The sequence below is a fragment of the Mus caroli genome, unplaced genomic scaffold (genome assembly GCF_978045245.1).
Source record: "Mus caroli unplaced genomic scaffold, Mus_caroli_1 scaffold_4, whole genome shotgun sequence".
Taxonomy (NCBI): Eukaryota; Metazoa; Chordata; class Mammalia; order Rodentia; family Muridae; genus Mus; species Mus caroli.
The window spans coordinates 111,652,708-111,910,876 of NW_028227259.1; the positions used below are offsets into that span (position 1 = coordinate 111,652,708).

General features: G+C 42.5%; 7 protein-coding genes, 1 long non-coding RNA gene and 2 pseudogenes across 16 annotated transcripts; 6 read left to right on the forward strand and 4 right to left on the reverse strand.

Moving 5' to 3' along the window:
- Positions 1 to 2,302: 2,302 nt before the first annotated feature.
- On the reverse strand, positions 2,303 to 4,165 carry LOC110294914 (MLV-related proviral Env polyprotein-like). Its single transcript, XM_021163374.2, has one exon. The coding sequence runs from the start codon at positions 4,163 to 4,165 to the stop codon at positions 2,303 to 2,305; it is 1,863 nt and encodes a 620-aa protein (XP_021019033.2).
- A 35-nt stretch (positions 4,166 to 4,200) lies between these two features.
- On the reverse strand, positions 4,201 to 6,003 carry LOC110295489 (protein NYNRIN-like). The gene is made up of 2 exons (XM_029477069.2): positions 4,915 to 6,003; positions 4,201 to 4,599 (listed from the first exon to the last, which is right to left on the reverse strand). The coding sequence occupies exons 1-2, from the start codon at positions 5,797 to 5,799 to the stop codon at positions 4,258 to 4,260; spliced, it is 1,227 nt and encodes a 408-aa protein (XP_029332929.2). The 5' UTR covers positions 5,800 to 6,003; the 3' UTR covers positions 4,201 to 4,257.
- A 30,255-nt stretch (positions 6,004 to 36,258) lies between these two features.
- Brdt (bromodomain testis associated) lies at positions 36,259 to 94,025 on the forward strand. Of its 4 annotated transcripts, XM_085836980.1 has the most exons (20): positions 36,259 to 36,383; positions 46,605 to 46,746; positions 47,328 to 47,567; positions 48,800 to 48,937; positions 50,390 to 50,504; positions 53,865 to 54,037; positions 55,480 to 55,830; positions 62,745 to 62,873; positions 63,733 to 63,921; positions 64,845 to 65,017; positions 65,203 to 65,483; positions 65,590 to 65,715; positions 65,782 to 65,982; positions 76,188 to 76,249; positions 77,040 to 77,214; positions 83,509 to 83,621; positions 84,249 to 84,454; positions 85,142 to 85,322; positions 92,684 to 92,791; positions 93,254 to 94,025. In XM_085836980.1, exons 3-19 carry the CDS (start codon positions 47,379 to 47,381, stop codon positions 92,750 to 92,752), a joined length of 2,871 nt encoding a protein of 956 aa, XP_085693106.1. In that variant the 5' UTR covers positions 36,259 to 36,383; positions 46,605 to 46,746; positions 47,328 to 47,378; the 3' UTR covers positions 92,753 to 92,791; positions 93,254 to 94,025. The 4 variants fall into 4 exon arrangements, with proteins under 4 accessions (XP_085693106.1, XP_085693105.1, XP_021018316.1 ...); XM_085836979.1 differs by having other exon boundaries at positions 92,684 to 94,025; XM_021162657.3 differs by having other exon boundaries at positions 83,524 to 83,621; positions 92,684 to 94,025.
- On the reverse strand, positions 88,275 to 90,815 carry LOC110294430 (high mobility group protein B1 pseudogene; annotated as a pseudogene).
- Positions 93,268 to 138,210, forward strand: Ephx4 (epoxide hydrolase 4). Of its 3 annotated transcripts, XM_085836982.1 has the most exons (8): positions 111,671 to 111,697; positions 112,745 to 112,846; positions 113,801 to 113,886; positions 120,795 to 120,952; positions 121,269 to 121,397; positions 127,677 to 127,780; positions 134,885 to 135,033; positions 137,838 to 138,209. In XM_085836982.1, the coding sequence occupies exons 3-8, from the start codon at positions 113,855 to 113,857 to the stop codon at positions 138,064 to 138,066; spliced, it is 801 nt and encodes a 266-aa protein (XP_085693108.1). In that variant the 5' UTR covers positions 111,671 to 111,697; positions 112,745 to 112,846; positions 113,801 to 113,854; the 3' UTR covers positions 138,067 to 138,209. The 3 variants fall into 3 exon arrangements, with proteins under 3 accessions (XP_085693107.1, XP_021019594.1, XP_085693108.1); XM_085836981.1 differs by lacking the exons at positions 111,671 to 111,697; positions 112,745 to 112,846 and adding an exon at positions 93,268 to 93,376; XM_021163935.3 differs by lacking the exons at positions 111,671 to 111,697; positions 112,745 to 112,846 and adding an exon at positions 111,037 to 111,522 and having other exon boundaries at positions 137,838 to 138,210.
- Positions 109,085 to 109,203, forward strand: LOC115031143 (5S ribosomal RNA; annotated as a pseudogene).
- On the reverse strand, positions 113,017 to 115,272 carry LOC147005322 (uncharacterized). The gene is made up of 3 exons (XR_015046963.1): positions 115,114 to 115,272; positions 114,507 to 114,583; positions 113,017 to 113,385 (listed from the first exon to the last, which is right to left on the reverse strand). It is a non-coding gene; the product is annotated as an uncharacterized LOC147005322 (long non-coding RNA).
- A 1,529-nt stretch (positions 138,211 to 139,739) lies between the features above and the next one.
- LOC110295425 (lysophosphatidylcholine acyltransferase 2B) lies at positions 139,740 to 143,996 on the forward strand. Its single transcript, XM_021163934.2, has 2 exons — positions 139,740 to 140,152; positions 141,763 to 143,996. The coding sequence occupies exon 2, from the start codon at positions 141,882 to 141,884 to the stop codon at positions 143,430 to 143,432; it is 1,551 nt and encodes a 516-aa protein (XP_021019593.1). The 5' UTR covers positions 139,740 to 140,152; positions 141,763 to 141,881; the 3' UTR covers positions 143,433 to 143,996.
- Positions 143,997 to 153,275: 9,279 nt separating this feature from the next.
- On the forward strand, positions 153,276 to 224,387 carry Btbd8 (BTB domain containing 8). 4 transcript variants are annotated; one of them, XM_085836983.1, is made up of 18 exons: positions 153,276 to 153,295; positions 160,688 to 160,882; positions 166,595 to 166,791; positions 174,083 to 174,200; positions 183,327 to 183,416; positions 195,731 to 195,811; positions 196,437 to 196,533; positions 201,300 to 201,388; positions 204,611 to 204,713; positions 208,968 to 209,150; positions 209,824 to 209,961; positions 210,806 to 210,935; positions 213,028 to 213,089; positions 216,494 to 217,169; positions 217,645 to 217,735; positions 218,132 to 218,271; positions 220,039 to 222,285; positions 223,525 to 224,387. In XM_085836983.1, exons 3-18 carry the CDS (start codon positions 166,671 to 166,673, stop codon positions 223,992 to 223,994), a joined length of 4,836 nt encoding a protein of 1,611 aa, XP_085693109.1. In that variant the 5' UTR covers positions 153,276 to 153,295; positions 160,688 to 160,882; positions 166,595 to 166,670; the 3' UTR covers positions 223,995 to 224,387. The 4 variants fall into 4 exon arrangements, with proteins under 4 accessions (XP_085693109.1, XP_029333440.1, XP_021018312.2 ...); XM_029477580.2 differs by lacking the exon at positions 153,276 to 153,295 and adding an exon at positions 153,343 to 153,532; XM_021162653.3 differs by lacking the exon at positions 153,276 to 153,295 and adding an exon at positions 153,343 to 153,532 and having other exon boundaries at positions 217,648 to 217,735.
- Positions 224,388 to 244,005: 19,618 nt separating this feature from the next.
- CUNH1orf146 (chromosome unknown C1orf146 homolog) lies at positions 244,006 to 257,627 on the forward strand. The gene is made up of 6 exons (XM_021163878.3): positions 244,006 to 244,067; positions 248,508 to 248,601; positions 253,298 to 253,391; positions 255,090 to 255,258; positions 255,601 to 255,679; positions 257,484 to 257,627. The coding sequence occupies exons 2-6, from the start codon at positions 248,533 to 248,535 to the stop codon at positions 257,625 to 257,627; spliced, it is 555 nt and encodes a 184-aa protein (XP_021019537.1). The 5' UTR covers positions 244,006 to 244,067; positions 248,508 to 248,532.
- The last annotated feature ends 542 nt before the right edge of the window (positions 257,628 to 258,169 follow it).

The window sequence follows — 258,169 nt, forward strand, 5'->3', positions numbered from 1 at the left end:
CCCTCTGTGACTTATATCTATTTACACAAGAGTGCTTCTGAGTTATTGTCAGTCACATGTTTGTCTTTCCCTATGTTACCCATTTTTTAAATAGTTTTTTGAAAACAAAGCTTAAAGTTTCTAGCAATAAATACAGTTGGTAGAAAAAATACATTGGGTTTTTATGTAATTTTTAAAACTGCAATTAAAAAAAAAAAAACAAACACAGAACAGAATTTATTAGCACTGAACTGTCTTGAAGCCAGGCACGAAAGTACAAACTATAATGCCAGCACTCTGGAAATAGAGGCAGGAGCACCAGGAGTCCAAGGCTAACCTTAGCTACATAGTGAGTTTGAGGCTAGCCTGGAATATATGAGACCTTGTCTTAAAAAAAAAAAAGATAATTTTTAAAACTAATTTAAAATATAGTGTTCAGTAGTACACATTGTGTTCACATTATTGTACAGTAGGTATCTGGAATGGCTTTTGTCTTTCATAACTAAAACTAAGCCATTGAACAACTCTCCATTTTCTCCTTCCCTTTTGGGTATCCTGTTCCATTTCCATGTGTGTGTGTGTGTGTGAGTGTGTGTGTGTGTTTTCATGCATTTGTGGGTTTGTGAAGGGTGCATTCATGTGGGTATATGTGTGAATATGCATGTGTATGTGTGTGTGCATGCTTGTGTGGATTTGGGGGGGAGTGTGTGCATGTATGTGCATGTGTGGGTATGTGTGCATCCATGTATGTTTTTGTGTGCATGTATGTACCTCATGTAAATGGAGCATACATATTAGTTTGGTTGGTGGATGTTTTCATGCAACATAGTGTCCTTGCATTCACCCACACTGTGGTATGTGGCAAGACTTTCTTTTGTAAAAACGAAGACTGTTCCACAACTGTCCCTTCAGGAGCCCATGCCCACTGGGTGAGTCTTACTGTCCTTACATTGTTCTGAGTGCCTCTCTTCCATCCCTCATGCTCAGGCCTATGTTAAAATGTCTTTATTAAACTTCACGTGTGCCACGACATGCATGTGTGCACATTCACACACACAGGCATACATGATAAATGCAATTTTAAAAAGGTTCTCAAGACAGAGTGAGAACAGTTTGTTTCCACGGGGGATGAAGGGCACCACAGAGCTGCTGCTGTGCCCAGGCTGAGGAGCAGTCTTTTCTGTCAGAGAGGGTCATCCTCTTCCTCTGAGCGCAGCTTTGGGAAGGACACGCACAGAGCAGGAGGAAGGGGACAGCTGCCTAACCCAGCCGCATCAGCAGGATCAACCTGCAGACCAGAGGGTGTGAGGATTGCAGTTAAGGCAAGCTGTGCCACAGTGTCAAAGACAAGCAAGCCCATCTTTTTTGTGTTACATAATCATTTATGTGATTGAGGTTGCAGGGGTCAGGTGGGCACAGTAGTATACACCTGTGGAACAAGGGTTTGGTCACCAGCACTACATAAATTATGGTGTAATCCAAGCACCTGGAAAGTAGAGGCAGGAGGGTCAGAAACTCAGGCCATCCAAAGCTGTATAGCAAGTTTGAGGACAGCCTGGACTATATATGACCCTGTCTTAGTATATGTGTATATAAAAAAACTGAAGTAGACACGATTTTCCCAATGACATCTATTTAATAAATAGCTAACTTCATAGCTGGGTGACTACTCTCCAAGGCCCTGCTTCCTCTTCACTAAGGGGCATACTTATATTTGAAATAATATTTTCAAAATTATGTTTTTCACATCTTTTAGGGTCTCTAACTGAAAGACCCCGAAGACTCGGAGGTCGATCACTCTGAGGAGACCCTCCCAAGGATCAGCGAGACCACGGTTCGGATGCAATCAGCAAGAGGGTTTATTGAATACACGGGTACCCGGGCGTCTCAGTCTTTCGGGAGACTGGCGCGCCGAGAGGCTCGTACACACATCTTTTATAGCAGAGGGGAGCAGAAAGCGCGGGTACAGAAGCGAGAAGCAATTTTATTGGTTAGTTCAAATAAGGCCACGGGGTTATCCATGGTCATCTGGGGAACTTGAAACATCTGGGGGAGGCCTGGAAACAGTTGGTATCTGGGTTCCATCTGTGCTCCGCCCAGGGCAAAAGCCCAGGTGCATGACCACAGATATCCTGTTTGGCCCTCGTCCAGGTACTTTCCGTGCCCTAACCTTTGACTGAACTTCCTTATAACTTTGGGGCCTAGCCCCGGTACTTTTCCATGCCTTGCAAAATGGCGTTACTGCTGCTTTTCTAAGGTGAAAATCTAGCCTGGGGCGGGGGTCTTTCATTCCCCCCTTTTCCTTGTGCCTGAATAAAATCTTTTATTCACTGGATTCTACTTCTTCAGGATCTATATTTTTAAGTTGGTGGTATTGTTGAGTTAAAACTAGAGCCTGTACCACAGATACCCGGTCTTTTATGAGCTGTACTAATCTGTTAAGGATGCAGGGTCCGAAGAACAGAATCAACATGAGGATTATTAGGGGACCCGTGATGGTTGATATAAGAGTAGTAAACCAGGGTGACCTGTTAAAGAGTCCCTCGAACCATCCTTGTTGAGAATCAAATATTTTCTGTCTCTGTTTTAACCTTTCTCTAAGCTTGGCCATACTGTCTCTAACCAGACCCGTGTGGTCTGCATAGAAGCAACATTCTTCTTTAAGGGCGGCACATAGTCCTCCTTCTTTAAGAAACAGCAAATCTAACCCTCTCCGATTCTGTAGAACCACCTCAGATAGTGAGGTCAGGGATTTTTCTAGATTAGTAACAGAATCTTCTAGGGCCTGAAGATCCGTATGCATGGCTGCCTGTAGTTGCATGAACTGTTGAGTGGCTGTCAGAGCGGTAGCCCCTGTTCCTATACCAGCTGCAATGCCCCCCACAGTGAGCCCTCCTAGGAGCAGGGCGAGGGTCAAGGAGACCGGCTCTCTTTTAAATCTGGTCTTCTGCTCAAACTGAGTGTAAATGTACTCTGAGGGGTAGTACGTTACCTTTGGCCAGACTTCCACTAGAACACAGTAGTCACTGGTAAGGTTGAGGACAATGGCGGAAAGACAAGGAGTGAGACCAGTGTTGCAGGCCCAGAGAGTGCCCGCAGGGGCCGCCAGGTAGTAAGACCCCACCGAGATGGATTCAGTAACATTACACAATGCCTGATGAGATGGGGGCACTTTCCCTATACAGCGTCCCTGGCCAGACACTTCTGGAAGGGTGAGCTTATGCTGTGGCAGGGAGGAACAATTGGCTGGTGCCGTGGTGTAGTTGGAATAGTTTCTCAAAACAGCAACACCTTCATAATAGGGGGGTCCGGACACTAGGCACAGCCAACACTCCTGGGTCCTTTCGGGGCTGGTTAGGTTGAGGGCTAGGTATGCTCCCTGTACTAAATCTAGTAGCCGGTCCCCAGTACCAGGCCTCTGTGGATGCCCGGTGGTGAGGGCGGATGTGACACTGGCAGAGCTGTCGGAGGCCCCTGTGGAGTTGGCATAGGGAGGTATGGGGGGCACCACAGGGACTGGTCTGGAGGGCGGTTTTTGGTCCGCCAACACGGGGTTAGGTCCAATGGGAACCTGGGGTTGTGGGTTTGTGATAATGCGGGTCAGGGAAAACAGGAGCACAGGGTCGGGTCCTGTGCGGTACAATCGTAGTCCCCAGGACTTGGGGATATCCCAATTGGCCTTTTTTCCTGCTTCAGTGAAGGAGATGATTAGAGGATTGCATCGTCCTCCAGGGGTGGCTCCGATATGGCTGGTCTTTAAAGAGTCATAGCAGGGGCCACAATCGACCCACCTATCTCTATTATTTTCTGTTTTTTTACACTTCCATTTTCCTTCCCCCCCGTACGTAAAACCAGGTGTGCTGCCTCTTTTGACAGTAATGAAATCCCAGGTGGATGAGGGGTTCCAGTAGGCCTGCCCCGTGGTCTCACATCCCCAGTTCCTGCAATAGCCCTCTGCCGGGCCTCCACAGCCTGTGTGTACCTTATGGCCCGGGCATACATAGAAATCGAATTCTCTGGTGGACCCTCTCTGGTTAACATATTGACACCCATAGTCTCCAGATGGATCTTGGTCCGAGGGGTCCCAACTGCCACCCACCAGATCACACAGGTCTACAGAGAGGGTGGGAAATGCATCTACTTGAGTCCCAAGGAGGGACGTGGCGTTAGCTGTCTGTCCCGTCATCAGATTAGAGACCACCCACGTTACGTTAAAGACCTGGTGGGGAGAGCGATCAGTCGCATCTGTCCCCTCTAGCAGTAGTAATCCAAGTAGCATTAGGGGGCCCCACGGGTAAGCCTTATCTTTAGAGGGTTTTGTGAGCGATGAACCCTCCATGTTGGTTCCGGGCTGGTCCGTCTTCCAGGTCGAGGATCTGCTGATTTTACATGAGCGGCATGTATCCATGCGGCGATGCCATCCACTTTGAGAGCGGTGGGGGTGGTGAGCAGCACGGTGTAGGGTCCCTTCCAGCGTGGTTCCAAGTTTTTGGCCTGGTGCCGGCGCACCCACACAGTGTCTCCAACCCGGAAGGGATGTGGCGTCCCCGGCTGGTTCAGCTGGTCCTGGTAGGCAGCGGCTAATGGTTTCCAAATTTCTTGCTGAACAGCCTGGAGAGCCTGTAAGTGAGCTTGGAGAGATGGGTGGTTAGAAAGCTTTGTTCTTTCCGGGTCATGGAAGTTTACAAGGGGCGGGGGCGCCCCATATATTATCTCATAAGGGGTGAGCCCATGGGGGCCCGGTGTATTGCGGGCCCGATAGAGAGCCATAGGCAGTAGGAGTACCCAGTCTCTAGTGCCAGTTGCAAGCGTTAATTTGGTCAAAGTCTCCTTAATTGTCCTATTTATTCTCTCTACCTGTCCTGAACTTTGGGGTCGGTATGCACAATGTAAATTCCATTCGATCCCCATCACTCTGGCCACCAGCTGACTTACCTGGGAGACGAAGGCAGGTCCATTGTCGCTCCCAATGACTTGGGGCATTCCATACCTGGGGAAGATGTCTTCTAGTAGCCTTTTAGCTACTATTTTGGCAGTTTCATTTTTGGTGGGGAAAGCCTCAACCCATCCTGAGAAGGTGTCCACCATCACAAGGAGATATTTGTACCCATACAGTCCAGGTTTGACTTCCGTAAAGTCAATTTCCCAGTGAGTCCCAGGGCGGTGTCCCCTTACACGCACCCTTGTCCCGATTTTAGCTTTACTGGCATTTACTTGTTTGCAGGCAGTGCAAAAGTCCGCCACGTGGTTGAGGATCTCATCTCTGTCTAACAGGTAGTAGGGACTTTCTTCCCTGTCTAATAGCGCCTTCATCTTTCGCGGGCTGAGGTGGGTGAGCCGGTGGAGGAAATCTATGAGTTCAAAGGTATGCTGGTGGGGCAGAACAGGTTTTCCTTGAACAGTCCAACATTGTTTCACTTTATCATAAACTGCCCCAAGTTTTTCTAGTTGCCTTTTATCAGATTCAGTATAGGGTTGATATGGTTCAGGGACCGGGGCTGGTGGTGCCGTAGCCTCGAGGAGAAGCTCGGAATCCTTAGTCTCCATTGCAAGGGCTACATTCCGAGCTGTCTGGTCTGCCAGTCGGTTCCCCTTAGCCTCAGGGCTGTTTCCCTTCTGATGTCCGGGGCAGTGGATGATGCTAAGTTTCTTGGGCAAGAAAAGGGCGCCCAGTAGGGCCAGGATCTCACTTTTGTTTTTGATTTCTTTGCCCTCTGAAGTCAGCAACCCTCGCCTCCGATATATTTCTCCATGAATATGGGCAGTAGCGAAAGCATAACGGCTATCAGTATAAACGTTAAGCTTCTTACCTTCTGCCATCTTCAAGGCCTGGGTCAACGCGATCAGTTCGGCGCGTTGAGCAGAGGTTCCGGCGGGCAAAGCTTCTGCCCAAATTACCTCAGTTTCGGAGGTAACCGCAGCTCCAGCCCTCCGCTGACCTTCCACTATAAAGCTGCTCCCGTCAGTGAACCAGATGTAATCGGCGTCCGGGAGGGGCTGATCCGTTAGGTCTTGCCGGGTCCCATGTGTCTCGGCCAGGATCTCGAGGCAGTCGTGGGGAGCGCCTCCTCCCTCCGGGAGGGGAAGCAGCGTAGCCGGGTTGAGGGTTACCACGGGCCCAAACTGAACTCGGTCTGTGTCCAGTAGCATGGCCTGATAATGGGTCATGCGGGCATTGGATAGCCAGCGGTCTGGAGGCTGTTTGACCAGTGCCTCGACCGCGTGGGGGGCCAGGATGGTCAGTGGTTGTCCCATGGTTAGTTTGCCTGCATCTTTAGTCAAGACTGCGATGGCGGCCACCATGCGCAGGCAAGGGGGCCATCCTGCCGCCACAGGGTCCAACTTTTTGGATAGGTAGGCGACTGGGCGACGCCATGGGCCTATCTTTTGGGTCAAAACGCCTTTGGCGTATCCCTGCTTCTCATCTACATACAGGTCAAAGGGTTTAGTCAAATCCGGTAGTCCCAGAGCTGGGGCAGTCAGGAGGGCGTTTTTGATCTCCTGATAAGCCCGTTGCTGATCCGGGCCCCACTCGAACTGAGCCCCATTTTTAGTGAGGGGGTATAGTGGGGCCGCCATTTCAGCGAACCCCGGGATCCACAGGCGGCAGAACCCGGCCGTCCCTAAGAACTCTCTCAGTTGTCTTGATGTCTTAGGGATAGGCAGCCCCATCACTGTCTCTTTTCGGGCTGAAGTCAGCCACCTTTGGCCTTCTTTTATGAGATACCCTAGATATTTGACCTGCCTTTGGCAGATTTGAGCCTTTTTAGCTGAAGCCCGATACCCAAGTTCCCCCAGTGCCTGTAACAGGGCCCGGGTACCTTGCTGGCACTCAGTTTCAGAGGCGGCAGCCAGCAGTATATCATCTACATATTGCAGCAGGATCAAACCTGGGTGCTGGATCCGGAACTCTGCCAAGTCTCGGTGTAGGGCTTCATCAAACAGGGTGGGGCTGTTTTTGAACCCTTGAGGGAGTCGGGTCCAGGTTAACTGTCCTGAGATTCCCAGCTCGGGATCTCTCCATTCGAAGGCAAACAAAGGTTGACTGGTTGGGTGGAGTCTTAAGCAAAAGAAGGCATCTTTTAAGTCAAGAACCGTGTACCATTGATGGGATGGCGGAAGCCCACTCAGAAGATTATAGGGGTTAGGCACAGTGGGGTGAATGTCTTCCACCCTCTTGTTAACCTCCCGCAGGTCCTGGACAGGCCTGTAGTCAGTGGTACCAGGCTTTTTAACAGGTAGCAGAGGCGTGTTCCATGGGGACTGGCAGGCCACCAGGATCCCTTGGTCGAGTAATCTCTGTATGTGAGGTCTTATGCCCTGCCTGGCCTCTTGCGACATGGGGTACTGCTTGATTGACACAGGTGTGGAAGTTGCCTTTAGAGATATGACTATTGGGACTTGGCGAACTGCTAGTCCCATGCCCCCAGTCTCTGCCCAGGCCTGGGGAAAGTCTGTTAGCCAGGTGGCCTCGAGGGACGGCGCTGAGCCGCTAGGGGGGTCATGTAATCGGTACTCATTCTCGATGTCCAGAGTCAGGACTTGAAGGGGCTGTCCAGACGGTCCTGCTACACGGGCCCCTGAGTTTTCAAAGTGGATCTGGGCCTTCAACTTGGTTAACAAGTCTCTTCCCAGGAGGGGATACGGGCAGTCTGGCACATGGAGGAAGGAGTGGGTAACCTTACCGGTAGCCAGGTGCACTTTCCGGTCCGTAGTCCATCGGTACCGTCTTCCCCCGGTGGCTCCTTGAACCCATGCCGATCGGTCACTCAAGGGGCCCGGATTATGGGTCAGAACGGAGTGTTGAGCCCCTGTGTCTACTAGGAAGGTGACTGGCTGCCCCCCGACATTGAGGGTTATCCTGGGCTCAGGGGGGGGCTCCTGGCCCTGACCCCCCTAATCATCTAGGGTGAGGAGGGAAGTCTGATGGCGCTGCCCCCGAGGACCCCGCGGCTTCTTTGGGCAATCTCTAGCCCAATGGCCTTTTTCCTTGCAGTAGGCACATTGATCTTTTTCCAGTTGGGGCCTCCTTCGTTCTCCCCCCTGTCTATCCTGCCTCTGGCTAGAGGTTACAGTGGCCAATAGTCTACTCATTTCCCGCTGTCTCCTACGGTCTCTCTCTCTCTCTCTCTGCTCAGTCTCTGTCCTACGGCGATCCTCTCTCTCTTCTGTCTCCTTCCTTATACGTTCCTCTCTTTCTTCTGGAGTCTCTCGCTTGTTAAAAATCTTTTCTGCCTCTTTCAGCAAATCTCCTAGCGTCTTACTCTTCAAATCCTCCAGCCTTTCTAACTTCCGGCTAATGTCCGGGGCAGACTGCCAAATAAATGACATAGACACATTGGTTTCCTGCCCTGGGTCTTCTGGATCATAAGGAGTGTACCTGCGAAAGGCTTCTTTGAGTCTCTCCAAGAAGGCTGAGGGAGACTCGCTGGGTCCCTGAGTAATACCTTTTACCTTAGCCAAATTAGTGGGACTTCTGCCCGCACTCTGGAGACCCGCTATGAGCAACTGGCGATAGAGGACTAGGTGGTTCCGACCTGCAGCCGTTGTAAAATCCCAGTCAGGATGCTCAAGGGGGAAAGCATCATTGAGCTCGTTTGGCAGTTGGGTGGGACGCCCGTCCTCGCCCCGTACTGCCTTTCGGGCTTCCAGCAGGACCCTCTGCATCTCTTCCCCCGTCAGCAGGGTCCGGAGCAGTTGCTGACAGTCGTCCCATGTGGGTTGATGGGTTATGAGGACGGACTCTATCAAGGCCGTCAGCCTGCCTGGGTCATCAGAGAAAGAGGGGTTGTTATTTTTCCAGTTATACAAGTCTGAGGAGGAGAACGGCCAGTATTGAAGTTGGCCGTTTCCCCCCGCCCGGAGAGGGAAAGCCTGAGAGGTTGTGGAATCGGCCACCGGAGGCTCCCTTCTCCCCCGTAGGCGAGACGCCATAGGAGAGGGGGCAACGCCCTCAGTGGTGGGGGTCGCTGCCTCTGCCCCAGTTCCCACCGGAGCAGGCTGGCCCTGGTGTCCATATGGTGGTGGGTCCTCTGAGAGGAGATCAATAAGAGGCCCCTCATCCGAGGACAAAACCTGAGGGGTACCAGGGTGCTTGGGCTTAGTAGCGGGTACAACAGTCGGGTAGAGGGCAGAATGGGGAGGAAACGGAGGAGGACTGGGAGGGGTAGGAGCGGTGGGTAAAGGAGGTTTGGGAGAGACAAAAGGTTTGGCCCACGGGGGAGGCCGATAAGCAATCGCCTCCCAGGTTACGATGTAGGCGACCTGGTCCGGGTGCCCGTGAGGACCGGGCGACATCACTCTGGACTTGACCGGTGAAATAATATTTCGATCAAAGGTCCCATCCGGGGGCCAATTTACACCAAAGGTTGGCCACTCGGAGGTACAGAAGGTGGTCCAAGGTCTCTTCTTGACTTCCACGGACTGGTTGGAGGCAATGCGCTGGACGTCTTTCCAGTGATCTAAAGTTAGACTTAAGGGGGTGGTAACAGTCTGCCCCATATTTTCAAAGACACACAGAGACACAAGACTACAGATAACAGACAGGATAACCACACAACTGAAAATTCGCGCAGCGCGGCTTCGGCGCAAAACCGAAAGCAAAAACTCAGACGGCGGCGGAGTCCGTCTCGGACCGTCGCCTGCCAGTAGGACCACGTACCCTTCGGACACCGGTGGAGCTCCAAATAGTCCGACTCGGGCAGAGTCCCTGACTACAGAATGGGTCGTAAAACGGACCCCAGAAGCCACTGGAACGTCTTCCAGGGCTGCGGGCGGGAATACGAACTCGTCAGTTCTTCCTCGGAGCCGCCAGATACAGACCTAGTTAGCTAACTAGCACAGACTCTGACGCATGCGCTGAAGTCAGACACCGGTACCGACAGGTAGACAGACACAAGACAGACGCTGGCCAGCTTACCTCCCGTTGGTGGGTCGGTGGTCCCTGGGCAGGGGTCTCCGGATCCCGGACGAGCCCCCAAATGAAAGACCCCGAAGACTCGGAGGTCGATCACTCTGAGGAGACCCTCCCAAGGATCAGCGAGACCACGGTTCGGATGCAATCAGCAAGAGGGTTTATTGAATACACGGGTACCCGGGCGTCTCAGTCTTTCGGGAGACTGGCGCGCCGAGAGGCTCGTACACACATCTTTTATAGCAGAGGGGAGCAGAAAGCGCGGGTACAGAAGCGAGAAGCAATTTTATTGGTTAGTTCAAATAAGGCCACGGGGTTATCCATGGTCATCTGGGGAACTTGAAACATCTGGGGGAGGCCTGGAAACAGTTGGTATCTGGGTTCCATCTGTGCTCCGCCCAGGGCAAAAGCCCAGGTGCATGACCACAGATATCCTGTTTGGCCCTCGTCCCGGTACTTTCCGTGCCCTAACCTTTGACTGAACTTCCTTATAACTTTGGGGCCTAGCCCCGGTACTTTTCCATGCCTTGCAAAATGGCGTTACTGCTGCTTTTCTAAGGTGAAAATCTAGCCTGGGGCGGGGGTCTTTCATAACCAAAATATCTTTTTAAAAGAAGGGTTAAATGAATTGCACTCTGAACTTGGTCCCCGTGGGAGAAATCTGTACCAGCAAGCAGTACCAATAGCACAACCAGCTCTGGAGAGCCAACAAGAAAACCATCGACACCCAGAGGATGGGATCAGAGAATAAACTCAGTCCAGAGACCTGGCTTGAGAGGAGAAGGTCCTGGGGCAGGGGTCTGGGTCAAGCTGTTCCCAGCCTTTCCTCTATACTCACCCAGAGGCCCTATGTTGGGGGAAGAAGCAGGAATCCAAGATTTCTTAAGCAGCCAGCTAGGGATTCATTCCCTTCTTCCCATCCCCCATCTCTTCTTTTCTCCTCCCCATCTCCTCAAGAACACATATTGGAGACTTAGAATGTTCAATGGTAAAAGCACAGACTTGAACATTAGCCTATGAGCTTGGATTTTGATTCTGGTACCAATTATTTTTCTAATTTCAAAACAATGCTTGAGGCAGTCATGGTAACATATGCCTATGATCCCAGCACTAGGGATACAAAAGCTAGGGTGCCTTCAGCTCCAGGCCATTGATGTGTGTGTGTGTGTGTGTCTGAAAGAGAGAGAGAGACAGAGACAGAGAGACAGAGAGATGGAGAGTTAATAGCACAGCATGAGAGTTGACTCTGCTTCTACCATGTGGGTCCCATACTCAGGTCATCGGGCTTGGTGGTAACATGGAGCTATCTTCCTGAAACTCACTAGTTGGCTAGCCTGGCTGGCTAAGAGGGCTCTGTTGCACCAGGCTTTGTGTGTGTGTGCATGGGGGAGGGGCGGATTAGGAATCCAAACCCAGGTCCTCACGAAAAGCAGGTGCCAACTCCCCGGCCTCACAACACCTTCCGTTCTCTTGTAGTTGTAAGCCTTAGAGAACAACTCAGACACTTTTAGTTTAGAATAACTAACACAGGGTAGGGCAAGAATCCCTCAAAATAAATTCAGTTTGCTTATTTATTATTCATTCTTGGTTATTCTATGGTTTTCCCTTTCTATTTTTTTCTCTCGTGTTTGTTTCATTTATTTGTTTTGCAAGCCCAGTCTGGCTTCAAACTTCCTATGTAGCTGAGGCTATTGGTGTGGACCATGACTGTTTTCTGCAATCCTCAGGGCAGAGGGCTTCCTGCATGCCGGGCAATCACTGTAGCCCCATCATGGTCTGACAGAGGAGGTTGGTAGTGGTCAGGGGAAAGCAGGAACTGCCGCAGAAGTCAGTTTGTACCAGTTGCCTACACAAGGCCTGAGCATGACCATAATGGCATCTATTAAAACATGCAGCCAGTTCATGAAAAGATGTTTCAAGAGGGAACTGGGGTACGTCACTCTGGACTTATTATTCTCCATGCTAACTAAGCGCCACATGTGGCAAACATCTGAGAAGAAACTTAAAGTGACACTCACTTGCTCTGCATTGGAAGCAGTGTCTGTGCATGAGAGAGAGAAATCATATTTTCACTTTGATAAAGCAAATTAGGCCATTCATCAATAACAGTCACCATATGAAAAAGTAGCAAAGGGGAAAAAATGTTCTCCATATAAAAAAAGTAAATTGGCCAATTAATAAATAATAGTCTGAGAATTCATTAAACCTTTGCCAATTTAAAAAAAATTCAAAAGTTAACATTATAATAACTTTACACAATGAAAATAAATACAATAAGATAGATGGAAGGTATTTGCAATAGCAAAAAGCTACTATTGGCTGAGACAGTTTTTCTAAGGGAAAGAGGATCGTATTTGCAAAGAAAAATACCTTATCTGGAATATTAAGAAATGCAAAAAGGAAATCTAACTCTGCTGCTTCATCTCAATGCTTAACTGACTTTAAACAGATCCTCTTCTTTCAGCGGATGAATCGGGGCCACCAATGCTGCTGAGCCCGAGGATTCCTGCTATGACCTCACTGTGCTCTGCAAACATGTTCTTGTATTTTCAACTTGGTTACATTCCAGACCCAGGAGTGGGAGCAAGTTTATGATCAGGGGGGGAAATAAGAAAAATATTTACATAAATTCCATAATGCAACTAAAAAAAAAAAAACTTAAAAAAAAAATCCTTTGAACTGAGTATCTGCGGATGCACAGCCCAGATGGAGAGCAGCGACAGTAGGGGTGAGCAGCCCAAACGCGACAGAACGTAGGAGGACAATGGTGCAAGGTCACCCTCTTCAAAAGAAACACATACATGTGCATGCATTCAAAAGAAACAAACACATACACATGCATGTGAGCATATACATTGATGTATATCAGTTTCCAAACTATTTCCAAGACTTCACACACACACACACACACACACACACAAATGTGAGCATACGTGCACACACTCATAAAAAACCTGAGCCTTCTGAAAATGCCGTTCCAACAATGATACATCCTGAATTTGAAATCTTGTAATGGTAGGATGTAAAATCTCTCACCTAGAAGGCCTTAAAGTCAAACACTAGCGAATCAGTTGACATATCATAGACTGGAAGTGTTGTTCAGGGTGACCGTGTCTTCCTGGCCTTTCTCACTACTCCATTAAGGGTCGCAGCAGGAATGGCATTGGTGCTGTAACCTCTTTCTGATGACACTAATTGAAGAAATGATTTATGATTCTGGGATTTACTACTTTATCATGTATAAATAAAATCATAATTTAGTAAGGAGAGATATAAAATTTTATTCACAGGAAAGTAACCACTTATATTATAAACTTTAAATGAGCTAATAGGATGAATCATCACACTTTCTTAGATTCAGAAAAATAACAAATTGTGGTATAATGTTTTTTTTGTAGGTGTTCTTAAAAATCCATAATGAAGTCCTTAAGATTTCCATAGCAGCAGGTGACTGCTCTGACATTGGCGGTTGAGCCTGTGGCCTTGCACACTCTAAGCCCATAGTCTACCCATTAGCTACATTCTCAGCATTACGGTAGAATAAAGAAAAACACGGTTAAACTATGCATGGTTGTGGCACATGCCTTTAACCTCCGCACTTGGGAGGCAGAGACTAGGGATGTATTTGAGGCTAACTTAGAGCCACAAAGTAAGGCCCTGACTCAAGACAAAGCAACACAAAACAAAATGCAGTAAACAAACAAAAAATAAAAACAAAACCAGATGTGTTTAAGTGGCGTCTGGTGTGGTCTCCCTTCCCCCATCTGCTTGAACCTGCTTGCTCAAGGGTGGAGCTTCCTGCTCATTCGTTCTGCCACGCCTACTGCTGGACCCTGCCTTTGCTGCTTGGAGGAGGCACACACGTGTTTGTCCTGCTACTGGACCCTGAGTTACTTGGCGGGAAATCGGGTTCCCTCCCCCTTCCTTTATAACTGAGTGTCTGGAAATAGTAAAATTGAGCTTTGATCAGAATCTTGTCTTAGCTTCATTCCCTTCTCTCGCCGCCTAGCCCCTCTTCTCTTCCAGGTTTCCAAAATGCCTTTCCAGGCTAGAACCCAGGCTGTGATCTGCTGGCCGGACACAACAGTCTGGTTCACACCCTTCTGCACACCAGCTCCCTGTGAGTGAGGTTTTGGTGCCTAGTTTCCTTCTGTCTTCTGAAAACCTTGATCAGTGTGAGTGAGAGGCACGAAAGTACCTGCTCCTTCAGCTGCGAAAAGGACGGTGGTGGGAGGGGTGAGCCGCTCGGTGGGACAGCTGCCCAGGCAGCCTACAGGCTTGGGCTCTACCCTGGCACCACGGAATTGAAAGAAATGATGACAAGATGGTTCTTTCTGGCATATTTTGAGACTGCTGAGCCAGATCCTTTGGGGAAAATAAATTAGTTTTCTGTTGCTAGATATTCCTTTTTAACTCCTTAAAGTCTGTTAGGTGGGAGAGTCTATACTTCTCTGAGATCTGATAAGTCGCTAACAGAGTTAAGATCTGTTAAAGTACTGGTTTTTTTGGTCTTGTTTTATAAGATTATCTTATATAATTTATAGTGTGGATTTAACAATAAAGGCAAGATAATGCACATTATAAAAGTAACTAAAAAATAAATTTGATCTAAGAATAACACTACTGGGCCTGGAGCTACATACTCCAGTACTCTGGAGGCAGACTGGCTGATCTCTGTATGTTTAAGGTTAGCCTTGTCTATGTAGTGAATCTCAGGTTGCTTCAAAAAAAAAGTATCCATACATGATCCTGCCCCCCTTTATCCCTTCCCCTCCCCTCTTCCATCCAGGTCCATCTTTCCCTCTACTTCCCCTAATTATTTTGTTCCCCCTTTTAAGTAGGATTGAAGCATCCACACTTTGGTCTTCCTTCTTGTTAAGCTATATATGGTCTGTGAGTTATATCATAGGTATTCTGAGCTTTTGGGCAACGATCCACTCACCAGTGAGTAAATAGCATGTGTATCCTTTTACATCTGTTACCTCACTTGGGATGGTATTTTCTAGTTCTATCCATTTGCCTGTAAATTTCATGAAATCATTGTTTGTTTTTAAAGATTTATTTATTTATTATATCTAAGTACACTGCAGCTGTCTTCAGAGGCACCAGAAGAGGGCGTCAGATCACATTACAGATGGTTGTAAGCCACCATGTGGTTGCTGGGATTTGAACTCAGGACCTTCGAAAGAGCAGTCAGTGCTCTTAACTACTGAGCCATCTCTCCAGCCCGAAATCATTGTTTTTAATAGCTGCATAGTACTCCATTGTGCAAATGTACTTTTCTGTATCCATTCTTTCCTTGAGGGAAAGAATGAGTTGTTTCTAGTTTCTGGCTTATCAGTGAATACATACCATGTTTGTTCCTTTGTGAGTGAGCCACCTCACTCAGGATGATGTTCTCAAGTTCCATCCATTTGCCTGTGAATTTCATAAAGCCATTGTTTTCAATAGCTGAGTAGAACTCCATTGTGTAAATGTACCACAATTTCTGTATCCATTCCTCTGTTGAGAGACATTTGGGTTCTTTCCAGCTTCTGGCTATTATAAATAAGGCTGCTATGAACATAGTGGAGCATGTGTCCTTATTACATGTTGGAGCATCTTTTGGGTATATGCCTACGATTGGTATAGCTGGGTCCTCAGGTAGTACTATGTCCAATTTCTGAGGAACCACCAGACTGATTTTCAAAGTGGTTGTACAAGCTCGCAATCCCACCAACAATGGAGGAGTGTTCCTCTTTCTCCACATCCTCACCAGCATCTGCTGTCACCTGAGTTTTTTTTTTATCTTAGCCATTCTGACTGGTGTGAGGTGGAATCTCAGGGTCATTTTAATTTGCATTTCCCTGATGACTAAGGATGTTAAACATTTCTTTAGGTGCTTCTCAGCCATTAAAGATTTCTCATTTGAGAATTCTTTATTTAGCTCTGTACCCCATTTTTAATTGGGTTATTAGGTTCTCTGGAGTTCTTTGTATATTTGGATATTAGCCCTCTGCCAGATATAGGGTTGGTACAGATCTTTTCCTCATATGTAGGTTGTCATTTTGTCCTCTTGAGTGTCCTTTGCCTTATAGAAGCTTTTCAGTTTCATAGGATTCCATTTGTCAATTGTTGATTTTAGACCCTGAGCCATTGGTGTTCTATGTTCAGAAAAATTTCCCCTGTGACAATGTGTTCATGGCTCGTCTCCAGTTTCTCTTCTATTAGGTTCAGTGTATCTGGTTTTATGTGGAGGTCCTTGATCTACTTGGACTTGATCTTTGTGCAAGGAGATAGGTATGGCATCAGCAATAGTATTGGAGTTTGCATTCAATACTATTCAATTTGCATTCTTCTACATGCAGACCTCCAGTTAAACCAGCACCATTTATTGAAAATGCTTCCCCACCCTCACTTTTGGCTTCTTTGTCAAAGAGCAAATGAGCATAGGTGTGTGGGTTCATTTCTGGGTTTTCAATTCTATTCCATTGACCTACCTGTCTGTCTCTGTACTAATACCATGCTCTGTAGTACAGTTTGAGGTCAGGAATGGTGATTCCCCCAGAATTTCTTTTATTGTTGAGAATTGTTTTTGCTATCCTGGGGTTTTTATTATTATTATTATTATTCCAGATAAAGTTGAGAATTGCTCTTTCTATCTCTGTGAAGAATTGAGTTGGAATTTTGATAGGAATTCCATTGAATCTGTAGATTGCTTTTGGTAAGATGGTCACTTTTACTATGTTAATCCTACCAATTCATGAGCATGGGAGATCTTTACATCTTCTGAGGTCTTCTTCAATTTCTTTCTTCAGAGACTTGAAGTTCTTGTCATATAGATCTTTCACTTGCTTGGTTAGAGTTACACAAAGATATTTTATATTATTTGTGACTATTGTGAAGTGTGTTGTTTCCCTAATTTCTTTCTCACTCCATTTATCCTTTGTGTAGAAGAAGGCTACTGGTTTGTTTGAATTAATTTTATATCTGGCCACTTTGCTGAAGTTATTTATGAAATGTAGGAGTTCTCTGGTAGAATTTTTGGCATCGCTTATGTATACTATCATATCATCCACAAATAGTAATACCTTAACTTCTTCCTTTTTGATTTGTATCAGTTTGACCTCCTTTTGTTGTCCAATTGCTCTACCTAAGAAGGAGAGAAGTCCAGAAGGCCAGGGGAACGAATAGAAATATGTAGCAGTGGGGTGTGGGTGGGTGGGTATGGAGAACAAGGGGTGGGGGAAACCACTTGAAAGTCCCAGACGCCAGGGATGCAAGAGGCTCCCAGGACTTAATGGGGATATTAGGCAAAATACTCAACAGAGGGGAGATAGAACCTGAAGAGACCACCTCCAGTAGATAGGCAAAGCCCCCAGTTAAGGAGTGTCACTTTGGACATGGGCTTAAGACCCTCACCCTAGCTGCCTGGAAGTCAGTCTTCAACTAGCAGCCTTCAGATGAAGATGCAGAACCCACAAAAAATGGAGCAGAGACTGAAGGAAAGGCCATCCAGAGACTGTCCCACCTTGGGATCCATCCCATCTGCAGACACCAAACTCCAACACTATTGCTGATGCCATGTTGTGCTTGTAGACAGGAGCCTGACATACCTGTCTCCTGAGAGGCTCTGCCAGTACCTGACTGAGAAAGATGCAGATACTCACAACCAACTATTGGACTGAGCTCAGGGATCCCAATGGAAGAGTTAGGGGAAAGACTGTAGGAGCTGAAGGGGATTGCAACCCCATAGGAAGAACAACAATATCAACTAACCAGACCCCTCAGAGCACCTAGGGGCTAAACCACAAACCAAAGTATATATTATATGGGTGGGTCCATGGCTCCCACTACATATGTAGCAGAGGACTGCCTTATCTGGCACCAGTGGGAGGGGAGGCACTTGGCCGTGTGGAGGCTTGATGCCCCAGGAAAGGGGGATGCTAGAGGGGTGAGGTGGGAGTGGGTGGGGGGAGCACCCTATTAGAGGCAAAGGGGAGGGGAGTAGAGGGAAGGGGATGTTTGTGGAAGGGAGACTGGGAAAGGGGACAACATTCAAAATATAAATAAATAAAATAACCAATAAAAAAATTATCTTTATCAACCAGAAGTCTTGTCCCAGCTAGGGTTACTATTGCTGCAATTAAAACAGCAGGACCAAAAGTAAGCTGGGGAGGAAAGGGTTTTCCTGTTTTACACTTCCACAGCACTGCTCATCAGAGTGAATTAAGGACAAGAACTCAAGCAGGGCAGGACCTGGAGGCAGGAGCTGATGCAGAGGCCGTGGAGGGTGCCGCTTAGCCTGCTCAGCCTGCTTTCTTATCGAACTCAGGACCACCAACCCAGTGATGGCACCGCCGCAGTGGGCTGGGCCCTCTCCTCTATCAAACACTAATTAGGAAAATGACTTTACAGCCTAATTTTGTGGAAGCACTTTCTCAGCTGAAGTTCCCCCACTTTTGAAGACTACAGCTTGTGCCAAGTTAATATAAACCCAGCCAGTATATATCTTAGCCTTTATTTCTGCTGAAATAGCCTCTGCTTGGGCATTTCACTAAAACTATCTAGTGGGAGAGTGTTGAACTAAACTCTATGTTGTTCAAAATATGTTCTTCTTACTCACTCATCTAGAAAGTCTGATACTGTTTCTCAGCCCAGGCAACTACGACTAAGTAGACATTTAAGCTCTAAATGCCTTAAGTAGACCTCAAAGAAAGAGACTGTAAGGTGTGAATGGCAGCTTCAGGGGAGGGGCCAAAAACATGAATAACAGAACAATTACAACCCAGGATTTGCAGTACTGGTAGTTTCTCTTGAACATTTTTATCGTTAAAAGTTTTCTTGATTACTTACTTGAAACTGCAATTGCTGACACACATTACTACCTGAGGCACCAGAGTGAGCGGTTGGAATCTGGTTCTAGCTTGACAAATTCATAACAATACAACACGCAGACACAGAGTTCCTTGCGTGAAAAGAAATGTGTTGACACGAAAATCTGTGCAGATGCTAATCTTTCAGGAGTTTGTAAGACTCTGTTTCTCTTTGAAACAGAAAAGGACTCTTTAAAACTACATTTGTTCATTAATTACCATTGAGCTGCATTTAAAGAAATGAAACTTGATATATTTTACAAAGTAAAAAGTGCTGATTTGTTTCCTTAGAGTATGGTAGGATGAAACACAAATGAATCACAGAAAATAAATTTGGGTGACCATAATGCAAAAGATTAAAAACATACTCCGTCTCCGTTAATAAAACTTCCAAAGGACTATGACAAAGTCTGTCAAACTTCAGAGGCCCCGGCTTGGCAGTTAAAAGAGAGGAACATGAAACATTTTGGAGATTTTTTTTTTCTTTGTAGATAATTAAACCCAAGCCACAAGCAAACAAATGTACAGATGTCCACCATATTTTCTCCCTCAAAGATGAGAGCTGAGTATTGGAGACTTCAGATTTGGAAGAAACTCTTAGACTACATTCAAGGCATGTTACTGGCTCCCCATCCTCCCATTCCCTACCCCTAACCCCCAAGTCTGAGTGATTTGGTCAGAGTGAGCTCAGGTGCCATCTTTATTTATCTATCTATCTATCTATCTATCTATCTATCTATCTGTCTGTCTGTCTGTCTGTCTGTCTGTCCGTCCGTCCGTCCGTCTGTCTGTCTGTCTGTCTGTCCATCCATCCATTTGCTTTGTTGTTTGCTTTCTGAGACAGGGTCTTACTATGTAGTTCTGGCTTATAGACCAGGCTGGTCTCAGACTCACAGAGATCCTCCTGCCTTTGCCTCTTGAGTGCTGGGATTAAAGGTATGTGCCACCATGCCTATTTAGCCTTTAATCTAAAGCAATTAGATTTAACTCTCATCTTCCTTTTGAGGAAGCCAAACATTTTCAGTGAACAGCGTGTATTCCGAAGGTATGTGTGGCGCTTTTGTCTGCAGTGTGGGTATAATACGACGTGGATCAGCACCTGGTCATCTCTTGGACAGACATCATTCCTCAATGCCCTTTTCATTCATAAGCCACGGTCACAGAGGACCGGCCTGATGGTTTCCATCATAGATGTGGCTCCATTTCTCTCTGGGCCTACAAGAGTTTCCTTCCTAAGTGGAAACATAAGCAACACCCCTCTCTGCCTGCTCTCAGAGTCTTCACCAAGGGGGGATGGATTAGACTCAGTATATTATTAGTAGTTTAGTAGTTCTTCAGAGAACCATATAGAAAGCTGTTCTGGGTAGCTCATGCCTGTAATCTCAGGACTTGGGAGGCTAAGGTAGAAGGCTCACCACAAGTTCAAGGCTAGTCCAGACTATATAGTGAGTTCTAGGCCAGCCTGGGCTACAGAGTGAGACTATCTCACAAAGGTGGCAGGGAAGCCAGAGAGATGCTCAGTCAGTAAAGTGCTCACACACCAGCATGAAGCCTGGAGCTGCAGTCCCTGGAGCCCTGTGAAAAAAGCCAAGAACATTTGCACAAGTCTGTAGTTCCAGTGCTGAGGGATGGAGGTACCAATCTTTTGAAGGCCACCATTCAAGCCACCACATCCTAGACTGCCCTTCTCGAAGCTGATTTACCCATGAGTCACAGAGATATTGGTTCACCCTGTATCTCTCAGCCATCAAGATCATCTCTTTGCTCACTGCTCCACTGCTATGACTCCAGTTCTAGGACCTGTCTCTCTGCCATGGTTTCTACAGGGGGAAACTCTTTCAGTGGTAAACAAATAACTGCCCTCTCCAGAGTAAAAAGGGCAAAATGAGGTCCAACTTGAGGAACCTGTGACTTTACTGAGCTTACTTACAGAGCATGGGGGAGGGGTACTTATGAGAGCACAGTGACCCCAAAGCAACCACACTGCTGAGAAGTCTCGCTGAAGCACGGATGATGGCTTCCCTGCTGCTACTGAGCTGAGATCACAGGCTTCCAGCTTCAAGGGTCAAGATGTTTAAAAACTATTTTCCATTTTATATTTCCCCAGAAAATGACTCATCTTATGTCGTGCAGACTCCAGCTCATCACATGGGCTTTGGGGAAAGCCACTGGGCAGAACCAGCAGGTCTAAATTGGGGTGGTGGTGTCTGTGTGTGTGGGGGGTTGATCTGTCTTGGCCTCTACTAGATCCGTTCCTGACCACTTCACTGTGAGCGGTTCAGCTTCACACAGAACCTGGGAGATGTGGTAGGTCTCTACTGCATTCCTGGCAATGAACTTCTCAGTGACCTTGGCTTGTACATTCGTCTGCAGTGGACTGGGCAGTCATGGCCACAGCCCTTTTTGGCACAGTCACCTCCTTTGGGGGTGGGAGTCATCTTAGAAGTCAGGACCCACACATTAAGATTTTAATGAATAGTCAATTTCCACAAATCTATTTCAGAAATGAGAGTGAGGATTAAGGTGGTTGAGGTTGAGGGTAAGGTCAGGTAATAGGGTGTTTCCCTAGCACGCATGATGCTCTGTGCTCAATCCCCAGCACCCCCAAACCCGGCCATGCTGGCCAGTATCTGGTATCTTAATTTGCTTTCAGTTGATGCATTAAAGATAATAAACAAAAACAACGTAGAAGGTGAAATGTTTGCCTGACTTACACACCAAAACCAAGGGTCTATCACTGAGGGAAGTCAGGGCAGGAAACCAAAGCAGGAACCTGGAGGCAGGAACTGAAGCAGGCTGTAGAGCAGCAGTTCTCAACCTGTGAGCATGCATGGGAGTGTGTGAGATGTTTACATTATAATTCATAGCAGTAGCAAAATTACAGTTCTGAAGTAGCAATGAAATGACTTTGTGGTTGGGGTCACCACAACCTGAGGGACTGTACTAAAGGGTCTCAGCGTTAGGAAGGCTGAGACCCACTGCTGTAGAGAAATACTACTTAACGTCTTGCTCAACATGGCTTGCTCCGCCCGCTTTTCAACACAACCGGGGACTGCCTGCCCAGGGGTGACACCACCCACAGCGGATTGGACCCCAGGCCAGTCTGATGAAGGCACCTTCTCATTTGAGGTTAACCGTTCCCAGGTGATCCAAGCTTGTGTCAGGATGAGAAGAAAACCATTCAGCACACCTGTAACCTTAGCATAGCTGGATCAGAAGTTCAAGAAGATACTCAGCTACATCTGAGTTGAGTTTAAGGCTAAAAGAAAAAAGGAAAAAAAAAAGATTTAGTTGCTAGGTAAGGAGACGGAAACAGTATTTGATGTTTACAAAGTGCTCGGTGTATGCCAGGCCCTGGGTGTGACCTACAGCACCAAACAAGCAAACAGCAAGCCCCTAATAAGGAGCTTGGCAATTGCTTCATTTGCTTTCCTCTGCTGGAAAACGGGGGTTTGGGGATACAAGCAAAGCCTCTCAATGTGGATAGCAGGCAAGGATGATATGCCCCCCCACCCCCAACACAATAACAATCACCTTGCAAGCAGAAATTTCCACTTCTCTGCCTCTGCCGTAATCATCATCTTGTTGGTCTCCTGGCAGCGTGTGATCACACTCGCTTCGTTAGTATTTGAGGCTCAGGTTTAGCCTGCTGCTCAGCTAGGGCCACACCCAAGGCTTCAGCCTCTGAAGCTCAGACTCTCTTCCCCAGTCCTGTGGGGCTCCACACCAGCAGTTGGCTGAATCAAATTTCTTTTTTAAGTGTAATTTTTAAAATTAATTTCAAGACTTTCACACATGCATACTATGCATTTTATTGTATTTGCCTAACTCCCCCAGACTAAACCCCCACCTTCCCAGCCCCTCCCAACTTCACGTTTAGTCCCCCAAATCCTCCTTGTATTGGCTGTACTCACAAGTGTGGGGCCGTCCGCTGTATGCCTCCATGGTACTCAACCTGTAAGACAACCGACTCTTCCTCCTGCGAGCCGACGATCAGAAGCTCCTCAGCCGGAACAGGGGCTCCCGCTCTGCTAGAGTTTTGACCAGTTCGATCATAGCAGGTCTCGCTCAGGCAGCCACACCGCCGTTAGCTCATGGGTGGTCAGGTCTGTCCAGAAGACCCTGTTCACTCTGGTCCTCCTGACACCTGGTTCTTCCCATCCTTCTTCCCCATCTTCCCTGATGACCCTGAAGCCTTTGAGAGTGGGTATGATACAGATGACCCATTTGTGGCTGGACACACCACGGACACTTCTCTGCAAGTTGAACAGTTGTGAATTTCTGGGTTAAGCCTCATCCACTGCACAAAGAAATTTTACTGATGGGGTCTGAAAGCTGCAGAAGACAGATGTGAATTTAGAGGGTACTTTGATACTAAAGTTATTAGCAAAACTTTAAAGTTAAAGTCATTTAACAAAATAATAGTAGGTAGGGGCTGTGACGACTCAACCATGGTTTCTTTGACCAGATTTACAGTGATAGGCATGTTTTCCCTCCTGTCGACTGGACCTTAAATCCAACCAGAGAACACCTAGCTGGTTATCCCCATAACACGCATGCCACTGCTGTGTCCATGGGCATATCTTGCCATCTGTTCATTTATTGTAGGCTCATAATCTTTCCCCAGCCACACACATAGTACCCTCCAGTACTAAGATAGCCAGCAGGGAGGAAACTTCACGGTCAGTACCAGCTTAATTTCTTCAAGTCCTGTGACCAAACTGCGATGTTTTCAGCAATAGGGTCTTACTATGGAGTTCTAATGGGCAACCAAGATCAGTGACAATAACCTATATTGTATTGGTGGTCTCCAGGGCACCCTTGACCAACAACTTCAGGGGAAAGTTTTCTATTCCTGACAGTGAACAGCTGTACTAAATAGCCCCTAGTTGGTCACCTGTGATAAATTCAGACAACCTTGACAGCAATATTTGATGCACTTTAGATGTAGGTGACTTTTCTGCTAGCCCATTTTAGATCCTCCCAAGGTAAGCTGAGCATGTGTGGTTATATGAATGTGAATTGCATTCTATACCTTTCTACAGAAAATACACCCAACAGCACTCACCCACTAAAGATGAAGAAACTTCCAAGTATATCAAGCCACTCCCAAGCACATCTACTGACACAGTGCAGAAGCCTTGAAACTACAACTGCTTTCCCCCTAACATGTCTGGAAGTTGGAAGATAGTAAAAAAGAGATGCATGGCAGGATCCATCTTGAATTAAACAGTTAGAAAACATATGGGGTGTGGTAGCTTACTCCTGTCACCCAAAGACTTCAGAGCCTAAGGCAAGAGGACCCTGAGTTACAGACCAACCTAGGCTATAGAATGAAAGCCTGACCTTAAAAAAAAAAAAAAGAAAAAAGAAATCATTATTCCCCAATGAGTCATATCTTAAAGCTAAAATACCAGCTCAAGTCCATAGCGCATGTCAGATACTGGGGAGGGACAGGGGAGGGCAGCAGCAGGGACATAAATCTACTTCTAGTACTGCTGTTAGCTCTAGAGTGAATTAAAAATAAAAGTAACTGTCTTCCCTGCATGTAGTACACCTTGAAACATTGTTTATTAAAATATTGTTATTGTTATCTTACTACAACGTATTCTTCAAATATGAAACTTCCACCAACCATGGGACTCACGGCTCTCGCTGGATATGTAGCAGTGGATGGCCTAGTTGGTTATCAATGAGAGGAGAGGCCCTTGGTCCTGTGAAGGCTCTATGCCCCAGTGTAGGGGGATGCCAGGGCCAGGAAGCAGGAGTGGGTGGGTTGGTGAGCAGGGGGAGGGGAGAGGAAATAGGGGGTTTGGGGAGGGGAAACCAGGAAAGGGGATACCATTTGAAAAGTAAATAAGAAGATATTTAATTTAAAAAAAAAAAACAAAACAAAAAAACAAATATGAAACTTCTATTAATGTTCCCAAAAAGGTGAGCCCGGGAGGCTCCCTGAAAGGAATGTGGGCATGCTCTGCCACCTAGTGGTTACATGAAAACATATACTAAGAAATGAAAGAAGGGAAACTTTGTTAATATGTTTGGGAATTTCAAACCAATCTCTCAATGTATTCAGTTGTCATTAGTATTAACAGGACACTGGGCTTTTGTAATTTTAATTCATGAGGGATAAGAGCAAAAGGAACATAATTATATATTTTTCTATTTTATTGAATATTTTCTTTATTTACATTTCAAATGTTATCCCCTTTCCCAGTCCCTCGACCCCATTCCACAGAATCCTCCTATCCCATCTCCCCTCCCCCTGCTTCTATGAAGGGGTTCTCCCAACCACTCACCCACTCCCACCTCCCCGCCCTGGCATTCCTGTACACTGGGGCTTTGAGCTTCACAGGACCAAGGGCCTCTCCTCCCATTCATTCCAGACAAGGCCATCATCTGCTACATATGGGGCTGGAGCTATGATCCCTCAATGTGTACTCTTTGGTTGGTGGTTTAGTCCCTGGGAGCTCTGGGGGGGGGGTTGGTTGGTATTGTTGTTCTTCCTATGGGGTTGCAAAGCCCTTCAGCTCCTTCAGTCCTTTCGATAGCTCCTCCATTGGGGACCCTGTGCTCAGTCCAATGGATGGCTGCCAGCATCCGCCTCTGTATTTGTCAGGCTCTGGCAGAGCCTCTCAGGAGGCAACTATATCAGTCTCTTCTCAGCAAGCATTTCTTGGCATCCACAATAGTGTCTGCATTTGGTGACTGTATATGGGACAGATCCCCCAGGTGGGGCAGTCTCTGGAAGGCCTTTCCTTCAGTCTCTGCTCCAAACTTTGTCTCCATATTTCTTCCTGTTTTTTTTTTTTTTTCTTACCCCTGCTAAGAAGGACCAAAGCATCCATACTTTGGTCTTCCTTCTTCTTGAGCTTCATGTGGTTTGTGAATTAACTTTTGGTTTAATATCCACTTATCTGAGTGCATACCATGTGTGTTCTTTTGTGATTGGGTTACCTCACTCAGGATGATATTTTCTAGTTCCATCCATTTGCCTAAGAATTTCATGAAGTCATTGTTTTTTTGTTTTTTTGTTTTTTTTTTGTTTTTTTTTTTGTTTTTTTTACAGCTGAGCAGTACTCCATTGTGTAAATGTACCACATTTTCTGTATCCATTCCTCTGTTGAAGGACATCTGGGTTCTCTCCAGCTCCTGGCTATTATAAATAAGGCTGCTATGAACGTAGTGGAGAATGTGTTCTTGTTACATATAGGAGCATCTTTTGGGTATATGCCCAGGAGTAGTATAGCTGGGTCCTTAGGTGGTACTATGTCCAATTTTCTAAGGAAACACCAGACTGATTTCCAGAATGGTTGTACCAACTTGCAATCCCACCAGCAATGGAGTAGTATTCCTCTATCTCCAGATCCTCGACAGCATCTGTTGTCACCATTTTTGATCTTAGCCATTCTGACTGGTGTGAGGTGGAATTTCATGGTCGTTTTAATTTGCATGTCTATGATGCCTAAGGATGTTGAACATTTCTTTAGGTGCTTCTGGGCCATTCGAAGAAAACTTCCCTAACCTAAAGAAAGAGATGCCCATAAACATATAAGAGGCCTACAGAACTCCAAATATATTGGACCAGAAAAGAAATTCCTCCCATCAAATAATAATCAAAACACCAAATGCACAAAACAAACAAAGAATAGTAAAAGAAGTAAGGAAAAGGTCAAGTAACATACAAAGACAGACCTATCATAATTACACTAGACTTCTCACCAGAGACTATGAAAGCTAGAAGACCTTGGGCGGATCTCATACAGACCCTAAGAGAACACAGATGTAACCCAGGCTACTATACCCAGCAAATACTCTCAATTACCATAGATGGAGAAACCAAGATATTCCATGACAGAACCAAATGTACACAATTATCTTTCCACAAATCCAGCCCTACAAAAGATAATAGATGGAAAACACCAACACAAGGAGGGAAACCACACCCCAGAAAAAGCAAGAAAGTAATCTTCTTTCAACAAACCCAAAAGAAGATAACCACACAAACATAAAAATAACAGGAAGCAACAATCACTATTCCTTAATATCTCTTAATCTCAATGGACTCAATTCACCAATAAAAAGACATAGACTAGCAGACTGGCTATATAAACAGGACCCAACATTTTGCTGCATACAGGAAATGCACCTCAGTGTCAAAGAAACACACTATCTCAGAGTAAAGGGCTGGAAAACTATTTTCCAAGCAAATGGTCCCATGAAACAAGCTGCAGTAGCCATTCTAATATCAGAGAAAATCGACTTTCAACCAGAAGTCATCAAAAAAGATAAGGAGGGAAACTTCATACTTATCAAAAGAAAAATCTACCAAGAAGAACTCTCAATTCTGAACATCTATGCTCCAAATGCAAGGACACCCACATTCATAAAAGAAACTTTACTAAATCTCAAAGCACACATTGCACCTTACACAATAATAGTGGGAGACTTCAACACCCCACTCTCATCAATGGACAGATCAGGGAAACACAAACTAAACAGAGACACAGTGAAACTAACAGAAGTTATGGACCAAATGGATTTAACAGATATCTATAGAACATTTCATCCTAAAACAAAAGGATATACCTTCTTCTCAGCACCTCATGGTACCTTCTCCAAAATTGGCCATATAATCGGTCACAAAACAGACCTCAACAGATATAAGAAGATTGAAATAATCCCATGCCTCCTATCAAATCACTATGGATTAAGGCTGGTCTTCAATAGCAATAACAAAAGAGAAGGCCCACATATACATGGAAGCTGAACAATGCTCTACTCAATGATAACTTGGTTAAGGAAGAAATAAATAAAGAAATTAAAGACTTTTTAGAATTTAATGAAAATGACGGCACATCTTACCAAAACTTATGGGACACAATGAAAGCAATCCTAAAAGGAAAACTCATAGCTCTGAGTGCCTCCAAAAAGAAATTGGAGAGAGCCTACACTAGCAGCTTGACAGCACACACTGAAAGCTCTAGAACAAAAAGAAGCAAATTCACCCAAGAGGAGTAGATGGCAAGAAATAATAAAACTTAGGGCTGAAATCAACCAAGTAGAAACAAAAAGAACTATAAAAAGAATCAACCAAACCAGGAGTAGGTTCTTTGAGATAATCAACAAGATAGATAAACCCTTAGCCAGACTAACCAGAGGGCACAGAGACAGTATCCAAATTAACAAAATAAGAAATGAAAAGGGAGATATGATAACAGAAACTGAAGAAATTAAAAATAAATCATCAGATCCTACTACAAAAGCCTATACTCAACACAACTCGAAAATCTGGAAGAAATGGACAATTTTGTAGACAGATATCAAATACCAAAGTTAAATCAGGATCAGATGAACCATCTAAATAGTCCCATAACCCCTAAATAGAAGCAGTCATCAAAATTCTCCCAACCAAAAAAGGCCCAGGACCAGATGGGCTTAGTGCAGAATTCTATCAGACCTTGAAAGAGGACCTAATATCAATACTTTTCAAACTATTCCACAAAATAGAAATAGAAGGAACACTAACCAATCCAATCTATGAAGCCGCAATTATACTAATACCAAAACCACACAAGACCCAATAAAGAGAACTTCAGACCAATTTCCCTTATGAATATCGATGGAAAAATACTCAATAAAAGTCTTGCCAACCGAATCCAAGAACACATCCACATGATCATCCATCATGATCAAGTAGGCTTCATCCCAGGATGCAAGGATGGTTCCATTACGAAAATCCATCAACATAATCCAGTATATAAACAAATGCAAAGAAAATAACCACATGATCATCTCATTAGATGCTCAGAAAGCATATGACAAAATTCAGTATCCCTTTATGATAAAACTCTTGGAAAGATCAGGAATTCAAGGCCCATACCTAAAGATAGTAAAAGCAATATATAGTAAATCAGTAGCCAACATCAAACTAAATGGAGAGAAACTTGAAGCAATCCCACTAAAATCAGGGACTAGACAAGGCTGCCCCCTCTCTCCCTATCTCTTCAATATAGTACTTGAAGTTCTAGCTAGAGCAATTAGGCAACAAAAGGAGGTCAAAGAAATACAAATTGGAAAGAAAGAGGTCAAAATATCACTATTTGCAAATGATATGATAGTATACGTAAGTGACCCTAAAAATTCCACCAGAGAACTTCTACAGCTGATGAACAACTTCAGCAAAGTGGCCGGATATAATATTAACTCAAACAAATCAGTAGCCTTCCTATACTCAAAGGATAAACAGGCTGAGAAAGAAGTTAGGGAAAGAGACCTTTCACAATAGTCACAAAAAATATAAAGTATCTTGGTGTGACTCTAACTAAACAAGTGAAAGATCTGTATGACAAGAACTTCAAGTCTCTGAAGAAAGAAATCTAAGAAGACCTCAGAAGATGGAAAGATTGCCCATGCTGGTGGATTGGCAGGATCAATATAGTAAAAATGGCTGTGATGGTTTGTAAATTCTTGGACCAGGGAGTGGCACCATTTGGAGGTGTGGCCTCATTGGAATAGGTGTGACCTGGTTGGAGTAGGTGTGTCACTGTGGGTGTGGGCTTAAGACTCCCACCCCAGTTGCCTGGAAGTCAGTCTTCCACTAGTCAGCCTTTGGATGAAGATGTAAAACTCTCAGCTCTGCCTGCACCATGACAGCCTGGATGCTGCCATGCTTCCACCTTGATGATAATGGACTGAGTCTCTGAAACTGTAAGCTAGCCCCAATTAAGTGTTGTTTTTTTTAATAAGACTTGCCTTGGTCATGGTGTCTGTTCACAGCAGTAAAACCCTGACTAAGACAATGGCCATCTTGCTGAAAGCAATAAACAGATTCAATGAAATCCCCATCAAAATTCCAACTCAATTCTTCATAGAGTTAGAAAACGCAATTCTCAAATTCATCTGGAATAACAAACAAACAAACAAACAAAAAAAAAACAGGATAGTGAAAAATATTCTCAACAATAAAAGAACAACTCGGGGAATCAGCATCCCAGACCTCAAGCTGTACTACAGAGCAATTGTTATAAAAACTGCATGGTATTGGTACAGTGATAGGCAGGTAGCTCAATGGAATAGAATTGAAGACCCAGAAATGAACCCACACACCTATGGTCACTTGATCTTTGACAAAGGAGCTAAAACCATCCGGTGGAAAAAAAGACAGCATTTTCAACAAATGGTGCTGGCAGTCAATATGTAGAAAAATGCAAATTGATCCATTCTTATCTGCCTATACAAAGCTCAAGTCCAAGTGGATCAAGGACCTTCATATAAAACTGAATCTAATAAAAGAGAAAGTGGGGAAAAGTCTCAAACACATGGGCACAGGGGAAAAGTTCCTAAACAGAACAATGGCTCAGGCTCTAAGTCAACAATCGACAAATGGGACCTCATGAAATTGCAAAGCTTCTGTAAGGCAAAGGACACTGTCAATAGGACAAAATGACAACCAACAGATTAGGAAAAGATCTTTACCAATCCTACATCCGATAGAGGGCTAATATCCAATATATAAAAAGAACTCAAGCTGGGCATTGGTGGCGCACACCTTTAATCCCAGCACTTGAGAGGCAGAGGCAGGCGGATTTCTGAATTCGAGGCCAGCCTGGTCTACAGAGTGAGTTCTAGGACAGCCAGGGCTACACAGAGAAACCCTGTCTCGAAAACTGCCCCCCCCCAAAAAAAAGAACTCCAGAAGTTAGACTCCAGAAGTTAGACTCCAGATAATCAAATAATCCTATTAAAAAATGGGAGCAGAGAATTCTCACCTGAGGAAACTCGCAGGGCTCAGCAACACCTAAGGAAATGTTCAACATCCGTAGTCTTCAAGGAAATGCAAATCAAAACGACCCTGAAATTCCACCTCACACCAGTCAGAATGGCTAAGATCAAAAATTCAGGTGACAGCAGATGCTGGCAAGGATGTGGAGAAAGAGGAACACTCCTCCATTGTTGGTAGGATTGCAAACTGGTAGAACCACTCTGAAAATCAGTCTGGTGGTTCCTCAGAAAATTGGACATAGTACTACCAGAAGATCCAGCAATACCTCTCCTGGGCATATACCCAGAAGATGCTCCAATTTGTAATAAGGACAGATGCTCCACTATGTTCATAGCAGCCTTATTTATAATAGCAGAGCTGGAAGCAACCCAGATGTCCCTCAACAGAGAAATGGATACAGAAAATGTGGTACATTTACACAATGGAGTACTACTCAGCTATTAAAAACAACGACTTTATGAAATTCACAGGCAAGTGGATGGAACTGGAGAATATCATCCTGAGTGAGGTGACTCACTCACAAAGGAACAAACACAGTATGTACTCACTGATAAGTGGATATTCCAAAAGTTTGGAATACCAAAGATTCAATTCACAGACCATATGAAGCCTAAGAAGAAGGAAGACCACAGTGTGGATGCTTCGGTGCTTTTTAGAAGGGGGAACAAAATTCCCATAGGAGGCAAAATGCGGAGCAGAAACTGAAGGAAAGGCCATCCAGAGACTGCCCCACCTGGGAATCCATCCCATATACAGCCACCAAACCAGAAAGTTATTGTGGATGCCAAGAAGTGCTTGCTGATGGAAGCCTGATATGGCTGTCTCCTGAGAGGCTCTGCCAGAACCTGACAAATACAGAGGAGGGAGTTCACAGCCAACCCTTAGACTGAGTTCAGGGGTCCCTGATAGAGGAGATGGGGAAGAGACTGAAGGAGCTGAGGGGGGCTGCAGCCCTATGGAGGGTGCAACAGTGTCAACAGGCCAGACCCCCCAGAGCTCCCAGGGACTGGACCACCTACCAAAGAATACATATGGAGCAACCCATGGTGCTGGCCACATATGTGGCAGAAGATGGCCTTGTTGGATATCGGTGGGAGGAGAGGACCTTGGGCCTGGGGTATTCAATGCCCCAGTGTAGGGGAATGCCAGGGTGGGAGGATGGGGGTGGCTGGGTGGGTGGGGGGAGCACCCTCATAGAGGCAGTGGGAGGGAGGATGGGATAGGGAACTTCTAAAGGGGAGACCTGAAATAGGAAAACATTTGAAATATAAATAAAGAAAATATCCAAGAATAAAGAAAAATACTCACAAACTGAATCCAGGAACACATCAAAGACATCATCTATCAAAATCAAGTAGATCTCATCCCAGGGAATGCAGGAATGGTTCAGTATGCAAAAATTCATCACCATAATCCACCATATAAACAGACTGAAAGAAAAAAAAATCATGATTATCTCATTAGATGTTGAAAAGCCTTTGATAAAAATCTAACACACCTTCATGTTAAAGGTATTCAAGAAACCAGGTATATAGGGCACATACCTAAACATAATCAAAGCAATATATAGCAAGCCAATAGTCAACATCAAACTAAATGGAGAGAAACATAAACTATTTTCACTAAAATCAGGGGCGAGACAGGGCTGCCCACTCTGGAAATCAATTTGGTGTTTTCTCAGAAAACTGGAAATAGTTCTATTTGAAGACTCAGCTATACCATTCCTGAGCATATACCCAAAAGATGCTCTAACATCCCACAAAGGCACTTGCTCAACTTGCTCATAGAAGTGAAAATGTGGCACATCTACACAACTGAATACTATTCAGCTATTAGAAAGAAAGGTATCATGAACTTTGTAAGCAAGTGGATGGAACTTGAGGATATCCTCCCAGGTGAGTTGATTCAGCCCTTAAAACATGTGAGTGATATGTGCTCACTTTTAAGTGGACATTGGCCATGAAATGGAGATACCATGTTTCACTCCACAGACCTTAAGAAGCCAAACAAGAAGGAAGACCCAAGCGAGGAAGCTTGGCTCTCATTTAGAGTGGAGAATAAAATAGCCATAAGGAGGCAGGTAGAGGGAGGGATCTGGAAGGTAGGGGGATGGGCAGGGGAATGTGGGGTTCAGGATCAGGTGTAGGGAAGGACAGGAGAGATGACCAGATAGCCATGAAAATGAATAGAAATCTACAACTGATGTGAGGATGAGGAGATGGGGGTACCTCCAGGAAGAGACAGACCTGGGACAAAGGACACCCAAGAATCAATGGGGGTGACCTTAGCTGTGACTCACTACACTGGGGATATGGAACCTGAAGAGGCCACCTCCTGTAGCCATGCAGGAACCCCAGTAGTGCAAAAGAGAGACCAACACACCCACAAAACTTTTGGCCCAAAATTTATTCTGTCTACAAAAAATGCAGGCATGAGAGATAGAGCAGAGACTGAGGGACTGCCCAACCAATAACTGGCCCGACTTGAGATCCATCTCATGGGCAAGTGCCAACCTCTAACACTATTAATGAACTCTGTTATGTTTGCAGACAGGAGCATGTTGTCCTCTGAGAGGCTCCACCCAGCAGCTGACTCAGACAGATACAGACACCCACAGCCAAACAGTAGATGGAGCTTGGGGACTCTTAAGGAAGAATAGGAGAAAGGATTATGGCCCAGAAGGAAATAGGAATTCCATAGAAAGACCAACAAAATCAACTAATCTGGACCCTTAGGGCTCTCAAACTCGGAACCACCAACCAAAGAACACACACAGGCTGGACTTAGACTTCATATGTAGCAGATGTGCAGCTTGGTCTTCATGTTTGTCTGGAACCAGTAGAACAGGGGCTACTCTAAAAGCTGTTACCTGCATGTGGGATGTGTTTTTCTTTTTCTCTATTATTTTTTATTAATTATTTTTTACACTCCATATTTTATTCCCCCCTCCTCATCTACCCTTCAACTGTCCTACATCCCATACCACCTCCCCACCCACCTGCCTCCACGTAGATGTCCCCTTCTCTGCCCCACCTGACCTCTAAACTCCCTGGGGCCTCCAGTCTCTTGAGGGTTAGGTGCATAATCTCTGAATAAACACAGACCAAACAGTCCTCTACTGTATGTGTGTTGGGGGCCTCATATCAGCTGGTGTCTGCTGATCCAATATTTGAGAGATCCTGGGGGTCCAGATTAATTGAGACTCCTGGTCCTCCTACAGGATTACCCTTCTGTTCAGCTTCTTTTAGCCTTCCCTAATACAACAACAGGGGTCAGCCACTTCTGTCTATTAGTTGGGTGCAAATATCTGCATCTGATTCTTTCAGCTGCTTGTTGGGTCCTTTGGAGGGCAGTCATGATAGGTCCTTTTCATGAGCATTCCATTGGCTCAGTAATACTGTTGGGCCTTGGGACCTCCGCTTGAGCTGGATCCCACTTTGGGCCTGTCACTGGACCTTCTTATCCTCAGTCTCCTCTCCATTTCCATCCCTGTAATTCTTTCAGACAGGAACAATTATGGATTAGAGATGTGACTGTGGGTTGGCAATCCCATCCCTCACTTGATGCCCTGTCTTCCTGCTGGAGGTGGGCTCTGTAGGTTCCCTCTCCCTAATGTCCAGCATTTCATCTAAGGTCCTTCCCTTTGAGTCCTGAGAGTCGCTCACCTCCTAGGTCTCTGGTGCATTTTGGAGGGTCCCCCGCAACCTATCTCCGAGGTTGCCTGTTTTCGTTCTTTCTGCTGCTCCTCAGGGCTTCAGTCCACTTTTCCCTCACCCAATACCAGATCAGGTTCCTCTCTCCCAGGTCCCTCCCTGAGTATGTTTTTCTAACTGTCTGGCCTCAGTGGGAGAGAAAGTGCCTAGCCTCACAGAGACTTGAAGTGCCAAGGTATGTGTGTGTGTGGGGGGGGGGGGAGTTACCCAGGAGGGCCCCCACCCACTCAGAGGAGAAAGGGAGGGAAGGATGGTGAGAGGGGGTGACAGGGATAGGGTGCAAAGTGCGTAAGTTAAGAAAGAAAGAGAGAAAGAAAGAAAGAAAGAAAGAGAGAGAGAGAGAGAGAGAGAGAGAGAGAGAGAGAGGAAGAGAAAAAGAAAAAGAAAATGAAAAAGGAGTACTTTCTAAGTCTATGTCTGAAGTAAGCCACTTTTTGTGTTTTGGAGAGAAGAGCCTTCTGAGGGGACAGCTCTATGTGTGGAGGTCTATAGCTTCTAGTGGGAGGTTGCCCTGCTTCCTTTGAGAGCACAGTCTTGAGGTGTTTTCTCCACAGGGATGAAGACAATGCTTAGCCATTGATGATGCTCAGATGATTTTTCTTGGCAAGTTAAGGCAGCCCAGCTGGACTCTCCTTTCTCCTTGGTGCTTCAAGGACTATTAACTTGGAGGTAGGCCTGAGGCAAACACCTTTAATCCCAGCATTCAGGAAGCAGGCAGGCAGATGCTTGCTGGATCTACACAACCAGTTTAAGGTCAGCCAGGGCTTCAGTGGAACCTTGTCTCAAAACAACAAATGGAAACGTTGTGATAGGATAAAAACAAACAAACAAAAACCTACCATGCTAAACATACCCTTAGGCTAGCTACATTTAAATGCCCACAAGCCCCAAGACATCAGGAGGGAGTTACTAAACTCAAAATCCTAAATCACTTTGTGCAGCTGTGAAAGGATTACTTTTTTTTTTTTTTTTTTTTTTTTTTTTTGGTTTTTCGAACAGGGTTTCTCTGTGAAGCTCTGGCTGTCCTGGAACTCACTCTGTAGACCAGGCTGGCCTTGAACTCAGAAATCCGCCTGCCTCTGCCTCCCAAGTGCTGGGATTAAAGGTGTGTGCCAACACCGCCCAGCAGGATTACTTTTTTTTTTTTTTTTTTTTTTTAAAACAGTGAGTATCCCAGGTGTGGTGGTCCACGCCTTTAACCCCAGTTTAACCCCAGCACGGAGGGGGCAGAGGCAGGCAGATTTGTGTGAGTTAGCAAGTTAGCATAGCCCCGAAAAGTCAGGACTATACAGAGAAACCCTGTCTCAAAAAACCAAAAGAACAAAACAATGCATTAAGTATCTATTATCGATTTGAGACTAGAGACCAGAGCTATACAGAAGAAGGCTGAAACAAAAGACAAATGTCACCAGATTAAACTCAGGAACACCCAAAGTAACAGCACAGGGTCAGACCAAGACGAGAAAGTGGCTTCAAAAACAAACCTCTTGGACCAAGGAGATGGTTTATGGGTTAAAGGCGCCGGCCGCACCTATGACCAGAGTGGCTATCCTTGGGATCCACATGGTTGGAAAGTGAGAACTGACTCTTGGAGGTAGTCCTCTTCACGGAAAGCATACAGAATAAAAAACATAGTAACACCACTCTCCTCGTTTGGAAAACAAAACACAGGAAAGTCCCACCTTCAAGCCCATCCCAGATGGTGATGGTCTCGGCTACCCAAGACCACCTTCAGATAAAAAACAAGTAAATAATAATTGCAAAACCTAAACCAAGCAAGCAAGCAAACAGTAAAATTCTCACAGCTCCACTATGTTTGCAGGCCCACGCCCTCCTAGGGTGTGGCAGTACGGAGCGAATACACCCAGCCCACGCAGCCTATCTTCAAAGCCTCAGCCGCCACAGACCTGACTCACACCTCCGCGCGGTTTGAGGCGCAGGCACAGTCACGTGGCAGACCCTGGCCAATCAGCAGGCTGCTCGCGGGTGAGTCCCATAAAGGCGCCAGTCGCTGGCTGCTGACAGCCGCCATCCGGCGAGAGCTGGCGGCCACCGGTGGAGGACCCGGAGCGACGGTCCTGCACTGCTTCATCTAGTGCAAACTGAAAGGGTGGTCGGATAAGGCCCTTTCCTAAGAGGTACTACCATTGCTACAGAGGCTCGGCCCGGGGCCGCCCCAGGCGGCTCTTTGGGTGAGAATAACGGTTTTTTTTGCCTCTCCCCTCCCCCATGAGCGCTGGGCCGCAAGGAGGGCAGTTGGGAGGCCATTGCCCAACCAAGTGCGTGACGCCTGAAGCCCTGGTGAGCTGGGAGCTGCCTTCCTTTGGTCTTGACCAGCTGAGAACTTGTGGGCCCACTTTCTCCCCTTTTTTCTGCTTCTAGTACTTAGCCTTCCTACCCAAGGCTTGGAAGGAGGTTGGCGCAAAATCCAGGGTATAACGGTTTTCTTTGTGGTTGGAGTGTCGGGCCATTTTCTGTGCTGTAGTTTTGAGAGGCTGGGAGAATATTTAAAGCGCCTTTGTTGTGTCTGTTCTGTTTGTGGATATCGAGGGCAGGAAAATCCTGGTCCTTGATTCAGTCTCCTACTCTTATGGAGCGCCTTGGAATATACCAAACCTTGTGCTGTGTGTGTGGGTCAGAGTGTGCCCCACCTCCGGGCACTGGCCTTGTGCATGGGCAAGAGTGCCTATGGACCCACAGGAAGGAGCAGGTATGTGGGAAGGGACGAGGGAGGTGGCTCACAAAAGACAGCCCGATCTCTAGGAGCAGATGGAAGCTGGGTTTAAGAGTGATAACAGCAGTTCTGGTGTAGAAGTGATTCAGAGGTCAATACATAGAGTGAGGTGGATGGAGCCGGGCATAATTGTTTGGCTTGGTAGTCCAGACTGGCCTTGTCTGCCTCCACCTCAGTGGTGCGGGGATTACAGATGTTTATCACAACACCTGGCAAGATTTTCTGAGTTTTAAAAGAAAATGTGTGTGTGTGCATGCATGTGTGTATGCCTGTTATGTGGGAGCTGGGTATGCATGGCTCTCTGGTCTGCTGGTCCACAGGATTGTCCTATAAGCACTTCTAACCACTGAGACATATCTCTAACCCAGAATTGCTCGTTTGTGAGTGGCTGCTATAACGTTGGGTTGATGGAATAGCAAGAGCTAAGTCTCACAGTGAGTAAAGTGACAGTTTATTAAAGGATCTATATGTCCTAAAGGCCAGGCTGTTGAAAAGTTTGGTCTTAAGCAAGTGCTTGAATGAAAAACTGGGAACATCATTGTGTTGCATGAGCTTATATTGGGTGGGGGGTGACAAACAGTGAAACAGAACCTGGTGGTGTGTAGGACAGAGGATAGTAGTCTACAAAAAAGCACTTACTATCTTGGGGTCTTGGGGTGACTGAGGTTGGCATAAAGCAAAGGTATAGATGGAGTTAGGGGGGATGGGCAGGCATGGTACCCAACACCTATAATCTCAACACTTGGGAGGTCCAGGTAGGAGGACCAGGAATCCTAGGTCATCCTTGGCTACAGAGTGAGTTTGAGGCCAGCCTGGGTTACATAAGAAAGGGAGTTGGGGAGAAAGACTGAGAGAGACAGGAAGGAAGGAAGGAAGGAAGGGAGGGAGGAAGGGAGGGAGGGAAGGAGGGAGGGAGGGAGGGAGGGAGGGAGGGAGGGAGGGAGGGAGGGAGGGAGGGAGGGAGGGAGGGAGGGAGGAAGAAAAGAAAACAGGGAGAGGAAAAAGAGGGAGGGATTAAGAATGGGACCAGAAAGAAAAGTTAACACAGCAGACACTGTCAGGAAGGAGGTGGCTGATGCCTCTCTTTCCTCTCTGGTCCCCCAATGCCCCGTTTTTACTATCAAAGCACTACTTATGTTTGTCAAGTGATAATCACCTGTTCACAAGGACCTGAAAGAAGTCTCCAACCTCAGCTGTAACACTGGGCTTGACATCCTTCTAAGTGCTTTACAAATATTTAATAGATGAACAAATAGAATTTGGAAGATGGTGTCCTGGAAGACAGACAAGAGTTTTAGGAGTGTCACAGTAATAGTCTAGTGACAGACTGCCAAGCAGTCTGGTCAGGTAAAGTACAGCAAGAGTCCGTTGGACTTAAGAGGTGAGTGTTATTGTAGGGTTGACTTAAGAGCTGACTGTGGTGAGTGTTAGTGTAGGGGAAGTTGTAAGGAGTGAGGAGGAAGCCAGGTGTGAAGCAGGTAATGCACACAATGCAGATTTTGGGGTACTCTGTGTGAGATCCACAAACCAATGTTGAGGCTCCAAGGAGGTAATAGGATTATGAGAAGACATTGTTTTGAGGAAGAGTCAGGATAATTCATGGTGTTTCAAGTTCTGGGTATGAAGAGACATTAATGATATCATAACCTCTAATCTATCTGTCTATCTATCTATCTGTCTGTCTAATTTACTTATTTACTACTATTTCTGGATTTTTAACCTACTTTTATCTTTTATATGCTATGTATATGCTTTTTAAATACTTATATTTATTTATGTGTAGGCATGTGCATCTACATGCACATGCATGCAAATGCTCTCTGAAGCCAAAGGGAAGCTGGATCCTTTGAAACTGGAGTTATAGGTAATTGTGAGCCAGCTGTTGCTGGGAACCAAACTCTGGACCTCTGGAAGAGCAGCCCCAGCTCTTAACCCCTGAGCTATCTTTTTAGCCCCTTGTGCATCTTTTTTGGAGTGTGCATCATTTTTTGGAGCGAAACCTCTCCAAAGAAGTCCTCTGCCCGTGTTGGAATCAAGTTTCTCTTGTTGCATAGGATCCTTCTGTGGTTGGACACTGGCCCCTCAGTAGGTTATGTGAAGACCTGTAGCTGCCTTCTCCCATTTGGTAGGCTGTCTTTTCATCTCAATGACTCTTTCTTCCCTGAGTGTACAGAATCTATTTCGTTCTCTTCACTGATTTATCTTTACTTTTGATGTCTCTGATTTTGATGTCTTCAAAATTCCAAAGACACAGTCCAGATTCACATATAAATGAATATATACCACATGTACCTCATTTGTCTCTTTGAATCTGCGTTACCTCACTATCTCTATCCATTTTCCTGATTTCATTTTTAATATCTGAGTAATATCCCATTGTGTACATGTACCACATTTTTTAACCCATTCATCCATTGACAGACATCTACTGCTATTTCTAATTCTTGGCTATTATAAATACAGTATCTATGAACATTGTTTATAGTAAGTGTCTCTGCAGTAGGATGTGGAGTCCTTTGGGTAGATGTCAACAGTGGTAGAGCTGGGTCTTGAGGTAGATCCATTCCTTGCTCCCTGAGGAACCACCACACTGATTTCCACAGTGGCTGCACAAGTTTGCACTCCAGCAATGAATGGATATTCCAATACCCTTGCTCCGCATGCTTGCCAGCATGAGCAACATTGCCAACATTTTTTTTTTTGGTGTTGTTTATTCTGATGGGTATAAGATGAAATCTCAATGGAGTTTTGATTTTGTTTCCCTGATAACTAAGGATGTTGATCATTTCTTTAAGTGCGGGATTCCCTTCTTAGATCTGTATTCCGTTTTTTAAATTGGATGGTTTCAGATGTCTAGTTGTTTCAGTTCTTTATATATTTTAGACATGAGCCCTTTACTGAATGTACAGTAGTTGGTAAAAACCTTTCCTATTCTGTGGGCTGCCCCTTTGTCCCAATGATGTGTCTGTTACCATACAGAAGCATCTCGGTTTCATGAGGTCCCACGTATTTTTGTTTGTTTGTTTGTTTGTTTGTTTTTCGGCTTTTTTGAGACAGGGTTTCTCTGTGTAGCCCTGGCTGTCCTGGAACTCACTCTGTAGACCAGGCTAGCCTCGAACTCAGAAATCCGCCTGCCTCTGCCTCCCAAGTGCTGGGATTAAAGGCGTGTGCCACCACCGCCCAGCGAGGTTCCATGTATTAATTGCTGATCTTAGTGACTATGCTAAGTGTGTTCTATTCAGGAAGTCTTTTTCTGTGCTAATGAGTTCAAGCCTATTCCCACTTTCTTTAATCGGATTCAGTGTATCTGGCCTTATGTTGAGGTCCTTGATCCATTTGGAGTTGAGTTTTGTGCAGGATGATAAGTATGGATCTATTTGGATTCTTCTACATATAGCCATGCAGTTTGATAAACACCATTTTTTTTTGAAGATACAATATGTGTTTTTGGATTCTTTGACAAAAATCAAGTGTCCATAGTGTGTGGACTTTTATCAAAATCTTCAACTTGATTCCACTGATTTTATGCCTATACTGTCCTTCCTGTTTTTATTGTTCTTGTTCTATAGTACAACTTGAAATCTGGAATGATGATAGATACCTCTAATAGTTTTTTATTATCCAGGATTTTTTTTTAGCTATCTCTGTGTGTGTGTCTATATGAAGCATAAAATTGTCCTTTCAAGTTCTGTGAATATCTGTGAAATATTGATGGGAATTACATTGAATCTATAGATTGCTTTTGGTAAGATGGCCATTTCACTGTATTAATTCTACCAATCCCTGAGCATGGGAGATCTTTCCATCTTCTGATACCTTCTTTAATGTCTTTCTTCAATGTCTTAAGGTTGGTGTTATACAAGTATTTAATTTGGTTGGTTGGTGTTGCCCCAAGATAATTTTTGTGGCTATCGTGAAAGGTTTTGTTTCTCTGATTTCTGTCTCGGGCCATTTGTCATTTGTGTATAGAAGGGCTACTGATTTTCATGTTAATTTTGCATCTTGCTACTTTGCTAAAAGTGCTAATAGGCTGTTCCTGGTGGAGTTTTTAGGGTCATTTATGTATAAAATCATATTATTCACAAATAAGCATACTTTGATTTCTTCTCTTCCTTTTAGGCTCCCCTTGACCTCTTTCAGTTGTCTAATTGCTCTAGCTAAAATTTCAAGTTCTATACCGAAGGTATAGAGGGAGCAGACAACCTTGTCTTGTTCCTGATTTTAGTAAAACTGCTTTGAATCTAAGTCCCTTTGGGTTGATGTTGGCAGTACACTTGCTGTAAATCTCCTCTATTATGTTGAGGTATATCCCTTGTATTCCCAGTCTCTCTTTCCCTTTTTCAAAACTCTTAGAACTTAAAGTGTTTTGAATTTCACATTTGGAAATATTTGCATATAATATAATGAGATATCTTCAGTTAGAAACATTAAATTCATTTATGTTCCATGTATGAGCAATGCATATATACATACACACAAATATAGTTTTATACAGCATTTTTAGTGTGTTTGTATTTTTACCACATTCTGTTCCATAAAGTCAGAAATAGAATTTTCCAGGCATAGTGTCAGGTTCTGGAGCGTTTCAGATGTTAGGTCTCTACACTGATGCTCAACCTGAGGCAGTGAGTGCAGAGTAGAATAGTGGATAACGTGTGAGCAGGACCTGGGGAGGATGGGGTTTGGGGCCTGTTTAGAACGTGACTGTGAATCTAGGTGGGAAGAGCATCTCAGGCCTGACTGTGTTGGCTCAGAGGCTGGACAGCCAAGAAATTAATGGAGGATATGCCTAGTCCAAAAAGACAAAGTGGGGAAAGAAAATGATCTTGAGGGATCAGTAATCTTGGCCCTGGAAGTCTTGGGAACAGTTTAGAAGATGTGACATTGTGTGTGTGTGTGTGTACATGTACCCATGCATGTGGAGACCAGAGGAAAACCTTGGATGCAGTCCTTATGAACACTCTCCACCCTGAGATAGGATCTCTCATCGACCTGGAGATCACCACTTAGGCTAGAGCAGGGATGCAGAGAGCTTTAGGAACCTCGCTTTGTTCACTTCCCCAGCACTAAGATTACAAGCAGGCTCCTTCCACCTCTCTGCTTTTTAATGAGGGTATTTGTGTGGCAAAGCACTTTACTGACTAAGCTATCTCCCCAGTCTCTGCAATTTAATTTCTTCCTTTTTAATGGTGCTTTAAATTTTATTTTTATTTATGTATGTGTCTATATAACCTGGGTGCAGTGCCCACACAGTCCAGAAGAGGATGTTGGATGCCATGGAGCTGGAGTTATGTTGTGAGCCACCCAATGCCAGTGTGAGGCACTGATCTCAGGACCTCTGGAATAGCAGGCATCCTCTTAATGACCGAGCCATTTCTTTAGCTCCTGTAATTTCTTATAATAAATGTTCTGTGTCTCCATTGTCCAGTGGCTAGCCACCAACCATATGTAGCCAGATGTTAGGCAGTTAGAGGTGGCCAACAATATGTATGATCATTTCTAGTACCCTATCAGTCATCAACCAATTTAGGATTGTGTGTCTCTCTGTATTAATGGGGATCCAACTCAGGACCTCACATGCAAGGTAAGTGCTCTACCACTAAACTCATACTTTAGCTCCTGATACAGTTTTAAATGGCCGAGATAGAGATGGAAGATTTTATTTTCAAGAGAAGCTGATAAAAGTACATTTATTAATGTAAGAACTTGGGGCTGGTGAGATGGCTCAGAAGGTAAAGACACTTGCTGTTAAACCTGCCGACCAGGATTAAGTTTCCAGAGTCCACGTGATGGGAGGAGAGGACTGGCTAGAGGTTTGCTCTGACCTGCACGAGCATGTGTGCATGTACACATGTACAGCCATGCGTATGCTCATGCGATAATAAATAACTTAAAACTGGTTGTCTCGGCTTCCTTCCCATTGATATTTTAAAGAGTACATTTTGCATTTGACACTTAGACAGGGGTTACATTTCCCCTAAGAGATTTCTTCTGCTCACCTTGTATTGTAAGTAGATAAATGCACTTCACAAATGGCAGCTTCCATCCCTCTAAAAACACCATTAAGAGTACCAGGAGGCCTATGCCTGTCATCCCACTACTCAGGAGGCTGAGTAGAGGATTGCGTTGACTTTGAGGCTCATTTGGGCTTCTGTCTAAAAGCCAGAGAGAAAGAAAGGGAGAAGGAGAGAAAGAGATGGGGGGAGGGAGGGAGGGGAGAAGGGGGAGAGAGGGGTGGAGGAGGGAGGGAGAAGAATTAAATAGCTGGCAATTGGAAGGTAGAAGCAGAAAAATTAAGAATTTGAAGCCATCCTAGACTATATACTAAGCTTGAGGAAAGCTGGGATACATAAGTCCTTGCCCCCCAAGCCTCCCCCAAACCACAAAGCCAAGTTTGGTACTAATGTGCCCATGCTCCAAACACTTGAGAGGTAGAAGCCTTAAGACTATAGGATCAGGAGTTCCTTGGCCTTATGAGGTAGGTTGAGCTACATAAAGCCTTGCCTCAAAAAATAAAGAAAAAGGAAAAAAAAAACCCAAAAAACTAGGAGAGACTGTGTGATATTTACACACTAGGAGAAGATATTTGTAGTACATAACAACAAAGGCTTTGTGTTCAAAATATGTGACAATAGTGACAGACAGCATGGTGGAAATGTAGTTACTACACCTCATATGTGCTTGGTGGGCGATGCCCAGGTGGCCAGTAAACACAAGGAGGAGCTTCACATGGCTCCTCAGAGAAACACACTTACCATCACATTAGCCTCCTGTGCACACAGAGGGCTGATGTGGACGTAGGATCAGACGCTAATACAGAAAGGAAGTGGCTTGGAGGGTGGTTTGCACATTTTGGAAAGCAAGTGGCATCTTTTAGGTTGAATTCCTGCATATGATTTAGTAGCTTCACTTTTTGACTTTTACATGGCATGCACATATGACTCAGTGATGTCGTCACATCTGGGTTCATACATGGCATAAACATTCATATGTTACATGTTTTTGACAACAGTGTCAAATGACTCTAAAGTCTCAAAATGAATGATGTGGATGTGAATGGTACATGCTATAATAATCTATACTTGGGATGCTGAGGCAGGAAGCTTCCTGCAAGTTTGAGGATGGTCCTCGTCTACACAGTGAGACGTTGCTCAAAGAAAACTAAAACAGGAAAGAAAAGAGGCTTTCTCCTGCAGTGAATTAGTTTAAGTGAGCAAAGCAATTCCTGAATAAGCCTTAGAAACATAATAATGAGGGACAAGCCAAGTGAACTGTACATAGTAAGTAATGCTGTGTCTGTGCCAAGCTTGAAGTGTTTCAGATAACACAGAGAGGTAAGAGTAGGCTGTAAGGGTGCTGGGCGTGGTGGTGCACGCCTTTAATCCCAGCACTCAGGAGGTAGAGGCAGGCAGATTTATGAGTTCGAGGCCAGCCTGGTCTACAAAGTGAGTTCCAGGACAGCCAGGGCTATACAGAGAAACCCTGTCTCGAAAAAGAGTAGGCTGTAAGACTGGTAATGACCTGAAATTAATACATTTCAGCAGAGTGGTAATCCATCTTGGCTGTGCTTCAGAAATACAAGGAACTTTTAAAAACTAAAACTGATTGTCATACACTAGAAAGAAAGAAGAGATACACGATCGCAACGTGGTGGAGCCATCCTCCTGTGGCACTCTGGTTATATGTCTCTGTTCATAGCATAAAATATCTGTGTTTTCACTGAGCACTGTGTACAGTCCCCAAAAGCCACAAGCAGCTCGCACGATGCTGAAGGTGTAGGTAAGATGCAGTGCTGCAATGCCACAGTGGAATGTCGCACAGCTTTAAAAAGGAAGAAGGGGCTAGAGAGATGGCATAGTGCTTCCATAGTCCAATTCCAAGCACCCATTTTGAATGGCTTATCTGCTTCATTCTGGTACCATCCAGTGCCTTCTAGCCCTTTTCTGACCACTGAGGACACCTGTACATATAGCTATCTACTCACACATACATACATAATAAATTATTTTTAAAATACAAACCTTTAAAGGAAGGAAATGGAGGCTGAGGTCATATAGGTCAGGGTAGGTTTCTTAGCTCGCATGAACATTGTCCTGAGTTTAATCTATAGCACCACAGAAGTGTGTGGGGTGGGGGTGGTGGCCATCACACACCTGTGGTCCCAGTTCTCAGAAATCTGAAATAGGAAGTTTGCAAATTTCAGGCTAACCCTAGCTACATGGCAAAGGAGAGAGGAGGAAAGAAAATCTGACATTCTGTAAACATGGATGACTCTTGAGGATTGTGAAGTAAGTAAAATAAACCATTTATTTAAAAATATAATGTGCTCACAAGATGGCTGAGCAGGTAAACGTGCTTGCTGCCAGGCCTAACGGCCTGAGTTTGATCCCTAGGACCTACATGATGAAGAGAAATGATTCCTACAAGTTGTCCTCTGACCTCCACAGCATGTGTGCTCTCAAGTGTGCACGCATGTGCACACACACACACACACACACATACACACAAATGTAATGAAAAAATATGGTGAATGCTGTGTGATTTCACATGTAACATCTGGACTAGTGCATTTCATAGAAACAGAAGAGCCAGCCTTGGGTCTTATGCTACAAGCCTGTAACTCCAGCTCTTAAGAAGTTCAGGGCTATTCTGAGCATAGTGAGAGACCTTGCTCCTGGAATAATAACAACGGCAGAAATACAAGTTGTGGATGCCAAGAGTGGAGGAGACAAGAATCGGTGGGATAGGGATTGTTCAATGGATGTAGAATTTGAGTTTTGTGAGATAGAGATGGGAGACTGGCTTCAGAAAAACATGAATATATGCAATACTAGTGTACTAAGGACTTTTAACAGTTGATTGTTTCCGTATGGGTTTTACACAAGTCAGACGGAGACAAGCAATTACTGGGAGCACTGATGTCATATAAATGGCCCCTGGCTTAGTTTCAGAACACACATGCCACTTCTCATTTTGCTTACTAACTGGAGGAACTATCATCTTCCCAGTTCTAGAGTCTGAACTCTGTCTCTTCTCAATAACACCATCCAGGCATCTCAGATAGAACAACGTGCACCCAAGAGCCAGACCTTAACACTCACAGCTCTCTTCCTAACTTGTTTTCCATTTTACTTATTATTACTGTTGTTGGTGTTGAGGATGCTTGGACCAGGGCCTAGGCCTGGGTAAGCCACCTCTTTGCCACTGAAGTATGCTGCTAGGCCCTGTTTGAATTGGAGGATATGTGTGTGTGCCTGTGTGTGTGTGTGTGTGTGTGTGTGTGTGTGTGTGTGTGTGCTCGTGCATGTGCATGCACACCTGCACACATCATGAAGCATGTGTGGAGGTCAGAGGACAAGTTGCAAGAGTCTGCTGAGCCATCTTGCTTGTTTTTAGACCTAGTTATTTCGTGTGTGCAAGCAAAGGCCAGAGGACAACTTGTAGGTGTTGATGGCTTGGAATTTTAAATAAATTACTTTATTTAAATCAAAAGAAAGTTTTCGGGGTGGGGGGTGGGGGAGAGTGGAGGAATTAGTCAAAAGCTCCTTCAGTCTTTCTCCTGTGTTGAGTGAACAACTACAGGACAGCGAAACCTTTAACCTTCCTGGTGCTTCTTTTTTCTTAGGAATTTGTAGACTTTTCCTGCTAAGACCTCAATTTGTATTTTTGAAGAACAGAAAGAAATTCTGTGACGTGTTGAAATAATTTAAACCGTCTAAGACCAAGACATACATAATGAAGCAATGCATACTATTTGTATAAAAAAGGTTAGTATTTGTTTTAAAATTTGTCATTTGTGCTTTTGTTCCTAGCCTAAGATGTGAGGGTTTTGTTTTGGACTTTTTTTTTGGGGGGGGGGATGATTTTGTTTTTGAGACAGGCCTTTACTATGTAGCCTTGGTTGGCCTGGAACTCAATATATAGACCAGGCTGACCCTACATTTACAGAGATCTGTTTGTTTCTGCCTCCTGAGTGCTAGGACTAAAGGTGTGTACCACCATGCCTAGACATTTATAAATGAACATTTAAACAAAATGTGTAATATCTTATCTATGTGGATTGTGTATGCCTATAATTCCAACACTCAGGAGGCTGAAGCAGGAAAGTCTTATCTGAGGCTGGCCTGGACTACATACACAGTAAGATGTGGGACCTGTCCCCAAAACAGCAGCAGCATACAGCCAGGCTTGGTGCTGTACTACTTTAGTGAGCTCCAGGCCAGCCCCAGAAACATAGTCAGACCCTGTCCAGAAAAACAAAACAACAAAAGTTACTTTTTTTCTTGAATAAACCCCTTGGTCTCTTATAAATGACTAAAGTACTCATTTTTTTTTTTAAATTTTTCAGGACATGTCCTCATAGACAACTTTAAAATACCAGGATCTGAAGTGGTTGAGAATGTCTCTGCCAAGTCGACAAACAGCTATTGTTAACCCCCCTCCACCAGAGTACATCAACACGAAGAAGAGTGGGCGGTTGACGAATCAGCTGCAGTTCCTACAGAGGGTTGTGCTGAAGGCCCTGTGGAAGCACGGCTTCTCCTGGCCTTTCCAACAGCCCGTGGACGCCGTGAAACTAAAGCTGCCTGTGAGCACCCGGACATGTTAACTTCAAATAACTTTCTGTTTTTTAATTTGTGTATGTGTGTGCATGTATGTACGTGTGGGTGCATGCATGCATGTGTGTGTATGTGTGCACATTTCAACATATCCGTGTAGATCAGAGGACAGCTACACCCTGGGTTCAGGGACTGAGTTCAGGTTGTCAGCCCATGGGCTTAGTACTTTCCCTACTAAGCCATCACTGGCCCAGATCTCAGGTGCTTGAATCAAGGCAGAAGGAGAACCTTGTAAGGAGCCTTGAAGCCACATGGTAGTGGACCAGAAGGAGCAAACTCAGTATCAAGATACAACCTGTGGAGACTTAGTCTGTTTTTTTTTTATAAAGCACCTCAATTAGGAATGGGCATTTAATGAAATATGGGAGAGAACTGTCACCAAGATGCAGAAGCCAAATTCAGCTCCAGCACCTGCAGGTGTCAGAGCCCCCAGCATTCATGGTCTCATGTGGGAAGTGGGAGATGGGGGCTACTTTCAAGCCTTTCTCAGATAATACTGGGAAATGGAGGATGAGAAATTCCTTTCAGAGCTAAGCTTTGGAGGAAGCAATTTTAAATTCTAAAAACCGTATTGAAAAGCTATACCACTCTTGGGAATATACCCAAAAGATGCCCCACCTTGCCACAGGGGCATTATTTATTCATCATTATTTATTTGTATGTGTGCACCAGATGCACAAGGCAGGAGCATGGAAACTGGAGGACACCATGTGGGCCTGCAGTGCCAAGTCAGGTGGTTAGGCTTCGTGGTGAGCACCGAGCACCTTTACGGTGCCAGCAAGCTGTCGGCACTGCCTGCCTTGTAGTCTTTAGAAGCTTTTCCTTCCCTCTGAAGAGCAGCGCTGTGACGACTAGCCTTGCTAGCCTTGGTTTTTGTTATAAAGGCTCTGGTAACCAGGCTATTGGCAAAGGTAATGGTTTGATTAGAGGTATATAGTTTATAAATGGTTTAAATCAATAGTTGTAGTGAAATCCTTTTCTACATGTAATGGTACTGTACTGAACCCAAGGCCTCGAAGCCTACTAAATGTATGCATACCACTGAGCTACATCTCCATCCAGTCTGCTTTAAAATATGTATTATTAGTTTATTGTGGTGCTGGGGGTGGAACCCAAGGTCTTGTGCATATTTTATGAGCTCGCGATCTCTGAACTACACCCTCAGCCTCATTCTAATAATAAAATTTGTTCAAACCTACAGGACTATTACACCATCATAAAAACCCCAATGGATTTAAATACAATTAAGAAGCGGTTGGAAAATAAGTATTATGAGAAGGCTTCCGAATGCATAGAAGACTTCAACACAATGTTCTCAAACTGCTACTTATACAACAAGGTATGGAAGCTGTTAGCACAGCGCCTCTTCTTTGCTGTTGTGTGTAACAAGTATGATTTCAAAGCCCAGGTCCTGATTAGAAGTGCTTCCGTGTTGTTTTTGAGGGGAGAAGGACAGTTTGAAACACAGTTTCCATGTCTGAAGTCAAACTTGAGTCCCCCTGCCCCAGCCTCTAGAGTCCTTGAATTATAGGCATGTCCATCATATTCAGCTTACCTATTTTTATTACAATACTGATTTTGTAATATTTTGTCATTTTTCTCTTAGTGTGTGAACATGTATAACGGTCAGAGAACAGCATTCAGGAGTTGATTTTCTCCCATAGTTGGTTATGGGGCTGGACTGAGGTCATTAGGCTCATATGGCAAGTATTTTTACCAATTCTGAGCCATCTCACTGGCCCTACTTTGCATATTTTAAGAAAAATGTTATCATAGGATTTCATAATTTTCATAATGAATCTATTTGCTCAACTTGTTTTTCAGCCCATTGGCTGTATTTTGGTCTGAATAGCTGAAAGGGGCCAAGGAAAAAATGAAATACCAAAGTCAGACTGTAACTCAGGAGGCTGAGGCAGGAAGAGTTTTTGAGTTTAAGGACAGCTTGGGTACAGTGTAGGGCACTGTGTCAAGAAGAAAAAGAAGCACTGGTGGGCTGGCTCTCTGTGACCACTGTGCAGGGTTTCCTCTGTCCTCTTGATGTCTTAGTTACAGTTGAGCACCTGATGGCACATTAATCTTGGTTAAATTTTCTAGCTATTGCCTAAGTTGGAAACGTATTGACATACTTTGCAGTGCCAAGGACTGAGCCCAACCCTGAAGTCTTATCAGGTGTCTATGGTAGAGATGTTTCAGTGTCAGACTGCAGCTTTCACATTTCCTTAGTAGGAGCTTTGTCTTTCCTCAGCGATGGGTGCAGTAAGGCTAGGGAACACTACAGCACACTAGGGGACACTACAGGGCACACCAATCTCACCCAGTCCCTACTCAGTGTGCAGGGTCAGTGACTGACTTTGCTCAGCAATGCCCCCTATTCAAGTGTAGAAATCTTAACTGCAGACTCCTTTTTGCATTGCTGTGTTGGTTAGATTACATTTTTTTTTTTTTTGAGACAGGGTTTCTCTGTGCAGCCCTGGCTGTCCTGGAACTCACTCTGTAGACTAGGCTGGCCTCGAACTCAGAAATCCGCCTGCCTCTGCCTCCCAAGTGCTGGGATTAAAGGCATGCGCCACCACTGCCTGGCAGATTACATTTTTTGTTGTTCAGAAAAACCACTCTGATCCTTTTTCAAAGGTGAGGGGTTGGATGCTAGAACTTAAGGTCTTTCCTGCTACACTGTTTTCTAAATATAAGAGATAAGACCTGCCAAAGAGTGCTGTGACATATTCTACAAAGAACTGTGGTACAGCAGCCACTCTATGTGTCCTTAGCGTATTTCCAACATGTTTTCTAGACTGGAGATGACATTGTTGTTATGGCCCAAGCTCTAGAGAAGTTATTTATGCAGAAATTATCTCAGATGCCACAAGAAGAGCAAGTTGTGGGTGGTAAGGAGAGAATAAAGAAAGGTAAGATCAGAGTGCATTATTGATGCCGACACTCTTGTGGGACGTGTGTGTGCACGTGTGTTAGAGTAAAACATAAATAAAATAGAAAGATAGAATACTTCAAAAGACATAGACACATGGAAGTCCTTTTACTTCCATGACTTTTAAAACCATTTGCCCATTTAAACAGTCTCCTCCACCTTACTTACACGGGTGGCTACCATAGAAGTGTATAGCCATGTTTCCAGTAACGTGATGATATTTATCAAATTGTCGCCTGGTTGATTGTAGCTGCTGTGGCTGTTCTCAGTGGCTCTTGTATCTGTGTGCTGTATCAATAAGAGAACCCAAATGGACTGTAGCTGAGAACCAAATGTTATTGGGTCTAAGATTTCTTTCTCCTCTAGATGAAAATATTTTACTGACTGAGCTGTCTGTTATACCCCCTTTCTTTTTTATTTTTGGTTTTTCGAGACAGGGTTTCTCTGTATAGCCCTGGCTGTCCTGGAACTCACTTTGGAGACCAGGCTGGCTTTGAACTCAGAAATCTGCCTGCCTCTGCCTTCCAAGTGTTGGAATTAAAGGTGTGCGTCACCACACCTGGCTTATATCCCCTTTCTTAATTTGTATTTTGAAATAGGATTTCTCTAAGTTGTCCAGGGTGGCCTTCAGCATGTTGGCCGGGATGACCAGCCTGCACCACCGTCTCTGGCTGTACTGAAACTCTGTATCGCTGGTCATGCTGTTTACACAGAGACGTATATAACTAATCTTAGTATTCACATAGGTTACTATAGAGCATCATCCAGCATTGATTGATTTTGTATCACTAAAAATATTTATTCTTTTGTTTGCAAACATTATACAATTTATAGTTAAATGGCTGGATTACAGAAGATTATAGTGGGTCTTTCTAGACATCAGTTTTATTAACGGTACTCTGTACCTTTTCTTTATTGTTGACAGATTTTAAGATGGGTTATGACTACTTGTGAGGGTTTTTTTCATGCATGAGACTCACTATAATTTCCTGTATTCCAACCATTTAACTATAAATTGTATAGTATTAGAACTGAAAAGACTTTTCAAGGAAGGACATATGAGGCACCACATGTGTGCATGCCCATGGAGACCAGAAGAGGGAGTCAGATCTGCTGGGAGTGGAGTTCCAGATGTTTGCGAGCCAGCATGTGGTAGAAATCAAACCCAGGCGCTCCACTCAGGGGATCATATAGTGGTTTTAATCACTAACCATGGCTCCAATTCCTACATATTTAAATTTTTTTCTTTTCCCACCCTCCATTCATCCTTCCCTCTCTTCCTGTTTTTGAGGCCGGATGTTATATAGCCCAGGCTGGCTTCAAACTGACACTCAGTGTTGGGGAGAATGGCTGTGAATGCCCAGTCCTCTACTTTCCAAGTGCTGGACCTGTGGGCAGAAAACATCATACCAGCTCTTACATGTCGTCTTTTTCCTCCCTCTTTTTTTTTTTTTTTAAGATTTATTTATGTATTGTGGCAGTATATGTAGGTACCTGCAGAGGCCAGAAGAGCTAAAGTCACAAGCAGTTGTAAGCTGTCAAATATAAGTGCTGGGAACCCAAACGTCAGGCCTCTGGAAGAGCAGGAAATACTCTTAACCACTAAGCTACTTCCCCAGCCCTTTGAATGTCGTGTTGTGTTTTGTTTTGTTTTTTAAAGAAACATTTAATACATTTTTTTCTTTTTCTAGAAGTCAGGATTGAAGCCGGGGTCTTGTGTAGGCTAAGTCTTTGTCTATCACTGAACTAACGATATCTCAGATCCTTTTGGCTTTTCATATTGAGACAGAATCTCATTAAGTTGCCGAGGCTAGCCTCAAATTCACACTCCTTCTCTGTCAGCCTCCTTTTTAGATGGAATTACAGGCATATTACAACTATACTCAGTAAGACTTCGTTCTTTTCCTGATTCCAGCATGTTGATTGTGCTCAGTCACCTTCCACGTTACTTTATTTCCTCCCCAAGCCCCTAAGGGTGGCCTCTCACTTCCATTGCCTGCCCACCAACCCCAGCAACATGGTAGATCTATGTTTAACTTTTTGAGGAGGCTTTGAGTGGATTTTGACGGCAGACATGCTAATTAATATTCCAGCAGCAAGCATGAAGCGCTTCTCTCCTCTTGCTCATTTCTGCTCATTTTCTTGGTGGCAGCCATTCTGACTGGGTTAAGGTAGAATGACAAAACAATTTTTCTTTTCTATTTCTTTTCCTTTTCAGAAAGATCTTATAGATGGCAGGCTGGCCTGTAATTCTTTAGAGAAGCTATGGCTGCCCTTGAGCTTCTGATTCCCCTGCCTCAGCCTTGCCCAGAGCTGATGGCAGACATGCATCACAATGCCCAGCTCTTTCTTTTAAAAATGTAATTGTGGGGCCGGGCATGGTGGCGCACGCCTTTAATCCCAGCACTCAGGAGGCAGAGGCAGGCAGATTTCTGAATTTGAGGCCAGCCTGGTCTACAAAGTGAGCTCCAGGACAGCCAGAGCTACACAGAGAAACCCTGTCTCGAAAAACCAAAAAAAAAAAAAAAAAAAAAGTAATTGTGATTTTCACTTTTCTAACTTTATTTATGTATATATGTTTAGGCCTGCATTTCAGTGTGCATGTATGCACTCAGTGCCCATGCATGGAGGCCAGAAGCAGGGTTAGACCTGCTAGAGCTAGAGTTGCAGCTCTAGGGAGCTACCTAGCGTGGGTGCTGGAAACCAGGCTCCAATCCTCTGTAAGAGCAGCAAGTGCTCTTACCCCAAGCACCGCTCCAGCCCCTGGATTCGTGTTTTCTTGATGTAGATATTGAACACCTTTTCTTGTATTGCTAGCCTCATACTTCCATTCTTGACAAGTGGCTTTCAGTTCATCTCTCTATTTATAGCTGAATTATTCATCTTAGTTCTTTTAAGTTTTTTTTAAAGTTTTGTTTTTTAAAGATATTGTGTGCACTTATGTGTATATGTTTCTGTGTACCGTGTGTTCTGGTATCTCTAGAATCAGACGGCTGTGGTTATGTAGGTTTATTTCTGGATCCTATATCATATTTTTTGTTGTTGTTCTTTAGGTTTTATTGTTACTTGCTTTCTTTGGCCTTCAACACATCTGGCTTAAATTTAACCTTCCAAAAATTATATTTTAGAGATTTTGATATTGTGGTTTTTCAACTTTAAGCATTTTTTTTTAAGTCCCAGGGATTCAACGTCTTGGATCAATTCTTTCAGGAATTATGACTAAATTGTCAGCAACAGTGCACTGGGGCTTATTTTTCCAACTGAATTAGATTAGAATAGGAAATGAAAAAATGGTGTTTTATGCTTATCAGGTATTTGACTCTGGTTCACATTTCACTAGATATCCAACAAAAGATAGCAGTTTCCTCTGCTAAGGAACAAATCCCCTCCAAAGCGGCAGAGAGTGTCTTTAAGCGGCAAGAGATTCCTTCTGGGCTTCCTGACATCTCTCTCTCTCCCTTAAACATGGCACAAGAAGCTCCCCTGATCTGTGACTCACAGTCTCTGGTCCAAGTAAGTTGTGTGTGTGTTTGTGTGTGTGTGTGTGTGTATGTGCGTGCGAGCATGAGTGCACAAGTGTGCAGGTGTGTGAGCCTATTCATGCCCATGCAGAAATTCTGCCCTTTTTCTTAGAGACAGAGTTTCCCACTGAATCTGGAGCTAGGCTGGCAGCCAGCCAGTCCCAGAAATCCTTCAGCTCCTTCCCTCACAGTGCTGGAACTACAGGTGTGGCCGTGCCTGGTTTTGATATGAGTGCTGGGTGTAAAGTCAGGTCTTTCTGTATCACAGCAAGCATTGTGAACTGCTTAGCTTCACTGTGCCTTTAAACTTGGTTTACTTCTAAAATGTTTATACTTTTAAAAAATTGACATGAGAATTATTTGTCAGCATGGAGTCATTTATAAAATATTTTGTATTTTTCCTTTTTGCTCATAGAAGTGTTTGTGACTGTGTGTCGTATGTGTGCCGCATGTGTAAGGTCACTTGATGGACAGAAGAGGGCACAAAATCCCCTGAAGTGGCAGTTACAGGGGGTTGTGAGCCTGTTGTAGGTGCTAGATGCCATCCATGTCTGCCCATCTATTTTCCTGTCATGGATAACGACCTAGAGTATTAACCAAATATTAGAGATTTCTTAAGTAGAATTTGGACCATTTTACTATCTCAAATAGTATTTCTTTTTCTTTCTTTCTTTTTCCTTTCTTTCTTTCTTTCTTTCTTTCTTTCTTTCTTTCTTTCTTTCTTTCTTTCTTTGGAGACAGGGTTTTTCTGTGTAGCTCTGGCTGTCCTGGAACTCACTCTATAGACCAGGATGGCCTCAAACTCAGAAATCCTCCTGCCTCTGCCTCGCAAGTGCTGGTATTAAAGGCGTGTGCCACCACTGCCTGGCTCAAATGGTATTTCTATCAAAAGCTGTCCACTTTAATCCAGGTTTGGAGGTATAGTCCTGTAGTGCTAACACTCAAAAAGCTATGGCAGGGGTATCACTACTTGGAGAACAGGCTGGAATACATTTGAGAGCAGCCTGGGCTACAGAGTAAAACAAAACAAAACAAGTGTCCATAGTTACATTGGAGTTTTTTTCTTTTAATGTAGTAATGACAATAGTTTCTTTGTTTTGTAACATTATGGGCCATGCCACCACACCTGGCATCTATAGTTTACACTTTAACATATATCCCAGCTAATTCCATCTTCTCAGAAACATAATTGGTATAAACATGACTTTGATTTTCCATCCTTCATTTGTCTTTAAGATTTGTACAAGATTTTTGGGGGGCTGTGGGAAGGGAACATCAAAGCTATTTGTTCTCTCTGTAAAAGAGGAATCATCTAATATTTAATACGTGTGTGGTGAAAATCCTCTCATAAACCTTGGTGTTGGTAATTGTTTCTTTTGTTTAATTCATGGACGGTGCCTCCTTAAGTGTGCTTTTTGTTGAACTGTTCTTTAGATTACAAAGGGTGTGAAGAGGCGAGCAGACACAACAACTCCTACCACTTCCATAGCTAAAGCACGTAGCGAGTCTCCTCCGACACTTAGAGAAACAAAGCCAGTGAACATGCCAGTAAAAGAAAATACAGTAAAGAACGTTTTGCCAGACTCTCAGCAACAACACAAAGTTTTAAAAACAGTCAAAGTAACGGAGCAATTAAAGCATTGCAGCGAGATTCTTAAAGAAATGCTTGCCAAGAAACATTTGCCGTATGCATGGCCCTTCTATAATCCTGTGGATGCTGATGCTTTGGGACTCCACAACTACTATGACATTGTCAAAAATCCCATGGATCTCGGAACAATCAAGGTAAATACTGCCTGAGTGGGAAGAGCTTTCTTTTCTTGTCTTGATTGTAAAAGTATTTCATCATTGCAAAGAAATCGATCTAATGTCCAGGAAATTGTGAAGAGAATTACATCACCAGAATACTGACACCTGAAGAGGCCCGCTGGGACGTTTTAAATACACACAGCTTATTGTTTTTCCTGTAACATACCCATCTTACAGGCTAGCGGAGATTGAACCAGGGTCCTCAGTCTTACACAGCACCTCCTCGGCCCTGGCTCTCTTAAAGCACAGTCTTGTTTCATTATTTCTATCAATATAGTAAAGTTTGTTAACGTGCTACTAAACTTTGTGTTTGCCCTCATTTCTTTTATTCTGCTGCCTCCCTCTAAGCTTATTCTGTTAGTCAAAAGCAGTGGTCATTTTTATGGATTTATAGATAGTAAACTCAGTTTATATATAGAAGTATCTTAAATGATTCTTAAAGTGAATATAGAATCCAAAACAACAGTCATTTTCTCTCAACACTTGGATGACGTTCCAGCCTCTATTTGCTGTCAAGCAACTTGTCATTCCGTTGTACCATAATTTGTCTTCCTCTCTCTAGCTCGGTATTTGATTTATATCCATCTTGTACTGGAAGTTAACCCTTTCAGTCTAAGGATCTATGTCCTAAGTTTTTAATTGTTATATCTTAAATAGTACTGTTTTATTTCTTCATACATGCAAACTCAGACCCAAAGGTTAAAGAGTACTATCAGGCCAGGCAGTGGTGGTGCACACCTTCAATCCCAACACATGGAAGGCAGAGGCAGGCAGGTCTCTTGAGTTTGCAGCCAGCCTGATCTACAGAGCGACTTCTAGGATAGCCAGGACTACACACACACACACACACACACAGAGAGAGAGAGAGAGAGAGAGAGAGAGAGAGAGAGAGAGAGAGAGAGAGAGTAGAGAGAGAGAGAGAGAGAAGAGAGAGAGAGAAGAGAGAGAGACTATGATCTGAAATAGCCATATGTTAAGAGGTAAATAAGAGTCTGTAGTTACAGTATATATATTTCAAGTAGAGAAAGTAACTTGTGGAATAGCCATGAGGTAAAGGAAACAATTCAGAACAGTATCTTAGTATGTATTTAGAACATAGGAAGAATGTGAGGGAAACCCAGAGGAGGGTAAGATGGGAAGGAGGTCAGGTCTGAATAAAGCTGCTGCAGAGAAGTATGAGGGTCTCAGCCTTAACTGAGGATTTGTGGTGTCTTGTCTGGGAGCTGGGTACACACCAGTTTCAAAGCTGTTAGATGGTTCCTGAAACAGGAAGATGTTGACTTTAATTCAGCTCTGAAATCATTCTTAATTGCCATTGATGTAGCTGGTAAAAATTACATTCTTGAGACAGATTGATGCCTCAGTGCTTAAAAGCATGGCCTGCTCTTACAGGGGACCTGGGTTCAGTTCCCAGCATCCACACAGTGGCTTACAGCTGTCTTTCCTGGAAAGTTTCAAAAGACCCATCCCCTTGTCTGGCCTCTTTGGATACCAGGCATAGGCATGCACGTGGTACACCAACATACATGCAAGGAAGATCTCTCTCTCTTTCTCTCTATCTATATATATATATTAGATAGATAGATATAGATATAGATAGATGGATATAGATAGATAGATATACATATAGATATAGATATATCAAAAGAAAAGAAAACTAACCAGCCATGATAGTGCACCTTCAGTTGTAGCACTCAGGAGGCAAACACAGGGTAGATCTCTGAGTTCAAGGCCATCCTGGTCTACACAGTAAATTCCATAGAAGCCCTGTTTCAAATAAAAACAAAACAAAATGATGGCTCCATCCTGCATCATCTTAGTTTTGTTTTGCATTTCTGCCCCAGCCTGGTGCATGATCCCCTGGCTCATGATCCATGGCTGGTGAATGCTGGGATCACTGGTGGATGCTGGCTAGGATCACTGGTGGATGCTGGGATCACTGGTGGATGCTGGGATCACTGGTGGATGCTGGCTAGGATCACTGGTGAATGCTGGGATCACTGGCATGCACCATTACACCTGACCTTGCATTTGTTTAAAGTGAGCCTCCTGTAATTCACCTGCTTGTTGGTCTGTGGATTGTTTATTTTTTTAATATTTTTTATTAGGTATTTTCCTCATTTACATTTCCATTGCTGTTGCAAAAGTCCCCCATACACTCCCCCACCCACTCCCCTACCCACCCACTCCCACTTTTTGGCCCTGGTGTTCCCCTGTACTGGGGCATATAAAGTTTGCATGACAAATGGGCCTCTCTTTCCAGTGATGGCCGACTAGGCCATCTTTTGATACATATGCAGCTATGGTCTGTGGATTGTAACTCACACCCCTGTTACCCTTATACTTTAAAAAATCTTTTCATTACTCTCTTACTGTAGAATTTCCATGTCAAGACAGTCTGAAAACACTTTCCTGTCTATTTTGCCCACAGTGCCCCCTTCATTCTCTTTATGTGTAAATGCTCATTGATTTCTTTTGTAAGTGTAAAATTTGATAAATATAGAACAATGTTTGATATTTGTTTTAAAAAGATATACATAGTGATGTCCCTCCCTCCCATTTACTTGCTTTCTGGTTAGCACACAAAGAAGTGGGTTCCTGTGACTCTCTTTCCCTTTTTTCCCTTTGTTCATTGTTGGTTGAGACCGCGTCTCACACAGCCCAGGCTGGCCTCACACTTCCTGTGTACCTGAGGATGCCCTTTACTCCTGATCTTCCTGCTTGCACCTCCCCAGAGCTAGGCTCGCAGGCATGCACATCATGCTGGCCATGATGTTTCCATACATATACATGGCTACACTTTGTTCTTGACTCCTGCTGCTTGGCTCATCCCCTTTATCCCCATAAATAGGACCCTCTTTCCTTTCGTAACATATATTCTATTGCCTTCTGTTGTTCCCTTTTTGCCTCCTCTCTTTACTGCTATTTCTACTTTCATACTGTACATATATCTTTACATATATGTACATATTGCATATGTATATACATATATGTGCAAAAATTTAAGTCTGGATTCCACATATAAGAGAGAGAAAACATATTTGTCTTTTCAAGTCTGTCTTATTTCAGTTCTCTGTTTCCTTCCTCTTCAGAGCTGAATAAAATTCCCTATGTGTGCACCACATTTTCATTAGTCATCTGTTGATGAGCTTCTCAGCTGTTTTACATCATGTCTGTCATGCACAGAAATAGCAGTGATCATGAACATGCAGGTGTCTTTGCTATGCTGATTGAGAGCCCTTTGTGGACTTACATGCTGGACCATGTGTGGCAGTTCTCTTTTGCATCTTTTTTTAAAAAATTATTTATTATATGTAAGTACACTGTAGCTGTCTTTAGACACTCCAGAAGAGGGCTCCAGATCTCATTACGAATGGTTGTGAGCCACCATGTGGTTGCTGGGATTTAAACTCAGGACCTTCAGAAGAGCAGTTGGTGCTCTTAACCACTGAGCCATCTCATCAGTCCCTCTCTTTTGCATCTTTAAAGGACACTCCATACTGATTTCCAGAGAGCCTATACAGATTTGCATTCTGACCAGCAATGTGTAAGAGTATCTTTCCTATATCTTCCCCAGTATATGCTGATTTGCATTCTGACCAGCAATGTGTAAGAGTATCTTTCCTGTATCTTCCCCAGTATATGCTGATTTGCATTCTGACCAGCAATGTGTAAGAGTTATCTTTCCTGTATCTTCCCCAGCTGATTTGCATTCTCCCCAGCAATGTGTAAGAGTATCTTTCCTGTATCTTCCCCAGTATATGCTGATTTGCATTCTCCCCAGCAATGTGTAAGAGTATCTTTCCTGTGTCTTCCCCAGTATATGCTGGTTTCCCCGCTCTTGATATTAGCCATTTTGACTGCAGTAAAATAGAAAATCAATGTCGTTTTTATTTTTACTTCCTAAGATAGATAAGGATATTGAACACTTTTAACTATCTATTGGCTGTTTGTTTTTCTTCCTTTAAGAACTGCCTATTAAATTCACTAGTATCTCTATTTTAAATGATGGGTTTTGTTTTGTATGTGTATACATATGTGACAAGACTATATAGTTTCTAGCACTAATCCTCTTCTTGTGGTCTAGTGTATGGTTGGCCAAGACTTTTCTTCCATTCCATAGGCTATCTCTTCATTCTGCTGATGGTTTCTTTTTGCTACATAGAGCTTTTTAATACTACGCAATACATCTTATCAATTCTTGTTTTTCATTTACTGAGCTGTTGGAATACTTTTTTCAGAATGCTTTGTATGGTTGTTTTGAAGTGGGATTTCACACACACACACACACACACAGAGGATTTCCTTCTGCATTACCAGTGTGCTAGAAAAGCAGCTGCTTTCTTATGCTGCTTCTGTGTACCGCTGCTTTGCTTGCAGGTGTTTGTCAACCCTGAAGGTTTTCTAATGGAGTCTTCAGCGTCTTTTAAGTACAGAGTCATGTCATCTACAAGCAGGGAAACCTGACCCTCCCTTCCCTGTGCCGTCTTTCTTATTTCTCTCTGTGTTCTTACAGCTGTAGCTAGATTGACTAGGAGTGAAGAGAATGGGTTCCCTTGTCTCATTCCTGATTTTAATGGAAATTAATTCGTTCCCCATGTCGCACAAAGCTGGTTGTAGGTTTGTTGTATATGCATCTTAAGTCTCTTTATTCTTAGTTCAGAGATTTGCCAAGAAGGACATTGGGCTCTTCTGTCTGACCTTTCTCCATCTCTTAAGATGATGGTGTGGACTCATCCTCTTTGCTTTTCCTGGGTTGCTGGCCATCCTCTCCAGGTCTGTGGCCCACTTCTGTCCCTTGTTCCCCTGGTTTTAAATCTCCCGTAAGGTCGCTGATCATTTTTACCAGTAAGTGTCTGAAATCTTCATACGATGTTTTACTCCGTTCCCTGTCTTTGAGTTCGGTAGCTAAGGAGCAGTACACTCTTCTGGGAGAAGTTCCCTTGCTTTCTCGTGGTTTTGGAAGAGTGTGGGCTTCCGTGTGTTGTGTTGTGATGTGTTGTGTACATCTGTTTGCGTACATCTCTCCCGGTTTAATTTATTTGTTTGTTTTCTTAGTGAATAGTTTGCTCTTTAGGGCTCAATTCCATTTACTGAACACCACTAAAACAGGAGAAAACAACTTTTAAACATGAGCTATAGAAGTACAGTGAAAACTGATTAAAGGTCACTAATATACCATTCATAGTCGGAAAACAAAAGATGGCAGATGCCAACGTTTAAAATGATGATTAAATGTGAAACCAGCTAGTGAATGAAGCTGTGGCAGGGAGTAGAGAAAGATGAAAAATAGAAGCATGGATAACAGAAGAGAAACAAGAAAGAAGGAGAATTTTCTGAAGGAGAAAAATACATTAGTGGGAAAATAAAGATGGAAAATTACTCAATAACAAGAAAATGTAAAAAGTTATATAATGTGAGGAGGTCAGAAAATGAGAACATCAGAGTGGGGATGTTTTTGTGTAGAAATCAGGTGAGATCACTCCTATCGGAAGCATAATAGGAAAACATCAAAAGGGAGACTAAGAGGAAACAAAAACAGATTATATGAAAATAAATTTTAAAAATGAAAGCTTTTCTTAAATATTGAAGAAATCATAGGCATAGAGGGGTGGTCAGCAGGTACACTTGCAGTCAGGCCTGACAACCTGAGTTTGGCCCCTGGAGCCCACGTGGGAGAAGGAGAGAGCTCACTTCTATGGCTGTCCTCTGATCTCCTTAAGAGATTCATTGCACACACATACACATGCACAGGTCGGGGAGGGGCAGAACAAGAAGACAAAGTTTTGACTTCTTTGAGGACTCGTCAAAATTGGAGAGGTCAGCACAGGTCAGCTGACTTGATGCTAGACTTGTGTCTCCTGCATCAGTGCTATCTCCACTTTAACTTGGTCCTGCAGCTATATATCAGGGGTCTGTGCTGCCAAGCTGAACACTGTAGCCTGTGGACTGAGCAGGTTTTCCTGATCTCTGGAAGATCCCTAGTTTCCGCCCCCTGGGGCAGCTAATGTTCTGGCCAAAGAGTTTCTTCCATAGAGAAGGCAAAGCAACCAAAGTGCTGAAATCTGCAAGTGCAGCCCTGCCTTCAGTTTCTAAGTCCACAAGCAGTAGTCACTGCTGGGGGAGGGGATGCAGCTGCAGAGTTCTTGGGCCAGATGCATGAGCAGATGGGGGGATCTACCCACTGAGCTCAGGCTTGTGGTATTGGCTCCAGTTAGTCGGTGATGAGGTGTCTCCAGGCCCCTATGCAAGACTCCTGTCACTTACACCTTTGGTTTGTTGGGATCTCACCCATCTGCTTCCTAGACTTATCCCTCACATTGGGTCTGTGACAGATCTAATTCAGGATCAAATGGGACCTAGTCCACAGCCCTCTGAGCCAGATCTCTCTCCCTCTGCCAACCCCTCCTTCTTAAAAGGTCACTGTCTCAGCAAAGACCACAGCTGGATTTGAGGCTTGTGAGAACTGTGGGTTTGTCCTGTGGGTAGAACCACCTAGTATCTTTCTCACTGGGACTGTCTGGCTTGTCTTTTGGATGTAGCTTCTATTCCTTCTTCGTCAAGTAGGAAACCATACTGCTGGCCCTATGTCTGGCTTCAGGCTCTTTTTACTGTTTGCCATCTTGCCCCACCTGTTTCTCCATATTTCTAAGCTGCCCTATCAGGCCATTTATGAATTTTCAATATTCTTTCTTGCTTTGGAATGAAGTCTTTTTAAGAGATTTCCTATTCTCACAGCATGCACAGAGGCAAATGTCTAGGCCATCATCTTACCCAGACATTGAAATATTTTCTCTGCGTTATCTTCTCCATTTCCCAGTTCATCTAAATTGTTTCATGTGAATTGACTTCAGTTGTTTGTGAATCCTTCTAATTTTTCCTTAACTCAGGGGAAAATGGACAATCAAGAGTATAAGGATGCATATGAATTTGCTGCAGATGTCAGATTGATGTTCATGAACTGTTACAAGTATAATCCTCCCGATCATGAAGTTGTGGCGATGGCTAGGACCCTTCAGGTGAGACTTTACTCGCTCTCTGGGTAAATTACCTTTGAGCATAATATATTTATTTCTGAACCATAACTCAAGAGCCAAATGATAACCTCTGTCCTTAATAGTGCCAAAAATTGTATAAATTACTTATTACACTGTGGGGGGTTGTCCGTTTAGTTGTAAGCTTTAGCAGCACACTTTTAAAAAGGAAGCTGCCTACTTCTCATAAGAAATGGATGAATCGTCAGTGAGAAGAGGGTAACAGGTCCCTAGTGGGACTGACCCTGGCCTGCTTCCGGAGAGGACCCAGTCTTGAGTCACTGAAGGTAGAACTGTATATGACATGGCTGACCTTAACTACCCAGCCCTTGAACAAAGGTCGACCCTGCTGAGAGACATAGCCTAGAAGTGTGCTGAGGCATGAAGTGCAGACAGAATCATCATGCTGCGCTTCTTCTGGTGTGTCTTAAAGATGGCTGCCCAGATATCTCCATGTGGTTTTTTTTTTTTTTTTTTTTGGTTTTTCGAGACAGGGTTTCTCTGTTTAGCCCTGGCTGTCCTGGAACTCACTTTGTAGACCAGGCTGGCCTCGAACTCAGAAATCTGCCCGCCTCTGCCTCCCAAGTGCTGGGATCAAAGGTGTGTGCCACCACCGCCCGGCCATGTGTACTTTTAAAGGTGTTCTTGTTGCATTAAATCAGAAATGGAGAAAACCAAACCAGGTGGTGCATGCCTACAATCCCAGCACTCTGGAGGTGGGCAGGAGGATTTGAAGTTCCAAGGCAGTCTGGGCTACATAGTGCACTCCAGGCCAGCCTGGACACGGTGAAACTCTGTCTCAAAATAAACCAAAAAATGTGAACAGGTTAATTTTGCATTGTAGGATGTTTTTGAACTACATTTTGCCAAGATTCCCGATGAACCTATTGAGAGTATGCATGCATACCACCTTACAACAAACAGTGCACAAGCCCTCAGCAGAGAAAGCAGCAGTGAGGCCTCCTCAGGGGACGCCTCTTCTGAAGACTCTGAGGATGAACGAGTGCAACATCTTGCCAAGCTTCAGGAGCAGGTGGCCATATATGACGCAAGTGTTGATGGTTCCCAAGCGGCTAGTCAGTGGTGCACTGTTTGCAGAGTCACAGCTGTTATGTTTAGATCACCTAATGCCATCTATAGCTTTAGTTGCATCACCTGATGTTTATAGCTTTAGTTAGGTTTTGGCATATTTGCCATGTTTAAAATTTCCTACTCAAATATCTGTATGCTATAATTCTAGAGCCACTACCACCACCTCTTATTCCTCTCCCTCCTCCTCTTCTTCCTCCTCCTCTTCTTCTTCCTCCTCCTCCTCTTTGAAATGGTCTCATGTACCCAGCTTGTCATAAACTTCTGCTCCTTCTGCCTCCACCTTTCAAGTGCTGGGATTGTTGGTGTGCACCATGATGCCTGGGAATTATTTACAATTCTGCTATTTGCATTTATAGTCTGAGTAGTTGATTCTTACTGAAGTGATTTCTGGTATAATGTGGAATATTTTAGAATGAGATCACTTGCTACTTTCTGTGATAAAATAGTAACTTTTACTGAGGTCATGTCTGAAGACTAGGGCTGGAGAGATGGCTCAGCAGTTATTAGCACTGGCTGTTCTTCCAGAGCACCTGAGTTCAGTTCTTAGCATGTGTACCAGGCTACTCACAACCACCTGTAAGATAGATATAGCTTTTGAAAGAAACTTTAATACAAAGAAATGTTGGGCTGTAGTGTTTTTATTACTATACTATGTTATACTATACAGTTTGTTTATTATTTATTTATTTATTTATATACCCTTCAAAACACTGAAATTCCAAAATGAAGCAAAATCCTGAAGGAAGTAGAACATGACATGAATTTCACAAAGGGTGGCATTACTTTGGAGTACCATGTTTTTCTGGTATCTTTGGTGCTTTAGAGACATAAATGTTTAAAGGCTTTTATTTTTTCCTTTCCCAGCTTAATGCTGTTCATCAGCAGCTGCAAGTTCTATCCCAAGTTCCATTACGTAAGCTGAAGAAAAAGAATGAGAAGTCTAAAAGGGCGCCAAAAAGGAAAAAGGTTAATAACAGAGATGAAAACCCAAAGAAAAAGCCTAAGCAAATGAAGCAAAAGGAGAAGGCCAAAAGCAAGTAAGCATGTTCAGTGAGTGACTGCCCAGGAGGCAGGCTCAGTGAAGGACCACACGGTTAGCCTGTGCGAGGGCCTGGATCAAGATGAACCGAATGACTGTGTGATGTGGGTGCATTGTATGAAATTCCCACATCAACAAAAATGTGTTTAAAAAATATGAAACTAATATATAATTTTGTTACAGTCAACCAAAGAAGAAAAAGCCACTTTTGAAATTGGAAGAGGAAGACAATGCGAAGCCTATGAACTATGATGAGAAAAGGCAGCTGAGCTTGGACATAAACAAACTGCCAGGAGACAAGCTTGGTCGAATAGTTCATATAATACAGTCAAGGGAGCCTTCCCTGAGAAACTCCAACCCGGACGAGATCGAGATCGACTTTGAGACCCTGAAGGCATCCACACTTAGAGAACTGGAGAAGTATGTCCTGGCCTGTCTGAGGAAGAGGTCGCTGAAGCCCCAAGGTAGGCCAGGCCCAGCCCCATCCCTAAGTCCCGCCCCATCTTGCCTCTAGGCCACGCCCCACCTCCAGGCCCCTCCCCACACTCACGGTTGCTCCTCCTCTCACAGCAAAGAAGGTTGTCAGGTCTAAGGAGGAGCTCCATTCTGAAAAAAAGCTGGAGCTGGAGAGGCGGTTGCTGGACGTCAACAATCAGCTGAATTGTAGGAAACGGCAAACGAAACGTCCAGCAAAAGGTAGGTGGCGGTTTCTCCGCGCCCACCCGTGAGCCCTGACCGCTGTTAACGCTCCCTGTTTTGCAGTGGAGAAGCCGCCCCCGCCCCCGCCCCCGCCCCCGCCGCCTCCCCCGGAGCTGGCCAGTGGGTCTCGCCTGAGCGACAGCAGCAGCTGCAGCAGCAGCGGCAGTGGCAGCAGCAGCAGCGGCAGCAGCAGCAGCAGCTCCTCGGGGTCCGCGAGCAGCAGCAGCGACTCGAGCTCCTCCGACAGCAGCGATTCTGAACCAGGTTAGCTGGCTCGTAGGCGCCGCTGCGGTGGGGGGGGAGTGGCCTTTCCTATAGAGTCGGGAGAATGTGTAGAGGAGGACCTATGCTTTGGATGCCAACATCCTTAATAAAATCCTTACTCTTTCCATAAAAGAAGGAAAGGACGTGACTTGGGCCTGATGGGAGGTCTCCTAAGGAAATGTACGAGATTGAAAAGCTGCGAGTGCTGCTTTCACTTCTTAATGAAAACATTATTTGGGAGGCCTCAGTGTGTTCCCATTGTACTTTGGGTCACTCCGATGTGAAGTGTGTCCTGTTTGGACACTGCTTTCTGAGTTGAACTGTCGTTTTGAATTAAGAAGCCACTCACCCCAAAATTTGTAGAGAGGTTTTTTTTTTTTATTTATGTTTTTTAACTACATATTATTACCTATCATCTATAGAAAAAGATGGAAGTTCCACATTTTCTTGTGCAGTTTGTCAGTTGTATTAAACCAGGTCACTCGTGTTTTCTTTGTTTTCCATTACTAGTTGTATAGCTGCCGTGTGATCACTGTCCACCCCACCAATGGTGTTCCATTTTAACCAAGCAGCAAATGCAGAACACAGGGCACTTTCTTCCCTAAAATGTGCTTTATTGTTAATGGGATGTTTCTTGTGAGGTTCAGTTCTTTTTAATTAAAAAGAACCTCACAGAAACTCCAGCATAAAGAATTGCAGTTGACAGTCAGGGTCTGCTGGCTGGCAGCGATTCTGTTTTCCTTGGTTTTGATTCGTTTATTTTTTGTAGAGCTAGTCGCTGATTTGGTTTTCACATTTCTGAGTATGTAGAGAGGAACAATTTTGTAAAATTTAAAAGAATTTTTACTTTGATTAGAATTTGTTATTTTAATACATTACATTAAAACTCATTTTAGAGTTCTTATTACAAAGTATTTCTTATATTTGACTTTTAAGCATAAAACAATACTGGAAAAATCTAAGTTGCATTTAGTATTTTAAATTGTAATTAATTGTAATTTTATCTAATAAAGCATTTGTGGCCTAATAAGTTACAGCACCTTGTCTTTTATTTGTGGGATAAAACTAACTCTATTAGTTTGAGTTATTTAACTTAAAAAATTCAGTAAATGCTTTGAAAGTTAGAAAAAAATACTGCATAGAGTTTTTTGGTATAGCACCTTAGTATTTAGAATTCCTTCTTTCCTTCCTTCCTTCCTTCCTCCCTCCCTCCCTCCCTCCCTAACTCCCTCCCTCCCCTCTCCCTTCCTGTCTTTGCTTACTGTGTAGCCAGACTTCACTTTGTAGGCCAGAGTGGATTTGAACTCAGCAATCCTCCTGCTTCTGCCTCCCAACAGGTGTGCTATACCACACAAACTCTTGATATGATATTCTAGTATATTACTTGAAGAGAAGAAAATGTTTATCATCATCTATATGTTCTTAAAATGGTACAGAAACTTGTTTTCTAACTTTAACAGAACAGCTCAAACTCAGAATTCTAATCCTAAAACATTGCTGAGTTTGTATCTGCTGATCAGCATTCATGGTTGGTGGCATGTTTTCCAAAGAGCTTTGCTTCTGTTGCGTGGTGGTGGAACTAAGGCACCTGTGCACACAAGGCGAGCAAGCACTGCAGCACCAAGCTGTGTCCTCACGGAGTGTCCTGGGCTGGGCTGGGCTGGAGCTTGCACTGAAGCCTAAGCCATCCTTGAACTTGCAGAACAATTTAGTAAAGTTCAACAGAAGTTTTGCTGTGGTTAGGATTTGTCATTCTAATACATTTTAAAGTCATGTGCAGCTCTTATTATAAAATATTTCTTATATTTGACTTCTGAGCATAGAACAGTATTGGAAAAAATCCATTGCATTCATGGCCTCAAGCAGTAGGTCATAGGCCCACACATATAGACTGATTTAGACGCTTTTAAAAATATATAATGTTAAAATAAAAGCAACAAATTTTATTCCCTCTCCTGGCACTGGAGAGTGAACCCAAGGTCTGACATACCAGGAAATCAGTTTAACCATCAAGCTGCAGGTATTCCTCAGCTCGCTTCATTTATTTATCATCTATCGATTTATTCAAGTTAACCATCTTATGAATAGTTTGTGATTTATTACACTGAGATCAGTTTGTCTTCACTGGGGGGTGGCACTGACATTGTCTTTTACTGTTGTTTGAGATGGAATCTCACTGTGTAGCCACCGATAGACTTAAAGTCCTGTTCTTTCTCTCACAGCCTCCTGAGTGCTGGAATCACAGGCATGTGTTGCTACATCTGTCTTGTCATTTATTCTTGAAATTTTAATTTTTAAACGTACATCTGTATTCTTTATAGACAGAGGGAAACACTGGTTAAGTGTATTATAAATTGCAAAGTCTAAAATGGAAAAAAACTATATCTATGCTTCCAATAAGCAAATTAAGTATAGGCTCTTTGAATACTTTTTAGTACTAAACTGATACGAAGTAAGTACTTCAATACTAAGTACTTTAAAATGCCATAAGACTTACTGATTTCTAGTGTGTAAACTAGGAACATTTTTACTTCCCTAAGAATAACAATAAAATTTGTAAGCAGGATTATAAATTAGAGAGAGAAAAATAAGTCAGCCCCCCATCATTGCAATATTCTTGTAAAACTAATGAAAGTGCCTGTGTTCTTGGCTGTGTGTGTAACAGTTTCAACAAACTGCAGATGACAAACATGTTGCCAGCTTTCATTGTGTGGTGGAAATGGGTTAATTACCCCTCAAAATGTGAAAATTTGGTCTATTGACAAAACACGAAATAAGAATAAAGGTAGGCATAGTGGCAGGTACTTGTAACCCCAGCATTCAGGGAGCTGAGGCCTGCATGGACTAGTGATAAAACCTTGTTCAATAAAACAAAAACTAGCTGAAGGAATCAGTAAGATGTTGACATTCTAAGTGATAGTGCTTTGTTCAGAATGGATGTAGTTGGATGTCAGGATCCTGAGAGACTCAGTAATAGAAGCAACTTATCTGAAAGCTTTGGTGGCATACATACTTTCTTAGTAAGAAGCTAATCATATTTTTAAAATTTATCTACCTTTTAATACTTGTCATACTGGATTTGTTAACATTTTATTGTCATATATTAATTCTATTTGACAATGATTTATTATGATGCTTTCATACGTGTACATATTTTGATAATACTGTGTCCCCCTTCACTCCTGTTCATCCCCTTCTTTTCCCAACTGCCCCTTCTGTGTGCGTGTGAGTGTGTGCACGTGTGTGTGTGTCCCAGTGAGTGCCATTGAGGGTGAAAGCTGGTGGTTACTCACTAAGGACATGTCTCTTCCCATGTATCAATTGCTAACTGTTTGTCTGTTCTCAGTTTAAGGTGGGCCCACAGCTCCTTCCCCTTCCATAGCAGCATAATAGTATCAACAGCTCATCCCTACGGCAGTTTCCCCCTTGATTATTTCAGCTACTTGACTATACCCATTTTGTTTTTGTTTCCTTTAGTCCTAATCTTGTTTGGTGCCAGCAGGGGCAGATTCCTCTTGTTAAGTTTCTGTTCTTGCTATATTGTGGGTTGGTTTCTCTGCAATAATGCTCTATTTAGGTGGGATGTCCTGCTTAGGTTTTTTTGTTTGTTTGTTTGATTTTGTTTTGTTTTTTGAGACAGGGATTCTCTGTATAGTCCTGGCTGTCCTGGAACTCACTCTGTAGACCAGGCTGGCCTCGAACTCAGAAATCCGCCTGCCTCTGCCTCCCAAGTGCTGGGATTTAAGGCGTGCACCACCATTGCCCGGCCCTGCTTAGGGTTTTGATTGCTGTGATAAGACACCAGGACCAAAGCAATTGGAGAGGAAAGGGTTATTTGGTGTACACTCCCACAGCACTGTTCATCCTGGAAGGGAGTTAGGACACTCTCACAGCAGGAACCTGGAGGCAGGAATAGCTTGGTCAGCATGCTTGATTATAAAAAAAGGGGTGGCACCACCCACAATGAGCTGGACCCTCCCCATCAATCACTAATTTAAAAAAAATGCCTTACAGGCCTGCCTGTAGCCCAGACTTATGTAGGCATTTTCTCAATTGAGGCTCTCTTCTCTCCAGAGAGTGTAGCTTGTTTCAAGTTGACATAAAACTATCCAGTACAACTGACCCCTGGTCAGCTTGACACACAAATACATCATTATTAAACCACAACCTTTTGTTTCTTGTACATCCCTAAGATCTCACATTAATATGAACATCACAATTTAAAATATTCCAAAATTTTAAAGTCTCACAGTCTTTAAAGACTCAGTCTCTTATCCAAAATTTCTTTTAAAATACAACATCTTCATAAAACTCTAAACTCTTTAAGAGTTAAAAATCCCTGGATACAGCAGTCTCTAAATGGTCCATCCTTTCATCACAGCTACGAACTTTGTCTCTGTAGCTCCTTCCCTGGGTGTTTTGTTCCCAATTCTAAGAAGGTGCACAGTGTCCACACTTTGGTCTTCATTCTTCTTGAGTTTCATGCGTTTAGCAAATTGTATCTTATATCTTGGGTATCCTAAGTTTTGGGCTAATATCCACTTATCAATGAATACATATTGTGTGAGTTCTTTTGTGATTGTGTTACTTCACTCAAGATGATGCCCTCCAGGTCCATCCATTTGGCTAGGAATTTCATAAATTCATTCTTTTTAATAGCTGAGTAGTACTCCATTGTGTAAATGTACCATAATTTCTGTATCCATTCCTCTGTTGAGGGACATCTGGGTTCTTTCCAGCTTCTGGCTATTATAAATAGGGCTGCTATGAACATAGTGGAGCATGTGTCCTTTTTACCGGTTGGGACATCTTCTGGATATATGCCCAGGAGAGGTATTGCTGGATCCTCCGGTAGTACTATGTCCAATTTTCTGAGGAACCGCCAGACTGATTTCCAGAGTGGTTGTACAAGCTTGCAATCCCACCAACAATGGAGGAGTGTTCCTCTTTCTCCACATCCTCGCCAGCATCTGCTGTCACCTGAATTTTTGATCTTAGCCATTCTGACTGGTGTGAGGTGGAATCTCAGGGTTGTTTTGCCATTTCTTCAACCTCTAGGTTTAGGTATTGGTTGCTGTTAAGTTTGTACCATAAACATTAATTTAATGGGTTAAGCATTAATATTGTTATTGGTAAATTTAGGTAAAAATGAATTAAATAGTCTACCGAGGGACATTCTACCCAGCTTCTAGTTGTAGCTACCCAAATAGATGGAGAGAATAAATGGAGCGTGTGGTTGTTTATCTCCAAAAAAAAAAAAAAAAAAAAAAAAAAAAAAAAAAAAAAAAAGAGTTAAAAATCAACTATGGGCTTCTGTAAAACAAAAAATAATTTCTCACTTCAAGAAGAAAGAACCAAATTCCACCACATCCATAGATCTCAACTTTATCTTCCAAACTCCCACAGAACAGCAGCCCACCACCCAAAGTCCCTGTTCATCATGGAAGAAAGGCAGGACAGACTCAAATGAGGCAGGAACCTGGGGGCAGGAACTAATGCAGAGGCCACAGTGGGGTGCTGCTTCCTAGCTTGCTCCCATGGCTTGGCTGACCCTGCTGGAATACAGAACTCAGAACCACCAGCCCAAGGGTGGTCCCATCCACAGTGGACTGAGCCCTTTCCCATCAGCCACTAATTGAGAAAACATGCTATAGCCTTGGCTACATCTTGATCTTAATAAAGGGTATTTTCTCAGTCGAGGCTTCCTCCTCTCCAGTGACTGTAGCTTGGTCAAACTAACATAAAGCTAGCCAGCACCGGAGCTACTGAAAACCACATGAATGTTGTAAGTGGCTTCAGGGCTGTTTGTTCTAATCACCCAAAGAGCTACTGCCCATTATTTTGAAACTTCATTTGTACATTTTTTTTAACATGCTCATTTTTTTTAACTTGGTTAAGCAGTACTAATTATGCAGTAAAGTACTGATTTCCAAGAAAAGTCTTGTTTTAAAAAAATCTAGAAAAGTTATTTAATTATCATTTCAAGCACGATATTTAGTCTGATTCAAGATAAATAGTTGCTAATGAAATCCCAAATCTTTCTAAAATAAGTATGAGAACCCGAAGACCAGAAGCAGCATTTCATTGCAAATTTCAATGTAATTTGATCATTTAAATTTTCTTTTGGCTGACATCAGTATCTACAAACAGTCACGTACAGATAAATCAAGAACATTTATTAAACATTGGTACAAATATAAAACCTTGACGTTTATTTTTATGTCTGTCAAAATACCAAGTATAAGATTCATAATATGGATGAGGCTGCAAAATACAGTTAATTCTGACATAGCCCGTATTGGCTGCCCAAGTGCTCAGGGAGGGGCTATTAAGACAGTTCGGACACTCATCACACTTGGGTGACATGATAAGAGGAATATATTCAAATTATTGAGATAAATAACCCTATAGCTCATCGACCATAGCAGTTATCCAGGCCTAGTGATTACTCTTCCAGTTCTCACACTTGGATTGTGAAGGCAGGAGGCCATCCTTGGACAAGTTCTAGGCCAGCCCAAACTGCATGAGGCCCAGTCTAATGAATGAAACACCAAAGCTTCTGATTGGAACCTTATAGGAAATAATCCTGGAAACTACTTGAGTGTCTAGCTCAGACAGTGTGAAATAGAATGCTTGAGGCACATGCAACACCATAGTAATAGCATATAGCAATAGCATATAGTAATAGCATTAGTTCTTTTTCATCAGTGATTTAAAGTAGGAATGAGTGATTTGTCACTTCACTGTTGTCGAGCTCTTCTGCAGAAGTACAGAGAATATGATTAAAGTTCTCATCAACTAACATCTGGAAGGGTTTAGAAAGATAAAGGCCAAGGATCCAGGCTTAGTACAATAAAATAAAAGCTGATTCATACGCTGAGGTCTATATTGAGGTTGGACCTTGCAATAGCCATTTCTTTCTCATGCATTTTTAATTTTATTTTTCCATACAAGCTAGGTCTTCCTGGATAAATAGATTATCTATAATAGTATGTCTTGATCTTGGCAACATTAGAATGACCTAAAAGCTTTTTATATTACTATGCCTAAATGTGGATTTGAATATACAGGGAGACAGGTATGATTTATTATCTTTAAAATGTACGAGGGGTTGGAGCTGATACAGCCACAAGGATTGTTGAGAGCACTGGATGCTCTTCCAGAGGACTTGGGTTCAATTCTCAGCACCCACATGTGGCTCAAGACCATTTGTAACTCTGGGATCTGATGCCTTCTTTTGGCCTCTGAAGGCACGAGGCTCACATGTCACACATATGTTTATATTGGCAAGTAGTCGTACGCGGGAAATAACCAATACTTAAGGCTTCTAAGGTGCTAACTAATTTGAGAATAACTGTAGTTGTTTGCTCTTTTATGGCTTTCCCTTTTCTGACTCAAGTTAAAATCTTTATATAAGGAGCACATTTTTATGACAGGTTTGTTCTTAATGTTAAAGAAACTACTAAACAGAGGGAGAATAGCTAAATAAAATAGGTTCTTTAAAGGAACCAAATTGCTTAGTATAGTGCTGATTGTTGGTGCTTGTAAATCACTAGAATGGGATCTGGGCAAGTCCTTCCATACCTCAGGGCCTGCTGTCTCTCTGTAGAGTAAGATGCAGCTGCCACATGAGTTCAGTGACTTCCATGGAATTTCAGAATGGGACATGATTCGCTTCTCTAATGTCAGAAATGTTGGTAACTATTTCTTCTGTGTGTGACACCATACTCTGGCTTTGCGTTGTGGTGCCTCTTGGGATTTTATTCCAAACCAACTTGCTGGTGAGATGTGGTGTCTCTGGAGCTTTGGCCTCAGTGCTCTGATAGGTAAACAGGTGCTTTTTACCTTTTCACTGACTCCCCACCAGTTCCAGCTATTTGTTTAAACTCTAGGAAGTGTTTTGTGTAGTTTAGAATAAAACATTTATAACACAAATTTTAAATTAGGCTTTTGAGAGATGTGAAATTCAAACACACCATGCATCATGGTTCATGTTCATTACTTAATGTTTCTTAATATAGGCACGGATATAGTCAGAGGTCCCAGAGAAATTAGTGTTAATAGATATGTGGTCATAATTGTGGTCAACTTAATTGATGTCCTCCAAATCTGGTAGATATTTATTACTAACTGAAATATGATGTTAAGCTTAATAGCAAAAATGTGCATATATGTTTTAATTCCCAAAACCAGAGACACAGTTTACTTCAGCATAGGCCAGGGAAGCAGTTACCTGAGATTAGTATCAGAAGCAAGGCGCTGAGCCACAAGCTCCTGTCACTCACCTGTTTATTTCCCACAAGGCATTCAAGTGTTAAAGTGATGTAGTGTCGTGACATGAACTAGGTAATTTTGAAATTTCTAGTCAATATTCTTTGCCTTTTGCTAGTGTCTTCAGATCTAATTTTTATAAGCCTAAGTGTTAGTTTTATATGTCATAAAACTAAGGAAATATTCTTCAGCTTTTCTTAGCAGAACACCAGTGTGGCATGCCATATTTTTATCTCACTAAGGTGTTTATGTTGTAAGACATTGTAGTTTAGGTGCATGTTTGAATAAGATATATTAATAAATATGTATGTTATGTATTAATGAACTGTGTTTTTGTTTTTTGTTCAAAGCTGAAACTGTAGTTTCTCTACCCTGTGTGTTCGGTCTCTCCCCGTCACCCCTCTACCCAAACCCAACACTAAAATCAGTCTTGGCTGAGTGAAACTGGTTTGTGTCATTTTAAGTACTTGAATTCTTTAAGTTAAAATGCAGCTTTGAGTGCCATTTAGCAATTTTAACAGTGTCCAGCATCAAAAATTTTAAGCAAGGAAAGAACAGTAGCACATCCAGTGGAGACTGCTGGCATTTCAGGAGGCAGAAGGTAATTCTTCCATTAGAATGCTTTAAGTCTGAATAACAGTTGGTGTAGACCAGCCTTGGTACCCTTGAGCCCGAACCAAATACTGTTCAGGTGGTTTGTGACAGCCGGCTTGGAGTGGTGCGTCCAGGCTCCTGCTTCACCACATGGCAGAGGCCTGTGCTGGGGAGGATGGCACCACAGTCTGTTGTACATGAACAGAGGAATCTTGCCTCCATGACAGGCAGACGGAGCTTTTTGTATTTGCTTCTACCCCCAATGTCAGCGGCACAGATATTTCTGAAGGTAAAGGAGGCCTTGTAAAACCCATTGGTTCTCTGGGGGCCTGAGGTGATAGAGAAGGCTGCACACAGCCAGAGTGAGCCCGGTTCACACAAACCAGGTGCAATGTCAAGACCATGCTCAGCTACATAGTGAGATTGAGGCAATCCTGCGCTATGTGAGACACTGTCTCAAAACAAACAAGACAGGAAACCTATTTGTTGTTATCTAGTCCAAACTGCCAAAGTTTCAAGTAAAAGGATGGATCTTTGAGTTTAGTAAGGATATCAGATATCTCACTTATAATAAATGCATCCTCTGTACCCTCGCAGATAAGTAAGTAACTTGTGTTTCTCTTGTGGTAGATTCTCGGTGATTTCACCTGAGCCCCGGGAACTACACTTAGGGCTCTTACGCTGGTGTAATTGGTGCCATGTCTGAAACCTTGAGCTCTGTTTGTGACTTTCTTTTTAAATGCTCCCTGGAGCTTCTTACAGTCAAAGAACACACTTGGTTTTTGCCTGAACATAATCCAAAGTGGAGTTTCTGAATGGGTGTTTATTCCATCCTGAACAAAGAAGTTTGGAGAAATAACTTTTCTCATTTAAACAGAAGTCGACTAATTTAAATAGGGCAAAGTCGGTGACTTTAAGAGATTTGTATTAAAAGTATTCTTTTGAAATGAGCTTTTTCTTTTTTCCCCCATTAGCCCCAGTGGTATTATTTTCTTTCCTTGAAAAATAATAAAAAGATACATTTAGGGTGTCTGCCATGATTTTGATGTATGTATGCATCTTAAAAACAGTTCAGTCACTCACATTAACATGTCTACCACTATATATTTCTGTGTTAAAAACACTTAAAAGCTATTACCAACCATAGTCACTTTATAACAGGGCTCCTGAACTTGGCCTTTGGTCTGCCTGGAAGCTTTACCTGTGACTGAAGCTCCGTGGCCAGGAAACCGAGGCCTCTTGGTTCTTAGTTTCGCTTCTAATATAGAAAACCTGTAACTTGGCAGGGCTTTTCTGTTAAGATTACAAATGTTGAAATAATTATCTATATACATTTTCAGAAATATTTCCTAAATTTACTGGAGTAAAACAGAATGATTTGCCTCCAAAAGAAAATATAAAGGTAAGTTGAATCTTTAACCTCAGCATTGAAACCAGGGTGTGTGTTGTAGCAGCTAGTGTGGTAGTAACTTTCTTTACAATGTTTTATGTGTGTGTGTGGAGGAGGGGGGGGGGTTGGTGGGCATTGTTTAGCACATAAATCGTGTCCACACTGAGGAAGCAGAGGAAAGAAGACCACAGATTTAGGTTAGCTTGAGTTAGATAGCAAGAGACTCAAAAAGAAAAAAATAAATAAAACATTTATTTTGTTTATATTAAAAATCACTGTTTTCAATCATTAACTAGGTGTTCAAAGACTTCCTCTCAAAGGCTGTTGACTAGAGAAATGACTTGGCTTCCTCCTTCTAATAAATACAACTACTGTATAAGCCAAGCGGTTAAGTAGAACAAGTTTTAGAAACTTCAGTTCAACCTAAGGCTGTGAATACAGAGGAACTGCCTTGGTACAGAAAAAGGAGTGTGTGTGTGTGTGTGTGGGGGGGGGGGGGTCCTATGTAAAATTTCTAAACAAAAATTAGGAGGAGAGTCAGGACTCCAGAGATCCAAGTTCTTAGGCATCCAACAAGGTATTTACTCTTCCTAGACCTTGATCCTCTCACCTGCAGAGTCTGCCCTAGCAGGACTGTGTGTGTGTGTGTGTGTGTGTGTGTGTGTGTGACTTAAGCTGTAATGCATTTTCAGAAGGTACCATCAAAGCATTGTTGGTCTGCCGCCTATGTCTTGTGTTCCAGATCTCTTAATTATGCTTTTGTGTGGTTAGAGGTCTGAAGGATAACTTGATCTTTGTCTAGCAGATACAGTCTTCTGTGCAAGACATAACCTCTGCTGAAGCTCCCCTTGCTCAGCAGAGCACAGCGCCATGCGGAGCCCCAGGGAAGCACTCCCAGCAGATGCTTGGTTGCCAAGTGACACAGCATCTGCAGGCCACAGAGAACACTGCATCTGTGCAGACTCAGCCTCTTTCAGGTAAGAAACACAAGTCAGCCATTCTGGCTGAGAAATGGACTCTGTAGTCCACGTGTGTCCGGAGGCCACATGTGGGGACACAATGGCGTTGTCAGTGTTACACACCCAAGCATTACTGAATGAGCCAGGTCCCAGGAAACTGCTTTATATACATAAGCACTCCTAATATTTGTGTAATCTATACTCAATTTGTTAGAGTATATAGATGATGAAAAATCTCTTTTACTACCCAAGCTTAACCATATTCTAGCTACTTTGGTAAATGCTGCTCTACCACCATGTGGAAAGCAAGCTGCAGTGGTGTGGGGAGAACAAAGCAGGTTTTCTGTTTTCCTTTGTCAGAGTTGCACGCCCTCCAGCCTCTCTCTGACCTCACTATGTACCCAGGGATGGCCTTGAACCGATCCAGCCTGGGAAAGGCACTGGGGTATTGATGCTCTTGTTGCTTCTGGCGATGGGCTCCATGCTACTCTGTTTTGTCTGTAACTCAAATTACAGCTTACCCTTGAGGAGAAGAAAATGGAGATCAAGAAAAACATGGATTGGGGACTAGGCTTGTAGTTCAGTGGTAGATTGTATTGTTGGCATATATGAGGTCTCTGGTTTAATTCCCAGTACCCCCCACCCTCCAAAATCCAAAAGGCCCTACAAACCAGAGAGAAAGAGGCAGGCACAGATTGGCAAGCCAGCTAAGGCAGGGTGAATTGTGTCCAGAGGGAGAGCATTTGCATCCTGTGAGAAGAATAAGAACATGTAGCTGTCCTAGGTCACAGTTTCTTTCTCAGACTACCATAGCATTTCAACTTTTAATTTTTATGCAACAAGGAACTTCAAACAGAAACATGTCAAACAAACAAAAAGACACCCCCACCCCCACAAAAAAAAAAAAAAAAAAGAACTACAATACTTTAGGGGATGAGGGAGTAGCTTATTGGTAAAACACTTGCCTGACAGGCATGAGCCTGAGGTTCAGTTCCCAGCACTGGGGAAAACGGCAATAAAAAGTTTATAAAGAAAAAATTTGCTGCTTACTAAATTGTGGGTTAAGTTGAAGATATTCTGATTAGTCAGTACCATGGGAGAAAGCTGAGTTTGTAGTCGAAGTCAAAGTTACTACAACCAAAACTAATGCTATGAGCATAGGAAGGTAGTTTTGTAGCAGAAGGTGTAAGACTTGAGAGGAGATAATCTTAACAGCTGGATGGGAAGTACGAGGTTGAGCTCATTTGGCTATCCAGCTGGGTGAGAAAAAGCAGAAATGGGTATCTGGTACTAAAGAGTCTAACATCATTTAAGCATTGCCACAAGCAATTAAGATAAAATGGATGTAATTTAGGAAACCATGAGGAGGAAGGAAGGAAGGAAGGAAGGAAGGAAGGAAGGGAGGGAGGGAGGGAGGGAGGGAGGGAGGGAGGGAGGGAGGGAAGGATGAAATATGCAAATTAAGAAGAGTAGTTCTAGGAAAGAAAATGTCAGTAAAGAAATTAACAAATTAAAGCACTAGTCCTGATCCTGCATTGCAGCATGAGGATTATCTAAGCTGGAAGTTTGAGGCCATCCTGATCTTAAAAGAAGAAGAGGAAAAATTAGAAAGACAGGAGACAAAAAGGAAGGAGAGATAATGAGAGGAGAGAGGGCTGAGAAGGGCCACCACCTGGGCCACTGGCTGCAGAGGCTGCAGTGGGCACAGGGACAGAGAGGCCTAAACGGGCAGCAGGAGTACTGCTCTTCCAAGCTTATGAAGGAGCTGTAGCAGCCAGGGTTCTACAGACTGTGTAGACCCTGGTAGATGCCTCAGTGAGGCCAAGGGGAAATAGCTGGGTTATTAACACAAAGACAGAGCTTTTTAAAGCAGCCATGAGAGTTATTTTTTCAGTTGGAAAGGTCTGAATGTTCAAAGGCAGATTAGTAAAGCCTGAGCCAAGTAGGAAGAACCTGCTGCTGTCTAGCGTGTGATTGTGAGCGAGCAAGTGGGGAGATGGTGGCGCCCTTGAAAAGAAGGAAGAGGCTAGAGTGGCGTCTAGATTCCCACTTAACCCTGGCCTTGGCAAGGCAAACCTGATGCCTAAACCTTCAGAAAGGGGCACCCTGCTGTGGCCATCTGAGCTGGACACTACAGATAAGACTTCCCTGTATGCATTTAGACTGAGCAGTCTGGATGGAAGAACAGAATGTTCGAAGACTTTTAAGAAACTGACCTCAACATGACTAACGATCTGGTTTGATGAACAGGAAATGTAGAAGTATGAACAGGTCGGCAGGGCAGATCACAGAGACCCTAGCAGCTGAAAGGCTTTGGTCTTGGGTGAAAGTGCAGTTAGTAGAAAGCTGATGGAGCTCTGAGCAAAGACGGTGCTTAGGGCAGTTAAACTTCCTGTAAAGGGAGGCTAGGGGTAGCTCTTGGAGAGCAGAAGAGGAGACAATGAGATGTTGTGGTGAGTGCTCCAAAGAAAGAAAAACTAAAAGGCTGAAAGACTCTTCTCAGGCAGGCTGAGCACTGCACCCACAGGCACTTGTGCTGTGTTAGTTATGATAGGTGGGCCAGCATCGGTTCGTGGGAAGGAAGCATGCAAAGAAGAGAGGCGAGGACTCCAGAGAAAGGAGAGTTAATGGTATTTGATGTGTCAAGTGATAACTTTTGTGGTAGTGCTGCTCCCAGTTGGACCCTTGCTGCCATCCTAGGCTTCGGTGACCCTGTTCTCTTGATTGTCCCACCTCTCTGAATGTTTCCTGCAATCACCTTTTGGTATGACTGCCTTTAGATAAGGTTGATTGATAGCTTTAACTTTTGTTTTCTCTTGAGACAGGATTGTGCTATGTATATAGCCCACATATTCTCAAACTCATAATCCACCTACCTCAGCGTCTCAAGTGCTGGGGAAACAGGTGCGTGTCACTGCCCCCGGCCAGCTGCTTCCCTTCCTACTTAACTACAGAACTTCCCACCCAGGCTTGCTGAACAAGTCCTGATCTTCCCCTCAAAGCAGTGTGCTGACCACAGCCGCCTTGCTTACCCACATGTGAGTCTCGATAGCATGAGACGGAAAGGCTGAGAGACAACCTGCTGTAGACTGCATCTGGGGAATCTCTGTTTTTGTTTTCTGTTACTTGCACAATTCAAATGTACCTGGCCCCAGGCATACTTATACAACACTAGAGCATCTTTATTTAAACATCAAATAACCATTGCAAACCATGTGACAACAAAATTCTCACTTTTCATTTTTTTGGGGAGGAGGGGTTTGAGACAGGGTTTCTGTGTGTAGCCCTGGCTGTCCTGGAACTCACTTTGTAGACCAGGCTGGACTCGAACTCAGAGATCTGCCTGTCTCTGCCTCCCAAGTGCTGGGATTAAAGGCACGCCAGGCCAAATACCCACTTTTCAATCCCCGGATTTTAAAAAGGGCTTTATTTATTATTTTAATTCTTATGTCATACGTGTGTCTGTCTATGCACCATGTATACATGCCTGAAGCCCACAGAGGCTGGAAGACAGGGTTAGATCCCCTAGAACTATGTTATGGATGGTTGTACATCACTGTGTGGGTGATGGGAACTGAGCCCCAATCCTCTGAAGAACAGCCAGTGCCTTTAACAGCTGAGCCATCTCTGCAGCCTTTCAACATCCAGATTTTAATCTTCCCCTTTTATTTAGTGAAAACAACACTGTTACCTCTTACCAACAAGTTGAGAATCATTGTAGAGTTTGTACTTTGCACACAGACTCTCCGTCCTGCCTAAGTCTGGTGGCAGCTCAGAAGGGTTGCAGTTCTGAACTTTGCTTTCCATTCCACGTGAGCTTAAGAAGTGCACGCGTGTTGGGTGTCCGGGATCTTGTGAAGTTTGGGTGTGTTGGGCTATCCAGGGTTTAAACATAAGATCTGTTCTTTAACTCACACACACCTCCTCTGTCACATTCTCTCTCTGTTCTGTTTCTAGCTCTACCCTAACCTCAGCTTGAAGTCAAACGTGATTTAGTCAAGGGACTGAAGGGAGGTAGAAGCTTAAATACACATCCCCACAGCATTAGATGATCTAGAATTTTATGAGTTTGAGTCAGCTAATTTTGCTTTTTCTTCTTTGTCCTTTAATCAACCAGTCAACACTGATGAGAGTTCAAACGGGATTGTTGTATTTTGTGTCTCTGTCCTGTCACATCCCCTCCAACTCCACTTGAACCTCTCTCTGCATGTCTCTTCCCAATTTCATATCCTCCTCTTTTATTAAAAACCAAATCCGTCAGGTGTGGTGGCTCACACCTTTAATCCTAGCACTCGGGAGGCAGAGGTAGGCAGATTTCTGAGTTTGAGGCCAGCCTGGTCTACAGAGTGAGTTCCAGGACAGCCAGGGCTACACAGAGAAACCCTGTCTCAAAAAACCAAAACAAACCAAAACAAAACAAAAGCCAAATCCACAGAGTCCAGTCAGTGCTGATTGCTGTGGGATGCACACTGATGTAGAGACTCCACTACAGCCTGGGCAACCCACCAGTAGCCATATCGCCAAACAAACAAGGACTCTATCCCCAGAAGCCATCAACTGCCAATAGCTAGCTCCTCAGCTAGGGGTGGGGCTTGTGAGCTCCTCAGCTAGGGGTGGGGCTTGTGAGCTCCTCAGGCAGGGGTGGGGCTTGTGAGCTCCTCAGGCAAGGGTGGGGCTTGTGAGCTCCTCAGGGAGGGGTGGGGCTTGTGAGCTCCTCAGGTAGGGGTGGGGCTTGTGAGCTCCTCAGGTAGGGGTGGGGCTTGTGAGCTCCTCAGGCAGGGGTGGGGCTTGTGAGCTCCTCAGGTAGGGGTGGGGCTTGTGAGCTCCTCAGGCAGGGGTGGGGCTTGTGAGCTCCTCAGGCAAGGGTGGGGCTTGTGAGCTCCTCAGGTAGGGGTGGGGCTTGTGAGCTCCTCAGGTAGGGGTGGGGCTTGTGAGCTCCTCAGGTAGGGGTGGGGCTTGTGAGCTCCTCAGGTAGGGGTGGGGCTTGTGAGCTCCTCAGGTAGGGGTGGGGCTTGTGAGCTCCTCAGGCAGGGGTGGGGCTTGTGAGCTCCTCAGGTAGGGGTGGGGCTTGTGAGCTCCTCAGGCAGGGGTGGGGCTTGTGAGCTCCTCAGGCAGGGGTGGGGCTTGTGAGCTCCTCAGGCAAGGGTGGGGCTTGTGAGCTCCTCAGGCAAGGGTGGGGCTTGTGAGCTCCTATTCTCCGTGATGAAATACTGACCAGCTTGATCTTGTTCAGATAACCACTGTGAGCTCATGAATGCAGCATCCATGTCACATCTAGAAGACAGCCCTTCATTGTGCTCCTTCCTATCCCTGTCACTACCTCTTCTGCGGTGCTCCCTGAGAGGGAAATTGGCATGTGTCCCACTTAGAGCTGAGTACTCAGTCATGCATTCTCAGTACTTTGAACAGTTACATGTCTTTCTGCATTGCTGCCCATTACAAAAAGATTTTCTGACCAAGATTGAGAGCACACATCTATGCACAAAAACATAAATAATGTGAAGACATTATGACCATTTAACAAAATATCAGTAGGTTCTCCTCTATGATCTTTGATATCCCCAGCCATGAGCTTTTGACCAAGTTTATACTGCAAGGTATGAATTCCTCCTGTAGAACAGACCTGAGATACAGTCACAGCACCAGCTGGCACATTCTGCCTGGTAGGTTGGTATTATAGTATGTATTGTCCTAGGCTCTGCATTTTTATTTCCATGTGGGCTGTGGAAACAGTGTCGTGTCCTGCCTCCCTAGAAGCCTTACATTGGCTTACCAGGGGAAAAGCAGAATTTGTATGACTAGCAGCTTAATCCAGATCCACCTCTGGAGCGGAAACCAGTCTACAAACTTTAGAGCTCCATATCATGAGAACAGACCTGCTCAACATCATGGTATGTCAACCCTTCATGGTTCCAAAACAAAGATAGAAAACAACAACAACAACAATCAAAGGTCACTTCAAGTGAGAAATGTTCACTTTTATAATATAACCCAACAGATACCATAATAAGGATGTATAGAAACTTATTTTTCTTATTCCATATATATACATATATATGTACACAGACATACATGTGTGTATGTGTCTCCTTATTTTGTTTTTTTTTTCTCTTTCCCTAATCAGGATCTTATAAGTAGTACAAGCATACCTTGAACTTCTTACCCTCCTGCCTCAGCCTCTTGACTGTTGGGATCAAAGGCATGCGCCACTATATCTGGCTATTTTATATTTATGATGTCTGACATGGAAGGAAAAAGAAACTTAAACTCCAGATAAGTACCCTGAAGTATTTGTGTTATTCCTTTCTAAAGAGTATGTGCTTCTAGGTGATTGCAAGCGAGTATTGCTTGGCCCCCCTGTGGTGCACACCTCTGCTGAGAGCCTCACAGTGCTGGAGCCAGAATGCCATGCTCCCGTGCAGAAGGTAAAAATGCCGTGATTGTTCTCAAGGGTTGAGAGGACCTGAGATGTAATATGAGTTATGTGGAAGATTGTTAAACAGTAACTTAAATAAGATTAGATCCCTATTGCCTGTGTATCTCCAAGCTGCGGTGATGAATTTCTTGCTTGTGTGTGTAGCAGTGGCATCGAGCTGTCTTTTGGTCTGCAGAAGAGTCCCTCCCCATTCAGAGCACGCACTGGCAGCTTTGCCTTCTAGATGTTTGAGAAACTTTAACTGTGAGGTCCTGTTCCAGGCCTTAGAGACAAATTTTTAAACTTTGAATACACCATTTCTTTTCTTCCTCCTTAGAAGTACTCAGAGCATAAGCTCAACTTCACTGTTTCTTAAGATAATTGTCTGGACAAAACACCTAACAGTTCACCCTGTTAACATGCAGAAGTAAACTACATTGAAACTGTTTAGAACCTTGGTGTTTTAGTTTGATCTTAGATAAATAGAGTTTAAATATCTGTTTTCCCCAACTAAAGTTAAAGTCCATGAACGTTTTTACAACCTAAGCCTGCTCTATTAATAAGTCAGAAGATATCATTTTCCTTCCAAAATCTGATTGACATCTAACATAGGCTGAATCAATATTTGTCATTTTAGGATATAAAGATTAAGAATGCAGACTCTTGGAAAAGTTTAGGGAAGCCAGTGAAAGCATCAAGTGTACTGAAGTCTTCAGATGAGCTTTTCAACCAGTTTAGAAAAGCTGCAATAGAAAAGGAGGTAAAGGCCCGGACACAGGAGCAGATGCGGAAACACCTGGAGCATAATGCGAAGGACCCAAAAGTATCTCAAGAAAATCAGAGGTCTGTGACTTACTGGCCTTAATAAGGCCATGGGAGACTAAGGAATGTATTTGGCAGTTTGTCAGCTTACTGTGATTCAGTTGTCTAGTAGAACACACAACAAATTGTCATTACAAAAAAGAGTAGCTTATCAGTATTTCTCTAAATTATTGTATCTAGTAGAAATCAGAAATAGCAAAGAAATCAAGCTAGTAAATTTGTAACTGTTATCAAATTATAATTATTATATATTTTCCTGAACTGTCTTCCGAGTGTTTCCATTCTACTATAGGAAGACAATTCTGTGTTGTGTGCAGGGCCACAGTTTTCTAAAGCTTTCCTTTTTGTTGTTAATATAGATTGCCCTATGTAAAACTTGTCATTCAGAAGTCAAGTGCAGGGGTTGGAGCTGTGTATAGCTCAGTTAGTGGAATGTTTACGTAGTATGTCCGAGGTCCCAGATCTGATCCCTGGTATGGTAATACTTGACTGTAGTCCCAACAAGGGAAGATCAGAAGTTCAAGGTCATCCTTAGCTACATAGGGGCCACATAAGGTCCTGTCAAGAAAGGAGGAAAAAGGGAAGGAAAAAAGGATGCCTTGATAGCCGGGAACCCAGGAATGGCTTTCTGTAGTTGTTTAATCATGTCGTTATAATAAAAATGTTAAGGAACTTGAAACCTACTTTGAGCCATTCTATTTCTTTAAGGGAGCCTGGAAGTGGATTGACTCTAGAATCTTTATCAAATAAAGTGCAAGATAAGTCTCTTGAAGAAGAGCAGAGTGAACAGCAGCCACCATCGGAAGCTCAAGACATAAGCAAGCTCTGGCTTCTCAAAGACCGGAATTTAGCGAGGGAGAAAGAGCAAGAGCGCAGGAGAAGAGAAGCAGTGAGTACACCAGCTCCCTAGGCCTGAGAAAGGAAGGGTGCGGCTGACTCAGAGACGGCCATGTCACCTCATTGGTCTAAAATAAGAGTTTAAAATCAGGTTTCATAATCAAAATGAGCAAGCTTACTGTAATGCAGACACACTGTGGGACCACTAGACTGCCTGGGCTCAAAGCCTGGCCTCTGATGTTTACTAGATTTTGCCCCTGGCAGTTTATTTATTCTTCCTATAACTGAAGCTCCTCATTTTAAAAAGAGAATAACAATTCCCTGTAACAAAGTAAATGAGCATACATTGAGCACATAAAGGAAGCGACTGGCGTGTGAGTAGGTCATTCACTGCTGACCATTACTGCCGTTAGAAAGCCCAGATCAGTGAGACATGGCGTGTCTTCCTGGTCAGTGTTTCTCAGGGTGACAGTCACAGCATACAACTCACCTCAATAGCAGAGTGAGGTGATTCAACTGCAGAGGCTGTCTGTCATTCACAGGGCCAGTGCAACTGCACTTGGTATCTACCCTGCATCATGGTCCTGCCTGTGTCAAGTGTTGTATGACATGTCTGTGTCCTCCAATCTAAAAACACCATTCCAGGCAAATCTCACTCATGAACCCATGAGTGTAACTGGAGTTGTTTACAGGAGTAAGTGTGGGTGAGGGGTCATGTATAGGAACATGGCAGCTTTTAGGCATCTGGCCACTGGAGTCTTTCTCATCTCCAACAGTTAACTGCTTCTGTATCCCCAGGGAGGGGAAGTGTCTCATACACCTTTGAGCCTCCTCCCAATCTTGTGAGGGTCCCATGTGTATAAAGCTGCTGCTCTGATTTTAAATGGCAGTCTGCCATGCCCAGAGGAGACAGACTTCAACAGCACCGTCAGCACCAGCACATCACTGTAACCCTGAGTTCCCTAAGTCCATGGCTCAGTGGGTAAAGCACACACTTGCTGTGCAAGAATGAAGCCAGAGTGCAGATCCCAAGAACCTCCCTAAATGCAGGGTGAGCATTGAGCCTGTAATCTCCACACTGGACAGTTGGAGACAAGAATCCGCAGAGCAAGTGGCTAGCTAGACACGAGAACCAACAATGAGCTCTGGGTTTAGTGAGAGACCCCATCTCAACAGAGAAGATGGAGGGCAATCAGGGAAGATACTTAATGTCAGTCTCTAGCTTTCACATGTATATGTGTGTGTGTGTGTGTGTGTGTGTGTGTGTGTGCAAGCGTGAGCACACACACACAGACACAAGTCCATATTACAGTAGAATTAACTCATTGTGTTGTACCTTCCGTGTCTGTATGTTTTATTACTATGTGTAAATTATAACTAGGTTCATTATGAATATGTGTTGGTCATATTCACACCCCACAAAATACTCTTGACTGAAGCCTTTCCCACGAGCCTCTTTGTCAAATAGTTTCCCTTCTATTCTTCTGACTTTCACAAAAATCAAGCTTCCACACAATCTATTCTTTCTTTTCTGAGTCTGGTGTATGTTGCTGGACATGATGGTTTTCAGTCCTATTTTCCTGCCTACACGAAAATTCACTCTCCTTAACAGTTGAGGGATACTCCATTATAGGTATAGATATAGATATATACATGACAAATTTTATCTATTCATCTGTTAATGAGCACCTAACTGCTGTGAATAGTATCACAGTAAATGTGGTGGGTGTTCAGGTGTCTGTTATCTACTGATGCTGATTCCTCTGGGTGCGCCCAGGAATGGCAGGGTGTGTATTTATAGCTTCTTTTTGAAGACCTTCCAGACTGATTTCCATAATGTCTTTACTAATTTCTGTTTCCAGCATTCCTTAGAGCACCCTACGTCCCTTAGAGCATCTGTTGCTTTTGTTTTCTTGCTGATTACCGTTTGCCTGTGGGAGATGGATGTCAGTGTGGTTTTGAGCTCCACCGTGGCAGGAGATGCTGAGCAGTGGCTATGCATTTGCTGCCATGTAGTCTTGCTTTTGTGCTCTCCTTTATGGATCAGATTGGTTTTCCTCATTTACACGTTACATTATTTGCCCTTTCTGTGTTTGCCCTGTCTGTTCTGAGTGGAAGTCCCCATCAGATAAATAGCTGGCAGGTTTCACCACTCTGTAGACTGTCTCTCTACTCTCATTCCCCATGCTTATTGATTCGCAGTTGGGGTTTTTGTTTGTTTGGTTTGGTTTGGTTTGTTTTGGTTTGGTTTGGTTTGGTTTTTCGAGACAGGGTTTCTCTGTGTAGCCTTAGCTGTCCTGGAACTCACTCTGTAGACCAGGCTGGCCTCGAACTCAGAAATCCACCTGCCTCTGCCTCCCAAGTGCTGGGATTAAAGGCGTGCGCCACCACGACCAGCTTGATTCGAAGTTGTTAATTTAAAGCAATTGTATTTGCCAGTTCTTGTCAGATTTCCCAGGCTATAATCCTGAACAGTCATTGTTCTAGCTTAAATCTTGAAGCATTGTTTGCTTCTGATACTCTCAAGCTCTTCAGGTCTGTTCATTTTCCTCTCATTCTAGATTTTCTGCTAACTCGCTGATCATTTGAAAGTGAATTGTTCAATTTCCATGTGTTTGTGTGGTTTCTCTTTCTACTCATTTTTAGTAATAGTTCATTATGATCTGAATGAACACAAGAGTGTTCCAGTGATTTGGTATTTGTTAAAACTTTCTTTGTGGTCTAAAATGTGATCTAGTTTGGAAAAGCCAGTTAAGTGACCAGCATGAAAAAGAGTATGTTTTGCTACTGGATGGCGTGTTCTGTAGTAGAGTTCATTTGATCCACTACACAGTTTCACTCCGAAGTTTCTTATGAATATTTGTCTGACAGCTCTATTTTTTTTAATAAAAAATGTTATTTACTTAGAAGCATTCAGAATGTCAAAAATATAGCTGCATTTTTTTTTTTTTGCAATTACAGAGTGGTATTCAGTTAACAGAACAACAATTATCTTTGTATAAGCTGCATCAGAGACAACTGAAGATAAAAAAATAAAACCCCAAAATAAAACCAAAAGAAAAAAAACAAACAAAAACCAAACTACTGTCCCCATATATAACTAATTTGTGCTGTGCACCAACAAAAACCTGCTTTAAATTTCCATGCCATTTACAACCCCAGACTGTACCAGGCAAGGATAGTGGCTATTGAAAATAACACCAGGACAGGGCTATCTAAAGACACATTTGGTAGTGTGTTAACTATACAAAAAAAGTCACTGTACAGTTTAAAAACAAATCTTACACAGCCTTACATTTCAATTTTTTTCTTTAAAAGGAGTGAGTTGTGTACGGGGGGTTAAATAGACAAGAAAAAAACTGCACTAGAACCAACTTATTCATCATCATCTTCTTCGTCATTTTCCTCTTCTTCCTTCTCTTCCTCATCTTCTTCATCCTCATCATCTTCCTCTTCCTTCTTTTTCTTGCTCTTTTCAGCCTTGACCACCCCCTTTCTCGCTGCATCAGGTTTTCCTTTAGCTCTGTAGGCAGCAATATCCTTCTCATACTTCTTTTTCAGCTTGGCAGCTTTCTTCTCATAGGGCTGCTTGTCATCCGCTGCAGTGTTGTTCCCATATCTCTTAGTTTCTTTGCAACATCACCGAATGGACAAGCCAGGATGCTCGCCTTTGATTTTGGGGCAGTACTCAGAACAGAACAAGAAGAAGGCTGAAGGAGGCCTCTTGGGTGCATTGGGGTCCTTGAACTTGTTTTTGGTCTTCCCTTTGGAGGGGAAGTAGGTTTTCATTTCTCTTTCATAACGAGCCTTGTCAGCCTTTGCCATATCTTCAAATTTCCCTTTTCTTTAGTAGACATGGTCTCCCACCTCTCTGAGCACTTCTTGGAGAACTCTGAGAAGTTGACAGAAGCATCCGGGTGCTTCTTCTTCTGCTCCTCCCGGCAGGTTTGCACAAAGAATGCATATGAGGACATTTTGCCTCTCGGCTTCTTAGGATCTCCTTTGCCCACGTTTAGTTGATTTTCCTCCGTGAGGCACAGAGTTGCCCAGTGCCCGTCCAGCTCAAGCTGTCTCTATGGAGCTCAATGTACTGCAATGGCTGTGAGAGTGGGAGCCAGAAGCTGTCTGACAATTCTATTGATGGAGTCTTGCAGTCACCACTGTAATTGTGCATATCTGTGTTTAAATGTTTCTTCTTAGCCGTGGCATTGATTGCATGTTAACTTCCTAGAAAACAATAAACGAAATTCTGTCTGCCCTGCTTTCTCCCTACTTTCCTCTCAGATAGGACTTCAGCTATGTAGTCTAAGTTCACCTGGAACGCACCATGCTCCTGCCTCAGCTTCTTGAATAATGGGATTAAGGCTAGGCCTCCAGCAAGAGATGACTGACATTTTTTTTTTTTTTTTTTTTTTTTTGGTTTTTGGTTTTTGGTTTTTGGTTTTTGAAGACAGGGTTTCTCTGTATATCCTTGGCTGTCCTGGAACTCACTTTGTAGACCAGGCTGGCCTCGAACTCAGAAATCCACCTGCCTCTGCCTCCCGAGTGCTGGGATTAAAGGCGTGTGCCACCATGCCCGGCATGATGATTGACATTTAAACGTGGTTATTTTACTGTTTGTGGTGCTTTGGATCAACCCAGGATATTACACCTGCTAAGAATGCCCGCTAGCACTGACCCACATCCTCTGTTTAGTTTATCGTATCACACTGCTTTGATAGAACTTCTACCATGGTAGACATGTTCTATTGTCTGTTTTCAAATATTTTTGGGATTTGAAGTGAAAGTTTTGGGTTATGTAATGTGATGGAGAGTCACATGGTATCTTGTTGAGGCAGACTTATGTGGTGTGTTGCTGAGGCAAGATCCATGGGAGGATACATGATGTTTGGAGAAAGTATAAATAGGGCTCAATAGACAGTGATGAGGTGCTTGCATAGCTAGCCTGGCAACACTTCCTTGGTCTTGAGTCTTCGCTGATCTTTTCTTCATTGAGAGGGATATGACAAAGAACTCCTGGTGTCCCAGCTGGTTTTGGTTGCTCCCACTGACTCAGGTCCCTACTATAAATTAGGTAGAGGCTTGGCTGTTTGTGTTTGGTATCCTGGCATTACTAAACTAGACTGTTAGTATTCTGACAAATGGAGATTAGAATCACCCTCAAAGAACTACTTCTAAACAGGTCCACATACAGGTCCTATTTACCATCTTTTCTCCCCTTCCTTTGGACAGTGGGCTAGAAGGGGGTCAAAACATTTAAGAACCCATATTAAAATAGATTTTTTTTTAAAAATCTAAGCCTACAGGGATTGTTTTTCTTTGGGGAAGTGGGAATTTTATATTGAAATTCATAAGTCCTCTTGTTAGGATTCACAAAGGCCTGACTTTAGTCACCTTCTAGTACTTTTTCAAGAGTTAGGTGTCACCTAATATCCCAGCTTGGCCTGATAGCATTGCCAATATCCTAAGCTCTGTTCAGGACATTTAACAGCACCTCAAAGTCCACATCATGCCAGTCTCCTTCATCAGCCCTGTAGTCTTCCATCTTAATGGCTGGAGTGTGATAGGGACATAGATAAAGCAGTCTCTAGCCTCTAGCCTGCCACAAAGTCAAGTGGTAGTGAAGTTGTGGTCCCTACTATAAATTGGTGGAGAGACTGATTCTCTACTTGTAAGTAGTCTACACGAGTAGATTTTAGCTAAGATATATGTAAGTCTAAAATAAGATTCTACATATACCCTTTAAATACAAATTTGCATTTTTACTTAAATATAAAAATGGTTTCATTACACTTTCTTCCAGTTCTTCAGTGTGCCTTACATAGGGCAGTGTCACATGACACTCAGATCAGGACTACATCTCCAGCTCTTACATGGCAGGAGAAACCAAGCTTCATGTAGTTATGCAGACTAGACTGTCGGCAGCCTAGGAGCTTCATGTTTAAAAAATCTTATAAGAAAAAGAATTTCTTACAATGTGTTCAAGTCACACAAGCCTTCTCGTCTTTGTGGTGCTGAATAGTTAAAGCTTTTATTATCCTTTTAGTAGTAGTTCGTGGCTCTAAGTCTTCCTACACAGCCAATGAAAATGCCAGTTCACATCCAAGAACCAACCAACTAGCTGCTAGGGCTTTTACATCTCACTGACCTGTGACTATTTTGTGTGGTGGGGGCAGAACCCTTTTAAATGTTCATGTTTGCTATTACTTGGGACAGAGGGCCTTGGAACCTGTGCCCTTGCTAGAGCATCCCCACTGGCCTCATGTGTCACTCATTCCCTCGTACAAGGCTTGTGCTAACTCTATACTAGAACCTTCTCTCAATGAATTCCAGCGTTACATGACAGAAGAAGCCTAAGAATATAGTAGCCATGCATCTGCTGATTGACTTAGTGCTTTCTCACTGTAGCCTATTTCTAAGATCGCTAATATGTAAATGAGCACTGTTCCTAGGACTGTGCTACAGTTTGAGCATACTTACATGGAGCACGTTCATAAAGAGCACACTTGGGTAGAATTTATCACACAGTTAGTGCCAGGATCAATGAAAGCCCATAGCTCTTACATTTACCTGTTATAATTCTCTCACACAAGGATTATATTGCTTAAGATTAAACTTTTAAAAATATTTACTTATGTGTGTTCCCATGTGTGTGATTCATGTGAGTGCATATGTGTTCACATGAGTGTCTCTGTGTGTGTGTGTTTGTGTGTGCCTCTATGTACATGAGTGTGTTAGTGCCCACAGAGTCCAGATTAGTCAATCTGCCTGGTTAGAATTTCAGGCACTTGTGACCATCTGACATGGTGCTAAGAATTGAACTCAGGTCTTTTGTCTGGACAGTGTACTCCCTTAACCACTGAGCAATCATTCCAACCTGGTTAAAGCAATTTACTGTGTCTAGTGCCTAGTACCTCCTAGATTACAGAAATAAACAAGATAGTGTACTCTCATCATCATCATCATTCTCTCTCTCTCTCCCTCTCCCTCTCCCTCTCCCTCTTTCTCTGTTTTTGGTTTGGTTTGGTTTGGTTTGGTTTGGTTTGGTTTTGGTTTTTCAAGCCAGGGTTTTTCTGTGTAGCCAGGCTGGCCATTAACTGGAAGATCGGCCTGCTCTGCCGTCCAAGGGCATTTGCCGTCTCCACCAGCTCCAGCTTGCAATCTTACTAACTCTCCCTAAGTACTTAGAGGCTCTTTTTAGTTGGAGAATTGAACTTCACATCTACTTTCTTGTGGCATTTTCTCACATGGTTAATATATTTAAAGGAACCACATATTTTAATTAAAAATTGTAGATGAGGTCATTAAGTTATTTATATTTTGTATGAAGCCTTTTCAAATGTATAACTATTTGTATAAAGCTGTAATAAAGTCATAGATCTTAAACTAATTAGAATATTTTCTTCTCTACAGATGGCGGGTACCATTGATATGACTCTTCAAAGCGACATTATGACAATGTTTGAAAATAACTTTGATTAAAACTCAGTTTGTAAATTAACCCTCAACTTTAAATGAAAGGTAAAAAATGTTTACAGTGCGTGTGGTTAAAGTGATTGCTTTAAACAGCAGAGTGTCAGTCACAAACTGTGTTCTGACTGCCAAATACTTTTCATTTACATTTTTAATAAATATGTTCTTTTAATGGCATAATTTATAAAATGTTTTATAATTTTGACCTCTGAAAGTGAATAGATTTTATTCATCCTAAAGAGGACTGTCAGTGATGTAATATAGTCCTGATCTAAGTAAGTCTAAAAGGGATCATCAGATTGAAAAAAAAATGAAGAATATATAAAAGTATATAAAACAGGTTTTGTTGAGTTTTTAACTTTTGTTTTTTTGTCTAAACCTGTTTGTTGGTTTGTTGGTTGGTTGGTTTGTGTCCTTGTTTGAGACAGGGTCTCATATACTCAGGCTGGCTTTGGTGAACTCAACATGTAGCCAAGGCTGGCCTTGATCTCCTGATTCTCCTGCCCTCAGCTCTCAAGTACTGGACTCCAGAAGTGTGTCTTCATGCCTGGCTGAGTTGTTAACTTTTCAAAGAGATATGTGTCTGCTGTCAGAATTGTAACAGAACTTCTAACAAGAATACTTGGTTTCCATGTGAGTCACAGTGTGTCAGATTCTCTGCTAGTTCCATGTTTAAATTTCATACTGCCTTTTGTTTTAAAATAATATTAGCTATGATTTGAAAGGTGTTAAATTTTAAACAAAGTAAATATTGTGTATACAAGCTTCTGTAGGAATGGGTCAGACATTTCTTAAAATGTGTAGGTGATAGCAATGAATATTTGCCTAACTAGGGGAAATTATAGCCTAGGAAACATTGATGTTTTGTCATTTTTCAAACTGCATGCATGTCTAAACCATATGGAATCTTTTTTAAAGTTTTAAACCTTTGAACATTTGAAATATAACCTGATTAAGGCAATGCTGTGATCTAAAGTACAAACTCAGTGTGTGTCCAGACAGGGCAGTGCACACCTGCTGTAATTCCAGTATTTGGGGGGCAGAGGCAGAGAAGGAGTCACTGCTGATAACTCAAGACCAGCCTGGTTCATATAGCAATCTTCAAATTCTGGTCATAGCCGGACCTCCTTGATTGAGAAGAACCAAGAAAGAGAGAGAGAAAGAGAGTAAGAAGATGGTATTGCTTTCAGGAAACATTGCTTTCAGGAAACAGCCAGAATTAAAGTGATAGATATTTTGTTGTACCTATTTTCTACTTTTTAATTAAAAACTTTATATGATATATTCTGATCACAGTTTTCCTGTCCCTACGCCTCCCAGATGCTCCCACCCACATAACTCCACCTCTTCTTCCTCTCTCATTGGAAAACAGGCAAACAGATTATAAATAAATAACAAAGAGAAAGCACAAGGAACATGCACACACAAAATGGTAAAAAATACAAAGCCATAATATACAAGCAAAGGACCAGGGAAAAAAGCCCAAGCAAAGCAATATCAGACAAAAAGCAGATAAAAACCCATTGAGGTCATTTTCCATTGTCCACCTGCTGCTGGGTCTTGGCCTCCCCTTACGTGTGGTTAATATGCCCGGCAAGACTTCCTTGGAGAAGACTAATTTTTCCTTTGCAAGCAGATGTCATTTTCCTGTGTCCACTTAACCCTCTCAGCACTGGGACCCCATCAGGCTTGAACCTGTGCAGACTATGTGTGCTGGCACAATCTGTGAGTTCATACATGTCAGTCCTGTTGTAACCAGAGGACACTGTTTCCTGTAGTCATCCATCGCCTCTGGCCCTTACAGTCTTGCTGCCTCCTCTTCCACAGAGCATCCTAAACCCTGAGGGGAGGGCTTTGGTGACGACAGACCACTTAGAACTGAGTGTTCCAAAGCCTCTCACTGTCTGCACATTGTCCAGTTGTGGGTTTCTGTGGTCGTTTCTGTCTACTGCAGGAAGGAGCTTTTCATGAGATGGCTGAGAGAAACACTGATCTATGTGTATAGCAGAATATCATTAGGAATCATTTTATTGCCATGTTCCCTTAGCAAAACAATAATGTGGTTTTCTCCTATGCCCATGGGCCACCCAAGCAGTGTCAGCATGGGTTTCATTTCATAGAGTGGGACTTAATTCTAATTAGCGGATGATTGCTTACAACATATGTTGTTTTTATTGCACCAGAATATCAGCCATGCAGGGATGATGGCATCTTCAATGACTAGTCTCGTGGTGGGGCTGGTGATTGTCTTTCTCCTCTGGAAGCAGGCAGGTGTCTTCCAGTACCATGGACACCGGTCAGTAGGGACAGAGGCTCTAGGTAGGCACCAGTTTGACTTTCCTGTATTCAGTGAGATATCTAAGTGTTGTCTTTTGCAATGGGGCCTTACCATCAGTTTGTGGAGAGCAGCCAATATCCTTGGCAATAGCCTGAATTGTTTGGAAGGTTCATGGACCCTTTGGCCAACTGTCAATGAGATATAATCCATTCCTGACACTGGAGGTTTCGCCTGGCACTGAGAGATGTCTAATTGAGGCACCATCTCCCACATTACACATTAGCTCTCTTTCGTATATGTATTTATTTAATAATGGACAGTAAGTAGTAGGTTGCTATATGACCCTCAGATGGCCCTTAGTTGCCTCTCCCCATTCCCCTCTTTTAGGGCTTTCCACTCACTCTCCCTGTTTAATGTTCCCACTCCTGTCTCCCCTATGTGTGAAGTTTTTACTTCGCCAGATGATGGGCTGAGATGAGAGCCCTTCCCAAGCTGTGCAAATGCATGGCTCTGTCCTAACTATCCCTAGGCCTAGGCCTGGAAGCTTCTAGCCTCCTTACAATCTAATTTTCCAAGTTGACTAATTAAATACAGCTTCTCTTGGCTTCTCACTGAATTGCTCTACTTGACCTCATACTTACTTCGGCAGTCAGTTCTAATCTTCTGGCTCCTTCTCATTCTCTACCGTATTCTGCCTTCACCTGTGTCTAGCTTGTTCTCTGTGCAATCTCTTTCTCTCTCTAATCTCTTTCTCTAATCTCTCTCTCTCTCTCTCTCTCTGTTCTTACAGTTTCTCTCTGTTCATGTGCTGTTCTTGTGTGAGCTGGGCATATCCTCTCTGACTCATTCTGTCAAATTTTTCTCTGATTTGTCACTTTATCTGTCCTTCAATTAGACTTCACTTTCAAACTTGGCTGCTTCCTTCTACAAACTAGCCTTACACCTTCATTGTTAGGGAATGAAAGTGTGTACTAAGGGTGTGTCTGTATTCCAGCCAGATCACACTGTCACCCCGGGTGTGCCTGCATTCTGGCCAGATCACACAGACCTAGAAGATCATTGGATGCGATCCCTTGCCAGAGCAGCCAGGTTCCTGGATTAAAATTCCTCTATACTACCCCGTGTCTCTCAATAACTATATATTCTATTTCCCTTTCCCCCTGGTACCTTACTCAGTATCTAACATCTGTGATTATCTAGATTGTAGCATGCCTATCTAAGGCTTCAAAGCTAATATCTACGTGCAAAAGAATTCATATAGAATTTGTCTTTTGGGGTCTGTGTTCCCTCCATCAGGATGATTTCATTTTTAGCTCTATCCATTTACCTGTTAATTTAATAATTTTGTTTAATGGCTGAAATTTAATATCCCACTGTGTAAATGGAAATTTTTGAAATCATCCTTTGTCCCATTGATGAACATCTATGTTGTTTCCAATTTGGCTTTCATGAGTGAGAGCAGCAATGAAGATGAATGAGCAAGTATCTCTGTAATAAGATGCGGAGTCTTTGGGTGTGTGCCCAAGAGTGGGATAGCTGGATCTTGGGAGTAGATCTATTTCTAGCTTCTAGACAAACTGCCACACTGATTTCTATAATGGTTGTACAAGTCTGCACTCCCACCAGCAATGCATAAATGTTCCCCTTCCCCCACGTGTTCACCAGCAAGAGCTCTCATTTGCTTTATTGAACTTGGCTATTATGACTGGGGTAAGATAAAATCTCAAATTAGTTTTGATTTGCATTCCCCTGTTGAAAAGGGATGTTGAATATTTTTGAAAAGCATTTCTCAGCCATTTGTATTTCATCTTTTGGGAACTCTCTACTTAGTTATATACCCCATTTTTAATTGGGTTGTTTTCTTGATATCCAGTTGTTTCAGTTCTTTATATGCTTTTGATATTAGCCATCTACTAGATGGGTAGTAGTTGATAAAAATCTTTTCTTTTCTGTGGGCTGCCCCTTTGTCCCAATGCTGGTGTCTGTTACCATACAGAAGCATCTTGGTTTCATGAGGTCCCATGTTAGTTGCCGTTTTCCTGTGCTAATGAGTTCAAGCCTATTCCCACTTTCTTTAATCGGATTCAGTGTATCTGGCCTTTTGTTGGGGTCCTTGATCCATTTGGAGTTGAGTTTTGTGCAGGATGATAAGTATGGATCTATTTGGATTCTTCTACATGCAGCCATCTAGTTGGCTAGGGGTTTATCAATCTTAATGATTTTTTAAAAGATTTATTTATTTATTATATGTAAGTACACTGTAGCTGTCTTCAGACACACCAGAAGAAGGCATCAGATCTCATTACAGATGGTTGTGAGCCGCCATGTGGTTACTGGGAATTGAACTCAGGACCTCTGGAAGAGAAATCAGTACTCTTTTTTTTTTTTTTTTGGTTTTTTTTTTTTTTTTTTTTTTTTTTTTTTTTTGGTTTTTCGAGACAGGGTTTCTCTGTATAGCCCGGCTGTCCTGGAACTCACTTTGTAGACCAGGCTGGCCTCAAACTCAGAAATCTGCCTGCCTCTGCCTCCCGAGTGCTGGGATTAAAGGCATCCGCCACCACGCCCGGCTGAGAAATCAGTACTCTTAACCTCTGAGCCGTCTCTCCAGCCCTCTTAATGATTTTTTCTCAAGTCATAGTTTCATTGGAACTGTATTTTTTGTTTGTTTCTATCTCATTGATTTCAGCCCTGAGTTTGTTTCTTGCTGTCCACTCTTTGTGGGGTGTTATTTCTTTTTGTTATTCTAGAGTTTTCAGGTTGTTGCTAAGTTACAAATATGAGTAAAATCTCTCCAAATTTTTCACGTAGGCACTTAGTGCCACAAGCTTACCTCTTATAACCATCTTCATTGTGTCTCACAGGTGTGTGTATGTTGTGTGTTCATTTTCACTCAATTCTGAACAGTTTTTAATTTCTTTCTTGTGATTCATTTTTCACTCTGTAGGAAGTTGTTCTGTTTCCATGAGTTTCTCATAAACTTTCTATTGTTTCTGTTGTTGATGATATCCAGCTTTAACCCATGGGGGGCAGATAGGATGCAGGGGGCTTATTTCAGTTTTCTTGTATCTGTTGAGATTTGCTTTGCATCTCAGCATGTGGTCAACTTTGGAGAAAGTTTCATGAGGTATAGAGAAGGTATATGCATTTATGTTTAATGAATTGTTCTGTAAGTATCTATTATATCACTGGTTTGTAACATTGTCAGCTCCAGTATTTCTCTGTTTAGTTTTTGTCTGGATGACCTATCTATTGGCGAGAGTTGGGTACTGAGGGCTCCCACCACCAATGTGTGAGGTTCAGTATGTGATTTTAGCTGTTTTAGCATTTCTTTTATGAACTTGGGTGCACTTGTGCTTGGTGCATGGATATTTAGAGTTGCAGTGTCCTCTGGGTGGATTTTTTCCTTTGATGAGTATTTCGTGTCCTTCCACGGCTCTTCTGACTTGTTTTGGTTTGAAGTCTATTTTGTCAGATATTAAAATGGCTACAATCTCTTCCTTTTGGGGTCTATTTGCTTGGAATATCTTTTTCCATCCTTTTACCTTGAGGTGATGTCTATACTGATAAAAAGGTGTGTTTCTTGGGTGCAGTACAAAGATGGATCCTGTTTTCTAATCCAGTATGTTAGTTTGTGTCTTTTTATTGGAGGATTTGAAACTCTTCTTGAGAATGAACAACAAGCAGTTTTTATTGGTAGTTCTTCTGTTGTTAGAGTCCCATCCACCCTTGTGACTCAGTGTTCTGGTATTATTTATTCCTTCTGTTTCTTGGATGTGATCAGCCTTTTCAGGCTGAAGTCCCTTCTGTAGAGCTGGATTAGTAGGTAGATTCTGCTTAAATTTGGTTTTATTGTGGAATATTTTTCTTTCTCCATCTGTTGTGACTGACAGTTTTGCTGGGTATAGAGTTCTGTAGATATATAGATAGAAAGTTTAGTCTGGATTGGCATCTCTCATCTCCTAGAATTTGTAGAACATCTATCTAGGCCATTCTGGCTTTCAGAGTCTCCACTGAGAATACTTTTAATGTTCTCATTTTGTTCCCTATGTTTAGTGTTTTGACCATTGTGGAGATTTTTGTTTCTGGTGTATTGGATGTTCTGTATGCTTCTTGTACTTTGGTAAGTACCCCCTTTAGGTTGGGAAGCTTTTCTTTTATGATTTTATTGAAAATATTTTCTGTGCCTTTGGCCTAGGTTTATTCTCCTTTCTGTTATGCATAGATTTAATCTTTTCATAGTGTCTCCGATTTCCTGTATGTATTGTGCCTGAATGTTTTTAGATTTAACACTTTTTTTTTAACTGAATTATCTGTTTCTTTTACCTTGTCTTCAACACCTGAGATTTTCTCATCCATGTCTTGTGCTCTGTTGGAGAGGCTTTCTCTGATGTTTTTGTCTGACATCCTACATTTTTTTTTCATTTCTAGTTTTATCTCAATTGGGTTGTCTTTATGATTCTGTTTCACCTCCAGGCCTTGAACCATTCTCATTATTTCCTTCCACTGTTCATTTGTGTTTTCAGAGGCCTCATTAGGGACTTGTCTTATCCGTTTTAGGGTCCTTAACTGTATTTGTATTTGCTATTTTGAAATCCTTATCTTGTAGCTATATTGCCTTTCTTATGGCTTACTATAGTAGGGTAGGGTTCCTGGGTTCAGGTGGAGGCATATTGCCTAGGGTAGTAATCATTGTGTTTTTTGCACTGGTGTGTAGGCATTGGGGCGTAACATGATTGAGGTGCCAGTAGATGCTGATTTCTGGTCTGGTCTGGTCTTTGTTGAATGAGACCTTGGCGTCTATTACCTTCTCTGGATCATAGGAAAGTGCGGCTGTGGGTTGCCTAGGGAGTGCTTCTTAGGTTAGTGGGTGGCAGAGAGGAATAGAGGTAAGCTGGGAGAACAGGCTGAGAGCAGCTTCAAAAAGACCTGAGGGGAGTTTCTCCACACCTAGAGGTAGAAATAAAAGGATAATTTTCCAACTAAGCTCAGCTTTAAGACAATAGCACTAGATGCAGACATTTAGGGGAGGGGAGGGGAGGGGACGATGATAAAGAGGGAGAAGCAAAGTTCATGGTGCATGAATGGGGGGTGAGGGGAGTGTGGGGAGAGGGGAGTGTGGGGTGAGGGGAGTGTGGGGTGAGGGGAGTGTGGGGAGAGGGGAGAGTGAGGAGAGGGGAGTGTGGGGTGAGGGGACAGTGGGGAGAGGAAAGGTCTCCCAGGATTTACCTTTAGTTCAGAAATGACCTCTCAAAGTTTATTTCCTGTTCCCTAACACTTTTAAAAAATATTGATAGCCCCTAAAACATTTATTTAAAAAAAAATAGAAACATCATCATTTCTTTAAAACTCTTTGTAAAAGTATAGCTAAAGCAGGCTCTCTATCTGTGGTCTCTGGTCCTGTTCCCTCCTGCCTCTTGTTCAACATGCAACAAGAGGGAGCCAACTCCCCAGATCCACAACCTCCCCATTTTTAGCACTTGACAGTTGAATTATCATAGTCATCATACATAAAACCAGACAGAGTAACAAGTGTCTCTTTTTGCCCATGTATTTCCTCCTCTCTTTCAGTTTTCTATCTTAGCATTCTTTCTTTCTTTAAAAACCCTCCCATTGGTGTCAGATAAGGCCGTCCTCCACTGCATATGTATCTGGAGCCATAGATCTCTCCATATATACACTTTGGTTGGTGTTTTAGTCCTTGGGAGCTCTGGGTGGTCCACTTAGTTAATATTGTTTTTCTATGGGGTTGCAATTCCCTTCAGCTCCTTCGGTTCTTCCCCTAGCTCTTCCACTGGAGAGAGGAGGGGTAACTGGGAAGGGGGATATCATTTGAAATGTAAACAAATAAAGTAAGTAATAATTTTTTTTTTAAAAAAGGAAAAACTTGTACTTAGCCAGTCATCCTGGTAGGAACTTTTGACTTCTTGAGCATCCTAGAAATGCAATGTGTTATCAGTTGTGCCACAGAGCCCATCTACATCATGAAAGGATGTTAACATATACGTGGCTTTTCCCTGAGAACTTCCGTCCGTATGATTAAAGAGCAAAGTGAAACACAATGCATCCCTAGTTCATACCCTCTGCGCCTTACCCCACTATACATCAAAATGGACTATATTTTTAGAAGGCCTTATTTGATTGGTTATTTTAAGATATTTTTGCTTATTGTACGCTTGCGATAGGTTATTGTAAGTATTCCCTAGCCTACTTCTCAACACTATTGGTTGTATCATTTGACTAAATTCAAACCTTCTGAACTCTGTTTGCTTTACACCCACAACACTGAATATGAAAAGAAAATTGCAACACTATGATTGCTGTCTCTTTACATTTCTGACTTTACACTCAGTTGAGGATCATGTGGCCACAGGTCTGAGTTTTCATGATTTGTTCATTGCCCCTGGACAGTCAGCTGTAGTTCATTCACACCTCTGCTCCTTTCAGGAAGCCACACAGCACCCACGGCCACAATAACTGTGCCACTTACTTCTCCTTGCTGTTGCACTGAGATAGCCAGAGTCACCTTGGGAGAACTTCAGGGAGAGGACCACATCTGTGGGGGAGGACCACAGCTGCAGGGGCAGCATCACAGCTGAGGGAGGGGCATCACAGCTGCAGTGTGGCTGTGTGCCCTGCTGCTCCTTTCTCCTCCATTGCTAGAGTCCCTCCTGGAGCTAATTACCAGCATATAAGTGGGCTTTTCTGAAGATGAAGGGGGAAAATTACCATTTCCTTCTTTATTTACCATTCTTTCTTTACCATTTCTTGGCTTCTTACATTTTTGGCCCCTTTAAAAACTTTTTTCTTTATAGCAATTTTTAAAAAAGTTATTAAGGGGCTGGTGAGATGGCTCAGTGGATAAGAGCACCCGACTGCTCTTCCAAAGGTCCGAAGTTCAAATCCCAGCAACCACATGGTGGCTCACATCCACCTGTAATGAGATCTGATGCCCTTTTCTGGTGTGTCTGAAGACAGCTACAGTGTACTTACATATAATAAATAAATAAATGTTTTTAAAAAAAGTTATTAAGACAGGTCTGGAATTGTAGCTTAGCAGTGAAGTGCCTAACACGTACAAATCCTAGAGTGTATAAAGACAAAACCCTCCCCTTAAAGCTTAAAATTCTGAAATTTTTAGTGCAATCACTATAGGAAAGATAGATTATTATCTATCTGTAATTCTCTGTTTTATTACAGATACATTTACAGTTTGTGTTACATTTTGCTGTATCACATTAGTTTGTGTATAATGTAGAAATAAGTAGTTAAAATTTGCTAAGTCTGAAATCATAAAAAGTTTATACATGAACAGAGTCACCTCAGGAGATCTCTCTCTCTCTCCGTCTGTCTGTCTGTCTGTCTGTCTCTCTCTCTCTCTCTCTCTCTCTCTATATATATATATATATATAATATGTGTGAATACATATATGCATATATATGTATATATCCAAGTATAAAGTCTATTCCCGTTTAATAAAAATATTTTAGAAATGATTAAAATATAAAATGTATAGAAAGTTTATCTCCTTGTATCCAATTACAGTAAGAACAAAGTTTATGTACTCAACAATGAGATTGTAAACCTCATTCAAATATGGAAACATGGGGATCTGTTTGACTGTATTTTACAAAAATACGGTGATTTTGCTGTCTTCCTGCATCATGACTGTCCACGTAAAACACAGCTTTTGCCTCAGGTATAAGAGATGGTTTGTTCTGGAGCCCATTGTGAGTCTCCATGACCAGAAAACTTGCCCAAATGTTATGTTCCCAACATGGAAACAGTATCTGAAGTGTTCATAGTAATAAGGTCATAAATCAAAGAATCTTTAAAATACACTGGTGAGAACATCAGATGGGTCCAGCAAAGCAGGGAAGTGTCTGCTGGCCTTAGATGCTATGTGCTAACAGGCTCTGGACTGATGGAACCTCTACCTGCCAAGAAGGATGTCACCTGATAGTCACAGGTAGACCAAACACAAAGTCGGCCATTAAGGAGTTCCTGATCCTCCTGCCTCTGCCTCCCAGGTGCTGAGGAGTTCACCAGGCACTCACCACCACACCTGGCCTCATGTATTTTTGTACACTTAAATTCCAGATGTGCTTTTATGTAGAATTCCATGCCTACGAATCCATTCTGCCTATGCTGTGAGGTGGGCGGGCATTTGCATTCCTCTCTTCCAAATCACTTGTCCTTGATGAGACAACAACTCTTTTACTAGACTTCTGTGTTGAGTGACTATTGTTACCTAAGACTTATGGTGGTCACTTTATCTGGTATGTAGTAGTCAGATGAATGGAGAGTGTTATGATTTTAAATCAGAGTAGATTAGAATTAAATTTAGAGACCTACCAACTTAATTTTCAGTCTTAAAAGTACGCCCTGGCTTGCAACTCTCCCCTGTCTCCTTGAGGATTTTGTGTTAAGAGAAGCAAAGGAGTTCTCACTAGTCTTCCACTGCAAAATCAGCTGCGCAGAGAAACAGCAAGTGAGATACTAGAGAAACCTAGGTTCCCTCTTGGGGTTCTTAGAACAGATTCATCCTGAAGCACAAAGACAGTTTATTAGAGTTCACAACAAAACCTCGGGGCAGGTGAGCTCTCAACCTGCCTCCTATTTATATATGTCTCAGGTTTATATCAAAGGGCCAGAGAAGAGGAGAGATGCATGGGCACGGAGATGAGCACAAGCTGGAGAGAGGAGGGGAAAGTAGTAAGGAAGCCTAAAGCCAAATGTAGGCACTGGCAGCATCCAAAAGAACAAGAAAAGTAAGCGGGTGTGGTGGTGGCGCACGCCTTTAATCCCAGCACTTGGGAGGCAGAGGCAGGACGATTTCTGAGTTCCAGGACAGCCTGGTCTACAGAGTGAGTTCCAGGACAGCCAGGGCTACACAGAGAAACCCTGCCTTGGAAAACCAAAAAAAAAAAAAAAAAACCAAAAAAAACAAAAACAAAAAAAAAACAAAAACAAAAACAAAAAACAAAACAGAAAAAGAACAGGAAGTAGTTCTGACCTCATTGCTACTGGTGAGGGGTTGAGAATTCTGGGGAGGAGAGTATATTCTTGTTTTAAGGTAAACCTGCCTTCTCAGTAATGGTCCCTTAGCCAAGTCCCAGGCAGGCCACACTGGAGGAGGCCAGGGCCTACCTCCTAGATAACTTCTCATAAAATCAGGTGCTTAGAGTCCAGGTCTTCCAGAGGCTGAAGGTCCTGGCTTGACCAGAGGCTGAAGCATGGTCACCACTGATTAAGATCCAGAATTTTCCACCACTGCAGATGAATGACAACTTGAAAAACAAACAAACAAAACTATAAAGAGTGAAAATTAGAAGGCATAACATGTTCCCCTTCTCCCACCCCATCCCTTACCCCGTTACCCCAACCCCTCCCCTCCCATCCCCCTCCCACCCCCAGTACATCAGCAGAACATTGATGTGTAAAATGTTTAAAAGAATAAGACCTTTTTGGCAGGAAATGGACAGTTTGGGGTGAAGGGAAGGAAACTTCCAGAAAATAGATTTTTAGAACTCTATATAATAATCTTTTTGGCAAAACAACTAAAACCATTTCCTTAAACTTTCTACCAATTACTCTAACTTTCTGAAAGTATTTTAATCAAATCAGGAATTCTATAAAGTCATTAGTTCATCTAAACAGCATTATTTCATGGAAGTTCATCCTCATGTTGATCTGCAGGAAATTTGCCCAGTAGGGTGGGCTGATGCCCAGGAATCAATCATAGAGACTAAAGGCAGACAGGGTCTTTCCTTACCCAGTCACACTATGTCAGAAAAATGAGGAACACAGCAATGACCAACATGAGAAGGCACAGCAGCAGCAAGAAGCAGTCCTGGGACCAAGCCCCTGGAGTTGTGACTCTCCGGGGTTCACCCACCGCAGCCGTGAGAAGACAGTGGGCCGGTGGGCTGTCGCAGGAAGCTCACTTGCCCACTGCAGCTCCTCCTGCATGGTGTCTGCCAGGGGAGGGTGGAAGAAAGAAAGATGGTTTATTGGAGCACAGCTTCATGCACTATTTATTCTATGGTTGCTTTTGTGTTTAAGGATGAAATTGGCTCAGTAGGTGTCTTAGTTAGGGTTCATTGCTGTGAAGAGAGGCTAGGACCAAGGCAACTCTTCCAAAGGACAACATGTAATTCTGGCTGGCTTACCATTTCAGAGGGAAACTACACAGGGTGGGAAGCATGGCAGCATGCAGACAGACATGGAGCTGGAAGAGCTGAGAGTTCTACATCTGGATCTACAGGCAGCAGAAGGAGACTGTGTGCCACTCATCCCACAGGGACATACTTCCTCCAATAATACTTCCTAATAGTGCCACTCCCTATGGGTCAAGCATTCAAACACACGAGTGGGGGCGGGGCACTCTTATTCAACCTACAACTATATCCACAGTAGGAAAAGCTGCTTGCTGCCTAGCCTGACTGCCTGAGTTTGATCCCCAGGATCAAGATTGTGGGAGGAGAAAACCTACTACCTCAGGTTGTTGTCTGACATCCTCACATTGCCCACATACATACTATGTAATTTTTAAAAAACCAAAATGTTTACTACCGTACCTCTTACTGTGTTAGAATGTGTTAGAAAATTCGCCAACCACTGATCTAAAGGACAAAATTAAAAGACCTAACACACATTTAATGAAACCAAGAATAACAAAAGTATTTTTTGAGCAAACAGCAAATTTAATTTTCTTAAAATTGAGGAAAATAAGTTCTTGTAGACATCTATATGCATGGGCATGATGTGGTTTTTGCTTTTGCTTTGCTTTGTGCATGCAGGTATGTGTGTAGATGTGGTATGGGTGGGTGTGATGTGTGTTTGTGGGGGGGGGGAATGTGTGTGTGTGTATATGTTTGATTGGTTGGGGTGTGTGGGTGTTTTGAGATGTTGTGGGGTGTGTATGTGTGATGTGTGTTTGGGGTGTGTGTGTGGTGTGTGATGTTGTGATATGTGATGTATGTGTGTGTGTGTAAGTGGGTATGGGGTGTGTGTGTATGTGTGATGTGTGTGTCTGTGTCTGGGGGTTAGAGATGTGTGTTGTGCATCCTCTCTTGTCCCTCTTGAGTCAACCTGTTGGTCCCATCTCAAGCTCAGAGTGCTGGGATTGGAGGTGTGAGCCACCATGCCTGGTTGAATCTTTTTATTTTAACATTTCAATATTGTTAGAACATTCCAAAACTGTGAGCAATAAAAACACATCTAAGACATTGTATTTCCACTGGCCATTACAATACCATAAACAAAATTTTGTAACCAAGCAAGGAAAATAGCTTTTTAAGAGAGAGTATTTTAATTTCACCAAATAGAAATGAGTTATTGGCAACAATAACTCTAGAACAGAGGAATTCACACTTTAAAGTTTTTGGGGGAAAAAAACAAAAGCCTGTTAGCTCGAAATGTGGAGGGTTTTGAGAGGTGTCGTTTTCCCAGCACCAAAGCCTGTGCTGCTCTAGTACTTTTTCTCATTGTTAACCTGAGTACAGCTCTCCCTTCAGACAGTGTCCTTAGGGTGTGTACTGGCTAGTTTTGTGTCAACTTGACACAGCTGGAGTTATCACAGAGAAAGGAGCTTCAGTTGAGGAAATGCCTCCATGAGATCCAACTGTAAGGCATTTTCTCAATTAGTGATCAAGGGGGAAAGGCCCCTTGTGGGTGGGGCCATCCCTGGGCTGGTAGTCTTGGTTTTATAAGAGAGCAGGCTGAGCAAGCCAGGGGAAGTAAGCCAGTAAAGAACATCCCTCCATGGCCTCTGCATCAGCTCCTGCTCCCTGACCTGCTTGAGTTCCAGTCCTGACTTCTTTCTGTGATGAACAGCAGTGTGGAAATGTGAGCGGAATAAATCCTTTCCTCCCCAACTTGCTTCTTGGTCATGATGTTTGTGCAGGAATAGAAACCCTGACTAAGACAGGGTGCATCAGTAGGGCGTGCTAGTGATGGCTTCTGCCACCTCTGATTGACAGCGGTTTCTTTCTGCCCTGTTCTGAACTGTTTGCCACAGGACAGTGTGCACTGATGAGGGCCTACGTTTATGAGATTTTAGATTTTGCATTAGGGAAGGAAAATCTGTGTACAGTTCACAGCTTTCTTCTAGTTTTTTCCACACTGTAAATCATAGTTCTCTGCGTAGATAGTAAGGATGACAGGTCTCTGCTGAGAAATGAAAAATGGAAGCATGTGTCAGGTTGGGAGTGTGAATGCAGTAATAGCATCCAAATGACAGCGGAATGCAGGCCCCACTCTATGATGGGATCTCCTACTCTGGAGATGCACACCACAGTGCCCACTCTCTCTAGTTACTCCACCTGGACCTTTTGGTCTCTTTTGTGGATGTACCACAAAAAAAAAAAAATCAAATGGAATTTTTTGGTTTTGTCTTTTAGCAAAATGAACATGGATTTTTAATTTTTAAATTTTTTTCCTCCCCCCTCCCTTCCCTTCTTCCTCTTGCTCCAGCCCTGCTTACTCTGGCCCTGCTCACTCTGGCCCCACTCGCTCCAGCCCATAGGTATTTTATTTGTTTCTCATTACGGATGGTTGTGAGCCACCATGTGGTTGCTGGGATTTGAACTCATGACCTCCAGAAGAACAGTCAGTGCTCTTAACTGCTGATCCATCTCCCTAGCCCTTTAATTTTTTTTTTTTAAGCATGATGGAATATCCCTTTAATCCCAGCACTCAGAAGGCAGAGGCAGGCAGATCTCTTAAGTTCAAAGCAGGTGGATTCCTATCTGGGCTGATCTACAACTTGAGTTCCCAAACAGCCAGGGCCACACAAAGAAACCCTATCTCAAAACCAAACAACAACAATAATACTAAAGTAAGAAAGAAAAAAAGTGGGAGAGAGCTCTGGAGAGTGTCATAGTTGCATTTCAGTTGCTGTAGTAATAGAAGAGTTCATTGGGAGCTTACAGAGACAGACAGGCATGGGGCTGGAGCAGTAGAGCTTATATATTGATCCACAAGTAGGAGGCAGAGAGACCTAACTAGGCATAATGTGAGATTTTGAAACCTCAAATCCCACCCGCAGTGACACACCTCCTCCAACGAGGCCATACCTCATAATCCTTCCCAAGCAATTCCAAGTGAGAACAAAGTATTCAAACATAAGAGCATGGAGGCTGTGCTCATTCAAACCACTATACCCCTCGTGGAAAGGTTTTTAATTGCCAGGCTTGAAAGAGGCCTCTTTTACTCACAGTCTACTAACCACAACCCAATCTCTTGGCTACACCCGACTGGAAGCCTGGAGAATAGAGAACAATACACAGGCTTTGCTAATTCTGGGCCAGGCGCAGGCTGCAGAAGATTCTTATGGATAATGAACATCCAGAGACGTCCAGCTTCTTTGGTATTGAAGGAAATGAAACTGAAGCCCTATGTGGTAGTGATGGTAACTCATTAAGTTAGCTAAGATATTTCTATCAGCACATGTTGGAAAGGAATAGTGGGAAGTAGTGATACATACCACCAGGCCAGACTAAATAAACATAACCATTTTGTAAAATATCCTCTTTCGTAAAATCAAGTAGTTGCATGTTAAACTCTTGTCTGTAGGTTTGTAGCAATTCCTGCTAAGCATATGCTCTAAAGAAACCACTGCAGACTAGGAGATATGTACAAGAAAAATGCATACACACATGGATCATAAAAAGAGGGGAAAAGAGAAAAAGACAAGACACAACCCCAGTACTATAGACCAATGGGACGGCGCATGGGGGTGGAGACCCCCAGAGTGGAACCAGGGAGCCACAGCAACAATGCAATCCAATAGACATGGACTCATTAGAGTCAGGCCGGGTATCTCAACCTGTGCCACGCTGTGCCACGGAAGAGTCCCAAATACCGGTATGTCAAGAACCTCACGTCTTCTACAAAAACCATCACAAACATGATAGAAAACTTAAAAATCTTTAGTCTCATCATTTGCACCAAGAAATTTTAGACTTGACATTAAAAGGATGGAGAAAAATCAACAAATTTGGCCTCACCAAGATTAAAGCTTTTTTTTTTTTTTTTTTTCATGAAAAGACAAATACAAACTGTCTACAGTCATACCACCCTGAACGTGCCTGATCTCATCTGATTTTGGAAGCTAAGCAGGATCGGGCCTGGTTAGTACTTGGATGGGAGACCACCTGGGAGTATCAGGTGCTGTAGGTTTAAAAAAAAGAAAGGAAGAAGAAAAAGAAGAAGTAGTAGGAGGAAAAGGAGGAGAAGAGACAAAAACAAACTAAGGGGAAAGGAAAAATCACATTATGCATGAGAGGTTTGTAGTTATGAGTTATAAACTCTGAGGAACTCTCAGACTTAGCTGTGGGAAAAGTATTGCTTTAAAAACAAAGAACAGCTCTATCAGGGTCCTGTCAGCAAAATCTTGCTGGCGTATGCAATAGTGTCTGGTTTGGGTGGCTGTTTATGAGATGGGTCCCCAGGTGGGGCAGTCTCTGGATGGTTCTTCCTTCCATCTCAGCTCCAAACTTTGTCTCTGTAACTCCTTCCATGGGTATTTTGTTCCCCATTCTAAGGAGGAACGAAGTATCCACACTTTGATCTTCCTTCCTCTTGAGTTTCACGTGTTTCGCAAATTATATCTTGGGTAGTCTAAGTTTCTGGGCTAATATCCACTTATCAGTGAGTGCATATCATGCGTGTTCTTTTGTGATTGGGTTACTTCACTCAGGATGATATCCTCCAGATCCATTCATTTGCCTAGGAATGTCATAAATTTATTGTTTTTAATAGCTGAGTAGTATTGTTATACACATACATATGTATGTATAAGTATACACAAATATATAAATAAAGCCTGTAAAAGCAACCCCCCACCCAAAAAAAAAAAACCCAAAGAACAAAAGCATTTGTGGATATAGCCCAGAGCTAGTGCATGCAGGCCCACCACCCCTGCTTCCATGGGGGTGGGGCCAGGGATCAACACCAAGCAGAAGATTCGTATAGGCACTTTGTCAAGAAAAGTATATCTGAGTGACATGTGATCACACAGAAGATGCCATGTACTATTCGCCATTAGGAAATAAATGTAGGCTTTATTCTTTTTATTCATTATTTAACAGTAATTAACAGTAATAACGCGGTAGCCTTTGTGGCATATTCAGACATATGTGTCATTAAACTTTGTTCTAAAACATTCACTGCCCTAGCTGCCCTCCCCCATGCTCTGCACCTCTGGAACAAGTGAAATTAAGAAAAGTTCAGTACACAGCGTTTAAAGAATGGGACCCAGGCTCTAAGCAACACCTCTAGCACCGAGCAGCCATTCTGGAAACCAGTTTGATTCTGTCACAGAAAGCCAAAGGTACACTTACCCACCTTATCCCACTGTCTCATTTCTAGGTGAAATAGGAAAAAAAAAAAATGTTCACACAGAAACATTTTATGTAGATACACTTATAACAGCCCTAAGCTATTCAGATGTGAGGAATCTCTGCTCAGAGATGGCTCACCAGTTAAGAGTACTGGCTGCTTTTTCAGAGGACCTGAGTTCAGTTCCAGAGGTGAGGGGTGCACAGGCTTACAGTCACCTGTAACTGCATCTCTAGGACGGACGGACGGACGGACGGACACACACACACACACACACACACACACACCCTCACGGAAGGGAGGTCAGGGAAGAGAAAGAAGGGAAACAGGAAGGTAAAGGAAGACTAAGAGAAATGAATGTTTCTTAACGGGGCGGGGTGGGGGGTGTAGGGCTGATAAACTATTGTAGAGTCTACACCAATGGGGGCAGGAGGAGGGAGGGGGAGGGGAACATTAAGAAGAGGCGGAGGAGGGAGGAGTCCTTGCTAAGGGTAGGGACAAGCTAATTGATTGCTTGTGCCTTGGTGTCAAGTGCCTTTTTGCTTTTTCTGGCTGGGGTGTTTGGTAACTTTGAACTCAGTTAAGGAACAGTTAATATCTGTAAGAGACTGTGCTAGGGGTGCCCACCTGAAGAAATAATTACCACAGTACAGTACAAAAGTCCCTCCCGCCCTCCGCGATTCTCACATCCGGGAAAAGGTCTGCGGCTTCTTGGACCGGGGCGCTGGGACCTGTTCAGAGCCCGGAGTTTCGACAGGACCTGGGGATGGCGTTCAGCGTCGCCTTCTTGTCGCTCGGCTCTAGCGACGTGGCACGGGAGGAGGACAGCCCGGGCCTCGCCCTGCGCGGTCCCCGAGGCCCGGGCGCGCGGCGTGTGCGGGGCGAGCGGGCGGGCGCGGGAGGGACGCCACAGCTCGGCTCCCGCAGGCGCCCATGGCCCCGCCGCGCCCGCCCCGCCTGCTGCCCGCGCTGCGCGCCCTGCTCTACTGGTCCCTGGTGTACGGCTACTGCGGGCTGTGCGCCTCTGTCCACCTGCTCAAACTTTTGTGGAGCATCGGTAGGGCGCCGGCGCAGACCTTCCGCCGGGCGGCCCGGGCCAACCCTCCGGCGTGCCTGAACGACCCCTCCTTAGGGACTCACTGCTACGTGCGCATCAAGGTGAAGGCCGGCGCGGGCCTGGAGACAGGGGAGGGAGAGGGATGCGGGTGGGAGCTCTGGGAGCCGCGGTGCCTAGGGCGCCGGGTCGATTGTTCCTAGATGCGTCCCGATGGCTGCGGGCACCCGGGGGACCCCAGGGGAGGCAGGAGGGACCGGGCCAGGGGCTGTTCCACGGGTCAGTATCTTGGCTTTCCACTCTCTCCTTAACCTATGTGTTGGGGGTTGGGGGGTTGGGGGTTACGTGTTTCAGAACGTGAAATTTCTCTAACCGGATCCTCCTCCTGCTGAAGCAACTCAGAATAATTCTCCCTTTCCTACTGCAAGGAGAAGCTGTCTCCTGTTACCTTTTTTGCCTTTTAGGGCTCAGATCAGTTGCAGGGTAAGGCTCCTGGCGATGCCCTGCTGTCCAGATTTTGAGATGGAGGGAGTGGACAGTTCTTTGGAAAGTCATTTCTAATCTCAGATGACCTAGGCAGCACTAAACGATAAGAAATGGTTTGTGTTTGTGAGGAAGGAAGCAGGTGCAAAAAGTCAAAAATAAGAGAGAATGGAATACAAAGTAGGTGCCCACTTCTTAATAAAGCTCCATTCTCTGTGCTTAAATAAAAGTGTCAACCGTGCCAACACATTTTCATTGTCCGTCCTCGTCCAAGCTTCTGTCACAGCCCACAGACGGTCTATTTCCTGATGCCAGGTGGTGGAGTGATACAGTCTTTGTGATACGACCTACAGTCTGACTCACAAGCCTTTCAAAGGCAACATACAAGGAGATATTTGTGTTACTGAGTCCTGCCTGACGTTTTATCAGCAGCTAAACTCCCCCAACAACTGGGATTCAGAAAGGCAAAAGGAGCCTGAAACTGATGTAAGAATTAAGTATGTTCATGTTTCGAGAAGAAGGAGAGGAGGAGGAGGAGGGGGAGGAAGAGGAAGAGATCCACAAAGAAAAAGAGAAGAAAACATAGGCCAACGGACCTATAACTTAGTATAATTTATAATTCATCATTATAATTATCAACCTGGCATATACCCAGTGCGATAAAATCTTTATTAAATCCGATCTGGTGGCCATAGCATTTTATTTTCCCAAGACTCACCACCACTAAAATAATTTTAAAAAGATAACAGCAAAGTCACATTTGTTAATTCTGTCCAACTTAAGGATGAAACACAGCTTATGACTCTTCCTGGATTCCTCAGAATTCCTCTCTTTTCCCCTCAGAAGCGGAACGAAGAAATAGTGGTGACTCTAGTCACCTGGATACTTCATTCCTCTTAACATCTGTTTATTTAGTGACGCCGGGGGACGCATTGGTCATGCCAGGCGAGTGCTCTGCCACTGAGCTACATCCTTAGCCCTCTCATGACTCCCATGACCTTCATGACTTATGTGACTTAACTTGGACCTCATTTAGGGGAAGGGACTGCAGTGCTGGGGACTGAAGCTCGGGTCTCGTGCTTGAAAGGCAAATGCTCTGCCACTGCTCTGCAGCCTCAGCCCTTGGGCCTTGTTTTCTTAGTAAGGTGGTGGAATCAAGGGAAATGACATGCCAAACGCTGGAATCTAAAGGCCGGAGACAGAGTCCATGCTCAGCTTTGACTTGTACTGTCTTTCTCTCATACTTCAGGGATTTTGCTTTTCTCTCTTCCTTTCTTGTCTATGTTCCCATATCCTTGATGTCTGCAGCATTTTACTCTTGTTCCCAGTCCTTTCCTTTTCCGGGGTTAATCATCTCCCAGATGCAGCGTGAACTCTTGGGCACTGATATATTCCAATGTTAGAAACACAGATGTGACAGAGGGAACAGGCAGGAAAGGAGAGCATATATGAAACACTCAGATTGCAGTGTGGGAAGGAGATGCCTAAAAATAAGAGAAGGGGGTGTGAATTACATAAGTGATACTGCAGCTCTTGACAGGCAACTGAGAAAAAAATATGTGAGATACACTTTGCAACATTGAAATTCAGATCAGAATTATTTATGTATCCTGCAGGGGACAAAACGTGACACCTCACAAAGACGAAAGCTACATTGTAACATTGCTCCAGAAGCTCAAAATATATACACAGACCTTGTAACAGAGCAAGTAAGGGGTATTCCAAAGGGAATACCCACAAAGGTGAATTAGTCCCTTTATTCTATTGATAATATGTTGTTTATATTTATTTCTTGATATTAAAGTAATTCAAGCGAGAATATTTTAGTAACAGGGAAATACTAAATGTCTTAGTTTGATGTTGCCTGCTATCACATACTCCATATTCTTCCACTTTCAGGACTCCGGGTTAAGATTTCACTATGTTGCTGCTGGAGAAAGGGGCAAACCGCTCATGCTGCTGCTTCATGGATTTCCAGAATTCTGGTAAACTTACCAACTAACTTGTTTCTTTTGCGTTAACACTTAAGATTCTGGCTCAATTCATTTGATGCTGCTGTAAAGGAATAGAGTTTGTTGTTGGTGGTGGTGTTTTTGTTGTTGTTGTTTGTTTGTTTGTTTGTTTTGTTTTGTTTATTTTTTGCTTAGTTCTGGAGGCTGGGAGGTCCAAGATCAAGATCCGATGTGGGCTGCCATGTTGAATGATCTTATGATAGAGGGTGGAAAGGCAAGAAAGCAACAGAGGGTAAATTCGAGGTAAATCCCATGAGGTCAGATCACTCATGACCTAACTCTGTTATAACCATGGTTAAATGTCATAGTTTTACAGGGGCAAACATTCTAAACGTAGAACTTATCATGGAATCCCTTTCTCAAAACAGCAGATCATTTCACAGGATGAAAACTCCTGAATGTCCCTGAAGTCACAGCAATAGTTTCGTTCCTAATCTAAAAACATACATACATATATAACCACCCTAATTTTTGGAGATCAGCTGTTGCTGCGTAGCCCAGGCTAGCTGTCTTAGTTTGGGTTTTGTTGCTGTGAAGAGACACCATGACCAAGCAACTCTTATATAAAGGACATTTCATTGGGGCTGGCTTACAGTTTCAGAGGTTTATAATCCATTAGCATCATGGTGGAAAGCATGGCAGAGTCCAGACAAACGTAGTGTTGGAGGAGCTGCAGACGGTAGAAAAAGACTGTGTGTCACCCTGAGCTTAGCCCCAAAGCCCACCCTCAGAGTGACACACTTCCTCCAGTAAGGCCACACCTCCTAATAGTGCCACTCCCTATGGCCAAACTTTCAAACACAAGAGTGTACACAGCCATACTCTTCAAACCACCATACTGGCCTTGAACTCATACCCAAGCTCTTCAGTCTCCCAAGTGCTAGGCTTACAGGTGTGCACCACCACCCCTAAACTCTGCTTTTTCCTCTGAAGATTAAAAAAGTCTTCTAGAGTTTCAATTTTCTGAAGTTTTGAGTTATAAATCGAGTCAGGGCAAGAACTGAAGCAGAAACCCTGACTTCCACATACAGTCAGTGGTAGACTGCTACCTGGAACCGTAAGATGAAATAAACCACTTCCTCCCCAAGTGCTACGGTCCAAATGTTTTATCACAATGCAGGAAAGCCAAATAGAAGAAGGACCCTATGTATCCCTCAATAACATTTCTGCAGAGATGTTGTGAGAGTAGAATCAAATTACCTTCGTATCGCCCCAGGCAATACTCCAAATCTGTCCCTTAGGGACCTGGGAAGATGTCACTGGGTAAAGCAGCCACTGCTCAGGTATGCGAGCCTGGCGATCCAGCATCACTCTGGTCTCTACAGGTGCCTGCACATACATTGCAGACAACCACACAGACACAAAACTAAAGAAAAGAAAAAAGAACACAGTAATTTTTAAAACCCAGAAGCACCATATAGTAATGTGCTGCGTAGATTTAGCACTGTTACCCGAGACAGCTGAGAAGCAGCAATCTATGTACTAACTATCAGGGCAATAGTTAATGCATACTATCACACGGGACACAAAAGCAATAGGATTCTACATCTGCCAGGGACACAAAAGCAATAGGATTCTACATCTGCCGCCTTAAATCCAGAGGAAGTGTTAGAGAAGATAACACATCTGTGGGAACTTTAGCTAAATCAGCCCAAAATATGGCTGTTTGTCAAAGGATTTTTTCTCTCTCTCCCTCTACCTCAATTTGCATCTCTTTTAAAAATATTTCAAGCTGACCCAGGCAATTTCTGTGAGTTGCCTCCATCTCCAGCTGCCTGGGATGCTTGTGTAAACACTCCCAGGCAGAGACTCACTCAGGCTCCTCATCCTGAGCTCAGCACAAAGGAGGCAGTGGTGTCACCCTTTCAGAGGAGGACAGACAGGATGCTCCACACCGCAGTGTCCTGCCTGGGAAACCAGGATCCTGACATATGCTAACAGAAATGATAAGGGAAGAGGTTGTCTTGGTGTTTGCTTTTCTGCATGATCTCTGCTATTGTCTGAACCAGTCAGAAAAGCTAGGTGTGCTGGCAGCACATGTCTATGTTCCCAGCATGGCGAGGCCAAGACAAAGGAGCCTGAGGCCAGTTGGGTTTACATAGCAGTACCAGACTTGATCTGCTAACAAGATCTCATTTCAGGAAAACAACAAAACCACTGCCAACAAAACAACAACAACAACAAACAAAACAACCCCCAGCCCCCCAGGGTATAAAAATAGTCTTGTTTCAGTGTGGTAAGGATTGTTTCTGTGATGTGTGACAGGGACAATGTTTGTTTTGTTACTGCAGCCATTTCTGTTTTAGTTTATGGCGGAAATGTGAGTTAAATATGTTACTATGTATGAATTCCAAAAAAAGGATATTTACAGTTATTCTTTACAGACTGGGGGGAGCTGAGTAGGTGCTTTCTGTGCAAGCACAAAACCCTGAGTTCAAGCTCCAGGACCCATGTAAAAGAGCCAGGCATGACACTTAAAACCTCAGCTATGTGGAGGCAGGTGCACACAGGTCACAGGGTTCAAGGTCGTCCATTCCAGCTAGTGGAGACCCTGTCTCTAAACAAACAAACCAAGGTAGCAGCTGCAGAGATGGCTCAGCAGTTCAGAGCACTTGCTGCTCTTGCAGAGGACCTGAGTTAAGTTCCCAGCACCCACATCAGAGAGCTCATAACCACTTATAACTCCAGCTCTAAGGGATCTAAAACTCTCTTCTGGACTCCACAGATACCTGAACTCATATGCATGTGCCCCTGCACATACACACACACACACACACACACACACACACACAATTAAAAGTAAATCTTTGGCCTGGTGAGATGGCTCAGTGGGTAAGAGCACCCGACTACTCTTCCAAAGGTCCGGAGTTCAAATCCCAGCAACCACATGGTGGCTCACAACCATCCGTAACGAAATCTGACTCCCTCTTCTGGAGTGTCTGAAGATATACATATGTGTGTGTGTGTGTGTGTGTGTGTGTGTGTGTATGCAAGTATGCATGAATACTTGTGGAATGGATGAGACAGGTGGTTGGGCCCAACAAAAATGTAAATATGTTAATGTGTAAATGAGGATGTTAATGAACATGTAAATGTGTGTATGAAGGTTTCTGTGTCTATGCATATTTGCTTGGGTAAAAGTTTTCCTTCTTAGAACAAATGTGACTTTCTTTTCCTGGTTCAATAAAAGTTAATCACTCCAAGTCTCCCTCTCACCTGGCCATTGAGAGGTGAGGGTTCTCAGCAAGAGAGAAAGGAGCCTCTTAACAATAACTCCTCTACTGATACACACACACACACACACACACACACACACATGTGTCAGTCAGATGTTACTGATTCAGCCATTTGCTTAAGCAGTCTGCTGAATTGAAGGCATGTGGGCATGGGGTATGCTCCAGGGCCCTGGAGTGTGCCCAGTCATACTAGGGAGATGCTCCAGTCCCAGAAGTTCTGAGGGAAGAATCCAACTTCCAAATTTAGGTTGGGGAATTGATCTCGCTGGGGCCTCCAAATGTTAATTCAACAGATGGGAGGTGAAAGTCTACCAACAGAAATCATGGCCAAATTAATTAAAACAGCTTTTTCTGTTATTTGTGTACATGGGCTATCTCCCCCTAAGGTGAGGTTCAAGAGATTAGTATTGGACATGGGGAAGATAAAGGGTTTTATAGCTCAGAAGTAGAGAGTTTCCAAACGGGGAATTGGCAGGCAACTAGGGGGCGTAACAGGAGCAGAATATAAACATAATAAGTTGGCCATAACAACCTCCTGAAACAAAGACATGGTGCAAGGTGGTCATAGCAAAGTAAACATGACAAGGTGATCACATCAAGTCTTTTAAACAAAGGCAGGGTTTTCATTTCCTGGAACAGGAATATCAGAATAAGCGGGAGGCATGATTATTCAAATACACAAGAGGCAGAACTTTATTGATTATTGGGCATAATGAATTATAAAAAGGGATGAATTGGACTTCAGAAACGAAAACAAGAAATATCCATTAAAAATTGTAAAGCTAGTAAGAAAATAATACAATCCCATGAGTCAACAGAGGAGACTCCTAAATGAAACAAACTTCTTCCTTGAGAACAATGCACAGACAAGGTAACTGTGTCCCTGGCTTGGGAGATAACTCAGTGGGTGAAAAGTACATGTTGTGTGAGCAGAACCGAGTTCAAATCCCTAGCGCAAAAGGCTGGACACATAGTGTGAGTATCTATGATCACAGCACCCCCATGAGGAGATGGGAAATGGATACAAGAGACTCCCTGGACATTAAAGGGATGGCTGTATTGGTGTGTGTAATACAAAAACAAGGAAGGCAGCTGACAGGAGATCAAAGGCTAGGAGACTGAAGCCCAAGGTTGTCCTCTGACCTCCACATATACCAGTGGTATGTGTGTGCTTACATTAACACACACTTACACAAAGTTACCATGTCCTGGTCAAAGACACTATTTATCTAAGATGAAACACCAAACTCACATTAATCAGTAATGCTCTACAGACTTCTGTGAGCCACATTCTGAGAGCAGAGCAGAGGCACTTTGCCATTCATAATTAAGTATGCATCTGACACCTTTCCTGGCAATGTTTCCATCCTGTGGCATCACACTCTTGTCTTACTGCATTATCAATCCACATTGGAGTGTTCTACCCTCTGTTGAGTGACAATCTGACACCTGTGTGCGCTCCACTACTGCACTGCAAACGCACTTTCAGATGATAATTTCTCACTGGGTGTGTATCAGCTAACATTACAGTGCCTGCAGATGCTTTTGGGAGTCCTACAACATAAGTCAGTCACCCTGAAAATTTGGTATCTGTCTTAGTCAGGGTTTCTATTCCTGCACAAACATCATGGCCAAGAAGCAAGTTGGGGAGGAAAGGATTTATTCAGCTTACACTTCCACACTGCTGTTCATCACCAAAGGAAGTCAGGACTGGAACTCACACAGGTCAGGGAGCAGGAGCTGACGCAGAGGCCATGGAGGGATGTTTCTTACTGGCTTGCTTCCCCTGGTTTGCTCAGCTTGCTTTCTTATAGAACCCAAGACTACCAGCACAGAGATGGCACCACCTATAAAGTGCCCTCCCTACCTTGATCACTAATTGAGAAAATGCCTTACAGCTGGATTTCATGGAGGCATTTCCTCAACTGAAACTCTGTGATAACTCTAGCTTGTGTCAAGTTGACACATAAACCAGCCAGGACAGTATCTTTCTGTGTTATACTGAAATAACTTTGCTTATTTGAAGAAGAAAATGCCCTAAGTCTCTGTGTTTTTAATTAATGAGTTCTGTGGCCTTCTTATGAAGTGTGAGGGTTGACTGGCTAGCAGCGATGTAATAACTCCTGGAGCTCGAGTTACAGACAGTTGCCAGCTGCCCAGTGTGGTTCTCTACAAGGGCAGCTGGTGCTCTCAAACAGGGAGCTCTTTCTCCACCCCTCCAAACTAGTCCTCTACAAGAGCTGCCAATGCTCTCAAACACCGAGTGAGCTCTTTCTCCAGCTCTTACACATGTTTGCCTTACATCATTATTCTGTTGGATTCTTTCAGACTTAGTTTCAACCTTCAGACTCTTCCAAACCAGAATTTCAACTGTTGAAATTACTAAAAAAAATAAAAAATAAAAAATCCTGAGCTCTGTTTGACTAAGATAAATTAAATCTACTTTAGAAGGAAAAGATTTTCATATAGTAAGTTTCAAAAATGACAGACTTACCTGCCAAAGCCCTGAGCCAGATCAGCATTTAGACATTTTGACAAAATCCTAGAGCTTATCTTCCTTGTTATTATCTTAGAAGATTATAATCTTTCATCCCATCCAGAAATTCAATCTATCAGATTCCCTTTAAACAATAACTGTTCTTAGTACAATTAGAAAATATATAACATATCCACTTTTTATATTTGGTATTTTGCAGTTTCTGCAAATTCTGGCCCCTTGTTATGCATTTCTGGAGACAGGAGGGAGATGGGTTGCTAATGGGGATGGTCAGAGGTGCTTCCTCACAGGGCTCTCTTTCCAATAATAACATGCAACTATATAGCTTTTTTTAGTAAGTGATATTTTTGTTGTTGTTATTTTTGAGACAGGGACTCAGGTAACCAGAGCTCACTATGTAGCCGAGGATGGCCATGAACTTCTGTTTACAAATATTTATTTAATTTTTTGTGTATAGGTATATGTTGGTGAAATATGTTTGCAGCGTCCACAGAAGCCAGAAGAGGAGGTCAGGCTTCCTGGACCTGCAGTTACAGGCAGTTAATTAATATAAAATTAATTAATTTTATATGTATGGCTGTTTTGCCTGCATATGTATATATGCAGAAGGGGGTGTTAGATCCCCTGGAACCAGAGTTATGAGCCACCATGTGGGTGCCGAGAACAACACCCAGGTCCTTCAGAAGAGCAGTCCATGCTTTTGACCACTGAGCCATCTCTCCAGCCCCTACCTAGTTTTTTTTAAAGAGTAATTTCTGGTAGTTTCCACTTAGACAGCCTTTACTTTTCTGGCTTGTTGGTTGGTTTTGAGGTGGCCTGTCATTATGCTGACCAATCAGAATGTCCTCAAATCCGAGGAGGCTGGTTCCTGTCAGTGTCCAAGGTATCTAGGAGTATGGTGCCTTTCTCCATGCCTTGCTAATGCTATTCTTGATATTAGTCAACACTTATTTATGTCTGTGTGTGTGTGCATGATGCGGCATGGCACATGCACGGAGGGAGAGAGAAAATGTGGGAGTGGGTTTCTCCTCTTGCCACATATGTTCTCAGGACCAAGCTTGGGTAGTCAGGCTTGCTGCTGGGAAGCAGCTTTAACCACTGAGCTGTCTCCCTAGGCTACTGTTCTTAATGTTTCTTTTTCCCTTCAGGTATTCTTGGCGCCATCAACTGAGAGAATTTAAAAGCGAGTACAGAGTTGTTGCACTGGATTTGAGAGGTTATGGAGAGTCAGATGCACCTGCTCATCAAGAGAGTTACAAACTGGACTGTCTAATCGCAGACATAAAGGATATTTTGGACTCCTTAGGTAGGTTTGCCTTTTAAAAACGTGTGTGTGTGTGTGTGTGTGTGTGTGTGTGTGTGTGTGTGTATTTATCTTTTGAGACAGTATCTTATGTAAGCCAGGCTGGCCTTGGACCCCTGCTTCTGCCATCCAAGAACTGGGATTGTGAATTCGAGCTACTGACCCTGTTCAATAAATATTTTTACAGTGTATAATTTATTGGGGAATATCTGGTAAGATAGTGAGTGGTAAATAGCTTCAGAAATGTAACTGTTTTATGTGAGATAATGACTTCACCTATTTCTTTACAATGACATCAACATGTTTTTCTCGGTCACAGGGTATAGCAAATGTGTCCTGATCGGCCATGACTGGGGAGGCATGATTGCCTGGCTGATTGCTGTCTGCTACCCTGAGATGATAATGAAGCTCATTGTTATTAACTTCCCACATCCAAGTGTATTTACAGGTGAGTTTAAACTTTTATTAAGCTACTTCTGCCAATGTGATAATTCTGTTATGTCCAGATCTCAGGGTCCCCACAGACTCCCAGAAACCACCAGGAATCCAACTTGTATGCAAAAGCATAGAGTCTATACTCCGAGCTTGAGCTCAGACATCCCAACCTCTCCAGCACAGTGGATCATGGTATGGAAGGGGCTGAGCCAGTACAAGCCTTGCCTTTTTATCATGGTTGCAGCAGGGCTTAAGGGACTTTTCAACTTGGCAATTACATGTTCAGATGGCATTTGCTTGGCACATTTCTACTGGTTAGTATTGATTTCAGCTTAGTATGAACAGTGGTTGCTAGCTTAATCAATCTATTTTGAGACATTAGTTATTTTCCCCTGAGAACTGATTGGTTGTTGCTAGAGGTGAAGTGGCTGTTTGTTTAGGGGAATTGTTGTTGTTGCCAGGGTGACATGGTTCCTGGAATAAAATGGATTTTTTTCAGTAGCTGAGTTCATTCTAAGGGCAAGTTAATCATAAAATGGAGTGTGAAAGCAAAATGTGGTTTGTAATGTTAAGTTGGGCCCCTCAAATTCACCATCACCATTGACACTTTGGATTCAAACCAACAAAATTTGGTTAGCACAATCTTTTGAAAGTTAAATGAAGTCTGTGTCAGTCATATCTGTAATCTGAGCACTTGGGAGGTAAGACAGGAGGGTGGGGAGTTCAAGACCAGCCTGGACTACACAGTGAGATTGGGACTCAAGGACAGATAGATAATAAATAAATGTAACCAACTAAACAAAGATGGCACATGATACATGATGTTATATAGTTTAATTTGTTGCTTTGTTTTTTTCAGACAGTGCCTTACATTGTAGCCCAGGCTGACCTGAGCTACAATGTTTCCGATTCACCCTCCCAAGTACTGGAATCATAGACATTTTCTATCAAGCCCAGCTCTTACCGTGTTTGTGTGTGTGTGTGTGTGTGTGTGTGTGTGTGTGTGTGTGTTGTGAACTAAGCCCTGGTCTCTAAAATTGCTAGTGAGGCACTCTACCACTGAGCCACACTGTCAGCTTAATACTTTGATTTTAAACCTTTCTGGGGGTAGGAAAAATCTAAGGGAATTTAGCTTCCTATTTGCTTATATAATTTTATTCATTTTTGGACAATATTTCACTTAACTTGGAAAGGGATAAGGGAGGAAATCTGGTGGCAGTGCTTTGAAAATCATAAATCCTGGCAGGAATTAATTCTCCTCTTTTCTGAATCCCTTAGCTGTTGAACACAAAAGTTGTCTTTAGAGCAGTAATCTTCAACTGTTCGAACTCAGGAATTCTTTATGCTCTTAAAATTATTAAAGACCCTGAGGAGATTTGTTTATCTAGGTTATATCTATAAGTAGTCACTACTTAGGAAATTAAAATTGGGATATTTAAAATATATTTATATATCCATTCATTTTTGAAACTTATTACATGTTACATAAACATTGCATTTTGATGAAAATTAAACAAAAATACCAACTACACTAAGTTTTAGTAAAAAGAATATTTCACGTTTTACAAATCTCTTTAATTCTGGAACAGCAGAAGACAGCTGGGCTCTTCTCTCTGCTTCTGCTTTCAATCTGTTGCAATATGTTCTTAGAACAGAAGTGTGAGAAGAGATCTGGCCTCATACAAATGTGTCTTAGGAAAAGGCACAAGGATTTTCACATCCCTGTCTTCTCCTTCTACCCAGCCTTTGACCATGCCCACTCCCAAGTTCATGACCAATTCTTCTTTAGCGGTTGTTGTTACCCATACATGTGAATGAATAAACACATAAACACAACCACTGAGTCTGTTGAATGTTGCTATGTATATGTTTCTAGAGCTGACTGCTTGGTGTTAGATAACCAATCACAGGATTCATCCCCAGAGAAAACTAATTCTCACTGAGTCATTGTAGCTCTTCACTGGGGGGTGGGACCCCATGAGATTTCTCCTAACTACACTAGGATGGCAACTGGTGTTGAAATTGTTCAGGTCTTGTTTAGGCAGGTACCCATGTTGTTGAGACCTCATGGGTATGGCTTCCCTGGCATAGCTTGAAGGTACAACATCACAGCAGACCTCCTGATCCCCTCTCTGGCTCTCAAAAATCTTTCTACCCACTACTCTGCCTTCCCTAATATCTCTTGAGCCTTAGGTGCAGGAACTGAATTGTAGATGTATCACTTAGGGCTGAGCATCTCAAGGTCAGTTGTTCTCTGCATTTTGACTATTGAGATCTTTGGTAATGGTTCTGCTACAGAACACAGCTTCTTTGATGAGGTAAGATTAAGATGTTTCAAAAATCCTTATTTTCAGTTGAAAGTTTGGGTTGTATCAATGACAGCAGACACTGAGGCTTGTTTTCTTTTAAGTTCCCTGTTGCAGTCATTTTCAGATTATTGGTTGGGACTGTGGCCGATACCTCTGATCTCAGCATTTAGGAGGCAGAAGCAGGAAGAGTTCTGTGAACTTGAGGCTAGCCTGGTTTATATAGAGTTACAGGGCTTCCTAGTGATCCGTGTTGACTAAGGATACTTAGTACATCTTTCCAGTAAAAATGGCATTTCATTAAAAAAAAAAAAAAGAAACATCCTCTCATTAATTCAGCTTTACTTTTGTGCTTCTCTTGACTTCTTGTTTTGAGACAGGATCTCACTATGTAGCCTTGACTGGCCCAGAACTCATTCTGTAGAACACAATGGCCTGTCCTCAAACTCACAGATTCCTCTGCCGCTGCCTCCCCAGTGCTGAGATTAAAGGTGTGTGCCAAGTGCTTCTCTTGAGATCATTCTTGTATTCAGGCGAGTAGCTGAACTATGTCCTCTATTCCTGGCCATGTGGTCTATTGAAAAGATCTGCTCCAAGGTGGAGAATTAACAAAATTAAGGTTTTGTTATCTCATCGTTAAGTGAAACTGGCTTTTAATTGGGTTAATGAGCTGACTTATTTACCACAACTGTGCAGTGGTGAACACCACAATGACCATTAGTGGTTGCTGTTAGGGTCACTGTGTTGTCTTGTGCTCTAACAGAAGCTTGTCTACGCTGCTGCTTTTGTACCAACAGTGCAGATGTCAACATGGCTAAAGCAAGCAAATGATGCCTTAGCAGTGTATGAAATGGACTTATGATCTCTTGGATGCCGCAAAGGGTCTTGGGAACCCACAAGGATGCTCAGGAACTTTCCTTTGAGGAGAGGACAATTTTGAAGGGAACTCTTAAATGCTTAGTAGTGATTAACACCCTGTTGACAATGTTTATATTTGGCTTTGGCAAAATTATAATTTTGTCCTGTTCAAGTATTCCTGTTGGGTTTTCCGAAGTTCAGGTACTCCTAGGATGCACAGAAATTATTTAGGAAACAAAAGGTTCAGAACTTGGAGCTGATGAGGTGGCTCAGCAGGTAAAGGCACTTGCTACCAAACTTAATGACTGGAATTCCATCCCTGTAACCCACACGGTGGAAGAAGAGAAGTGGCTTCCACTGGTTGTTCTCTGATCCCCATAAGCATATGAAGGCACATGCACACCTACACTCAAAAGCACATACATAATGACTATTTTTTTTAAAGTTCAAAACAACACTTTTCTATTTCTCCTCAAAGTTAAACCATTGAGGATGTCAGGGTTCCAATATAGAGATACTGCATATTTTTAGTATCAGGGTTGAATTTTAGGTACACTTCCACCAACTGATCTCTGTCGAGGTAGGGCAGGATGGGTGTTTGGTACTGAAATGCCCTAAGAGTTGTTACACTTAATGGCATGCCTGCTGAATCATCAGGACCCCAAAGTGGATGTCATTTGTTAGTGGTGCTGTGTGATAAACTGTAACTCTTGGCTTCATAAGAAAGGTACTTGGAATAATTATAGAACATGTTATCAATGACAGCTTTAACCCTGTTAGAAAAAAGTTTGGGATTGAGAAGAAATGACATCCAGTCCAACTGAGGCACCTGGACAAGCAAATTTTGCTCTTGATCAAGAGGGTGTGCTTGAAAGAGCAAGCAAACCAAGATAGGAAGTCAGTCCACCAGGTTCTTATTCTAACTCAGGTGGTGCCTGTCTTTTCCCCGTCGGTTGTGGTCTGATCTCACAGTCTTAATCGGCTAGTTTGAAAAGAATTGACACACAGGAAATGAAGAAAGAGGATGGGGTCACTGCTCCAAGGAAACAGGATCACTACTTGGGGCCATCAAATTCCCAGAATATCCAGCATACCTTTGTGTAAACAAAAGTTGTACTTGGAGTGAGCAAGTAAAACATTTGTATAGGTTGCTGGTGTGGATAAAAATGTGAGTCCCTTGTTCTAAACACAAGTTCTATAGTGTTTAATAGGAAAGACCCATATTTGTTGTTTCTTATAACCCTACCAAGCATTGTCAGATGTTTTGCCTGGATCTGTTTTCCTTCAGTTAAATTGATTTCTTTTAATTTAACATTGAATAAAGCTTCAATGATGAATTTATAAAACATCTAGCATAGAATGGTCAGTGCTCCTAAAACCTCCAGACAAAATGAAAACTTGAAACCCAAGTGTCCATAGCAAGCAGAACAGAACACAGTACCTTCTGTGTAATCAGATTTCTCCTGCTTTGTCTTCAGTGTCTTGTCAAGTAATTAAAGTTCTTACAATTCCACACCTACCCAGGCAGGCTTCTCCTCCTGACTCATCTCATGAGTCCCCTCCTGGCCTCAACACTGGCCACAATGGTTTTCTATCTGCTACTTGCCCATCTCAACTCCAGGACCTGGCTCCCTCTCACCTGTCAGGTGCTGCATCCAGAAGGCTTCTCTGGCCATCTTTATAGATGGTCCCCACCCTCTGTCCCCACAGACAGGAAGTCAGTCCACCAGGTTCTTATTCTAACTCAGGTGGTGCCTGTCTTTCCCCCATCGGTTGTGGTCTGATCTTACAGTCTTAATTGGCTAGTTTGAAAAGAATTGGCACACAGGAAATGAAAAAAGAGGATGGGGTCACTGCTCCATTCTCATTAAGATTACCTTGTTCTATGTTCCATGTGATATGTGTTGCCGGGGATTGAACCTAGAACCTCATGCACATTAGACAGAGCACTCTATCACTTACATTCAAGTGTGCAATGAAACCACCAAACTGGACCACTCCATGGATAGAAAGAAAAGTTCACTGGGATAAATGACCTATTGGGAGACTTCCAAGGCTATCTCTGGGGTGGGAGTTGGGAGTGGCCAAGAGAAGAAAAAGAAAAGGAAGCAAATTATATTTGGTGGCCAGCAGGGTGGGATTCTTTGAGATGATCCTGGCTGTTTGGATTGGCCAGAAACAAGATGCCCTTGCCCATGGTAGTTGACCTTTGGGAACAGAACAAGGGAGATTCCTCATAAACAAAGGCCAGTCTTGAGGTTTCTTTTTACCCAGCCAAAGTCCTTCTATTAGGACATTGTCACTAGGACTGCCATTTTGAGGGGTCCACTTTGGACCTCAGCCATTGCACTGTATCGCTGACATTGGAGTGATCTTTAAGACATGGCAGAAGATCATCTCTTGAGAGCCTTTTCTGTTTGTTGATTGCTAACCCCCCTGGCTTACAGTTGATTCAAAACCTGTCAATGAATGATTTTCTAGATACGTGAATAAACGCATTGAAAATGTTCAGCTCCTTTTGAGGATTCATGATAAGGACTTCAATTTGAATCTGTTTATAAGAAAACTCTTTTAATTAACAGGATGCTACATCATCATAAATTCCTAAGATGATTGTTAGGTCTGGGATATTGTGCTTGGAGGACTAGCAGGGTAATTCAGGCTTCCTGCTCCTCAAGGAGTGAAATCTTGGGGGTTGATTTTTTTTGTTTGTTTGGTTGGTTGGTTTGTTTTTGTTGTTGTTGTTTGGTTGTTGTTGTTTTTTTCCAAGACAGGGTTTCTCTGTGTAGCCCTGGCTATCCTGGAACTCACTCTGTAGACCAGGCTGGCCTCGAGCTCAGAAATCCGCCTGCCTCTGCCTCCCAAGTGCTGGGATTAAAGGTGTGCACCACCACTGCCCGGCTGAATGAAATCTTGGTAGAGGGGAACTTTGTTTTCACTTGAAATGCTACACATTCTCTAAACACTGGAAATACCAAGCAGGATAAAAGAAAAAGGGTATATAGAAGTCTTGCTTGTGTTGTCTTTCATGGGATTGTCTAAAAATGGAAATGGATGTAAGAAGTCCTCTCAATAGTAACTAACTTACAGCTCTTTGATGATGTCTAACATAGTGCTTTCTATTTCAGAGTATATACTGCGGCATCCTGCCCAGCTGTTCAGATCCAGCTTTTATTACTTCTTCCAAATACCACGGTTCCCAGAATTTATGTTCTCAATTAATGATTTTAAGGTAAGTCAAACAAATACTTTATTATTATCATTATCATTTATGTCAAATATTTTAACAAAAATCCATCTTTAAGAATGAAAAATGAAATAAAATAGGTGAGACTTAATTAGTAGGCTTAGTTACTGTTCTATTGTTGTGAGAAGGCACCATGGCCAAGGCAACTTATTGTTGAAGTATATTTAATTATACTGTGAACCATGAAATTGTGTTGCTAACTGGCAAAACCCGTTTTCACTTGTGGTGTGACTCAGCCCTAGCACACACCTTTAATCCAAGACCTTCCTGTTTATTGTGAGCAGGATTAACATCAACCCTTGGTCAAGAGGGGGAGCAAGCAACCAGTTGACAGGGAGTGGTTATAGGAAAAAACATAGAGAGCAAGAGGAGTCAGGAGGGCAGACAGAGAGATGCACAGGAAGTAGAAGGGAGGGGACACTCAGTTTGAAGGGGTTTTTGAGCCAACATGGGGTAAGAGGTTTACTCCTCTTGGGAAGTCAGCTGTGGAGGAAGGTCAGCTGGCTGCTTTCTCTGCCTCTCTGAGCTGGGATGTTTTTACCCCAGCATCTGGCTCCTGAGTCTTTATTGGCAAAATTGAACATTTGAGATTTTGTTTTTAAAAACAAAAACAACTTATAAAAGACAGCCTTGAATTGGGGACTCTCTTATAGTTTCAGAGACTCAGTCCACTATCATCACAATGGGGAGTATGGTGGCAGGCAGGCAGGCAGGCAGGCATGGCACTGGAGCAAATAGTTGAGAGCTCATATCTGATCCATAAGTTGCAGGCAATGGGGTGGGGGCTGGTGGGGGCTTTTGAAACTTTAAAGCCTACTGCACAGTGGCATCTACTCCAACAAGGCCCACCTCCTAATCCTTCCCAAACCGTTCCACCAACTGGGGACCAAGCATTCAAACATGGGCCTATACAGGCCTTTCTCATTCAAACCACACAGTATGTTTAAAAGACATTCTGTGAGGCTTACTTCTCTTTATATCTCATTGATGTATTTGAAAGCCTGGCTGTTCAGCTTTGTATCTTTTTGTGACCATCTAGAATTTGAATCCAGTAATTTTCTCCTTCAGTTAAAGAATTAAAAAGCAGGAAAAAAATTTTTTTTAACAAGACAGGATCATCAGAGAAATCTCAAGCACAGCAATCAAGAGCAAACAACATTAGCAGTTGAAGGTATTTAATGGGATTGAGAAAACACACACATGCAGCAGGAATACAGAGAAAAAAGACAGCTTGGGAAAACAAAAACCCCATCTCTTCTGGAGTGCTGGGATTAATTAAGTCCTTGAAAGGTCTCCCTCCCCTAACTTAGGGTAGGTCAGTTTGAAACCAGACAGAATGGCTGGTTGGCCCATACCTGCTGTTTTGAGCTGCTAGGTTTTTGTATCAAGTCAGGAAGTTAATCTAGCTATTTTAGAAGTTCTATTGTGTAAATATGTTGAGCAGGTCCATCAGCAGGATAGGAGAAAAAGACTTAAACTTATTTTTTTATTTAAATTTAATTTCTCAGGCTGTTTTAAATTTCTGGGCGCAAGAAACCCTTCTGCCTCATCCTCCTGGCTAGCTAAGACTGGGGATTCATACCAATACACTGGACAGTTAGGATTTTAAAAATTGATTCAAATCCCTTGTTTCTTTGCTTTTTTTTAAAGGGGCATAGTGGCACATACCTGTAATCCCAGCACTCAGGAGGCAGAGGTAGAGGCAGAAAGATTGCCACAAATTTGAATCTAGCCTGGCCTACACAGTGAGTGCCAGACCAGTCAGATGCTGTCTTGATAAACAAACAAGCAAATGAAGTTGAAGCAATTAGGTTGCCTCACACTCCCTCACTGGCTCCTTCAGTGTGGTACCCAGGCTTTCCCTGTGCTATAGATGCTGGTCTAGAGGCTTAATTGGGTTTTAACTTGACAAGAATTTTCAGAAGGGGATACAATGTATTTCCTCATGAGTCCATTCAGATAAACTGGTTGTGTCTGGCTGTCTCCATTTTAGTTATAATGGGCTCCTGAGCTGTTAACACAGCTATGGTTTCCTGGCACCGTGCCAGGTTTATGTTGATACAAGGTTTATTATTTCAGCACAGTATGCAAAATAGCGATTTTCTAATTCCATCATTCTTTCTGTTTTTGATCAACTGGGATATTTTAGTACATCTTTTGTTTGGTGGGTTTGTTTTTATGTTATTTATTTATTTATTGAAACAGGGTTTCTCTGTGTAGCCCTGGCTATCTTGGAACTCACTCTGTATACCAGGTTGGCCTTGGACTCACAGAGATCCTGCCTATGCTTCATAAATGCTGGGATTAAAGGCATGAGCCACCACTGCATTGTTTGGTGTTTTTTAAGTACAATATGACAGTATAAATGTTTCAGGTAATGAGTATATATTGATATGACAATAAATACTAGTCATTATTGTTTTTGAGGCCCACATTATTCCATAGCAGTGAAGTGGGAGCCCCTGCTGCTTGGCTTCTATTTTATTGTTGTGTAATCCCTTAAACTGATAATATCTAATGTTTTACTTGGGAATCTGTTACTTCCTGTTCCAGTCTGGAAGCATTAATTTTTTTCATTTATTCAAGGAACTGTCATTTATTTTAGTGGGAAATGGTATTTAGGGACCACACTGTGGATGTCAAAGTGGTCATGGTTATGGGATTTCTAGATGTTTCCATCACACAAAATCTGTGTATAGTTTTAGAAAGAATAAATGAGTCGTGAAATCTTACTTGTATTTCCAAAACAAATTTAAGGCAGGATTAAGTTCTTTGATATTACATAAAACATTTGTAGCATTCCATATCAGGGCTTAAACAGAGCATATTCAGAGCAGTCTGGCTTGTCTATCTGTCCACCCCACCCCCTCCCTCTCTCATAGGAGACCATTTTACTTAATGTTGTTTATCTCTTTATTTTTTTATAAGACATAATGTAGCCTATGATGTATATGTGTGCCTGTGTAAACAGTTGTAAATGTGTGTGTGATGTACCATTTCAAGGGGAGACCAAGGGTAAGACCGTGAGGAGAAGTGAAAAACATGGAAGGACACAGCAGTTGTCAATGGGGTATAAAGTTAATTGTTTCTCTGGTTTCAACCAAGTCATAGTTATTTTTCTCTTTGAGATGATAACTTAATAATATTTCTCCCTTCCCTCTCCTCATTGACAAATCTCCTGTACACCTCTCCCTACTCTCCTTGAAATCCTTGGCCTCTCTTTCACTATACATATATACATATGTATAGTGTATATACATATATATTCCTGTACATAAGCTATTCAGCAATATAATATTATTGTATGTATGTCTTCAGGGCTGGCCACTGGCACTGGACAACCAATTTGTGTGCTTTTTGTTGGTGACAGCCACCTCTCCTGTCCCCAGCTTTCCTCTGCTGCCTAGAGTTCTTTTTGTAGAGTTGAGGCCCCGTGGGCTTTTCTTTCTCCATCTGCTGTGGTGTGTCCATCGATATCATCCTGAGTCAGCTCATATTCTGGCAGTCGTGTTGGTGAGGCTTGTGGGTGCAGCTTCTGACATCACTGGGAGACACAGTCTCACAGTAAACTCCCTGATCCTCTGGCCCTTAACACCTTTCTGCCCCATCTTCTGAAATCTTCACTGAGGCTTGGGTGCAGAAGCATTTTGTAGATGAGTCCATTGGAACTGGGCTCCATGATTTTGCATCTTGATTGGTTATAGTTTTCTGTAGTGGTTTCTGTCTGTTGCAAAGAGAAGTTTCCTTGACAAGACACAAAGACTATTCTTACCTTTGAGCATAAGGACAAATATTTATAGATTGTTGTTAGGGATTATGCTGGTTTAGTAAAGTAGAAGTTGTAGATTCTCCTCTAACTGCCATGACTTCACTAGCACTGAGTTACCTACATTACCAGTCATAGTATCCCTCTTGTTGGACAGGTCTTAAGTCCATTTAGCAAGCAGTTGGTTACCATCAGGGTGTAAGTGACATTATTGTGCCCTTACTTAGTGTTAGCTTGTCACCCTGACCCTTGATGTAGTTCATAGGTACCATTGCTGGGTAGGACTCCTGGTGGCTTCTCTCCTTTGGAAGCTTGTATGGTTTCTTCGGGTGCCATGCAAGCTACTCCTCAGGGAAGGGTATTCAGGAGAGGTTCCAGCCTAGATGTCTCTGAATCCCATTTCTGAAGTGCATGGTGTCTTCTGCACTAAAGATTTACCTTTTACCCTTTGGGGCAACCAAGAGCAATAGCAATAGCCTGTGCAATTTGGGAATCGCTTAGAGAACCTTCAAAGTGGACATCTCATGTCTGGTATTGGGTTTTTTTTGTGAGGTGGTCTTTGACTCTTAGAGGGAGCACGGTCAATTCAAATCCAGGTATGTGTGCATTTATTTATACATAGGACTATATGTATTATATTTTTTTAGGTAAATAGTTAATAGTATATTTTTGCATCTTTTCCAAACATCCTTACTGTTATTTTACCCCCTTCTTCTGTATCGACCTCCCTTCCTCTCCCTAAAGAACACTTCCTTTCTCATTTCCCGATCAGATCACATGTACCCTGCCATTCCTTTCTCTATTGCTCAGCAACCTCCCTATCCCAGCAATGGTCCTGATTTCCTTTCCTTGTTTCTGTAGCTACTACAGGATATACACTCAAATCTGATGATTTGGAGCTAGGAGCCTCCAATAAGAGAGAATATGAGACATTTGTTTTTCAGGGTCTGGGATACCTCACTCAATATGATTTTTTTCTAGTTCTATCAGTTCTCTCTCTCTCTCTCTCTCTCTCTCTGTATGTATGTATGTATGTATGTATGTATGTATGTATGTATATTGAAAAAGTACATAAATATTCAGTTGATAATGGGTGTCTAAAATCTCAACTGAAGCTCCAGGGCTTCGGAATGGTGTATATAGTTTGCAGTTGAGTAAGTGCTTGTTGTGGTGGCCACCTTAATCAGCCAGTGGCACTTCTATGTTTGAGTTTATTACAGTAAGTGATTCTTTACCCTCATTCCCAGTGGGCAATGGACAGCAGACACGAGTGGCTACCCCAGTATTCTGCTCATTTTATTCTTGTTTTCACCCAGTACTGTAGCCTAGCGACCACTAAAGGTAAACATATAGAAATAGTCTCTATCTTTACATGTGATACTAAGAGCACTTTGTACACCAGAGTGTGACTGAACTAAAATTTATTCAGCAAGCACTCAGTTGATGGGCACTGAGTTTCTTCTGGTCATTTTCAATTACAAATAATATAATTAATCACCTCACATGTATGCCATTTCATGTTTTTGCACATGTATTTTTGTGTAGAAGGATTCACATGTGAAAAGCCATTCCGCCGGGCAGTGGTGGCACACGCCTTTAATCCCAGCACTTGGGAGGCAGAGGCAGGTGGATTTCTGAGTTCGAGGCTAGCCTGGTCTACAGAGTGAGTTCCAGGACAGCCAGGGCTACACAGAGAAACCCTGTCTCGGAAAACCAAAAAAAAAAAAAAAAAAAAGAAAGAAAAGAAAAGAAAAAAGAAGAAGAAAAAGAAAAGCCATTCCATTTTTATTACTTGTGTGTGTAGTGGTTTGAAGGTGAGGGAAGAATTTCCATTGGTCAGTTCTCTTATACCATGTGCGTCCTGGGCGTCGAACCCAGGTCCTTGGGTTTGGCAGCAAGTCCCTTTACCTTTGAACCATCTTGGGAGCCTCTAGGACTCACATTTTAAACAAATAGGACAATGTCTCTGAACAGGTTGTCTGTGTGTTGGGAAATGATGGTGTAGGGCAGTGCTCCATGAAACAAGGGCGGATAACTGGGGAAACTTAAAAGCTTGCAGTTGGATTTTAAAGCCAAATGACAAAACTGACTGGAAAACTCCAGCAGAGGTGGTAAGGACACCAAAGGCCATCTCCTCAAACTCTCACTTAGGAAACTGCTGGGAACCAGGGTATGAACTGGGCTGTGAGGTAAAGTGTTTGCTACTATGGCTTGTGTAACTTTGAAAGAGGATCTTTCTGGTCACTAAATAGTAGCTGAAATATGAAGGAAGGGTTTGGCAGGGGAACTGGCTAGCAGGGTCTTATAGAATGCAAAGAGGCACCAAGATAGGATGCTTTTCAGTGGGGTGAAATACACAAAGGAATCAAAAAGGAAGAATAAAAAAAGTTAGGAAAGCAGAAATGTGAATTGCATCTATAAGCAATGAGACCTTCAGCTAGAGCAAAAGTTACAAGTTATCACTGCCTATCAGTGATAGCTACCATATCCCCACATCAGCTACCATATCCCCACATCAATTACCATGTCCCCCACATCAACTACCATATCCCACATCAACTACCATATTCCCACATCAACTACCATATCCCCACATCTCAACTACCATGTCCCCCACATCAGCTACCATGTCCCCCACATCAACTATCATATCCCCACATCAACTACCATATCCTACATCAACTACCATATCCTCCACATCAACTACCATATCCCCCACATCAACTACCATGTTCCCCACATCAACTATCATATCCCCACATCAACTATCATATCCCCACATCAACTACCATATCCTACATCAACTATCATAACCCCACATTAACTACCATATCCCCCACATCAGCTACCATATCCCTCACATCAGCTATCATATCCCTCACATCAGCTACCATATCCCTCACATCAGCTATCATACCCCTCACATCAGCTACCATATCTGCCACATCAACTGCCATATCTCCTATATCCCCCCCACATCAACTACCACATCCCCCTGTCATCAGCTGCCATACTATCTCCCCCCCCCCCCCCATTTTTTGAGACAAGGCTCATGAATGGCAGCATGGCCTTGACTGAACTGGAATGTAGAAAAAAATGATCTTGGCTTCTGATCCTCTTGACTGTACTTCCTAAGTGTTGGGATGACAGGCATGTGCTACCTTGCTTAGTTTAAGCATTAATAGGGCTCAACCCATGTTTTTGTGCATGCTAGTCAAATACTCTACCAATTGAACTACATTGTCAGTCCCCAGCTCCCTTTAAAGTAAGAGTCTATTATCAAATAACTGACAGTTTTAAATTATTCTCTTTTGCTTAATTAGGCTTTGAAACATCTGTTTACCAGTCAGAGTACTGGCATTGGAAGGAAAGGACGCCAGCTGACAACAGAAGATCTAGAAGCTTACGTTTATGTCTTTTCTCAGCCTGGAGCACTAAGTGGTCCAATTAATCATTATCGAAACATTTTCAGGTCAGTATAATTTCTTTTAAGTTAAGTAAAATACTTCAATCTAAAGAGATAATACTTTATTATTTTAAATTAAGTTTATTGCTTATTGAGAATGTCACACACATTCCCCCCCCCAGATACATGATATTCTGTGTGTGTGTATGTGTTGTGTGCCTGTGCATATCCATGTGTCTGTCTGTGTATGTGCATACGCATGTGTGCATGTCTCTGTGTGTGCATGTATGTACATCTGTGTCTGTGTATATTTGTGTGTGCATATGCATGTGCATGTATATCTCTGTGGGTGTTTCTGTGTGGGTGTATCTGTGTGCATGTGTGTCTGTGTGTGTGTCTATCTGTGCCTCTGTATGTCTGTGTGTCTGTGTGTGCACACACATATGCATGTGTGTGCCTGTGTGTCTGTGTGTGTGCACACACTTGTGCATATGGGTGTGTGCATGTCTTTATGTGCATGTGTGTCTGTGTGTGAATGTGTGTCTGTGTATGCACACACTTGTGCATATGTGTACCTGTGTGTGTGTCTCTGTATATCTGTGTATTTGCACATGTGTGTGCATATGCATGTGCATCTTTGTGTGTCTGCATGTGTGTGTCTGCATGTGTGTGTGTGAGTGATGGTGATGTGCTCATACTACACAGAGACTGTGTGGCAGTCAGAGAGGACAACTTGGTGTCAGCCTTCACCTTCTAGCAATTTGTTTGAAGCAAAGTCTCTTTTGTTTTTCTGCTACACACCCCAAACTAACTGACCAGCAAGCTTCCAGGGGCTCTCCTGTTTCTGCCTCCCTTCTCTTCATAGGAGTGCTGGGACTACAGATGTTTATACTCCTTGTTTGCCTTTGAAGGAGTTCTGTAGACTTGAACTTGGGTCCTCATGAACCATCTCTCTAGCTCCAGACCCAATATTAATAAGTTTCTCTCATAGAAATTTTAAAATATGGAATAGTAGAGAACGAAAGGTCCCCATATGGCCATTGCTTGTTTTATCCATAATTCTAGCCTCTTATTCTTTCCTTTTGAGTAGATTAATTCTTCTTATATTGTAATGATCATGTATTAACTCACCCAAGAAACATGTTTAAGAGCATGACATGTCCTAGGCTGTCGGTACTCAAGGTACAATGTTGAGCAAGGCAAGGATCCCCAGCTCACAAACCTTGGCAGAGGAAGCAGACACTAAGTAAATAATCACAGTCATGAACCCATGGTTACAAACATACAGAAAGACTTTGAAAGAAACACAAGGACAAGGAGAGTGGACTGGAAAGGGAAAGGGAAATGGCAGGGACTAGAGCTGTGTGGGAAGATGGGGGTGTGACTTTATGCAGCACAGGTAGGGCTGGTGTGGCAGTATGGCACCAGGGAAAATAACAGTTGAATATTTTTTAGCATCTTTAGACAAGTATGGGATAAAAAAAAAGCCTACCAATTCAAAAGGAATCAGAAAAAGAGGGGAAAGGCAAAGAAACCAACATGAACTAAGATAAACAAGACAACGGTAGCAGCCAGGCATGGCAATGCCAACCAGCACTGGAAAGGCTGAGGTTATGAGGATCATAAATTCAAGGCCAGTCTGGGCTACCCAGTAAAATCCTGTCTAAACAAACAAAAAATTCAGCAAATCAGTGTCTTGGTTTCTTTTCTGTCATGTGAACACTCTGATGCATGCCATTTGAGGGGAAAAGGTTTGTCTTAGCTCACAGTCCCAGGTTATAGAGATTATAATCATGACCAGAAAGTCAAGGATGGAAGACCCCACCCCACCTCCAGAAAAGTGTGCTTTAAGTGGCTGTAGGAGGAAAAGCAATCTAATATTTCTGTCCTTTCTGAAGTTTTTTACTTGTTTGTTTTTACTATAATTGTTCACTAGGAATACTTGCACCACCAGGAGAAAGCACTGTGAAGTCTTGGAGAAACAGAGCCTGTGAATGGCAAATTCTTGACTTTGTTTGGGTTGGGTTTTTATTCTTCTTTTGTTTTCTTATTTAGAAGCGTTTTATTGTGTAGCCTTGGTTGGCCTTGGACAAATTTCAGTTTTATAAAAGCTAAATACAATTGGTTTCATGTGTGGGTGTGTGTAGGTGTGTATGCACGTGGGTGCGTGCTGAAGACTACCCAGGGAGCCACCACTCAGCAGCCATGCACCTTGCTTAGTAAGATGGTGTCTTACCGGGAAGCAAGGGCTTGATGATTACACCAAGCTGGCCAGTCAGGAGACCCAAGAGACCTCCCTGCCCTTACTCTGCAGACTAAAGTGCAGGCTACCCTCTCTGCTTTTCACCTGGTGCTAGAGATCCAAGTTGGTTCTTTATTGAAAATGGTTGTGAAGTGCTGCATTCAATGAAGAGCTGACTTGGGTTTTATTAGATTGGAACTATTAGATTCCTTTGTTGTTTTCCTTCTTTAGGGGCTTATTCATTTGTTTTCAGATAGGGTCTCAATTTTGGCCCATGCTGTCCTGAAATTCTGTGTATCCCATGCTAGCCTTGAACTTGCAGGGATGGCCTGCCTTTGCATCTTGAGTACTGCAATTATGTTCACTGACACACTCAGCATGTTGGAACAGCCTTAATGCCCAATGCAGTGCTTCACAATTATTTTTCAGTACCACCTCCCAAGGGAGCTTTTAAAAACATTCACCCTGCCCCAGGATAAGGCTCTTCTACCCTCCCAAGAACCATTTTTCAGCCCTTTAGGGAGATATAGTACTATCCTCTTTGAGGAATGTGCAACCTTCATGAATGTTAAGAACATTACTCAAACTTCCCCAATAGTTCTCAAGCTAATGTGTTTTGATTTTGCAGCTGCCTGCCTCTCAAACATCACATGGTGACCACCCCAACACTGCTTCTGTGGGGAGAGGAAGATGCATTTATGGAGGTAGAGATGGCCGAGGTCACAAAGATTTATGTTAAAAACTATTTCAGACTCACCATTTTGTCAGAAGGTAGCCACTGGCTTCAGCAAGACCAGCCTGACATAGTGAATGGACTGATATGGGCATTCCTGAAGGAAGAAACAAGGAGAGACTGACTTTATCTCCTACAGGGAGTCTTTCATGGAATTTCAAAAAACCTCTTAAAAACTTGTTCCTCAACTTATGTTTTATTAGAAAAAAATACCTGTTTTAATATGCTTGATTATAAATAAATATAGTGATACATGGTACTGAAAAAATTGGTGTAATTCTTTTTCATTGTATTTGCACAGAAAAACATCTGCCTTAAAATGCACAGTTGTACAAAAGGTACCTGGAGAAGATGGCTCATATTTGGCTCCTGGTTTCCTTTATCCTATTAACATATGGTATCCCTGTTAACATATGTATCCTTTTCAAACAAACACTCATGAGCTGGGCCACAATATAAAAGGCGGATCTGCAGTGGCAAACATTTTAATTTAATTGTTAAAACATTGTTTCTACTATATTTTCTAGCCATCAAAAATTCCAGCATCAACTCCCATGGCTCTATAATCTATAAAGGAATCTGAATAACTTGGCCAGATGAGCCTTTCAGGAAATGGATCTTACGTTCTCTTTATGATGAATGATTAAACTATATTTGAAACATGTGTACATCAACCAAGCAGGAAAATACCTTTTTATCCATTTAGTGCAGTAAGAAATTGATACTATAATTCCTTTGAACACTAGAATCCAAGTTTTACAGGGTAAGATATAATTTTTTAAAGCTGATGTACATTGTCGGACTGCTGAACTGTAGGCATGCAGACAATTTTCTTATGAATAAATCCAGTCCCAAGACCCTTAGCAGACCCCAAACTGCAGATGACCCAAAACCTATATGATAGACGCCTTTTCCGTTTTAACCAAGCCCTTACTGTATACTGTGGCTGTGACTCTTTCAGTCTGAAGTGTGATGATCAAATTAGCACCATTCTTTTTCTCTCTTTTCACAGTACAATTTTTCTTTCATTCCTCCTGGGAAATATCTACTTTTTTAATTAAAAGTAGTTTTTATGGCTTCTCTTAGGCATTTGGGGGCCATTAGTGGGTGAGATTAAATAATACTGAGCAATATGTGGATTTTATTTTGCACAAGTGATGCACATCAAGACAGTCTATCTGAAAGTTGAGTGGATAGAGGGAGGCACATGCAGCCCCGCTCTCCTGGGCTGAGATGATTTGCATCTCCAGGTTGGATGAAGCTGAGCAGAGGGAGATGTTATCACATTGCTCAGACACATCATTTCTGTGACGTTTTTCAGTTCATATTTTTAAACCCTGGTGACCACAGGTAACTAAGACCATGGATGAGGGTCAGGGACTGACTACTGCAATAAAATGTTACAGTCAAATATTACCCCACATCTGGCCCACAGAGCATAAAAGAAAGATGATGTGAGAACTGTTTCTTAAGAAGCATGTAAATGCTTTTTAAATTTAAAAATTAAAGGATGCAATTAAAGAAAGCTGAGGGAGTAGAACGGTGCATTGTATGACAAGTCACAGAAGGGACAGTGCTGCTCTAGTCAGGGCTGGCCACTGTCTTGGGATATCCTCTCTGGCAAAAGAGGCAATTAGTAACATGGCAAGTCACAGCATCTTTGTGACATTTCCTGCATTACAGACAGTTGTCATAGTGAAGGAGAATGTGGAGTGTCCTCAGAATTCTCATTGTGTCATAGTAACCTCTAGGCACAATAAAAGTTCAATTTGTTTAAAACCATAGACTGGAGTCTCGGAGTCTTGTAACAAACATGCATGGTAGGGAGTATTGCCAACTTGAAGATGTGAGAACAAGTTTTAACATGTAACTTTACCAATTCCCCTTGTGTAATGTTGGCACCTGGAAGAGACCTTCCACGGAGATCCATCTTGCTTACCAAGCTTTGGTACCCATAGCTCCTCTTGTAGTAGGGCTAACCTGATACATGTCAATAGATGTGAACTCAGGGACCTAAACAATCACTTTCATTTCGGGAAAAGGAATTCAGATTACCAGTTAGTGAACACAGCAGGAATCCTCAGTGCAGCATGGTCAGGATGGTGAGTGCTCCCAGATCCAGAAGAGAGCCTAGTTCACACTAACTGGCTCTATGACGTCTCGAGGACTGCAGGAAGCAAGGGAATCGTCCTGGAAACCGTGCTGACACAGTTAAGTAGATCTTATTTTAGTCAAGTTTCTTTTCAGTTTAGAATGTTGACTGGTTCATGTAGACTAATCTTAACAATATAAGCCCCACATGCTATAGTCAGTTCAGGCCTATTAGAATTAATGTACCCTATTTTTTTTAAAACAATTCATGTTTTGCATCTCACACGGACACATTTGTGCTCTCTTCTCACTCCTCCTCCTGCTCAGCTGCTCTCTCCCACCCCCTTGCCCTTCCCTGCCCCCTTGCTGGTTCCCTTTTTTCTCTACCACTTTCTTCTCTCCAGTTACAGAGCCTATTACTCTCTCTTCTCCACCTCTTCCTCTCTTAAAATCATTCTTCATAAATTTCTATGTATGGAAGAGGGCTCATAAGTTCTTTTTTTAAAATATTTTTATTAGGTATTTTCCTCATTTACATTTCCAATGCTATCCCAAAAGTCCCCCATACCCTCCCCCCCCACTCCCCTACCCACCCACTCCCACTTTTTGGTCCTGGTGTTCCCCTGTACTGGGGCATATAAAGTTTGAAGTCCAATGGGCCTCTCTTTCCAGTGATGGCCGACTAGGCCATCTTTTGATACATATGCAGCTAGAGTCAAGAGCTCCGGGGTACTGGTTAGTTCATAATGTTGTTCCACCTGTAGGGTTGCAGATCCCTTTAGCTCCTTGGGTACTTTCTCTAGCTCCTCCATTGGGGGCCCTGTGATCCATCCAATAGCTCATTGTGAGCATCCACTTCTGTGTTTGCTAGGTCCCGGCATAGTCTCACAAGAGACAGCTATATCAGGGTCCTTTCAGCAAAATCTTGCTAGTGTATGCAATGGTGTCAGCGTTTGGAAGCTGATTATGGGATGGATCCCTGGATATGGCAGTCTCTAGATGGTCCATCCTTTCGTCTCAGCTCCAAACTTTGTCTCTGTAACTCCTTCTATGGGTGTTTTGTTCCCAATTCTAAGAAGGAGCAAAGTGTCCACACTTCGGTCTTCGTTCTTCTTGAGTTTCATGCGTTTAGCAAATTGTATCTTATACCTTGAGTATCCTAAGTTTCTGGGCTAATATCCACTTATCAGTGAGTACATATTGTGTGAGTTCCTTTGTGATTGTGTTACCTCACTCAGGATGATGCCCTACAGGTCCATCAATTTGCCTAGGAATTTCATAAATTCATTCTTTTTAATAGCTGAGTAGTACTCCATTGTGTAAATGTACCACATTTTCTGTATCCATTCCTCTGTTGAGGGGCAACTGGGTTCTTTCCAGCTTCTGGCTATTATAAATAAGTTCTTAAGGTGCCCTTTCTTACATGTCCTGGCATAAAGAGAATGAAGTCAGCAAAGAAATAAATCTGTATGGACAGCAGACGAAGTTCATGAGTTAGCTCTCACTGCAGCCCACAGCAAATTTTACTGGCATTGCCACTTAAGTTTGAAAGTTGCAATTCCATTCAAATTAATATTTCCTTAGAAGTACATAGGAGTAATCTAATATCAGAAATTGTTATGTGAAAATTTACTAACCATATATATATGACCAAAACTAACAGCACACCGTGATTGTTCTCTTGATGAGATTCTAATTCTCCTGTGGATTTCCCCCCCTAATTTTAAAGGTAGTGCATCGTTTCCTATTAACCAACAATTAGCTGTAAGGGCGCTAATTACATGCAAACACGGAAATAGCCCTTGGATGTGGAGAAAGGAATAGCCATAACGTTGAGAAGCAGGCTTCATGGCTCATCAGAACCAGCACCAAGATACCATAGACTCCACAGAGGTGGAGGTGTGGGACAGCAGGACTGCGCAGGAGGTGAACAAGTCCTTATATCCTCCGGCAGTGGACAGTCCCTTCACTCTCAACACTCACCTGAGTGCTTGGCGCTGGGCTTGCACCATCATCCTGGGGACTGTGCTGGTACCCGTGCGGGTGTCCTGCATTGTCTTCCTCCTCATCCTTCTCTGGCCAGTGGCCGTACTCTCCGCCATTAACTTGCCTACTCAACCTACCAAACCCATAAGGAGATGGAGGAAACATCTGATAAAGTTGGCCCTGGTATTCTTGTTTCGTTTGGGGTTCTTTTTTGCTGGGTTCCTGGTTAAGGTCAAAGGGAAAAAGGCTACCAGAGAGGAGGCCCCCATCTTTGTCTCCGCACCACACTCCACCTTCTTTGATGCAATCGCCGTTGTTGTGGCGGGGCTCCCTTCGGTGGTCTCTGAAAGTAAGCTTGTGAGGGTCCCATTGGCTGGGAAGTGCATCCTGGTAACTCAGCCTGTGCTTGTGAAACGAGAAGACCCGAATTCTAGAAAGACTACCCGGAATGAAATCCTCAGACGAGTGAAATCTAAAATGAAGTGGCCGCAGATTCTGATTTTTCCGGAAGGATTGTGCACCAACCGCTCCTGTCTCGTCACTTTTAAACTAGGAGCCTTCTCCCCAGGTGTCCCTGTGCAACCAGTGCTGCTTAGGTACCCCAACACCCTGGACACAGTGACCTGGACTTGGAATGGGTTCTCAGGCTTCCAGGTATGTATGCTTACTCTGAGTCAGCTCTTCACTAGAGTGGAAGTCGAGTTCATGCCTGTTTATATCCCAAGTGAAGAAGAAAAGAAAGACCCCATCCTTTTTGCCAACACAGTCCGAATCAAGATGGCAAACGCTTTGAAGCTGCCTGTAACCGATCACAGCTTGGAAGACTGTAAACTAATGATATCTGCAGGTGCCCTTCAACTACCCATGGAAGCTGGCTTGGTGGAATTTACAAAAATCAGTCAGAAATTGAAATTAGATTGGGACAACATCCACAAGCACTTGGACCAATACGCTTCGTTTGCGGTCTCCTCAAAAGGAGGCAAGATTGGAATTGAAGCGTTCTCACGTTATTTAAAACTCCCAATTTCAGAGCCCTTGAGACAGCTTTTCTCTCTCTTTGACAGGAATCAGGATGGCACCATAGACTTCCGAGAGTATGTGATAGGCCTAACTGTCCTGTGCAACCCATCCAACACGGAGAAGATTCTGCAAATGTCATTTAAACTTTTTGATCTTGATGAGGATGGTTATGTAACAGAATGGGAGTTGACAACTATGCTTCGGGCAGCTTTCGGAGTGCCAGACCTAGATGTTTCCACACTCTTCCAGCAGATGGCTGGCAAGGATTCAGATCAGGTTTCATACAGAACTTTTCGGAGGTTTGCCCTGAAGCATCCAGCATATGCCAAATTATTTCATTCATACATAGACCTCCAGGCAGCCTATATATACTCATTACCAGGAGAAGTATAAACATTTCCCTAATATTAAGATGTTCAAGGCATCCTTGGGAACAGGAAAATAACTTTCAGGTGGAAATGATGAACTAAATAAAAATTATCCTTTGAGGAAAAACTCAGTGATTTTTATTCTAAGTAACATGGATACTGTCTTGGAAAAAGCAACTTGGGTAAGGGCTTCCATCTTTGAGGAAAGCCAGGCCAAGCACTCAAGCAGAAGTAGAGATGGGGACCATGGAGGGGTGCTGCTTACTGGCTTGCTTCCCGTGGCTCACTCAGCATACTTATACAACCTAGGACCATTTGCCCAGGGAAGGCACCATTCACTGTGAGCTAAGCCCTCTCACATCAGTATTCAAGAAAATGTACCACTGACTTGTCCACAGGCTGGTCTGACGGAGACAATTCTTCAGTTGTGGTCCTTTCTTCTCAAATGGCCCTAGCTTGTGTCATGTTGACAAAAACTAACACAGATATTATATTTAAAATATGCTTGAGGAATTATAATGCCTTTTTTCCCTTAAGATAATGTTCATTGGGCACAATGGCATATGCCTGGAGTCCCATACACCCAGAAAATAAGAAGCAGAAACAAGGCTTTACAACCAAGCAAACAGACTTAGACTTAAAAAGATTTACAGCTTGTGTTGGGGTTTTCCTTTTCATTGGTAATAAATTGTCCTCAAGCTCCTGTTTTCATTCGTAAATTATTTTAACATGAAATTAAGAACTCCAAGAAGGGGACCCTGATTTTCCAGGTATTATACAATGGCTCTCTACTGGGACCCCCTAGGATTTCTGACAACATTTCTTTCTTGCTTTTTAATTCTTTCGTTGAGAGAAAACATCTAAAGAAGGCATCAAAAGGATTCTATATTATATGATAGAGACACGTGCTCAACCATGCTTGGTCCTGCACTACTCACAATAGCTAGGAAGTGGAATGAATCTATATGTCCATCATAGAGAGAATGGATGGGTATCCAGGAGGAGGGAAGCCTGTGAGCTGCAATAGCCTGGAAACTAGCACAGTGCAGGAAGAGGGGTTGTGGTGGATGAGTAGGACTCGGAGGCTAATATGGACACTGACATTTATACCAGGTGCTTGTGAATAGGGAACTGTAGGAGTCCTGATGCTAGCATGGATTTTGATCTGCTGATAGGGATCCCACAGATGTAGGTCAATAGAGAACTATATGTATCACTTCTACCAGAGGCAATGGAAATGACTCCTTTTTGGCTTACAAGGAATCTAGTTCACAACTTCCTGAGAAATATTTCATCTAAGTGACAGAAATATTTCTACAATCCAGCTTGAGCTGAGCTTAGACTCAATTTTGGGCCAAGCCAGGGGCCTGACCTTATGGGGTGTTTTAGGGTACCCTTTGAACCTGACAATACATAATGGAAATTTACTTAGCTGTAAAGAAAAAAAAATGTAATGATGTAATTTGCATGTAAATGCATGGAATTGGGAAAATATATATGGAGGTAACTTGGGTGCAGAAGTAAGAACATTTTATAAATGGATGGCATGGCATGGTTAAGGGGAAGGTTTTTATTACAGAAATGTGGGAGAGAACAGCTAGAGGCATCTGGAAGAGTCTAGAGCAGGGGGGGGGGCTGAACATGATCAGCAGACTGAAACTGGGCTTTAGAGAAGCAGGAACAGCAGAGATAGATAGATAGATAGATGACTGAGATAGATAGATAGATGATAGATAGATAGATAGATAGATAGATAGATAGATAGATAGGAAGGAGAGTAGAGGGAAGGAAGTAGGAAAGAAGAGGGTGGGGGAAAGCAGGGGTGGGGTGGGGGGAGAGCATAGCCAAAATAGCAGGATTAGAAAGAGAACAGGGTAAGCCCATGAGCTAGAGATGAAAGGAAATAAAACTTGAGACCTGTGATGCATATAATTTATGTCAAATAGCCCAAAGAGTTGTTTGTGAGCTTTGAAACCTGGGGCTGAGAACATAGCAGAAGAGGCCAGGACATGCCCGGGCAGGCCCGTCGTGGTTACATGTCCTGACTGGCCTGGTGCCTCCCTATCTCCCGCCCTTCTGACAGTCTGTTGATGTTTAAATGGACCAATCATGTGAAACCGCGCCAATTCCTCCCCCAGCCCCACCCCTTTTCTATAAAAGTCCCTAGCTTCCAAGCCTCAGGGTCGAAACCAATGTCTCCTGGGTGAGATAAGTTTAGACCCGGAGCTCCGCCATTATGGCTCCACCATGTGGTCTACTCTTCTGTCTCCTGTGGGAGATATGTGTCCGCCCGGAGCTCTGTCATTAAACTACCTCATGCTTTTACATCGAGACGACCGTCTGTTCGTGATTCTTGGGTGCACGCCGAATCGAGAATTGAGTGGGGGTTTCCCCACTAGGTTCTTTCAGAGACATTTAATGTTGTGGAGGAGGTAAGAAGGGCAGCATGCTGACACTGAAAGACCCACAACGTGAGGACTCCCCCACGTTCTGACTCAGGAGAGGCGACACCCCAAAATCACCCACAAGAAACGGTCTTGCTGCAACTGCAAGAGGATTTTTATTCGAGAGCGTTCTCGGGCCCATGGTCATACACCACGCAGGGGTAGAGGACTATGGCGCCCCGAGTAGCTGTATAAGGGGGTATTTAAAGGAAGAAACCACAACTCAAGGAAGTGGGGAGGGCGTTGTTGGAAAAATACTAAAGATACCAGTTAAGAGTCATAAGGAAGTGTAAAGTCACAAGAGTCACAGAGAATACCTGGTAATTGTTTTGGTTAACTCTCAGTTTCTAAGAGCCCCTAACAATAGCACATTTGCATGGCAGTTTCCGGAGTTGGTCAGGGTGACTTTCTTTGAATGAACACTCTTTGAACTCAGGAAGCAGGTAGGTGGAGGAAGGAATGTCGCTATCAAGGTATGATTAGCATACCTTGGAGCAATGGGTCACAAAGGTTACATTCCCAAGCCTCAACCTAAAGGCCTAGAATTTTGTTACTTCTTCATTCCCCCTTTTTTTTTTTTTGTTAATAGTTCTAATCTTAGAACTAGACACTATCTTTTCTCTGACATATTTGATCCTTTAGGGCATAGTACTGTTGTCTCAAAACTAAAAGCCGCACTGCACTAATTCTTGTTCTAATAAAGGTGACTTGTCTATTTAACACACATGCACCTATAATTAAAAGCAGAAGCAAAATCAAAAGGGGTATCATAAAGGTAGAAAGTAGGGTGGTCAAGAGTACAAGATAAGGGCCTTTTCACCGGAGTCTCAAGGTTTTCTGTGCAGAGACGTCTAATGTAGCAGGTCTTCTTCTCTTGAGTAGGCCTTTTGGAGCTGCTTTTTTTGCTCGCTGTCTCACTCACTGGAGCACCTTGAGCCTAGAGAACAAAGGCTGGGAAAGCAGCATGTCAGCACTATGTACAGAGGCTATTTTTACCAGTGGAGGGGGCCCCCTGTAGAGTAATTCATAAGGGGGTCAGTCTAAACTGTCCAGGGGTGTTTCTAACCCTGAAGAGCAAAGGGTAGGAGAGCTATCCAATCATTAGCGCCAGTCTCTGTTGTCAATTTGGTAAGGGTCTCTTAATGGTTCTATTTATTTTTTCTACCTGTCCTGAGCTTTGGGCCTGTATGCACAATGTAACTTCTAACCGATCTCTAATATCTTGGCCAGTCCCTGATTTACCTGGGCAACAAAGGCAGATCTATTACCTTGGGAAGATTTCTTTTAGGATCTTCAGTCCTGGTAGGAAAAGCTTTTATCCATCTTGAAACGGTATCTATAAACACTAACAAGTACTTGTTGCAATATCTAGCTGGCTTAATTTCTGTAAATTCTACCTCGTCATAGCACAGGCCTTGCAGCTTTTGACTATTTCTTCTGCCAAGTCAGAGAGTCCTGTAACATAGTAGTCAAAGGACCTAACCTCACCTTTGAATTTCTTGGCCCCCAGGTGGGTCAAATACTGTCCAAACTTGATAGTGCTCAGGGGTGTATCTAAAGCTGGTCTCTCTGATGTCATAATAATCTTTAGGCTCCTTGACTGCCAGGATTATTGCTCCTTGGGCCACCTGTTTGGTGGTTAGATCTGCCATCTGATTTTCTTTAGCCATAGCATCTTAGGTTTTTCTCTGCAGATGTCAACAGCCCTCTTTGTCTGTATATTGCTCCGTACAGTGGCAAAAGCATACCTGCTGTCAGTGTAGACTTTTCTTTTGCCATTTATGGACCTTGTCTCAAAGTCACAAGTTCAGCTTTCTGGGCCGACGTCCCTTCAGGGAGGCTCCTGGCCTAGATCACTTGCTTTCTGTCCACCACCATACTGCTGTCCCCGCCTTCTGCTTACCTTTAACCTTGAGGCTGCTGTCATCAGTGTACCAGCTCGAACCCTCAGGCCAAGGCTGATCTGATCCTTCAGATCATTTCAGCGCAGTGGTGAGTAGGTGCAGTCTCACACAGTGGGACAGCAGGTGGAACGAAGCGAAAGTCACTCGTTCAGTCAACAAAAAGCTCTGATGTGTCACAGGAGCGTTGGTAGTCATCCATCAGTCAGGGGGCTTTCAGATAATGCTTTCAAGAGCGTGGGATGCCATTACAGCTAGTTGCTGTCCCAGAGTGAGCTTATCAGCATCCTTGACAAGCAGATTATGGCAGTAATAGCTTACAGGCAAGAAAATCACCCGCTGGCAACAGGGTGTAACTTCTTGGTTAGGTAAGCCACTGGCCTTTTTCAAAGTCCCAAAGTCTGAGCAAGAACTCCTCTGGCGACCCCTGATCTCTCTTCCACATAAAGAGTGAAAGGCTTGGTTAGGTCAGGCAAAGGCTGGCCATCAAGAGGGCCTTTTTAATTTTTTTTAAGGCTTTCTGGCAATCCGGGATCCACAAAACACCTCCCCTTTCTTGGTTAGGGGGTACAACAAGGCAGCTAAGGTCGCCAACCCAGGTGTCTAGAGTCTGTAGAAGCCAGCAGTACCCAAGAATTTTCTTACTTGCCTTGGTGTAGTTAGCCACTACTTCCCGACTCGAAGGGTGTCTCTCAAATAAGTACCTTCAGTTTGACACAGCTGAGCCTTTTTAGCTGAGGCTCGGTCTTCAGTTGTCCAGGTTTCCTGTCTAGATCCTGTCTTTTTCTTTCTCTCCTATCACTGTGGCCAAGATTCTAGTCAAATTTTTCTCTTGTCTACGATCCCTCCTGTTTTTTTTTTCTTTTGCCTCCCGCCTCTCTCTCTTTCACACACACACTTTTTCTGCCTCTTTCACTAGATCGCCTAACTGTCTCCCTCTTTTCTCTGAAGCTTCTTTCTGATATCGGGGGCCAACTGCCTTATGAAGGCCAGCCAGGCCACTGAGGCCTTCTGGGCTTCCGAGGTAAGATTAAAGGGAGTGAACTGCCTGAAGGCTTCCATAAGTCTTTCAAGGAACATTGAGGGAGGTTCGATCGGCCCCTGCATTACCTCTTACCTTAGCCAAATTAGTGGGCCCATCTTGAGGCACCTTGGAGACCAGAGCCTGGCGTTAGATTTTCAAGCTCTCCTTACCTTCAGCCATGTTGCATTCGCAACTGGGGCGAGTCAAAAGGAATCCCATGTTGATCTCATTTTGTAGCTGTGTAAACCGCTGTTGGCTTCCGGGCCATTTTTCTAGCTTTTAACAGAATTCTCTCTCGCTCTTCCGTTGTTAAGAGCATCTGCAACAGCTGTTGATAATCATCTCAAGTAGGCTGATGAGAAAACATAAGGAACTCTACCAACCCTGTGAGGCTTTGGGGATCCTGAGAAAGGGGGTGGTTAGTTTTCCAGTTATAAATACCAACAGAGGAAAATGACCAGTACTGAAGGGTTTAAAGTTTGGACGGGTCCACCAGAGTCCGCCCGGACTCTGTGCTCTGCAGTTCCATGTACCCGCAGCGGTCCGCCTCTCGACACCCCGAGGGGTTTAGGGTTCCCTCGGCAGCTGGGGTTGAGGCTGTGGATAAGGGGAAGGTTGTGGACTAGGCCACTCAGGAGGCTTCATAGGGAGCCGAATTGGCTGGTGGCTGCGATTTGGGAGAAACCTTTAATTTCTCTTGTAACATAAGAGTACAACCACAATTTTGAGAAACAAAACCCAATTTTAACAGTGAAAACAATCTATTTTTTCTTTAAAAATGAACTCTAAAAACATTACTTGCTACAAATTTTGGCTGCCTGTTCCTGCACACAAACACAAGAAGGTGTAGTCGCCAATATTTCAAAAAGACACTACCCTAAATCTTATCTTTTATAAATCGGATTTCTAGGATAAGAATTACATAGAATATTACTCAATTTAGGCGTATCTTTAGAGACCTGTTCCCATGGGTTGTCTCATGCTGCATGTTGTAGTTCTAAATTACTCTAACCCAGAGTTACCAGTTTTAAGTCAACTTTTTGTTACCAATGTTACAAATTTTTAATCATAACTAATAACTTATGAGCCACTAATCTATAACCAAGACATATAAAAACATATTTATACTTTTGAAACTATTTAGAAACAAAAATGAAATGGCCGCATACATTTGTTCATTTAAACCAAACAAAATTCTTAATTTTTCTAGCTATAATTTCAAGAGAGGAGCACCTTGTCACCTGATGAATCCAATAATCACAAGCACAGAGATTTTTGTAGGAAAAACAGCCATTTGTTCCCTTACTATAGAACTTAAGAACTTGAGAAGCTGGTGGTTCCTATAAGAGCAGCGTTTATAATCAGCTCCTAGCAGGGCTTCTCTAGCCACACTAGATTCCTAACTACAGGTGCAGGGCTCCAAAGACCAATTAAAACTGTTTATTTTATTTTATTTTTTACCAAATTATCCCCAGATAGTCGGAGAGTACTGCTTTTCTCAAAACCCATTCTCTCACATCTCAGGTGTAAACTATCTCTAGTCAGGGTATAAAGCACCTATTAGAATTACCTTTGCTTTTCTAGATTTTCACATAGCTCTAAACACATACACAAAAACACATAAAACAGAAACCAACAGATCCAGACACATTCGACCCTTTCTTGTCCTCTACAAGCAGGCAAGAGAATTAGACGATTTTGGAGGGGGAAGCTTCCGCTTCAACAGAACTCGGTCCCTCTGACCGATCCGGAGACGGCCAGGCGTCCCTGGCTCTCCTTACCTCCCAGGGCGTCCCCCGGGGCCACAGCCTGTGGTCCTCCTAGCACATCTGCCGACCACAGTCCTCCGGTCCTTACGGCCCAAAAGGACAGCTGCAAATACCGACCGCGCGCGCATTTCAGACCCCATCACCCCATCGTCTACAAACACCAGCATCCATTTCTACCTAGACGACCAAAACCAGAGAAGCACACTTGTTCCTCACTCTGCCAGGTGTAAAACCAAGGCACGAGGTGGGACTCGAACCCACGATCTCGCAACCCGAAAACCAAGACACAAATTCAATAAACTCAGATGGATCTGAACTCAGACTTCGCCATGCTTCAGAAACATAGGACAAGACACAAACAACCCAACACAACAAGCACATGTTCCAATGTTCGTTTCAGAAAACAGACACTCAAAACAGAGACACCGGCCGGCACACACACAAGAGGGGATCCCCATACCTCCAAGTCGGTTCTTGGGTGTGAGGGGTGGTCGCGTTTCCCGGCCAACGCACCAAATGAAAGACCCACAACGTGAGGACTCCCCCACGTTCTGACTCAGGAGAGGCGACACCCCAAAATCACCCACAAGAAACGGTCTTGCTGCAACTGCAAGAGGATTTTTATTCGAGAGCGTTCTCGGGCCCATGGTCATACACCACGCAGGGGTAGAGGACTATGGCGCCCCGAGTAGCTGTATAAGGGGGTATTTAAAGGAAGAAACCACAACTCAAGGAAGTGGGGAGGGCGTTGTTGGAAAAATACTAAAGATACCAGTTAAGAGTCATAAGGAAGTGTAAAGTCACAAGAGTCACAGAGAATACCTGGTAATTGTTTTGGTTAACTCTCAGTTTCTAAGAGCCCCTAACAATAGCACATTTGCATGGCAGTTTCCGGAGTTGGTCAGGGTGACTTTCTTTGAATGAACACTCTTTGAACTCAGGAAGCAGGTAGGTGGAGGAAGGAATGTCGCTATCAAGGTATGATTAGCATACCTTGGAGCAATGGGTCACAAAGGTTACATTCCCAAGCCTCAACCTAAAGGCCTAGAATTTTGTTACTTCTTCAACATGAACTCTGAAATATGTAACAGGTAATTGTGATAATGAGGGAGCCTGGAGGTCAGCATGAACTTTGGTATGCTAACACACACCACAAATGGCTTCACAAGTTCCCAAGGAATGCTGTCTAAGTTCCCAAGGACTTTTGTCTAACCACCAGAATTTGGAGAGATGGAATTTCATTTGGGCCTGACACATCGCACATTTGCATTAATAAAAGCAGATCCTAGCTTGGAGTCTTTAGAGCCACACGCTCGACTTAGAATAAAAGCCTTACAACTTAAGGACCATTGGGGTGGGGAAACCCTCAAAAAAAATGGCAGATAACTTAATAGTTGTGATATGAAACCAGATGTGGCAGTGGAGTTAGGCATGAAAACAGGAAGCTGTGAATCATGAGAGGGTTAACCTTCACATTTTCTTAATCCAAATCATTTATTCCTCAAAGCTAAGTAGGTGTAATGAGCACAGTAAAAAAACAAAACAAAAAAACCCATGCATTTTAGATTTGTAAAAATAGCTTAGCCAGGAATTCCACTGCACTCAAGGCTGCACCTGATAACCAAAACCTAGTGGCACCACTTAGATAATTAGACACAGGCCTAGAATTCCGTTGACGCCAGTAGATAGAATATAAACAGAGACTAAGAGTCTGCCCTGTGGCTGGAGAGTCTCTCCCAGGATCCTGACCCTCAATCAAAGACTACTGTTAGAGTCGTCTGATACAGGCTGACTCCATGACAGGCTTCAAATTGGCAGTCCAGGAGACTAGGCCTAAGAACTGGGCAAATCCAGGCAAGCCCAGGCAAGTCAGTTACTAGAAAAAAACCCTGGCTTTAGGCAGCTCGTCAGAAACTGCCCTGCCATCAGAAGCTGTCCTGCCACCTGGCCTGAAGCAAGGGCAATGGGTCAGCAACAGTTTCCATCCCCCACACCCTGGTAACGGAATATTCTTAGAGATGGAGCAAGATGAAGGTCATCTATCCCAGAATCCCCTAATGTGCTTAAATCAGGCCTACGAGCTCACTTGATTGTCTCTGTCTTGGTAATGGGAGACCCCAGCATGCTGGACTTCTGTAGAATAAAACACTCTTTGTGTTTACATACTATTTGAGTCCTAGGTATCATTCCTTAGCGAATCATGGACCCTTACATAACCTTCAGCTAAGATACATCACCCAGTGAAGCAGCCTTAGGGAGATGGCCTTGGGACCATAGGAATTTAGGGCATGAACCTTGTGTGATGACCCTCAGCATACTAAAATATAACTATATCAACTATATATTGCTATATCAACTATGCCTATCTACCTCCTTGCTCAGGACATTAATACTCACTACTGGAAAACTTGTGATCCCACCCCCCATTCTACCCCCAACCCCCATCTTTCATAAAGAGGGCTGAGGATGCAGACACCCCAGGAAGGACACATACAAACGCTTCTCACATTGATTTCAAGTCAATTCTCCATAACACTCATTAAACGGTTGACTAACACCAACCAATAAGAAGTAAGAACAGATTACAGCTCTGAGGACCTTCCCTTCAGGGCGGTTAGGAGGGCGCAAGCAGGCCGATGTAAACAGAGCGAGTGCGCCTGCGCAGCAGCGCCCGGTCACGTGGCTGCGGGCTTTGATTCCTCGGCGTGCGGTGTCTGGTCCGCAGCGTTTAGGGGCCGGCTGTAAACTAGGTAGGGCGGGAACTTTCCTTCCGGGGCGGACTCGGGAACGCCCCCGTCCCGGTCCCGCGGGGCCTGGCACCGAGGTTCTGCGGCCGACATGGCCCACTGTGGAGCGGGAGGCGCGGCCCCGGTGGGCCTTCTGAGTTCCCCGGGGCTTGGCAGGAAGGGGCTGCCCAGGAAGGGGCCCGGGGAGCGGCGCCGGCTGAAGGCGGCGGTGTCGGAGCAGCTCAGCCGCGACGTGCTCAGGTAGGAGGCGGGAGCAGCGCTGCTCACTCCCTCCCCGCCTCGCTGCAGTCTCGCCGGGTGCCTCCCTCCCAAGGAGGCTCAGCCCGACCCAAGGAACCGGTGTCATGGCACTCAGAAGGAGGACAAAAATTAGACATACACGATGCGTTGCAACCAGTGTTTCTAAGGTTCACACACCGGCAGTGGCTGTTGCTAAGTTCGGGCTGCGTCCAGACCCTGAAACACATACCATGTCTTTAAAAAGTTGTAAGAAAATTTATTCAATTAGGAAAACAAGTGTTTCCTTGAAATGAAGGACCGAACAGCGTGCCTCTAACGGGGCAGCGCAGGGTCACAGCTACCATTAATTCCTCTATGCTCTTAGCAGGGAAGGCGTAATTCTGACAGGTGGGCAGATGAACCCGGCCATCAACTAGTGGGGGAAACACATACTGCTGTACTGAAAATAATTCTGACAATAGATCTGCTGTGCTAACCTCCCATCCACCCAAGTGGTCAGACTTGCAGACTCCTGTCTCTATTTAAATTGTTCAAAGTGCAGACTAGGGCTGAAACTCGATTTAAAGATAACAGCATATATGAAAATGCATCTCCTAAGGTGTTTATATAAGTTAGTAAAAATTTATTCAAGGCCAGCTCTTCCTTAGGCATTAATTAGCCACACACAGACCTGTGATAAGTGCGGGAGTGATTTCTTACTGGGAATGCGTATTATTTCTATAATAGTGTGGGTGATGAGAACCAAACCCAGACCCTCTGCAAGAGCAGTATGTGCTGCTAACCTCTGGATCATTTCTCTCTTGTTGTACAATACTTTCATTTGCTTATTTGGGTTTTGTTGTTTTGTTGTTTTGTTTTTTGGGTGTTTTTTTCTCGTAGCCCAGACTGTTCAGGAACTCACTCTCTAGACCAGGATCACAGATCAGCCTGCCTCTGCCTGTCATTAGAGGCATCTGCCATCACACCTGGCTTTATTCTACAAATCTTACTGTAAACAACTGGAAATTTGGGGATCTTCACGTTGGACTCATATGTTTATCTGAAAAAAAGCTGAGGTTCTCTTCTTCATAGTTTTCATAGTCTCATTAATGATTTTAAAAACAGAGTCAATAGGCAAGCTACATATCTTATCAGCTGCCTGGAAGCATGGGGAAGAGAAAGCCATGCCTTTTATTATCAGGTCTGAGAAAGCTGGTAGGCTACCCAGTGGAGAACAGGTGCTGTGTGATGTGTGAGGTACTTCCAAAGAACAGTGAGAAAGTCCAGAGTGTATGGGCCAGTGTCTAAAAGAAAAGGATAGAAAGGAAAAGAAAAACTTATGCTTTGAGTTAGGACTCAGAAAAGCAGGCAGGTTTCTGCTGTTAGAGGAGCCCATTTGCCAGTGGTGACTACTCAGACAGTTTCTAGCCAATTGAAAGTATTTGTTCCTATTGGCTGGGACCTAAGTGTACTCCCAAGCATTTAGGTGAGGGGCTTTTAAAGCCACTTCCCCTGTATTGTGCAGCTGCAGGGGGAATTTTGCACAAGCAAACACTGTAACAGAACAGCAGAACAGCAGTTAGCTGGAGGGGAGGTCTGCACAGTAGGCAGTTTAACAAAAAAGCTAAATTAGCTGGAATCTGTTGACCTTGGATTCCTACAATAGAGTTGGTTAATTTTTTTTGTGGGATTCTCTATCAAGGAGACCAAATGTTAGTTAAACCTGAAATGGCCTCAGCAAGAATATGAGATGGAGGAGCCTCTGCGCTGTCTTGAAGGTAGAAAGGTTAAAACTGTAGATTCCTACATCCAGCCAACACCAGTTACTACCCACACGCGTTTTCATTTCATCCTCTCTGCCACCATGGACCCCACCTGGCTCAGGCTCCTGGCATCATCTGTTTGTACTGTAAGGTGGTTTGTCCACCTCGCTTCAAGTCCCACTTTACCCAGCTAATGGCTGATAATTTGCCTGTGTCTCAGACTGTTTGTTGACTCTCCCCTTTTAGGGTCTGTATACGTTCTTTGCCTCTTTTTCACCTTCATGTCTGCAACTGCAGAGTCAGATAGCAGGATGTGGTATTCGTTTTTAACAGCCTCTTGCTCCCTCCCACTCCCAAAGCCCCCTGTGGATCGGTTGGTTTGCTGCAAGGAGCAAAGCCAGGAGCTCCCTTTCACTTTGTTTCTGTAACCGAAGTAAACGTATTTTTTAATTTGATCTTTTTTTTTTTTTTTTTACTTAGTCACTTTACATCCCACCCAGTGCCTCCTTCCCAGTCACACCCTCCAACAATCCTTCACCACCACCACCCCCACCCCCCCACCCCCCTCCTGCTTCTTCTCTGAGCTGGTTGGGGCCTTCTGCTTATACCCGCATGCTGACACTTCAAGTCTCTGCAAAGGCTAGGTGCTTCCAACCCCAACAAGGCCAGACAAGGCAGCCCAGCTAGTAGAACATATCCCTCGTATAGGTAACAGCTTTTGGGATAGCCCCTGCTTCAGTTGTTTAGGACCCACATGAAAACCAAGCCTGCACATCTGTTACATATGTGCGGAGGCCTAGGCCCAGCTTGTGTATGTTCTTTTGTTTGGTGGTTCAGATTCTGAGAGCCCCAAGGGTCCTGGTTAGTTTACTCTGTTGGTTTTCCTGTGCAGTTCCTATCCCCTTCACAGCCCACAATCCAATCCTCTTTCCTATTCTTCCTGAAGAGTTCCCAAGCTCCATCCACTGTTTGGCCATATCTGTCTGAGTCGGCTGCTGAGTAGAGCCTCTCAGAGGACAACTTGCTTCCATCTGGTCACTCAGAATATCTTGTAGTCTTGTGTGGTGTCTGTCTTGTGTGGTTGGGGGTCAGGGTCAAGGAGTGTTTTTGCTGTTGAATGTATCATGCCTTTTAATTTTCAGATCTGTCTTTCTCTACTGTGCATGAAGCTCCAGAGGGGCAGGCATTGTGCTTTAGCCTTTAGTGGTGTTTATGTTCTTAGTACATAGGTCAAAATGCTTAATGGTAACTAAACGTCAATAGGAGTCTGAAGTGCTTTATATAGGTTATGCTATGATTTGAATATTTGTTCTTGTCAAAGTACAAGCTGGAATTTATAACTGTCATTGGTTTGTTATTAACTGTCAGTGGGTCCTTAAATTGTGATTAGGCCTTAAATGATTCATTCTTGTGGGTAAAACTGGCTCCCTAATTAAAGAGTGAATTTGGGGCTAGGGAGATGACTCAGTCAGTAAAGTGCTTGCTGTTGAAGCATGAAGGTCAGAATTCAGTGCTCCAGAACCTCCATAAAAGCTGGGCATGGTGGCATACTCTGTAATCTCAGCACTTGGAAGGCAGACAGGATGATTTGGGGGGTTGTTGGCCAGCCAGCCTAACCAAATGAGGCAGTTTCAGGTTCAGTGGAAGATCCTGTCCTGAAGTAAAAATGTAGGGGGCTATTAAGGAAAACTCTTGACATGAGCCTTTGACCTGCATGGATGGGTAGACACACACACACACACACATACACACACACACACACACCATGCAAAAGATTGGCCCTCTTTTGGCCTTGCTTACCCTCTTTCCACCATTCCATAAAGCATGGAGGCCTCTTACCAGATGTTAGCACCTTGAGATCAGAAGTTGCCTGTAGACCTGTAAGCCAATAAACTTGTTCGTTGTAAACATCTTGTCTGTAGTATACTGTTACAGCAATATAAAATAGGCAGGACAGGCCAGAACAGTAGAGGGCAAAGAGAAAGACAGAAATAAGCTGGGCTTTTGCTCCAGTCTGCTTTTTCTCTAGCTTTCACTATTGGGTGAGCCAGTAAACACTCCTTAATGTTTAAGATTTTTAACTTAAAGAAAATGCAAGATACACATGCACCTGATACAAGTGGTTTTATAAAACAAAAAATACACTCCCCTCTCCCTCTCTCTCCTCCCCCTTCACCTCCCCCTCTCCCTCCCTCCCCCTCTCCCCCCGCCCCGACACAAATATTCTGGTTATCTATTATGGACAGGATTTCTCATTGGTTTTTGGCTACTCCTGAATCTACTTTTGCTGTTTGAAGGAATCTAACGTAAACCAGGTGGGCCTAGCTAAAAGAGGCCAAGCATAAACTTCAAGTTCTGATTCTCCAGCTTCAGTCTCTGGTGTGTCTGAAATTCCAGGCATGTGGGGATCAAACTCAGGCGTCTGATATGCAGGGCTTGTACCCACAGCTGGCTGTCAGTCTGAATGCTTACTTACTTTAAAAGGGGTAGTGGGGTCAGCTGAGATGCTGGGTGGGAGAGAGGACAAATTGAGTATATAATTTGAGTTTTCAGCAAAATTTTGAGAACACAACACACTTTTGTTGTTAAGTTTTGGATAAGTTTGATTGTACTATATTATTGTATGTATTCTATTTTATCATAGATAATATGCCTAATGTATAAATCAAAATGTATGGCAGGTATGTATGTCTAGAGAAAATTGCCAGGTTTGGATTTGTAACATATTTATGCGGACAAGAAGGCTCTTTTGTAAAGTTACCTAAATGTCAGATTTTGTTCTCCTGGGAACTTGCCACATTAGAAGAGTCAGGCCTTGAGCTGGATATCGGTGGTGCACACTGTTGATCCCAGCACTCAGGAGGCAGACGTAGGCTGTGAGTTCCAGGCCAGCCTGATCTATAGAGCTCCAGATCTACAGAGGTCTACGGCAGCCAGGGCTACACAGAGAAATCTCAATAAAACAACAAAACAAAAAGACTGGCATCAGCATGAGCCTCTAGAGTATGCAGTCTGTATCTGCACGGTGATCGGTGAGGCTCAGCACAGCACTGTGACACTGAAGTAAGTTACCTAAAACTTTAATATAGTCACCTTCAAAAACAATCCGTGAAACAACCCTGACCAACCCAAAACGCATTTGCAAGGTTTCAAAAGCTTCTGCTCTCGGAAGCACTTGTTTCCTTTAGCATAAAAGGGATCCGTGGACAAGCAGATGCTCTCTCTGTGTACCAATGACGCATTGTTTTTGCCCTTTGGGAATTCATTATCTAGTGGGGAGAGACACATAAAAATAATGATGCAATGACAGAAATGCTGTAATAGAGGTGTGGACCTTGTATAATGGGACTGAGAGAGGAGCCATTAGCCTGCCCTTAGGGGAGTCAGTGTCTCGGGCAGCTTGCCAAGCTTTCACTGTAATGGATATCTTTACCAGTACATGATCCTCCCGTGGTCCATCGGTGTGATTGCCAATTATATCCTGTAACACAGAAATCCTCTGAGAACCCATACCTTGATGATACTGGTGATTTGGCATAGTGAAATAAAGTATTTTAAGTAGGTAGAGAGCAGAAATACATAGTATGAAGAAGCGAATGAATAGATTATGTTTTCTGTTATTTTCTAATTTCAGTTTATGAAAACATGTACTCAGTGGGCTTTGCCATAACTATGCATATACACTAGGGATTCAAATGGGTTACCTCCCGAGCCTGTCGGTTAATGATGGATGAGAACATGATTGATTCCTTTGGGTGGGAATGAGAAAGGGCAAAAAAGGTGTCACATCCTTGACATCCAAGGCTGCATTTTAGACTTTGTCATTAACAGAACAAAGTTACTAGTTTCTTTCTTTTCTTTTCTTTTTTATCTATTTTGTTTTGTTTTGTTTTTGTTTTTCGAGACAGGGTTTCTCTGTGTAGCCCAGGCTATCCTGGAACTCACTCTTTAGACCAGACTGGCCTCAAACTCAGAAATCCACCTGCCTATGCCTCCCAAGTGCTGGGATTACAGGCATGCGCCATCACGCCTGGCTGTTACTAGTTTCTTTTCTTTTCTTTTTTTTTTTTTAATTAGGTATTTTCCTCATTTACATTTCCAATGCTATCCCAAAAGCCCCTCATTCCCTCCCCCCACTCCCCTACCCACCCACTCCCACTTTTTGGCCCTGGTGTTCCCCTCTACTGGGGCATATAAAGTTTGCAAGTCCAATGGGTCTCTCCAGTGATGGCTGACTAGTTCATCTTTTGATACATATGCAGCTAGAGACAAGAGCTCCGGGGTACTGGTTAGTTCATATTGTTGTTCCACCTATAGGGTTGTAGATCCCTTTAGCTCCTTGGGTACTTTCTCTAGCTCCTCCATTGGGGGCCCTGTGATCCATCCAATAGCTCATTGTGAGCATCCACTTATGTGTTTGCTAGGCCCCCGGCATAGTCTCACAAGAGACAGCTATATCAGGGTCCTTTCAGCAAAATCTTGCTAGTGTATGCAATGGTGTCAGCGTTTGGAGGCTGATTATGGGATGGATCCCCGGATATGGTAGTCTCTAGATGGTCCATCCTTTTGTCTCAGCTCCAAACTTTGTCTCTGTAACTGCTTCCATGGGTGTTTTGTTCCCAATTCTAAGAAGGGGCAAGGTGACCACACTTTGGTCTTCGTTCTTCTTGAGTTTCATGTGTTTTGCACTGTTACTAGTTTCTAATCTGGATTGTCTGATGTTGTGTCTGCTTTGTTGTGTTGACTGTTTACAGTTTTGGTTCAGTTTTAGTATGATTTTTGAACAATTAGTTCATTAATAAAACTTAAGAAGGTACATTTTAAAGAAAAATCAATGTGAGCAGCTGTCTTAGGGTTTCTTTTGCTGCAGTGGAACACCATGACCAAAAAGCAAGTTGGGAACAAAAGGGTTTATTGAGCTTACACTTCCACATAGCTGTCCCTCACTGAAGGAAGTCAGGACAGGAAATCAAACAGGGAAGGGACCTGGAGGCAGGCGCTGATGCAGAGGCTGTGGAGGGTGCTGTTTCCTGGCTTTCTGGCCATGACTTGCTCAGCCTGCTTTCTTGTAGAGCCCAGGACCACAGCCCAGAGATGGCACCACTCACAATGGACTGGGCCCTCCCCCATCAATCACTAAGAATATGCCTTACAGCTGAATCTTATGGAGGCATTTTCTCAATTGAGGGTCCTTCTTTCAGATGACTCTAGTATGTGTCAAGTTGACATAAAACTAGCCAGGACAGGGCAGAAAATAAGTTTTATTACTAGAATGAAGAAAATATTTTAAGTGTTTTTACTTCTTTCATGAAATCCTCTTTGTTTTGACTGCATTTCTAAGTATGCAGGTTGTTTTAAACATGTTGCCTGTTTTTAGCGTCACTAATCCAACTGTAACCTTTTTCCCTAACAGGCTTTTAAGGGAAGAAATCCACACAGACACCATTCTTTCTGTCAGTGGCTCGCTGTTCAAAGTGCACAGGGCAGTCTTGTTAGCCAGAGCTCCTCGCTTTCATTCCCATATCATTGAACACACATCAAGTGACCTAACAAATGAGCTTGTTCCTGTGGATGGTGTTGAAGCTTCAGAATTTAAAGCATTTTTACAGTAAGTGCCTCATCTTACATTCAACTATGATAAACAGTTGACTTTTTAAAAATGCATGTGCATATTCTCATTATGTCCATACTCTAATCAAATCTGTCCATTTAAATGGCTTTGTTAATATTCGAGGCTTTGTATTGTCAGGGGCAAACTCAAGACTGACGCACTGCTGGATGTGGTTTATATGCCTATGAGTCAGCATCAGAAGGCTGAGACAGGAGGATCACAAGTTTGAGGCCAGTCTCTGTCATGAATGAATGAATGAATGAATGAAAAATGAGGTCCTGTCTCAAATGAATAAGTAAATGAATAAGAACAATTGATCCTGGTGCATGGTGGTGTATGCCTTCAGTCCTAGCACTTGGGAGGCAGATCCAGGCAGACCTCTGTGAGTTCGAGGCCAGCCTGGTCTACTGAATGAGTACCAGAAAGCAGAGGGGAAAGGAAAAAAACAGTCCTGAGGGAGAAGTGAATTTTGCATTTCCTGGTAGTTTCCTTTTCTACCCCCTTCCTTCTCTTCCCCCCTCCTCTCTGGCCCCCTCCCTTACTCCCCCCTCTCCTCAGCTCTCCTGCACACACCAGCAGACCAGCTTTGCTGTGGAGGTTCTCCCCTTCTACCATGTGGGTTCCAGATACCAAACAGGTTGTCAGGTTTGATGGTAGGTGCCTTTTTCCACTTCTGTTTTGCTGTTGGCTCTTCATTTTAAGCTCTAACAATTGCTTTGTTTTTGTTGTTTCTAATGTGAAGCACCTATACTTTAAACACATTGTAACTATAATTTATTTAAATTTATTTATTTATTTATTTATTTTTGGTATAGCTAGCTAGCTTGTCATTGAGTTCAAATATCAACTTAAAAATGTATGCCTTTCCCCTGGCACAGCACAGTTGTGGTAAGGACAGGCTTGGTAGTCAAGCTGCATCTACCACATCTAACTCTATGAACTTGTACTGACCACTTATATTTACTTCCTTATCCAAAAAGTACATATACTGAAATACTCCTCATTGAATCATCTTAAACCTAAAGGAGATAATTATAATGCCCTTAACACAGTGGTCTGGCACAAATTTTAATGGATATTATTCACAGCAGTAGACACTGTAAAATACAGCTGTGGACTGTACATTTAAAAGAAAATCCTGGGAATCCAGGCATGGTGGTGCATGCATTTAATCCCAGCACTTGGGGGCAGATCCAGGCAGATCTCTGTGAGTTCAAGGCCAGACTGGTCTACTGAATGGGTTAAAGGACAGCCAGGCTACACAGAGAAACTGTGTTCCCAGGAGGTTGGGGGGGGGGGTCAGAAAGAAAAAGAAAGAAAGAAAGAAAGAAAGAAAGAAAGAAAGAAAGGAAGGAAGGAAGAAAGGAAGGGGGAGGGAGGGAAGAGAAAAGGAAGAGAGGAACAAATGAACTGGATGGAAGGATGGATAGAGGAATTTTAATCCAGCAACTTGACTGCTCTGTTAAGGGATTACATCCAAAGACCTTCTAGGTCTATATGATCTAGCTGGAATTCAGACACCCCTAGATTACAGTGTTATCTGTCTAGAATTAGTCATGCCCTTAGTATGTACCTCTAATCTCTAACAATGAAGGTAAGGTTAGTTTGTAGAAGGAAACAGCCATGTTTGAAAGTGATGTCTATCTAGTTGAGGGACAGATAGAATCAGAAAGATTTGACAGCATGAGTCAGAGATAGGATACGCCTAGCTCTCACAAGAATAGCACAGGAAAGAGAGGCTACTAGAGACAAGTGGGGGTGGGGAACATACACACACACACGTACACACACACAGAGAGAGAGAGAGAGAGAGAGAGAGAGAGAGAGAGAGAGAGAGAAACAGAGAGAGAGAGAGAGAGAGAGAGAGAGAGAGAGAGAGAGAGAGAGAGAAACAAAGAGGCACAGACAGAGAATGGTGTGTGTGTAGCAGTTTTACCAGGATAGTTTTACAGAGACAGGTTGCAGAGACCAAGCTAGACACAGATGAAGACAGAATGAGCCAGGGAATGAGGAGCCAGAAGATTAGAACAAATTGCCAAAGGTAGTATGAAGCCAAGCATAGCAATTCAGTGAGAAGCCAAGAGAAGCTGCATTTAATTAGTCATCTTGGAAGATTAGATTGTACAGAGGCTAGAAGCTTCCAGGACTAGACCCAGGATAGTTAGAGAAAGAAGCGTTCTGGGTTCAGTCCAAGCTGTGTATTTGCACAGCTTGGGTATGGCTCTTATCCCATCATCTGAGACAACAAATCAGAGATAAAAGTGACATTTACAAGGAAGGAAGGAAGAAAGGAAAGGCCTGAGAGTAGGCCAGAGGAAACGGAGAGATCACATTAATACTAACTTTTATTTGCCATCATTAAAAGTGATAGGGAAGGGAACTGTAGCGGGGGCTCAGTGGTTTAGAGCACTTGTTGCTCATGCAGAGGAACTGGGTTCAATTCTAAGCATACACATGGTGGCTCACAACCATCCTAACTAGTTCCAGGGGATCTATTACCCTCTTCTGACTTCATAGGTACCAGGTACCCACATGGTATACAGGCACACATGCAGACAAAACATTCATAAATATAAAATAATATACTTAAATATATTTTGTAAAAAGGGATAGTGAATAGGCAAGCCGTGGTGGGACACACCTTTAATCCCAGTACTGTGGGTCAGAGGCACGTAGATCTTTGTGAGTTTAAGGCCAGTCTGCTCTGCATAGTGAGTTCTAGAATGACTCAGTGTATGGGGGTGTGAAGGAAGCTCTGCGCTTGAGGACAGGGATGGAGGGAGACATCTGCCTTCTCCTGTGCATTGTCCTGTTGTATAATTGCTCTCAGCTTCAGTTTTCTCAGCTAGGATAAGGAAGTTAGAATAGCTGGTTCTGTGCTTTATCCCATAATCACACTCTGTTCATGCTAAGTAGTCATGGTGGGTCTGTGGTTATGCAAGCTCCTTGAACTTGGATTCTCTGACAATGTGTACTTCATGAGCCACCTCAGCTACTGCTTTGCATATAGAAAGCGCTTATGATGTATCGCCTCTATTTGTTTTTTAGTAGATTACATTGAAATTTGTCATTAACATAAAGCCTAAAGGGCATATTATAATAGAAAACATTGATTTAGATTTTTCGTTCTTTTCTTTTATATTTTCTATTTAATTTTGAGACAGCATCTCACTGTGTAGCCATGGCTGGCCTGGAACTTGTTATGTAGATCAGGTTGGAGTCACACTCACAGAGATCCATCTGTCTCTGCCTACCAAGTGCTGATGTTAAAGACATGCACTACCACAGCTGGTCTGATTTAGACTTTTTAAAGAAGAAATCTGATAAATAGCATTTTGCAGTTTTGTGACATGAAATACAATCATCTGTAAGTTGCTTCACTTTATCCATGAAGCTCCTGAAACTCTGTCCTGCTCCCTGGACTCTGTAGTCAGTGGTGTGCACTCAAGTATAAAACAAAGTTCTGAAACACTGACTCATCTGTCCTTTGGAAACCCAGCTTTTGAATCACCTCAAGATTCAAGATTACCTTAAGATTGTAAAGCAATATTCAGTTTTCAAAGAAGATTTAAGAGTGTGCTTATTGTGAGAGTGTGTATGTATGCACATGAAAGAAAAAGGACCTCAGAGTTCAATTTGGCCTTAGTAACTGAGAACTGCTACCATAAAGTGTCAGTCGGCTTAGCACAGGCCCAGAACAGAAACTCCTCTTTTCTCTCTGCTACAGCTCTTGTTACTCAGGGTGGAAGTGGGTAGTAGATTATTCTTTAGCTGTGTTTTCTGCATGGTGGGTAGGTATTTAGTCCAGAGCTTTGTTCATGCTAAGCATACAGTTTACCACTGAGATACAAAGACCAGCTATGTATTTATTTTAATTTATTAGTTTATTTATTGAGAGGCGATCTTGCTAAGTTGCCTAGTCTGTCTGTGAGCTCTTGGGCTCAGGTGGTCCTCTAGCCTGAGGTTACAGCAGCTGCCACTCAGCTGAAGCCATGTATTCTTAAAAATATTTCTGAGATTTAGTTACAACGTTTAGCCATGTATTCTTGATGCTTTGATTTCTGGAATCTCACTTAGTTTCTTACTATATCAGAGGAGAGACTGCCCCTTCCAGGCTTAGCTGATTCCTACATGTAGCAAATGACTTGCCTGTAAATACATCTTTCATTTGCAAGCCATCCAGTCATGAGTCCATGTACACAGCCACATACCTTCTTTTTTCCAACGCTCTCTTCTAAACACCAGGCCAGGTAGCAGATGGTGAGAGATCAGCCCTTACTCACATGCCCGCCCACAATGATTCCTAATCCTGTTCAGGTGCCACCTCAGCTTGCTCATTCCCTCCCACAGAAACCACAAGCAAGGCTTTTGTTTGCGCTTTCTCATTTCCCTCCCTCTTGACCAACTCTGGCTTTCCCAGATGGCCCTGTGTGGCATGCACGTGAGTGTGCATGTGCTTCTGCCTGCAGGGGCCAGAGGGGCAGCACAAGTTTTCCGATAGCGCTCCACCTTACTCGCTTCAGATGAAGTTCCTTACTAAATCAGAGGTTTGCCAGTTTGGCTAGGCTGGCTCCCCAGCAGACACCAGGATGCAACTGTCTCCATCCCCCAATAGGTTATAGGACTGTGCAGCCATGCCATCATTTTATGTGTGTTCTGGGAAGCTGAACTCCGATCCTCATACTTGTGCAGCAAGTGCTCTTGCCCACTGAGCCAGCTCCCAGCCCCTCTCGTCTTAATCCTGCAAGTCCTCCTCCACTCTCACAGTCAAGTACAGTCATGCCAAGAGACCCAGTCAGCCTCATATGTGGCTTTTGTCCTCCATTCTGTCTGCACAGTGAATAATACTTTCTCTTGTCCAGCCACTCCCGATTTCCTGAAGTAAATCTTCACTGGTTGTGTTGTACAATCGTGTTCCTATGTTGCTGAGTGCAGTTAGCTGTCAGTTTGTTGATGTTTTCCTTCTCCTTTCCTTCCTCTTTCCCTTCTCTTCCTTTTTTCCTCCCCCTCTCTTTCTCTCTTTCTCTCTTTCTCTCTTTCTCTCTTTCTTTCTTTCTTTCTTTCTTTCTTTCTTTCTTTCTTTCTTTCTTTCTTTCTTTCTTTCTTTCTTCTTTTTTTCTTTTGAGACAGAGTGTCTCTGCAATCCTGGCTGCACTGGAGCTTGCTGTGTAGACAGAGCTCCTCCTGCCTCTGCCTCCCCAGTGATGGGAAGACGCGCTGCACTGTGCCCAGCTGAGGATGTTTTCTTATACTAATCATGAGAAGTGGCTTATTTTTTCTTTTCTTATGATTTTTTTTTTGTCTTTTTTACCTTGTCTGCTTTAACCCAGTAATCCTGGATGTCAAAAGTGAGTTGGGACATGTTCTTCTTCTACGTTTTTGTAAATGAAAATTGTGAAAGATTTAATTCTTAAAGAGTTTAGGAAAAGTTGCCAGCCAGGCCATCTAGTCCTGGTTTTTTGTTTGTTTTTTTGTTTTGTTTTGTTTGCAGGGCCTTGTGCATGTTAAGCAGGTGCCACATCCTCAACACCATATGCCCTGGATGTGGTGTTGCACAGCCGTAACCCCAGCACGTGAGAGATGGAGGTCACTCTCGGCAGCATAGCGAGTTCAAAACCAGCGTGGGACACAGGAGATCCTGTCTCAGAGAAAAAGACAAAAAAAAAAATCACCTTTATTTTAATTAATATTTTATATTTTGTCTTTTAGGGTTGTATATTCATCAAACAAAAACATAAAAAACTATGAAGAGGAAATTGTTAAAAAACTGAAAGTGGGAAGATTAATGCCAGAAAATGGGCCAGACGTCAGCTTCCCGCAGTGTAGAACTTCGTCTGACTGTTTTCTTGGGAAAGGTGAAATTCCAGAGAATATTACTGGTGGAGGTGACAGCTTTATTTCCAAGGGTGAGATGTTTGTTGGATTTTCATAAAACTTTACAGCCACGTGCTGAGATATATTCTGTAATAGCGAAGAGCATGTTGTGGAGCTGCTCTGCCAAGCCTTTTTTGTTTAAGGGACCTGGAAAGGGAAGCCACACTGCGGTCACCTTCCCGTTTCCCTGAGTAACTACTGCAAATATAGCTACATATAGTTCCTCATTGTCTTTCCAGCAACTTCAGCCTCAGTACTGCCACCTCCATTTAATATGCTCCAATAAGAAGAGAAGTTCTAGCAAACATAGAGCTAGTTCTAACACAGCATATATATAGTCCTTAAATGACCAGGAAACACAACAGTTGCCATAGCATGGAAACTTTGTCTTGAGGCATTTAAAAAAGAATATAACCTGGTAAAAATGATAATCGGTTTCACTGGTTAAATGGTTAAGAAACACATGAGTTCGTAATGTTCATTGTACATAAATACTACAGAGCATGTGGTATTCCATCTTGAAATTGACTGTTTTCTTATGGAAATAGGCATCACAATGCTTGCAGATTTAAAGTTAATTATTAATTGATAGAAAATGGAGATTAATTAGGCAGATATTCCAACAGGAACCTGAGGCCTTTGGATCAAACAGTAGACCTTATATTATTCATGGACCACCTTGGAGCCATTTAGTTGACATTAAATTAATGAGGCACTGTAGTGAGGACTCATGTTACCATGCCTGTGCAGTGAAATTGCACTACAGAAAAAAACAGCAGCATTCCCACAAAATTAAGAAATGTTGAGGGCTTATGCATAGGACATGATTGTATAATAACTTACTAGTGTTTCATGAGGAGCAACAGCCAAACTGATTGTGTTACATTTAAACATAAAAGTAAACGAGACAGTGGTCCTGCCCTGAGTTAGTTTGGAGATAGGTAGGTGTGGTACAGGTTGTTCAGAGAATACAGATAGAGCACATATAACCTGAACTACACTTCCAGAGAAAGTTGCATGGTGCAGGCAACTTCTTTTGCTGTAGTTTTGCTTTATTCTAGGGGTTAAAAATTAGTTTTCACTGTTAAGCAAATAGTCTAACGCTGAGCATATCCCTAGTCCTGTTCACCAAGTTGCCTGGCCTTGAACTCACCTTGAATCCCACACAAGCCTTATGCTTGCCGTCTGCAGGCCTGCACCTGCATATGCTTTGGTTGAATCCCAAAGAAAAACAAATTAGTGCAGCAAAACTACTTAAGGAAGGATAGTCCAGGTGAAGTACAGGACTGCCTGCCTGGAAGCAGAGGGAAAGTAGAACATGGGCTTATTTATTTATAATGGGAACAGGGAGGGTTAGGGTACAGGCAGGATGCAGTTAGAGACTTGAGCTTGTGAGAGCCATACAGAAAGGGTAACCGTGTTTGTCCAAAGCAGAATAGTTATGAAAGAGTAAAAGAAATGCTTGCTGGAAATGTATTTGTATCTTATTACTCACAGAGGTAATGGTTCTGAGGCCTTCTCTCACCCAGGACACCCAAGCCTGCTGATGCTTACATCCGCTGTATGAAGAGCATAGAGCTATGTACCATTTCTACATCTCCTGTATGCTTACAGTTCTAGGTTACTGAGAACACCTAACACAGTGTAAGTAGTCCTTACACTGTGCTTTTTAGGGAGTACTGACAAGAAGAAAGCCAGTCAGTGCTTGTTCAGCTCGCATGTAACCATGCTGGCCTCAAGTGTACAGTATGCTAATTTGAGTATAGTATGCTAATGTGAGTATGCAAATGAATGCTGGATATCCTGAAGACCTGTGAAAGGATTGAAGGCTTGTTTGCATGGGGTCAGGGTAGTGCTTTTTATTTGACAAATCCAAGTGTTCCTATTGAGACTTTTCTGGAATTCTGGTATTTGTTTGCTCATGTGTGTGCTGCCATGCATTTGTGTGTGCAGAAGCCAGAAGAGGGTGTCAGATCCGCTGGAGTTAGAAGTTACTGTCAGCTGCCTGAAATGGGTGCTAGGAACTGAGCCCTGGTCCTCTGGAGGAGCCGCCAGTGCTTTTCTCTGTAGTTATTTTTAACTTGCTTTGCTTCCTTCCTTTTGTCTTTCTTTGTGAGATGTGTATGAGCGTTTGTTTTGGTGAGGGCAGTGCTAGAGCATGAGCCCAGGACCTTTCTTTCTTTGTGAGTTTTATTTTTGGTTTTTATTTATTGGCAGTGGTGCTAGGGAATGTTCAGGACCTTGCTTGTGCAGGCAGGTGTACTGCTATTGAGCTGTGCCCTGCACTGCCCAGAGGCTGGAGTAGTTTAGTCTTTCTGGAAATCCCCATCTCGAGGTCATCTGGGGGCACTTCCCTAATTTGCCTGTTAGCCTAAAGTAGGTGTCGTCTTTAAGGTCTCATTTATGGACAACAAAGAGGCTTCTCTCAGAAAATTCTGAGAATTTTAGCACCGCTGCCAGGACCCAGGGAGACTGGGACCAAGTGTATGTCTTTATTGCCCACTGCTACAGTATATTCAGATTCAGTACTGTTGGAGTGCAGGAGGAAGGTTGTGATATTTAGTGTAGCCCATCAAATTAACTTGGTTTCCTTTTGATATGTTTCTAGATTTTTCCATTTGTGTCAAGCCTTTTTTTCACATCTCCCATTGTATTATATGGTTTAGGTTTTTGGAAGGAATTGTAGATGTTGCATCTTTCCTTGCCTGATGCTTAGCTCTTCAGATATATATGTAGCATTTAATACATTATTCAGTGACTATTTAGGAGATGTATTAGGCACCGTCCTAGGTCTGAAGGAATGACTGAAGTACATCACTGGCTCCTTGTACCTGGTTAGAGAACTCAGGGTGAGGTAGAATTAACACTAGCCTAGAGAAGAAATGGAGATGTCTGCATAGGTGACATAGGAAGAACGGGGATGGAATCAGCAGCTTTAGCCTCATTAAAGAGTGATTGAAGATTTGAAGAAAGGAAGGAGAGGTTAGCCATTGAAGTGCCTTGGAGAAAAACGTGCAAGGCAGAAGTGTCCAGTGCAAAGTCTGAAGGTGAGGCTGTCCCAGATTGGAGATAAGAGGAAGAATTTTACATAGAAATAAATGTACTGAAGTCAGAAAGGTGTAGGGAGTCAGGTACTGTGGGGCTTGAAACACAATGCTAAAGACTGGGTTTTACTCCAAAAGAAATGAAATGAACAATATGAGTTTTTTTAAGTATTTATTTATTTTTATGTCATATATATGGGTATTTTTGCCTGCATGTACCATGTGCATGCAGAGGCCAAAGGGCACTAGAGCCCCTGGAACTGGAACTGGAAACTGCATAGTATTGGCACAGAGACAGACAGGTAGATTAGTGGAGAAGAATTGAAGACCCAGAAATAAACCCACACACCTATGGTCACCTGATCTTTGACAAAGAAGCCAAAACCATCCAGTGGAAAAAAGACAGCATTTTCAACAAATGGTGCTGGTTCAAGTCTTGGTGGTCGGCTTGTAAGAGAATGCAAATCGATCCATTCTTATCTCCTTGTACAAAGCTCAAGTCCAAGTGGATCAAGGACCGCCACATAAAACCAGATAAACTGAATCTAGTAGAAGAGAAAGTGGGAAAGAGCCTTGAACACGTGGGCACAGGGGAAAAGTTCCTGAACAGAACACCAGTGGCTCAGGCTCTAAGATCAATAATTAACAAATGGGACCTCATAAAATTGCAAAGTTTCTGTAAGGCAAAGGACACTGTCAGTAGGACAAAACAGCAATCTACAGATTGGGAGAATCTCTTTACCAACCCTACATCTGATAAAGGGCTAATATCCAATATAGATATTAGAATCTCATAGAACTCAAGAAGTTAGAGTACAGAGAACCAAATAACCCTATTAAAAACTGGGGAACAGAGCTAAATAAGGAATTGTCAACTGAGGAATCTCAAATGGCCAAGAAGCAACTTAAGAAATGTTCAACATTCTTAGTCATCAGGGAAATGCAAATCAAAACAACCCTGAGATTCCACCTCACACCAGTCAGAATGGCTTAGATCACAAACTCAGGTAGCAGCAGATGCTGGTGAAGATGTGGAGAAAGAGGAAAACTCCTCCATTGCTGGCGGGATTGCAAGCTGGTACAGCCACTCTGGAAATCAGTCTGGCAGTTCCTCAGAAAATTGGACATAGGACTACTGGAGGATCCAGCAATACCATAACTGGGCATATACCCAAAAGATGCTCCAACATAATATGTGTAGCTCTGAATTTTTCTGTTGTTGCTAGGATCTGAACCCAGGACCTACAAAAGCAGCAATGCTCTTGGCCATTTAGCTGTCTCTCCAGCCCTGCAGAGGGTTGAGCTGACTAGATTGTGCTCTGGATGCTCTGTTGAAAGTAGGCTGTGGGGATCAAGTTGGATTTGGGTAGAGCAGCCGATGTGCTGAGTGGTGGGTGGATTATGGGCCCTTCAGAGTGGTCCACATAATTCTCTCATTGTAGTTTGTACTGAATGAACTTGGTTAGTAGAAATCTATTAAGTAACTAGCCTTCATCAGATATGGCTTGTTAAAATATAATTTTAAGAACAAGTAAATGTAGCTGAGTTTAGTTCTAGCAGGGAACAATTGGTGAATCAGACAGCACTCAGAAGCAAACTGGACAGTTCTTAAGAGATAAAGTTCTTAGAGATGAGAAAGGGAGGCCTGGAAGTTAGTCCTTAGAGGAGCTAGCACAAAGTTGCCCTTCAAAAGTCTTTATTAGGAGAAAGTGCTGAGACCATGGGAGTCACTGCAGGCCTTCAGGTAGGAGGGCATTAAAACATAAATGGGGTCAGAAAAATAAAGGAACTTCTCTCTCTCTAACGCCCTGGGAGGAGTGAAAGAGCTACTGTGACAGGCCAGGGGCAGAGAAGAGAGCCTTCAGAGGACTCTGAACACAGGAAATACCGGACTGCGAGCTTTTAGGGGCTGGTAGGAACTTCCACACTGTGTATTTTGGGGTGTAATAGCCAAATATGACAAAGGACAGAGGAGCCAGGCACCATGGATCAGCCGCTCAGTTACTCTTCAGTTGCTGTGGTACAATACCCTGGCAAACGGTTTATTTCTGATTTGTTTGGCATACAGCCCCTCAATGTGGGGAAACATAGCAGAGAGCCTAATGCCAGCCTCTTAGGAAGCAAAGTGACTATATCTCATCTGCACATAGGAAGTGAGGCCATGGAACCTCAGAGCCTGTTGCCAGTGATGTACTTCTTCCAGCAAGGTGCCCCTTCTAAAGGTTCCGTAACATTCTCAACGCACAGACTAGGGATCAGGTGTTCAAGTGCATGAGCCTGTGGTGGGGGTGTAGGAATGACACACATATTTCATAGTCAAACCACAACAGCCGGGTATTGTTAGATCACAGCACACCAAGGGAAGAGCTGCAGGGACAGACCCATGACCTAACACGGAGCATGGAGATCAAGTACAGAAATAGCACATCTGGCTACAGCTATACCTTAGCTTCTCTGGACCTAGTCTGATCAGTTGGCTGCTTGTAATTGGGTTAGGTTTGGATGCATTACCAAAAACACATACTTTAAGTTAGGTTTTACTTGCCAAGTGAGTTGGCAGTTGATAATGTGGGACTTCAAAGTATAGAAATAGTCTTAGGTCATACTTGATTTAGTACAGTGTAACATACACACAATGATATGCCAATGATCTCTATTATATCTGTGAAGTACAATATAAAATTTATTTTACTTTCATTAGTTTTTTTATTATATATTTTTAATTTATTATTATATTTTACTTTTACCTGAAAGGTAACTCTTTGGGAGACGTTTTTTAAATACTTATCTCTGTATATGTCTTCATGTCTTCATGCTATTTATAGTGCTGACCTTACAATAAGTGCTTCACATTTTCTGTTGATTTCCATTGAGTCTCTATTCGCCTACCTGTCATGCTAGCCATAGGTTCATAAAGTAGCATAGGCTAGTCATCTTTCTGTTACAAGAAAATGTCTGGGATAATTTGTTAGGAGAAAAGATGGGAGAATGGTGCTAGAGAAATGGCTCAGCAATTAAGAGTACCTGATGCAGAGGACCTGAGTTCGTTTCCCAGCACCCACGTGTCATGGCTCACAAACAGCAGCAGCTCCAGATTCTGGTGACCCCCCCCCCCCACACACACACACACAGAGGTTTGCTTAGGCTCATGGTCTAGGGGTCTTCACCTTTCCTCTGTGCCTCTGGTACAAACGGTGGACTGCATGGTAGAGCAAACTGGACAGAACAAATTGCTCACCTCATAGCAGAAGAGGAAGAGGAGGGCTTGGGGTGCTGTTCAGTTGCCAGAGGGACAGCCTTGCATGCAAGAAGTCCTGGGTTTAATTCCCAATACCACATAAACCACGTGGTGACACAATCCTGTAATCCTAACAAACTGGAAGTTAGAGGCAGGAGACTCATGAATGCATGTCATGTATAGCTATGTAGCTAGTTTGAGGCCAGGGTCTGACAATTCATTTCAGATGACAGAAGCACTTCCCACTTGTTCCCACACTGCCAGTGGCCACAGTATCTCTAGTGGAAGCATGGCATATTCTAGGCCTTTTACAGATGGACCTCTGGAGGCCAGTCAGTGTCCAAGCCATAGCTTAGGAGGCAAGGAGCTGAGTATTAGAAAGGAACATCGGGCCTAGCAAACACAGAAGTGGATGTTCACAGTCAGCTATTGGATAGATCACAGGGCCCCCAATGGAGGAGCTAGAGAAAGTACCCAAGGAGCTAAAGGGGTCTGCAACCCTATAGGTGGAACAACAATATGAACTAACCAGTACTCCCAGAGCTCGTGTCTCTAGCTGCATATGTATCAGAAGATGGCCTAGTCGGCCATCGTTGGAAAGAGAGGCCCATTGGACTTGCAAACTTTAGATGCTTCAGTACAGGGGAACCCCAGGGCCAAGAAGTGGGAGTGGGTGGGTAGGGGAGTTGGGGGGAGGGTATGGGGAACTTTTGGGATAGCATTGGAAATGTAAATGAGGAAAATACCTAATAAAAAAATTAAAAAAAAAGAAAGGAACATCAGTACTGCAGACATACCCTTTGCTAATTCTATAGTATTGACACATATGAATATAACTATATTTCAAGGTATATTTAATTAATACATATTTCAAAATAGGAAATATAAGTGATTTAAAAGTTTTTACTTTATTTTCAATTTGCTGCTTAAGTATTCTAGCTAATTGAGAAAATTATGAAGAAGACTTTTTGCAGGCATTAGAAAATGAAATTTGGGGATGTCTAATATTAAAGGAGCTGCTTTTTGTCTTCTCTTTTAAAGCTGATTCTGACCTGGAGCCTGCATCTGAGTTAGGAGGAGATCTGCTGAAGCTTTACCTGAATCAGCACTACCCTGACATTGACATTTGTGTTGATGGGAGAAGCTTCCGAGCGCACAGGTGGGCACTGATGGATTTGCTGGTGGGACATGGGTTCAGAGAAGAGTGGGTGGTTTTCCAGCACATTCCTGCAGACACAGGGCTCCACAGCGTCTGTTCAGGGTCAGAATCTGGCAGAGGAGAAGCTGGCCACCAGACAGGGCTTCATGCCTGCAGGCTCACATATGCACAAGTTTCAGTCTGAGCAAATCTGCTCAAATCCATGTGAACCTGAGATTTCATCAGAAGAAGTGTTCTGCCTAAAATAGGTTTAAAATTCATGTTAACAGAAAATGTAGTTATGCAGTTTTTAATTTTCATGGGCATTATAGTAATATTTGTATTACTATACTAATAAGCATGTAATAACATAATTTCTACACGAATAGCATATATTGTATTGGATACACTTTGGCTCAAATTCTGTGATTCTGAAGAGGATGTTTATGAATAACATTGATTAGGAGGTCTGATGCTACATTGTATTTAAAAATATATTTTGTGCTTTAGACTTGACTGCTGAGATAGCTCAGAGTTTTTAGATTTTAGATTAAAGCCTACTCGCTGTTTTGGTCATGCTCTTTTGGTTGTTAAGTACCTAAAATCTACTTAACAGAAGAAAAAAATTAACAAGAAATAGAAATTGTTTGTTAGAACTGGAGGGAAAGAAACATAGGTAGGTCTCAGCTGTGGATGAGGACCAGCCAGAAGCCTGAGGGACCAGACAGTTCTCCCTCCACACTTCAAATAGGAAGGTTGATAGGAAGTTCCTCTGTGTGCACCTACAGAGGATGAAGCAGACTTTGCTGTGGTGTGGGGTGTGTGTGTGTGTGTGTGTGTGTGTGTAAGCAGGCTTGTATGCATGTTAGGGTGCACATGTGTGTGGAGGCCCACATTGAGATCAGGTGTCTTCCTTGACCACTTTCCATTCTGAGGCAGAGTTTTTGGCTAAACCCAAAACTTGCCAATCGTGGTCCCTAGGGTTCACCTACCTCTGCCTCAGAAGTGCTTGCATTAGAGACAGAAGCCATGGCTACTTGCTTTTATATGGGCTCTGGGGGAAACCACAGACTTTAGTCCTTATCTTTGTATGGCAAGCACTTTATCTACTGAGCAGTCTCCACCCAAGAAGCAATGTTGAAGACTCCATAGCAGTAGTTTTAGAATACAGGAATACCTCCTAAACTCAGAAATCCTACTGATTGTCCAGTTAATTGTGACAACAGTGCACTAAGGAGACTGTTTACTGCTCAGAATTTGGTGACATAGGTAATACATATTAATATTTTCCTAAGTTATATCATCATCATCAATATCATCAAAGTTTAGCTAAACTTTGGCCTCAAACTCACAATTCTCTTATCTCAATATCCTGAGTGCTGACCTAAGAGACATACATAACTATACTTAGCACTTTCCTAATTCTTAAGAAATTTTCATTATTATATCAAAATACAGAACTTGGTAGAGATTAGACAATATGTTTTACATGTCATATTATACATTTATTAAACTGTGAGGGTGTGTGTGTGTCTGTCTTTCTGTCTGTCTGCCTGTCTGCATGTTTGCCTGTCTGCATTTTGCCAACAATATTTTAAATTTTTACTTCATTTTGTACCAAATTTTTTCTTGAGGCCACATGAGCACTGAAGTTCTGCTAATCGGACCCTTAAGCCACCGCTGCCACAGAGGAAAGGCAGAACCTCATGAGCATGAACATTTGCAGTTTGTCCTCAGTGCTTACATATGGCCTTTCCCTTTTGTGCCTTAGACTGGACTAAGTGGACTAAGAGTAATTTCAAGAGCTAGAACTAGAATATTAGGTTTTTGAGTCACCAGGTAGGCACCAGGAGCTGAACTTAGGTTCTCTGAAGAGCAACAGTGCTCTTAAGCGTCGAGCTGTCTCTCAGCCCCTAGAGCTTCTCAGCCTGCTAACTCAGTGGCCCTTTAGGGCAGTTCCTCATGTTGCAGGGACCCCAGCCATAACATTATTTTGCACTACTTCATAACTGCAATTTGGCCACTGTTATGAATCATAATGTAAATACTTTTGGAGATAAAGGTTTGCCAAAGGGGTCGTGACCCCCCAGGTTGAGAGCCATTGTCCTAGAGTGTTAGATCTGGTTTTCATTTATGGTTAGTTTTGTTCATCTTGCAGTAAAAAGGAAATCTGGATTAATAGAAAAGCAATTTCCTAAGGAGATATTTTAAAATATGACCTATTTTGCTACCTTGTTTTGCATATTATGATAGTAAATTCTGCATCATGTTATCTTTCTGGTTCAAATTTGAACTGTAGTTCATAGTAATTCTGTTAAGTTCAAAGAATTGAGACAAATAGCTCAGAAAATACACATTTGTGAGTAGACCATGTCTTTCTCTCTGACCTTACTCATCCCCAGCACTTCTGCCCCAGTCAGAAGTGAAGGGAGTTTTACTAAGGATGGAAGGGGGCAGGTGAGTCCGGTGGCCTCAGAGCTCCCACGCGTTACTCAGGTTCTCTTCCTGACACTGTTCTCAGTGCTAAGCAGCAGACTGCTGCTGATTTGTGGAGCTCAGCTGCATCAGTCTCCTGCCTCGACTCCACTTGATTAGCTGATGAGTCCTATCTACATATAGAGCATTTCTGTTTGCTCCTATTTCCTCCTGGCACCTCAAAGCTACATCCCAACAGCTACCCCCAAACAACCACTCTGTTGCTGCCCTCCCATTTTAAAATGCTATTTATTTTAATGTTTGGTAAGACAAACTGAATGTTACACTTTGAAGGTAATTTATTTTCTGAGTCACATTAAGATTCTATCATATTGCCTTATTGAAAAATCAAAGCAGTGATTCCTAATTTTAGCTTCATGACACTCAGGATCTGGTGTTTTCTTATCAGTGTTCGGTATTATATTACTAGACGTTCATTGTTGAATTATGATGTTGTCCAGTCCTTCTTTAAGATTAGTGAGTTATACAGTATCAGAAGCTCAGTGAGTTACTCTGGGCTAGGCCACTATCTATGCATCTTTGGGTACATTAGCCAAAAGCCTTTCAGAAGTAGCAGGCTTTAGTGAGTTGGTCTTTCTGAATTTGTATTCTGATTTCAGCATTTACTAATAGTGGGTAAGTTCTTTAATCTCTTGAGTCTAAATTTCTTCATTTGTAAAAGTAAAAATAGTAATAATAGTAAGTATAGAACAAGAGGCAGTATGAACTGAATCAGATATTCACAAAACCCACATCTCTGTGTGGCTAGCGTGTTGTAACACTTGGAACCAAATGTTAGTTGCTCTACATACACACTAGACGTCTGGAGAAGTATAGCATTGTCTGGGACACCTCCCTCTACAGCAGACTACAGGTATGCGACAAGATGAAGAAGGTGTAAGGTGGCTATAAGCCCAAGATATTTATCTGATTCTTCACAGAATAAATTTGCTATTCCCTGTCTTTACAGGATTTATACTTAATGATATAGTTATATCTACTTAATTATAAGATTTCTCATTACAAAAGAAGGTTATTAGCATCTTAGTATTGTTTTACTAATGGTGATTTGTCAACGTGAGAGGCTTAAAATAATGCTAAGATAGGCAAGCAATACACAAAAAGAGGGGAGATCCTTAGTGCCACTAGCCTTTGAGGAGGTTGTGAAGGGGAAACTAAAAGCAAGAAGAAGCACTAGGTGACTGAAACAAGGAAGGCATGCAGACCACAGACTGCTGAGCTCTGCTTCAAGCTCCCAGGTGCGCTCTGGAGAACTTGCTGGCAGCATCCAGCTCAGTACACTTGCCCAGCAGATCATTTTCTACTGAGCCTTACCTCTGTCCTAAGTTTGTACCTTCCAGAAAAATAAATTTGGCTTAGTGATAAGTTCCAGAGTGATTTTCACCTCCAGTGTAAAGGTGAACTGTAAATCCTACTGCCTGTGTTTAAAGAAGGAAGCTTTGAGCTTTCCTGGTCATACTGTCTTCAAACTCCAATGGAGGTCATGAAGGATATCACCAGGGATCTCAGAGCAGTAACACTTTAAATGTTTAGGGGTGAGCAGGCAGACTTGTGGCCCTCTGTCCTACCCAGTAAAGCTCTGTGAAATTGACAAAAAAGTTCATACCTTCCAAAAATTACTTGGGTATATTCCCATATACCTATCCCATTTGGATTGTCATTTTGATGTCATAAATTGATAAATACTGTACAATCCAGCAATATGTAGAATATAAAAAGTTGCCATTCCAGGGGCATCTGAGGTGGGTGCTTTGAATATATAATTAGGGAAGGGGCACTTAGAGCCTGCTGTTGAGTTCAGTTAACAATATAAAGTGTAGTGAGAGCTGCTGAGATATAGCCAGTACCACACTCAGATGAATTCACCAAGGTCTTTAACCCATTTTTCATTTTAGAGAAATTTGAGCTAGAAACCATGATAAATACATGTATCATTCTTGCAAGAAAGAAGAGCTCTGATTAGTGAATCCTTTTTAAAGAAAGATTGGCCTTACAGTGACAGACAAACGTGTGAGGGACCTTTATGAGGTGCTATGGATGGAACCTAGAGCTCTGCCACTGAGCTACCTTTCCACCCTGCACGTTCATTCCACGTAATTGTCTATGATGTCTGTGATGTGCCAGCTTGTTTTAAAACCCTAATACATTAGATTAGTTTAGTTTCTTTGAGACAGGGTTTCTCTGTGTAGCCCAGGCTGCTCTGGAACTTGCTCTGTAGAACAGGCTGGCCTTGAACTCACAGAGATCTGCCCGTCTTTGCCTCCCTAGTGCTGGGAGTAAAGTCATGTGCCACCACCACGCAGCTAGCTTTGGTTAATCAACTGTGAATTTTGCTATATTTTATCATTAGATACAGCATTTATTGTACTTTACAATTTAACTTTAAAAGGCTATTCCATGAAAGCTGCAGTCAAAACATATGCTCTAAAATATTTGTCACGAAGTAGAGTACATAATGGTGACATTTTCAAAAAGTGTCTGCACTCTTCTGGGTTTGAGCCTTAATCAGTTATGTGGAGCTAAATAAAGCAAGATCTACTTTCCCCACCTCCTCCCTTAAAGCAGGAAGACTTAAAAGTTATCTCCTCGGGAGCCCTTTCTGAGCAATGCAGGCCATTGTTCTGCATGGAATGTGAATCTAGTTCAGCTAGCATCAGGCAGTGTGGACTGGCATTGTCCTGAAGCAGCAGCAAGGGGGAAATGAGGGCATCTGGGTACAGCCAGAAGCAGTGTTGTCAGTTGAGATCAAATTTAGTCAAAAGAAGAAAATAGTTTCTGACATGTTGGAAACTAAAAAGGATGTTTCAAAGATTCTTAATATACCATGCCATCCACGGCACCGTTAACTGGAGGCAGATGTCCTAATTAAAAAGGAGTCTTTTCTAAGTTTCTATTTTAAGGTCAGAGTAATCACTTACGCCTCGGACGCTTTTAATGCTTTCTCTGGAGAGAGCTAGCATGCTGTGAGAGTTCAAATCTTGTGATGCAGACGCAGGGTTAGAGTAGATTGCAGGAGGTATGCACAGTAACTTTGAGAGAGCATGGGGGAAGCCAGAGAAGCCTGGGGCTTGTCAGACTCCAGCACTGAGCTGACCTTGGAAGAAGGAATGGCCTGTATGCTGCTACATGTGTCTGGGGACACCCCCACAAGGCTCTTGGAAAATGTCGAAGCAATCATCCATTAGAAAAGCCCATCGCCCAGATACTTAGAGGCACCTTTCTCCTCCACTCTGCTCAGTTATGGCAAGAATGACTCATGAGGAGGTGGCTCTGGAATCAGTGTGCCTTAGACTTCAGAGTGCTGTTACACAAGTCAGTGGTCAGAGGCATTCTCATGACTGTCCACACAAAAGTCATGACATGCTGTGTATTTGTCTAACTTTACTATTAGGCTTAGCCAGATAAATGGTATCAATAGAACGTTAGACTTCTAATGGTATTGTTCATTAAGGCTTTTTGATGGATTGGGCATGGTGGTAGATTACAATTAGATATAACTAATTGCAGCACTCGGGTGACTGAGGCAGGAGAGTCACCAGGTGTTCATATCCCATCTAAACCAGCCAGTTCAAGATAATCCTAAGAAACTTAGTCAAACCTGTCTCAAAAACTATTCTGTAACAGTTGTTCGATGCACACTCATAGACTGCGTGCTGCTGAGACTGAGGTCCATGAGGGACAAAGGTGACACACACAGAGTAGGATAGTGCACACATAGGCTGTACAGTGAGATTACTGTAGGAGAATAGCCAGTGCAGGTGTCTTGAAGGGCTGCCCAGTGCACTGCTAACCTTGGACATCTCTGAAGGCTGGGGTTGAAGTAAAAAGGGGCAAGTGAGGAACTTAAGACCTCATTTATACAGTTCAGTAGCGCACTTCTACAGACGTCTTAGAATTTAAAATCTTGCTTTTGACTTTCCTTGCTTTAGGAAGGAATCACAAACTGTAATGTTTGTAATCTGTCCATGTAGACTCAGTCATACTTTACAGACTCTACCTTTAGTCTACCTTAATGCTTTGTTGTTGTTGTTGTTTTGTTTGTTTGTTTGTTTGTTTTGAGATAAAGTCCTGCTCTGTAATCCTGGCTGGCTGATCTGAGTTCTCTATGTACAGTGGCCTCAACTTTGTCTCTATTCCTGTGTCTGCCTTTCCAATACTTGGGTTACAGGCATGCACCCCATGCCTGGCTTCTGTATTAAAACAGAATTCTTAGATCAGTGATTTGATCCTGTGAGTCTTTTTTTTTTCTTTCCCTATGTGCGTGCGTGCGTGCGTGTGTGCGTGTGTGTGTGTGTGTGTGTGTGTGTGTTTTATTTTCTTACATGTGTGGTTCATGTAGATATACTTGGGAAGGTCAGAAGTCAACCTTGAGTATCTTCCTCTGCTGCCATCCATCTTATATTCTTTTAAAATTACATTTATTAGTGTGTATGTGCATGTGTGCATGCCATGGCATGTTGGTAGAGATCATAAGACAGTCTGTGAGAGCCAAGTCCCTCCTTACACCATGTCAGTCCCAGAGACTGAATTCATGTCATCAACCTTGGCAGCAGTGTCTTTACCTGCTGAGACATCTTGCCATCCCTCCACGTTGTGTTTTGAGACAGCTCTCTCACTGAACCTGAAACTTTCCATTTTAAGTAGTCAGGCTGGCCGGCAAAGCATATAGTCTACATGGTTATATCTCCCCAGCCCTCTAAATACTCCAGTTTACAGGTGTGCTCCACTATGTCTTGCCAGAAGAGGGCTCAGATAGACCCCTGAGACTGAAGTTATAGATGTTTGTGAGCCACCATGTGGGTGGTGGGAATCAAATCTGGGTCCTCTGGAAGAACAGTCAGTTCTGAACCACGGAGCTGTCTCTGCAGAAAGTGTGGGTGCTGGTAATCCAAACTCGGGCCTTACATGTGCACACCAAGCACTTTATCCATTGAGCCTTCCTCCCAGCATCTTTTCCCAAGAGAGAATTTAGAAGCTAAGGGTTTTCCTCTTGTTGGTGCTTTAGCCAAGGGACATACATTTTGTTTTGTTCTAGGGGCTTGTTGTGGGTTTTGAGATGGGGGTCTCACTTTGTAGTCCTGGCTAGCCTGGAACTCACAGAGACCCGCCTGCCTTTCTCTTGAGTGATGGGATTAAAGGTGTGTGTCACTGGGTCTGATGATGCATTGTATTTTTAAAACTAAACCTGTGTTTCCTAATTTTTTATAGTTCTTCTTTACCAATGAACTGTGTTGAGCTTCCAAGTATTAGGGGATTTTTCACTATATCTCCATCACTGGTTGTGAAGAGAAAGATAAATGTTTAGTTAGATGAAAGTTTTAAAAGAAGAACACAAAATAAATATCTGTTGTAATTTCCTTTTGTGTAATGATTTTAATAGATTTTTGAAGATATGTTTTTGTGGTGATTGTTTTTAGAAAATGTATAACTTGTGATTATGAGGTAATTTTCTTCTTATATAGAGAAACTTTATCTTAGGGAGTATAAAAGGGGTTAAGAGAAAAAAATAAAAGGCTGGAGCCTTCTTTTGCTTTAACCATTCAATGTGTGTGTGTGTGTGTGTGTGTAGCTGTGTAAGCCATCGCCAGTGTGTCCTCCCGTCCCTGCTCTTCTCCACAGGCCCTACCCACAGTCCACCAGAGTGCAACACTGTTCTGTATGTAGGACTCAATGCTGCAGTCACAGTACTTAGAGTAAAACCCAATACAGATAAACTCAGTGGGAATTTGGGAATAAATAGTTAATATTTTATTTGAAAAGACAGGAAAATTAAAAAGGTCTCTCATTTCTTCAGGCCTAGAATATAGCCTTTGCCAAATGCAACTGCAGAGAATTCAGAATTAGAGCTTAGAACCTCTATTGAAAAGTCTGTCTTTAAAAAAATTCATTTACAGTGATTTCCACCTCTTTGCCTTTTTGTAAACTTTATTTTTATTTTATGTGTATCAGTGTTTGGCTTACATGTATGTATGTGTACCTGGTGCCCACAGGATGCCAGATGCCCTGGAACTGGAGCCATGTATAGTTGTCAGCTGCTTTGTGAGTTTGGGAACTTATTTAGGGCCTGTACAAGAGCAGCCAATGCTTTCAGCCATCCTTACAGCCCTTTCTTTTCTTGTTGGTGTTTCTTCTGCAAGTTGCTAAGTTATACAAGGCTGTATTTCAACAGTGCTAGCAGCATGTCACCAACAGAGAGCCATCTTTCACTCCTCTAACCCACAATAAGAGCACCTCCGGGTGCTCCATTTGTAGGTGATGATTTTGTAGTTTTGTAAATATAAAGAGCTTTTAAAAGAACAGTTTAAGTGATAATAAGGGCACTGTAATTTGTGTTTTACTGGACTGAACTTGCTTACTCCCTTTGTGTTTAGAGACAGAGTCTCATGAGGTAGCTAAGTTGACTTGAATCCCCCTGCCTCAGCTTTCCACATGTAGGATTACAGGTGCATGTTATCAAGACTGGCTTTTGAATTACTGTTTTAAACAAACAATGTATAAATGTGTAACTGTTTATAATTTTTGTTATAGGCATTCTATCAGTCAGTACAAACAAGACAAATAGGATGTTTAAAGAGGTGAAAATGAAAATTTTGTAAGATCTCCATTTGCACAGCATGTAAATGCTCACCTGTTTCCATCCTCTCTCTTTAGGGCCATTTTAAGTGCCAGGTCGAGTTATTTTGCTGCAATGCTGAGTGGCTGCTGGGCTGAAAGCTCCCAAGAGTGTGTTACTCTTCAAGGGTGAGTAAGCATAATGTTTCATGAGTCAGCATGACTGTAGAAGATTACAGATGACACTTACACACAGCATTCTTCCTGCATTCAGAAAAACAGATCTTAGATGGTAGAACTTCAGAACTGACGTTTTTCTAAAGCTAAAGGCAGAGGATCCCTTAGTAATCAAGGTCTTATCTGAATCTGCTCAGGCCCTGAAACAGAGCCGAGAGACTGCAGCACCACACACCGGTTCTCACACTTGTGAAGGCTGAGGGGTCATCAAGGCTTCCTTAGCTTGCTCCCTGTGTCTCCTGGGGTGTTTGCCATTTGTCTTGTCTGAAAGGATTTCTGTGGTATCTCTCCAAACACTACTCTGTCCTATCCAGGCTCCACCCTCTGCTTAATTTAAGCTTATCTCTTTCCAATGGCCTCCTCTTTCTGTGCTGAAGGCTGGAGCTTCAACGTCTGATCTGGAGAGGACACAGTCAGTTCCTAGTGCACACATGCATAGTGCACACATGCATAGTGCACACATGCATAGTGCACACATGCATAGTGCACACATTCAGATTAAGGGATATTTTAACTGGCAGGCATAAAGCTTCATTGTCCTGTGGGTAAGAGGAGTAAAAAGGCATACCTGCTGGTGACCTTTGTTATCACTGTTGAAATACAGCTTGAGGGGGCTGGAGAGATGCTCAGTGGTTAGAGACCTTCCTGCTCTCCACAGGACCCTCTGGGAGTTCCCAGTACCGATGTTTGGACAGCTTACAGAGGCCTGCAACTCCAGCTATGGGGATCTGCTGTCCTCTTCTGGACTTCATGGGTACCAGCACATATAGAAATAAATAAAAATTTTAAAAATCTAAAAAAAAAACCCAAAACAAACAAACAAACAAACAACCCAACTTGAAAGGCCTGTCTGCCAGACTGATGATGTTTTCCTTTGAGAAGAGAAGAGGTGGGACTGGCAGAAGCCACATATCTTTAGGAGTAGCTGCTTTGTGCTAATTTCAGAAACTGGTTTAGGGCCTGTTTCATATGCTTTAGACATCTACTTTTAAAACTGTCAATATATCCTATTAAAACTGAATTCAATGAGAATTCAAATTAAGGAATAATACTAGTTTGATTTAGAATCTAACTTTTGTACATGCCTTTTTATTTTTATGTCTCTCAGAATTCTCTTAGAATGAAGTAACTAGAATTTCTATGATCTATTCAATTGTTGTAAACCTTTCTTGTATATTTTATACAGATTTTTAGATATTAAATGAGTCTATGACATTGTTACAGAATGTAAAGTCCAATTTTTTTTTAAAAAATGTTTATATAGAGCCAGGCATGGTGGTGCACACCTTTAATCCCAGCACTTGGGAGGCAGAGGCAGGCGGATTTCTGAGTTTGAGGCCAGCCTGGTCTACAGAGTGAGTTCCAGTACAGCCAGGGCTATACAGAGAAACCCTGTCTCGAGAAAGAAAGAAAGAAAGGAAGGAAGGAAGGAAGGAAGGAAGGAAGGAAGGAAAGAAAGAAAGAAAGAAAGAAAGAAAGAAAGAAAGAAAGAAAGAAAGAGGAGAGAGAGAGAAAGAAAAGAAAAGAAAAGAAAGAAAAAAGGTAAACAAGATCAAGTTGTGTTATCTGTCTACTCACTGGAGCATGGTCACACTCTCAGATAGAACTGAGTCCTTCCCCTCCTTGGTCCCCACCAGAAGCCATCAACTGTGGAGAGCTACACTTCAGTATCCCCATCACACTTTTTTTTCTCTTTTTTTTATTAGCTATTTTCTTTATATACATTTCAAATTTCAAATGCTATCCCGAAAGTTCCCCATACCCTCCCCCCCCCCCCCACCCACCCACTCCCACTTCTTGGCCCTGGCATTCCCCTGTACTGAGGCATATAAAGTTTGCAAGACCAATGGGCCTCTCTTTCCAAAGATGGCCGACTAGGCCATCTTCTGATACATATGCAGCTAGAGACACGAGCTCCGGGGGTACTGGTTAGTTCATATTGTTGTTCCACCTATAGGGTTGCAGATCCCTTTAGCTCCTTGGGTACTTTCTCTAGCTCCTCCATTGGGGGCCCTGTGATCCATCTGATAGCTGACTGTGAGCATCCACTTCTGTGTTTGCTAGGCCTCAGCATAGCCTCACAAGAGACAGCTATATCAGGGTCCTTTCAGCAAAATCTTGCTAGTGTATGCAATGGTGTCAGCATTTGGAGGCTGATTATGGGATGAATCCCCGGATATGGCAGTCTCTAGATGGTCCATCCTTTCGTCACAGCTCCAAACTTTGTCTCTGTAACTCCTTCCATGGGTGTTTTGTTCCCAATTCTAAGAAGGGGCAAAGTGTCCACACTTTGGTCTTCGTTCTTCTTGAGTTTCATGTGTTTTGCAAATTGTATCTTGGATATTCTAAGTTTCTGGGCTAATCTCCACTTATCAGTGAGTACATATTGTGTGAGTTCTTTTGTGATTGGGTTACCTCATTCAGGATGATAACCCTCCAGGTCCATCCATTTGCCTAGGAATTTCATAAATTCATTCTTTTTAATAGCTGAGTAGTACTCCATTGTGTAAATGTACCACATTTTCTGTATCCATTCCTCTGTTGAGGGGCATCTGGGTTCTTTCCAGCCTCTGGCTATTATAAATAAGGCTGCTATGAACATAGTGGAGCATATGTCCTTCTTACCAGTTGGAACATCTTCTGGATATATGCCCAAGAGAGGTATTGCGGGATCCTCTGGTAGTACTATGTCCAATTTTCTGAGGAACAACCAGACTGATTTCCAGAGTGGTTGTACAAGCTTGCAATCCCACCAACAATGGAGGAGTGTTCCTCTTTCTCCACATCCTCGCCAACATCTACTGTCACCTGAATTTTTGATCTTAGCCATTCTGACTGGTGTGAGGTGGAATCTCAGGGTTGTTTTGATTTGCATTTCTCTGATGATTAAGGATGCTGAACATTTTTTCAGGTGCTTCTCAGCCAATCGGTATTCCTCAGGTGAGAATTCTTTGTTTAGCTCTGAGCCCCATTTTTTAATGGGGTTATTTGATTTTCTAGAGTCCACCTTCTTGAGTTCTTTATATATATTGGATATTAGTCCCCTATCTGATTTAGGATTGGTAAAGATTCTTTCCCAATCTGTTGGTGGCCTTTTTGTCTTATTGACGGTGTCTTTTGCCTTACAGAAGCTTTGCAATTTTATGAGGTCCCATTTGTCAATTCTCGATCTTACAGCACAAGCCAATGCTGTTCTATTCAGGAATTTTTCCCCTGTGCCCATATCTTCGAGGCTTTTCCCCTCTTTCTCCTCTATAAGTTTCACTGTCTCTGGTTTTATGTGGAGTTCCTTGATCCACTTAGATTTGACCTTAGTACAAGGAGATAGGAATGGATCAATTCGCATTCTTCTACATGATAACTGCCAGTTGTGCCAGCAGCATTTGTTGAAGATGCTGTCTTTTTTCCACTGGATGGTTTTAGCTCCCTTGTCAAAGATCAAGTGACCATAGGTGTGTGGGTTCATTTCTGGGTCTTCAATTCTATTCCATTCGTCTACTTGTCTGTCACTATACCAGTACCATGCAGTTTTTATCACAATTGCTCTGTAGCAATTAGGTCAGCTTTAGGTCAGGCATGGTGATTCCACCAGAGGTTCTTTTATCATTGAGAAGAGTTTTTGCTATCCTAGGTTTTTTGTTATTCCAGATGAATTTGCAGATTGCCCTTTCTAATTCATTGAAGAATTGAGTTGGAATTTTGATGGGGATTGCATTGAATCTCTAGATTGCTTTTGGCAAGATAGCCATTTTTACTATATTGATCCTGCCAATCCATGAGCATGGGAGATCTTTCCATCTTCTGAGATCTTCTTTAATTTCTTTCTTCAGAGACTTGAAGTTCTTATCATGCAAATCTTTCACTTCCTTAGTTAGAGTCATGCCAAGGTATTTTATATTATTTGTGACTATTGTGAAGGATGTTGTTTTCCTAATTTCTTTCTCAGCCTGTTTATCCTTTGTGTAGAGAAAGGCCATTGACTTGTTTGAGTTAATTTTATATCCAGCTACTTCACTGAAGCTGTTTATCAGGTTTAGGAGTTCTCTGGTGGAATTTTTAGGATCACTTATATATACTATCATATCATCTGCAAAAAGTGATCATCTCTTTCGGCTGGCTTACCTCACTCAGGACAGTTGTTTCTGGCACCAATCATTTACCTGCCAACTTTATAGTTTCATTTTAACTGCTGATTATTTCACTGTATGAATGTATCACATTTTTGTTGCCCTACTCATTTGTTGATGAATCTGTAGGCTCTTTCCAGTTGCTGTCTATTATGAATAGAACAGCAACAAACATGTAGTATCATTCTTTGACCATATGCCTAAGACTGGTGTGTTTGTCAGGGTTCTCTATAGGAGCAAAACTGGTAGAATGATTATATACATATATGGGATTTAGACTGGATTACAGGCTGGGGTGCTGTTAGTCCAACTGTGACTGTCTACCAATGGAAAGCACAACAACCTAGCAGTTAGTCAGTCCATGAAGGTGAGTGTCTCCTCTGGCCCACTTCACTGTGACTGTCTACCAATAGAAAGTACAAGAATTCAGCAGTTATTCTGTCCATGAAGGTGAGTGTCTCCTCTGGTCTTCCCACCTTAAATGACCTGGATTAAAGGTAGATCTTTTTCCTTCAAATGATTTCATTAAGAAAAGTTCTGTGAGGATGGAGTCAAGTTGCTAGCAGAAATAGCCATCACCAGTGTTATAGCTGGGTCTTTTGGTAGGTCTGTCCTCAGCTTCTGGAGGAGCTGTCACACTGATTTCTATGGTGGCTGTACACGTTTGTATTCCCACCAGCAATGAATTAGTTTCCCCCCTCCACCTCTCAAATCCTTGCTACCATGAGCTGTCATTTGTTTTATTGATCTTGACCATTCTGACTAGTGACAAAATGGTGTCAAAATGTCTAAGTATTTTTGATTTGCACTTCCCTAATAACTAAGGAGGTTGAATATTTCTTTACATGTTTCTCAGCCATTCATCTTATGAGGACTCTGCTTAGTTTAATCCTTTGTGAACTCTCTGCTTTGTTCTAAACCCTGCTTTTAAATAGGGTCAATTTTTTGATGTCCAGTGTTTTGTTGTTGTTTATATATTACAGATATCAACCCTCTATTGGATATGTAATTGGTAAAGATCTTGCCCATTCTGTAGCCTTCCAGTTTGTTCGTTGGTGGTGTCCTTTGGCATGTAGAAGTTTTTCAGTTTCATGAGGTCTTTTTTATTAATTATTGTTCTTCATCTCTGTTATATTGGTGTTATGTTCAGAAAATCTTTTCCTGTGCCTATTCCCCACTTTTCCTTCTATCAGATTCAGGACTCCAGGCATCTGGCCTTGTGTAGAGTTCCGTTCTGTACAGAGTGATCGGCAGGGATTTATTTTCATTCTTCTGCATGCCATACCATTTGACCAGCACCATTTGTCATGTGAAGTTTTAGCTCATTTAAAAAACAGAACAAAACAAAAACAAGGTATCCATAAGCAAGTGGACTACATCTGCACCTTCAGTGTGATTCTGTTGATCAGTGGCTGTTTTATCCAATACCATGCTGTTTTTATTACTCCAGCTCTGCTATACAATTTAAGATTGAGGATGGCAATGCTACTCCAGCAGTTCTTTTATTAAGTCGGGTGTGCTTTAGCTATCCTGGACTTTTTTGTGTTTGTGTATGAAGATTAGGATTATTTTTTCAATTTCTGTGAAGAATTGTGCTGGAGTTTTGATTGGGAGCGCAGTGATCTGTAGGTTGGCTCCGTAGGGCAGCTGTCTGCAGCATGTTTGCTCTATCCACAGATGGAGATCTTTCTGTGCTCCCATGTCTTCTTCAGTTCCTTTCTTCAGTGTGTAAAGGTTTTACTGTGCCAGGCTTTCACTTGTTTGGTTAGAGTTATCCCAGTATATCCTCCACACCCCAGCTACTGTGAATTTCTTTCTCAGTCTTCCTCAGTCTGTTTGTATGTAGGGAGGCTACTGATTTTTGTGTTAATTTTGTATCCTGTTACTTTGTTGAAGTGTTTATCAGCTATAGAAGTTTCCTGGTGGAACTTTTAGAACCTTTCATGTATAAACTCATACTGTTCACAAAAAAAGATAATTTTATTTCTTTCTTTCCTATTTGAATCCCATTGACCTCGTAGTACTCTAGCTAAGACCACTAGCACTATATTAAACAGGTAAGGAGAGAGTGGGCATACTTGTCTTATTCCTGATTTTTAGTAGAAATGCTTTGTGGTTTAATGATTCTTAATTTAGTATTCATTCCACAATAGTCACTGAGGAAATTGGAAGTCTTTCCATCCACAGCTCTTGACTGCTTTAGAATATTCTTTCCAAATGTGTTAATGACTTTCAAACTCTGCTCTTAGAACCCCAAACCTCCTAGTAGGCATGTAAGATTAGAACTGGAGTTTAAAATCCTCAAAGTCTGTGTTCCTTTAACTCTAAACTGTTTTCTTCGAGGCTTCTAAGTTTAGTATAAGGATACGAGCAAGAAGTTCTTATGCATCAGTGCTCCCCAGCCATCCCCGTGGCCTGGGAGGGTGAACTGCTCATACCCAGCTTTCAAAGATGAGGTCTGTTCATAAGAAATCAGTGGGGAAGAACTAAATGGCATCAACTACTGCTCATCTACTCTTACCTGCCACTCTCTGGCCTTAATTTATGGTGGAAGTATTAGATATTTCCTCTTGTTATGGCTCAGCTACTATTGATCTGTTTTACAAACTTATTCATTGGAAAGTCAAATGGACATTGCTAAATTAGTTTTAAAAAGTCACTTAAATAAGCAGGCTATGTTCTGAGAATCCAAATTCGGGCCCCTGGGCTTATACAACAAGTACTTTACCAACAGTCTTCCCAGCCCCGCTTCCTTTGTATAGATTAGAATGCAGTTGTGTCTGCCTTTGCAGAAAGGGCGTGGAGTTTTCATGGTAGTTACTCAGAGATACAAGAGTCCTGTGATCATGATTTCACTTGTGCCTTAGAGTTGGAAGGAAATTCTAGTGAGAGAAACTAAAAAATACAATTGAGCCACAGACCAACACTTCCATAAGGAACTTCAAGCATTTCCATTTTTATAAATCAAAATCTTACAGAGGTTGCTTTTGGCTGTGAATTTGGAATTTGAGAACCACTACCTTAGACTATAAGCCTCTATGTCTAGACTACAGCCTGCTTGTTAATAAATAATAAGCGTACATTGACAGAAAATGAACAGTTAGATGGGAGAATCAAGTCCTGTGTTTTCCCATCAACAAGCACAGGAACTTGAAACTTTGGAGTTCAGATGGTAGCATTTGATTAGCCTTAGATGCTTCCTTTTTAACTGAGTTCACTAATGTTCTTGTCTTCCATAAGTGTTTGGTTACATTTTAACTGGAATAAACAGTGCTTTAAATCTGCTCACTTAAGCTGGGCTATTTGACTAATTTGTTTTCTAGGTGGAATCTATAGTGGTGGCTAAGGAGACACAGCCTGCGGTACACACTTACACCAGTGATGTGTAGAGGATACAGGAGACACAGCCTGCAGTGCACACTCACAGCACTGCTGTGTGAGGATACAGGAGACACAGCCTGCAGTGCACATTCACAGCACTGCTGTGTGAGGGATTTAAGTGGTTCAAGTTTAGAAAATGAGGAAGTTCATTTGTGTCAGAAAGCTTTGGAGAGAACTGGAGGTGTGTGATAAAGAGCTGTATAAGAAGCTGAGAAATTTGGACTCTGTGGGCTTGTGAAACTCTCTGTGTGGGACACTATAAAAGATTTACTGTGTCTTGCAAAATTCTTGTAATAGCAGTGTAGGTAATGGAATGCAAGTGGATTTTAGGCAGAAAGTGGGGTGAGAAGACACTTTCCTCCTGTGGATCCAAGAAAGTCAAACGGTATACGACCTTTGGCCCACAACAGGAAACGGAGAGAGGAGAAAGGGGAGAGAGAGGGGAGAGAGAGGCTGGGTCTGGGCATATGAAATCTCAAAGCCCACCCACAGTGGTTCCAACAAAACCACACCTCCTATTTCTTCCTAAACACTCCACCAACTGGGAACCAAACATTCAAATGTATGAGCCTCAGGGCCATTCTCTTTCAGACCACTACAGGTCTGTCTTTGCCGTCTAGGTGAGTATAAGTAAGAGTTTTCAGTGGTAGGGAATGACTTAGAGTGAGCAATCTATATTCAAACCATAGCAGAGGTCATCACGTCAGCATCAGTGAATCCTATACTTAACACGTGTAAATTCTGAAGTCATGTTTTTATTCTTTCACCTAGTCAGGACAACAGCCAAGCTAGACCCTCTGATAAGTTGTAATTAAGGAATTTCTATACCAAGGGCCCTTCTAATGAACAAAGGTGTTCATTTTAAGTAAACCTGAAGTCTGTTTATCAAAGGTGCTGAGGAGAGATTGTGTGTGTGACAGCCACCTCTCAAGTCCCCTCTAACTTAAGAAGTCTGGAAGAAGATGCAGAAAAATCTTTTGACAGAAATCAAAATCCTTTTATGATGAGAAGTCCTGGATAGACTAAGGATACAAGACATATGTGTTCAGAACAATGGTTGAAGCCTTAGCTAGAGCAGGAAGACAGCTGAAGGAGATGAAAGGAGATAGATTAAAAGGGGAGAAGTTAAGGTGTCCTTTCTTGCAGGCAATATGATGTTTTACATAATGACTCTAAGGGCTCCATGGGGAAATTTCTACAGCTGATAAATACTTTCAGCAGTGTACTAGAATATCTCACAAAAATCTGTAGCCTTCCTATATACACATGACAGTCTGAGAAAGAATTCAGGAAAACAATAACTTTACAATAGCCTAGAAGAAACATCTCATGGTAACTCTAATGAAGCATGTGAAAGACTTGTATAATATAAACTTTAAAGCATTGAAGAGAGAAATTAAAGAAGACACTAAAAGATGGATGTTCACGCACTGGTAGGATTAATTTAGTTTAATAAAAAAGAAAGAAAGAAAGAAAAGCCATGTTATCAAAAGCAACCTATAAACTCAGCACAGCCCCCATAAACATTTACACACAATTCTTCAGGGAAATTGAGAAGATAATCTTTAACTTTATATAGAAGCACACACAGAGGGGGGGAGGGATTAGCTGGAATAAAATAATACTGAGAAATAAAAGCACCATTGGAGTTAGCACCATCCGCAACTTCAAGTTGTCCTCAGAACTGTACTAATAAAAATAGCATAGTATTGGTATAAAAAAAAAACCCACATTGATCAGTGTAATTGGAATAGAAAGCCTGGTCCTCATAACACACTGGAGAATAGACAGCGTCTTCAACAGATGGTGCTGGTCAAACTGGATGGCTGCATGTGGAAGAATGCAAGGAGATCCACACTTATCATCATATTCAAAACCCAACGCCAAGCAGATCAGAGCCCTCAACATCACATCAGATATCCTGAATCTCAGAAAAGAATGTAGGGAATAGGCTTGAACTCATTAGCCCAGGAAAGTACTGTCTGAACAGGTTTCCCAGAGCATGAGCACTAAGACCAACAACAAATGGGGCCTTGTGAGACTCTAAAGCAAAGGACACTTTCCTTTGAGGAAAGAGTCAACCTACTAGATGGCAAAGGATCTTTACAAATTATACATCTAACAAAGTTAGTATTTAGAATATACAAACAAAAAGCAAAAAAGCTGAATACCAAGAAAACAAATAACCCAATTTAAAAATGGAGTATAGAGCTAAAGAGAGACCTCTTTACCACAAATGGCTGAGACATACTTTTAAAATGTTGAATATCCTTACCCACCAGGGAAACACAAACTAAAACCGCACTGAGATTACATTTCATCTCACTCAGAATAGCCAAGGTTAACAGAACAAATGACAGTTCATGCTGGTAAGGATTTGGGGCAAAAGGAACCCTTACCCATTGCTGGTGGGAGCACAAACTTTGTTAGCCAGTATGGGAATCAGTATGGTGTTTCCTCAAAAAGCTGAAAATAAATCTACCAAAAGATCCAGCTATACAGTTCTTGGGTATATACCCGAAAGACTTCATCTAACAACAGACACACTTACTTGCTCATCTATGCTAACTGCTGCTCTACTCATAATTGCCCAAAACTGAGACAGCCTGGATCCACAGCTAATGAGTGGCTAATGAAACATGGTACACAAAGGGATAGGATTCAAATGAAGTTTGCTGGTAGATGGGCGGAACTAGAAACAGCCATCTTGAGTGAGGGAACACTGACCCAGAAAGACAAACATTGTATGTTTTCCCTCATGTGTAGATGTTTGCATTTATGCTTTAGATATGTGTGCATCATTTACAGTTCCCACAGACATTAGGTAGCTAGCAAGGGACCAGGTGGAATAGAGGGTTAGAGGGGGTATAGAATATGGGTTTATAAATAGATTACTGGGAAGATAGAAGAGGGGGCTTAAAGAGTCTGGGATAGGAGGATAGGCTACATGCAGAATATGGAGAGGGATAGCTAACACCAAAGACTTTTGAAAAGCCAAATGCAACCTACTGTTGTAGAACAGTTGTATACATACATATAAAAGGACTTTTTAAAAAAGATTTATTTATTTATTTATTTATTTATTTATTTATTTATTTATTATGAGTACACTGTAGCTGTCTTCAGAAGCTCCAGGAGAGGGCATCAGATCAAGTTACCAGTGGTTGTGAGCCACCATGTGGCTGTGGGATTTGAACTCAGGACCTCTGGAAGAGCAGTCAGTGCTCTTAACCGCTGAGCCATCTCTCCAGCCCCATAAAAGGACTTTTAAAAGACTCACCATATAATGAGGAAGACAGTATCCCAGCTAGATACCATATGATGCCAAATAAAAGTCCCAGTGCTGCAAAGGGGTCATGTGTTTTTTGAGTCTTTCCCCAAAGGAGTCCCTTAGGCCTTCCATAGACACTAAAGGATATTACCAGTATCACTGGTTACCCTTCACAACTTGACAGTAAGGCCCTCTTGCTGAAGACACTGCATACTTATTGTATACACCATGGCAGAATGTAGCTTAGTACCCAACTGGAAGCTTCATCTCCACTGGCCAGCTTTCAGAGCGCTAGAAGATGTCATACCTACATCTAAAGGAGAAAATCAATCTTCAGCCACACCCAGTTATGAACCTTCAGAACTGCAATTATGATCTGCCTGACAGACATCCCACAGTGCAGTGGTATGAATGTTAGAGAGTAGCTAACCACTTCTAAAGTTTGAGGTCCACTCGTGAGGTGGAACAGATACTGATATTGTCAATGAACCATAAAGTGGCTCCTCTTACATACTGCTCTACCTCATCAAAGAGAGATCCACAGCAACATGCAGAGAGTGAGAGACTTTGGAATGCTCTATGCTGAGTGGGGGCAGAAGACCATGAGAGCCAGGAGTAGTGCATGATCTTAAGGAAATGTCCGTTTCCACACAACAAGTCGGATCCACAGGAAAGCTCCCAGAGACTGTGATATCATGCACAAGACACCCTCAGCCCAAGCTACACTAGGCACAAAAAGCCCTATCCCTACCTGAGAAGCGTTTCACAAATGATAACTGCTGGGAAACGTGTAATCGATTTTCTTCAACGGAGTGACAGTGTGTCAGCCACACTCTAGGGCGGGCCCATGGGCAGGAGCAGTTGGACCACAGATTACTCCATGGATTTTAGTGGCTTAGACTTTTAAGAGAAAAAACAAAAAATTGGGGGAGATCTGGGAGGCCTTGGGGAATTGGACAGAATATGATAAAAATAAAAATATGCGAAATTCTCAGAGAGTATGAAAAATTTAAACATAAAACATTTTCAACTTATATAAAAATCCATAGGATAGGTTCTGGGGTTATTGTTGCTGTTTTTAATTTTTTAGATTTTATTTTATGTATATGAATATATGTGTATATGTATATACACACAAATATACACACAAGTGCTCTAACCACTGTGCAACCTCTCCAGCCCTTGTGCTTTTTTTTTTTTTTTTGGATTCAGGGTTTCACTGTGTAGCCCTGGCTGATAAGAAATTTGATACATAGACAAAGCTTTTGAACTGAAGAGATCCTCCTGCCTTTTCTTTCCAAATGCTGTGTTTAAGGGTATGCACTACCATGCCCAGTCTAGCTGCTGATTTTAAATTAATGAAATATTTAACATGGTATTTGAAGACCAGAGGTTAGCACTTCAAGTTTGTGAGGAAGTAGAATGTGCCATTGGTACTAATTAAACCTGAAGTGTTTCTAGATTTGAAAGTTATTTTCTTCTTGCAGTATAACCCATGTAGAAATGAATGTTATGATGCACTTTATATATGGAGGAACTTTGGATTTTCCAGAAAAGGCTAATGTTGGGTATGTATTACATTTTGGTAAGTTTAAACATAAAAGTTATGTGGGTTCTGTTTTGTTGAACTATTTTGCAAAGAATCAATGAAGTAGAAACTTCACTTTTATTGTCTGTTTTGCTATATTTTGACTATATTTGGGGAATATGTAAAAACAGTAGGTATGAGCCTGTAGAAATGGCTCAGTGGTTAAGAGGACTTGATCTTGCAGAGGAGCCTGGTTCAGTTCTCAGTACCCACATGGAGGCTCACCATCTCTAACTCCAGTTCCAAAAGATCCTGTGCCCTCCTCTGGCCTCCAAGGGCATCAGCCATGCATGTGGTGCACAGACATAGATGCAGGCAAAACACTCATGCGCATAAAATAAACTTTAAAGAGAGCATAGCTGTGAGAGGGCTTTCCATTGTTCTGTGTGCTACTGAGGGGATAAGGCCTCTCCACCTCCTCCCCCCTCACCACAAAGCAGAAGATCTGTCAGTGCTGATGATTTTGACCTAACAATGTAAAGCAAAAAGTTAGAGTTATAATTCAGATTCTTTTTTTCTGGACATACTATATTATCAAGAAATTATTATGCATTATTCTTTGATTTTACATTTGGGAATTATCAGTTAATATCTGTTTATTTTAGTCAGATACTGAACGTGGCTGATATGTATGGACTGGAAGGATTGAGAGAAGTAGCAATCTATGTTTTAAGAAGAGATTACTGTAATTTCTTTCAGAAGGTAATTGTTAATTCTAACAAATCATCAGTTAATATGTGTTAGATTTTGAACTTTGGATACAGTCATACTTAAAATTGTCACAATTTAGCTAAGAAACACTCTTGCTGAAAAATAACACAAGAAATGCATATAAAATCAGAAATTAAATGTAATCATTTTAAGAAAAGTCAAATTGACATGGGAGTTTATTGATGGTATTTAAAGATCTTGTGTAATTGAAAGAGTGCACAGCTAGGCCTCATGCTGAGTTTGGCAGTGCGAGAAAGGGAAGCTGTCATGGCCCCGTCTCCCCAAGAGCCCCACCAAGGCTTTAATTGGTTCTCCCCCTTCCCTCTGCTGTGGCTGAGCACAGCCCTTGTCTGATGGAGTTTGGGCATGTTTTGGTTTGCAAACATGCAAACTTTACTGTCTAAAGAAAGAGCCTTTGTACATACATTATTAGTCTTAGATTCGCCATTCTTTAATATACTTTGTGAATGTAAGTTAATTCATATAGTTATGCTTTTCTTATTTTGCCAATTTTCTTTATAATTCACTGAGCATAAATTTATTTTACAATGAACAAAAACTCTTAAAAGAATTGTTTATATTGTATTTCTTTCTTATTAGATACTTGATACACTATTCCCATTGTCTGACTTGTAACTCAGTTAGTTATTTAATAACATTTAAACCTGTTTTGACATTAGATAGGACCTTCTCTGTCCCCTGAATGAGAGTAGCAGAAGGACCGTTCCCTACCCTCTCAGTCTCTGCCTAAGCGCATAAGGAGCTCACAGCCATGCAGGCCCCTTCCACAGGAGTCAGACCCAGGGAACAGAAGACTGGGATCTGAGCCATGCTCTATTCCATTCTAGATCTCCCTGGCCACAGCTTTAGTCTGGGAGGAGAGGAAGGCTTGGGTCAGATGTTTCAGAAGTATTAAAGCAGCACTCTACTAGAAAAAAAAGATTAACAGATGTGGTTAAAGTAATAGTTGGGAAAAATGTTTTGTATTAGTGTCCATTCTGAGCTGAGATTCTTTAAGAAACTGGTTTATACCTGTCTACGTTATAAAAGTCTCTTCTGTAAGTAATCCTTACACACAGGTGCATCTATTTTAATATGTTCATGACTGTCGAATTAAATGCAGCTCCTTGTATTATACTTTCAGTAATCCACTTAGTGTTTTGTTAATTGGACAGATCATTTGCCAACACTTTAATGGATTTGAGGGCTCCCACGTGATGTGAGAACCTAGCCATCACACTGAAAATTACAAGATCAGACTTCTTAGTTCTACTGTCTGAAAATAAAGGGGGTGGTTATTTCTATTAAGACACTGGAAAACATCTCCACATTTGGCATGTCCTTCTGTGGGACAGGCTTACTACAGTTACTGTAAACTGGGTTGTTCTGATGAGGAGTATTTGAGAAGATGATTCCTGACTCTGCTGAGCCAATTTCAAACATTACTGCTTTGTAGATTTTATATATATTTTCATAAGTGAAGCTTTGAATATGTTACCATATGTAAAAAAAAAAAAAACTTTAAGTCTTCATTTATGCATCACAGTGACTGACCTTTACAGGCAAAAAACACACACACAGATATACACACAAATAAATAAGTAAGCCTAGGCAGTGGTAATGCCATGACTTTAATCCCAGCACTTGGGAGGCAGAGGCAGGTGGATATGTGAGTTCAAAGCTAGCCTGGCCTAGAAAGTGAGTTCTAGGACAGCCAGGGCTACACAGAGAAACCCTGTCTTAAAAATAAATAAATAAATAAATAAATAAATAAATAAATAAATAAATAAAATTTAAAAAGAAAAGCATTAATATGCAAAGCAAAATATGTACATTCAGTTGTTTATTTTAATAATTTTTGTGGCAGGATCTCAGCACCCTGGGCTGGCCTCACACTCATTATGAAGTTGAATGTAACCTCCTGCTTTCACCTCCTCAGTGCTGGCGCTACAGGCAAACACAAGCACACCTGCTTTATACAGTGCCAGGGTTTGGACCTCCGGCTTCCCCCATTTTAGACAAGTTCTCTACCATCCGAACTACATCCCAAGCCCTACATTAGGTTCTTAAACACTAATGTGATACCTTCCTAACAAGGGAAAGATCAAGTTAACAGTAGTTCTTAATTTTAAAGTTTGAAATTGCTGACCTGATTAGAAGGAAGAAGCTTTGTTCTGCTTTTAGAAGAGTATTTAAAAGTACACTTCAGCGATAGATTACTGATCACCTTTACTGTCCTGTAAACTCCCAACTGTAACTAACTAATGCGTGTTGGGTTTCTCAGGTTGTTAGACGTTAAGAGAGGACACAGGGAAACTACCTAACTGTCCCTCTTCTTGGGCGAATTATTGGAAACACGAAAGTGCCTCATGGCTGTCTCTCCACAGGGGAGTTCACAGTGCTGGTGTGGCTGCCTGTCTGGGACAGGAGTAGCAGAAAATCAGGAAAAGCACTACGTGCTATAAAGAGCAGGTAGCTCTGGTACAGAGGAAGCTTTAACCTGGAACAGCCTGACACTCTAGGGTAGCCGTGGTGTGTGGGGCAGGGTGTGCAGGCCAGAGAAGCCTGGTGGCTTTGATTGTGTGTGTGTGTGTGTGTGTGTGTGTATGGTGTGTGTGTGTGGTGTGTGTATATGTATGTGTCTGTTGTGTGTGTATGTCTGTGTTTGTGTATGTCTCTGTGTGTGTGTGTCTGTGTGTGTGTCTGTGTATCTTTATGTATGTATGTCTCTGTGTGTGTGTGGTTTTCTTCCATACTTTGTTTTATTCACACATAATCCCAATTGCATACCCTTCCCTCCTCTCTTCCCAGTCCCACCCTTACAAATCCCTTCTCCATTATCCCCTCTTTTTCTCTTCAGAGAAGTCAGAGCCTCCCCTTCTTGGTTACCACTCCTCCCTGAGACATCTAGTCCCAGGCTTGCTCTTTGGTTGGTGGTTCAGACTCTCTGAGCCCCCATGGGACCAGGTTAGTTGACTCTTCTTGTGGTGTCCTTGACCCCTTTGGCTCACTCAATTCTCTCCCTCACCCTTCCACAAGACTCCCCTGAGCTCCTCCTGATTGGCTGTGGGTCTCTGCTCTGTTTCCATCTGCTGCTGGATGACCTCAGGAGACAATTATGCTGGGCTCCTGTCAGCAAGCACAGCAGAGTATCATTAATAGTGTCAGGGGTTGGTTCTCTCCCGTGGGATGGGGCTCAAGTTGGGCCAGTCACAGTTGGCTGTTCCCTCGGTCTCTGCTCCATCTTTATCTCTGCTCATCTTGTAGACAAGACAGCTTTTGGGTGGGTTGATATCCCCCTCCCTCCTCTGGAAGTCCTGTTTAGCTACAGGAGGTGGTTGTGTTAATAGGGACCCATGGAGCCTTGCGGTTATTGCGGTTTGATGTGTCACAGTTATGTGCTAATGAAGAGCTAGATGCCCCATTTGCCAGGGTAAGGGGGGTAAGGGAAGAGGCTGTCCTGGTGGCAGAGACTGGTGTCAGGGTGTCTGAAGGACGCTGAGAGGAAGCTTTGCTCTGTGTGCAGCAATCCTGTTTACCCTGTCAGAATCCAGCCTGTGCTGAGCCTAGAATGTCAGTTTGGGCACAGTTAGGGCATGCATTTTGGAGGTTGGATCTTGGGACCTAATAGTAGGTGGTTGAAATCAGGCCTTACAGATCGGCTTTGTATTGACATTCAGTGATTGTGTGCAGGCTTCCCCTGTCCAGATTTCAGTGCTGAGTGTGCCATTGCATGGAGGTACTACAGTCCACTTACCGTTGTCCCCAACGTGTGACTAAAGCCTCTTTAAACATCTATGTATAGGTTTTTGCATGGGAAGGGTTTGTTTTGTTTTGTTTTAAGAAAAAAATTAGACACTAACTGCAAGTATATTTCTGGAATTAGTTAATTCCAGATGTAGAATTAAGTGTAGGAAGTAAGTGTATTTCAAACCGTGTCTTATAAATTAGCAGTAGTGTTTATATGATTTGAAACAAACAAACTAACAATTGGCCTGGGACCTGCCAGAGACTAAGCCACCCACTGAAGAGCACACAGGGGCTGGTCTGAGGCCCTGGCACATATGCAGCAGACAGAGGGCTGCCTGGGCTGACCTCCGTGGGAGAAGATGCACCTAATCCTGCAGAGACTTGATGCCACAGGAAGGGGCATATGGGGGCAGGGGAGCACCCGCTCAGAGGTGAGGGGAAAGAAGAGGGTGAAACACTCTGTCTGGAAGGGGGGCATGAGTGGGGCAACATTTGTGATGTAAATAAATAAAAATAATTAATTTATAAATTAAAAACATAAAAACCATCTACCTCTGCCCACTGCCCCCATCTTTGCCCCCTCTGTGGTTCTCGTCTTCCCACCACACAGTCCACTTGGCTTTTATGCGATGCACATCCCACTGTGCTTTCTTGTCCCTTGATGCCCCTCCCCCATACCCCTTCATCATTTTTTCATAGTCTCCTTTCTATGGTGTCCTACAGAAACACACATGTATGTACACATACACACACACACAGAGGTGTATATGAACTTTAAATTATATCTACATGTGAGAGAAAGCATGTTATAGTTATTTTTTCTGAATCTGGATTGTCTAATTTCACATCATGATCTCCAAAAAGTAAAATTCCAAGTTTATTAAGTTGTGAATTGTATGTATTTGTATTATGGTTTAAGTATATAAATCAGATTTTCTTTATGAACCAAATACTTCCAATCTCTGTAAATTAAAGAGATTAACTATGATATTTTCTATCAATTTTAGCCTGTTCCCAGAACGTGGGCATCGATTCTAGAGTGCTTAATGATTGCTCATTCAGTCGGCGTGGAAAGCCTCTTTGCTGACTGCATGAGGTGAGTTATCTTCTGTACTGCTGTTAGTATGTCCTTTATAGAGAGTATACATGTATACATGTGTGTCCTTTATAGAGAGTATACATGTATACATGTGTGTCCTTTATAGAGAGTATTCATGTATACATGTGTGTCCTTTATAGAGAGTATACATGTATACATGTGTGTCCTTCATAGAGAGTATACATGTATACATGTGTGTCCTTCATAGAGAGTATACATGTATACATGTGTGTCCTTCATAGAGAGTATACATGTATACATGTGTGTCCTTCATAGAGAGTATACATGTATACATGTGTGTCCTTCATAGAGAGTATACATGTATACATGTGTGTCCTTCATAGAGAGTATACATGTATACATGTGTGTCCTTCATAGAGAGTATACATGTATACATGTGTGTCCTTCATAGAGAGTATACATGTATACATGTGTGTCCTTTATAGAGAGTATACATGTATAGATAATATATACTCTTACCCTCCAAAATCCGGGGGCAATTTTAATCTTGGTATGTGTTTTCCATAAAGTTCAAGGAGTTAGTTCTTAACTAGTTGTACCAATTGAGAAGGCATGTGGATTCAGATGTTACTTAAAATGTGTGGGTTCGTTGACGATGAACCATGGCTATGTAAAAATGTGCACATAATCAACTCGGGTTTAAGTACCTGTTTCTGTGGATGAGCTGTGCGTGCAGATGTGGGTGTGGGTGCGGGGATTCTTGCAAGCATCATGGCCAGCAAGGAAATAAGCCTTGAAAAGATGAGAATGAAAACTCAGTGTCTTAGTCAGGGTTTCTATTCCTGCACAAACATCATGACCAAGAAGCAAGTTGAGGAGGAAAGGGTTTATTCGGCTTACACTTCCATGCTGTTGTTCATCACAAAGGAAGTCAGGACTGGAACTCAGACAGGTCAGGGAGCAGGAGCTGATACAGAGGCCATGGAGGGATGTTCTTTACTGGCTTGCCTCCTCTGGCTTGCTCAGCCTACCCTCTTATAGAACCCAAGACTACCAGCCCAGGGATGGTCCCACCCACAAGGGGCCTTTCCCCCTTGATCACTAATTGAGAAAATGCCTTACAGTTGGATCTCATGGGGGCATTTCCTCAACTGAAGCTCCTTTCTCTGTGATAACTCCAGCTGTGTCAAGTTGACACAAAAATAGCCAGTACAATTGACCCCTTGTCAACTTGACACACAAACACATCACTAGTAAGCCTCAACCCTTACATTCTTATTCATCCCCAAGATCTAAATAACTTTAAAAGTCCCACAGTCTTTACATATTCTTAAAATTTCAATCTCTTTAAAATATCCATCTCTTTTAAAATCCAAAGTCTTTATACAATTAAAAGTCTCTTAACTGTGGGCTCCACTAAAACAGTTTCTTCCTTCAAGAGGGAAAATACCAAGGCACAGTCACAATCAAAGCAAAAATCAATCTCCAACTGTCCAACGTCTGGGATCCAACTCACGATCTTCTGGGCTCCTCCAAGGGCTTGGGTCACTTCTCCAGACATGCCCTTTGTAGCACACACGTCGTCCTCTGGGCTCCAGATGCCTGTACTCCACTGCTGCTGCTGCTCTTGGTGGTCATCTCGTGGTACTGGCATCTCCAAAACACTGCGTGACCCCTTCAGTCCTGGGCCTTCAATTACAACTGGGGCTGCACCTTCACCAATGGCCTTCCATGGCCTCTCACAGTGCCGAGCCTCAGCTACTCTGCGTGACCCCTTCATACCTTCAAAACCAGTACCACCTGGGTGACCCTTACACATTACCAAGTCCCACTGCAGAAGGAGTACAACCTTGCCTATCTCTGGAACACAGCCTCCTTGTGCTTTCAGAAAACACTTCCCAGAAGATGTCACCTCAACGATGCTGGTCTCTTCTTAATCACCGCTAATTTCTTAGCTCCAGCTAACCAGCATCAATAGTCCCAGTAATGCAAGGTTTTTGCTTTAGTAGTTCTGGTATCTTGTTAATCACAGCTGATTCTTCAGCCCCAGCTAACCAGAACTACAAAATCTTCACAATAAAAACAGCAATGGCCCTGAAGAGAGTCTTTAATTTTCCCTCTGAAATTTCACAAACCAGGCCTCCATCTTCTGCACTGTTCTCAGCATTATCTTCCAAGCTCCTACACATCTGACAGAGCTCTTAACAACAAATGGATCTTCAAGCCCAAAGTTCCAAAGTCCTTCCACAGTTCTCCCCAAAACATGGTCAGGTTGTCACAGGAATACCCCACTTCTGGTACCAATTTGTCTTAGTCAGGGTTTCTATTCCTGCACAAACATCATGACCAAGAAGCAAGTTGAGGAGGAAAGGGTTTATTCGGCTTACACTTCCATGCTGTTGTTCATCACAAAGGAAGTCAGGACTGGAACTCAGACAGGTCAGGGAGCAGGAGCTGATACAGAGGCCATGGAGGGATGTTCTTTACTGGCTTGCCTCCTCTGGCTTGCTCAGCCTACCCTCTTATAGAACCCAAGACTACCAGCCCAGGGATGGTCCCACCCACAAGGGGCCTTTCCCCCTTGATCACTAATTGAGAAAATGCCTTACAGTTGGATCTCATGGGGGCATTTCCTCAACTGAAGCTCCTTTCTCTGTGATAACTCCAGCTGTGTCAAGTTGACACAAAAATAGCCAGTACACTCAGTTAGGCCTGACTGGATCAAACTGTGGGAGTCTGGCCCCAGGCGGTTTACTGTCAGCATATTTAAACACGGCGCTATTAGGAAACAGTTTCCAGGCAACAATCATTCCAATTCTAGGTGCACACTAAAGCTTATGGTGTGGCTACTTAGAAACTCTTTACAAAGCACGTGGTGTCCCACTAAGGATGGCTCTGTTACCTGGGAGCTAGGGAAGGAGTCTGGAGGATTTGGGTGAGGTCAAAGATAGATAGAGCAAAGGTCACCAAATCATTAATAACATTCACTCCCAGATTTCTGGGTGGAGACATATTTTATTTCTTACACTGAGGAGATACCCCGGCATGATTAACATTCCTAGTTTCTCCAATGTTTATCTGTAAGCATGGTGACCTCATGCCCCCTACGTTTCTGACAAGGAATATAATGAAGTCTGTCTTAGCGCCCATAAAATTAAGTGACAGTCACAATCTGTGGTACTCTTTGTATGATTGAAAACAAAAATATTGACTTTAAATTTTTTCATTCCTCTAACTTGTATTATTTTATTTTAACAGCTGCATTATAAGCCATTTTGCAAGGTTTTGGTCGGAAAGAAGCTTTGCAAATGTTCCTCCTGAGATTCAGAAAACTTGTCTCAGTATGCAGATCCAGTCCTTAGTGAGTATAGCCCGAGTGCTGTGCGTATGTGCGCATCAGAACAACGTTTACGAATGCGTCTGCGGTACTCACAGGGATTGAATGCAGAAATCGAATTTAATGTTTCTGTAAAAGCAAGATGGCACTCACAATAACTCAGGACCAAACTGGAGATCCCCACCCTAAGATCTTGTTCTTCTGAAGCTACTCTCAGTGCTTACCTCACTAGTCTGGGGTTCAGTCAGACAGGCTGCCCTGCTATGAGGTAGACGTTCATGAACATAAGGGTTCCAGAAATGGAGATGGTGCGTTGGTTCAGCAGTCCAGGGAAGCAGATCACCAGGGTGGTTCAGAATGCCATGTGGAATGTCTCAAGGGGCTCAGCTATCCACCTGGTAGCAGGCAGGTTTATCTACGTTAGGCCACGTCCCTCATAGAAGAGATACGTTTGTATTTGTTAGAATAGGTATTCACTCTGGACATGGATTTGCCTCCCTAACTGTTTCTGCTAAACCTGTCATCTATGACTATATACTGTCATCTTGGTGTTCTACACAGCACAACAGTGACTAAGAAATCCACTCACAGAAATTAAAGCCTGCAGCAGGCTCATGCTTGTGTAGCTCACTGAATCCATGAACTCCCCTATTGCCCTGAAACTACTAGTCTGATGGGACAGACCAGGACCTGTAGAAGATAAAGGACAGTGCCTGCTTGGTGGCAGTGCCCTCCCAGCCTGAGGCACTGTCTTCTAAGATGCAGTGCGTACCTAAATCAGCCTTGGATTTAAGGTGCTGTTTTTCTTGTAGTCAAAATTTCTATATCCAGAAATCAAGACGAGTCACTGGGGATAAGCAAGGAGAATTGCTCCTGGTGACCCATTAGCAAAATTTTGCCTCCCTTCAGGGCAACTTTGGGATCTGCTGATGTAGCGATCTTAGCACCAGAGAGAATGCATCCATCTGGGAGTAGACACAGCAAGGATTCCATTGACCTGGCAGCTGAGACAGCCTTGTTCTGGCTGGTTTGTACATCCACACATAAAGCAGAAGTGATAGGTTGAGCTTGACTGTTAAGGGGAGTCTGCGCAGCAACTCTCCATTGTGTATGAGGAAAACCACATCTGGACATATTGCAATGCTACAACACACATGCAGCCTTTACACCCCTCTCCATGAGTGTTTGTCTGATGACTAGTCAGATGTCTTAATTTTCACCTATGACTGTGTTGCCCTACCATCCTGGACAAGCTGGTACCAGTTTACTTTGTGCCTCCATATTTGTTAAGAGCCCCTGAGAACTGAGTCTGTTTGAAGGCTAATGGGGATCACACAGTGTGAGAGACACGGAACTTGACATTTGCTTTCTCTTCCAAGAGAAGGGTTAGCATGTCGTCTAGTGGTATGCATCATTTTAGGAAGCAGCAGGACTTACTCTTCCCACTAGGGAACAAAGCACAGTCCACAGAGTTACATTCAGGTGCCAAACTGACGGGTGGGGCGTTGATTGTGCAGCATTGTAATGTGTTTGTTCCCTGGCTATGATAACGGTCACTTCTTGAATTTCCTTCTGTGTCTATTTCCAGTTAGAATCACCACACAATCCGGGTCATGATCAAAACCAGCTTAGGGAGGACCCTTCCAGACATCACTCCATCACTGCAGGAAGTCAGGGCAGGAACCCAAGACAGGAGCTAATGCAGAGAGGTGTCATGGAGGAGAACTGCTTACTGGCTTGTTCCCCGTGGTCTTCTCAGCCCACCTGCTTACAGCAGCAGGAAGAACTACCAACCCAAAGGTGGCATTGCTCATACAAGTTGAGCTGGGCCCTCCTACCCACTTACCAACAAGAAAGTGTGCCATAGGCATATCTGATCTGGGAATTTTCTCAATTGAGGTTTCCTCTTCCTTCTGTATTCTCTTGTGACCTTCAAGCCACATTATCACTTATAAAGGCTGCTTAAGCTTCTCTGTCTGTCTGTCTGTCTGTCTTTCCCTCTCTATCTCCCTTCCCCCCTCCCTTTGTGTCTCTCCCTCTCCCCCTCCCTCTGTTCTTCCCTTTCTCACTTCCTTTTCCCCTCTCTCTTCTCTTCTCTCTCTCTCTCTCTCTCCCTTCCTCCCTCCTTCCCCTCCACCACCCCCCCCCGCTTTTCTTTTTGTCTCATACACTCCTAATCAGCCCCGTCTCTCTGACTAAGCATGGGTAGTAACATGAGACCATGTTACACAGAGGGTGAATACAGGGGAAGCTGGGAAATGACATGAAGTGCTGCTCATGTCATCTAAATGTTGTGTCTCAGCCAACGAAGGGCCTTGTCACCTACTGTTTTGGATTGGCTTTCTGCATTATTGAGTAGTTACTCCTGTTGATGAAGGGAGTTACTCCAGCTGTAATTTGGTTCAGTAGAAACATTATTTACTACGCTAGTGGTACCCGTAAGTCATGTACAGTTCATATGTCACATGTTATTTTTGTGAAATTTAGTATAAGACAGGTACTGTTATCTCAGTTTCACAGACGAGAAAAAAACAGGCTGGATGACAAGGTAAAGCAGATTTAAAATACATTGCTGCCATTCTAAACTATTTAGATGTTGAGGGTCATGTCAGTTTATTTATAATCTAGCAGTGTCTGCCAGGGGTGGCACTGCCTGAAGTAAGGGGGGCCTTCCCGATCAGTCATTAGTTAAGAAGATAGCCATAGGCCATCTGGTGGAGACACTTTCTCAGTTGAGTTTTCTTCTTTCCAGATGATTCTCGCTTGTGTCAGGTTAACAAAAACAAAAACAGAACAATAATAGCAAAACAAACGAAGGACAACTGACAAGGGCAACTACCCAGGGCAGCGTCTCCTCATAATACCTTATATTCACTTTGAGTTTTGAGTCGTATCACCCTGAATTAAAATTTTGTGTTTGGTCTAGAAGTATTACATTTTTACTTTGTACTTGAAGGTATTTAACATTTAGGGTTCATCAAATATTCAGATCAGTATGGAAGGAGTCTGTACCATCTGTTATCACTTTAGCATGTCCATATTTTAGTTTCCTAATAGATTCCAAGCTAAGCTATCTACTATACTCAATCTTACTGCCATTGAACATACCAGTGTATATATAGTAAGCAGTAGGGAGCTCCTTGCCAGGCTTGCTTGCATAGCTACATGCGGCTGGCTCCAGACATAACGCCTGCAGAAGAGCACAGCAGGTTATTACAGCTGCTCAGGACGCCATCACAGGAGGAAATGGTCAGGGGACCTTAAGAAGCGAAACGAGAGCTGAGGATGGTTCCACAGTCCAAGCAGCAGCTGTTCTTCCAGAGGACCCAGGTTCAGTTCCCAGTGCAGCATATCAGTTTACAGCCATCTGTCACTCCAGTTCTGATGCCCTCTTCTGGTCGCCAAGGGCACTACATGTTGTGATGAAGACTCATGCATGAAGGCAAAATAGCCATACACATAAAACAAGAATAAATAAGTAAAAAGCGTGTGTGTGCGTGTGTTGCCTGTGATGATCAGAAGACAGTGCCAGAGCCTTTGGAACTGGAGTTATGGATATTTATGAACTAAGTCCTTTGCAAGAGGAACAAGTGCCCTTAACTACTGGATTTTTTCCCAACCTAGCAGAGTATGTTTATTCTGTTAAGACAATTGAAACGATATGCACTTTAATGAATTATTGTTAAAAGTAATAAAAAGTTTAAGGTTTAAGGGTTTAATATAAAATACCATAAAAATCTATTATATAACCTCAGTGTCTGGTCATAGTAGAAATCCAGTAATCATAAAGTTTCTGTATTAACCCAGTAGTTGTAGGCCCTGCAGTCCAGCAGTGAGCTAAAGCAGACATTGAACATACATATATTATGTTCAATTTGAATAATTTGTTTGAGTTAAGAGCTTAAAGGAAAGGGATAGGTTCAGAAAGAATGTGGTGTCTGTGTAAGGATCAGGACTTAACCAAGAAAATACCTTGGTTAAGTTCTCAGTGTTTCAGAGAAGGTCCAAGCTAAGTATTCAGTCTTCCATTTTATTGCTGTGCAAGAAACCCATCCCACAACTGAATAGCTTAGAACCGTAATCTGTCATTTCTACAACTGAGCTGATGGTCTGACCCTCCTGCTGATATTCTCTAAGATGACTCCTGTTGTTGCTACGAGGGGCAGGCAGCTGAGCTGCTGCTGGGCTCACTGTGCAGTCCTCTGTTTGATTTGTTTAGAAAGTTATTTTATGAATAGTAATGCCAGCTAATTTTTCCAAGTATTTCTAACATTCTAGAATCATGTGAATGCTGCTTTTCTTCTAATGGAAAGTGACAGGCTGATCATGGGTTTACCCAGAGTAAAGTGGACAGAAGCAGCCCTGTCGATGGCATCTCAGCTCCAAGAAGAGTGTGTGACGTTTATTGTTGAAAACTTCTCTCAGATCATTGACAGTGAGAGCTTCACTCTTCTCTTGCAGGTACTGTGTCTACAGTGTATGCTCTGCTTGGTCCCGTCTTTGTGGTTTGGTTTTAATTGCATAAGCATTTTTAAAGTCAGGTTGCCTCTGATTAAATTATTCTGGTTTGAGTAACCTCCACAGCAGATGGCAGATTTGGAGCAGTGATGGACAGGGTGCTGTGGCTCACAGAGGAGAGGCAGGAGGGACAGGCTGAGTGCCCTGGCAAGGCACAGTGTACCTTGGGCCAGCTCGAGCCCTCAGTCACCATGGCTACACTTTAGAGGTCCATGTTGTAAAGATAGTGCTTCTTGAAAACTCCGTCTTAATAAGGAGCCACCTTCTCTAGAATTAGTTACTGAGTAAAGATGCTGTCTTTATTTCCTGGTTCTATTATCATGGCTGTATTAGCTTTTGAGAACCCTGTGCACACATATGTGTGTGGTGTGCCTCTGTGTGTGCATGTATTATGCATGTGTGTGGGTCTGTGTGTGTGTATGTGTATGTACATGTGTGTGCATGGAGTGGGAAGTGATCATGCCCATGCAGTTTTTCAAGCAGATATGGAAGGCGACTACAGTTTAAGTGATGCTACGTAGCCACCGTGGCAGCTGTGCTGCTGTCACACTAGACTCTAAGATTTCTCATGTGTTTTACATCTCTTTCATTAAGTGTCAAACTCTGTGTTTTGTAGTCACAAGCAATGAGCAGCACAGCTCATCTGTTGGACAAAATTTTTAAAGCAATTGAAGACAATATTACCGCTGAAAATAGTTGCTCTCTCCTTATGGCTCTGGACACGTTACTGAATTCAGAAAGCACAAAGGAAATGGTACTGAATGCAGCAAAACTCATTAACATATGTAATATTGGAAATGTTTAAGATTTTCAGTTATACATGCAGTTTTAAATGTCACACAGGTCATTGAAATTAGGTACTAGACACCTTGGGCTTGATACAGCTTTTTATATATATTTGGAATATTTACTAATAAAATTTTTATCAGTTATGTTTGCCTTCAAATTAGCATTTAATAAAAGTTTAGAATTTGGCAATTTGGCTCCTTAATTCTAAGCATAGCTTGGGACTTAGCAATATTATTTCGCACAATGCAATTTTGGTATTTTTCTCTGATAATTACAGTAAATTGTATGTATAAGGTGTATATTTTAGTGTCTTTAATAATTAATGTTTTTATGGCATTAGTAATTTCTTTTTTTTCAAAATAAATCTTATTTTAAATTAGATTGAGTAGGAAAAATAAAAATGTAAATATCATTTTTAACTGCAGTTAATCGGTGACAATAAGATAATCATGAATTATTGGCATTTTTTATTCTACAAGAATGATAAAATGTTTCATTAGATTTATTATTATTACATAGAGTATTTGACCTTGTAATGTCATAGTTGATATGAAAAGGTTTGGGAAGGTGTTCATAAAAACCCCATTGATGTTTTAACATGTAGTTTAAAGAGTGGCATTTAGCTTCCTGTTCACTATAAAACCCTGTTAATGAGCAAGCCTGCATAAATAGCATGTACTCAGTGATCTTAGAAATGTAACTGATGACATCATTGATGTAGCTTAGGAGTAAGTAGATTCGGGAAGGAATAATGACTGGTTGCTATGACAATGTGGCTCACCAGCTGCTGATTTGTTGCTGGAACACAGGGCTTTACGTGCAGGATCCAAGCTGTGCGTGATAAGCTGTGGACCTTCCTGGTACAGTCTTTCTATGCTGTTCGTCACACAGAAAGCTGGAAGCTGATGCACTTAGATGACCAGCAGAAAATCCAAGCAGGTATGTTGTTCTTCGAGGTTTTTATCCTCAGATGATGGTCTTTGTGAGAGCAGATAGTTTGAAGGCATTCTGAATGCTAGTTAATTAGCATTTGCGAGCTTCTGTTCAGCAATGGAGTGCTTCCCAAAACTAGCGATGTGTTAGGCAGCTTGGAGAAACCATGTTTTGTGTGCTGTTCTTAGAAAATGAAACTTATTTCCTTTGTATGTAAGTATAAATTTTTAATCCTTCTATATATTAGCTACAATATTCTAGCCACATTTGCTTAAAAAAATAAATACAAGCATCTTTGTGGGAGCTTGAAGTAAAAGGGCACAGTTTCTGCAGTCAGACCTCGAAGTGTACTTTCTCCCTTGGAAGGTGTATTTTACTAAAGCTTTCCATCTTTTTCACAAGAACCTTCCCTTGCGCTTTTGCCGAGATTAGATGGCTTTATTTCACAATTGATTGGTTCAGGGATGCAGTGTGTGCTATTGCGGAGGGTCCCTCAGGAGCCAAACAGTGATCTCTGACATTTCCTAGAAGCGGATTGAAACATTAGCATTAAACAGAAGATGTCTGTCTGTCAGAAAGGGTGTGTGCTTTAAAATGTTGAAATAGAATTCTGAGGGTGTGGAACTAAAATGGCTCCGTGACTATTTTTAGGTTAAAGCAGGTGCCTCGGAAATAACTGCCACGTTCAGCAGTTCCACTTCTTATATTTTATGTAACAAACATTTTAGTGCTCTAAAACATGGAATGCAAGTAGGACAAATTATACCTCAGGTATGTCAAATTCTTCAGTGATATAGTCATGGTTAGACCTGCTTTATAAAGCAACTAGATGTAATACATTTAAACAAGAGTTTTCAAAGGTATTCCTTTATTCGTCTAATATAAATCATCCGCTCTTTAGAAATTGAACACTTTCCTGGTTTCAGACACTAGCTTTTCTTTCAGTCTGTGAGTGTGAAGAAGCAAAAGTCAGCGTCCCTTCAGCAGGCGTCCTTTGAGCTTGCTTCTGATTGGCAGCAAACTTTGTTTTTCTCCTTTTTAGAGGAATTCACAACAAAGTTGAATTCCAGTGTTCTGTAATCTCTCATAGTAGCAATTAGAAACCCATATGCTTGCATATGCTTACACACCTGGACAAACTGCCAGTGTCACGGTGCGGTTAGGCGTTGTACTTCCCTGTTGTTAGGCTGCATTAGGGTAATTCTCAAATTACAAACATGTTGACCTGTAAGGAATCCTGACCTGTGCGTAGTTACTGCCTTGGATCACCTTTGTTCTAACTGCTGCAAATCAGCCCTTGCTGTCTCCAGGGTTGTCTGCTCTGCCGGGCAGCATATATCCATGGAACAGAGACTGGAGAAGGAGTTTGATAGCTGCTTTACTAAATATATGGATATTTGAGAAATGATATGTGCAAATAAATTCCTTCTTCAAAGTCAAACCCTGTAAGCCCTGAAACTCTGAGCTGGACTACACCTGAGTCACGTTATTTCATATCTTTCTGGTGCCGTTCCAGTTCTAGTTTTAAAAGGACAAACATGAGCCTCTCAGTAATTCCCAGGTAAACCTGACTTACAAAGTGAGTTGTTACTTAGCTCAGTAGGAATGAGATGACTTGCAGGATTGCGTCCTGCTTCATGTTTAGGGAGAACAACATCTGTTTCTCTTCTTTCTACAATCCTATAATCAATTGTAAAACCAGAAAATATGTTTAATTTCAGCAGAGCATACCTAGAGTAATTGGATATTTTTCATATTAAATTTATATATAAAATATTGTTTTGACATTTAGAAACTAAATAAAACTGGTTATTTAAAATTTTACAGCTTGTAAAAATTCCAGCTTTTTTAAATGAACATTTTCTTAATCTTACATTTTCATTTATGAGCTTTAAGAACATGAACTTTTCTGGACCAGAGTAAGATTGAAGTATCTTTATTCTAAAATGTCATGGTAAATAGTTTGTGCTGCTTTGGATTCAAGTGGTTTGTTTGTTTTTAAATTTCTATCAAAATATAGCATTTTCTCCTAGCTTTCTATTATCCTGCACTTCTCTGCTAATAATTATGTTTCTTATATTTTTTTGTTTGTTTATAGCTGCACTTGACAAAGGTGATGACCGCAGACTTGGCAGGAAGCCAGTGCTCACCAGCTCTCAGGTACACTTCCAGCACGGCAAAGGTGCCAATGAGAACACGATGCAAATGTATTATTCTACAATGAAAAATTCATGTTTATTAATTGAAGCTATTTTTAAGAGGAAATAACAACTGAGCATTTAATATATACATTTTAAATGATGTGAATGTCCCAAATTCGTTTGGCATAGGAAATATATGCCTTTTTTATTTCCTTGAAATTCTTTTTGGCAGATAACATATTGGCAGTGTTCCAATAAAGAAGGAATTGTTAAGACATCTAGGATTCAGTTTGGTGCCTACTTTTAGTCAGCCAGCCTTGTCACAAGAGAAGGCTCATTGTTCCAGGCTTCTCTTTGCAGGGTGAAAAGAAGAAAGTGGTGTTAAGAGCACAGTGTGCTTTATTTTTTTATTTATTTGGTATACTTTCATATAGTGTCAAAAGTAGTCAAGTACTTATAATTGGTAATTATAGTGGTAATGCCCTGGGCTTGAGGGTATGGGGTCAGACATATAAAAAGACTGCCTCCCAGTGATTGCAACATGACAAGCTTCCCAGGGGTCTAGAGAGCCACTGTGCAATAAAGCGATAGACTACATGAATCCACCATGCAATAAAGCCATAGAGTACATGACTGCACTGTGTAATAAAGCCATAGAGTACATGACTGCACTGTGCAATAAAGCCATAGAGTACATGACTACACTGTGCAATAAAGCCATAGAGTAACGTGACTGCACTCCATTCTTAAAAAGAATAACATGCGTATTCTGCTATCTTTCCTTTTTTAAAAATTATTTGATGACTTTATTATAGCCTGAAATATATTTTCTTCCTTCCAAATATTATTATATGGCTATTCATGTCATCAAAATATGTAAGTACAAAATTATACTAATCTATGCATATTCTAATGATACTGTGGACTCAATTATTCAATGTTCTGATTTAGAATGTAAAGAACAGATTGCCCTTGAAAGTTTGGCAGAGAATCCTGTTTCCTTCCTCCTTATCGCCCACTAGCTAGGAACTACAACTTCTGCAGCCAGGACATAGCTCTCTTGGCTTAGAGCAGGAGGCATCAAGCCCTCCATATCTCTGATTGGAAACCCAAACAATGGAGGGTTTTGTCATTTTTCTGGAGTGTTTCAGAGTCCTCTTGTGTATCATGTCCTGAGCCCTTACACCATCTAACATCTAATAAAGTGAGAGTCACAGGCCATAGTTATCCCAATCCCAGGGAGACCGAGGCTGGAGGAGTGTGAGCTCAAGGCCAACTACACTACATAGCATGAAGTACCCACTAAGACAAAGAAGGTTCCAAACAAAGTTGGTTTCCTTTTAGAGGCTTAGTCCTCTTTTCTCATTTTTGTCAATAGAATTGTGGTTCCCCCACCCCAACACACACACAGTTGACTGTGAATTTATAGGAAATGTGTATAAACTCGGCAGATATAAGTCCAAGACTGCCTAGAAATGCATATGCACCAGATCCTTATCATTCTGTAAGGAACTGTGAAGTTTCTAAAGCATGTATTTATCTCATAGAATACATACATTTCACACACCACATGATAGTTCACAGTACACAAGGCTACAGTAAGCTAACTGAGGTCAGTTTTAAACACAGGAAGAGGCCTTACAGAGAAGCTTGCTAAGTTGTGTTAAAAATAGAGAAATATTCCAGGTAGCAGTGGTACACACCTTCAATCCCAGCACTTGGGAGGCAGAGGAAGGTGGACCTCTGTGGTACTGAGGCCATCCTGGTCTACACAGTGAGTTCTAGGACAGCCAAGGCTACACAGAGAAACCCTGTCTCAAAAACCAAAAGGGGTCAGGGGAATAGGGGATTATATTTCAAATCAAGAAAAAAAAAAGGAGGAAAGAGGCTGTTTGATATTTACAACACTTAGAATTCTTGGAGCACTGTTCTGAAGGAAAGCATTCTCCACTCTACAAACATACATAATCTAAAGCCAAAATATGCTTAAAATTTCCACAATACCCCAGCCCCATTAAGTCAAAGCTAGGACAATAATGTATTGATTCTGTTATCACTGCACCCTGCTTTTGCCTAAATTTAGCCTTTATTTATTGTCTTATACATATACATGTATCCATGGACATGTGTGTTATCTGAGTCAATTTTTTAATATATTGGAAGCCTTCTATATTTATAAACTCAGTCTTGAACTAAATATCACTACATGCTTAGCAGTTAGCGGTTACAAACATTTTGTTGCACTCCCAATATGTTATGGGAGATAAAGGATTTAATTATAGAAGATAAAACAACACAAGTTCTGCCCTATAATCCCATGCAGCTTTGCCAAGGTGAGGGAAATCAGCAGTTACATGTATTGATGTATGTATTTATATTTTATTCTAAGGTTCCCAGCAGCTTTTTGAAGTGGCTGTTCCCTTCTGTATGGAGGTGTTGGCTGCTCTGTGCCCTGGGGTTCCCCTCTTCTTTCCCCAGTTCAGCTCTTATTAGCTGTCTTTTCCTCTGTAACCTCTAGATGATCAGTGCTGTCTGTCATCTAGGAGTTTTTTAAACCTAAACTTTTAAAGTATACATGTTGTGTTTCTAGAAGCTTTTGTCATTTTGTTTTAAAAAGGATTCCCAGAGTCAGAGAATTTTAGTGAAAATGTTTATAGTATCCCTCAGATTACAATTAGATGACTACATCATAAGCTCTAGTCTCAATTCTGTCCTTGCCAGGCATGTGACCTTGGATAAGTCACCCAGTTTCTTATCTAACAGTTGAAGACAGCTGCAGGAGCTATTTCAAAGGATTATTTTGTAAGTGTGAATTGAAATGATGGGCCCTAAGAAAGGGCTTCAGAAAACCTCAAGTGTTATCACTCAGGGTAGCCTGAATCTTCATGGGTTAATTTCTATTGTAATACCACAAATTAAATAAATATTTAATGCTATATTTCAGAAATGATTAAGGTAATAATCACCAAAGGGTTTTTTTTATGAAAATGATAAGGGATATCTCAAGTTTTGAGTGATCCTGAATCATAATAAGAATTTAGAAGCTGGACTGTGTTGCTCCCTGGGAGAGCACTGGCAGAGCATAATGTGAGCTTTGCTCAATTGTTGCTTCTAAAAACTTCACTGAAGCCAGGTCTCATGATGCATGCCTTCAGTCCCCACATGGGGAGGCAGAGACAGGCAAAGCTCTGTGAATTAAGGCCAGTCCTGTGTACATACTGAGTTCCAGGCCAGCCAAAGCTATATAGTGAAACCCTGTCACAATAACAAAAAGCCAACCCAAAACTTTCTTAAAACATAAAATATTCTATGTCAAAAACTTGTTGATTTATAGGATTTTCTTCCTTCCTTCCTTCCTTCCTTCCTTCCTTCCTTCCTTCCTTCCTTCCTTCCTTCCTTCCTTCCTTCCTTCCCCTTCCTTAGCAAAGGAAACAAGGCTCTGATGTTGATGTTATAAAAATAAAACCTTGGACGGAAAATAACAAAAAACCGTGTCGGACCTCTCTCTCTACTAATCAGAGGATGAGATCCGATGGATTGGGAGCATCAGGACATGCATCAAGCACTAACAGAAACAGTATAAATAAAGTGTCCAAGCATGGTGACAGTGCAAACATGTCCAAAGTTATGAAAGAGATGAAAACTGGGGGAAAATATGTCTCTGGCAAGTCTAAAACTATGGTAAAGTCCCAAACAGAAAACAGTGATCATACAAAGATAGAAGGTCTGTCATCCACTGTTGTGGGAAGACCATCAAGAGTAACAGCAGCTGGACGGAAGGACCCAGTACATGGAAAAGGAGTCCAGAACCAAGAAGTGGAGACCACAGGGGCCAGACCTAAGGTACTCACTGCAAACCTGAACATGCAAGCCAGAGCCAAGCCTTTGCAAACACTGAGAGGAAAAGATTCCACATGCCCCGCCTCTGTAGGGCCCTCCAGTAGATCTACACATTCCAGCATGGAGCTTCTGGCTTCCATTGGCTCTGTGGATGAGACAAAGGAAAATGGATCAGTAGAAGACAAGTCTCGTGATGGGAAGCCATATGTTAGTGATTCCCCAGGACAGATGGTGAGCAATGGAGTAATGTCAACTGCAGGTGGGTTTCAGCACTTTGTGTGTGTGTGTGTGTGTGTGTGTGTAGCGGGGCATGGCTCTACACATGCTAGACAGGCAGCCTGCACCAGCAACTCAGCACTGCAAACATTTGTTTGAGATAAGATCTCTCCATCAGCCTGTGCTGGCCTTAGACCTGCTTCGTCACTAAGGACACTCTTGTACCTCTGATCCTCCTGTCTCTGCCTCCCAGGTGCTAAGACTATGGTTGTACCTGTCATGCCTGACTTGTGTAATGCTAGAGATGAAGCCAGGCAAGTGCTCTACTAAATAAGCTATGTCCCTGCCCTGAGTTCCTGATACTTAAAGGTTCCTAGATGGCCCTTGCTTGTTTTACTTACCTTTAAATGCTAAAATGTGTTTTACACGGAGATGTACAAACTGAGAAAGTGTGTTCTCTCCTATATCAGCACTTGTTTTTTAGTGTCTAACCTGTATATTTATGCAATTTATTGTAGCAGTAAAGTCTCGGCCAGTTGCAAGAGTTACCAATGGAACAGCCAATAAAAAAAGCTTTATTCATGAACAAGACTCTCACGGGAATAGCAGGTGGGACTCTATTCAGCTTGGTGTTTCACCCAACTGTCTCTGCAAGCTATTTATATACTAATTCTTAGCTAAATGTTTTAAAAGATGTTTTGTTATTTAACCGTATTTATGAAATTATATTTTTAAAATTTATTTCATATTTATATAAAATGAAGAAATACAGTGAAAGTTTCTTAGCTATACTTAATGGCATGTGAAGTTACGTATGCATGTATGTGGTCTACTCTCAAAAGTTGAAGGATTGTGAACATACGTTTCTCTATTTTCAGAAGAGATATGTTTCTATTTTTTGACAAACTGTGTGATCGTATATGGTTGTGGTCATGCACAGGTGTTTGTAAGTTCACGGTTTGGATATGGTGTCACTGTAATACTAAGAGCAATCACTCTTCTTAGTGTCATAAAAAGAGGGAATGGCAAAGGACTTAGTGCTTCAGCACCACAGACAGCTGCGAAGAAAAGAGGGAGCAGCAATGGATGCACAGCCACTCAGCCGCGGACGAAGAGCGCCCCTCCCACCCTGGCTCCAGCCCAAGGTAAAGCCACACAGGCCCGGAGGGTTCTGGGGCCTGTGTCAGCCGGACTGCCATTACACATAAGCAAGACAATAAAGTTCCGTGGCTTTTACATAGACATTTTAGCATTAGGGGATTGATTTGGGTTGTCTTGTCCTTCATGGAGATGAAGTCATGTCTTAAAGGAGCCATTGACTGGTCTCCAATTCTGTCCTTCTGTGGAGCGTGCCTAGGTTTCTTGAAAGTTTCCTTGATGGCTTGAGGAATTATGTCTGTGAAACCAGCACTGAGGAGTTGTTAAAGAACAGCAGGAACTGAGCAGCTGTGTGGAGAGGGCGTTCCTCCAAAGCTGTCCTCATGCTGCTGTTCCTCAGTGTTGCAAGAAAAATCAATACTGTTTAGATTATATAATGTGCATGTAACAGCCCATTTTCAACATTACTTTCTTTCTGGGCTTAGTGGCACATACCTGTAGTCCTTCCATTGGAGAGATGAAAGCAAAATCATCTTTGATATATATAATGAGTTCAAGACAGTCCTGGCTACATGAAACACTATCTCAAAATAAATAAAAAGTGAGAGAAGAAAGATAGGAAGAAAGGAGGAGGGCTGAGGGAATGGCTTTGTACGTGAAGTTGGTTAGGGAGGCAGGGGTTAGGGAGGCAGAGGTGGATGGAAGGATCTCTGAGTCTGGATCGCCAACAGCAACCCAGCCTCTTCAGTGAGGCCCAAGTCCTGATAAGAGACTATGTCTTAAAAAGAACAGTGTGTAGCTCCTGAGGAATTGATCTCTATCATGCACACGTGTACATGTACACACATCGTCACACAAGTACACACACATACACCGAGATTGACCTCTGACATGCTCACATGTGCATACACAGTCACACACCACAAGCACACACACATTTATTTTTTTGTGTGTATTAAGCACTCCTGTGTAAGAGCAGTTTATAAAACCCCCAAAATAATCTTGATTTGCATGATGAATTAATACTGAAAGTCAATTAAAAATCAAGGCAGATGAGATTACTCATATCTAGTAAAAGTTAGAAATGATGTATAAATGGTCTGTAGGACTAGAGCACCTCAGTGGCAGAGGACTTGCTTGTCTTTCACAAGTCTCTACAACTCCCCACACCCCAAACACACACAGAACAAAAAGTTGGTAATTGGAGTTGGCAGATTTGAGTGCCCCAAATTTTTATTCTAAAACTTTAACCAGAATGCCTAAATGGAATTTTAAATCTGAATCTCCTGTAGCCAGTGATCTGGTTCTCACTGCAGAGCTGGGTTGTTAGCCCTAATAAGCTATAACCATAATTATACAGTGTAAGTTTATTCCAGTTTGAAGAGAAATGAATAATTTCAACAAATGTCCATTTGTTTTTAGGTTAGTTCTTCCTTTCAGCTGTGTTGTTTTCTTTACTCCCCCTCACCCCAAAAAAGAAAACTTCAAAGAGAAGAGCTTTCTTGTCGGTTTGATATAAGAAGATGATAGTTTCTGCTGTTGCAAATTTATGTAAATCCAATTTGGGCACAACGGTGAAGGTTCTTGGTGAAAAGAGATTCTCTTTAAGGGTTTTTAGTAAGATCATAAAATAGTCCCTCTATATTTAAAATATTTAGGTTTTTTCACTTTATCATTTTTTTTTTTTTTTTGACTGTCGATACTAGATGTTTCCCTGTGGTTGCTTTATTGATTTTATTTTCTTTAAAGTGATTTGAAAACATTAAATTTCACCTTAGAATTTGAGAGTACTTTGCATTTCTGAACTTTCTTAGGATCCCAAGGGGAGTCACCACACTCTGTAAAATCTTCAGTCTCTTCAAGGCAGTCTGATGAAAATGTAACAAGGTTGAGGCATGGAACAGATAAGCAAATACCTAAGAGAAAAGTTGTCAAGCAAGGACACACAACTTTGCAGAAGGTTAATGCAAAGCTGGTACCAATGCCTAAAATCCCAAGTCAGCCCAAGAAAGGTGGAACTGTGAACAGCAAAGATTCAAAACAAAAAGTGCTTCCTGGACAAATTATGCTGCAAAGTCAGGCTTCTCAGCGACCTTTCAAACCTGAGGTAGCTGAGAAAAGCGTGCTTCATGGTGTGAGTGACAGCAGGAACCATGTCTCTAAACAGAGGCCTCACGAGTCCCCGGTTACCCTTGCTTGCGATACCAGTGGTCCTGAAGTGTGCCAGATACCTTGCAGACCTCAGCCACAAAGTCCATTAGGCAGTCAAGAGAAAAAGAGACTGGAGCTAGCATGTCAAGATAGGTCAACCCTGGGTGACTCAGTGAAACGTGGGCTGAGGTCAGAACTGGCTGGCATAGAACAAAGTCACACATCCGCTTACAAAGACTCGAGTCAGTGCAATGGGAATCTAAACTGTGGGAGCATTGCTGCTCTGAAATCTGTGATTTCAAATCCAAATGAAAACTTGATAAACTCTAACCCAGTTCATAATTCAGACTCAGCAAATACAGAGCAAGCCTATTTATCAGATAGAGAGAGAGAAACAGGGAGAGAAAACACAGACACTGAACCAAGTATGAGTTGTATAAATGGGAAAGCTTTCCTGTGTGTTCCTGAAGGGACAAGCAGTACCCTCAACCCTACTCAAGGTGACAGAAGACTCACATTTCATGGAGCAGCTCAAAGCCAGTTACCTGACGACTGTGCTACAGAGGACGGTAAATGTGCTACAGTCACCTCAGCTGTTTCTTCCAAATGTCTTTTGGGACAACCATCAGAAAAAAATTGTAAAAATATGGAAACGTCAGAAACCCCAGAGAGCCGTGGAACTCCGGAAGCTCCATTTGTGGGCCACTGGGATTTGAACACTGGTGCCACACATCAAAGAGAGAGTCCAGAATCCGACACTGGTAGTGCTACCACATCTTCAGACGACATAAAGCCCCGCTCAGAAGACTATGACGCTGGGGGGTCTCAGGATGACGAGGGCTCACATGACAGAGGCATCTCCAAGTGCAGCACGGCGCTGTGCCATGACTTCCTTGGGAGGAGCAGCAGCGACACCAGCACCCCTGAAGAGTTGAAGGTGCACGAAGGTGACCTCAGGACTGAAGTCAGAGTGAGAAAGCAGGGTGGGGGTGACCACCAGATCCACTCGGCAAGTGATGACGAGATCCCTAGGAAGAAGCCAGAACCTTGGTCTCGATCGACAATAGTCTATCCCAGGGAGAAGGGAAGTACTCCACGGGGTAGCAGCCCATCTGCTCAGGAAGGGGACCAGGTTTCTTCTTCAGCAGATGAAACAGAAGATGAAAGATCTGAAGCAGAGAATGTTGGGGAAAATTCCTCTCCATGCAGCTCAGGTACTCAGCAGGTTCAGGGAATAATTAACTTAGCTTTTGATGATGGAGCTGAACATGAAAGTCGTGAGTTTTCTGCAACTAAGAAGTTTAGAAGGTCAGTGTTGCTCTCGGTAGATGAGTGTGAAGAAGTGGGATCTGATGAAGGTGAAGGCCACACCCCCTTTCAGCCTTCCCTAGATTCTCTTTCACCTTCTGATGTTTTTGATGGTGTTTCTTATGAGCATCATGGAAGGACAGGTTACTCTAGATTTTTCAAAGAAAATGAAGCTACTACTGCAGAGCATAATCACAACAAAGGCAATGGTGGATATAAAAATGAAAGCTTTCTCCTGAATTCTAGAAGCAAAGACTTTGCAAAACAAGATAAACAATGTGTCTCAACAGATCAAAAGACCAGGTTAGATGTCCCACCCAAAGGAAGCCAACAGCTTTTTCCGGAAAATGAAGAAGTGATTAGTAAAGGTGAGGCGGCTCACAACTTTCAGCAGCACAGCTCATTCATGGATGGGGACACTAAGTCTCAAGAACGACCGTGTCATTTGGAGCTCCATCAGAGAGAACTCAGCTCCAACATACCAAAGATCAGCTCAGTGAAATCTCTGGACTCCTGTCCCAGCCAGGGGCTGCCTCAGGAAGGGCAAGCGAAAGAGAGCCGTCCCACGCCTCCCAAGGGAGCTAATAACGCTGTGTTCTCAGGTAATGTACAGAAGTAGAAGTCTAAAGCTGTCTGTAGCCCTGGATGCTATATTTTAGTTAGAATATTTAAGCTACAGTTTCAACTTTGAAATGAGAACTTAAATTTATTAATGATATGAAAATGAGCTAGCTATTCATTATTTATTGTTTGCTTACAATCTTAGTGAATAATTAATATGTAGTGGAAAACCTTGTTTATTACACACAGACAGATAACATGCTAGATCTTACCTGGAAAAGACAAGGACTTAGTTTGGTGTCATTTCAATTATCATGTTTAATTTAATGTAAGCATCTTGACTATGGGAAGTTTTACTTTACATTGGACATGATTTATGGACTTGCTAGTGTAGATCTAAGAGGGCTGTGCAATAACCATAGTAATATTACTGAAAGCAGTAAACTATTTTAAATAGATTAATCATCATAATTTATATGCATTTTACAGAGACTAAAACTTTCTTAGGATCAATATAATTCTATTCTAAGATTTTCAAGTGAAGAGATGAGTTTCCTAAGCAATTATATTTAGAAGAATGACAGTATATGACAAAGCCCAGGCTTATATCACATGCTAAGATAATTTTTTGTCTAATTGTTTTATGTTTATGTCTTTCTTATGTCAATAATTCAGACTAATGGCTTAAAATATGCAATAGTAGCTGGTTGAGTATTATGTATTATAATTTTAAAAAATATTGACCAGAAAATCCCTATTAAGTAAAATTATAAAGTAGGAATCTTCCAAAGTTGTATTTTTGTTTGTTTGTCCTGGTTCACATCCTCCTTTGCATGTGCAATATACAAATAAGACTTTAGATACAGTGTATTTACCCCCCACCCCGTGAAACCAAGTTACCTTATAGATACCGTTAGATAACTGTCTTTTTTTTCTTCCTTGAGTTTCTATTGTAGTGAATTAGATTTGTGTGTGCTTTTATGTCTATCTTTTAAGTAATTTGTTATTTTCTGTATTCTAAGTTTTTCAAATTAAAATATGGAAAATTATTGTTAGTTACCTACATTGATTTTGCTGCTAAACATTACCCTTGAATTTTTTAACACAGAAAAATAAATGCCTCAAAATTTTTGTCAATTTTGTAAAAATGTTACTTTTTTCTATCTTATGTTTTTCTGAGAGAAGCTAATACTGTTATATTGTGTTAATGTTGTTCTACAAAACTCTGAGGGGAGTCGACGTGCAATTTTTACATTGTGTAGTATTGTGAATTATTTCAGGAGACATAGATGATTGTGATACAATGGCACAAACCTCCATGTATGACCACCGGCCTTCAAAAACCCTCTCTCCAATATATGAGATGTCTCTAACAGCAGCGTGTGAGCAGGAAGTGGAGTCAGAAACCCATGTCGCAGACAGGGGCTCTGAAGACGAGCAGCACTTTGCAAAGCAGGACTGGACACTGCTGAGGCAGCTGCTTTCTGAACAAGACGCAAACTTAAATATCACAAGCTCTCTGCCTGAAGACCTAAGCTTAGCCCAGTATTTAATCAACCAGACACTCCTCTTAGCTCGAGATAGCTCGAAACCTCAGGGTTCAGCACACGCTGACACTTGGAACAGGTGGAGTGAACTGTCATCCCCACTTGATGATTCGGCAACAAGTGCCACCACGGCTAGTGTTTCTTCCACAGACTGTTCGCCTCAAGGGGAGTGGACAATCCTGGAACTGGAAACTCAGCATTAGGAGTCTCAGCAGTCGGGAAAGATTTAGACTACGCCACCCCTGTATTTTTGATGCCTACTTTATATTTAAATTATAATTTAGTTAGTCAAATACAGACTGTCCTTAAATTGATGGAGTCTTTTAATTTATTGAGGTAAATATAGCTTATTTATTGATATGATGTCTCATTTTGAAAATGTTTTTCTAAATTTATGAGCATGTTTTCTACATCACTTAGATTAGAAGGCTGAAAACAGTCTTTGCTACAGTTTCTTTCCTACCTAGTAATTTGTTCATTTATTCAAGAATTTCCATGTCAGTACACAAGTAGATCAACCCCTTACTCTTGACTCTGCGTATGGTATCATAATAATTTAACAATAAACTTACTGTGTGAGTGTGCACCATACAGAATCAGTCTGTGAATAACATTCAGACTCAGGTGAGTGTTGCGTCTGGGGACACAGAGGGACCCCCAGCTTTCCCAGTGTTTCAGGACGAGGACATGGAGAGGTGAGTGCATACTGAGTTTCAGCCATACTGCTGATAAACTAAGAGGAGTTGGGGTTTTCTGTTTATGTCAGGGATAAGCATTTGTTTGCTCTCTTCAAAGGCATGTGGAAACTGTTTTGTTTGTGGCTGGCTCTAACAGTCACTTTGTCTTGCATGCCATGGTAGGAATACTTTGGAGCTGCACTGCTCTGAGCTAACACAGCATTAGCCAAAATGCGTGCATGAGGCAGCTGACTGAGTCCTAGTGTGGGCGTGTGCTTCCTCTTGTCTGTTTATGTCCTTTGTCTGTCAGACTTCTCTCAGTCTGTAGCTTTGTAAAAAAAAAAAAAACAAACAAACAAAAAAAACAGATAATCAGTGCTAGGAAAGAGCAGCGGTAGGATCTTAGCTGGTAATGAGGATCCCTTTAAGGTGATGGGAAATAACAACCAGGTTAATACAGAACTATTTGTCCCAAAACAACAATTACGTTTTCATTTAAGCACTCATCTATTATACCATAAAAGTTTCTCATGAATTTTTTAAAAGGTTTTAAGTGTTTTATATTAATTTATTTTGTGGATGTTTATGTGGGTAGGCATGTGCATGTGTGCTACAACACACACGTGGAAGTCAGTGGACAGCTTGTGAGAGTCAGCTCTCTCCTTCCACCACGAAGAGTCCCAGGGATTGAACTCAGATCATCAGGCTTGGTGGCAAGTGCCTTTACCCACTGAGCCATCCCTCCGGTCCTGGTTCTATGCCTTTTTAAAAAGCTAGACACTCTTGCAGGACTACTCATTCATGTGGGGCTTAGTTATACTCAGCTCAACAGGTAAACAAATAGGCATTGGATGTAAGCACTCAATAGAGGGTAAAATAGAATTAAGTAAAAAGTTCGGTTTCTAGTGTAGGACAGGAGAATGTAAGGAAAACATTGAAATATGACACACACATACTTTATATTTTAAAGCTTGGTAGAAATGTAAAGATTAGACTAGTCTCTTTAAATGGTAAAGGAAGGCTTTTGTGGCCATAAGAATGAAAAGGTCCTACAGCTTACTCGTGGGGTAGAATACATTATTTCTTAATTCCAACTTGCTGTTATTTCTACCACACAGAACACTCTTTCTCATGGAGCTGTGAACAAACATTGACACACTGAGACATTATATCTGTGGAAATGTCTATGTGATAGCAAAGTGCACCTTCAAACATTGACACACTGAACCATTTGTAGTGTGGAAATGTCTATGTGATGACAATTAAAGTGCACCTTCCTTCATTCCCGAGACATGCGTGGGCTTTTGTTTTCTCAGTGTGAAGTTGTTTACATGCTCCTTTCAGTAAACTTCCCCTGAGGTTTAGAAGGTTATAATTGAAATTACATTTCTTTCCCACCCTTGGGTCTTAAGACTCTCCCTTAAATTATGAAGCCTTAAAATATACTCAGTTACGTATCACTCCTGCCGACATCACTGGAGACGTGTCTTACCTAAGTGGTGACCACTTAGGGAATTTGAGCACTTCCCGAATTTTCCTAGCTGCTTTGTGAACATGCACTTACCACTGTTTGCTGAAGGACCTCTTCATGGACTGAAGCCGTAGCCAGATACAGAAATGCATGCAACTGCTAACGTTTATCTGCCACTAACTGTATGTTAGAGACTGCATTACATGGTTCAAAAAGGCATCAACACAGTGAAATGTCGAAACAGGTCTGTGAAATATATCTTTATACATAAACATACTTTTTAAAGGGCCAGATACCGTTTACTTTAGGACTTTTCTCAGGAAAAGTCATAAAATGAATCATAATGCATAAAGTAACCAAGAATGCAGCATGCAGAGACCAAAACCCAAGGATGAGAGACACAAGGACAGCCATTGCAGCATCTGGCCCGGTTTTCTTTGCTGGAACCATGTCCAGCAACAATGCTGGCTTCGTGATGTGACTCCTGCCATTTCCAGTGGATATAGCAGTGACAGTGTCCACTGAGAAGATTCTGATAGGAAGACAGCAGTCTGTCCCCTGTCTCCTAAACCCACAGAATGCACATTGTGTCTGATTCAGAAAGAGAATTTGCACACACTCATAGTTACTCAGTGCAAATGTATAAACAATACAGTTATGAAAAATGCAATGTTTATAAGTTTCATACAAAGATTGGCCCACACCCTGCTCTTTACCAACACAAAAGGCCATTAAGTCCATAGGAAATGCTTGAAGTAAAAGTTAAGAACAGAGAGCAAGTGAGGACTTGTTATCCATGAGCTGACTCAGTGTCCACTTTTGTATGCTTGTGTAGACATGGGTACAGGGCCATTTACCAGAGCATGGGTAGCCTCTTGACCCAATGCCCGAGGCTGAGCCACTCCCTCCGACAAGAGGACTCAGTTGCCAGTAGGTACTCATCTTGGGATCATACCTCCTGACTTCCTTTGGCTCAAAGACATTAGGTCATCTGCTCTGCAGTCATAGCTGTGGGTGGTTCATGTGTGCAGGTGTCCTGTTGTATCGTGAGCACACTCTGCCTGTAGCCATCCCTCCCTCTGGCTCCTACAATCTTCTCACTACATCTTTTGAAGGAAATGTACTTTTTATTTTATTTTTTTAACATTCATTTGTTGTGAGTGAGAGTGTCCTCAGCACAGTGTGGCAGTCAGAGGAGAACTTGCAGGAGTCAGGTCTCTTCCACCATATGTGTTCTGCAAACTAAGCTTAGGTTATCACACTTGGTGACGAGTACCTTCATCTGTTGAGTCGTATCACTGCTCCCAGAAACTTATAATTGAATATATATGCACTCGTGTACAACTGTGTATGTGTGTGTGTGCTTTCTTTATTCTGGATCATCTGACAGAATGGAAGAAACCAAAGAAAAATAACAAGTTAGTATCATATGGTAAAATCCCAGCTGTCCATGTTCAGAGCCAGAAGCACAAACAGCTCATCAGGAAGAGGTTAGAGGGGGGCAGAACTTGTCAGTGATGCACCCGGCTGAGCTGAGGCTGGGGTCTGAGTCTGTACCTTAGGCTGGGGACTTGGTGCCATACATAACAAGTATGTCCTTTTTACTTAGTTTTTTGCAAACCAAAAAGGATATAAACTTTTTGAAGATGCTTTTATTCCTAGTTTACATGAGATTGTAGACTTCTAATCAAGAAAATGCCTTTATTTTTTTTAAACTCCCAAGATTTTTATTTTGAGTTGGATTATTTGGATCCATGAGGAAATGTCTGGAGAAGATAGATAGGTCTTTCATCCCCTTTCTTTGAGCATCTAGATAACATCTGATGCTACTTTTAAGGATGAGTTGAGACTCAGCAGTACTCGGAGGACTGGCGTGCAGGATGGATAGGAGAGATAGACAAAAAGGAAGAGCTAAGCTGGAGTTAGATCATGAAGTATCTAGGAATACAGTCTGCAAACTTAAAATCTCTCTCTCTCTCTCTCTCTCTCTCTCTCTCTCTCTCTCTCTCTCTCTCTTTTTTTCTCTCTCTTTTGGTTTTTGTTTTTTTGCAAGGCAGACAGGGTTTCTCTTTATAGCCCTGGCTGTCCTGGAACTCACTCTGTAGACCAGGCTGGCCTTGAGCTCAAAAATCAGCCTGCCTCTACCTCCCAAGTGCTGGGATTAAAGGCGTGCGCCACCACCACCACCGCCCGGCTTAAATTTATAATTTCTAAGCTTCCAGTATACATTCAGTTCCTTGGGTTTAACTCTCAGTAGACAAGGTTATGTTTAGTAGAATTAACTACAACTCACAATGGCTATTCTATCAAAAGTTTTTTTTAATAAAATCTTTACTAGTAAACAATTTACATAACATAAAATTTGTCCATTTACAAAACTCAGTGGTTTTTCCTGCAGCATATTCTGAAGCCATCCATCATCACTTTCGAGTTTAGAACGGTCTAACAACTTCATGCAAATATACAATGTACTGTGATCCTAGTCACTGTCCGTACCCCCTTCACAACTGCTGCTGGTCCCCTTCTTGCCAGCCAGCCCCCCTCAATTCTTCACCTGTGTTTATGTGTGTGCATGTGTTTGCAAGTTCATAGGCAGCATGTGCTTTGTAGAATCTCAAAACAACAACAAAACCCTTTGGTAGCAGTATGTAAGATTATGAGTTGAATGACAAAGGCTGAGACACTGGTGAAAGTAGTTTGCAGTGATAAAAGCTTGAATGGGGCAGCTTAGGAGATGTTGGAAGACCCTGCATTAAGGTTGCAGTCCACCATGCCTGGATAGCTCTCTGAACTCAGTGCAAAATGGAGGGCTCCCTTTCTCAGCAGGGCTTCCTCTTCTCTGCCTGACCTTGACTGAAGAGTGTCTCTAAGCACAGGCGCCTGACCTTATCTAGAGGATGACCCTGCACAGAGCTTCCTGCAAGCCCTGCATGATTCAGCACAGAAGTCCTGCTCAGCCTTTTCTGCTATATGATAATTAAGTACTATATTATGACCAACCAGCCCTTCCCACCTGTCACCCCAATAACCTCTAAGGAAAGCCACATAGTTCATAGACAGATTACAGGTTCAACTTCTCTCCTGGTAAGAAACTGCCCGTCAGGTTCTTGGAATTCCTCTTCATGTAAATGCAGCATGCCCAGCAACTCAGCTCTAGCCAATAATGTACACACACCCCGACAATGCCTACCCAGGCCCTCAAATCTATATAGCCCTTGTTCACCTTGATTGAATAAGGTTGAAGCTAATCCTGGAAGCCACTCTGTCGTACTCACAGCTGTCTGAACCCTACCATCTCATGCCTCTGCTCCCCTCACCCTTGTAGGCCAATGGCCAAAGACCTCTGAGGAAAGGGAGATCCACAAGGAGAAACAGGAGATACTTGGCCTATCTAAGAGATAGAACTGAACAAACTAGTAATTAGGTACAGAAATGAGATGTCAACTTAGAAGATTTAGGTTTCTGACTAGGTTGGCCTGGGTGGCTGATGATGTCATCAACCAAAATTTAAAATGAGTGTAGGCGAAGGATAAGTTTAATTGAGGACACAGTGAGTGTGAGATTCCTAAGGGACATTCAGAGAGCTAGGGACAAAAATACTGTTGAACATTCAAGAGAAGAAAATCCTGAGGAGCCTAAAAAAGGAATGCTCAGAACTAGAAGCAGAAAGCCATCCTGAAGGAAAGGAAGATGTATATAATCTTGATGCTCTTTAGAGGAGGGTACATCATAGTGCATGATCCTACTTCAACTGCTCAACCCCATAACCCGTGAGGATTGTTGGTAGCATTTTTCTCTTGTAAAGGCAATGTTAGCAAGAGAACAGGTGTTGAGGTCCTCCTGCCATTTTATGAATACAACTTGCCTTTGTCTACGCCAAAGTGTTCATAACTTCATATCTACCCCCCTACACACACACACACACACACACACACACACACACACACACACTGGGATCCACCATTAAGAGTAAAGAATTTGAAAGCCTTCATGGTAATCTGCCTGTAATTCCAATACTTAGAAGAGACAGCAAGACCACAATTCAGAGCCAACCTAATCTGTGTAGGAAGAAGCTGTCTCTAAATAATCTCAAAGGCTTGTCTAAGAAATGTTTACAATAGCACTAGACACTGATTTTTTTTTAATATCAAAATAGGGCTGATGAGATGGCTCAGCAGCTAAAGGAACTTGCTGCCAAGCCTGATGACCTAGAGTTCAGTCCCTGCGTGGGCAAAGGAGAGAGCTCCTGAAAGTTGCCCTGTGATTTTACATGCACACCTTGGTATGGCACACCCAGGAATACAAATAACTGATTTTAAGAAAATTCACTAAATAACATATGTGTATAACTCATGCAGTAATCAAAGTTGCTTACAAAAATCTTAATAACAAGGTAAAATGATTATGGTGGGAAAACATTGTGTCTGTGTTTAAATCCACATATGTCCCTTTTTTCTTGTGTGCTTGTGTATAAACATATTTAAGACCAATTCCCTTATAAAATCTGAACTATACTATATAGTACCAACGACTGTAACCACATGATGCTTATTCTGACTGAAGTGTGTGCCCTTTGGCCAGTATTTCCCATGTTCTACCTTTGGCAACCAGCATCCCACTCTGCTCCCGTGAGTTTTATACTTTTAGATTCTACATTAATGGGACCATGGAGTGTTTGTCTTTTCTGTATCTGATTTATTTCATTTACAGAGATAATAAATTCACACCACAAATCACAGGGCTTCCTTCTTCTCAAAGTCTGTTTAACCCTTTGTTTCCCTTACCCATTTGCAGGTGTTGCATGGACTTCTCTGGGTAGGCATAAACAAATGCTTGTTCACCCAAGCTAAGGGCACATAGGAAAGAAACGGTCCTACCCAAGCATAGCTTAGCGGGTCGTTGAGTTTACCAGGATTACTTACAGGCTTGTGGGTATACAACTACATCACAGAAAAGCCCATCATGGCCTGGGTGAGGACTCACAGAAACTGCATCCCTGGAGATCCCTGCACAGCTACAGACAGATCACCCTGCTGGAGAGTGTCTGCTGCCCAGAAAACATTAACTGCTTAGGTGGGGAGGAGTCTTGTGAATCTCCTAACAGTGTCATGAGCCTCAGAAGTGGTTGGTGCCTCTCTCCTTGCTGCAGAGAAGAAGTCAATGGGGGAGAAAATGCCCATACAACGCAATCCATTCATTCCTCTAGTCTCAGGGTGAATTCTTCACCTTGCTTCACAGAGTGGCCTGAGCCTAGGAGGGGACGCTATAGGTGTGCAATTACCTTTTAACAACAGTCACCTATTCCCTGCAGGAATCACAGACTGAACTGGAAGCTCCCTGTCTTATTCCCATCAAAGGATGTCCTGTGTTCAGTATGCAATCAACAACCATGGTGCTATCCTTTATGGTTTGTGATGTCTCCCCAGCACACAACTCAAAGGGAGATGAGACTGTCCTTTATGCTGAGACTTCCCCCTTATGACCTTATGGCTTTTTTCCCTCATGTCCTTTTCACTCAGGCATCTTTATCAACTCCTCGGCTGCGAATTACTGGCTTTACAGCTGTTATTTTTTAAATGTTTTAAATCAAATACTCAGTTTAACAATATGTAATGAAAGCTTTTTTACAAAAGTTGGCCAGGATCTTCATCTGAAGGCCACCATCATCTAGTGCAAGTTGGTCTTACATAGCTAAGGGATTATTTAAAAGTCAGTGTGAGCAAGTCTAATAGTGCATAAAACAATCCCATCACTTGGATCAGTTGTTTTGTCAAAGGAGCAACGTTGGGTACATAGATGGGGGACTTTATCCATCTAGCCCCTCCACATGGTTTGCTGTGAACCACCTAGCTGTTTTATCCTAAGGTACTGCTGCCACCGTGGAGCCGCTGTGCATTTCCCACCTCTGCTGGTCTCTTTGTGCGATTTGGCCCAACTCAGGGCCAAGGGAAAGCAACACTGTCCATTACCCGGCCATGACTGCCACTGGAGCCAGCTCCTTTGTTCTTGTAGGCTCTGGGCCAACACATAATCTTTGCCTTTCCATCAGCTACACCCAGCTGATGAAGGGGCCCCAAGCTGGGCGAACAGTCCTCACTCTGTCCTTTCTTGCACAGGAGAATTACTACTGCATTCTCTGGCATGACTGCCCATCCATACAGTAAGCTTTCTTCTCACTCACTATTTTATCATTTATGCATTATGCAGGTGTAAGGTCATTTAAAGCCTTCAGAAGCTCATGAGTACTACATTCAGTGTTCTATTCATTTGTCATAGGAACTCCAGTTCAACACTAAAACACGTCACATTTGCCTGCAAGTGACCTGGACAGAGTTCCTTTTCTTCTCTCAGATCCTGAGAGCTTAGTGCCATACAAACACAACTTCTGTGCCAGTCTGAATCATTTAAACTCACCAAGGCCTCCTACCTTGTAAAGATTGTATCCCAGCACAGGGCTCATTGCCTTTGAAAACCTGAGGGAGGATTACTGTGAGTTCAAGTTCAGTTTGGACCACAGAGGAGGACCCAATCTCAAAAACAAATAATTCTGACAAAGCACGGTTTTCCCACATGTCCACTCTATACTAGTTTTGGGCTGCCGGGCTCAGATGAGGACTTTGACACAGTTTGACACAGTGTCCTGAAGGCGCTCTCACTGAACATCCTGCTGATACTTGTATTCGTTTTGTATCGTGGATTCTGATCACAGAACTACTTTGAATCTGACATAGCTCCAGGAGACTTGTATGTCTGTCACTACACAAACTACTTTAGTGTTCACAAGTCAGCTTTCCTTTATATAAGATGTAATGAGGTTTGACTGTTTTCTATTTCAAGCTCTTTTTTTTTTCCTGGAGAGAAAGCTTAATTGAAAATAATTGCAATCAAAATACACCTTCATTTAAACATCATATGCTTCCTTATGAAGAGATTTCTAGAGTGGTTAAAGACCCTCAGACTACAAATAATCCACCTGTGAAATTAACAGCAGAAGCCGCGGTCAGATCTGCTGCGGTCAGAAGGCTGGAGCCCTGCTTTGAGTTCCCAGTGAGGAACTGCAGCCTGACTAACAACTCAAACCTAACTTGGAAGCTTACGCTGTTACAGCCCAGCCTTGGCCAACCATAAGCAGCCAGGCTCCAGCCAATCTCAGGCTTCCAGCTGATCGGACCACATCCCAACAAGGCAAAGGGTGGAGCAGGAACCAATCAGCCTATTTCTGTACTTCCCTTCACCATCTATAAATAATGTCTGCTGTTCCGGAATTGAGCTAGCCGGACCTTTTCTGGTTCTAAGTTCTTTCCAGTTCATGATTCGTTCTTAACTCAGATCTCCCTGATAAGTTTAAAATAGCAAAAAAGGTCCCCTTCAACAAATCTTAAATTGAAATAGAGTATCTTATTGCAGCATCTTATTCGGAGTAAGTTATATAAGGCACATATTCAAGAAAATATCATCAAATTAAACCAAAGTGAATTGGAAGGGATGAATGCAGACAGTAGTGGTGCTCAGTCTGCAAGGACTGGTGAGATGGCTCAGCAGGCAGAATCACTTGCTACCAAGCTGATTGCCTGAGTTCCATTCCGATGATCCACATGATAAAAGCAGAGAACTACCTCCCTCGAGTTGTCCTCTAACCTCCAAAGCCTGCGGTGGCATACACATCCACTAACATAAGTACACCTACATTAAGAATATGTAGATTAAAACAAAATTTAAATCAGTTTTTAAACAATAGGCAGAACTGAAAAATATCTTTAAAAGCTGCTTCCTAAAAAGCTGCTTTCTAAACAGCCGAACAACCTATCCATCCCATGGTCTCGGTGCTGGGAAAAGCATAAATACACAATACTTAAGGTAGGGTTTTGTACAATCTCATACAAATACAGCTGAAACCCTGTATGAAAGGAATGACTTAAAGAAATACGATTTAGCAAGTGGATTCAGGAAATCTACACAGATGACTTGTATCTACATAGATAAGCTTGGAAGATGCTGACAGAGTGTTTTAGGTGTACCCTTCAAACCTGCAGCAGTCCTAGTCCCAACTCAGATGCTGAGGCAGGAGGCTACGTGACCTTAGAGTTTATCAGCCTAGACAACATAGACAGGTACTGTCCCAAATTAGTGCTGACCAAGGCCACTAAACTATTTTAGAATATGAATAAAGAAGAAATGCCATGACACGCAATCTATGAAGCTAACATAATATGACCATTAAAATCCGACTGAAGACAACATAGAAATTATGGAATAATGCCTGCCTTGGTCACTGTTCTATTGCTGAGAAGAGACGCCATGCCCAAGGCAACTCTTACAGGAAGAGCATTCAATTGGGAGCCTGTTTATAGTTTCAGAGACATAGTCCGTTATCCTCATGGCAGGAGGCATGCTGGCATCGGCAGGTGCTGGAGCAGTAGCAGAGAGCTATATCCTGATTCTTAGACAGACAGACAGATGAACGGACAGATGGACAGGGGAGAAGAGAGGGAGAGGGGGGAGAGAGAGAGAGAGTGCATGCGTGAGAGAGCATGACTGGGCCCACTATGGCCTTTTGAAACCTTGAAGCCTACTACCCCCAGTAACACCAGCAAGGCCACATCTCCTAATCCTTGTAATCCTCAAAAAGTGCCACTCCCTGGTGACAAAACATTCAAAAGCCACTACAATACCACTTACATAATCGTGGCGCAGCTCCAAAATGGTCCAGTCATGTATTAAAACAACATAATGACAATTTAAGGAATGCAAGGTGCCTCGATGCTGGGAAGCCTTCATACATTACAGCGGCAGGTCAGATGAGAATAACCATCTCTATGGACACAGCTATTTAACTTGATACAGTGACATCAAAAGAGAATCATTAGAAAGCATGCGGCATGATCCTCAGTGGGATGAGTTGATTGTATCTGGTTGAGGACCACAGCCAATGGGCAGGTACTGCTCATACGAGTCTCTCCTCCTCAGTTAAAGCTCCCGGCAAACCCTTACAGACATACCCCAAGGTGTGTCTGCTAGGTCATTACAGACCAGGTTGGGTTGACAGTAAAGATTTACCATTACAGGGACACCAAGGTGATAAAATGTAGATGGATAACCTGGCTATTTTAAATGTAGAATATAAACATGTTCAAGATGCCACAAGAAGAACAAAAAGACAAAAGGTAAGCTGGGGGAAATATTCTGCTTAACAAAAATTAAAAATGCTCTTTGTAGAGCCAGATGTGGTGATGTGCATCTGTAACCCCAGAGCAGAGACAAAACACTGAAGCTTGCAGGCCACACACATGTCATAATCACACATTTAACCAATTAAATTACATTAGGAAACTAATTTCTAGCATCATTATTATGCTCTACAAGTTTATCATTAGTCAAGTCAGATAACCCTTGCTTGGAACTAAACTCCACTTGTAATTTAAAATCAAGCTAAAAATTGTGAGCATATTACATTAAAACCCAACCCAAGCACGGTGTGTGGGATAATTGTGCTTTTCATAGTCAGTGAGCTAAGTCAATCTAAAAATTGCTAAGCAGGAAATGAGAACATGTTGGGCTGCCCGTGTGGTCCACAGGCCTGAGTCAGCATGTGTTTCCAAACCAGCCTCCGTGTAGCACACCGGTGTCGTGTGCCTTATCACCACCAGGATTCATCACCATCAGCACTCAAGGTGGCCTTTAAAAAAAAAAAAGTTACTGCTCATTTGAAGTTACATTTGAAGACAATGTGGTCTTGAAATCTTCTTAGATATAATTAGATGAACGGGCTCTAGACCTAGTAGTTCTTCTGTAAGAAGAGAAACATTATGTATGGAAGTAGTTTGGGGGGAAAATGATCACATTTCCCAAGCAGTTTTTAGAAAGTGTGACTGGTTATTGCACCTTTTGCACTGCTGCAGTGATGGCTCCCATTGGGCCAGTGAAGGATTGAAGAAAAGACACACACACACACATACACACACACACACAAATCAGGCTCAGGGGGACTGGACTTTGTGATTGAGAAAACATACTCAGGAAGCTGAGTGTGTTGTTTATATATAGAGAGGCGGGGTTGCTACATACAGCTGGGGTACATATACAGATAAACAAGGAGACAGCTCTGTGGGGAGGAGTGTCATCAGGTCATTAGTGTCCACGGGGAGAAAGCTATGGTGACATCCTCTACACACACTGCCAACATGGACACTCAGATCCCCTAGGAAGGCTTCACCGTTCTCTGAGCCTCACCCTGGGTTGGGCAGGAATGGGGAGGCTCTGTCATTTTCAAGAGGGTGAGGTTTTAGAGTCTTTACCGTGGCGGTGGCTTACAGGAAGGTGGTGCATCACTTGTCTAAAAATATCTCATTGTTATGTTTCATTTTTTTACATTTTAATTGCCACCACAATTACATTTTTATTCATTTTGATGGACTGACTAATCCAAGAAAAATGTCAAACTACATATACATTCTTTGACATATCAATACTAAAACTTTATATGAAAAATTTTATGTGAAAATTTATAATATGAAAAATAGGAAAGAAAATGACGAGTAATATTTTAAGAGCCATGACATATATTTATATTCTAAATACACAAATACCTCCTAGATCAATCAGAAGAACACTAACAGCTAAATTAAAGAATACTAGACAAAAAAAAAACCCTCAAGGTTATCAAAAGAAGAAACAGAAATGATCAAAAATACAATGAGCAGTAAAATAGTTTATGTGCTAGTTACTAAAAAACATAGAGCAAAGCATATTAATAAAGATAAAATTATAAAATCTGAGGTTGGCTAGAGTTTAGTAAAATTGCCACCAAACTCATATACTGCAAATGTAAACAGCTACACTGGTTCTGGAATGCCCTTTGACAACAAATATGGAACCTAAAGGAGTGGTAATCTCACTTTTAAAAATGTAGTGAACAATTAAGAATAGACTCACACAAACAAAGAACTTTAAAGTGTAGGGTTGGGGCTATAGCAGAGTTGGCAGAGCTGTTGCCCAGTGCACAGGAGGTGGTGTCTTTATTTAACCTTAGTGTGCGTTGTCAGTTCTCCCTGCGTCTCAAATGGCAGGAGATGACTTTAAGGAATCATCTCCTGTAATTTAGTGCGGCAACAAGAGAAGCCTGGGGCTAGTGTGATATTTTTGCTCTTTCTGGGAAACACCGTTTATCTCCTTTGTAGATGTTTTGTAGGTCACCTCACGGGACCTTGAAATTTCAAAGCATTGTCAGGCCATGTCCTGGGTAACGTTCCTGAGGGGTTGTTCCTTTCCTTGTGTGTCTGCAGACTCTTTTCTTCATCTAGAAAATGTTCTTTATATTCTGTATTTGCTCTTATCCCTTTGTTGGGTTCTCTGATTTGTGAGCACCAGTTATCTTTTCTGTCTTCTTTTTCTTTTCTTTTCTCTTTCTTTTCTTCTCTGTCTCTGTCTCTGTCTCTCTCTCTCTCTCTCTCTCTCTCCCTCTTTTTATTTTTTTGTTTTGTTTTTCGAGAGAGCGTTTCTCTGTGTAGCCCTGACTGTCCTGGAACTCACTTTGTAGACCAGGCTGGCCTCGAACTCAGAAATCCGCCTGCCTCTGCCTCACGAGTGCTGGGATTAAAGGCATGCGCCACCAGCTGCCTCTTCTCTCTCTGCTGTGGAGTCTCCTGTGTAAATCCTCCTTACCGATTTCACCTACCAGAATCAAGTCTTTTCAAATTGTCAGTGTGGATTGAATTCTCTGATTGTATTTTTTTTTTATCAGTCATGTCTTTTATTTGTAACATATTTCTATTTTAGGGTTTCCCTTTTCAATTTCATTTAGTATGTGTATACACGTATGTACGTGTTTGCTAGTGCATGTGTATGCATGTGTGTGTGTGTTGCCATGGCACATACAACCCTAACCTAACCCTGAGAGTCAGTTACTTCCTTCTACCACCTGGGTCCCGGAAAGGCAGCTCAGGCTGTCAGGTTTGGTTGCTCTTACATGAGTAACTGTTGGCTTTACCACCCAGCCTCTTTGTTCCCAGAAATAATGACTCTGAGACTTCTTATGTATGAGTCAATGGCGAGGCCATAAGCTTGGGCCATCATTTTTTGTTCTATTCTAAGTCCTGTCATATGGCTGGTTACCTGGTCCTCAGTTTCATGCGACCTTCTTCCTCTCTGTGTCCTGGAGAATCTTCCATGCTTGTCTCTTTCCCAGAATTCTCCTCACCTCTGTGCTGGAACTCCCACCTCTTAGTTCCTGCCTCAGCTCATTGGCCATAGGCTTTTTTATTGACAGGTGGTGCTTTCACAGGGTACACAAGAGAGTCTCTCTACATACTTGTTATCCCATCTTACCATCCTCTAACATTTCTTAAAAAAAAAAAAAAGACAACTAGTGTATATTCATTGTACATAGTACTGTTGCGTACCACTCTTCTTATAGAAGTAGATAACGGGAGCAGGCAGGATAGCCTGGTGGCTTTTGTGCTGTCTGTGGCTGGAGACCACACTGGACATCCCCTGACTCTTGACATTTATCAAAGCCTGTTTTTCTCTGTCACTCTACAGACCCTATCTTGTTGGAAGGTGTCAGGTGTACTTTTACAGTTTCATTTAGCTTACTTTGTTCCTCAAGGAGATTCACGCAAGCTTTATTGTGCACACAGGATTGAGTTCATTGTCACCAGAAAAGTTTTTTTTTTTTTTTTTACCAAAATATGCTTAAATATGCCTAAAATAAACTACTCAGTGTTAGACTAGTCTATAGATTCTACACTTTCAAGTTGATGTATGTACTTTTGATCTGAGAATCTAATTTATGGAATTTTTTCATTGTTACTTTCTTACAGACTCTACATTAGGAACGTCTTGACTCTAAGCAGAAATGTTAACCAAACATATGTCTATCTAGAGATCCTAGGAAATAGTGAGTCAGGGAGTCAGGCCAAATACATTCTTGCTTTCAATTTTGATCTACTTGAGGCTAACTATATATGCACCTTTAAAAGCACAATGTAGCAACCACGTTCTTCCAACAAATAAATTTCGGTAACACTTATTCACCCCGGATAAAAACCTGTTTAGTGGAATTAGCTATGAAACATATATTTCTGTAAAATGCCTCAGGCAGACTAAATAGCCTGGACCCAGAAGAACAAAGCTTGAAATAAAGACCAAAGCCTATAAAGTAATAGAGCTAAGAATTGCAATAAAAATGAAGTCCCACTGGTACTGTGCATCCTCCAGCTACTAAAATTGGGCGGTACATCAACATTCCTTTTATTAATTAGTATATTGTGGGGTCTCTGAGAACACCAGGGCTGGCAGAGTACAATCCACACGAGGCAAGAAGGAAATCTGTTTCAACACGACTCAGTAAGCTGGTGTTGGTTCAAACTTCTGGAGTCTGACACAGGGCAGTTTGTTTGTTAGGCATTTAAGTATAATACATTAAGTGCAATTTTGGAAAAAAGTTTCCTGGTAACAGTTATCCCAATTCCATGTATACAATAGGGTTTAAGGCTTGAGTACATCAAAACTCTTTTGCAAAGTACATCTGACCTCTTCCCTAAGAATGGACTCTGTAGCATAAGGGCCTAGGGGAGGACCTGGTATGCTCTAGGTCATTGTAGAGGTCCCCAGGGAATCTACAAAGTACATGCAACATCTCCCTGAAGGATGGGTTCTGTTGAGTGAGAAGCAATGCTCGAGATAAAGGTCTATGGAAGAAGAGTCTAAGATAAACATAACAGTCTGAGGTATTCAGGGTGGCCTGACCCTACAGATAGCACAGCCCACCAGGCTATTAATGACATTCACCCCCAGCCTTCTGGTTGGAAAAGAGATATACATCTCCTCCACAGAGGAGGTAACCCCGTGTGTTTAACCTTCCTGGCTTCCCCAGTGAGTGTCCGTGAGCACAAGGACCATGTGTTCTCTATAATACATGCAGACATTATTCTGGAGAGGCTTCAGCAACCTGAGCTGATAAAAAAAATCCCAGTTCTTGTGTGGACTTTTACCTTCTGGTGAGAAGTGCACAGCTATAGACAATAAGCAGTGCACATGTAACTTACTATACTACGTCAGAAAGTGACAGGTGCTAAGAAAGCCAGACTATGCCAAAAGGGATTAGAAGCTGGCTTCTATTTTTAATGAGGCTGTTATGGTAGGTTTTACTGAAAATGTAATGGTTGAACTAGGATTTGAAGAAGGGACCAGATCATAAGCTGTGGTGCCATGTGGAGAGAGTGCTTTGGACAGAGAAGCTAATGCAGAAGCCCTTCAACAAGAACGTGCCTGGCAGGTGTAAGGACAGGGGACCAGAACGGAATCTGGAATGTATGACTGGATGGTTGCATCTAGGCCTCTACAGTTATGCATTTACTGCAGATGTAAATAAGCCAGAGAAGAAACGAGGGCTGGGGGCTGACCATGGACTATTTCAAGATTTAGGTAAGAGGTTGAGTCCCAGCACTCAGGAAGCTGAGGCAGGAGAATCACTTTGAGCCTTAAAGTTTGAGGCCAACCTTAGGCTATATAAGCAAGACCCTGTCTCAAAAACAATTAAAAATAAAGATTAAGCCATGTCTGGTGGCACCAAATTCCAGCTACTTGAGAGGCTGGGGCATGAGATACATAAATCTAAGACCTGCCTGGATAGCTGAGTGAAACATGTTTTAAAATAAAAAATAGAAAGTGGGTTGGGAATATAGCTTTGTGGTAGATGGAGCACCTGTCTAGAATACACGTGGCCCAAGGTCCAATACTGCACACATTTTTAAGATTGAGAGATAACCAGTCAGGTTACAGGGAGACAGGAAACATTTCTGTAGTGTGAAATAGTTGTAACAAATGTTGCTGATTGACCAAGTTAGGTCAGTACTAGCAATTGTTGTAACAAATGTTGCCAATTGCCCACGTTAAGTCAATACTAGCAATTGTCCCCTGGATTTAGGAATGACCTTGACAAGCAGTTTCTGGTGTGCTTGAAAACCCTGAGTAACTTTAATAAAGAATGTGAGAAGTGGGCATTAGAAACAACTTACAAACTGTCCTTCTGCGTTTTGATAAAAAGAAAAACAAGTAGGAAGATTTGCCGGTGTGGGAAGTGAGATCAAGAAGAGATGAAGATGGGAGAGATAACAACAGACTGTTTTCTGTTCCAAGTAACTGTTGGAGAGGAGACACTTGGTGATGTAAAAGAATCAGGAGAGCTGTTGGAGTAGTTTCCTGTGATAGGCAAAAAGACATAGGATCTGATATGCACTCAAAGAGCAAACCTACAGAGATGTTGCTCAGCGTGTCTACTATAACTGGAGGGGAATAAAAATCATTGAGTGCAGATGATGGTACCTGTGGAAGCTCAATTCTGGGTGGCTCTATATTTAATATTTAAATACTAGTATAATATAGTTCATGTTTATGAAGTACTTACTGTCTTAGGGTTTTATTGCTGTGAAGAGACACTATGACCAAGGCAACTCTTATAAAGGAAAACATTTAATTGAAGCTGGCTTATAATTTCAAAGGTTTAGTCCATTACCTTCATGTAGAAAACATAGCAGCATATAGGCAGACATGATACTGGAGAAGGAGCTTAGAGCTCTACATCTTGATCCACAGGTTTCAGGAGACTGGTATACCCTTCTTACTGGGTATACCTGGAGCTTAGGAGACCTCAAAACCTGCCCCCACAGTGACACATTTTCTCTAATAAGGCTACACCCACTCCAACAAGGTCATACCTCCTAATAGTGCTACTCCCTAATGGCTAAGCCATCAAACACATGAGTTTGTAGGGGCTATTCCTTTCAAACCAACACACTTACTAATAGTAAATATATCACTTCTTGTGAAAGCAAAGGAAGAAATGCTGTGGGGTTCTTCTCTTTACAATTAGTCCTGGGGATTGGAACTATAATCTCATATATTCTTTGTAAGCACTGAGCCCCTGAGCTATATCCCCAGCCCAGTGTTGCTCATTTGAAGAGAATTAGCCTATAAGACTGTTATCTCAAAATGTCTTAAACAAAGAAATGATTTACAGTAGCAATTTATTGCCTACACTTTTTGGAGGCAGGGAAGGCTCCATTCCTCACAAATGTTACCTTTTATTCATCTTTTTCTTAACTAACTCATTTTTATGATTCAGAGAGGGTGTCAGATATCCTGGAATTGGAGTTGTGTTATGACAGGCTGAGAGCTGCCACATGGGTACAGGGAACTGAACCTAGGTCCTCTGTAAGAGCAGTAAGGGCTCTTAATCACAAGGCATCTCTCCAACCCCAGGATGACACCTCTTGGTTCTGACTTCACATGGCAGAATCAGAGAACATCCTTCCCTGGGCTTTTCTAAGAACATTAATTCCATTTTGTGAGAGAGGAGGCCTCAAGACCTAATCACTACCAAAGACCCTTCCTCTTAATGTAACCACGTTTGCTTTCAATCTATGATCTGGGAGGGAGGTGGACACACAGATATTTAAATCACAAGAAACAGTTGCCTAGCATATGGCAGTAAGAGGAGCTGCCAGATACTGTTCACTTTCCAGGTAACATTAAGAGTGTGCTTGGATAAAATAATAGCAGGTCAGCCTATTGAGTGGTCATTGTGTTCTGTTGCCATGTTTTCCAGAGTTTGTCAGGATTTGTATATGGAAAGGGAGCTTGTAGAATTAGGACATGTCCTAGATCTCTGACACTCTTAGATTTGAATCTCAACTCTTTGTTCACAAGCTCTTCTCTTTTACCCAGATAACTGAATCTAAATCTCAGTTTTCTTATTTTAAAATTAGAAAAGCATGCACCTTACAGAATTTATGGAGAAGCGTTTTGAAATGCTGTGTATGAAGTCTCTGGCATCGTGCTTAGCACAAAGTTCACAATAAAATTATCTTTTCTCTCCCTCATTCTGGTTAAACACCCTTCTTACTAAATACCCTGCTTTGCACTCTCAGAATTGGAGACTCTACTCTCAATCCCACAAAGTCTCTGGATCAAGAATCATATCATTACTGGATAGGGGACCTATCAACTCTTAACAAGGCTCTGTTGCTTAATATTGGGTGACCCTCCCCCTGCTATGAGCCTTATCTTGCATAGGAAGCCTTCTAAGTTCTTTTGGTAATGCCAAGCTTACCCTGCAGATATGGTGAGAAACCAAGGTGTGACTGTAACAGTCTCTCACTTTTCACATCCATCCTGTCTTTCTTTAACACATTGTTCAACAGGAACACAAAAGACTGTAGTTAATTTTAATACTAGGTACATGAAATGCCAAACTTCTGAAATGGTTGCCTTTTGTAAAAAATAATCTTTCAGAGTGTGTCAGAAGGTTTTTCCTAGAGCCCTTTTGTTCAGGAATATATTTGATAAAGTAAGACACATGCATAGACTATTCTGCAGTTAGAATATTATTTTTAAACTGTGTGTGTGTGTGTGTGTGTGTGTGTGAGAGAGAGAGAGAGAGAGAGAGAGAGAGAGAGAGAGAGAGAGAGAGAGTTTGTGCTGTGTTTGTGGGTGCCCATTGGGTTAGAGGTGTTGGATCACTGGAGCTGTAGTTATAGGTGGCTCAGTCGCCAGACACAGGCACTGGGAATTGAAGTCAGATCACCTGGAAGAGCAATACAAGCTTTTAACCACCAACCTGTCTCTCCAGCCCCTAGAATATTAATCTAATCTAAAACGTACTCCCCGCCCCCTTTTGAAACTCTTTATTACTCTGAACACCAGAAATTGAAAAATGTGTTAAGCTTCGTTTAGATCTGAAAACTGGAGTCCAAAAGAAACTATTACAGTCTATATATTTTACATACAGAGCCATTATAGAGAATCTAAGTTCACAATTTGGATAAACAGCAGTGTCACTTGGATTTTTTTGTTGTTGCTGCTACTAATCTAAGGCTACAAGTTCACAGAGATCTACCTGCCTCTGCTGTGACTGAAGGCAAGAGTCCTCACACCCTGCTTTCCTTTCTTAGCCAATGAACCTCCCTCCCGCGCAACCTTCTTGGTTAACAGCAGTCATTAGTCAGAGCTGGGTCTGAGGCTGCGCAAAAGCCAAAGCCCAGCATGCACTGCGGCGAGGGCGGCCCTCAGGAAGCCCAGTCCACGGGGCGCTAGGGAGGAGCGAAGTGCTGCGGGGACCTGGCAGTCAGGTGTGTTTTGCAGCCTGCCGATGGTGCCGCAAGCCTGTCTCCCCAGTTTGTTTCTCCCGGTGTGGTGTTTCCTCTGACTTGAGATGCCATCTTTACCTCAGGGCCTCGTGGCCTGAGGGAGGCGCCTTCCTGCCCCTCAGAGGCCCTGGCGGGGAAAGTGCCTCGGTGTGCCCTGTGGGATTGTAGAGCCGCCTGCACCTCGGGCCTGCCGTGAGCCCTGTGAACTTAAGCTTTATTACTTTATCCGCCATTGTTTACTTAAAGAATAAGGAATAGGACACAACGTGAAGATCACGTGGGTCACACGAGCAGGGAAGGTGAAGGTGATTTTCCGGAAATCACTCTGCAAACCTAAACATAGTTAAGTGTAGGAACATTCTCGGTCTTGGAAAAAACAGGAACAGCAGTCTTGCGTTTCCTTGGCTTTTTAGTTTTTGTTTGTGGGTCTTCTGCCTTCATGTATGTCTGTGTACATGTGCATGTTCAGTGTCCAAGGAGACCATGTGATGCTGGGAATTGAAGTCCCATCATCCTCTTGCCCTAAGGGTCGACCGCCATTCATCTTCAGAAGAGGAAGGCCGCAACTCGAGGCCAGGCGATTTGGCCAAAGTTCGTTAAGTTGTTGGGACTGAATGAGTTCTTGACTGCTACTTTTTCCTACTTTTTCCTACTTTTTCCGTAGAAATCCTGAGGTTACGTTGCTTTCTTAGCCCTAGTTTTCTGATTTCTAATCCTCAACAGTACACCTTTGGGAAATTACCGACCCCAATTCTTTTTCCGCTTGTCAGTGCTCAAAATTACCTCTCATACAACTGGTTTTAAAACCTAAGAATAAGGGTATGAAGAGTTAAATGTATGAATTACTGACACCAGTCTATACTGGGGGATTCGTTTGTGGGTGCATGATCAAGTAACTGCCATTAGGGTGGAAAGATGAATTTACCTTTTTTTTTTTTTTTAAGATTTATTTATTACTATATCTAAGTACACTGCAGCTGTCTTCAGATGCACCAGAAGGGGGCGTCAGATCTCATTAAGGATGGTTGTGAGCCATCATGTGGTTGCTGGGATTTGAACTCAGGACCTTTGGAAGAGTAGTCGGTGTTCTTAATCACTGAGCCATCTCTCCAGCCCCCTAGATGAATTTACTTTATTCATTATGTGTCAAGGGCTAGAGTAGGTATACCAGAAAATGTCTTTGCTCTCAGAGAGCTGGTTTGTCATTCACTCATTCATGCAATAAATGAGGAAATTATGGAGCAGCAGGTTTCAACTCAGTAGGAAGAACTTGCTAATTATCAGAGCTGTTCATAAGTGGAGTGAAACTGTCTTGGGAGACACTGACTGTCCATCACACAGAGTGACTCTCATTTGCATTGGTTGCTTTCTAAATTTAGCTTTGAAATACTTCTGTATTAGGTAACACACAGAATGTAAATCTAGTTGACATTATTTGGTGAAGTGAAATACACCTCCAAACAGTCTTGTTGAGAAAATGTGCTAAGTGTTCAGTAGAGTAAGGCAAATTCTGAATAAGTCTCATTTCATTAAAGTGTTGGTTTCTTGCAGAGGACAAGATTTTTAATAAGCTAAGTATTTTGTAATGGAAATTTTTATTTATTATGTTAAAGATTTATTTGGGGGGTGGAGATATGGCTCAGAAATTAAGAGCACTGGCTGTTTTTCCAGAGGACTTGGGTTCAATTCCCAACACTTACATGGCAGCTCACAACTGTCTGTTAACTCCAGTTCCAGGAGGTCTAACACACTCTTCTGGCTTCTGTGGCCACTAGGCACACATGTGATGCATAATCATACATACAGGCAAAATAACCATACACATAAAATAAAAACAATTCTTTAAAAAATTTATTATTTTCAGTTTTGCATATGACGTGACATGTGTGTGTGTGTGTGTGTGTGTATACACCTGTGTACACGTGAATGCTGGTGTTCAAGGAGACCAGAGGCATCAAATCCTCTTGGAGCTGGAGTCACATGTGGTTTCTAGTCACTGCCCTGGATAGAGGGACTCAAATTGGGTCCTCTACAAGACTAATACACACTTTGAATTGTTGAGCTATCTCTATAGTCCTGAGTTAGCTATCTTCGAAGCACTCTGATTTACACCAAATTTGAGACAATAATGCAGAGTATGTCCAGGGTGGTGGTTTGGATGAGAGCGGCCCCTGTAGGCAAACGGTTGAATATTTGGTGGAACCGCTTGAGAAGGATTGGGAGGTGTTGCCTGGTTGGAGGAGGTATCACTGGGAGTGAGTGGGCTTTGAGGTTAGTTTCTCTCTCTCTCTCTCTCTCTCTCTCTCTCTCTCTCTCTCTCTCTCTCTCTCTCTCTCTCTCTGTGTGTGTGTGTGTGTGTGTGTGTGTTTCTCTCTGTGTCTGTGTCTCTCTCTCTCTCTCTGTTTGTCTCTGTCTCTGTCCCTGTCTCTCCCTCCCCTCTCTCTTTCTCATGCCTGTGGATGAGATGTTAGCTCTCAGCTACTGCTTCAGCACCATGCCTCTCTGCCTGCTGCAGTGTTCCCCACCCTGATGGTGATAGTCTCCAAACTTCTGGAACCATGAGCCCACAAATTAAATGCTTTAAGTTGCCTTGGGCATGTTTTGTCATGGCAATAGGAAAGCAGCTAAACCACTTCTATAGCCAGTACCTCTCCCCTGGTTCCTGTTGTTACTAATGATAGCATCTTTTGCCCAGCTTCCCTGTCATTAACATGTTAGCATGGTGGTTCTACTACAGTTAATGAACCCATAGGTAATTGACTATAATATTTTTCAGATTTCCTTTAATGGCCTTGATATCTTTTTTTTTTTTAAAGATTTATTTATTTATTATAAGTACACTGTAACTGTCTTCAGACACTCCAGAAGAGGGTGCCAGATCTTGTTACGGATGGTTGTGAGCCACCATGTGGTTGCTGGGATTTGAACTCTGGACCTTCGGAAGAGCAGTCGGGTGCTCTTACCCACTGAGCCATCTCACCAGCCCCGGCCTTGATATCTTTATGGAGTACTATTCAATCATTTGTAATATGGCTTTCTAATGAAACATTGTTTTTCTTGTGATCAGATGATTTACTGAGAGGAAGGCTATATCATATCAAAGATAGATGCTAGTAGCATAATTCAAGACTGTCCGTATAGACCTTTCCAGTGAGCAAGGTAGCATTGGCAGAATTCTCCAGTACAAAGCTGCTACCCACCCCATCCCATATTGTACTCTTTGGAAGAAAGTTACCATGTGCGACCTCACCTAAAGGTTCTTAACGTTGGGTCTACATTAGTTATGTGGAGTCCGTGTCTGTCAGGGTGGGGGTGTTACATAGAGACCTGAGTGGGACGTGGGGTGTCTTCCTCATTGCTCTCTTCACCATGTATTGCCTTGAGATAAGTGACTGGGAAGCCTAGCTTTTCAGTGTGGCGAGCTGACTAGTCAGCTCACAGGTTCTGTTTCTGCCTTTCAGTGCTGAGGTTACAGCCATAGCTTTGTGCAAGAGTGCTGGAGATTCAACTCCAGGCAGGCTTTTATGCTTGCAGAGCAAGAGCTCTTGCACACAAAGCCATCTCCACAGCCACAGGTCCCACGCATAGGTCAGCCTAAAATTTGCATTAGCGTGGACTCCAGAATAGTTACTTCATACTTTAGACTATAATACAGTTCTGCTTTCTGTTTGTTTGAACTGTTCTGCCCACCTTTGGGCATCTCCTTGCCCTCCTCTGTCCTTACACCCCTGTCAATGTGGTGTGTTTTCTGTTTGTTTTTAAACATGTCTTTACTTCTGGGTGATACAGCACTCTGGCTCTTCTTACATATTTCCTGCCTAACTCCTACAATCAGCTATGTCTCCAAGGAACCTAGTTTCTTTTATTGGAGAATTCTATAAAAATTTGGTTTGCTAGATGTTTGGTTGTTAGATGTACATGTTTCATAGAGGATGGGAATTGCCTACTGAATAGAATTCAGAATTGTTTGTAAACAGCAATTCCTATACATGGATTCCCTCCCTACATTACGACCTATATGTGTGCTCATGTGTCACCTGGCCTTTGCCCCTGAGTCTATGGGTATGGACGTAAGAACTGCTGCCAGGAAGTGCTAACGCTGAAGGGTTACTGTGGGTTAGTGTGGGTAAAACCCGTTCTTTTGTCTGAGTTTGCATCTTCTGTTTGTATCCTGATACTGATAGGGTAACTCTGTGGCTTACGAACAAATGAAAGTTCAGGGCTTTCACAGTTGTTGACATGCCCTCCTCTCTTTAGGTAGCCAGAGGAACGCTGAAGAGCCAGGCCTGGTGGGTCACACCTGTAATCCTAGCACTTGGTGGGTGGGGAAGGAAGAGGAATGAGCTTGAGGTCAACAAAGGCTGCGAGAGACACTTTATTCACTCATCAAATCTCTGTTTCCTTCGTTCTTCATTCTCTCAGATTGGGCTTATCCAGTGGCATACCAATGGATGAGCATAGAGGAAAAGAAAGAGTACAATGGACAACCACCATTATTATCAGCTCATCTCTTAAGGTAAGGAGGTATTGACACTACTGATCTTCATTTATAAAATCTAAACTTAATGCAGTATTTTGAAAGATCTTTGGCTTCAAGCATCCTCAGTCATGGGAAGAGGAAGTAAACACAGGAAATGTGTTTCTAAGTTAGTTATAAAGGTTTGCCTTGGAAATGTTCTAGTGCCATTCATTAGGTAGGATCTCATTGGCCCAGGCTTCAAACTTGCTACAGAACTGCAAACCTAGAGGCTTTCTAACCCTCTAACTGGACCCCAAGCACAGCGATTACAGGTGTGTGCTACTGCTCCTGGCCCAGGGTCTTTCATATTTCCTTTATGGCCTCTTTTTTTAAAAAATAGCTGTTTTTTTTTTTATGTGTACCTATTTTATTTATTTTTCTGAGACAGGGTCTTATGGAGCTGAGTCTAGCCTCAGACTTGGTGCAGCTGAGGATGGCCTCCAGCTCCCTGCTTCCCAAGAGCTAGGGATACAGACCGTGCTGCCTTCTCTGTCTTGCTGGTGTGTCCTGGTTCTGAGTCCTTCAGTAAACTCAATGTTCCTTAGGTCAGAGCCCCCTTGATCTGATATCTCAATGCATTCAAAGGTGGTCAGTGTGTTTGGTGTTATTTGCCAAAAAGATCCCAAGTAACAGATCTTTGTGGTTCTTTGTTAAAAGAGTTGCTACTATAGCTTTTTTTTTTTTTCTTGCTGTTCTCTTACAATTTCGTTTGCTAACATCTTATGTTTGAATCAGTATTTACTGAATATTGGTTTGGTGTTTTCTGTTTTGTATTTTTGCACAGGCGCCTGGCTTACCATGGTTTTCTCTCATCCTAGAGTCCTTATGTGCATACATAGCTTAGAAATTAAGCCTTATGGAGACTGCCCTGGACAGGGAAAGTCTACTCGCTGTAGGGCATTTGCCCAGTGTTTGCAGAGCCCTACATTTATGTCCCAACTGGGGGTGGGGTGGAGTGTGTGCAAAATTAAGTTGTTTGTGCTCCTAACCTCTTAAGGAATGTAGAAAAAGAATGATTTCTTTCTCTATTAAGTTTTATACTGTGTTTAGAGTGTATTTTATAAGCTATTTATAAATATTTATCCATATCATAGAGGTTAAATTTGTTAAGTTGAATTCTGAAATTTGCCATTTCCATGGAGAAGATCTTCATATGGGAATTCTTTTTTATTTTCTAATAAACTTCTGATCAGTTAAGTGCTACTTTCTATTTAAAGTGCTATTAAATTTAAGTGCTATTATCTGTTTAAATCTGTATTTTGTTTCATGTGAGATTTTCTAGTTTTAAAGCATATTATTAGATATTATATATTCAGGGAGGTTATTGTATTTTTTTAAATTTGTGATGTATAAATAAAATGAAGCAAGTTTTTAATAAGCTACGCTGCTCTTGAGAACTTGTGATGGACTCCAGTGCATTATAAAACACTAAGGAGGCAGAATAGTGCCCAGTGTTTTCTAGCCCTAGCTGCTTTGTTTTGGTGGTGCTCAGGGTTGAACCCAGGCTCTCTGCCAGGCAAGTGCTCAGTCGCTAATCTGCATCCCCAGCCTCTGGTCTTCCCTGAACAAGTAGCATCCTTTCCTATTTCATGGATATAAAACAGTTTGGAAAACAAAGTCTTAAATTCTGGATTGCTTCTAGAAAACCCTCAAATGTCCTAATTTCCTTGCACTTTCTGATTGTCGGTTTATTGTTTTATGATCCTAAGTCACCAGCATAGTGCATATGGAGCCTCAGGATTTGCGTCAGTCACTCCCTACCTTGCTGTGAAGTTGCCAACTGTGTCCACCTCCCCTCAGCAGACCTGCCTCTGAAGCTTCTCTGCTCTGCTCTGCTCCTCTCACTTCTGGCTTTTTTGTTTTGTTGGTCTTTTGCTGCTCAATATACTCCTTTTTTAATTTTAAAGGTATGATTAACATTCTAGGCAGCTTTGCTGCCTCGTGAATATCTATTGCATTCTTTCCATATTTAAGTTCTTTGCTAAATTTTTCAAGATCTTTCATCTCCTTGAACATAGAAAGCAGACCTATTAGTGACTATTTATGGTGGTTCTCTTTCATGTAACCTTACCTCTGTATGTCTGGCTGGTGTGTGTGTGTGTGTGTGTGTGTGTGTGTGTGTGTGTGTGTGTGTGTGAGAGAGAGAGAGAGAGAGAGAGAGAGAGAGAGAGAGAGAATGTGTGTTGTAATTTACATTTTACAATTGTACAAGTAAGTTGAAGTCTATACTACATTTAGGAGAATATGCTAGTCTTCTACAAAGGCTTTAATTCTGTAATAGAATTAAACTGATGCTCTGTTTGCCAGGCAAAACAGAAATTTTAATTTTAGATGAATAATGCATTTAATATAAGTTCTAAATATTACATAAGATTCATTTTAAAATTACATCACAAGGCTGGTCAATGGTAGAGGGCATATGCAAAGCTCCTGATTTGGTTTCCAGCACTGGAAACAAATTTTAAATTTATAATTCAAGTTTAACTGAGTGTTGTTTATTTGTATTTGCTAACTCTGGCAGACCAAGCCATGCGTCATTATTTAACTAGCCTCTGTCCATCTGGAATGACACTAACTGTGGGAGAATGGGAGCGTTGGGAAGCAGGCTCTCAGGTTTCTTCTGTGATGGCAGACCTGCTGGGAGAGGCCCAGGCTGAGAAAGGCTTCTCGCAGGTGCTGTAGGCTCCAGCAGTTCTGCATCTGATGCACTCCAGGGACTGAGGCGGCTGAGGCCCGCTGCAGCCCCTTGAGAGCTGCTCTACTTTTGTCAGAAGCTTTGCTGGGCTTTCCCTCCTTCGTCCTTCTTGAATTGGCAGGTGCCCTTGGGGAAGAAATGGCCTACATGTGGGGGTCACCTCTTTGAGTTTTTGTATAGATCTTGGCCTCGTAGTTTCTCACTATCCTGCTAGTTCTTTGATGCATTTGTACAGATTTTTTTTTTTAACTGTTGTTTTCAAGTTCTTTCAGCAGAGAGTTGGCCTAAATTACTGAATCTGCCATTTCTGGAAACAGTGTACAATTTAAAAACACGCAAGAAAGGGGCATGGTTGAACTCAAACTCGAGGACCAGGGTTCAGGAATATGAAATACTCTCCTTGGGTAGGAAAGGAAGCATATATTTTAGACTGTGCTTAAATTACGTTGTTCTAAAGGAAAGTATAAATTCAGTGTAGGTAAGGAAAGAGAGAGAGAGAGAGAGAGAGAGAGAGAGAGAGAGAGAGAGAGAGAGAGAGTGTGCCCACCACCACCACCGCGCACGCGCATGTATGGTGTATTTGTACATGTATGTGGCTGCAAATAGCAAATACACGAATTTGCATAAGCCAGAAGGGGATGTCACGTGTCTTGCTCTGCTTTTCTCTTCCTTATTTTCTTAAGACAGAGTTGCTCACTGAATCTGGAGCTAGGCCGATGGCTGGTGGCAAGCCCAGTACTGGGGTTACAGACATGTGTGGCCGTGCCTGACTTTCTGTATGACATCTAGGAATTTGAACTCAGCTCCTAATGCAGTGCTCTTACCCACTGAGCAGCTATCTCCCTGACCTAGTTAATGGATTATTTATTTATTTTTATTATTTTATTTATTTCCAGTTCAAATATTATCCCCCTTCCCAGTTTTCCTTCCACAAGCCCCTTATACTCTCCCCCTTCCCCCTTGCCTCTGTCAGGGTGCTCCTCCACCCACCCACCCATTTTCACCTTACCACCCTAACATTCCCCTATGCTGGGGCATCAAGCCTCCACAGGACCAAAGGGTTCCTTCCCCTCCCACTGATGCTAGATAAGGCAATCCTCTGCTACATATGCAGCTGGAGCCATGGGTCATCCCATGTATATACTCTTTGGTTGGTGGTTTAGTCCCTGGGAGCTTTGGAAGGTCTGGTTGGTTGATATTGTTGTACTTCCTATGGGGTTGCAAACCCCTTCAGCTCCTTCAGTCTTTGCCCTAACTCCTCCATTGGGGTCTCCGTGTCAGTCCCATGTTTGGCTGCGTGCATCCGAATCTGTATTGGTCAGGCTTTGGCAGAGCCTCTCAGGACAGCTGCTATATCAGGCTCCTTAATGTGGAGACTAACAAACTTGAGTTCTAACCAGTTAGGAAATATGTTAACCACTTAGGTTTCAGTCCTTGGACTGATATAATCTAGTTGTTTGGATAGAACAGTAAATAAGGTAATTATTTTTGTTGGTACTATTTAAATCAGAATATAGTAATGCTGCCTTTATATATTTTCTGGCTTGTCTACAGTGAATGTAATGTGAAGACATGAATTAGGAAATTGGTTGTCACCTTCATGGTATTCTGCGTTACTGTGTGGACCTCTCAGCCATCTACAAAATAGCTCCCAGCTTCTTCTACAGTTACACTAATGCATGTGAGAGCATTGCCAGGTCATTTCCTAAAAAGAATTGTCCCTAGTTCTCAGTTTTTAGTTCTTTGACACTGCTCTCATTTTCTGTCCCTAAGGACTACTAACTGATTTCCAGACCACACTCAGAACTTCAGGAGGAGTGGTTTCACTCCTTCCGTTTCAGTCTTTTGCCCCAGAGAGTAGATTGGTTTCTGTGGTGACCAATCTCTAAGTGGAACAGTGATAAAACAAACCATTAAACACTTTTAATTTTTTACTAGCTATAACAAAAATCATTTCAAGCATGTCTTATGTTCGTGTTTCTGAAAATTCTTTTTAAGAGTTACGAAATTGCAACTGCCCTAGAAAATCGAAGCCACAAGGTTCGGTATTCGGATACACTGGAAAGTGGATCGATTGTATTTTCTCTCTCTGGTACAGTATATTTGTTAATTGTCTTTACTCAGGGTTTTTGTTTGTTTTTTTGGTAAAATATGTGGATACACATGCTAATTTTTGCAGTTCAGTAGTGACATAATCTCTTAGTGTGTTATCTTTTGAAAGAGTAAATGGTTGCACTTTGTGCTTGCTGCAGAAGTAGTGCCAACTGTGGGGTAGATTTGTTCCTTCAGTTAAATGGTGTCTGGAAAGCACTTGCTTTGGAACCAAGGTAAAAATAGAAACGTCCATTTGCTTAGCAATAAATATAAGTTGTTAACAGAGGCCAACAGTACTACTCTGGCCATAATTTACATACCCAAACCAATGATATATTCCTATTATTTTGATTTACTGAAAAAATAAATATTGAAGAACTTTATAGGGACAAATAAATGTTCCTAGAATTACAAAATTATGTATGAGACATGAACAAAGTTCAGGAGTTAAGTTAGGCTAAAAAAGTGCTGGTGATATGGAGGGACAGCCTCCATCTGTGCATGGGGAGTAACAGGTGTGACAGAAGTGATGAAGGAAGGCAGGCATCAGTCTGTGCCCTCTCACTCACAAGCTAGCGACCCTAATGCAGGGCATCCAAGGCGAGCCTGCGCCACAGGGAGACCATCGCAGAATCACAAACAGTTCTGTTAGGTTTGCCATTCTAGCAGAGATTTTAGAAGGCAGGTGCTTTCTGCATCATCTAAAAAGGCATGCTGAAAATTATCCAGACTCCAAAGCATTCCTCCTAGTTGAATAGAAAATACTCCAGAAAAAAGGGAGTATTTTTGGTGACTTGTATGTTTGGTTATCATCTGTATGTTTACAAAGAGGTATTCTTTCCATGTTTTTGAGGAGGACAATGACGTTCAGAGGGGTTATATAAAATGTATAAATGCATTCAGTCGCTGTGTAATCACACACAGCTTTCTATAGATCGTGTCTTTTTACTTTCTGAACAGCTATTACTAAGTGCAAGTGTCCCTTAAGACAATTCTGATAGTTGGTCCCATTTCAGACACCAGGTATCTGCTTGTTTGAATACATTCAGTTAGTTACATGGCTCCTCCTGAGGGAGGAAGGTTTCTTCAGTAAGAAATAATTGAAGACTTGCTTTAAACTCCCTTTCTCTTATTGATTCTCACTTTGACAGTCATTACAGAACCTTCTGAGTTGCTGAACACTTGCTTGTAAGGTAGTGGCTGTGGAAGGACACGGCACCTCCTAGATACCTGTCCCTGTGCCTCCTATATTCCTTTAGCTGTTTACTTATACCCCTTGGAATAGCTTTTCTAATAAGCCAGAAAATATTTTCAAAAGAAAATTCTAGTATGAAAACTTTTTTAAGTTTTCATTCTATAGCCCTGGATGGTTGTTTCTAGAGCCTGGAATGGCCTTGGACTCACCACAGTTCTCCTGTCCAGGCTTCCATATGCTGAGATTATGATGTATATCACCACACCTGGCTTGAAGGGTTAACTTTTAAAATAAGACTTATGGCAGAAAAAAATTACTGGCCAATGTTTTTCATTTAAATATTTAGAACAGGTCATTCTGTTTTCTAGAGCATGTCAAAGAAATATCCAAACCATTTTGTTATATACGAATTGTAACAAATTCTACTCCTTATGCGTTTGAGGTCCCTGATATTATTGAGCTTGAGGCTCTATGTAACTTTATCATATTCACCCTTTCTAGGAGTTGCATTCTTGTTGATGGATGCTAAGGACTGTATGACATCGGCTGAGGAAATATTTGTAACCAAAATTGAGAAGTTTATTAACATTCACCAAAATAGTTTCTTGGTTCTATTTGCTCCACTCCATGGGCCTGAAGAATGGAGTCTCATGTTCAGGATACATCAGAGGTATGGAAGCAAAGCACAGCCAGTCTTACAGTTTTGTTTACTTCAGGTCTTAATGCTTTTAGGCAGTCAAACTTTATAACCTGTCATATGTAATCCAACAGGGCAGACAGGTGTTCCTTAAGTCAGGGTGACCAGAGTTGATGTTGACAGGGGGCCTGCCTATTTTACATAAGCAAAACAAAGTGAGCTCTAAAACCTGGTTACATAGCCACCTCAAATCTTCTAAGGCACAAAGCAGGATGTGACTGAATGAACATGTGTACAACAGAGCTCTGGCCCCTCCTCGTGCTGCCTGTGACAGCAAACACCAGTCAGTCGGTTACTTAACCACTTTCTTTTCAGATTCTTGGGCAGTAATTTACGAATACTTCCTGTACACAACACAGTAAATGCTGTTGACCTTATGTGCACAATAGCCAAGGTAAGTCACCTGGAGAAAAGACACTCGTACACAAATCTATACATCTTGGCCAGAGATTTTAAGGTTTTGATTTTAAATAAAAATTTGAGATAATAGAGCATTTTCCCCCTCCATTTGCTTCTTAATGCCCCCCATGCTCTTTTAGATATGTCCTCTTTTTGTTACATGTGTGTGTTCCTAAATGCATAACTATAACCTGTTCAGTCCCAGGCTGACCACTTAGTATTGAATTACCAATTTGGGAGTTTTCCCTGGGAAAGACCTTTTTCCTCATCTCAGCATTCCTGGGGTTTCTGTAGTTCTTGTCGGACCTGGGGCTTTTTACCTCCATGTTATCATTCCTATTGCTGGTGACTTTTTGAGTCATGTTTAGCCACCTATGTTGAGACTTCACGTGTGTAGCTTCTGACATTTCTAGGAGACACAATCTCACAGCAAATGCCCAATTCTTGATTCAAAACCTTTCTGACCTCTTTTGCAATGATCGCTGAGCCTTAGGAGTAGGAGTTGTGTTGTAGTTGTATCAGTTAGAACCTGTAGGACCCACAACCCTACATTTTGATTGGTTGTGGTTTCCTGTAATGTTCTTTTCTATTTTGCAGAGACAGGTTTCCTTGGTGAGGGGTGGGGACTATACTTATCTGTGGCTATGACAAATATGTAAAGTGTAGCTAGGTGTACTGCTGGTTTAGTAAAGTGGTGGTGGTAGGTTTCCCTCCAAGATCCATGACATCACTAGTCCTGGGTAGTTCTCAGGGTTCCCAGTACAGGCATGATTTCCCTTTTGTTTAGCAGGTCTTAAATCTAATTAGAGACCTGTTCGTTCCTGCTAAGATATGCATGCCACTGCTGCACCCTTAGGGTTATCATGTCATGCTGGTCACTGAGGTGGTTCACAGACATCATGCTGGGTAGGATTGTCGGTTGCTTGCGCTGCGCCTTCGAGGGTCATAAAGGTAGTCTTCAGAAATGAGGACGTACCTTCCACCCACGGACAACCAAGAGCAATAGCAATAGCTTCTAATGTTTTGGGAGTCTCTTGGACAACTCTGACGACCAATGCAAAGGAGTGCTTCTCATGTCTAGTGTTGGGTTGTGTTAGATGGCCTATGGCTCTTCAATGACTGTCAGCCCCAGTGGGAAAACTTCATTAAAATTATAGATTTATATACCGACTTAGGTGCAGTATAGGTATTTTAAGGTAGACTCTTTATGACTTTTTAAGACACTGTTATTGTTACTAAGGGCTTTTGTTTTTAAATATGTCTTCAAGTTGTGTACCCTCTTGAGGATTGTCAAGCTATCCACCTTCTACTCATTTCTTTCCCGATCCTGACGTCTTCTCAGTTTACTCCTGGTAACCTTGTGAACTGTTCCCCACCAGTTCAGTTTCTTCTCAGGTGGCTTCTCCTTGACAGTGTTCATAGACACATCAACTTCCCTTCCTAAGTTTTGCACTTGGAAATCCTAGAGCATTTCTCATACTGCATTTTAGGGAGTTACAGTCTGAAATTCCTTCACAGTTCAGTTACTCTATCACTCTAATTCATACACAATGTTTTGGCACATCCATGTCAAGAAATGTTTGCTGAATTATCATTTGAGGCAGAATTTCATTCTGCAGCCCTGGGTGGCCTAAAATTCGCCATGTAGACAATACTGGCTTCAATCAAACTCAGACATCCACATGCCTCTGACACCTAAGTTCTGTGTGTCATCCTCCAGCAGAAAGAATTTTGTAAAATACAGTCCTACCAAAATACTCTTTCTATAAATAATGCTGTATGTTTACATCTTTTTTCAGACTACGTCCAAACCACACATAGACAGCATCTGCTACAGAATGATAACAACTAAAGCATACATCATAGAGCAGAGCCCTGTTTGGAGAACACTTCAAAAGATAAAGCTGAGTACTGACTTGGTTAGTGCAGACTCAGGAGAGTGATCACACATATTCAAATGGAGGAGGATTAGTTAAACTTATTAACTTGTAATGGCCAAATGTAGATTTAAGGGTGTCTGTATTTAAAATAATGTGTATACAATTAAACTTATTTTATTTGGGAAGCTTGGTTAAGTGGTTCCTTTGATGTTTAAGAGTGCAGCTGCACAACACAGTGCTACCCTAGCATATATCAGACCTTTTAAACACTACAGGGAAAAAAAAGAGAAAATAATGGATGCATAGATAAAACTCATAGTTTTGTTTGTTTTGTTTTGTTTTTGAGACAGGGTTTGGTGTTTTTGTTTGTTTGTTTTTTCTTATGTGTAACAGCCCTGGCTGTCCTTAAGCTCACTTTGTAGCTTAGGCTGACCTTGAACTCTCTGCCGGGATTAGAGGTGTACACCACCATGCCTGTGTGTATATACATGATATATACATGTCCCACATGGGTACCAGATGTCGTGGAGGCCAGAGGAGGGTGTTGCCTCCTCTGCATCTGAGTTACAGTTGTAACCTCCACATGGGTGCTGAGAACTGGACCC

Excerpts from the sequence above, each read along its gene's own strand:
- LOC110294914 (XM_021163374.2), bottom strand. The coding sequence starts at position 4,165 with ATGACGGGACAGACAGCTAACGCCACGTCCCTCCTTGGGACTCAAGTA.
- LOC110295489 (XM_029477069.2), bottom strand. The coding sequence starts at position 5,799 with ATGGCAGAAGGTAAGAAGCTTAACGTTTATACTGATAGCCGTTATGCT. Across the intron at positions 4,600-4,914 it reads GACCTGCCTTCGTCTCCCAG|GCTCTCCAGGCTGTTCAGCA; the intron begins GTAAGTCAGCTG and ends GCTCACTTACAG.
- Brdt (XM_085836979.1), top strand. The coding sequence starts at position 47,379 with ATGTCTCTGCCAAGTCGACAAACAGCTATTGTTAACCCCCCTCCACCA. Across the intron at positions 65,983-76,187 it reads CAGCAGCGATTCTGAACCAG|AAATATTTCCTAAATTTACT; the intron begins GTTAGCTGGCTC and ends ATACATTTTCAG. Across the intron at positions 77,215-83,508 it reads GCAGACTCAGCCTCTTTCAG|AGTATGTGCTTCTAGGTGAT; the intron begins GTAAGAAACACA and ends TCCTTTCTAAAG.
- Ephx4 (XM_021163935.3), top strand. The coding sequence starts at position 111,298 with ATGGCCCCGCCGCGCCCGCCCCGCCTGCTGCCCGCGCTGCGCGCCCTG. Across the intron at positions 111,523-113,800 it reads ACTGCTACGTGCGCATCAAG|GACTCCGGGTTAAGATTTCA; the intron begins GTGAAGGCCGGC and ends TTCCACTTTCAG. Across the intron at positions 120,953-121,268 it reads GGATATTTTGGACTCCTTAG|GGTATAGCAAATGTGTCCTG; the intron begins GTAGGTTTGCCT and ends TCTCGGTCACAG.
- LOC110295425 (XM_021163934.2), top strand. The coding sequence starts at position 141,882 with ATGGCTCATCAGAACCAGCACCAAGATACCATAGACTCCACAGAGGTG.
- Btbd8 (XM_029477580.2), top strand. The coding sequence starts at position 153,384 with ATGGCCCACTGTGGAGCGGGAGGCGCGGCCCCGGTGGGCCTTCTGAGT. Across the intron at positions 166,792-174,082 it reads TGACAGCTTTATTTCCAAGG|CTGATTCTGACCTGGAGCCT; the intron begins GTGAGATGTTTG and ends TCTCTTTTAAAG. Across the intron at positions 222,286-223,524 it reads TAATAACGCTGTGTTCTCAG|GAGACATAGATGATTGTGAT; the intron begins GTAATGTACAGA and ends GAATTATTTCAG.
- CUNH1orf146 (XM_021163878.3), top strand. The coding sequence starts at position 248,533 with ATGGATGAGCATAGAGGAAAAGAAAGAGTACAATGGACAACCACCATT. Across the intron at positions 248,602-253,297 it reads TTATCAGCTCATCTCTTAAG|AGTTACGAAATTGCAACTGC; the intron begins GTAAGGAGGTAT and ends ATTCTTTTTAAG. Across the intron at positions 255,259-255,600 it reads ATGTTCAGGATACATCAGAG|ATTCTTGGGCAGTAATTTAC; the intron begins GTATGGAAGCAA and ends CTTTCTTTTCAG.